Source organism: Eulemur rufifrons, chromosome 30 (assembly GCF_041146395.1).
Source record: "Eulemur rufifrons isolate Redbay chromosome 30, OSU_ERuf_1, whole genome shotgun sequence".
In the NCBI taxonomy this organism is placed as follows: domain Eukaryota; kingdom Metazoa; phylum Chordata; class Mammalia; order Primates; family Lemuridae; genus Eulemur; species Eulemur rufifrons.
In genome coordinates this window covers 138,650,534-138,938,891 of record NC_091012.1, presented here as the reverse complement: position 1 = coordinate 138,938,891, position 288,358 = coordinate 138,650,534, and the positions used below count along the sequence as shown (strand labels likewise).

The following is a 288,358-nucleotide window of genomic DNA, read 5'->3' as shown; positions in this document are numbered from 1 at the left end:
ATTTTGCAGAACAATCACACTACATTTGTCAGACTGCTTCCTGCTACATCCAACGAGCAACGTAATTCCTCCATCTATTTTCTGTACAATATGTTTAAACTGGTTCCACTTTGTCCATTTCCATTTTCACTTCAACGGAAATTGAAGTCTCTTTCTAGACATATCAAATTCTAACAATTGTTATTTTTATTTTTAAACAAACTTTATTGTGCATATCTAAGGTATACAGCATGATGTTAGGGTACATATGGATGGTAAAAAGGTTACTAAAGTAAAGCAAATTAACACATCTGTCATCTCACATAGTTGCCCATTTTGTTGTTGTTGTTGTTTTTGTGTCAAGAGCAGCTAAAATCTACTTATTTAAGAGGAATCCCAAATATAGTATAATTTTATTACCTCTAGTTATAGAAGCTAATGTTGAACATTAAATTGTAGACTTGGTCATCTCACATTTTTGCTATTTCGTATCCTCTGACCAATTATGAATTCTAATTTGTGGGTATTCATCTGTGTCAATTATCTCTATCAGGTTCAATTTCCTTTGTCAATGTTTTTCAGATCTAAATTTTGTCAAGAAGACTGGATTTTTCAGCTTAGCTAAATGCAGGCACCTTCAACTCCAGGTGCTCAGAAATCATTTGTCTTTCTTCTCTAAACTTGCTTTTCCTCCTTGAGTATCTAATTCATTGTGTACAACTCCATTGATTAATGACCAGTGAAGTGAACTGAATCACTCAGGAAACCCAGGCTGCTATCTTGATTCTTCTCGCTACTTCATCTCTAGTGTGGGACCAAGTTCTGCCTGTGTTAATTGCCCACATTGTATCGAGTCTGCCTTCCTGTGTCCACGTCAGCAGTGCGCCATTTGTGCTCAGGAAGACCATTGCATTGCACCTAAAACTGGCCCCCGTAGGTTTCCACCCTTCATAATCTGTCCTTTACTTACGCCGGGAATTATCTTCCTTGGAAGCTAATGTGATTGTGTTACTTTATGGCTTGAAAAACCTCAGTGCCCAAATAGAGGCCACTCGAAATGTGTCCCGTCCTTGCATCTCACGCCTCAGGATTGCCAATCCCCCCACTAGCGTTTTATACTCCAGCCACATAACCAGGCAGCCAAGGCCCCGGACACTTGCGTGCTGTGGGATTTGTGTGATGGCTGAGGCAGAAGGAGGACGTACTTGAGCCACGGAGACTGACTTTCCATCGCGTAGGCTGGAGAGAGAGACGGACGCGTAACCCGTGAGGGCGGCTGCCTGCCTGTCCTGATGGGGCCTTACAGAAACCTGAATTTAGGGTGAGGTCCTTGTCCGGAGACCATGTTTAATTAATGTTGTTGTTAGCCTAGTAGACCTGTTTTTCTACAGAGCACAATAATGCGGTATTCATTTTTATAAATGGCAGGAACACCTTTATTATTTTAAAAGGAAGTAGGCCTTTTAAACCATGATTTGTAGATGCCTCTTATTCAGGTACCCACCTTCCTAGAATACAGATATCTAGAAGCAAAATTGGCAGTCAGGAGGTTGCTCCGGAAGCATAGAATTAATGTCTGTGAATGTGCTATCCTTTGATCTTTTTAATAAACAGTTTCATTGAGATGTAATTCATATAGCTTACAATTCACCCATTTAAAGCTTAGTGGTTTTTAATATAGTCACACAGTCATGAAACCATCACCACAATCCATTTTAGAACCTCCTCTCATATTGAAAAGAAACCCCTTACCCATTAGCAATTCCTCCTCATTTTCTCCAGACCTTCTCCCCGGCTCCTGGCAACCAGTAATTTACTTTCTGTCTCTATGGGTTTATCTATTCTGGTGTTTCATATACATGGAATCATATAGTACGTGGTTTTTGTGTCTGGTTTCTGTCACTTAGCATAGAGTTTTCATCATCCATGCCGTAGCTTGTGTCAGAAATTCATTCCTTTTCCTGGCCAAATAATATTTCATTGTGTGGATAAACCACATTTTGTTTATCCATTCATCAGTAATGGACATTGGGGTTGTGTCCACTTTTGGGTTATTAGTGTGAATAATGCTACCAGGAACATTTGTATATGCACTTTTATTTGAACACTGTTTTCCATTTGGGGGCACAAACCTAGAAGTAGCATTGCTGAGTCACATCCTAACTCAGCATTTGACCTTTTTGGGAATTGCCAAACTGTTTTCCAAAGTGGCTACACCATTTTACGTGCTTACCAGCAGGTTATGAGGGTTCCAATTTCTCTAGTCTCGCCAACACCTGCTACCATCTGTCCTTTTGATTTTGCATTGATGGATATTTCTCATAGATGCTAACAAGACTGCCAAGCTCTCTTCTCACATGGGGGGCATCAGCTCTCTGCCCTCTGGCGTGCTGGAGTCTCTCAGCTTAGTTTTCCTTCCTTTTAAATTAGTCGCTGAACATTGCCCATACTTTCTCCTTGGCTCTCGCTTTCCTGAATGCTTTAACATTATTTTATTTACACAGCTTTGTATTTTGAAACAATGTTACACTCATGAGAAGCTGCCAAAATGGTGCTACCCTCCCTCCCCGAGAGCATGTTACATGATCACCCTGCATTCAGTGCATTGTCAAAACCAGGAAATTGACTTTAGCGCATTGACTAGGCTAATGACCTCATTCAGGTTTCGCCAGCGTTCCCATGCACTCATGTTCTGTGTGTTTGTGTGTGGACAGCCCTAGGAAACCACAGCACATACATAGATATGTGTAGCCACAAGTAGAATCAAGATGCAGCACAGCAACACAAAGAAACTCCCTCATTTATGGGTACACCCCTCCTTTCCTAACACATGATATTGTTTTGTATGCAAAAACTCTGCTTTATGTAATAGCAATGTAAATACTATGGGTTATGTTATATTTTGCGATGACATCTTGCTTATGTTCGTAAGCTCTACCCTTTGCTATGACTGGGCAAGTATCCTGCCCACAAAGAAAGATTCTGTTGAATTATCTTCTCCACCATTCTTGCTGGTTTCCTGAGTTTATCTCTGAGTGATTCCTGGCAGCTCCAAGTTCATGGAGTGTGCTTCTCTGACCTCCTGTGTGCCAACTACGCACAGCAATAGAGGCAAGAAGATTCTATAACAAATATTTATTCCTTTGCTTGTCGGGTTGTGTGATGTTTAAGCACACGGGAGCCATCTTTCCTATCATTTTGAATAAATAAATCCGGAGCCGAGTTCTTCACTGATCATGGCTTGTACGTTCTTCCCCCTGCGTGCTGCCTACCTGTGCGCAGCAGAGGTAGCCTGACTGACTCTGTCCCAAGCCCGCAGGAACCCGGTTTAATCCTCATTGGCTGGTGAGATGAGGATACAGCCCGCTGGACCTGGGGGAATTTTACTGGCCAGTTTCCTACGTGCAAACTGAGATCTTGTCTCCTTATCCAGACCCCGCCATTTGTTCCTTTTATATTTGCAGGACACTTATGATTTTTGCCTTTTAAAAAACCTGTTCTTTAACAGGAATCCATGAGAGCAGAACTGCAGGTCTCTCGAGTGCTCTCTAAAACTGTTTCCCAGGGTTCTGCTAACCGACTAGGGTGTCAGCCTGACTAGAGGCCACCTGACCCCACAATGAACCAGCGGGAACAGGAGCTGAGGTGCAAAACGATGGACTCGAACGCCTCACTCACAAATCCCTTGATTCAGTCTATATTGCTGCCACTACCAAGCCACAAAAAGACAGGGATGCATCTTACATGCACGTGGCTCAGTGAAGCAGCCAACTTTTAAAGATGCATTCAGTATTATTCCACATATGCGGAATTCTGGAAATGTAAATCTACAGAGATGATAAAATGTCAGCGCTTGCCAGGGGCTGAGGTCAGCGGTGGGAGACAGGGATTGAATTAATGAAGCACAGGGACTTCTCAGTGAGGCGAAACTGTTCTTGATGGTATTGTGATGATGACACATGACATCATGCCTTTGACAAAACCATGCAGCTTTACGGCACAAAGAGTGAACCTTAATGTATGCGATATTTTTAAAAATCACATAAGACATTGGAGGATTCAGGACGGAATGTAGATGATGACAAAACAATCTGACTGAATTACAACTTTCATTATATGAAACAACTTCACTGGAGGGGACGAGTGGCAAAGTGCTCACTTATGGAACTTGGAAAATAACGAAGACTGCAAAACCAAAGGCAAGAAAGAACCGCACACGAGTGGTATACACTAGTTGATAAAACTGTATCTCGTGGGCGTAGGGGTGAAGAATTGTGAGACCACTGTGTGTGCATACTGGAATTGAACAAATAAGTAAATGAACTGGGAATGGCAGGAGCCAGGCTTCTCACTCTGGGGGTGAAAAATGACAGAAAATTAAAGGGAAGAAGATAAAATGAGCCCCGTGATAGTGGATTACAGTTGGAGACATCAGTGCGCACTCATAGATGGCTTAATATAGACACAGATGTTTACACATAGAAATATTTCTAGATATCTGGCCATACATGAATTCGTATTCTTTGGAAATGTTTATTCGAAATTTAAAATCTGTCTAAATTAATCTGAGGTAATTGAAGGCAGATAGAGGTTCCCTTTGGTGGGGTAAGAGTCCGAGAGGAACAAGAGATCCCTGTGAGGAGAAGAAAATGTTCTGTGCCGTAACCTAGGTATTGTTTGCACACATGTTTATGGAGGTAAACATCATAGAACTTTATACTTAAAATTTGTGCAGTTTACTACAAGTAAAATTATACCTCAAAGGAAAACATATTGAATAACCCATTTCAAATTGTAAGCACTGTTTGATTTCGTGGCGTTTGGGACCTCCTCCCTGCAACAAGCAGAAGTTACTGGGAGAAAAGGCAGGATTCTTAGCAGATACTGAAATTTGGGCTGGTGGCATTCTTGATATTTGATGTGAGGTGAGGATTGAGCCAAGTAACCTCTCCCGCTCCCTCCTGAGACTTCGTAAGGTATTTGTGATTTTGAGAAATGTTTTTCTTTATGGTGCGCTTTTTTAGTTAACCGTCAACATGTTACTGGCAAACACAAACGCAGGAAATTGGACTTTGACAGTTCTCTGGTGGATGCTGGGACTTGGTTTCTGTCTTATTACACGCTCCGGTTGGATGGTGCGTTCCTTGCCACACTTCCATCCGGCGGTAGCAGTGGGTAAAGAGGAAATCCAAGCAGAATCCTACACTTCCATTGTTCTCACGAAACAGTGAAAGTTCATCTCTATTCATGTAGACAGTTTAGTATTGAATTCCCAGTGAACTTTATAACTCGTGACCATAAGTGTAAAATCACCTACTTGGGAGGACAAGAAGGGGAATTTATTTCAAATGGCTCAAAGCCGCCTTTTCGCCCAAGGCGTACGCGTCTGGGGCCATAGCTCCAACCTCAGCTTACGCACAGACATTTGTGCTCCCTGAGTTTTCACTCCCTGGCTCAATGTCTTCATTTAACAACTGAGAGAGCCCTGTAGGAAGAAAAAAAAAAAAAATAGTAAGGTCTTTACCTACAAAATAAAAAGTGCTAACTTCCTAAAAAAATTCCAGATTTCATCCAAAAAGTCCTCAGCTGTAGGTCGTTACACCAAGGCCAGAGAGAAAGGGCTTAATATTGGGGAACTGAATGTTCGAATTGGAGAATTTCGCTTAAACATCTGGAAGAGATGACTGAGTAACACACCTCAATAAACGCCAACCTCACGTAAAGACCAAGGCGTGCAAGCTCCTGAAATCCATGGGTGGAAATTCCTGGTGGTGTGATTGACTTTGGAAAGAGAAATGAAAATGTTATGGCAGGGTGTGGACTTTGAGAAGATTTTTCTTTTCTTGTAATAATTTGGTCCTTAATTTAAAACCATGGTGCTAACCAAAGAAAGATTTTTTTTAAGTTCACTTTTGTAATAACTAGATAGAATTCTATAATATGCAAAGTTCATATTTTAGTATTATTCTCCTCCTATCGAGCCAAGCGCTCTGGTCTCTGTAGAGAAGGTTCTGAATTAATTATTTTCAGCTGATAGAAGTCTCTTATCACTCACATTCCTTCAGAGAAGAATGCAAAAGGAAGCCCTAAATGAATGGGTTTTCCAAAAGGCCATACGTCGCCTGCCTCTGTTCTAGGACAAATATAAAATTAACTTCCAAAAGAAAATATTAACTGGCGCCTGGTTATTATTTCTGCCTTTTAGCTGTCAAATCTGTGCCCTAAATCTCACATCAATGTAAGACAGAAATGACTGTTATGAATTTATAGAAAGACCTATGAGACTAGCCAGTAGGTTTTGTAAAAAGTCAAGCCTTTTGTAAAATTTGGTAGGGAAAGATAAGGTACATCCTACAAGAGGTATTTTAAAATTGTATCCTAGCACCAGCAAATCCCATTGGCTTTAATTCTAGAATATCTTTCAAATCCATCTCTTTCTACCCCACTTCCTCTCTACCATCCATCCCAAGAGGATGCTCCAGTAGAACCCTAAAAGTTTCTCTGATTCCACTCAATTCAACCTCTGTTTAGCATCTGTAGTGTTTTTTTTTTTTTTTTTTTTTTTTTTCTTTTGAGACAGAGTCTCACTCTGTTGCCCGGGCTAGAGTGAGTGCCGTGGCATCAGCCTCGCTCACAGCAACCTCAAACTCCTGGGTTCAAGTGATCCTCCTGCCTCAGCCTCCCGAGTAGCTGGGACTACAGGCATGCGCCACCATGCCCGACTAATTTTTTTAATATATATATTTCAGCTGTCCATATAATTTCTTTCTATTTTTAGTAGAGATGGGGTCTCACTCTTGCTCAGGCTGATCTCGAACTCCTGAGCTCAAAAAATCCGCCCGCCTCGGCCTCCCAGAGTGCTAGGATTACAGGCATGAGCCACCGCGCCTGGCCTCTAGTGATCTTTTAAAAACGTGAATCAGATTACATCACTACCACCTCCCATTTTAAATAAATTATTGACTTCCATTGAAAACTTTTTAGTATGTCCTCAAAATCTTGTAACTTTTTCTCTGGACAATCTTGTCCTGTCAGACCAGACCCTAAGATTACAAGCCAGCACAGTTGTAGCCCAAATTGCAAAGATGTGGGACTAAAAAAAAGGTACTTGGAACTCAACCATTTTTGAGATTCTAACCCAAACACTAACAGCATGTTTCTATAAGAATGATGTATTATGTAGTATTTTATGTATCCAAACAACACGTGCCATATATGCGTAAATTCTGAAACATAAGAATAAAATTAACCCCTATAGACCCTCCGAGCACCTATGAAGCTAAATGTGTCCCTGTATTCCTGTTAATGGGGTTGGGGGCATGGTACCCCAATATGTGGTGCCTTGGCATTTGAGGAAACAGCAGAAGCAGGAAGCAGGAGGGCCCCTTTCCTCTCACCCTTCTCCCCTGAAGCGGACCACAAAAGAAGCCTCTGACCTTCCTCGGAAGTGGGCTGTAAGACCCTCGTTCCGGAGGTGTTCTCCCTATACCTGGAGGAAAGCAACATTCTCATCCTTGAAGACACAGAGAGTCCAGGAAGAATCTGAACACACAGGACTTGCTAAGTTCCCCCAGTTTATTCCATTAGATCCTTCCCCTTCCTTTTCTGATCATACTTCTGTACAACTGCCCATGAAAATACAGAGGTTTCCCTGTTTCTTTGGGTCTTCATTTCTGAAGGCTCCTACGTCACATAAAACTTACATTAAACAAATCAGTGTGCTTTTCTCTTCTTAGTCTGTCTTTTATTACAGGTGTCCTGTCATGAACTCTGTGATGGGTGAGAAATCTCTTCTCTCCTACACTCTTTGATCTTACCATTTTTTTTCCTCCCAGCAATAACCACTCTTTTGAATTTTGTGCTTTTCAATCTCTTGTGTTTTTTAAAACTATATATATATATATAATTTTATTACATGTATATTTATCCCTAAATGTGTTTTGTTTTGTGAAATTTTCAAATCAATTTAACATATTGTATTAGTTTCGTTGAGGTTATCTTATGTACAGGTAAAGGCATCTTTCTCTAGTGATTATATACTCAGGCAGCAACTGCCGTCATGAGATAGAGACTATTTCTATTGCCCTAAAATGTTATTTCATCCCCCTCTGGACTGACTCACTGACATTCCTCCACACCCCCAAGCAACTGTTGACAGACAATTCTCACTATCACCAATCATCAAGAAAATGCAAGTAAAAACCACAGTGAGATATCAATACACAGTGACCCAGCGATTGCAATTAAAGAGACCAGCCACACCAAGTGTTGGTGCAGATGTGGGGAAGTGGCTCGCATGCCTGGTGCGGATGAAAATGGCACAACCACTTTGCAAAACAATTAGACATTTTCTTAAAAAATATTAAATCTACTACCTAGCATACAACCCAGCAAATCTGCTCCTAGGATTTACCCGCAAGAAAATGATTACCTCTGTCCATACAGAGACGTGTGCACAAAAGTTCATAGCAGCTTTACTCATGATAGTCTCAAACTGTTAGCAACAACAAGGTCCACGAACAGGAGAATAAACGAATCGTAGTGCATTGATGGACTGATACTCAGCAATAAAAATGGAGAAACTACAGTTACACACAACAATATGGATAAATCTCAAAATTACTGTGTCGAGGAAAAGAAACCAGATGAAAAAAGGAGTACATACTACATGATTTCATTTATGTTAAATTACAACAAGCAAGACTAAAAAAAAAATAGTAACACCAAAACAGATCAGTTTTATCCACTTCTGTGCTTTATAAAAAATGCTATTCAATATGCAGCGTTTAGTGGCTTGATTTTTTTTGTTTAGTATCAAATTTCTTAGACATTGTTACATGTTGATATAGCTCACTATGGTTCATTTATTCTGCTTGTTGCATAACATTTCATTGGATAAACTGCTAAGACTTGGCCAGCAGGACAGATTTGGCCCACTGGCCCAGTGTGCCAGCCCCCGCGTTGGGCTTTTACTGCAATGCTAGTGACCCCTGGTTCTACCCACCCGGCCACATTAGCTTCTGGGGGGGTCACCAAACTGTGGGTCAAAGCTGGCCTGCCAGCTGCTTTTACAAATAAACTTTTATTGGAACACCGTCACATTCGTTTGTATGTTGTCTGTGGCTGTTTCCATGCTACAAAGGCAAAGTTGAGTAGTCACAGCAGAGATCCTGGGGCCTACAAAGCCTAAAGTCATTACTATCTAGCACTTTATAAAAGACCAATGTCAAGCCCTGCACCAGGGTATGAATAAAGCTCTTAACCTAAAAGTCTGAGATGAACAAACACAAGCAAAGCCACCGTTCAGGACATTAGCTGGGAAAAATAAATTTAAAACTTCCCAAACTGAGGCTACTGACCGCACTGAAAAAACATTCCATCGCATTCAAAATAGTTTGATCCTTTTAGCCTGCACAGCCCAGGTGTCCAGGGCTGTGTGACAGCCACACCTTTTACTGCCCTTCCAGGCTTCTTGGCATCGGCTAAAGCTGGTAATGGTTTTGCTGGTCAGCTCGGGATTGCCCAAGGCTTGGGTAAAATCATAAGACCCCAAATAGACCCTCCTCAGTCCTCAGACTGGCATCTGACAGATTGTCCCAGGGTAAAGGAAGGAAGATGTGTCCCCTATTCATGAATCATGGTATCTTCTTCCTCTAGACATTAGATTTATTTGCCGAAAACTCACCCTTCTAGGTGTTTGTTTGTTTGTTTGTTTGTTTTACTTTTTTTCCCCTTAACTTTAGTTTTACACAGACAAACTTTTATTTGTACCAGTGAATGTTTCCATTTTCCCGGGCCATCTTCCTGGGCAGGAAACTATTGACATTTGTTAAGGTGTAAGAAGGATTTACTTTCATCTCTGCAAACAGACTTCTTTTCTTTCCTTGAACCTTTGAAAGAAGCTATTAGCTAAAGTTATCCTTAAAACACCCCCTTTCTCCCCTAGCTTAATTGCAAAACCACCCTCTACCCACTCTTTTTCTATGGCCCCCAAAATGGAATTCTTTAAGAAAGTAGGTGGCTGGCATTTTGCCAGAAAAGTCCCACAATGAGCAGAAACACACCCTGAGGCATTTTTCTCAAGATCACAAGCCCGTGGTCCAGTCTCTCCAGGGAAATATTTAAGAGGAGCATTTTTGTCTATTCAGAAATCCTTTCCTTAAATATGACCTAAAGAGGTAGCCTCTCAAACAAACATTATTCTGGAAAGGAAAGACAAGACCCAAGCTCTTGCTTTGAAACTCTGCATTCTCACTCTGCCAGCCTACAGTGGACAAAAATGTGTATCTTGACTTAACTCCATTTCCACCTAGTGCTTCGTGTCAGCCCAGCGTGATTCAGCGTCTTAGAAGGAGGCAAAGTGTCTGTTGAAGCAGCCGGCTGTGTTTGCTGAACTGAAAGGGAATCTAGATTAAGAGGTGAAACTATTCCAGGTTCTGTGCCAAGAGGACACCAAGGAATGTGTCCAAGTTTCCCGAGTCTCCTGATAACACAGGGTCAGAGCTGGCAGCTCCGCGCCCGTAAACTGAGACTATGAGCACCGGTGGCGCAGAAGGAAGACTTGTCCATTGTCCCGGCTGCCACTTGGATCACAATAACAAAAATGCTGGCAGTTGTTGACATTCTCAACTTACAGGCCACAGCTTTATGCATTTTTGTTAATCACCTTCTACAAGTTCCAAGGGTCAGGCCAAATAAAATAAGAATCAGCGTTTTCCTGCCAGTGGAGCTTTCGAAGTTGGCATTTCGGCCCCTGTTATCTGACTCAAAACTCACAGTTCCCCCGTGAGGTGGGTCGGAAGTTTATCCCTGCTTCCAGAGGGCAGGCCAGACACGGAGAAAAGGACAGTGTTGCCTAGTGCTGACAGCTTCAGAATACAGACCTTCCCCTGCCCAGCTCGGAATGAGTGGCCAAGCAGAGCCTGCCCTTCCCTGGCAGGAAGCTGTCTGCTTCTTGTGTGCGCTGAGAGAAGGCTGTGAAACGCCAGTTTGGCTGCTGGAAGACAGGGAGATCATTCTGGAGATCATCTCCCTCCTTGCTTAATCGGAGACACAGAATATCCAAACTACTATTTCTCTAAAGAGCCTCGGGGAGGCAGCTGCAGTCCTGATCCAACAAGGATGAGCTATTCACCTGGCGGATTGGAGATCTCAGGGGCATACTGTTAAAAGATAACGGAAGCAAAGCCAATATGTATTCTGTCACAGCCCAAAGCTTATTATTGACTCTGTTCTGTCAACATTTTGTTTTTTCTCTACTAGAGGAATTTTTCCTAGAAATTTGGATCACTCAATTAGCATGGCTCCATTTAAATCATTAAAGCATAACCCTGGCTTGTATAGTCTCTGTTCTTGCTTTAATAATTATTTTTTGACTGTGGAAAATTTTCTATAAATAAAGTATTTGCTCTTACTTTTTCCTGTTTACTGAGAAGCAAGTCAACCTTACCTCTCCCACTTTCTGATCTCTACCCAGCCACAGTGCGCGCACACACACACACACACGCGCACACACACGAGACGCAGGTTTCCCTGTACCTTAGTACCCCACGCTGATGTTGCGGCAGGAAGTGACAGACTGCCAAAATCTTTTGGCTCAACCCTCGTCTCCCTCAGAATGCAATTCACACCATTTCCGACTGCTTAGGAAGTGGTCAACACGACTTGTCTTGTGCATGGAGCAATCAGAGCGGTGTTGCTAAGGCTGAACATTATGGACGACTCCTCTGGGGACTGCACGCCGGTCGGACGTGGTCCTGTTCCCAGGCTCTGGAGAGTGCAGTTGGGATTTTGCCTCTCTCCTCTCCTTGGAAGGAAAATTATTTCAGAGTTGTTCCCTGTGTATAGGAGAACATTCCTCTCCCAACTGTAGAGGAAGCCATTGCTCACACCCTGCAAATGTCTCTCTGCCTTTTACGTGCAATTTATGACTACTTGAGACAGGCTTAACATGGGAGATGCTTCTTATCTAATTCCTTTACGCCTCTGTGATTCTCAGGAAATTTTCTGCTAAAGAGGCAAATAAAACCCCACGTGTGTATTATTTGTGGTTAGCAGAATTCACCGCACGCTCTCGATATAATCTGATAGTGTCTCTTTTAAAGATTTTTATTACATCGATTGTTCCCATTATAATTTTAAGCTTTAAAATAAAGTGAAATCATATAGTGAGGCATCTCCTCCACCACCTTGTAAATAACATTTGTTCCCAGTTAATGAATATATTTACTTTTATGTTTTTGTTATTTCAAAGTCCAAAATTGGACCATGGCATAATTTTAAAATAGAGAAATGTGGATCACAATGATTCTTGAGAATTTTAGATGTGAAGATCACTGTTGAGTTTTAGGACTTCCAATTCCAACAACTCTGTGCACTCGGAAAGACCTTCTCAACAAAGTACTGACTGCTGGTTAATTGAAAAGAAGTTCAGACTCTAAAAGTACTCTTACTTCCCCATCCTAAAAAGGTTACGAGCTCAGTGGCAACAGGAATAAGGCTCCCGGGGAGTCTGGGCAAATTTTGACACATTAGATTTTTAGAGATTTTTAGAGGGGTGAGTCTTAGAAACTCAAATCGAATTCAAAGTGGTGAATTCTGAGACATGGCAACGTAAACTTGAGTCAAAATATTATGGAGGAAGGATGATACATGCTAACATTTCATTGAACTGTACACAAACATATACACTACCACACAGTGAGGGCGTGTCAAAGTGGGGAAATGTGAGTAAGGCTGGTGGATGTCAGCTTCCTAGTGGTGGCATTGTCCTGTACTACTTCTTTCAAGAGGTTACTCTTGTAGGAGACTAAGTGAAGGATACTTGGAATCTCTTCACTGCTTCTTACGCTTGCATGTGAAACTACAATTATCTCAAACAAAAAATACTTGAAGGGACTATAATAGAGGAAGGCAGAAAGATAGCAGGAAGACACACAGGCTGGAAAGCATTTGTAATTTTCCACGAAGGGTAGGCAGGCAGGGAAGGCAGGTATAATCTTCATGGTGCAGAGAGTAAGTCACAGAGGCTGAAGGAAGGTTGAAAAAGTCTGTTCATTACCGCAGACAGAGGTCAAATAACAAGCACATGATCATGACAAGGAGAAGTGTCGTCTCCGGAGTTTTCCTCCCTTGATGCAAACACACAGGCACACAGTGTTGGTGTCTGGATTGAATAGAAGCCACCAGCAGTTGTCCTTGATACTAGAGAAACCGCGAAAATGGAATCATAAGTCTCCCATGTTGCTTTCTTTTACAACTGTAAAAGCTTCTGGCTTCTGAACTTATCAAAACTAAATTTAAAGATTGTGGTTTGCCGCCTCTTTGGAAAAAATCAACCCTGGGGTCGAAATGCTAATCAGGCTTTATTTTAAATCATTATGAAAAGGGAAAAAAAGAGACAGTCACCACAGATAAGCTGACTAATTTGTGTTCAATCATATTTCTCAGCCTGGTGTCACTGTTTTGCCCTTCCTTGGGGAATCTGACATCTTTGATCGCCTTTTCCTACAGATCTTTCTTCTGCAGGCAGTGCTGGACTGTTGGAGAGCTTCCATCTGCCTTCTAGACTTACTCTCTACCCAGCGCTCTTTCCCCACATGGGCTGCAACAAACTGTCTTTCTCAACATGATGTTTTAGAGATTCAGTCGCATTACTGCTTGCATCCTTACTGTGGCCAGCGTGCAGACACTCCGTTCTCTGAGCCTGCCACAATTCTGTTTATCCGTTTTCCTTTGGATGGATATTTACATAGCAATTCAATTCCTAGGTCTATACCTAAGAGAAATGAGTGCATGTGTACACAAAAGACGTGTACAAATATGTTCATGGCCTCTTTATTCACATATATGTCATGCTTTACATAGCAACATTTTGGTCAAAGACAGGCCATATATGCAATGGTGGTCTTGTATTAAACAGATTATAATTCTGTATTTTACTGTACCTTTTCTATGTATAGATGTGTTTATTTTTTTTTTTCTTTTTTTTATTTCAGCATATTAGGGGGTACAAATGTTTAGGTTACATATATTGCCTCTGCCCCACCCGAGTCAGAGCTTCAAGCATGCCCATCCCCCAGACAGTGAGTGCCGCACCCATTAGGTGTGAATATACCCATCCCCTCCTCCCCCTCCCACCTGCCTGACACCCAATGAATGTTATTACTATATGTGCACTTAAGTGTTGATCAGTTAATGCCAATTTGATGGTGAGCACATGTGGTGCTTGTTTTTCCATTCTTGTCATACTTCGCTTAGTAGAATGCGCTCCAGCTCCATCCAGGATAATACGAGAGATGCTAGATCTCCATTGTTTTTTGTGGCTGAGTAGATAGAACTCCATGGTGTACATATACCACATTTTATTAATCCACTCATGGACTGATGGGTACTTGAGTTGTCTCCACGTCTTTGCAATTGTGAATTGTGCTGCTATAAACATTTGAGTGCAGATGTCTTTGTTACAGAATGTCTTTTTTCATAGAATGAATTGGGGAGGATACCATTCTTCTCAATGTTGTGGAATAATTTTGGCAGTATAGGTATGAGTTCTTCTTTATAGGTTTGGTAAAATTCAGGTGTGAACCCGTCTGGTTCGGGACTTTTTTTTGTTGAAAGATTTTTAATTGCGGCTTCAATTTCTGTGCTTGATAATGGTCTGTTCAGGAATTCTATTTCCTCCTGATTGAGCTCAGGTGGGAGGGGGTTGGGGTGGGTAAACTCACAGCTAATGGAGGTGGAGCGCACTGTATGGGGTAAGCGCATGCTTGTAGCCCTGGCTTGGCAAGGCAAATGCATTATATGTAACCAAAATGTTTGCACCCCCATGATATTCTGAAATAAAAACAAAAAAACAAAAAAAGAATGTCTTTTTTTCCCTTTGGGTAGATGGCCAGTAATGGGATTGCTGGATCAAATCATAGTTCTACTTTTAGCTCTTTGAGGTATCTCCATGTTGCTTTCCATGGAGGTTGTACTAGTTTGCAGTCCCACCAGCAGTGTATGAGTGTTCCTATCTCTCTGCATCCACGCCAACATTTATTGTTTTGGGACTTTTTGATAAAAGCCATTCTCGCTGGAGTTAAGTGATATCTCATTGTGATTTTGATTTGAATTTCCCTGATGATTAGAGATGTAGACTTGTTTAGATACACAAATGCTTACCATTGTGTTACAATCGCCTATAGTATTCAGTACAGGAATGTCCTGTACAGGTGTGTAGCCTGGGAGCTACAGGCTATAGCATATAGACTAGGTGTGCAGCAGGCTCTACCGCCTAGGTCTGTGTAAGTGCACTCTAGGATGGTCACACAACCATGAAATAGACTAACAAGGCACTTCTCAGAACATGTCCCCGTGGTTCAGTGCTGCATGACTGTTTATGGTAGAATAAACTCCAGGATACATGAGGTAGCAAAGGAGGAAGACAGCATCCTTGAAGAAGGCAGAGATGAAGTATAGGAGGATGAGGCATGAATTTGGGGGAAGAGGGCCAAGAGGTGATCTCAATGTGGAGGCATTTAGTATTCTGCAGCCTCAGGTCAAATTCTGTGTAATTTATCCCCCTGTTAGTTCACAGTACTAAGACTGTGTATAAAGCACTGACATGTCGGGTATCAAGAGTACTTAGTTTCACTAGTGCAAGTACCTGGGTCAAAGAGGATTACACTAGGTGGGCTCTAGGTTTCTCTAGTTAAATTACAGCCCATTCTAAATTGTTGGGCCTTAAAGATCACATTCCATTCCTCACCTTCCAAAGCACGGATACCATGGGCAGCTAGCAAAGAGGTTACTAGAAGTAAGGCAGTTTAGTAGAAATGTCACTGTGACAGACATCATAACACCTGGATGTTTACCGTGGCACTGCTACTAGTGAGCTCAATCAACTTCAGTAAATCCTTCCACCTTGTGTGGCACTTCTCACTGCAAAATAATGGCATTTGGTTATATGGCTCTAGAATTCTCTCGCCTGCACAAACCTACATTTCTGTGAAGTTCTCTTATTTCATAAATCGGTAGTTTCATGCCTCCTTTTCGTTCACTGTTTTCCCTATTGTCCCTGAAAGTCCACCCCCAAGGCCAATTCCATTTCCTTTTCAGGATTCCACACTTTACACCGAACCACGTGGTTGGTTTCGCTGCGTGGGACCGACTTTTCTCTGTGTTTGCCTGCAAGGACAGACCCGAGAAGACAACCATGTTCTCTTTCCAGATATCAAAGCCCAAAAGGGGCTGCCCACGTCTGACCTCACAGGGTGCCAGCCAGCTGCAGTTACATACCAACCAGAATTTGAATGAGTCACCTGCTTGAAGTGACTTGCTGGTTGTCTAGGGTGAGTTTCCAATGGTTCCATAGTAAAACCATCTCTTCCTGTGGTCACTTTATGAACATTAACGGCTTCGGTATTACTCAGGTCTCATACATAATAGTATATCTACTTAAAACAGGACTCCAGCAGAGACGCAGAACTCCATAGGTAGATATAGATGTGGATATAGATACTTACATGTATGTCCTCTTTATATAGATGGCAGATATAAATATATCGAATCGATTTGTTTTTCTAGGGAGAGACAGAGGGAGACAGCAGTAGATCTGTCATTTATCTATCTACCCCTCTATCTAAGACAGAGAAAGAGCAGCAAGTCCAGGTCCCACGGGCCACACCACCAGGAGGGGCTGGAATTCACCACCCAGGCTGAGGCTGCTCTCCAGAAGCACAATTTCTTCTTCTCTGCCTGTTTTTTAGCACCAGCCCTGCTTTTAAAGGCTTTCAGCCGAATGTCAGGCCCACCGGCTTACCTGGGATAATCTCCCTTGCCTAAAGCCAAGTGATCCTGGACTTTACCTACATATCCTCATGGCAGCACCTCTGCGTGTTTGAGTAACTGGACACGGCTGCCTCGCCAAGCTGGCGCAGCGGAAAGACCACACGGAGTCAGAGCGAGGCGGGAAAGCCAGGAAACACCACCCAATATCAAGTACTGTGTGTGCAGAGAGCTGTGCCGGGCACTGTGGGACGAGTTGTGTTCTCCCCGCGCCTGTGTGCTCATCTGCAGGAAGCAGACAACATGCTGCCCTCGGAGTGTCGTGTGGAGGCTTGATGGGGTGATGAACAGAAAGCACCTGACACCCCGGAAATCATCTGCTCCTTAATAAAACACTTCCTGCCCTTTCTTCTGAAACTTTGTTCAGAGGAATTTGTGCAGAAGATATTGTTTCATGTGCACATTTGGGGGTCCTGTCTTTATTAGGTCTGTTTTAGGAGGGGCCAAACATTTGCACCTTTAACTCGCATTTACATAATATGGGGCTTCTGGAAATAGACCACAGTCTGTGACGTGGGGCCACAGAGAGAGTCGGAAGAAATTAGTGCCTATTGTATGTGTAAGGGGCTTCCGTTTAGACACCATTTTTACCTATCTTCCCAGTAGTTCAGAGAAGGACAGTAGTCAGTGTACTGAGAAACTATAATTAATGAAAGAAGACTTTCTACCTATTGAAAATACTTATTTATCAGTACATATTATAATTACAAGTGAATACAGTAAATATCTTGGATTGCAATAAAAATATCCATTCTAAAGATAATGACTTGCTTGCTTCTATTAATTTTTAAAAGGAACGATAAGATACACTTTCAAGTTACTAATTTTTTAATATTTTTAAATGCATTTGTAAAGTTCCATAAGTGACACATGAATTTGCAAAGCCCTACAATGCATGGAAATAGTCAACTGATAAGCATCACACCTTCTGAAGATAAGACTGTTCTAGAAAAGTGAAATGTAGATCAAATATTAGAAATGATCTCTTCTCTCCAAAGTTTAACATGGAAACATCAATGTGCACACTGATGATGTGAAGTGAATGTTTATGCCTGCGCGTGTGCAAATGCCAACGTGGAAAATCCCAGAGGCGCTGTGGGCACCAACACTAAGAACCACTCTGAAGAATGCTTGTTGCTCAAGAAATAAAGGATTGTACAAGTGGTGGTTTCTCTCTCAACACCTAGAAAGGCCCAGCCAGGAATCACAAGAGGGCTCTTCTGAGTGGAGCACCTCTTTGAAAAGCTTGTTTTTAAATTCCTAAATGGGAGCTCATAAAATCACTGGCATATTTCTTCCCAGCCTTGGGCATTCATGCTCCGCAAGACTAAGTGCACCAGCCACACCCATTCCACGTGGGCCCCATCCCCTGCTCACCCTAGGCTGCATCGGGGCACTCCGTAGCCTCTCTGTCTAAGGCCAGGCCTGACCCCCAAGCACCACCTGCTAAGGCTGTGAGGAACCCTAAGACAGGCTGCATGTCCCTCGTCCGGTCTCCCAAAATCCCACTGAAGACTCTCGCGTAGACTGAAATTCACAATCAATTTATTCTTTACAACTATGCATGTTTGAAAAGGAAAAGACATTTTTTGCTTCTTCCATCTTCTCTGTCTGAACAGTGTATTATCTAAACATCACTTTTTTTCTGTCATGTTTTGGTTTGTCTTATTTTTAGGTTGAATGAAATGACTTCATTGGAAGGCACAAGAGTGAGAATTATTATTTTAAGCAAAGGAGGAAGGTAGATACCATTGAGTTGTTCTGAGCGAGAGTCCCAGGGCCAAGATAGGGTCCCCCCTCTAAAGAGCCTGGGTCTTGGTGCAGAAGGGGGTCAGTGTGTGACGCGTGTTGGAGGGGACAGGTCCCCAGAGGAGGATCCCAGAGCGATGAACAGTGGGAGGGGCCCACACAGGCCTGCCGGGAGCAGGAGCAAGGAGACATTGGCCAGCGCTCCTGAATGCCTGTTGTGTACCAAACACTCTACCTATGCTTGCAATAGAGGGAAATGGGAAGCAGGGGAGGAACGTGTAGGTGGACAGCCCCAGACCCTGTCCCTTAGTTTGACAGACTAACAGAGGGAACAGGCCCAGAACAAGACACACAGTGCAATGAACACGTGCTCAGTGAGTGGCGTGACTGAAATACTTGCAAAGTGCTGGATGGCCGTGGAGAAGATAGAGATGTCGGGGAGCAGAGTGGTGGACACCTGCAGCCGCGATCCAGGAGTGATGCCGACAAGGAGAGTTTAGGATTGAAAGTCCCTGACCCGGTGCTGCTTCTGAGCTCCAAGGCTCAATTAGAGCCCTTTGTGCTCCAATGACTGTTTTTCTTTCATAGCATAAAAAAAAAAAAAAACATAACTAGCTCTCTATTATTTTTCAAAAGGCATTTATTTTAGCAGTGTGAACCTCCCCAACTTGGAAACATTACCTCAAGTGTTCAAAATACTGTCTTTCCTTTCAAATACCTTCCTGCTAACTCTAAAATATCCACAAAGGAAAAGACTCATGTTAATGACGAGGTCTCAATGTGACGAATCTCCAAGATCAACACCAAGGTACATCTTTCTTCCTTTAATCGCATGAAGCAGCAACACAGAGCCCCTTGTGTGGTGACTGAAAAGGCAGAAATTAGATATTTAGGTCGTGCCAGTGAATAGTGTTGGCTCCTGACTCTTCTCCAACAAGTGGACTTTTTGCTTCAAAATATGCAAATGCACATGGCAGTGTTTCCTTCTGCGAGCTACGTTGAACAACGGCCATTAAAGTCTTAAAAGTTTTACTTCTAAATAAACACACGAACATGCATTCAGCAGGGTTTTTAAAATTCTTTTTTTTTTTTTTTTCAGATAATAATTGAAAACTTTTAGATGCCTGATTCTTCGTTGGTCAGGCTTTACACCAACTGATCACAAAATCTTAAAAGTTGGTTGTGAACCCAGTTTCGTGTTTCATAGCTTGGTTTAATAATTCTCGTCCTAGAATTCCCTTATAGAACAATGAATTCGTTTCCTACTGTTGCTTCACAGTTTACCACAACTTTAGTTGCTTAAAAACAATGCAAACTTATCATTTTACATTTGTCTACCTTATTAGTCCAAAATCAGTCTCAGTTGGCTAAAATTTACATTTTGGCTTGGTTGTGTTCCTGCTGCAGGCCTTGGGGGAGAATTCATTTTCGTGCCTTTCCCAGGGTCTGGAGGCTGCCTGCACCCCCTGGCTGGAGGCCCCTTCCCCCATCGCCCCATCCTCCCCTTCCACTGTTTCATTTCCTTCTCTGATTGTAGCTCTCCTGCCTCCGTCTTAAACGCCTTTTGTGATGACCTTGGACTCACCCTTATAACCCAGGATCGTCCGCCTATCTCAAGATCCTGAACTAAATCACACCTGCAAAGTCCCTTTGCCATAAAAGGTGACACATGCCCAGGCTCTGGTGATTGGGACACGGAGGGACTGGGGAGGCTGTTATTCACCCACCACCTGCAATGGTGACACGTATGCCTGTATACGCATGAATGTGGTTTTCACTTGCAAAAAAGTAAATGGCTGACAATTTTTTAAATTGTACTATTGTGTTTGTATGAGTCTGTTTGGGCCGCCATAACACAATACCACAAATTGCATGGCTGAAACAACAGAAATTCCTTTTCTCACAGTTCTAGGGGCTAGAAAACCCAACATTAAGGTCCACTAGGTGAGGCCTCTGGTTCTAACTTGCAGACAGCTGCCCACTGTGGCTGACGTGGTGAAGAGAGAGCTCGGGTGTCCCTTCCTCTTCCTCTAAGGGCACCAGCTCTATGGGGTGAGGGCCCCACCCTTAATGATTTTAACCTTTATCACGTCTTCACGGGCCCTGTCTCCACATACAGCCACACTGGGGCTTCGGGTTTCAAACTATGAATTTTGAGGGAACACAACTCAGACCATAACATTGTTTATATCTGCTTAGGTGGTTGGGTGCAGGAGTAACTTAACCAAAGCTTGAAAAGAATATATTTGAAAACTGCAAAGCTTAGTAAATAAATGAATCCAAGATCTGAATATATTGTTTTAGAAAAGTCTTCAAACTAGAAGTCCAGAGACCAAACCACCCCACCTGTGGCTGTATCAGCTTTGCCCAACTACACTGTCTGTCTGATTATAATTTGCTTTCAAACATGGAAATGATAACGCCTGTTATTCCCTTTAAAGCATTGTTTCAAAGATAAGGTAGTAGTACAGTCATTGTAAAAGCACTTCAAGAACTTTAAAGCACTTTATAAGGGTCAGTTGTTTTTCCACATGATTTGAGTGTATAATAAACAGAGTGAATGCAGCAAAACGCTTGTCTGCTTTGGAAAGAAGCTACTGAGGGCAGCATGTCACAGGTTTGCAAAGGTGTCATTGTTTTTCTTGCTCTATGATTCTTCAAAGGAAAGACAAAGGGAAAAGGAGAAAAATAATAGTTATTTCATCAAAAAATAATTGCTCTGTCTCATAGAGTGAGCCCTAGAAAACTTTATGCAGATACCATCTATGATATAAGTTAATGGTTAACCAGAAGAAGAAAAGAAAAAATAGACTAACATTAAGGAATGACCTAAAATCTTCACTGGGCTATTTACCCTATACTTAGGTGCATAATTTTTTTCTCACTTTGCTTATACCCAGCAAACATAGTGTTTAGGCAAATTTTATTCTGTCACCTTAATAAAAAAGTAATATTTATAGGAAGCCCATGATTAGCTTAACCTGGTGCTAAATGTCCAGGAACAACATGAGGAGTTCAAACAACCCATAGCCGGGTCCTGCTGCCCATAGAATGGCACTTACTGAAATTTTAAAAGATGAGTTCTAGAGAAATAACCAGTCCCTTAAAGGATGCCCTTTAATATCCTAAACCTATGAAATGTGAGTTAATGTCACAGCCCGTATTTTATGAAAAGTTGGATGTGTGAACCGTTGTCTCATCCTTTTTTCCATGAGGGATGTTTTTGATATGTGTCTGTACGTTCTTACAAAACCCAGATTTACATAAAAAAGAAATCTTAAGATGTCATTGTAATCTTATGAGGGCAATCGTGGTATTGTGTGGCGTGGAACAAGTTTCAACTCTGTTTCATTACTGTCGACAATTCCAACAGCTTAGCCTTTTCCAGTGTGTGTCAAAACACACGGCTTTTAATCAGCTTAATCAGGGGAACAGTATATGGCTTCAGCCGCCTGCCGTGTCCGCAGGCAGTTTGCACTACGAGAAACATTTTGCAAACACAATAAAACCCAGAATTTCCATAAATCTCTAAAACATAGTCAGGGTTGCTAATAGGCTATGTCAGCAAGAGGAGAACAAATCTTGGAACTGTAAAGAAAAAACTGATATTTTTTTCCCAAAAAAAGTCTTCTGTGAAAACTTCATACGAGAGAATTGGGTTACGCTGCACATTTTTTGTGGTGGCGATGTTAAACCTTGATTTATTGTCTCTTCACTATGATCTCACTTATTCCTGTTGTTTGAAACAATTTAGCCTAATCCCCACCATGCTGAGGCGTGTGCTTCAAGCAAGCCTTCCTAATTTTAGTGATGTGTGGATGAATTGGCTACCCCAGCAATGTAAGAAAAAGGAAATGATGAACCTCAACAACTAAACTATCCTGTAAGCTTTGTGGAATACGCTATTTATTCGAGTAAAATAGAGCTCTCTATAAGGCATCTGGGATGGTGTCAGTCTGTCCTGTGTTTTGGTAGGAAAACACTTAAATTGACATTTATCAGGTTTCCAATAATGCAATCCTGTCATCCAAATCTCTTCTAGACAGCACAGAGCAGTAACAATTTATGGCTGTGTAATTTAGATGTTGTCTTGCAAATTGTGGGTAAATTTTACCCATGGGTTGTGAGAACACCAGCCTGTCCACATTTCCCTAACATGATGCAGTGATTAGCTGTGGAACCCAGAATACATGTTGGAAAATAAAGTGATGGGGAAGTTATTGGAAGATCCCAGTAGTAACTTGTCTGGTGAAAACAAGGAAGTGCAGAGGTGACAGAAAGAAAAATATGAAGGTGGCCTCAAGTAGCGGCTTGGTTTCCTCCACATGTTCTTGAATATCAGAGCATGTGACACTCCTCCTCCTGACACTGTGAAAAGCCAAGGCGCACTGCTAGGTTGGTGTCTTCACCGTGGTCTGAGGCCACGTGAGGGCCATTGCCACCTGCTGCACTGAGAACAGATGGTGGTTCCATCCCATGGTCTGAAGTAGATTTTCGCTCAAGTCCTAGGAGGCTCAGGCCTGCTTTGGAAGCACATCCTCTGTCCGACCCCGGCCACCACCTCTATCCTTCACGTCTTCCCTCACTTGGTGACTGAAGTGACTTCCTAGCTGGTCCCTGACTCCATCTCCCACCTGTTCATTCTTCACACAGTGTCTTAGTCCATTTGTGTTGCTAATACTTTAGACTGGGTAATTTATAAACCACAGAAATTTATCACTCACAGTTCTGGAGTCCAGGGAATACACAATCAAGGCACTGGCAGACCCGGTGGCTATAGAGATCCAGGTCTCTGCTTCAAAGACAGCAAGACAGCACCTCCTTGCGGCGCCCTCACGTGGTGCAGGGGGCAGTCACACTCCTGCCAATCTCTTTCACAAAGGCACTAATCTACGTCCAAGAGGCCCCACCCTCTAAGGTTATCACACTGAAGATTCAGTTTCAATGTATGAATTTTGGGAGGACACCAATGTTCAAATCACAGCACCCAGCATTCAGCGAGACTGATTTAAGATGGAAGTCAGAGCATGTCACTCTTCTATGCAAAGCCTGCTCGTGGCTTTTGCCTTTCTGGGGAAAAAAGTCAAGTCTTGGCAATGCAGGCAAGACCCCAGCTAGTTGGTCCATGCCCACAGCCACCAGCTCTGACCTCGTCTCCTAAGACGTGCATCCTGACCTCTCAGCCTCAGCTGCACTCTCTCCCTCACCATTCCTTAAACGTGCCAAGCTCACTCCCGCCTCCAGACTGTCCTTTCAGGTCCCTCTGCCTAGAACGCTCTCCCTCCACTTCTCCCAGCTCTACATTCAATGTATGTGCTTGGAAAGGGCTTCTCTGGCTGTGCCCTGTGAAATGGGCTGTCCCCTCCCTATGAAAGCTGCTGTCCCCATACATTCTGCAGTTTTTCTCCTTGATCCTCTGTGTGTGTTTCTCTCTTTCCTGCCTATTTTATCTTTCTTTGTGATACTTTTGGAAGATACTTGAACTACCGTCTCTGAGTGTTAGACTTTGTAATTTCAATAAAGTACAAGTCAAATCCCTTCAAAACAGCACAGCACAGACTCATTTCATTTATTAGTAATATGAGGACACTTTATTTACCTCCCAGAATTGTCTCACCAATTTAGAGAGATCTATCTGCAAAGTGCTCAGGAAGTATTTCCCATGCACCTGGTGGTTAAAAATTTATTATTCAACATTAGCAAAGGCACTCGTGCGCTGTCTTTGACATCTGATGGTAAACTGTTGAGACCATCTATAGGCAGAGAAGGAGGCAGCTTAAGTCTCCCGTGTCTTGCCAGGTCATTTGATATGGGCACATCAATTTGTAATAATCCGATTAAAGGGTGTGCCCAAGTTTAGCGGAAAATGGAGTTGTCATGAGAGTAATGCCTGGCCCCCAAGCCCCAGTGCAAACATGGCTGGGTAATAAATATTGCTGGCTTTTGTGGAATGCTCACTGCTATGGCTTGAGTGTTTGCGTACCTCCAAAATCCCCGTGAAAATTAATTTCCCATGTGATAGTTTAGGGACGTGGGGGCTTTCAGAGGTGAGTAGGCTATGAGAGCTCTGCCCTAATGAATGGGATTGTGCCCTTACGAAAGTGCTCAAGCACGTCTATTTGGTCCTTTTGCCCTTTCACCCTCCTGCCGTGTGAGGACACAGTGAGAGGCACCATCTATGAAGTAGAGAACAGCCCTCACCAGACACCAAATCTGCCAGTGCCTTGATGTTGGACTTCCCAGCCTCCTGAACTGTGAGACAAATTTCTAATTCTTATAAATTACTCAGTCTAAGGCATTTTGTTACAGCAGCAGGAAGGGATGGAGACTCGTGCTGCATGATTCTTTTGGTGACCGAGTGAGGTTGGAATTGCCATTGGTCCTTTCTCTCCGAGGAACCGGGTTCAGGTCTGCACAAGGTCCCAAGGTCGTGAGGTGAGAACTGGGGAGGAAGCCCATTTTACTTCAATTCCACAGCCCGTGATCTAGATGTTATTTGGGGCGGGGAGGTTGGAAGCCACAGGCTTGGGATCCAGAAAGACAAGGCTTTGCTTCTCGTGCCAGTTCTGGCTCAAACCCATCCCATCTGAAGTGCCTGCACATAGGAAGGTGCACCATTTCCACGTGTGTCTTCTAATATCAATTTGTATTTGTTTAGACATTGTGAGGTGTTGTTTCTGCAACATCTTTGTGGAGTATACTTACTCAAAATCATTTTGTAGCGAAAACTACTGACCAGTGGAAATTTCCAATGATGCAATTGCATTTCACATCATGATTTATATGCTTTAAATTAGCTAAACTGGAATCACTTTAGAATAGGAACATTTAGATGAGCCAGTGAAGCTTTCTATAAATGTCATTAGATGCCACAGGGGAGAGAAGTTGTAGACACTAATATGAGTGTGAGCCTATCTACATGAGACTTATTACTGTTATTATGAATTTATTCCTGTCAAAATTACCCATCTTTGCAAATTCAGCATGCAATCTCACATAGAGTCTTAGAGGACTATTATCTCTCCAGAGATAACTATAAGATATATTAGAAATAAGATGAGAGCTGTGAATGGTCAGGTAAAATACTATCCCACTGGGTAACATTTCTTTTGAAATATCAGTAAATAATATGATCAGCGCAATCATTTTTATAAACTAAGATAGTTTCTTTTTTATGCTTCTTAGTAGCATTGGAGTTTCTTTTTTTCTTACTAAAGTAAAGAAAAATGTATTTTTTCTCCATTGTTTTGCTGAAATGCATAATATGTGAAAATGTATATGTGAATGAGACTCCGGAAAAAAATGCACCAGAAATAGATTTTTGCTCCTTTCTTAAAAATGCCTTTACAATTGCTTTGTTGTTGTTAAAATGGAACATTTTACAACATTCTATGTGAGGAATTAAATCAGTGTTTTCAAAATTACTACAATGTTTTAGGCATCGTATACATAAACAATACAAATCTTTAAGTGAGAAGTTAACTGAAATTTTACATATTAATATATCTATGTCACCATCCCTTCAGTAAAAATGTAAACTATTTACAGGACCCAGAAGGCTTGTTCATAATATTAATATGTTCCTTCTCAACCTGTATCATCACCTTACCAAGAAGTTGGCATCATTCTGACATCTATTATTGTAGATTACTTTAGCTTTTCTTAAACTGTAGATAAATGAAGTCATACTTGTCTCTGATGTTTTTCCTCCTCATTTTGTCCGTGAGATTCATTCATGTTGTTGACTGCAGCAAGAGCTCATCTGATTTTATTATTACTTTATTTTTTTGTAAAACAGACTGTAATTCTTTTTATCCATTATATTGCTGACGGATATGTGGGTTGTTCTGGTTTTTGGCTGTTTTGAATAAAGCCACAATGAGCACTTTTGTACCTTTGTGGAACATAGGTATCCAGCTGTCTCGCGTACGTGCCTAGGAATGCAGTGGCTGTTTGTGGGGTGTGCACGTGCGTGGCTTTAGCTGATACTGCCAAGACGTGCTCCACAGTGCTTTGTCGTTGCTCCACAGACATGCGAATGCTTGAAATTGTCAATCTTTTTACAATCTCATCCATTTTCGTAGCTGGGCGGCGTGGTATGTCATTCTGGGTGTAATTGATATTTTCCTAATGAGTGATGGTGTTGAGTAACTCTTCATGTACTTATTGGCCATTTAGAAATCCTTATTTGGAAACTGCCCATTTAAGTCTTCTGCAAGCGCTTGAGTTGTCTTTTATATATTGATTTGTAGGATTTTATATTGATTGGTAGGATTGATTTGTAGGATTTCTTTCTATATTCTGGGCATTAGTCCTTTTGAGACGATCATGCCTCATTTTCTGTTATATTCTTTAACTCTCTTGGTGGTGTCTGCTGATAAACAAAATTTCTAAATTTTAATGAAAACCAATTTATCTGGTTTTTTTTAAAATGCCTAGTGATTTTTGTGTCCTGTTTAAGAACTGTTCTATAGCCCAATTTCATAAGCATATTCTGGTTTTCGTCTTTGACTTTTACTAATTACTTTTCATAGATGATCTGTGATCTATTTCATGTTAATTTACTTGAGAGGTAAAGTTTCATTTTTTAGATATTGAGATCCAGTTGAACCAACATCACATACTGAATGGAGCATGTTTCCCCCAGTGAATTCCTGTGGCACCGTCTCATAAATAAGCTGGCTGCACGGATGGGACATTTTCCAGATGCTAGACTGTTTTCCACTGTCCACTCTCGTGCTACTGTCGTGATTCCTATGGCTTCATTGTAAGTTTTGACGTCTGGTAAATGAAGGTCTTTGGACTTCCTCAAGACTACCTTAGCTAATCTAGGCCCTGTGGCTTTCCATATAAATTTTACAGGTCAGCGTCTTAATTTCCACAAGACCCTTGTGAAATATTGATAGCGATGGCATTGAATCTATAAATCAAGTGGGTATCTTAAAAATATTGAGTCCTCCCAACTATAAACATGATGTATTTCTGACTTAGGTCTTTTATTTCTCTCCGCATTTCTTTGTTGTTTCCCGTGCAGAAGCATTCACTTAATTCATTAGATTGATTTGAGTGTACACATGCGTGTTCATTTATTTGTTCCCTTACATTTAAATTTCTCATTCATTGTCCCTTGTATCTTGCCAGATTTTACAAAATTATGAAAGAACTATGCGACCTTAACCTTTGGTCAAGCCAATGACGATTGAAGTCATTTTTAAACTCTTTCCTCGCTGTGCATTTATCAAGGTACAGAGACGACATGCAACATCCATCTTCTTTTCCACTCTGACTGGCTTTCCCACGCTCTTTCAGATACAACCACGTCGCCCCTAACGGATCACCAGTTGCGTTCCACACCCATCCTTGCACACGACATTTCAAGTTAGTCATTATTAAGCATTGCTCTCATCATAGCATTTTCTTATCACATCCCCATCGCTTCCATGTATTTTTGATTACGAGTCAATGTCACACTTTTTCCAGGCTTGTCCCTTCCTCTTCCTCCAGGTACACTCCAGACATGGAATGGAGCCAGCGCCTCCCACGCTGGTGATCCTACACCCATGCCAGGCCCTCTTGCACCCTCACGCCTGTCTCTTCTGGTATCCAGCCCTCAAGAAACACAAATATCAAAGTTGGGTTTCTAAATAAGATATTTTATGAGCTCTCAACCAAATACAGTCAAGTGCTTCTTTCAAATCTTGCAGTTCTTTTGGGCACATTTTTCAATGTACCCTGTAAACTACTAATGTGAGGAGATGTTTCCTCCCGACCTTCCTCTGACACTGTTTTGTCCATCTTTGTATCCCTGATAGCGTATTAGCACAGTCTCTGGTTCATGGCTGATACTTAAAGAATACATGTCAACTTAAATCTAATTTTAATAGATGCAAGAAGAAAACTGTACTGCACCGTGCTGTCTACTCTGTTTGACTTATGTCAGTCGTGGGATCCTGAGAAGACCTTTTGAAATGCTGAAATGAAAAATAGGCAAAGCTTCATTGTGCTCTGGCTAGAGTATCATTTTAAAAAATTCTGAACCTTCAGTTTTTTAAAGCATATAATTTATGTGCATTATAAAACAACCCTTTGTTTTCACAAGTCAACATTTTTTATGTAATCTGTCAAAGTGCATTCTTACTAAATTGCTTTGATGAACATGCCAGCTCAGTCGGTTTGTTTTAAGGGGAGCAGAAAAGAGAAAGAAAGAAACAAAAAAAATTTTTTTTTTTTTTGCAGCAGTAAAAAAGAAAGTAAATAGAACAGGTCTAGACTTTGCTGCATATTTTTACATCCAAGCTTGCAAATAATTGCGCTTAACACTCTCCTGAGCCAGAATTCTGCCTTGAAATTTGCAATTCATAAGCCCTATTTTTGCTTTAGAGCAGACACATAGTGCCAACGTCGGCTCCTGCCCCACTGTCCCCTGTGAACAGGCCCTGAGCATGCACAGACTTGACGAGGTTTTACAAGCACAGCGAGGAAAGCCATCCTCAGCTGCACACACCCGAGCTCCAGCCCTGCAAGGTCCTAGGCAAGTCTCTGACTCCTGGAGACCCCCACTGTCAGGTGTCACCTGGAAGACTTCGTGGACTGGGTTTCAGTTAGTTTTGAAAAGACTTTTCTCCATGTAGGAGTTGGTATAGCTAATAGAACATAATACAACTTCCTGCATATATTTTCCTTGAATATTTAAAATAGATTTCCTAGTTTTCCTCCCCCAACAGAGGGTGGAGTGGAGTGGTGTTTTCTATAAAAATGTTGGAAAACAGAGTAGCAGAAAAATTCACTTTTTGTCTTGTCATTTTTTAAGAGACAAGGTCTCACTTTGTCACCCAGGCTGCAGTACAGTGGCAGTATCATAGCTCACTGCAGTCTTAAACTCCTGGGCTTAAGCAATCCTCCCATCTCTGCCTCCCAAGTAGCTGGGCCTACAGGCACGTGCCACCACACCTGATTAATTTTTCTATTTTTTGTGGAGATGGGGTCTTGCGTGTTGCCCAGGCTGGTCTCAAACTCCTGAACTCAAGCAGTCCTCCCACCTCAGCCTCCCAAAGTGCTGAGATTACAAGCATGAGCCACCGCGCCTGGCTGTATCTTGTCTTAATTGGGGCTTTTGACAAACAGAGACTTAGCGTGGAACATATTAATTCAAAAACAAAATATCCAGATTGTTGCATTATATATCTTTATAATAAGTGTGGACGTGCAAATATCCACTTTTACACACATATACTCATTTAGAGAAAGTAACTTGCGCCTCACTTCAGTAATTAGCCAAGCACAGGAGGGCTGCCACCCTCTCTGTTAACTCCAATCCCTCCACAAAATCGGATGGGGCCGAGAGGGAGAGCCTCTCTCCTGGAGCTCCCCGTACTGCCATTGAGTCACGACTGTTGTTTCCTTGGGCAGAAAGATGGAAAACTGCTAAAGAAAGCTACAAGAGTCTTCTACAACATAACGTCAAATAAACAATAAAGGGAATTAATCTGTGACTGTTTTATTAACATTTGTTGTTGTGTGTGCACACTTTGTTGCTGTGGTTTTTTCCTACTTTATAATTGATACCAGTGCCATCCAGACGTGCCATTTTTATTCTGCAGGTATTGTCAGGGTAAAAATGGGCTTCCAGTAAATAGGCTGTCAGCTGGGCCTTGGTCTGAAAGGCGTCGCGCGGGAGATGGCCGCGGACTGATGGCTCCGACCTGCCGCCCGTGGATAGGAGAGGTGGAGGGAAGAGGGGGCCGGGCACGCGGGCAGGTGGAGGGGGAGGACACGCCTCCTGGAAACCGCCACGTCCCGTGGTGATGCTGCCATCTCTGTGAGTTGTTCCTTTCGCCTCCCCAGCATGTCCAGAAGAAACTCGCACACCCCAGGCTGGGACCCAGGGCTTCCCAGAATGGCATGGGAAGGGCAGAAGCAGACGAATACAGTCTGGCTCTCAACACTTACACAGAGGGCCAGAGCAGGAATCCACTCTCACCCCTATGCCCTTCGCTATGAACCGGCCGTCCCACCCACCTGGCCGACTCCCTGGAGCAGCCCCTCTGGACCCCCAAGCCGTGACCAGCCCATCCCACGTCCTCAGCACGTCCCTTTCCAGCCCCTCGCCGCACCCGTGGACTCCACACTGCACTCCGTAACCACCCCCCAATGAGTCCCCAGTCACCCCATCCCATGATGTTCCCACTGCCACCTGCGGCCATAAGAGCATTTCCAGCTGTGTCCTCGTTTGCCAACCCTGCCTTTTCTGCAAAGCTAGGAATCCACCTGGGCTAACCCTCTGGCCTCAAGGAGGAGAAGTCTGAGAAGATAGAACTCAGACCTGCAGAGTAAACTGGACCTGGCTGCGTCCCAGCTGTGTCTCTCTGAAACGTGCATTTTTTTTTTTTTTCAGAAGGATGTTGCTTTTCCACATATGAATATAAAATGCATGCTGATTAAAGATATTTGATTGTCTTGCTTCGGGTGTGTCTGTCCCTGTGTGAGCAGTTGTTTCCAGAGGTGCAGGCCTGAGAAAGACATACAGGCCCCAGAACACATGCAGTTACTTAAGACCTTTACACCTCGGTATCCTCATGTGCAAAATCCCCGACCGAGGCAGCCAGGCCTGCTCTGTTCCGCACTAAACTTACAGAACACAGTGTTGGGATCCAGCGTCTCACTCAAATACTTCGTAAATAGTCAAATAAATGAATGGACAGGAAAAAATAGCTGAGGAAACTCCTGTGTTGTGATGAGATTATTCTGTAGGAACCAGACGCAAAGGCGACCCCGAACTACATGTGCTGGGAGGCCTTTCTCCTAAGCACAGGGCCAGCTCCCACTCCCACGGCCCCTGAGAAGCGCAGGCCCCGGGCAGAAATTGGGAGGCCGAGGGGGAGCCTTTGACACAGGTGAGCAGAAGAGTCCCCTCATCCTTTCGGCTGTAGGGAAGTGAGTTCGAGGGGCACTGCCGGTGGTGACCGTCACATATTCTTTACTGCCACGGAGTTGCTGCTTTGAAAAATCAATATCAGCTGCGCCAGGCCTTTCCCCTGTTGGAACTAATTTAGTCGTCAGAAAGGTGCTTAATTCTACGCCCCCTGTCCCGTCCCCCAAACCCTATACAGATTGGATTCAAATCTGCTCTTTGTCTCGTTTTCCAGCTTGTTATTTAAAACTACTCGGTCAATACAAGGCCCGTCCTTTCTACTTAGGGGCAAACCCCTAAAGGCAAGAAGGGTCACTTTACTTTTAGGGCCCAGAATGCCTAGTGCGGATAGGTTTTGCGTGCGTGTGCATTCTTACGTACAGCTGACCTTGAGCAACACAGGGCTTCGGGATGTCAAAACTCCAGGTGTAACTTTTGACACCCCACAAACTTAACTACTAATTGCCTGCTGTTGACTGGAAGCCTTGCTGAGAACATAAACAGTTAATTAACACATGTTCTGTATGTTATACGTATTATGTCCTGTATTCTTACAATCAAGCAAGCTAGAGAAAAGAAAATCATAAGGAAGAGAAAATATATTTACTCTCCATTAAGTGGAAGTGGATCATCACAAAGGTCTTCATCCTCATTGTCCTCACGTTGAGTGGGCTGAGCAGGAGGAGGAGGAGGAGGAGGGGTCTGTCTTCCTGTCTCAGGCGTGGCAGAGGCAGAAGAAAACCCCATGTGAGTGGCCTGTGTAGTTCAAAACCACGTTGTTCGAGGGTCAACTGTATTCCTTTCGTTTTCTGTGCTTAACGTTTTGTAGTTTGCTTGTGTTGGGACCCTTATTCAAGGAAATCGAGAAACTGTGACTCTCTGAATCTATATTAATTTTCACAAACAATATCTCAGCACATGCATGCGTGGCTCCCTGTGATTAATTTCTGAAGACAGACTCGAGCAGAGTTTTACTTAGACATGGCCTCTAATCTTCACGGTTACGCGACATCTCAGTTCTAAGTGAATGTGTGCGGTTACCGGGCACTGTACCCAGTACTCAGAGCTCTGCCGTAATTCCTTTCACGAGACGGTGAGGAAGACCAGCCACGGTGTGGGTCTAGCGGGTGAAGGCAGGTGGGAGCCGCCCCCAGCTCCAGACACCTGGGACAAGTGCAGGCAGCCTCTACATCTTACTTGACATCACTGTCAAGTGGGGCTAATATTTATCTTTCTCGAGTCTTGGTCTCTTACGTGCTTCACATACGCACAGGTAATTAGTATTTGCGGCATGCTTTACGTGCCTGAGATTCCTGTGCAGACCAGAAGTATGGCAAAGAATAGTTTGTATGCCTTGAGGTTGAGGGGCTTTGTAAATGGTGCAGCCCATGAGCACTCCAGAGACATAGCCAATAACAGCACATAGCTAAGGTGATTTGAAAGCTTTTGCATGTATCTTCTACGACCTTTTTGTGGGTTATTAAGTTTAAATATTGGGACACGAATAAATTCAAGGAGTCTCATATCCTTAAAACTAAAGGGATTGAATGAGATTACCTTTAATATTTCTCCCAGTTTATAGATTCATGATGTATTTGTGAACAGAAAAAAAAAAAAAAAATCCTAAATGTTATCTGCTTTGGAATATAAAATATTCATTCTTATCAGATAATACAACTCTCCTCATTCTAAACCTCTGGTTTCAGGAAATAAGCTGAAATTTTCTCCTTTTACAGAATATTTGAAAACTACATGTGACCTTGGCCAATCCAAAGTGGCCAAGATTTGAGTCTTCTGTAACACTGAGACCTAAAGATGTACTATTTTAACTTCTCCATTTGAAAATATTATTTTCCCAGGTGTTTGGATATATGCAGGAGTATAACATAAGTACATGCAGGTTTGCAAACATTATCTTATCTTGGATTTTTGCCACTTCACAAGATGACTCACATAAGGTTAACTACTGGCTTAGGTAAATGTTGTTATTAAACAGAATATATCATTTTGTAGGTTTGTATTAAGTGCTCAAAATCTTTTTAGTTATGAATAGAATGAACACTAAACACTTACATACTTACACCATGAAAAAAAAATTTCTCTCCTAGACTCTGGCAAGCAAGTTGCTGGGGAGTTTCCCAGCATTCCAGGGGACTGTATACACTGTGACTTCATCTGAATGGGGTTTTGCTTGTTTTTCCAAAATATTACAATCAAGAGCCAGGTAAAAAAGAAACAGAATTTGAATGGTGTTTACATTTCTTGCAGGAATAGCATTGGACATCAAAAGATAGGTGTGTTACAGGTAGCTAGATAGATACATAGATACATAGATAGGTAGAAGAATTATATTTCTGGTGACCAGCAAAAACAGACAAAAGAAAAGACCAATGGTTATTAAAAGTCAACTATATTTTCATCTTCCACACCTTGCTGAAAGGTAAGGAAGAATGTTGGTTCCTAACATCAGAACACCTGCAAAGTTTAACTTTATTGTAATTCTGGGTTCCTTCTACAGGCTCAACTTTTAAAATTTAGGACACATCCCTTGCATTGACTACAATGACAAAAATTTTTTATAGTGGTTAGTTTAGCTTGGCATATCCTATCACTTCTGATGTGAATGAACATGGAATACAAAAATAAGAAATATAGAGAATAAATAAGAAGGGTTAATAGAAAGTCGGTTCTCAAGGTTGCAAAACAAGTTCAGGACTTTTAAAGGAAGCTAGAGGAAGATGCTTGCTAACAGTAATAGTTAAAATTTGACCTCTATAATATGAATATTTTTTAGAAGGATATAAAAGCCTCAAAGACTTGCCCCTATTCTGTTGTTAAAAAGGCTGAAATGGCCATTGGCCATTGAGAACTGATGATTCCAGCTCTTTTAAAGATCAGGGGTAGATTCCCATTTCACATTTTACATTATTATTCAGGAAGGTAGTTGTAAAGAGTTGATTCATAATCGGTTTAGTGTTTTATTTTATTTTTTTTTGTCATAACCACATCTTGAAATTTCAGAATGCTGCCAGTGAGGAAAAAAACTCTTTTAGATAAAATAAAGTCTGACTAATGACCAAGATAAAAGTAATCTTTTATTAATGTTTTCATGTTGTCTCTAAGCCCCATGATTTTCCATATTTTAGGACAATTTTCATCAAGTACGTTGCGTCTGCACAAATGATGTATGCAGGCGCTCCTCTGAAGGTTAAAGACACGTTTTATATGATGCTTTAAGAAACATGTTTCCATACATTATCACATTATCATTCTGACAGGCGTGGACACGCACAGGGTGGACAGCACAGACAATCAATAGAAAAACAAGTCCTCTTGGTTGGGAAAAGGAGACAGGGTAAGGCGTGTTAGTCATCCAACCAGGTGTCCTGCAGGAGTGCTTCAGAGCTAGGACAAAAGCAACCGTGGGGGGAAAAGGAGACTCGCCCCTCTCTTTTTGGCATTCAAATTATAAATGACACAATGGCAAGATGTTCCTAAAAAGAGAACATATCAAAGTATACAATTTAAGAAAATAAATATTAAGGATTATTATGTGCTCCTTGAAACAGCAGATACATAGGTAGCCAGACGGAAAGGGTTAAAAAAAATGGTATGGCTGATTGTCTAAACATTGATTAAGTTATTTCCTCCACATAAAAAAGGATGTCTGTCGTAAACAGCCAGTATTCATTGATTGGCTTATTCATTTTACAATGAAGATTTGTTACTCCTAGATGCCAAGGATTGAGTTAAGCATAGGGAAAAAAGAGTGAGCAAAATAAAAATCAAAACAAATTCACATTTCCTGCCTCATTGGAATGTGTAGTCTCTTGGCCAAGGTAAATGTTAAGCAACTGACTCAAAATACAAATGTGAATTATCTGTTATCCACCATGAAGGAGTAACTCATGTGCTGTAGACCTGGGCATCAGTGAATCATGTTCTGCAGGAGTAACATTTGAACGGAGATCTGAAAGGAAGCGAAGATTTCTGTGTCGAGACAAAGTCATCTCTGTCAATCCCTTGACCACAAAGATGAAGAAATTGAAGCTCCCAGGTGGCTGAGCCACGTGACATCAACCTCAAGACTAAGACTCCAATCTTCCAAGGCCAAGTCCCGCTCACTTTCTTCCCACCACATCACATTTTCTCTTCCAATCTACTTAATTTAAGAAAAAAAATTAAAAATGTTTGATTAAATTGCAGCTTCTTTGACTGAAGGCTTGGGAATTTTTATTTAGTTTTGTTCTGTGTGGATTCAGTTTATGTGAGTATGTTTGTCACTTGATTGAAGTAAATTATTATCGAATCAATTAACCAAATTCTTTAAATATCTTTCTGCATCATTTTGTATTACTTAAATCTATCCTGTTAAAATAGCAAAGGAAAACTTGTACCATCTAAGAAAAATCACAGGTCAGAAAGAATTTGACGTCTGGAAACACATTTTAGAATGCTTAAATATGTGTGATAGCTATTTTTTTCCCCTGACAAGAACAAAGACAGATTTACCTAGAGATTTATTAGCACAACATATTTTTGTGACAAAATTAGCATGAGTCTAACTTTTGAGATGTACAGAAAAAAATGAAAGAAACAAAATCTTCCTAGTTAACCTATCATTCACAAGATAGAGCATTTTTTAGAAATAGTATACAACACTAAAGACTTAGGCATTTATTTAAATGTTAGAGAACTTAGGTTTCTTCAATTAAAAAATGTATTGGTCTGCTTTAATAATGAAAATGAATTTCAATTGTAAACATTGAAATTCTTAAAAACATAATTTATAGTTATGCTTTTGATCCTTGTAGTCATATAAATGGTAAGATTAGCTGAATTTGAAAAGTACTAAAAAGTTGATTTGTTAATTTCTCATATACTGTTCAGCTAGAATGAATTGTTTAAGACTAGAAAGTAAATAAAGAGCAAGCAAAGTCCTATGTTTCCTGTTTCTGGACTGACATTTAATGTACATAATGATTTTTTTGCTGTGCTAGAATTTTACTGCAAACTATTGCTAAACTAAACATTCATACAGAATGGGCAAAACCAGGTAGGGAAACTTCTCATCAGTATTTACCCTGACCAAGACTGTATTTTTGTCCAAATGTACTAAAATGATTCCAGAGATTTAATGGTCTTAGGTTGTTGTGTGAGTGTTAGGATCCTTCTAGACCAAACAGGGCTTATTTTGAGTCCTAGAGGAACTATCTACAACACTGTTCCAGAAAGCTGGTGTGTGAAAATGAACAAATCCAACCTGTCACATAGGAATAACAGCAAGACTGTGGGCAGTGGTTTACAGCGCACACAGAGAGCATTTACCGTGTGTTATTGTGTTATTCCTTACCACATCCCTGTGAGCGAGCGATGGTGGATGGCGGAACAATTGGACTACATTTCAGAGATGAATGACTTGTTCTAAGATACAAGCAAGAGGGTATGCAGACAAAACAAGAGCAGAGGTCTCCTAACTCCGAACTCCACACATCCCCATCTTTTGTGCTGCATTTATCTCTGGGTTCTACTGAAATGCTGGTTCACCCTCAGGCACTGATCTGACAGTGGGCACCAAGTACCAGGCCGGGTCTGCCTCCAGCCACACTTTCAGAGTTGAAGTGAGCAGGACATTGCCAGGCTACTGTACAGGTGGGGTATTTGTAGATACCTCGATAATCCTCATATCACCAACCGCGGTCACAAATATCTCTAAATAGGGTTTGTATTGATTCCAGAGGGCGGACCCAATATTGTCATGAGGTGATGTGTTATACATATGATATAAATTCATATAGAAGCTACTTAGATGCCTGGGACCTAAAACTCTAGAAGTCACGTTCATTCTGGGCGAAGCTCACTGCAGATAATTAGTGATCTTAAATCTGATACAAACCAATTAACCCCACTGTTGACACAGGCAATAACATCGGAGAAACACAAAGTCATTTCCGCTTGAAAGATGGTCCAACGTTCATGAGTCTTCAGGCAACTCTCTATGTGGAGATACGATCTCTCCGGAATATAAGCTCATCCAGAGAGTGGAAGCCAAAGAGAAGCTGGCCGCTTTCTGTAACGCTGGAATCGTGGCCGCAGGTCACAGAACCACAAGGCAGGAAACAAGTTCTGGAGAGTGACAGCAAATGTGAGGAGAACCGTGAAGTTTATGCACAGTGCGTCCCTGTGCGGTTACGGGAGGTGGAGAATGAAAGAATGCAGTGATTGTCTCTCGTGGGGTCACCTTGTGCATGTCAGCATTTCTCCCCCAGGGCTGGGTCTGTGAAAGGGGCAATGTGTTCCCAGGCAGTTTCTGGGACCTTCGAGTCTAGGGGGGACACTTTCTCCTATAGCCCTTACTTACAGGCACAGGAAAACCAAGCTGGCACACGTATGGAAACTCTTGGCCATGTCACCCCAATCCTCTGCCAGGGCCAGGCGCTGAGTATGTTGAAAACTTCATATAGTTGGTGTTGACACAGATTAAGGTCTAATTTTCCTTCATTTTACATTATCAAATCTCAAGCATGTAAGCACAGTCCTCCTGTAACTCCACACAGGGGTGAGTTATAAGACAAAAATGTGTTGAAAGCTCTCCAAAAGACCTCCTACATTGATAATTATGTCAGTGGCAGAGTTTGGCGTGGGTCTCTTTAAATCATGCATCTTAACTGATCGTGGGGGCTCATTCCTCCCTAATAAGGCTCCACATATAGCAGAGATTAATGACTTCCAGGAGGCTATTTTACCAAATGATTCCCGATGGGAAAAGGGGCATTTGAAATACCAACTGGACAATTTACAATTTGCGGTGAAATAGTCATTTCAATACCAGCTGTTATGTATTAGGCCTGTTCACACTGCAAACAGCTCAGGAATGACATGAAACTAGGAATCACATGCCGTGTTTTCTGGGAGAGGTAACATCATTGTCTTTCACTGCAAGAGTGCATGGGGAATGAGACAGCTTGGATAAGGAAGAACACACTGAACTAGGATCTGAAAAGCATCACTTCTAGAGGCCTGGCACTTGCTTGTGATATAATTTCATGAAATTCACTGGCTTGACCAAGGAATAAAAGAAAGACACAGATGAACAGAGAAACCCCACTTTTATCAATTTATATAATTTATTTGGGTTTCAAGTGTTGTTTTTAAAGAACTCTATAATTTTAAAAGTTTAAAAATAATTTAGTCTATTGATTACCCCGTGTTAAGCATGATGCTATTTCCATTGGAACAAGGGTGGGAAATGTTCGTGTCCTACACTCAGAAGCTCCCGATCTATTGCAGAAGACAGACAGAGTCCAACCCCATCATTTATAGACTCCATATTTGCAAATTTGCCTCCTTGCTAAACTTTGTTATCTAGTGCTTTCCCACTCCTCCACAGACATGGAGTGGTGAAAACTTTCAGTGGACCGACACCCAAGTTGTTCGCATTTTTGTGTTTTTCTTGGTGATTTTGCTGTTTTAAATCACACCTGAGAATTGTGCTGAAGCGCTGTCTAATGTTGCTAAGCACAAAAAGGCTGCAGTGTGTTCTGCAGAGAAAATAGGTGTGTTTGATTAGCTGTGTTCAGGCATGAGTCATGAAGATGTTGGTCGTGCATTCAACACAAATGATTCAACGGTATATATTAAATAAAGTGTCTTTAAACAGAAACACCCAAAGCAAGGTCATGAATTGACCAGTTGATGAAAATGTTGCGACTGGAGGTTCATAGGCACCTGCCCTGTATTTCCCCTGGGAGCGATGACATATGATAATGCAGTGTTCACAGTGACTTTACAGAACATAACTACCACAAATGATGAGAATCTAAGTGTATGCGTGTGTGTGTGTGTGTGTGTGTGTGTGTGTATATGTATGTTATAATGCTGCAGGAAGTATGCATGGGTGTCGCAGGAGCACATAGAGCAGCCACACTAGAAAAGGAAGGCTGGGTGTGACTCTAGAGCACGGCCGTAAGGACACAGCAGGAGAAGACGGTCTGCTCTCTCTGCGAACCATGGTCTGCCTCTCGTTGGATCTTCCCCTTCCTAAGCAGTCACAGACCCAGTAACCCCTGCCTGGTTAGTTTCAGTCCACTGACAGCTGAGCCGTGAAAAGAACTTTAAAAAGACTTCTCGTGGGTACTCTGATGTCAAACAGCCTACATGGACGTAGCCTTGTTTTAGAGAAAAACTTTTAAAATTCCACTTCTGAAAGATTTTTTAAGTGCCAAATGTGACAAAAATTAGATCCGTTTCATTTCTTGAATATTAATGCAAGGAGCAAAACAAAATATCAGCTAATAGACACTTGTTTCCCTTCTTCCAAAGTGCCTTCTGTGTAATGACTTACCTGGCCGAGAGCTGGAAAGAGCTTTCTGAAATATTAGTTGAGGGAGGATGCAGGAATAACTAGGCAGAGCACAGGGGATGTTCCGGGCAGTGAAACAGTGACACCACGTTGTGTGATACTGTAATGGGGGACAGCTGCCATGATACACTTGTCCAAACCCACAGAATGCACAGACCAAGAGCGAACCCCTAATGTAAACTACGGGCTCTGGGTGATGGTGACGTGTCCGTGTGGCTTCATCAGTTGTAACAAATGCCCAGCTCTGATGGGGGACGATGATATCAGGGGAGGCTGTGCATGTGAGGGACCAGGAGTACCTGGCATATCTCTGCACCTTCCACTTAATTTTTCTATGAACCAAAAACTGCTATAAAATATAAAGTCCATTAAATATGCATTATATTTAATATAATATAAATCAATATTTATAAAGAAAGTCTATTAAATATGTATATTTTTATATGTATGTATATAAACTTAGCACAAGCTACTCCCTATTTTATAAAACTACCATTATCCTCAAAAGAAAATCTAGACTCTCTATCGTGTCCTTTCCATAATCATGCCCATACAACCTGATCTTACCTTTCATCACTGTCCTCCTGCCATTAGCAGAAGCAGATACAGGTCTTGTGAGATCTGAAGCTTAAGGGATTATTTTAGAAAGGAATATATAACTAAACAATCTGAATTGACATGCAAGGTCTTAGAATAGAAGGAGCTTCACAAAGATTCACTAGTTTAAGAATAAATCCAACACCAGTCATTAATCCACAACTGGATGAGTGTTCATTTTGTTCATGGAAGAGGCCACACCCATTCCCAAGTCAAAGCACTCATAGCAGCTCAAAGTTGGATGCTTCTCATCATTTGTTCACTGAAAATGTCAACTTTTTAGAGAGATGTGTCTCTGGGTGCATGTGTGAAATAGTCACGTACTGCTCACTCAGAAGTCAATGTGTATATGCCATTGCATTACTTTATTTAGTCATTACTCAGTCTGGAATTATGTTATCTATATTAGGATACAAAAGACAGTCAAATATAGGCAGTATGAACGAATGCCAGAATGAAACCGGCTGTTGTTTAAAGAGCACATCGTGGTAGCGTTGCACCGTAGGAATCTCAGGAGGCATCCGTGGTAATGTTCGCAAACATTGATGAGCGTCAAAATGATACAGCAAAGCAATTAGATTCTCCTGCTACTGCACAAAAACAGACATCCACAAAAGTTAGCATTCACTTTAATAAAGTTCCTTAGTAAAATCAGAAGAGTTTACTACTTTTACTACGTTCTTCATCTGAAAGATGGCACAAGATAAATCTCGTCCTCACACTAAGCAGTGAAGCAATAGAAATATTTTAAGCACAATCAAAATAAGTAGAAATGTTCTGCTATCATCAAAATATTTAAACAGTCTCATGAAAGTTCCAGTCACTAAAAAACATTATAGAACAGTTTGAAAAGTATCAGAGTTCATTAGAGAAAACACAAGAATTCAGAAAGATACTTCTATAAAAACGTTTCTATATCCAAATGACACTCAGAAAATATTACAGCAGAAAAAATTGCATTCATAGTAGCAAGCAGAATAATTAGATTTCCAGGAGTAAATGTAGCAAGTACTATGAATAAAAACTGTGTAGGAAACCAGAAAGCTCCAGAAGCATAAACTGTCACTAAGCGAGATGACGCAATATTGTAGCCATGTGGGTACTGCCGAAATTAATTTGCAACAATTCAAAGCAACTCCAGCCAAATTCCTTTAGCTGACTTTTAAAATTCATCTGGAGTGAAAGAATTGCCAGAAAAATGATGACAAGAGAAATTATGGGGGTGGGGGAATGGGAACATACAGGGCTACAGAATGGTCGTGAAAGGTGGAATAGAGTCTGGGATAGACAGAGAACTTAAAGCCAGGACACAGTGCCCGACAGACGGGCGCAGGAGCTGGGAAAGCCAGCACGCCAACCCGGCCATGAAAAGGCAAGTGATTCAAATGAAAACTGGATTCCTACCTCGTGCCCCACAACCGACTGCATTCCAGATACGTTAAAAATGTGTAGCAAACAAAACTGTAACAGTACGAAGAACATGAGTGACTTTTTTATACTCTTCTGTGGTGGAGGGCATTTTTAGGTATGACAACAAGAAATGAGGGTGCAAAGAAAAATCCTGACATTTCACTCATTCTGTATGAAAAAATGCAGCATATTCAAGTCAAAATGACACTGTTTTCTGGAATAAATGGTCATACTGTGTCAATAAGCAAGAAGTTAATGCTTAGCCCAAAAATGCCCTTTACAATTAACAAAACAATAGTGGGTAAAGGCATAAACAGGCAATTTCCACAAGAGTGAAAAATAATAAACACAAAAATGTTTCAACCTCACTACTATTAATATCTCCTACACACACACACACACACACACACGCACACAAAATAGTGTGAGGTTTTTATTATTTTTCTACTATTTTGACATGTATTTGACAAAGTGGTAATTCATATTTTTTAAAGGGGCTCAAATGGAAACCTACATTCAACCTTAGTGGTATTATAAATATGTACATTTATACAAATTTTCACAATATACATATTCACTCTATAATTCAACTTTGAAGGGTATATATGTCTTGCAAATGTAATTTTCAAATGAGCTAATGTACGGAAATATTGCACAATTGCATAAAGATATACTTATCTAGAAAATATGAATAGATTTAAATATATAGGTACACAAATCCAGGTGTTTATTTTCACATAGCAAAAAATGAAAACAGAATTGTTCAGCAATAGAGAATGATTAAATAACTTATCTTACATTCAGCCAATGGAAAGGCACCCTGCACTTTGAAGTATTGCTGTGGGGGTGAAAACCATGTGGAAAGATGGTAATAATATATTGTTAGGTGAATGTATTATAAGAGCCATTGTTTGCAGATATAGATCTCCAATACGCCCTGTGGCTCTGGGATGTAGAACTCTGAGGAGTGGTTGGTTAGCTTAGAATTTTAAAAACTTACCTTTATCTATAAATCTATTACTTTGAAAAAAAATAGGAAACATGCACATTTCAAACCAAAGTAACAATAACAAAAAAAACCACATCTTATCTAGAGGTATGATTTGGAAGGCAAGATACGTCTGAGCAAAATGGACAACTAATACTGAGAATATTTAGAGTTCCAATTTCAAGCATTTTACGTGAGTTCTGCAGTTCAAGTAGGAGTTCCTCCTTCATAGAGGCAGAATCATGCTCAGTTTGTTGGGCTCTTCCAGCTGTGTCTCTCCAGATGTGTTCAGAGGAGTGTGCGTGTGTGCCTGGAGAACATAGCAGTAAGTGGTCCCTTCCGGGCCACAACTCTTCCCTTATTCAAATCAGGAGGAGGGGTGATCCACACCTGCTAAGGCTCAATTAATTACCTTGAGGGATAAGGAGATTGGCATCTTTTCTTCTGAATAAACTCTGTTGTATATTGATACTCTTGCCATAAAAACATAATTGCATAGTCCAGGGAAAGTCTTTAAGAATTGTCAAAATTTTTCTATCATGTTGAAAACCAAGACCTCATGTCTGACTTGAAGCGTGGCCGTGGGTTGACCCTGAGACTGAATTGGGTTTGCCTTTGCAGGGTGACTTTGTGCAAGCTGCCGACCTGGGAGAAGTACAGCCTGTCTCTCCAAAAGCTGGGGTTGGAACGACGACGAAGACAGGTGAGTGAGTGCACATCTCATTAGGTGTGTATGTTTTCTCGGTACTGGTTGCTCAGTTTTTCCTGGACTCCCATGAAATGTCTTTATACCATTAAATTTCATTTTTGTTTGTGTGGGAAGTAGATTGGTGTGGTTTCCACTCCTTGCAACCAAAAGAATTCTCACTGTTCATTTTCTGGTGTTCACAGCAAGGCAGAAGTATCCCCATTCTAGGACAGGTGGGTGATGGGCCTCAGTGAATGACCTGGGCAAAACTCAAACCATTCACTTGGCCCTGGGTCATTTCATTATGTACTAAGTGTCACAGGCACAGCGAAAGCCAATAAAGCATCGCAAGCAACTTGCAAGGGTATGCTGGGCAATGATGGATGCACGGCAGGCTAAGGATGTGGGTTTTGTTGTTTGTAGCTAAACAACACATTTAATCCAGTTTGTGGTTTTTAATAGTTGAGGCTATTTTTCAAGGAATGACTGATTCTACCCAAAAGTGTTTATTCAGGGAAATTCTACAATATGTTCAAAACAAGCCAACTGATTAAAAGTCAACCTGTATAACTCCAGGTTGACGTGTTTTATGATTTTCTGCACGATGGTGTACGGCAAAGCATGGGGTGACTACAATGCATCAAATCACCAATTTCTTTCTTCCATTCCACAAAAATAATACTTACAAGTTGCTTTCCAATGGCAGATAAACTAAGGGAGGGTCCACAGAAATGACAGATGATATGAAAACATTTTTGGGCATAAAAAACATGTCCTCTTGGTAGATATTACAGGATGACAAGAAATCAGATTTTTTTTTAGCTGTCATGTAAGTTGAAGAGGTATTAAAGCATTTTGTAAACTGTGTTCTGAAAGGCTAGGTATGACTAAGGAAGCCTGCATTTGAAGTATTAATTCCATTACTTACCTATTGGTTAATCAGCTTTATTTTTAACAACTTACCCTCAACTACGCCTACTTTTCATCATACCACCAGTGTTCTGTGTGCCCATCACCAAGACAGAGTGCATTGTACCCACTAGGTGTGAGTTTACCCAACCCCTCCTCTCCCCTCCCACCTCCTTGGTTTCCATTGAGTTTTACTCACTATTAAATTGAAACTAATTGATCAATAGCCATGTGTGCATATAGTTGTAAAAGTATAATTTGTAAACTTCCCAAATAACCAATGGTATAGCCTTAGTTAAATAAATCATATATAGTCATAAAGAAATGTCAAGAATTACTGCTATGAAGAAGGGGATATACCTCCAGTACTTTAGAAAGTTGTTTATTATGTGATTCTAAATGAGAAATGTAAGTAGTACAGAAAGTGTATATACTGCATGCAATTACATATATTTTGACATGTGTGTCTAAATGCACCAAAAATAATGTGTATGAGCCCGTACACATTGGTTACCATCAGAAGAGTAGAGGGATGGGAAAAGAGGGGTAGGAAGAACTATTATTGCTTCATTCTCTATAATTCTTATTCATTGAACTTGTGGATTAAAAAAATGTAAGTAAATGTTGTTTTCAGTATTTTATGGGGCACACAAAATTGTACAAACCTTTTATTTAGCTCTTCGGCTCCCCTGTCCTCTGTGAAAACATGATAAACATGGCCCAGCGTCACTGCGTGATTGGGAAAAGTAGAGGACATAATTGGGTGGTGATTTTTTAAATTCTGAGATGTAAAACAAATACTTCTCTACATGATTTTAAGTGCCAATTCTCGCTACTGTCCCCTTATGGTAATCCAAATAAGCTTCAAAAGTAATTAATTACATAAAAATTGACATTGCTGCCTGTCAGAATATTTTGAAGAAACACTGTGGGGCCACAGTTTTGAAGAGCAGAGCCCAAGCACTCGGGAATGCGGATATCTACCTTAGCGTGGGACTGCCTGTTGGACAAGCATCCGTCAGCAGCGGATTCGCGTTCTCCTGGTGTTCTTGCGCTTCCTTTGCCACAGCAAGGAGCCCCACGGCACGGTTCCCCATGTGAGGTCTGTCTGCTTGGCGTTAAGCAGTCCTCCTCTGTCGGATAGTACTCAAGTGGACAGATTATAATTTGAGACTCTCTTACTCATGTGTAGCTCACAACCCAACAACCACAATTCTATTACCAAAACCAAAGGGAGTAATTCACAAACGTTGCCTGCTTTCACTCCGTTCCACAAACTGGACCCCTCTGCAAATTTGGATGATTGATCGAGCCGTTGGGTGAAACGAACTGACTCCCCCTTGCTTACGGGTGGTTTAAAGTGACCTGCCAAAACCATGTCCACTCACATTATTTTTAACTGCATCTTCTGGGTGGCTTTTGTGTTCTCATGCTGGCTTATTAAGCAGAATTCATATTCATGTCGCCTTTTAAAAGTAACTGATAAGAATACATTTAGTAAAGAGCTAGAGTTTGGCTCGGTGCTCGGGTATACGTTAGCTTGTATTATGCATGAGCTTTGGGAGCAGACTTGAGAACAAACTCTCAGCCTGCATAAAAATGGAAATGTTGAAAAGAGACATGGTTTGGTAATGGCTGCTTTTAAATAAAATAAGTTTATTTTCCCTCATGAGTCCATATTTACTAATTATATTGCTTTGTATTTGTTCTGTACTTATTAAAAGCTATAAATCTGTTTATCATTTGATGTTATCGTACCCATGTCAAACATTTTAACAATTGCATAATATACTATCTTATTTTTTTATTTATATATTTTTCTGTTGCTGGTCATTTTTCTATTTTGGGCTAACATTTCCTAATTTGAGTAAGACTTTGACAAATATATTGTTAATATTTGTTGATATTTATTAATATTTGATACTTTGATAGCTTTTTATTTTTAATATTCTTAGGATAAATTTCCAAATGCGAAGTTGCCAAATAAAGAGCATACACATATTTTGGGTAATTGATACATATTGCCAAAAACCTTACCAAATTACAATTTATAACACAGCTACTGCACACACTCTAACAAACAGTAGGTAATGTTATTTCTCAAATGTTTTACCAGTTTAACAAATTCAAAGCCTCGTATTTTTTTAACAATGCATGTTTCTTTTGATTGTGAAGTTAAATACTTTCCCCTACATTTTTTAACCATAATGACTTTTTACTTTATGTGACAGATTTATTTTAACAAATAGAACCAGTTGTTTTCTTCTTCGTTGTCTGTTTGAAGATAAACTTAATGTCTTTGATACTCTATGCTGGACATTTTGATAAATACTATTGCTTAAGAATACGAACGTGTATCACAATCAGACATTACCATATTATTATACTCCAATGTAATAAATGCCAAGCTAATAAAACATAAAGCAGAATACATTGTACATACAAGAAAATAACAATTAATTAGACTTGGGCAATGGATGGCAGAGTGTTTAGTTTAAGTTATGCAATTATTTCAATGATGCTCCAGTTACCCAAAAAGTCCTTGGAATCTTGTCTTAGAATTTTCTTCAAGAATTAAGACACATTTCTTTCTATAAACATTTTAAAAATAAATCTTACAAAGATGGGTTTGGAATTCTGAAAATTGCCATAAGTTCTCTGGAGACCCTTCCATTAGGGGAAAACTGTGAAAAATGTCACCTGGCACACCTAGGTTTCCAATATCAAGAAATAGGGCTGTTTTGACATGACATCATGAGTAAGGATTGGTTGTAAAATCTTGGATGCACATTAATTGTTTTATTACTTAGTCAGTACAGCTGAACTCCCAGCTCCTGAGTATTAGGAGGCCACCTAGAATTACAGAAATCTTGAAAGTTAGAATTGAAAAGAATCATAAAACCACCTATGGCTTTGGTTTCTCGCTTTAGATGAGGAAACGGTAGCCCCGGCGGGTGAAATGCCTTTACACAAAAAAGCCCAAACGACTGGGCCATGGTCTGCAGTGGAACTAACGTCTCCAGTCTCTCCATTCAGTCTTTCGTGGAAACACGGAGAAAGTGGGTAATTTGGTGTCAACATGCTCTTTGTGGATAAACAGCCAATGGGAAATCACAGTGAAGAAATGAATATGGACAGGAATGAACTAAAACTAAGAAACACCCTCACAGTGAATTCCGAGGGATGTATATTTTTTATATCTTTGAGTTTCAAGTGCCAGGCAAAGTGCCCGACTCATGGAAAGGTCTCAAAACTGTTGTTGAAAAACTGCTTTGAAGCTTCACACATGGTTCATAAACTACTGGGATGAATTGTGTCATAGTAGATACTGGGGTAGGTGGGTTCCAGCATATTGGGCAGTGTAGGTTGAAATATACAAACATAGCTAGAGTATTTGAAATGCCAGGACTGATTTTAAATCCCAACAAAGTCTGTATATCAACATGAACTGTGCCGTAAAAACCACTTCTACACAACATCATATAACTAACTTCCAATTAGGAGAATCATCTTTGACCAAATAAATGGAGAGAGAAATTTCTGGATTCATAAGCAGACCTGAAACATTTGGAATCCTTTTGGTACATGTCATATGTATTATATTAGGTATAGCTCCCGCTCAAACTTGAACATCTTTGTTCTCATGGAATGTCATGGTCAAAAGCTCAGGATGCCCCTGAAGTATATGGCTAGTGTTGGTCCCGATGGCAGATTTGCTGCAATCAACTGATTACTTTGTGCGTGTCTGATACATCCCAGATCTCCTCCGGGTTCCTGCAGAAACTAGAGTGCTTGGCTTTCTGTTCCTGGCAACAGCTTTCATGTGTTTTCCGTAAGAGAAACCAGATGCAGGTGCAGTTGTGTTTTGCAGCCCATAAATTTCATAAAGAACACATATATTTTTTTCTCTTCCCCATGAAGGGCTGCCGAGGTTTGCCAGGCATTCAAGACCTTGGTGTTGAAGCATAACCTCTGACCCCTGCACAACCCACAGCAAGATGACCCAGGCCCACCGCCTGAACAGTGCACCTGTTTAAACCATCTACAGAGCCCCAGTTGAATAAATTTTTCTTGCACTTCATTTATATTAAAAGAGTTCACATAGCTAAAGATAAATTCTGCCATGAAGTCATCTATGGAAATGCTGTTGGGTCCACACCAACTTATCTATGCAGATAGTGCTCATGATCATCTACATGTGGAAACGCTTTAGAAATCCGTTGATTAGCTCATTTCAGAAATGACGAAACCTAAGCATCTGATCAGATAAATGACCTGTCTCCTCTAAGATCGCGGAAATACTGGCAGGCACAACTGGAACCAAAGTTTTCTCTCTTTCACCCCAGGGTCCCTGTAAAACCCATTTAGAACACTCAAGCCGGATTGCCGCTCAATGCAGCTTTTATCTATTAAATATGTTCATTTGGAGAAGGACCTATTAGCTATTGCTTAAGGAGATACACAATTTGTTTTAGCATCTTTTCAATACAAAAAAAAAATCAGAACTGCAGTTGAAAACACTATGATGATGGCATGCCATTGTGTAACTGTTGTTAAAAAATAAACCAATCTTCCTAACCATTCGTGTATAAAGTCATACACTTAAATTCGTTTTTGGACAAATTCATTCATTCACTCATCCATTCTTACCTAGTGTGCACCTACCAAATCATAGGATATTTTCTATTCACAGGCAACTAAAAATATAAGCTACAATTCAAGTTCTCACACAAGCAGTGGTCACGTCCGTCTTTCCATCAAAGAGAACCTCGTCTCTGCTTGCAGCTATCTCCCTTCTCCTCGTGTTTGGGGCAACTGTACCAATTTGCACGCAGCAAACAATGTATGCTGGCCTGTTTTCTCTTTTGGAGGGGAAGGAAGTGCATGAGTTTCGTTAAAAATATTAATAATCAGTTATTTTTCTTTATTGGATTTTACTTTTATGACCTCACTTTCTGTATGAGTTTTGCATGCTGCACATGCAAAAAACCTAAATTATATCTTGTCTTGCTGTATAAATTACGCAGTCTATTATATGGTTTAATGTCTGTGTTAGTAATTACCTATACAGAATAAGAAATGAAAATGGCTGTGCACCCATCAACATGAACACCTTTTCAGAAGTCACCCAGAAATATATATTTAATCTTTCTTCAAGGGACAGATAATTTAATGTCATTTATTAACTGATTATATACACTTTTATTCTCTCTCTCTTAAAGTTAGCTTCTAAAATACCAGGACATGGCCTGAAAGACAGCTCTCATGAAAGGGAGATGCTATTCAATATTTGACTGGACTTCGGTGATGTAATTTGGCTCAGATGATGCAGGTGTAGGCCTTTGGTTTCACTCTGAACTCGTTAATCTGGCATTGATTTCTAAAGTGCAGAAGGCCCATCTCCTGGTACAGTTTTGAAGATAATGATATCAGCACTCGCCGATTATTTATTGATAAGGCAGCCACTTCAGGGAACTTCTGACCCAGTTCACACCCGCCAGCTGAGGTCGGGAGGGCAGTACGGCCAAGCCCTGTTTTAATTAACCTGAAATCATCTGAACGTCACTTCTGATTTTCAGTAATTGCTGTCTCCCTAAATTGACTCATGGACTCAGCTACTTCTTGAAGGTTCAACACAATCGTGTCATTGTTATTTCTCAACTGTATTTCGAAATGCAAATTTCCTAGTTTAAAATTAATTGTCATTCTTTTCAGACCTGCAGGTTTACATGTGTACACACACACACACACACACACACAAATTAATGATCAATCTAGAAAGTGTAATGCACCTTAGTTGATGAGAATAAAGCCCTATAAATATAGCACAACAATGCATATTGTTCAGGATGGTTAAAAAAGACAATTTGAGTAGAGAGAGTTTATAAGCCAACAGAGCTATCCAAATGGAAGTTATTAGAATAGAGAGCCTTGATTTTTTTCAAGGGATATATTTTGAGATCATTGCAAATTTCCAAATTACTGGGAATCACCAGAGTGTATACTCTAACCCATAAAGACAGTAAAGGTGACCATGGGTATCTTTTCTGGTATCTAGACAGCAAAGATACAGTACAGTAAGGATGTGTCGTAAGAAAGACAGTCTTTACAATGACCAGCAGAGAACAACAACAATAAAAAGCCTCACCATGAAGCTGAGGGACTTATTTCTGCAGATCAGACTTGCCCAGATTTTGAATGATGCCTCAGCAAAATTCATAGTCGTCTCCAGCTGTGGAGCTTTAAGGTATTTATGAGTAGTCCACAAGGAGGCCTGGAGTCTGGAAGTGCCATGAGCCCACTGCGTTGTCTGTGCAGTGAGGATTGGAACTCAGCTTCCCCATAGACAGCACAGGTCCAATTACCCACACCCTTCCTGGGTCCAATATAAGAATTGTAAATTTAAAGAATTATTAACCAGTGGGATTTATGGACACAGCAAATCTTAGGGAATTAAAATAGCACGTCTTCTGGTCTTGAACATGGCTCTACTTCTGGTCTCCCAGTACGGGAGAGAGAGCATAAACACAGCGTATTCCATTTGAAAAATGTTAAGTATTTTGCCACTGATCTATTTTCCTTTGATGTGGCAGAGAAATGATGCTATTAAAAAATTCCAAGAGCATGTCAAATATGGGAAAATCAACTGGTTGATGTCTTAATGTCCCCGGTAGCTTTAAAATCATTTGATTTTGACATGGATAATGAAAATGTTCAATCATTTGTCAAATAGATACCCGTTAGGGAGCTTAAGTGTATTGTTGTAAAGCAGGTAATAGTGTAATAACCACTATTATGTAAGCAAGCTCTTAATAAATATGTTTGTCTGCCTCAATTCTTTACTAGAGATATGCGAAGCACATATCCTAACCTGGGGGAAAAATGTTTTCTGAACCTTGAAGGAAATGAGCTCCACTCATTTCCTGGTGGATTTCAATGACATGTATGTTTCAAATATTAGATTCTACTCAATTTAAATATGGAACATTATTCACAAGATCATTTGTCAGTGTTTTAGAAACTTTACAGGCTCAGTAATGTACTTAAATTAACAAAATATGTAGTATCTCTGAAATGAATCCATTTCTGAAAATTTGGTACTTGGTTTTGATCAGTTAAGTTACCAAAAAAAAATTTTTGTGCATGTAAATTTTATTTACACAATAAATTGCTGCCCTCTGATTCATACCAGGTTATATACATATATATAGTATTTTTGTTATCTTTTTTATTTAAGGTGCAATACATCAAGTGCAAGTATTTTTGCTATCTTTATATAATGTCTTGGTTCTATTATATTTTATATATTATAATTAAATATTAACCTTTGAAATACACGGAAATTAATTGCATTTGAATAGGTTAAGTTACCCCTTATCCCTGACCATATGAAAAGCTAAAATCTCTTTTTGCTAAGACTTTCATTTTAAGGACTAAAATAACTGTGGTATAGTTAGAATTTTTAAAAATTAACTGAATAGTTGTCTCGATTCTCCACATTATCGTTCATAGACAATGGAACATGAAAAACACCGAAATGCTAACATTTAAAATGAGAGCCCTGTGCCCTAAGGTGTCTCCTGCCGATGGATGCATTTTGATGAGGCATTCACACATGGGCCACCACTCTGGCCCAGCTCAGAACCAAAGACAATTAAATGGCAGGAGGTGTTCATCCGACAGGAAGTTGTGTCACAGCTCCTAAGGTTAGACATCATTTTATCTTCTCAGTGACAAAATTCTTCTTTCAAAGCAAAGAAATCTGAATGAATTTTAAACATGAATTTAACTGCTATCTTATGTTAGACACGTCTGTATTATGTCAATATAACACATATGTCTGTCTTATCTTAGACATGTCAGAATGACACAGATGAATGGAGAGTTTATAGCAGATGAAGCCAGGAAAAGCATCAGGAAAAAAGTGGAAGAGTCCTCAGAACAGATCTAGCATGTGTAATCCTCTAAATAAAGAAATCGTTAATCATGGATGACCATGTTTAGAACAAACATCCAATTGACTTCTGCTTCCAGAGAGCCCAATATCTAGTGCAGGCGTGGAGAAAACACACTTTGAAAATGCTCAAAATGCTCTTTGGATATGTTCTATGTTTGATGATGACAAACAGAATTGGAAATGTTTCTGGCAATTTTAGCAGTTAATGGAACTATTGGTAGAAATGCACCAATGGAAAGATGGAGGGAGAGCAGGTCACAGGAGGCAGGTTTCTATTAAACATTCCTATCTCCCTTGGAAAGTCCCAAGGCAGCAGGAAGGCATTAATGCAGCTGACATTTTCCGTGGGGTACCCCTGGGAATGCAAAGATCATGGAGAGATTGGTTAACCCATCAGCAAATTCAGATTTAGGATTAAGACTGTATCCCATAGTTATTTGGGAAAAGTTGTGTTTTTGTAGCCAGGATAACAGGTCTTAGGAGACGAAATATTTTATATTGAGGACTCCGTGTGGGTGTGACTTTGAAAAAGTAGCTTACTCTGCTTAAGCAAAGGCCAGTGTGCGTTTTCCAGTTCTCCTGTCCTAAAAGCGGAGCAGCTGCTGGTGTTTCTATCATATATGAAAACTCAAGACTAGCATCTCGTGCTGATGCAAGCACTGTGGACACGTGTGGCCCTAAGATCTCACAGCATATCCTGATGTAGAGTCATCTATCCGTATCATGCATCCCCTGGGATGGCATCACATGAACAGTGTGATCACCATGAGGCATGCCATTTATGGGTGTCAAGCAAAAATACTCACCATACAGATGAGCAGTGCTAAATGACAGTAGAAGTCAACACAGTCACAGTCAAAGGGAACACAGGGACAGATTTCTACAAGGTTTCAATGGAAAAAGAGATTGATTCCCAACTGGAATAGTGAGGAAAGATTTTCTGGAAGATTCCAGGCTGTACCTGGCTCTGCAGGATGCATTTCTGAGTTCCTGCCGTGCTGCCTCCCATGTCTGCTGCATCCTGCAGGTATATGTTAACTGCCCTTCACTGCTGCCCAATACAGGCATTCATTTTCCTGGAATGAATTTTTCAAAAAGGAACACGTCGCTATAGACCGTGCATCTGCCAAGCTTTCAAAACCTCGCTGCATTTGAGGACCCTCGCTGGCTTCCAGGTTTTGGACCAGAAGTATTTCAACATTGTCTTAATTAAGCTCACATTAGTCTTGCTTTGGTGCAAGGAATATGATATTCTGAGTGAGGATAAAACATGAGCTGTCAATGAATGGCTCATTCATTCCGTTAGCAAGTATTGAGTGTGTCTGACACAGTTTTGGAAGAAACAGAATGAGTCTAACAAGCAGTCCAGAGGCAGACAAGGAGTGAGCACAGTAACACGAAACTCTTATGTAAAATGCAAGGAAAAATAAAAAAGCATTAGTGATGTAGAGATGCGGTCTGGGATAGAGGAAAGCAAACATCCTTAAGATATTCTGGGCACAGGTATAATTTAGCTTCTGGGTGTCTGATAAATAATAAGAGAATTCTATCAAAGGAGAAATCAGAGACTGCCCCAGGGACAAAGTAGCTTTTGAGCCCTTCAGGTAGAATTTGCATTGGGGAAAGAATAACTGTGCTCTGAGTGGAATAAAAAGCAAGAATTGGAAGTATTTCAACGTTGCTAAGAGAGTCCATCTCCGATGTTCTTACCACAAACAATTATAAGTATTGGAAATGATGGATATGTGAATTAGCTCAATTTAATTATTCCACATTGCATTCATAAATCACAATGTCACTTGGTACCTCATAAATATATACAACTGTAATTGTTAACTTACAATTAAAAATTAAAATTAAAAAAAGAATTGGAAGCAAATTTGCATACGTATAAGGAATATCTTCCCTCTCTGATCTTTGAGTGAGGGCTAGACTTAATGATTAGTTCCAAAAAATAGCATAGCGTAAGGAGAAAATGGTAACTTCGGAGTGGAGAAGCTGGCGTGTGAACCTTAGCCAGCGACTTCACGTTGCAGCACTCACCTCTGACCCGATGTCACGGAAAGGACAGCTTACCTCCGTGATGTCCTTCTCCACAGGAGTCAAATCCCCCGGTCACTCCAGTCTAATCATGAGAAAAACATCAGGTAAATCCAAATCAAGGGCATTCTACAAAACCCCTGACCAGGGCTCCCCAAATCTGCCCAGGTCAGCAAAAACAATGACAGTCTGAGAAATGTTCACAATCCGGCCTAGGCTGAGGAGACATGACTAAATGCAATGAAGTATCTGGGATTTGAATCCTGGAAGAGAAAATGGACACTAACGGGAAAACTAATAAAACCCCAATAAAGTCTTATATTTAGTTAATAGTAAGGTACCAACCTTGGTTTCTTAGTTGTGACGAACGTATCACGGTGATAGAACATTTGGCACAGTAGTAGCTTGGTGAGTCACGTGTGGACTATCTTTGCAACTTTTTTGTAAACCTAAAACTATTCAAAAATAAAATGATTTTTTTCTACTGGAGGGAATAGCTGGCAGTGGGGGCGGGGGATGAGTAATAACAGGTAGAAGTCGGGGCTCACTGGTTACTGCAGGAAAAGGATCTACCATCGAGGATGGGCAGGTCAAGAATAGGAGTGTAGTCAGCAGGTTGGTGAACCAGAGGCTAAGATGCTATGAACGAAAAACATGGTGCCCAACGCTGAAGTGGCCAGAAAGAAATAACTGCGGAAGGAGTTTTGGAGAAAGGACTGGTAAACGTAGTGTTGGGGCGTGGATGCCTACTGACTCGATAGGCATCACTGACAGATGCGTCAAAGACGAATGAAGGTTTGAGCCCGGCTGCTGGGGGAACTGCAGTGTCCTTTACAGAAATGAAGTCGTGCCCAGGAAAATCGGGGCAGGAGGAGGAAGAATTCAGTCTGGGACGTATGGACGTAGAGTCAGGACAGGCTATCCATGCACAGGTGGATCTAATGACTTGATAACTAATTTTAAAGGCATGTCTGATGCAATGAAGCAACACAGTGTAACCCCCTGTGCAAAATGTGTGGAGAGATACAAATTGTAACTCTCAGCTGCAGTCAGGCAGGGAGAAGGAACTGGTTGAACTAGAGTAAGAAGGTAAAGTGTGGCTGGGAAGAAAGCGCAGAGGACAATCTCAGGAAGGCACTGGAACAGGGTGGGAAAGGAATTGCAAGGTTCTGCAGAGTCACAACCTATAGTAACAGTAGGAGGACGTTTCTCAGCCTCCACCCTGTGCATATTTGGGTCTGGGTGACCCTCTGTGCCAGGCTGTCCTGTGCACTGTAGATGCTTTAGCAGCCCTGGCCTCTGCCCACTAGATACCAGGACGATCCCTTCGCCTAGTTGTTACAACCCGAAATATCTCCGGGCATTGCCAAGTGTCCCCTTGGGGGTGCAATCAGCCTGGCTGAGAACACCGACGGGGAGCTGCACTGCAGCTTGTAAGGAAGGGAACAGTAGAGGGGCTAAAGGGAGAGAAGAAGGAAGGAAGGAGAGAGGTGCATCTATTTCTGCTTTGTAAAAATCTCCGATCCAGCCACCAGCACGAATACACTTGAAACCACCACCTCATATCTGTTGGATGAATTCTGTAGACAGGAAATCTGTGCATTGTGTGTGTCCTTTCAAGGAAGCTAAAGTTTCACAAGGACTAATTCCCTCTCTGAGTGGAAAGAATGATTCTATTTTTGCAGGCCCAAATCCCAGGCTGAGCTGCCGCCTCCCGGGCCACACACAGAGCCGCAAATGCCCAGGAAAATTTATTCTTTCTGTGCATGAGGTGGCAGTGTTTGCAGGAGGGTACAGCTGTTTGTAGCAGATGTTAGAGACACAGGATCACAACGGCAGCCAACAGAGCAAGACAGCACTGTCCCAAGTATCAATTGCCCACCTGCTTTTTTGTTTGTGTGCTTGTTTGCCTAATAGCTCAATTTTTACAAGTTCCTTCTCTGCTGTAGCATCTTCTTGGAAGTGGACGAAGAATGTTTTATGTGATAACCTGAGCAAAGACTTTCTACAAAAGAGGTAGCTGTTTACAGAAGCTTCGCTGACTCTTTCCAAACAAGACACTCACCATTAGCAAATTCTTGCTTCAAGCCTCCTAAAACAGCACCCTCCTCCTGCACCCCTGGCATGGTGCGAGGAGAAGAGCCTTGGACTCCACGACATCCTGCCCGCAGCCCAGAAGCCCAGTGTAGCGCTCACAAAGGCAGCAACCAAACGCAGATGGAGCGGCATTCGACTAAATACCGGGCAGAGGCCTCAAAACTGTCACGGTAGTGAAAACAAGGAAAGACAAATTAACCGCCACACCTGGTAGGAGGGCACTGAGACCGAATGGCATGATCCCAACGTGGGATCCGGAATGGAACCCGGGAGGAGAGAAAAGGCATTAGTGGAAACACTGAGAGAATTCCAATAAAGTGTGGAGTTTAGTTCATGGTAATGTGCCCATGTTAGTTTCTTCGTTCTGACAAATGTACCATGGTTCCGTAAGACATTAAGCTTAGGAGAATATGGATGAGGGACCCGTGGGATCTCTCTGTACTATCTTTCCAACTTTTCTGTGTTTCTAAAATTATGTAAAAGTTAAAAGTTTATGTAAAGGAAACATAATCCCTCAAAGAGATTGGAAATGTAAAAATTTTAAATTCAAAAGGTACTAACTTGGAAAGTGTTAACTATCCAGTCCTGAGTCTCGTTCGCAAATTCAAAGCAAGTCCAAGAAGATTTAATCCTCGTTGGAAACCTCATGAGGCAGTTAGAAGTGAAGGGGAGCAATGTAGACCAGGTGAGCCGCGGTGCAAATGTGACCGTGTTCTATCTCACAGCGATCGTTCATGAGAAGTCGTTGCTACCGTAGAGGAAGAATCTCACCCTCTCTGACATTAAGTCACTTGTCCAGTATCACACAGCTGCATTTAACAGACCTGAATTCAATTTCCTCTCCACCCAAGTGAAAATCCTGTCATTTCCACTCATGGCACCCTCCCCCCGAGTGCAGGTTTGGTGCGAAAATGCAGGACGCAGGAGAGGAAATTGAGTTTGAGTAGGACCAAGAAAACTTCCAACAAGTTTCCAAATTAGGAGTAGCAAGGTAGAGCAGAAGAAACAGCTGGGGAGAGTGGAGAAGCATGAACTATGAAGTAAAGGAGCATCTGAGAGTCGAAATGCTGAGACCGGGGCGTAGTAGCGGTGCTGAGGAGGAGAGGCATGACCTGGAGAGAGACAGCCTGTGCGGGTGCGTGGTTCGACACACGCAAGCCCTGTAAATGTGACAAAATCAGCCTCTCTAACTTCACGTTCCTCATATGTGAAAAAGGGCTAAGGATGCTTATTTCATACCATGTGGGGGATAAATAAAATAATGTATGTCTATCTGGCAGTCCCATGGCTGGCACGTAGCATGCATTTAAATGTAAGTTGCTTTCCCTTTCGCGGGATCCCCTGTTGCACCAGGAATGTTTGCATCCCTGAATCTTTTTCTGCAGGAATTGTAACATGGACGGAAAGAATGTGGACCTACAGGCTGCTATCCCCTTCCCGACCCCTCACACTGCAGAAGGAAACTGATGCGAGTCACGCCCAGGGCGATTCCTTGCAACTCTTACCCCACGGAGGTCACCACTGACGAATGTAACTCCAGGGGAATGCAGAGGATGCAAATATGCTCCCGTGGGACCTGGTGTCAGCTGTAATCCTAACAGGATGTTCCAGTCTACCATGACTGCTCTTCTTCAGTTTTGAAAAGTAGCAACTGTTTTAAATACATTTTCAGTGCCAGAACTCTCTCTCCACCACCCTACATTTCTCAGTTATGATGTAAGAAGGAGTCTGACAGCTACAGAGTGACATTTCCAAAGGAGAAAAGAAAACAAGGCAAGGTTTTTATAAATTATTCAAATAGTGCGTTAAGTTGAAGGGGGAAAAAAAGTTCCATTTTATGGTGGAGACTGATGCTTTCTGAATCTATTGGTTCAGTTGATCTGCTCTGGGAGAGCTTTCCCTGGAAATACCCAAAGACCATGGCCGTTAAATCTCCTAAAAGGTATTCTCAGTTCACAGTTCATCATGCTTGGGTGTGCAGGTCTAGGAACAATGACAAATCAACCGCATTCCAACTCTGAGCTGAAGTGTTCTGTTTTTGCAGTGAAATCAGATCCTGTTATATGCATTTTTCTACAAAGATGACTTAACCATATTGAAAACACAATGTAGTTAAAATGGGTGTGCATGTGTGTGTGTGTGTGTGTGTGTCCTTCTTGGTTTCAGTGAGCTTACTGCATGAATATAAAATAAGAAAAGTTGGAAAGGAAAGAATCATAGGAAGGAAAATAGAAGGAAGACATTGTTTAAGAAATGTAGTCAGTATATAATAGTATTCCTGGAGAAGGAATAAAATTGTTTTTAAAATAATAATGTTAATATAAGGGTTTTAGTGTTAGACCTCAGTGTGTATCTTAGTTTTATCACTTTCCTGTTGGTTAGATTTCTTTTAATTGTTTATTACAAATGCTTCCCTATTGTAAAATATTTGTAAAACATGTAGAAAAGTACAGAGAATGTGGCAATGAACAGTTCTGCCCCTAGTACTTGGTTTACTCTCTTGCCCAGTGCTTTAGACGGGTTTTTAAAAATCATGGACAAAAGTATTGACCATAAATATGGCTCCCTGTCCTCATGTCCTCCTTCCCCTCCCAGACATGACTACTAACCATATGTGGGTTTTATCGTCCCTACATGAACATTTGCACTTTTATTAAACATACACATCTGTAAACGATATAGAGCACATGCAATATGCTTAAGTTATGTAGATGGTATCCGATTGTCTGTATTCTTTTGATTTACTTTTTTTTTCTGCACAAAATTATGGGTTTGAGTTATAGCCATGCTGATAGATGAGGGTATAATTGGTTAATTTTAAGAGTAGGAAAGATTTCATTGCAGGTGTATTTATGCATTCTCCTGTTGATAAACACCTAAGCAACGTCCAATTTTTGGCTATTTTACACCAGGCTGTAATTTTGTTTGCGCAATGCTTGAGGCTCAAATCCGGAGATTCTGGATTGTAACCTGGGTGCAGAGGCTTTCAGGTGTTCCCCAGAAGAACTTAATGGACAGCCAGGGTTCCTCTCTCAGACTTCTCCCAGATCAACTTAATCAGATTTAGGGGGTGCCAGCCAGGGATTGCTTTTTTAAAAGAATACCTGAGGAGATTCTAACAGGTGCCTGGGATTGAGGTAAGCCCCTCTTCTAGAGAAACTCTTGGATTTGATACACAAGCAACCAGGCACATAAATGTGTATTATCCCATATTCTAGAGCAGTAAATCTGATGCGTGGCCAGAGTGAGAAGCTTCTGCTTTAGAACAGCAGTGAGACAGTGGAGCTTCCGGCTGGTCCAGGTGGCAGAGATACATTAATCTTCAACTTTGGCCAATATTGCTAACTGCCCACCAAAGGAATTAAATCCATTATATATGTTCCCATCGACACATAGTATTACCACTCTCTGGGAATGGAGGTGCACTCCTTTGTGATATTAGGTATATATAAATATAGTTCTATATATATGTCTATATATAGTTCTAGATATATATCTCTCTATATACAGAGATATGTATCTATATATACACACACACATAGACATATACATATATATCTCCAGAGACTATCCGTGTCAGTCAGTTGAAATTGCATATGTGATCGTCTCTTCTGTGTCTTGATTATTGCCTCATTTATGGTGTCTTTCATTGTGCAAAATAAAAGGAAATAATATCAAATTTTCAATGTTTCTATGAGGTTTTTTTTTTTAAGTTATTTACATGCTATTACAGTTTGGAGAATTCTGTCAAATGCATGCACCTGTGCTACTCACGCTTTTATCAAAACACTGAACATTTCATCACCTCACAAAGTTCCCTGTGCACCTGCCTAGTGGGTGTCTGTTCACCCCTTTCCCCAGGGTGAACCACTGATACCAACTCTTTCAGCATAGATTAGGTTTGACTGCTCTTGAATATCAAGGAAGCCTAATCTTCCAGCCTGTTTTCATTTGTGTGTTGCTACTTTCACTCAAGCGCGGTGTTCTTGCAACTCATCCATGCTGCGGTGCGTATCAGTAGTTCATTCCTCCCTATCCCTGAGAAGCAGTTATTGCAGAAACACACCATTAGTTTACTCACCTTCCTGTGGATGGACGTTAGATTTCTTCCAGTGTTTGGCTATAATGAATACGACTTATAAGAACAAGTCTGTGTAGACATATATTTTCATTTCTGTCAAGTTAATATAATACTTAGAAACAGAACTGCTGGATCATAGCATACGTTTAATTTATAAGAAACTGTTAAAATGCTTTGCAAAGTATAGACCCCATGCATGTCACGTATGGACAAAGTGTGAGTGTTCTAGATGTTCTACAGCGTTGCCAACATTTGGTCATCTCAGTCACTTTAATTTTCATCGTTGTAATGAATGATACGTGGCATTTCTCCGAGATTTAAATTTGCACTTCTTAAATGATGGTAAGTACTTTCTCTTGGCTGTTAAGATATCTTTCTCTGCAGAGTGTCTGAGTAAGCCCTTGTTTCCTTTTTCTTAAGGTACGGAAATTCTTTATATACAATTCTAAGGACAAGGCCCGGGTCAGACTCTGCAGTGCGATTATTTCCTCCTGTTTGTGTATCATTTCTTACTTTCTTAAGGGTATATTTTGATGAGTAGAGTTTTTTTGGAAGAACTTAATTTATTAATATTTCCTTTAGAATTAGTTAAGTCTATGTCCTGTCTCAGAAATCTTTGACAACCTCAGGATCACACGATATTATTCTGTTTTATTCTAGAGGTTTTATGACTTCAGATTTTGTTTCCATCTCTGATGCCTTTAGGTTTACTTTTTTTCCATATAGATATCCAGTTATTTCATCACCATTTGTTTCCAATTTATATTTTTAATTGGCATACAGTCAGTTACATTCAGACGCTACGCTCTCTCCTGCACTCTGTGGGTGGCAATTCCAACGTCGCAACAGCTTCTAAAGCATTTGCTGGGCGAACACGAGTGCCCGGTGCATGCGCCATCTGGAGGTTAGTCTGCAAGGTGGGAGGGGGTTATACCTCAGTTATGGTCTCCAAGCCTGTACTCTGCTTCCTTGGGACTGTCCCCTGCATGCACAGCTCAGGAGTGAGACAGGACCTAGGTTGGTTTGTCCACAGAAATAGGAGATGCCAGAAAGACAGTTTTTCACAGGGGTTCACACCCCATTATGTCCCGTCATCCTGTGTGACCAGGGCCCCTTTGAGGTGAAGCAGCAAGAGATAAAGGAGAGGAAGAGATAACAGGAACGTCCTCAGACTCTGCAGGCAACAGGGCTCCGTTCCTCATTTCTTTTGCCAGAGGGAGGGCCGGCCAGGGTCTCGTCTCAGGGTTTTAGCCGAGTGCCCGATAGCTGCCATCATCAGCACCATGGCTGTGCAGCTGCTGAACTTGGACGAGCCAGGGGAGAGAAGAGAGAGAAAGAAGCAAAGCAGGAAGAAACGTGGATTTCCTCCACCCCCGGCGCAGGGAGGCCCTCTCTCGGGTTCCTTGGCTGGACACGGGGTTTCTCCCAGAGCTACACCTCGGTTCTCACCGCTCAGCTCCAGGCAAGAGTCATCTTGCCGTCAATGCCAGGAGACCACACAGGAAAAAAATGGGGAGACTCAGTCCTCTTATGGGGCCTTATTCAAGTTTTGATTTCAGTATTTAAGTCTCCAGTGTGCCTGCTGTTTGCTTACTCTTTGGAGGGCTCAAGTAGTTGCTTTTTGTTTTTTGCCCAGAGATTTTTGTCTGAAATAAGGAGAGGGGGTTGAAGTTGGCTTAGTCCATCTTGGCCCCATTATTATTTTTCGAAAGTCTTTCCATTTCCCCCTAAAACTACTTTGGCACTGATTTGTCTCACCGCATGTACACACCTGCTGTGTGTGTACTTCCCAATCCTCAGTTTGGTTCCGTGGGTCTGTTCACGGGCCCTTCCCTGACCCCACGCGGCCCTGAGTCAGCCCTGACTGCTGTGGCTCTACAGTCGCTCTTAAGGTAAGGAATGTGACTTCCCCGACTAGGATCCTGTCTTGCAAGGGGTGTTTGGGCTGTTGCAGGTTCTCTGGGCAGTGCCATATGCATTTCCAGAATGGTTTATCAACAAAGTTTGCTGGAAATATGATTAGAATTGCAGTCTATAGATAATCTGTGGACTATTGGGATCTTAACAACAATGAGTCTTCTCGTCAGTGAGTATGATATATCTTTTCATTGATCTAAATATACTTCAATTTCTTGAGCAATGTTTCATAGTTTTGGGATAGAGCTTTTGCTCCATTTTTGTTACATTTATCACAATTATTGTATGTGTTATGATATTATTGTAGATGGCATTTTGCTATTTACCATCACATTTGTTTATAGCTAATATATTGAGAGAGAACCAATATTTGTATTTGACCTTGTATTCTGTGCTCAAGGTGAATATACTAATGAAGACTAATAGTGGTTTATAAACCTAAGCATTTTCTACACACAAAATCATGCAGTCTGCAAGTATAGAGTCTTACTTCTATCTTTTTAATAGTGTCACCTTATCTTGTGTAATATAACTTATTGTGTTATGTCACTACCTGTAATCTCCATGACAACATTGGATAAAAATGAGAGTGAATGGTCTTTTTTTCTTTTTTAGTGGAAACTGTTTGGTTTTTTTCACCATCTGACATCCATAATCATAAGTGGGTCTTGAATTTTATCAAAAGCCCTTCTACCTTTACTGAAGTTACTATCCTTTTCTCTTTCATTTTGTTAATACAGCAAATTACATTGATTGATTTCGCTAATGTTCATCCAACCTTGCATTTGTAAATACATCTTACTTGATCATAATATGTTTATTACCTTTTTTTATTCCAGATTATTGCTGAGTATGATTTTGTTAAGGATTATTGTGTTTCTGTTTCATTTCTTAAACTAGTCCTATCTGGTTTTGGTATTAGTGTTCTGGTTTTATTAATACACATTATATAGTGTCTTTGATTTTCTGAAAGCATTTGTGTAAGTTTCATATTATTTCTTCTTTTGATGTTTTCTGGAATTCAATGACACTATTTGGTCTCAAATTTTCTTTGGAAAAAGGTTTTAATTAAAAATTCCATTTCAGGGCTATTTTGATTTGGTAACATGGTCTGTTTTGATAATCTTTTTTTAATGTCCATCTTATCAGTGTTTAATTTTATTGGCATCAATTTTTTATAGTATTCCCTTAATATCATGTAATAAGTTTAGTGATATCTTTTATTTCTTTCTTAATATCAGAAATCACTCCGTCTCTCTCTCCTTCCCTCCCTTCCTCTTCCATCTCCCCCTCCCTTCATGTTGGATCAGCCTAGATAAAGAATTTATCAGTTTTATTGATCTTTTGCAAAGTACCATATTTAGTTGGGTTGATATTTGCCATTATTTGTTCGTATTCTATGGTAATTGTTTTCAGTATTATTTTTGTTATTTAGTTCCTTTCACTTAATTTGGGTTTAATTTATGAATCTTTTTCTGGCTTCTGGAGTGGAAGCTCCACTTGTTGATTTCACACCTTTTTTCTTTTCTAATCTGAGCCTCTAGAGCTATGAATTTCCCCCTAAGCACTATGTTAGCTGCACCCCACACATTTTGATAGTTTGAGATTTTTAGCAGTTTTTTTTCCTTATTTCAGCATATTGAGGGGGTACAAAAGTTTAGGTTACATATATTGCTCTTGCCTCCCCACCCCCCCCCAAGTCAGAGCTTCAAACGTGTCCATCACCTAGAGACAGTGTGCATCGCACTCTTTATGTATGTATGCACCCATCCCCCCCTCCACCAGTCCCTTGTGTTTTTTTGTCCTCTGGGTTTTTATTTTTTATTTTTTATTTTTTTATTTTTTTTTTTTATTTTGAGATAGAATCTCGCTTTGTTGCCCAGGCTAGAGTGAGTGCCGTGGCGTCAGCCTAGCTCACAGCAACCTCAGACTCCTGGGCTTAAGTGATCCTTCTGCCTCAGCCTCCCAAGTAGCTGAGACTACAGGCATGCGCCACCATGCCCGGCTAATTTTTTGTATATATATTTTTAGCTGGCCAGATAATTTATTTCTATTTTTAGTAGAGACGGGGGTCTCATTCTTGCTCAGGCTGGTCTCAAACTCCTGACCTCGAGCGATCCGCCCGCCTCGGCCTCCCAGAGTGCTAGGATTACAGGCGTGAGCCACCGCGCCCGGCCTGTCCTCTAGGTTTTTAGAAGCTTGTTGCTTACTTTCCAGATATGTTTGGATTTCCTAGATATCTTTTGCAACTGATTTATAATTTTTTAAATCAGTGAATATACTGTGTATGTTATCAATCTTTTTAAAGTAATAGAGATGTTTTACGACTGAGCACATAGCCTCTCGTGATAAATGTTCCATTTGTCCCTTGAGAGCAATGTCTATTCTGCTATTGGGCAGAGTGTCCATAAATGTCAGTTAGGTTAGGACATTTGATGGTGTTGTTCAAATCTTCTATGCACTTAATGATTTTTTCTTTGTCTGCTTGCTCTAACAATTTCTGAGAGAAGACGTTTATATATTTTTAATTTCCATTACTTTCTGGCACTATTTTTGCAAAATAGAAATTTGTTGGCACTGAAATTGCAATTTGTTTCAGGTAAACTGCTTTTTATCTGGTGCATTCTATCATTTTATCTTTATCTTTGAAATCGTGCAGTTTACCATGTTGTCTAGGATTTAGGTGGCTTTTATTTATCCTGCTTGATATTGCATAGCAGTTTTGATTGGAATACTTTTTCTTTCCTTAATTTCCATAAAGTAACTGTTGTCACTTCTTAAGATGTTTGTTTTCTCCTAGAACTTTAATCAAATGCATGGTACCTTCCTAATCTATTCCCCATATTGCTTAACTCCTCTTTCATGTTTCCTGCTCCTTTCTGTCTCTGTGCTGGACTCAATGAATTTGTACATACTCCTTTCCCTGGTCACAAATCCTCTATTTGGATTTTCCCAATCTAGTATCCTATCCAGATAGCTTTTTTAAATTAATTAATTAATTATTTTTGGGACAGGGTCTCACTCTGCTGCCCTGGCTAGAGTGCAGTGGCGTCATTGTAGCTCACAGCAACCCCAAACTCCTGGGCTCAAGCAATCCTCCTGCCTCAGCCCCCCGAGTAGCTAGGACTACATGAGCATGCCACCACACCCGGCTAATTCTTTCTTTTTAAAAGCTGTATTTTTCATCTTCAATATTTCCAATTGTATCTTTATAAAATCTGTCTTTATTCCATGTCTTTTCCTTTTTTTAATAGTTTAGTACTTTCATTTATCCTTTCGGGCATCAAAAATAGTTACCTTTAAATCTTTATCATATTTCTATTTGTCTTAGTTTCCTGTGGCCTATCCTTATCTATGAGCACTGGTTTTATTGACTATCTTTCATAGTCTTATATTTTTCTGTATATTTGTGATTTTTGTATTTTCAGGTTCGTTTAGAGAAGGAAGTACTCTTTTCCACCTTCCATCTTCCAACCTTCGGGTTCATTAGCTACCTTCACCGTGCCCCGGAGTCCTCAGGGACACCAGGTACCAGTGCTCAGTCGTCCCTGCCTTGAGTGAGGCTGGGGAGAAACTGACCCTTTCATCACTAAGGCAGGGAGGCAGTTATTTTAGTTCCTGGGGCCATGCGTCAACCCTGAGCCTAACTCTTAAAATAAGCTGAAGCCACCAAGCAGCACAAGACAGCTGCTTCTATCAGCTTCCATGCCTCTGGTTTCATGCAGGTAAATCTCATTCCAGTTCCCCCGCCTTGGTAAGGGAAATGCAGTCCTGGTTATTCCAGTGGGGGTGAACTCCTGGTGAACTTTGAACCCCATTAGTAGAATCCTGGCTTTCTCTCACCTATGTCTAAGTTTTTGCCTTTAGTATTTACTTGCATTGCTGCGTGTTCAACATACTGAGCTATCTTGATTGAAAGTTATCATTCTTTCTTGTTTGCGTGTTTTTTTTTACTCCAATAAAAAGGCTATATCGTCTCATGAGAAACAAATTGTCACAAAGGAGCTCCAGCCCTTAAAAAATGTTTGCAATTTAGAGTCCTTAGCAATGTAGTGTTGGTGTCTCCTCCCTATAGAAAAAAGTACAATGTTTTCATCCCTCTTTCATTCCTGGGCCATGTTGAGTCACCTTCCCCAAAGGATGGACAAAAAGGCTTTGTCTAGACCAGCAGGAGGTACAAATTGAACTTTCAAATCCTGCTACATTCACAGTAAAAGGCCTGGACGAACCAGCTGACCGTTAAGGCCCCTCCGAGTGTAAGGGTCTATGATTCTGTTGCTGGACTGTCTCTTCTCCAGGGTTGCTGGACCCAGAGCCACACAGGTGCTCATCTGGGTCTTTAGCAAGAACAGGTGGCTGCCAGCCCAACCTCTGGCCTGGTCGGAAGACCGTTCTTTGGTCTGACTTTTTCTAGCCATGGACCGGGGCTGAACAGCACCTCTCAAGAAGCCATCACACAGGCTCGGTTGATCTTCAGATGAAAGTAGTCAAGGAAACAAGAAGCATCCTGGAGAAAACTGGCTTGGTGCAATCTGTCAACAACTCTTTTTGTAGTTCCTACTGTGTGCTGGGCATACCGACGTGAATGAGAAAGTCTTTGCCTGCCGTGAACTATTTAGGCTATGGCTAGTTGCTTACAGGAAGGAGTCAGGAAGCTTGTTAGTTACATGAAATTGAACAAAATATTATACTTCTCTAAGCCTCAAGGTCCTTTTCTGTAAAATGATAATAATTAACATCGATTGAGCTTTTGTTAGGGGCTGGGGCTGCATGTTGGTGTGTAGCATCACGTTTACTCTCCGCGGGCTCCTGAGAAGGCAGGCGCTGCTGCTAATCCCCATTTATGTCACACAACAGACCCCAAGCGGCCCTGAGACTTCCAAAATGCCAGGTCATTCCATTATGTCACGCTCCCTCCTGTGCATAACAACAGAATAATTGCTTCTGCCTTACTGGGTAACTCCGAAGAATAAAGAGACTTGCAAAGGCCCCAGCCCGTAGCACATGCTCAAAAATACCAGTTCATCTGCAACGTGGTTGAACGCATGAAGAGACATCAGTCAGATCTTCCTGGGGTTTCTCTTTGCTGTCTCCTGCTTTTACTAAGCTATCATGTTTCTCGACACAGCGACATTTGCGTTGTCTTCGCCCTGTGTGCATGCTTTTGCAACACTAGGTGTTTGCTGACTCAAGGGCTCAGCTGAAAACCTTGAACTATTCAGGGGAAATGTTTTCTTTTCAGCTCTAATCTTATGATTGACATCAAGTGCTGTAGTAGGACACGGGGCAAGGTTGACACAATATTCTGGCTCCTGTAAATGCAGACCAGGACACTGTCTTATGCATGGGGAGTAATTTATGTCTCGTCATGGAGAACATGATTCTTGGGACAGAAAGAGGGGAGACAAGGGTATGGGGTCATCGTCATGCTACAAACCCACGAGTAACAGAATGTGGTGAGGTTGTCAAATTGGTACTAATCGACCAACACTTTCGTGCATGTATGGAAGTAACATTCACTGGGCGTCGGGCAGGTGGGAGGCAGAGGAGGGGATGGGTAAATTCACACCTAATGGGTGTGGTGTGCACTGTCTGGGGGATGGACACACGTGTAGGTCTGACTTGGGCAGGGCAAAGGCAATTTATGTAACCTAAACATTTATACCCCTGTAATATTCTGAAATAAAAACAATGATATTAGAATAAAAAATAAAAACAACGTTAAAAAAATAACGCGTAGCCATGCTTATTAGCGAGAGAAGGATCTGTACGTCTGGCCACAGCTAAACCTCTAGCAGCATCCTCCATTTGGTAAATGGAACAAAAAGAACCTTCTGTGTCCACCAATACCTCTGATTCCTTTTTCTGCCTCGAGGAAATCTCTCTTATTCCAATTATCCATTTAGAGCCACATAAAAGAGCAAAGGTATGGGAAGAAAATCTATAATCCTCGCTTCTCTGTGTCTCCGAAGACCTTTAGAGTAATTACAGGCGAGACCAAAGACAGCCCCAAAAAAAGGATCAGCTTGAACCACAAACTAGGACAGACCTGACAAATCTCAAGTTCCTTTTCAAAATAAAACCGTTTTTCTGCCTTCATAGGAAATGATCAGAAAATAACAGTCTTCCCTGTATTTGCGCACAGTCTTGTCTCCCGAGGTAATCAGTGGAAAGTAACTAAGCCGTGAAGCAAATCTGTGGCAACAGCCCAGAACAGTGTAAACGGATTAAAAGAGAATCTGGTTTCTTTTGCTGCGACCCTTGGATCCTTTCCCTTAGTTTTTTCCCCTTCTCTTTTTCCTTTCTCCGTGCTTTTGCTAACTTGCCCTCTTCTGACCCTGCAAGGTTATATAAGGTTATATAAGTCATGAATGAGATTCTTGAAACTCCTTGGAAGTGTTGATATAATAAATCAAAATTTGTTTTCTGTTCGTTTTGTTTTTGCTTCCCATTCTCCTTTATTAAGAAGAGCTTCTTATCTAGATATAACCTCCCAAGTCTGGGATGAATCTTTTTTTTTTGTTTCCTTGCCATTTTGAATTACCGCTGAAGGAAGATTTCCATTTTTAAAAACTAAAGCATTTTCTAGATGTTCCTATAATTCCAAGCTAAGTAAACTGATCTAATTCATATCAATAGCATAAACATGGACAACTATCATGTATTTTTTTCACAAGACCAAATGGTTTGGTTTGGTTTTTTTTTTTTTTAATCAAAATTGAGTGATTGAAAACAGTGAAATTTTGCTAAAAGGGAAAGGTAAATCTTCTGTATACTTAGATTCACGATGAAGTGTTTGCAGAATGTTTAACGGGGAGCAGGAGGGGACGGGGCAGTACTGTTGTGCTGAGTTATCATGCAGGAAAATGGTATCGTGTGACAGTACTGCTCCCACAATGCCTTTGTGAGCTGTCACATCTGGATGTCTGATGGAGCAAGCAGACCAGAAGAACGCCGGCCTCTCATGAAATCTTCACACAAGCACTTTTAACATGCTCAAGATTTATGGCTCATGAATGCAAAGACAGGAATACAAATCTTATGACTCCAGTTACTGATGTAAGACAATACAAGTAATCCATCTCAGAGGCATATGCAGGCCCCGAAGGGTGCAGGGTCTTGGATTTTAAAATGCTCAGCCTTGCATTCCGGGAAGTATGGAAAATCACTTAGCTGTCTCTGTTCCCCGCTGCCTCCTAGGGGTGTTTCCAATGAATGCACACAAGGAAAAGGGACAACACATAAAACTCACGGGCTTAGCAATCCAATATCTCCACTTGGAATTTTTAAATTTAGTCCTCTCTACGTCGGGAAATTTACGATTATCATCCAGTGGGGCCCATTGTAGGCGTTATGCAATGATGTGTGTCTCCTCCTGGGTTATTAGCTTAAGAATAAAACATTCTCAACTCCTCCATTTTACCCAAACATATAGCATTACATGATGACTTAAATCTGCAGTACTCCATTTCTCTATCTTCATATTGTTCATATTTCAGGTGGAAAAGATGCATAGTGATTTAGAAACAGGCAAGGCACCAATAACATCATGGATAGTGTCTGAAGTTTTCAATGAAAATAATACAAAATAGGCTAATGATGTCAGTAATTGATCTTATGGAAAATTTAAAGTGTTAAATCAAGATCACATGAGAATTTATCATTTACGTTAAAGGTACTTCCCATGTTCATTTTAAATGGCTTAGATTTTGAGGATAATGAATTTAGCTGGAGAGTAGACAGCGTGAATGAGGGAAGGCCTACATGGGCAATTAAGATTCACAGCTAAAAAAAAAAAAAAATTATTCCCTGATGTGTTGCTTTTGCAATTTAGCCCTGGTTCACGGAACGGAGCAGAAGTTTGGGGCAAACTAGAAGCAGAGGCCAGGAGGGGAGCTGCCTTGTCTTGAAGCCGGTTTGCATTGTGCCCCTTACGTGGGCAGCTGTCAGGCACAAGCAACAGATGGAACAGGGGACGGTGGTGATTAGTGTCCCAGTGGAGCAGCCATTTGTGTCATCTCACTGAGCAGCACACACTTTGTGAATGACGCCTGTTCATTTTCCAGGAACGAGGTTTTAGTTCTAGCCTGATAACCTTTGGATGCAAGAGACCACTGGGAACCGGCCAGTTGCAGGAAGCACCATCTACTCTACCTTAGCTCCCGAACCGAGATGCTGGAACACAAGCAGTTACCCGCCAGCCGTGCCTGGAGGCAGCTCTGATGTGACAGATGCCACCAAGCGGAGCTCTTCCACAATGCTCTTGTCAGTCTTGGAGAGGCTCCGTAATACTAGAATTTCAAAAGGCGAGGAAGAGTATGGCCATGATGCTTTAGTTTGAATCCTTTTGGCTCAATGCTTCCTGCTCATTCCCCATCTGAGTCCACGGGTGCATGACTCAGGGGTCAGTGTAGACACGATCTATGCTTCTTTCTGGGACAGGAGGAGAAGAAATCATTTGAGACTGAGTTGGAGATGTTATGCTCATTGACCACTAAATATTTTGATGTCTATTCTTTTCATTGAGTAGATAAAACTACCTTTAGTGATCTGAAAACCCATGTGAAAATACAAATAAGAAAGTCAATGGCCATGTCTATGATTCAAACCTATATGTTGCCTCTTAGCCACCTCACGGCCTCTGTGGTTCCCCCTCAGGCAGGGGGACAAAAGGGTGCATTTTTTCCATACAGACAAAGATTACTGGCACTAAGGATTTCTGGCCTAAATTCCTCAAAATCTAAGTCATTCCAGTACTATTTCTGAAAAATCAAAATGACATTGAACTCAAATAACTCAAACAACTCATACATGCAATCAAATTTGGATTCTGTTACCAGAAGCGAAGACTGAATTATTTTTTTCATATTTCATTTATTTGATACTGCTGCTTCTGTGAACATTTTATGAAAAATTTGGAATAACCGCAGAATGAAGCTTGCACCACATTATATTACAGTTCACCGTATATAAATAAGCACATTGTAAAATGTATATTATTGGAGTCTGAATCGAGAAAAGCATGATAGTTTCCAGCTTTTACCTCTTGGCATTGGCCCTTGCAGAAATTTACCAATTGCTGTTCAGAAGTTCAGGCACCCTAGACATTATGCAGGCACCAAAGGTATAATCCCAAACAGCTTAAGAAATCTAAATATTATTGGGTATGGATCTGGTTAAGGTATGTTTCCTTGCACATCATGCTACAAGGTATGTTATATTCTCGTTGAGTGTTTACCATAAGTTACGGTCCCTCCTTTCTGCTTTCCCAGAACCTGAGTTTTGTGTATGAGATAGCCTAACAGGACAGCACAAATCTATCAGAAAGCGAGACCCACTGCCAAAGTCAATTCAGCACACAGAAAACATCTTAGTACATCAAACTAGATTGGGCGTCTAGTTGGAATTATAACCAAAATAGTGATGAGAAAATGAAGAGTTTTCGACTCCATTCATCCTTCTACATTTCTTAGTTGGCTATCAGTGAGGAAGGGCTTTAATTCTTTTGTATTGTTTTATTCACCATCAGTACGGATTCATGGACAACATGAATGCATTATTTTGAAGTTAACCCTTTCAAAATGGCACCTGTTTGGGAGAATATTTGACATGCACTTTCATAAGCATTTCATAAGCACTTTCTGACATAACATTATCATAGGCTCTTAAATGTCAAAATGTAGATTAAAATAAATCTACAATAACAATCCCTTTCTATTATTTTATTAAGAGAATGCATTGACATACATGATGGCAAATACTTGTATGTCTCATGAACACTTCTAATTGAGGCTTCCAAAATCGATGCACATAACTTCATAGAGTGCATTGAGTCTAAGGCTATTTTAGTTTTTGCCCAAAGAGCTTTAAGCAGGAGAGTGTCCACAGTCTTCTGTGAATATACAAATCATGTCTGCAAATGACACTCAGCAGTTATGCTATGCTAAAATATTTCAATTTAGTAAGACATAATCTGGTGTAGATGGTGACAAAATAATTATTTTCATGAAAAGCCAAAAGTTTTAATGTCATAATCTTGCCCCTGGATTTGAATCTGGTGACCATCTCATTCACTGATACCAAACTCTTTCTGAACATTGATGACTTGGCCCTTTTTTAATACTTCCAGTTGTTGATGGTACCGATGACGCTTTAAAAGTATTTATTTCGCCCGTTGTCATTTCCTATTTATTATGAGCTAGGATCCTTCCTGAAATTCTCTGCCTTGTTTTTTGATTTCAAGAGCTGTAGCAAATAATGAATCTACTTCTTCTTCCATCCCCAACCCCTTTAAATATCTGAAGAGTGCTCTCATCCTCCACTGGATCTTGTCAATCTTTGCTAGGTATTATCAGTTTTCAATTCCGTTTTCAAAGGTGGTTTCAATAGTGATTTTCTCGCCTCTGGAGACTGTTGAGTCTGGGTCACAAAAGGTACCAGTGCTGCTTAATTAGTAGAACAATCTGGACTACCATGATTGAGATAAAAATAAGAGGTCAGGTTCACACCCTTTGAAGAAGAGTGCAGCCACCCATGGCTACTGTCTGTCGGGACACTGCAGGAGAGTGTGATGTCTGCTTGCCATCTCGCATCGCAAATGAAGACAATAGCATGGATATAACAGTTAGATGTAGTCTGACGAGGGTAGCACGTACAGGACTTCACATGTGAAATGAAATTACTCTTCTGATATGCCAATCTCTAAAATCATTTAGAATTTACCACTTGTTAGTTAGAACACATTTGCAGTCAACTAAAATGTCAGGATTTTTGTTTTTCTTGTAACATGCTTTTGGGATCGTGGTTTGTTATATAATTTTACTACTGCAAGAAGGCTTGGAAAGTCTCTTGATTGGACAAATTGAGAAAAAAATATGATGAGATGATACTAAACAAATAAACATCATCTTGCCATTTAGCTTTAGCAAAATTATCATGCAGCATTGAAGAATGGGTGAGAACTTACTTCACTTTTGTTCATATGAAAATTATTTTGCATGTTTCCAAACATAAAAAGTCAAGGTTTTCAAGGGAAAAGCTGTATTTACTTGTTTAATCTTCACCTACACTTACCTAGCTAAAAACATGAAACAATTATACTACACTAACATTTTCTCACAAAGTTTTGCTATTCTAAAGTATATTTGTATTTATTTTTCATTCACAATGTGCTTCCCATCCTATATTGTGAATAAAGGCAATTTTTAGGAAGAAAATAGTAAACCATAAAACTATAAATAACCTAATAGAAAATATCTTTCAAGGCTTTTTATTTATTTATTTATTTTTCTTTTGAGACAGTGTCTCTTTCTCTCTGTCACCCAGGCTGGCTAGAATATAATGGCATCATCATAGCTCACTGCAACCTCAAATTCCTAGACTCAAACGATTCTCCTGCCTCAGCTTCTGGAGTAGCTAAGACTACTGGTGCACACCACTGTGCCTGGCTAATTTTTCTATTTTTTGTAGAGACAGATTCTTGCTATGTTTCCCAGGCTGGTCTTGAACTCCTGCATTTAGCAATCCTCCCACCTCAGCCTCCCAAGTGCTGGGATTACAGGTGCCAGCCACTGCACCCAGCCAGGGGTTTATTTTTTGATTAAATAAAGGTGTGACAGATGTTAGAAAGCCTTTTAAAATTATCCAGAGAGTACAATAAGTAATATCCATAGTATTTCTGTAGTCTAAAGTGATAACTTTTGGGTGGGGAACCTGCAGCCCTGGACACCATGCAAGTTAAGCGAGCACTGTGTTTGTTTTGTTGGCGGCCACTACTCAAATGTCAAAAGTGTGAACCACCTGACACTATACCATGGCCTTCAGCTCTGAAAATTCAAAATATAAGGAAAAAAATGTATTGTGTATATACAGAATATAATATGAAAAAGAGTCCAGTTTTATTTTTTAATAGCATTATACAATTCAAACCTAGTACATGAAGTCACTTTTCTTGAATGACAAAATTAGAGTGTAATGTTCTTAAATATATTCCCCGGAGGTTTTCTGTGGGATCAGCCTAGACACCACACACTAATGATGATGGGATCAAAGCTTATAAAACTTTAGAATATTCTACTTCACAATATTCTGATTTTTTAGTTACTCTTGTTACAAAGACAAGAGCCTCATTATCTTTCATCCTTTATACTTCGGAAACACTGGTGTATGCATTACTCTCCTCTACATTATTAAATGTCATTTTAAGTGGAAAATGTTAATATTTAACTCAATAGTTTAAATGCTATTAATACTAATGTTGTCTTCCTGCTTTCTAGAGGGAATACTTTTCAAATTCAATTTGAATGGTCTTAACTTTTATTTTGGCACCGTTTGGAAAATACACTCTAGTGGCATGAACTATGCTAAAAGTAAGGTGATGGAAACTAATTTGTGTCTCAGCTGAATGTGTTTGGGGATTTATTTACTATGCATCCCTAATATATGATGAATTCGTGACAACTAAAACCCAAGTCTGAAATGGAGCTGTGAGGACTGAACTCCAGCCAAGCAGAGTTTTTTTCAGCCTCCTGGTCTTCCCAGCTCAGCAATCCTCTTTCTGTTTCTCCTCTCTTTGCTAGGACTCTGTCACCTCTGAAATGGATAGATGGCTCTGTTTTAGGAGGAGTTTTTTTGAGCTGCTTCTATGTGTTTTCAACTTGTGGATGTTCGCTCTAAGAAAGCAGACACAAATGCACTATGGTGAACAAATAAATAAATCAATAAACTTGGGAACTCTCTTTTTTTCTTTAATTCATAAAGATACATTTCCAGCCAATTATTCAAAACGCATGTGAATTCCAGGAAGCAGTTGATGTGCCCCTCCTCTGTAGTTCCATAACAGCCAGTATGTGTTCACAGTTAATATCCCGCATTGAAACTACCTTTGCACATGTCTATACACCCCCCTGCATGCCTAGGGGAAGAGAGTCAGCATTTTTGTGTCCCGGCACATAATACAGTGTCTGGCACCAGCCAGATGGTCAAGCATCACAAAACCATCACCAACCTAAAAACAATAGCACATACGATGCCCAGATGTCTAGAGCAACTGGAGTGGGGTTCTGAGGCGTCACTGTCGATATTTTCTAGTATTATTAGCAGCCTTAATATAGGGAGAGCCATCAGCAACTTGACAAAGAATATCATTCAAACCCCTTTGGCAAGCAGGTTAGATTTTCCCAGTTTCCAAGCCAGAGATTCTGTCTATTCCGTTTCCATTACACAATGAGGATACACAACAAAATAAGAAACCCAGGAGGTCTCGGTCCGAAGCCGCCTTGCTCAAGAGGTATATGCGCTGCCGGAGTCACAGATGGGGCCCCCCTGCCAGGACAGGGCCACAGCACAGCCGCAATCACAGAGACGGAGGAAAGGCTTAGAGACAAGTCCTATCAGCCGTCACTCTGTTGCTCTCCTGTCCTCAGAACTTTACTATTTTTCACTATTCCTACTTCCTCCCTCCTCTCTCCTCTCTTTCCACCTCCTGGGAGGGTGCTCCCCTTTTGCTGAAGGCTTCCAGAATATTGGTGTAAAAAAAAAAGAACCCTTAGGTGTAAGAAACGACCTAGCTCTGTTCTCTCAGTAGGGGACTGTGGGCGCAGGACATATCCTCAAAGTGTGGTTGTTTGCAGGCTCCTGGAGTTCTGGCAAAATCGCTAATTTCTTTGAACTGTCAGGCGTTTAGCCAAATGGCTTTCGGCAAGCTGTGGTTATATGGCCAAACCATGGCTGTGTCGTCTATTGTGCAGCAATTGGCACAGTGATGCTGAGCAAAAGAAATCATCCGCAGCCCAACCATTGAAAACAGAAAACATTTAGAAGCCCGCAGTTCTGCAGGGGAGCCGAGGCCACCGTGCCGTTGGTGTCCGCTTAGGTTCCACGTGCACGCAGCCCCTCTCTGTTCTTATCGATGGTCATGTGGGACATGCTCTCTTGACGACTGGTAACAGGAGTGCAGGTGTGGGAGTGGAAACACGAGACTTCTTGAGACTTAGGCCCTGAGCTGGACATCTGTCACGTTCCTACCTTCTCAGTGTCCAGTCCGGACCCCCGCACCAAGCCCAGCGCCAACATAGAAAGAAGGAAACGCAGCTCCCTGCTCCGAGGCATGACATGGCAAAGTCGTCATCATGCAGAGGTGTGCGAGGGCTGTACGGAAAGTGTCCAGCCATTGTTAATACAATGAGAATGCTTTGCACCACATGGATGTAACCTGGCAGCCAAAGAGAGTGGACTAGGATACGCATGCGTGAACAGTGACTCCCTCACTCTACTCGTCGGTGGGGCGCCCGACGCAGTGGGGAGAGCGCGTGCACCGTGTGAGCGTCGGCTTCTAAATGACGCCCAAACACTGCTCATCAGTGGGGAGCCCGACGCAGTTGGGTGGGCGCATGCACCGTGTGGCCGTGGCGCTCCAAATGACGGCCTCACCCTGCACTACAGCAGGGCGCCCGACGAAGTGGGATGACCACGTGGCCATCATGCTCGAAATGACGCCCTCACCCAGCTTGTCAGCCGGGCGCCCGAGGCAGTTGGGTGAGCGCATGCACCCTGTGGCCTTCATGCTCTGAATGACGCCCTCACCCTCCTCGTCAGCGAGGCAACAGAGGCAGTGGAGTGAGCGCGTGGCCGTCGTGCTCCAAATGACGCCCTCACCCAGCTTGTCAGCCGGGCGCCCGACGCAGTTGGGTGAACGCGTGCACCGTGTGGCTGTCGCCATCCGAATGATGCCCTCACCCTGCTCGTCAGCCAGGCGACCGAGGCAGAGGGGTGAACGCGTGGCCGTCGCGCTCTAAATGACGCCCTCACCCTGTTCGTCACCAAGGCGCCAGACGTAGTTGCGTGAGCGCGTGCACTCTGTGGCCCTCGCACTGCGAATGACGCTCTCACCCGGCTCGTCAGCGGGGCGCAGCGGGGTGAACGCGTGCACGGTGAGGCCGTCCCGCTCCAAATGACGACCTCACCCTGCACATCAGCAGGGCGCCCGGCGTTTACCATGTGGCCGTCACGCTCTATATGACGCCCTCACCCTGCTCCTCAGTGGGGTGCCCGAGGCAGTTGGGTGGGCGCGTGCACCCTGTCGCCATTGCGTTCGGAATGACGCCCTCACCCGCTTGTCAGTGGGGCGCCAGACGGAGTTCAGTGAGTGCGTGAGCATTGCTCTCTAAATGAGGCCCTTACCCCGCTCGTCAGTGGGGGCCGGACACAGTTGGGTGAGCGCGTGCACCGTGATGCCGTCGCACTCCGAATGACGTCCTCATCCGGTTCGTCAGCGGGGCGCCCAGCGAACCAGGATGGACGTGCACCGTGATGCCGTCCCCCTTTGAATGACGCACTCACCCTGCTCGTCAGCTGGGCGCTCGACGCAGCGGGGTGAACGCGTGCTCCGTGAGGCCGTCGCGCTCCAAATGACGCCCTCGCCCTGCACGTCAGCAGGGCGCCAGACGCAGTGGGGTGAACGCGTGCTCCGTGAGGCCGTCGCACTCCAAATGACGCCCTCGCCCTGCACGTCAGCAGGGCGCCAGACGCAGTGCAGTGAGCGCGTGGCCGTCGGGCTCCAAATGACGCCCTCGCCCTGCACATCATCTGGGCCCAGACGCAGTGGCGTGAGCGCGTGGCCGTCGCGCTCCAAATGACGCCCTCGCCCTGCACGTCAGCAGGGCGCCCGACGCAGTGGGCTGAGTGCGTGGCCGTCGCGCTCCAAATGACGCCCTCGCCCTGCACATCAGCAGGGCGCCAGACGCAGTGGGGTGAACGCGTGCTCCGTGAGGCCGTCGCACTCCAAATGACGCCCTCGCCCTGCACGTCAACAGGGCGCCAGATGCAGTGCAGTGAGCGCGTGGCCGTCGGGCTCCAAATGACGCCCTCGCCCTGCACATCATCTGGGCCCAGACGCAGTGGCGTGAGCGCGTGGCCGTCGCGCTCCAAATGACGCCCTCGCCCTGCACGTCAGCAGGGCGCCCGACGCAGTGGGCTGAGTGCGTGGCCCTCGCGCTCCAAATGACGCCCTCGCCCTGCACGTCAGCAGGGCGCCAGACGCAGTGGGGTGAACGCGTGCTCCGTGAGGCCGTCGCACTCCAAATGACGCCCTCGCCCTGCACGTCAACAGGGCGCCAGACGCAGTGCAGTGAGCGCGTGGCCGTCGCGCTCCAAATGACGCCCTTACCCTGCTCGTCAGTGGGCACCCGATGTAGTTGGGTGGGCGCGTGCACTGTGTCGCCATCGCGTTGGAATGACACCCTCACCCTGCTCGTCAGTGGGGCGCCCAATGCAAGTGGGTGAGCCCGTGCACCGTGTGGCCTTCGCGCTCCGAATGACGCCCTCACCCGCTTGTCAGTGGGGCGCCAGACGGAGTTCAGTGAGCGCGTGGCCATTGCTCTCTAAATGAGGCCCTTACCCCACTGGTCAGTGGGGGCCGGACGCAGTTGGGTGAGCGCGTGCACCGTGATGCCGTCCTGCTCCGAATGACGCCCTCACCCTGTTCGTCAGCGGGGCGCCCAGCGAACCAGGATGCACGTGCACCGTGATGCCGTCCCCCTCCGAATCATGCCCTCACCCTGCTCGTCAGCTGGGCGCCCGAGGCAGTGGGGTGAGCGCGTGCACCGTGTGGCTGTCGCCCTCTGAATGACACCCTCACCCGGCTCATCAGCAGGGCGCCCGACGGAGTTGGGTGAGCGCGTGCACCGTGTGGCCCTCTCGTTCTAAATGACGCCCTCACCCTGCTCGTCAGTGGGGCGGCCGACGCAGTGGGGACAGCGCGTGCACCGTGTGGCCGTCGCGTTCTTAATGACGCCCAAATGACCGAGTAGAACAACAGATCTACAGCAAATTTTGCGCTAAGCTTGAACATTCCCCCGTGGAAACTATTCAAATGATTCAAAAGGCTTTCCAGGATGACGCGATGAGTGCAGCACAAGTAAAAGTGTGGCACAAACACTTCAAAGATGGTCGAGAATCTGTTGAAAGTGACCCATGTTTTTGAAGGCCTGCAACTGGCAGAACACCTGAGCATGTTGAACGTGTTAGGTTTAGAGACGCACGGAGAACTGTGTGAGGTCCTAAGGTGACTTCTTTGAAGGGGACTGAGGCGTGGCTGTCCTATGTACAATGTTTCTTGTATCTTCTTCGATGAATGTCTCCATTTTTTGTATTACGTGGCTGGATACTATCTGGACAGACCTTATATAATTCTTAGACCAGGACAGCTGGAAAAATTGCGAACAGTGATTCAGTCTTCCACTCATGGTTACTTAGCTTGGTTCTCCATAAGTTTCTGTAAGTTCTGAGATACGTTTATCTACTGTTTTATTCTCCCCAAGTGTATAGCAAAATTTTTGTATTCTCGCCAAAACATAATGAAGAGAAAGAAAGAAAAGAGAGAACGAACAAACTTGAGTGAAACTAAATTACATCTGGGAAAACTCAAAACATTGTTCTTGGATTCTATAGAGATAGTCATTTGTTACAAGTAAGATAAAAGTAATTACAATAATGGCTCACATACACACACATCCAGTCTGTGTACTCACAAATATTTTGGTTACAAAAATTGTAACATTGTCATGACTTCGCAGCATTTAAAGACCAAGAGAACTGGCTTTGTCTAAGATTGTCTATATCACAAACTGAACAGGAAGTTGTTCAGCTGAATATGTAACATATTTTAAATATTTAAACATCATATCTGCATGATCCCAAAGAGTAAGGCTATTGTGAGTAGTTTTTCATGGAGTCAAGGGAATTCAGTAAAATTTGTCTCAGTACACACTTTAACACTCAAGTGGACTCATAATCTCTGAAATCCTTCTTTATTAAGAACTTCTGAAAAACCTCATATATATACCAGACGATTAGATAAGTCAGAAAGAGGCTCCCGTGATTTGAAATAGAAATGCTCTTGTTTGTCTTCTAAATACCATTTGAGAACGACCAGATAGTATAATGCGGGTTTCATCTTAATTCATATCTATTTCTTTTCTAAGCATGTAATCTCTGACAGCAATTCATGCATTAGAGGATTTATGATTTGTGTGAGGAGGGAGAGCGATAATTCACCCATCCTCTATTAAACTGCCTCTGGCGTATTACAGCAGGGGCCCCAAACCCTTATTTAAGAACTTTGGAAAGGATTACATTCTAGCAATCCCCCGATTTTCATCAGTTTGAATGCTACAAGGATATGACCCACTGATGCTGTCTGACCTCAGCTGCGTCTCATCTGAAATGACTGCAGGCTGTAATTCAGCTGCACGTGTTATATTTACTTGCTTTGGTTTGGTTGGATAGTTTTAATTTTTTCTCAAACCAGCAAATGCATGGAGATCCAGACTAAGTCGTACCACCTATCATGGGTTATTCAAACTTTTGATGTTATTTTTCCCCTCAAAATAGAAATTGCTCAGGTACTGATCTGGATTGCCCCAACTTGGATGTCTGTTGTTGTTGTTGAAGAAGAAGGTAATTACCTGGGATAACGTTAGCTTCCAGCTCATTCTAAATAACACCCAACTTGGAGATGAGGACACCTAACACCTGTCGGCTATTGCTCTGAGAAGCACCATTGGACTTCTCAGAGCAATGGTGCCGACGTGACCCAGTTGCAGCTGCCTACTTGCCAAACTGGGCAAGGCCTGTCTGCTCATAGCATGCCAGGCTGGACGCCACGTCACTTTATTCACGATAATCCATTGCAGTCTGAATCAGAATATAGATTTTCAGTTCTATAATACATGCAATACTCACCAAAGGCTGTTATAAGAGCACTCCAAATTTTTCTATTCTGCTCAAATTTAGTAACTGAATTACCTGCCTCTAGACATTAGGATAGGAGGAAAGAAAACTGTGTTTTGCTTTGCAATATAAGAAAGGAAGAAAGAGAGAGATAGCTTATGTATCTCAGGAGCAAATGTTGAGACCAAGATTTTGATGTGATCCTAGCAAACGTCAGTGGGAGAAAAGACAAGTGAGACAAAGGAAGGAGCAAATAAAGGGTTGTTGTCCAACAAGTCACCTCTGTGGGCAGCTGGGGCTCCGTTCCACTGGGCATCTCTGGGAGGCAGCAAAGCAAGACACTCTCCACAGAGTTCTCACTCCCAAGTGGACAGGGGGCCGGAGCTGTGAGTCATCAGCTCCTATCAGCCCATGTAGGAGGCGGCATTTCCTGCCATTTCCGGCATGCTGTGTGCCTTGCCAGAGCAGGATCTGGTGGCCAGGAAAGGCTCCTAGGCAAGAAGGCACAGGTGCCAGGAGCTGGAAGACTGGCAGACAGACCAGAGCAGAATTCATCTAAATTATAAGGACCAAGGAAACATGGGCAAGATATCTATATCTATGTCTATAATCTTATGTATATCTATGCACTTGTACCTATAGATACATGTGTGTATGCATCTATTTACACACACGCTGATTGTGACTTGGCCAACACAAAATCCTATAAAATACAAAATGCCAGATTTTACAAAACACTTTCATAAACAAAGGAAGCTAGATATGAACAATACAAAATGACCTCAAAAAACTAATCATTTGCAAATTGATCAATTCATGTGTAAATTGAAGAAAAATATTTTATTAAGCATATCCAGATCAAAGGGAAATTCATAACACATAAGTCAATTATCTAGCAAAAAATGAGAAGGTTAATGCTACATGCCAAAACCTACAGCAAACCTATATACATCCACCTATGTGTTCACTATTAAAAAGAAAAAGACCAAATATAAATGAAACACATATTCAGTATAAGAAACTAGAAAAAAATATAAAATAGCAAAATAAAAAAGGATAAAGATAAAATTGGAAATTACTAAAATAGTATAAATAGTAGCAATCAAAAATATGTTCAAACGTGATTTCTTTGAAATTCTCTATAAAACAGAAAAACTATTAAGATTAAATTATGAAATAATAAGAGGACACAAAAAATGAATGAGGTGATGAATAAAAAAGGCAATATAATCAGATTTCAGATATTAAAAGGATTAAAGCAGCATATTCTGTGTATTTTTATGGAAAAAATATCAGAATTCTGAAGGGAATGGTTGATTTCCTGCAAAAATATTCAAACTTGATTCTCAAAGAGGCAGAAAACTGAATCTACAAATAACCAAGGAAGGTGATGAAAAGGTAATTAAAGAGATGCCAGGTTAAAAAATAATATACATCAGGCCCAGTTGGTTCTACAGCTGAGTTCTATTTGAGCTTTAAAGTACAAATCATTTCTACGTAACATAAACTCTTCTAGGCTAAAGAAAAAGCTGGAAAGTTGCCCAATTTCATGATGTTAGCATGATTTTAATGCTAAAACTTACTAAGGTAAGTACAAAATAATTGAAAAAATTATTCTATATGTCTGTTGTGCACACTCGATATAAACATTCTAAATAAATTATTAGTCAATAGAATTTAAAGATATTCAAGAGAATGACCAATATATTTAATATCAGATAAAAGCATGAAAGAATGGTTTAAAAGCATTTATTCTATTAAATTAAAGGAGAAAACCATCTGTTTATACTCATAGTAGGTGATGAGAGAACGACATTTGTTAAATTCAGCAGCTATTCCTGAGAAAAGTCTACGTAAGATAGGATGAGAAGAAAATGAACTAATCATCAAAAAGACTACTTAATAACAAATATCATGATAAAGAAAGAAGCAATGATATACTTCTATTAAAATCCAGGAAAAAAAGTAGGATGAACACCACTCTCACTCAACATTGCTTTAAAAATTCTTGCTAAAGTAGAAAGATACAATTTTTAAATTATTATACATATTTTAAAAAGACACAAAAATATTTAGTATGGAGATACTAATACTACACATCTAGAGAAAGAAAAAAGCAATGAAAAGTAGTTAAGAATTAGCAAGAGGAATTATTGAGGGAAATTCATAAGATAAATGGTACAAGCCATTATAGGAAAATTAGCAATATCCAGGAGGATATTTTTAAAAATTAGATTGTATATTTTATTCATAGTAGCAACCAAAACTACAGAATGACTAATAAAAACAGATTTTAATATACATGTATTATATACACAGTTTTTTTTTCTTCTCTTATGTTCTCTCTCTCTCTCTCTCTCTAAATATATATATATCTCCAGGAATTTTGTGTTCATATTGAAGGACAAAACCATATCCTCAATAAATGGAGAAATATAAAATATTCGTGGTTGGGTGGATTGAAAAAAAATGGCGCTTCGAAATCAATGTACTAATTTAATACAATTCCAAGCAGTATCCTCTATTTAGAAGAGAATAGAAAGATTGTCACAAAAGAGCCACGCAAGTGTTCTCTCTCCCACCTCTCAGGCCACTGGTAATGTAGCCAGAAAAGGGAAAAGCTTAAGGTGCAGCCGTCCAGCTCACCTGCCTGTGGAGTGAAATGCAATTTCCTCTGCTTTCCTTGGTTCCCACACCTAAAGGACCGTGGGGCCCTGACACGCAAACAAGATGGGGCATTGCTCTGTGACACGCAGATTGGCCGCTTCCCCTACATAAGCTGAGAAAAGTCTAGGAACTTTTCAGCAGGACTGAAACACTGCTGTATAAAATACTTCTGGGAAATTAATAGATAAGCACAAAGTGTCAGGAACACTAAGGCACCTGACTATGTAATCCGAAGAGGGTAACCTCATGAACGCCACAAAGCGTGATGAAGATGTTCTCGCTGTTGTCACTGCTTTGACACACGACTGCTGCAACACGCTACTGCTCTGTGCTGATGGCTGCAACATCGAGGGCCAGGCGGATCCCCATTTTTCTTTTCCAGACGGTAGAGAGAAGCAGAAAGTTGCACCCACAACCGAGGATGGAGTCTGCCCTTGAAACGCAAGACATCATTCCACAGGGTTACTTTGAGGTTAGTAGACTGAGACCCTTTTTCACTGTCTTTCCTTAATCCTGATGAAGATTTGCACTTTTCTTTGTTTTCTTAAGTTGGTGATGACTTAGAGATTGTAATTTATGTTTTATTTACATTCATTTTTGTCGACATGATTATCCTTTTTTAAGGAAAGATGTATTGCATCTGCTAATTATTCGGCATTGACTGTGAGATGGTGTGATTCGGGAAACCTTGATAATAAATATTTCCATCTGGAGTTGCAAACTCTATCCTCTCCACTCTCAACTGCAGTTTCCTCCCAAGTCTTAGAATTATGATGCATCCCAAGGAATTGAAAAATACTCCTCTTACACTGGAAGTAACTTTAAATAAAAACCTTTATTTATTAATTTTTTTCATGACAAAGAGGCTTTCTTAAGACATTTATACTGGATTTTGTATATCAGCAAAGCCAGATGTTTCTGGTGCATTATTGCACACATATAAAAAACAAACACAGAGATGTAAAGTTCTCATCAATTATTTTGATAACTTTAACCTGAACCAATATGAAATGAATGCATACAACTTTTTTAAAAATCGCTATTTTTTAATAGCCAAAGAATAATTCCATCTTCCCGAAATATTCCCTAGACATGAGTAACCCTAGGAAGCCCGGTTGGATATATTGCTTTCTCCATGGCTGCAGAGAACTTCTCAATACTTTATTGTTTCACATGAAGAGTAGGTTTATAATAATAAAAAGATCATGATTCTATGCCAGACATTTAAAGAAAGGTATGAAGCACTCGCTGAAAATATATTTTTTTAAATACAGTGGTTTAAAGGTGTAAACATGAAGCCAAAAAGACTGCAAGAAATATTATAAAGCAAATACCGGTTCTCTGACAGATTTCAAGAGGTATCCACCAAAGTATGAATACAAGATTTATATATGTTCAGCTGTCTGGCTGGTTAGCAAGGGAAGTAGAGAGATTCTAACTTCATTCTTTCCCATTGTTTCTCTAGCTTCTCATTAAAATATCTTAGAAATCTTAGATATCTATTTATAACTCAATATTTGTTTTCTCTAAAATCTGTTCTACACAATTCCATAAGCTTTTAATAACTTTATCATTCTGCTTTGACATAAAAAAATAGCACAATTTGAAACAAAAAGAACACAAGTGTAAATAAAAGCTACGTAGTAGCGCAAAATTTTTAAATGCCATTGTTTTGTATAAAAACCTGGATGTGCATTATTTCAGATGAACAATCTATATATTTGCACAACGAATCACATTTATACTTCTATCTTAAAAAAATAAAAATAACCACACGTAGAAAACACATCTGTAGTTTGCACAGAGCAGATGCACTAGAGATCTTCATTTGATTAATTAGTGTTTCATGCTTCTATCTTGGGTGGAAACCACAAGAACTGTGTAACAGACATGTTCTTAGAGTCTAAGAATGCTTCCCTGATACTAGCCAATTTCAGCTCATATCTAACATGTATTTAAGTCATAACTTGCTAAACAACATGAGGATACTTTATAAGGCTATATTGCCTCGGAGCTTATATGTTAATAAGTTTTATGTTTGGAAGATCAAAATAAAGTCTGAAACTTATGCCTGCCAAAGTCAGGATTAGAAAGACCCAGAAGGAAGACATATCACTTTGCTATTATGTGGCCAGAGTTTGTCTCTCAGTTCTGTCATTTACTTGATCAGTGATTTATGGTTGATCAAGGATTTCAAGATAAGATGAAATTTACTAAAATCATCAAAGGCAAGTCAACAAACCTAAAGGGACTTCCATCCACAGAGCACCTGGACAATTGTCCTGATGTTTTGGTTCTGCAAACACCCTTTAACAAAGTTTATAAATAAGATCAGTTGGGCTGAGAAAGATTGCTTAATGTAGAGCCATTAAAATAAGCAGAATGTCTTCCAAGGCAAGACTTGGCAGATCCATGGCAGATGATGATAACCCTTTGGGTATACCTCCAGGTAGGGGTTGGTTGTCTTCCCCTGGGATAACTGTGCTAGCTAAGACTGCTAACATAAAGCCCTATAAACAGCATTGTAATGCAAAAGCTCCCAGCAAATGAGAGGAGAGACAAACATGAGTTCTATGTAATGGCACGGACGGTAAAATTAAACTAAACTTCAAGAGAAAAGAGGAAATGTTCAGCAATCTCCTACAAAAGCCAGTGAAGAGTTTGGGGGTATGGGGGGGGGGCGGCTGGGGGTTTTTTTTAATGCTAAAAATTCACTTTGCATGCAATTCTAATCTTTGTGTTTTGTTGGACAGGCCTTGTCTATATGTATGGGTTTTTTTCAAAAATAAAAAAATATTTAAATAAGGCACTTGCAGAGAAAAACTAACTAGATTTTATTTCTACTTAATAAAAATTGTTTGCATGTTAACTACCATGTCTGAAGAAGTGATAATACTGCCTTTGGTTTTACAATGATTAAAGAAAAATGTTAAGTTCTTCTATCAAACAAGGAATTAAGATTGTTTATCATTGTTGTTTGTGTTAAACAATGGTTGTAAAATAATTTACTGGAATATACAGGCAACACTCAAATAAATGTGCCATTAATGGAGAAAGGGTGTGCTTTTCCCAGAACCAACATTTTTCCCTCTCCATTTTCATCTGATTTTGATCAAAACCATCCACTGGCAAATTTAGTTAGTGGTGGTTGTTTTTGTTTTTGTTTTTTTAATAATAGTTAACAATTATTTAATGTTTTCACATGTTGGATATTTGAAATGTTATTTACTTAATCACAACAAATCTATAAAGTACGTACTTAATCATCTATTTTATAGATGAAATAACTGAGGCTTAGTAAAGTTTCAGTAACTTTCCAAGATCATGAAACAAGAACTAGATTGTATCTAACCCAACTCCACAGCCCAGAGTTAAGAACACTTCATGCAAGAATTTCACTAAATCCTTTTTGATGGAAAAAGTAAACAACAAAATCATATATTTTTAAATATGTATGTATGCATAAGACATATCCATATTTATCCATATAAAAAGATCTGAAATGAAATACTCAGAGGAATTAATAGTGCTTATTTCTGAGAGATGGAGTTATGGGTGACAGCTAATTCTTTTTTATCTATATTCTTACCTTTTCTATAATAATTTATTTTTTATATGTTGTTTTGATAATGAAAAAGAACAAGTTATTTTGGTAATAAAACAAACAAGAGCTTGCATTATCAGAGATGGAAACCATAGAATATATATATATATATATTTTATTTCAAAGTATTATGAGGTACAAATAATTTTTGGTTACATGACTTGCTTTTATAATGCTTCAGTCATGGTTATAAGAGTGCCTGTCACCCAGATATTGTTCATTCTACTCATTAGGTAGGTTTTCACCCATCCTCTCCTCTCCTTGCCCCCTTTGGTTGCTTTCCATTGAGTTTTACTTCCTTCTATGTACATGTGTGCTCATTGATTAGTTCCAATTTAACAGTGAGTACATGTGGTGTTTGTTTTTCCATTCTTGAGATACTTCACATAGGATAATGGTCTCCAGTTCCATCTATATTGTTGCAAAAGGCATTCTTCTTTATGGCTGAGAAGTATTCCATGGTATACATGTACCACATTTTGTTAATTCACCCGTGAACAGATAGGCATTTGGGTTGGTTCCACGTCTTTGCAATTGTGAATTGTGCTTCAATAAACATTCAAGTGCAGGTGTCTTTTTGATAAAATGACTTCTTCTCCTTTGGATAAATATCCACTAGTGGAATTGCTGGATGAAATGGTAGGTCTACTTTTAGTTCTTTGAAGAATCTCCATATTGTTTTCCATAGAGGTTGTACTAATTTGCAGTCCCACCAACAGTGTATAAGCGTTCCTTTCTCTCTGCATCCATGCCAGCATCTACTGTTCTTGGAATTAATAATTAAAGGCCATTCCAACCAGGGAAAGGTGATATCTCACTGTGGTTTTAATTTGCATTTCCCTGATGATTAGTGATGTTGAGCACTTTTTCATATCTTTATTGGCCATTTGTCTATCTTCTTTTGAAAATTTTCTCTTCATGTCCTTTTCCCACTTTTTAATGGGGTGTTTAATTTTTTCTTGCTAATTTGCTTGAGTTCTTTGTAGACTCTGTAGTCCTTTATCAGATACATACCTTGCAAATATTGTTCTTGTTTTTAAAGACTGACTTTGCATGCATCCCTCTTATTATATGAACAATAAGAAAATGGGGAGATAGAGATCAATTCTTTTAATTCAAAATAAGCTCTCATTATTTTCCCCTGTAGCGTATCTCCTGATTCTTAACTGCACCTCAGAAACATCCTGTGTCCACCTTCAATTTAGCCAGATTTTTGTTCTCTATCTTTCCTCTTCCTCTGTCTTTCCTGGACCTGAGTGAGAATTAGTGTTTTCTCAACTGTTGCATAACACACTACTCAGAAGGGATAGTGGAGCCTCAGAAGGGGAGAATAGTTGTCTCTCTTGATCCTAATTCTTCATTAGGTCCCCGTCAATAATCACTAAGAAGTATTTACCTGGAGCAGACATTCTATAATAGTGCAGAACAGAAGTTAAAAAAAAAAAAAAAAAAAAAAAAATCCAGCAAAGGAGGAAAAGTACAGTGAGGAAACAAAGGCTTTTGAACCAGACAATACTTTTTGCCACCACGCCGTGTGTTTGGACATCTGGTCCAGGAGCAACCTCAGCACTAACCAAGTTCCACTCCCTGAGGCAGGTCTGGTGGCTGCCATACTGAAGGTTGGAACACCCTGTCTGGATTGTGTAAGAATTCAGGCAAAATTATTTAATCTCTTCATGAATCATTGATTCAGTCAACATCTGTTTATTCATTCATTCATGCAACAGATATTCCTGAAATGCTTATTTCCTTGGAGAAATGGCAGAGGATTACAAGGATATAAACCACCCTAGATAACTCTCAGGTCTGTATATTGGAGTCTGTATACACTGTGGAAATGGAAATGTTACTCTGAGGTATTTCCCTTCCTGGTAGCTCAAGAAGTACTCTCCTCCCACTGGGCTCACCCATCCACAAAAGAAACCACAAAATACTAAAAAGTTGTTTTTATCACCCCCTGGAGATAATCCCACGGGCATTCCTAATCTGGCTCTTCTCCGTGTTTGTTGTCTCATCTGATGGTCTTCAATGTAGAAGGAGGTCTATAAGACAATGAATTAGATGTAAGAAGAAAGCTATATTTATATTTATATTTATTGCCATTTATATTTGTTTCTACTAAATAGTTAAGGGAGGGATTAGGACATATTGATCTGTAACAATTGGCTTGATGTTACTCCTCACTTGGTACCATGACCAATGGATGTGTCCTGTCCTTGGAAACCAAGGTGTCCTAAGGGCACACCGGGATTTTGTGCACCACACAGGAGCCCAGTGTACAACTTTTATTTAACCCTCAACTTCCCGTGGCATGTGACATATGTAGTTAAGCAGTTTTATGGGTTATTTTATGTAGGTTTAACTAAGTTAGCCCCTGCAAAATGAATATGTAGCTTCAGATTTTCCTGGAAAAGAACTATGGATTGAAAATGCCATACCTCAAGTCTGAGAGAGGAAGATAATAGCACAGTTGATTCTTCTATTTAATCCTAATAGAAGCTTTTGACTGCCCATAGTATGTGGTGAACACAACATCCATCTATTAAGATGGGCCAAGCAATTGCCTGCTCTGAAGTTATCAAGAGCATTATTAGAAACATGAATTTATATACATGATTGTTAACCATGAACCTCCCCTGAGTAAATAGTATGCCTTGAGAGAATCTCAAATTGTGTAATTAAGCCATCATAATTAGCAAGACAATTAAAAGTCAGCCATCCTGTATATTATTAAAGCTAATATATAGATTAGTAAAAACAAAAGTGGATTTGCACCATTTATAAATAAAAGTACATGAAATAATATGTTCACATAATTTTAACCTCATCCTTTTTCTACTTCTGTGTTGGTTTTGCAACATAAATCGCATGTGAATACAATAATGCATGCCTATAATTAGTAAAGTAGGAAATACCAACACATGGAGGACAGCTATAACAAGACACCACACACTGGGTGGCATGAAACAACAGAAATGTACCGCCTCACTGTTCTGGAGGCCAGAAGTCTGAGGTCAAGGGGTCGGCAGGGCCATGATCCTACTGAAGGTTCTAGGGGAGGATTTTTCCTCGTGTCTTCCTACCTTCTGGTAGGCACAGGTGTTCAGTGGCATGTGGCATGTGGCAGCATCACTGTGATCTCCTCCTGCCTCTTCACGTGGCCATGAGCTCCTGTTGGCTCTGTCTCTTCATCCCTTTTATCAGGTTGCTGGTTATGTTGCATTAGGGGCCCGCCCCACTCCGGTGTGACCTCATCTTAACTCTACTGATTACAGCAGCAGTGACCCGATTTCCAAATCAGGTCACATTCTGACGTACTAGGGGTTAGGATTTCAGCATTTCTTGTTACTCCCCAACACCATGGAGTAAGTTTTGGTTTCTTCTTAAACAAAATGGGTAGGTAGACCTTAAAGTATTCCTGTTTTACTCAAGAAAAGAATATTGACATGTCTGCATTTCATAAGCACATGATTAATATAGAAACTTCAACACAAAAGTGCAACATATGTTATGATGGATGTTTCATCTTGATAACCACATACATCGGTTGACTTGTTCCACGATGGAATGGTCTCAGCCATGATCTATGATTAGGAGAACCTTCTGCCAGATTAGGGACATAAAAGATATCACAAAATGAAGAGCAGAAATGAATAAAGAGATGTGTCAGAGAGAGAGAGAGAGAGAGAGAGAGAGATGCCTGTGGTCTAGCCTGTATCTCTACCTTGTGCAGGGGAGTGGATATATCAAGATGCAAATCATTTGGAAAGATTTGGAATAAATTTAGCAGCTGTGAAGCTGCAACTGAGAGGCCTGATTCAGAAACTGATTCATGACTGAGAGCCCGGAAGTGGCTGTGGATAAGACAGCATTGCTGCCCAGGAACGCACAGCATGGGAGTAGGGTTGGCTAACTGCATTCATGGGACAGCCAGGAGGGTGCAGCCAACACATGGGACAAGTTGTGCATGTCCCATGGACCAGATGTGAGTCGCACAGGAGTGCACACCCCTGTGCACAGGATGGATGGGAGGTCTCCAAGACTGAAAAGAAAACTGTGAGGAGCATGTTTGGGTGGAAGAGAATTGCAGAAAAGAAAAGGTCACCTGGCAACGTCTGAAGACACCAAAGCACTGTGAGTGGGAACCGGTCGACTCTTTGCATCTGCCAGACACAAAACTCCGTGAGGCTGATTTCCAAGGGTGTATCAGCGATGACCCATTGCTGTGTAACAAGACCCTCTAATGCTAGTGGTACAAAGTGTAGTGATCCTTTATTATTATTATTGCTATTACTATTATTATCTCTCTTTGAGGGTTGATTGTGCTCACGTAGGTAACTCTGCTCAGTGTCTCCTTTGTGGTTACAGCCTCACAGTGGCTGAGACTGGCTAGTAGTCAAGAAGTCAGGACAACAATACTTGGTCTTTCTGTGTGGCCTGGGCTTCCTCTTTCAGCAAGGCCAATGTGTTCTGGGAGCAAGGGAGAAGACAGAAAAAGAGGGAAAGAGGCTATCACCTTTATAACCTAGCTCCGAAAGTCATGAATCACTGTTGCCCCCACATGCTCACAAAAAGTGACTCACTAAAGTCAGACCATCTTCAGGGGGAGGTTTGATCCCACCTTTTGGTGCAAGGTGTGCCCAAGAATTTTCATGCGATTCTTAAACGAAAATTGCCATCTTTCTTCTTTTTTCTTTTTTTTCTTTTTTTTTTTTCTTTTTTTTTTTTTGTTGAGACAGAGTCTCACTTTGTTGCCCAGGCTAGAGTGAGTGCCGTGGCGTCAGCTTAGCTCACAGCAACCTCAAACTCCTGGGCTCAAGCGATCCTACTGCCTCAGCCTCCCGAGTAGCTGGGACTACAGGCATGCGCCACTATGCCCGGCTAATTTTTTCTATATAGATTTTTAGGTGTCCATATAATGTCTTTCTGTTTTTAGTAGAGACGGGGTCTCGCTCAGGCTGGTCTGGAACTCCTGACCTTGAGCAATCCACCCGCCTCGGCCTCCCAGAGTGCTAGGATTACAGGCGTGAGCCACCGCGCCCGGCCTGAAAATTGCCATCTTTCTTACCATTCAACTCTACCATATGTCCAAATGTGGTCTATCCTCATATGAACAAAATATCTTATATCTAACACCACAGTTTACCCTTTACAAAAGTATGCACAAGGAAAGAAAAGACATAAAAACTCTGAAAATCAATTTTTTTTCATGGTTTGATTATTGGGTTTTTTTTTGTTTGTTTGTTTGTTTTTTTGGCACATTGGAATGTTTCCCACTGAGGAGGAGGGTGCACCACGGCAATCTTTGGGGTGTCTGCAGAGTGTGCCTGTCTTTTGCAAAACCCAGGAAGAGCAATTTTGACAAATGAAGTAGGAAAGTAGGTCAAGAATGATGCCTCCGGCATGTTGTGTGTTTCAGTGGAGAACATTTTCCTATCCTGGAGGAACACCTGTGTTCCCGACAGACAGCTGCCAACTGTGGAGGCAGCTTGGCTTCATGTTCAAGAGCACAACCTGAAGTCAACATGCAGACTCGTCACTTGCAGCTGGAGGGCAAGTGCGTAGCCTGTCTCCCACCTGTGAAATGAGAATGATGCAAAGACCTACCCCACACAGTGTCATGAGGATCGATGACAATGCCTTCAAAGGAATCACTTCAGCACAATGTTTGGCACACAAGAAACCACAACAAATCTAACCTATTGTTTTAGCCAGTATTGTTCTCATTAATATTATAATGCTATCCTATAGAATATCTAAAATGACATCTGGTACACACATAGCCACTGTTCATTAGAATTTGTTGTATGAAAGAAGGTAATTCCCAGAGCAACTTTGGGGAATTAGGCACCAGCATGAGTCATTTGGCACCTGGTACATTTTTTCTCTGCAGGAGCTGCCAGTATGAGTTAAAGAAAAGTAGCCATTGTTCAGAATGAAACCACTGTACAGGTGGAGACTTATGTTACGATAATGATGGCCTTCACTTCAGTGACAGAACGATTCGGATGATAATGGCATGAATAAAGCTAGACCCTCCCATGTCTCTTGTTAGATGCATTCAAAAGATAAAGGTATTAAAAACTATGTAAGAATTGACAAATGTTTGAAAAAGGTCTATTTGTATATTTTTGGAGTGGAGTTGTTACTAAGCGAGGTACAAACTCAGAGATAGAGGGAATTATTAACTGGATCAACTCCATTAAAACTGAAACGTTCCTGCACATTGTAAATAAGGTTTCCAGTCAAGCAACAGAAGGGAACAAACTGTGTTCAACTTAGACAAACAATCGATGTTCAGAATCATAAACAGTTCCTCTATTTCTATATAAAAATGATTTTAAAGGAAAACAAACGTTGGAAAATGCCATGACTGGGTAATGAACAGATGGAGGCTGGCCAAGGAGCCTAACGCAAATCGCTGGGTATCTCCAGTAAGCTGGGAAACACAGAGGAAAACAGTACTAATACAGTGCTTCTTAAACAGATCGCTAGCATTTTTAAAACTTGCAATAGACAGTGTTGACAAGGAGGTGTGGAAATGAGAAGTCACAGAAAATTATGGTATCACTGTGCTCATTTCTGAAGATAAATTGCACATGGCCCAGAGTATGTTTTAAGTATCAATTTTTAAAATTTCTGCACAGATATGTGCACAAGGATACTTGGTGGAGGATAGATAGACTCATTGATACAGAGATGGAGCTATATAGATAAATTGGGGGGAAAGTCTGCATACATACTTGCGGGTATATGCTCAAGGATGTATATATGGAAAACTAAATAATATAGGCTAAATAAAACTCCTCCCACTCCATCTATAGAAAAATAGTTACGTAATTGATTGTGTTATAATCTATGAAATTCCAATTATAAGAAAGAACAAGGCAGATTTATGGGACTAATATGGAAAGAGCAACAGGACACGTTAATAGGTGAAAAAGGCAAGTTGAAGAACAATGCATATAGTTTGACTGGATTTATGAAAAAAAGAGATTTTACTCCATGAAAGGATGGAGGAAAAGACACAAGGATACACATGAAACTGTTAGCGAAGGGTACCTCTGAGTGGCTGAGAGGGTAAGGAGTAGGAAACAGGAATTCTTCATATTTAATATACGTGGGTGTGCCACGTGAACGTTTTAATCCAAGAACACATTCAGGTAGTGTGGTAGGCAAAGTATTGGACCCCCTAATGTCCATATGCTAATCTCAGGAATCTGCAAATACTGCACCTTACATGGCAAGAGGAAATTAAGTTTATGGATGGGATTAAGGCTGCTAATCAGCTGACTTTAAAATAGGAAAATTAGCCTGGATCACTAGGGGGTGGGCCCAATGTAGTCACGAGGGTCCTTAAACGTAGGAGAGAGGTAGAAGGGAGAGCAAAACGAAGCAGCGTGAGATGGACTCCACCGCCCTGGCTGGGTTTGGAAACGGGGAAGGCACTGAGCTGAGGACCGCAGGTGCCTCAGGAAGCCAGGAAAGGTAAGAAAGTGGAATCTCCCCCGGAGCCTGCAAAAGGACGCCAGCCCTGCACACACATTAACGTCAGCCCACAGTGACCTGCCTCACACTGTGTCCAGAAACGTAAGATCGTAACATTGTGCTGTTTTAGCTCTCTAGGTGTGTGGTCACTTGTCAGTGCAATGCTAGGAAATGAATAGTGGTGCTAATGATGTCATTAAATCCACTGTCTTTGCAGGAGGGCTGCACACATCTGGATGTGCTATTGAAGCTTGAAATGATCTCGATCACCTTGGAGGTGCTACATTACGCTCTCACCTGGCAGACAGTACTGCTTCTGGCTTTTGTCACAGCTGTCTGTCTGTCTGTCTGTCTGTCTCATCTTCCTAAGCCCCATACCCGGTCTTGCTAAGCCTGGGACTGTACCTTTCCCAAATGTACCTCCCTCTATCACCTATTAAGAGTATTGTGAATTGTGCTGCTATAAACATTCAAGTGCAGATGTCTTTTTCATGGAATGTCTTTTGTTCTTTTGGGTAGATGCCCAGCAATGGGATTGCTGGATCAAATGGTAGTTCTACTTGTAGCTCTTTGATTGCAAAGATGAGATTGCAAACAACCCAAGTGCCCATCAATCCATGAGTGGATTAATAAAATGTGGTCTATGTATACCATGGAGTACTATTCAGCTATAAGAAACAATGGTGATCTAGCACCTCTTGTATTATCCTGGATAGAGCTGGAGCCTATTCTACTAAGTGAAGTATCCCAAGAATGGAAAAACAAGCACCACATGTACTCACCATCAAATTGGTTTTAACTAATCAACACCTAAGTGCACATATAGGAATAACATTCATCCGGCATCGGGCAGATGGGAGGCGGGGAGGAGGGGATGGGTATATTCACACATAATGAGCACGATGTGCACCGTCTAGGGGATGGACATGCTTGAAGTTCTGACTGGGGGGTGGGGCAAGAGCAATATACATAATGGAAACATTTGTACCCCCATAGTATGCTGAAATAAAAAACAAACAAAACAAAACAAACAAACAAAAAAAAGAGTATTATGAACTCATTGTCTGATCTCCCTTTTTAGAAACTCTGTGTTAGCTCTCCTTTCACGCAAAGCTAGCTTCCTCTTGCTGTGTTTATATTCTACCTGCGGCCTCACAATTTTATTATTCCAAGACCAACTTCTCCGCTACCCACAGCCTTTTCTGGAGTTGGCTTACTGCCCAATCCCAGATAACTCTATTAGTGAACAGAATGAAGTGAAGAAAAGTTTCCAATGACCAACATTTATTTGGCCAGAATGGCCTCAGAGAATCTGCTCTGGCTCTTGTCAAATCCCAGAACAATCTCACGGACCTGGATTCCCCAGAATTGGCCTCAAATCCCTCAGGCTTTCTGAGCTTATTGAATCAGGCACATTGTCTGTCTTTGAATAAAGTTTATGGCATCCCAAGTACCAAATGTTTTGCTGCAGTTAAGGAAAAAAAAAAAAAAAAAACCAGAAAGAAAAGTAAGTCTCAGGATTCTGTACGATGCCATTTGCTGTATAAAAAATCCTGGAAGAGCATGACTTTGTTGAGGATGTCAATTTTGAAGAAAGTTAATAGGGAGTTGGTACAAATCACAAGTGGAGTGATAAAGTCTAGACACTGATGGTGACACATGGGCTTTGATGTTCTCAAAAAAGTGCCACTTGGAGATAATTACAGGATTGGGTGCCATGCTCTGTTTCCAGAGGTGCCCTGGGTGGCCTTGAGCACAGTCTGCGTCCCCAGTAGGCTGGGCCTTCGGAACTGAATTCTGCACATCCATCATTCATTCCACCTACATCTCCCCGACTAATGACTCACCAATAAGCCTCATGGCCAACCCCAAGTGGTCCTTCAGGTGGCAAAGCTTTGTTTATGGAATCCTCTTTTATGCCAAAGCTGACTGGAAGGCCGGCTCCCAGCCCCAAAGCTCAGCTTTTGTTTCCTGTGACTGAGGCCCCCATGCCTTCGGATCCTGGACAGACTCCGGGAAGAGTCCCTGGAGCCCAGTCTCGAATGTCCCGAGGGTTTGGGTGGGGCTCAGAGACATCGATGCCACAACAGAAAGCAACTCCAGCAAATGATTTCTTAAGGCAGTAAAACATCCAGGCAAAAGACTCCTGTCCTCCGTAAGGACCTTACAGAGGCTTCAAGGACATGGCACTGTCTCCATAAATACGCATTTCAAGTTCTCCACTGTGTTTTTGTGCTATAAACTGCACGTCGATTTAAACCGATCTCGTGCTATGCAGTGGGGTTGCCGCCGGCCTCCCCGCTGCCAAGCCACGGGCAGGACTTAGAGTCTCCTCCGTGTGTCGCATGTGGCTCCCAGCGCTTCGCTCCGCTGTTTATAGGTGCAACTGCCTGAATGCTGATGTTTTGGCTTTAGGCCTTTTCTGAGAAAGCTGGCAATGGCCCAAGTGATGACAATACAGCACTCATAAAGGACCAGGCATGAAGGGATACAGCAGCTGCTGTCCGCACAGCGGTGGCGCACCCACACCTGCAGTTTGCACACAGCTGCAGGGCCGGCATTTGCGCTCCCTGGCGCGTGCGTAGAATTTGGCTTTGGCTTCGGTTTGGTAATACTTCCGGGAACGTCTGTGGGAATGCCAAAGGAGGGTCTGGTAGATGGGGCATGGCAACAGGTTGGCGTCTTCTCTCAAGCCTGGAACCAGAGCCACACCCTGACGATTTGGATGAGGGAACTGTCCTAAGTGAATTTGATAATAAAGAAGGCATTGAAATGCTTTGCGTGGCTGGCCGTGGGATTACGGAATTACCTCCATCATGACTACCTTTGGGAGCACAATACTAGCAAGCACTTTAATTGCTAAATCTTAAACCGCTGCATGCAATTAATTTGGGAGAAAGTACAACTATTTTCATGTGTAAAAACAACATTGTGCCTGCAAACTACTTAACAGTCAGTAAACATTTCTTATATTAAGGAAAATAATTACTGAATGATATTTATAGTTAACATTTGATATGGTTTATTCAACAACCGCTTATCTCTATACAGATGTAGTAAAAAAAAATTTGGAAACATTTGCTCATGAAAAATACCCATAAAATGCATCTTCAATTTATAGTCTGATTCAACTGCAGATGTTTAGTGCTACGAATCACAGGCTTGAGCCAGATGTGCTAACCTCACCACTTTTATTTTATCCCAAACTAGAATATTTAGTCATAGCAAACCTACAAAAGGGGGTTCTTTTTAATTCTTTTTTTATTTTTAAATTTTTTATTTTTAATTATGGACACGTAATAGTTGGATATCTTTATAGGTACATGTGATGTTTTGATACAGGCATACGATGTGAATTAATCAAATCAGGGTAACTGGGGTATACATCACCTCAGGCATTTATCATTTCTTTGTGTTAGGAACGTTCCAATTCTACTTTCGGTTATTTTAAAGAATACCCTAACTTACTTACGACTGCAGTCATTTTATTGTGCTATCGGTATTGTTCATTCTATCCAGCTATCTAACTGTATGTTTGCACCCACTAACCATCCCAGCTTTACCCCCACCACCTTTCCCAACCTCAGGAAACCATCATTCTACTCTCTGTCTCAAAGAGATCAGTTGTTTTTAATATTTAGCTCCCACATATGAGTGAGAACATGCAGGATTTGTCTGTCCATGCTTGGCTTTCTTTTTAATTCTCTTCTTAAAATCTCTAGCAATACACATTCCCCATCCCATTGGCTATTTGACTAGAAGTGATCAACAAGTGGGAATCATACAAATATTTGCACTCCCCAGGGTGGCGAATCACTGCCAATGAAACTGACAATTATATAAATACAGTAATTATTGTCAAGTCTTTGACTAGGTCCTTAAACTATGTCTCCTGGAGTTTCCAAAATTTACTCAGAAACTAAAAAGCAGGGCCAATTTTCCATGTAAAGTCAAAAGAATTAAAATTTCTTTCCTGCTATCTAGATAAGGGAGAGAGTAGAGGAAAAGGAAAAGCTTTTGTAGAGGATCTCAAGGCGTCATCCATGTATACTAGTATACATGCCACTGGTCAAGCCAGGGAGTGCTGCAAGAAAGCCAAGTGTGGCCAAATCGCAAAAGCCTTCAGTTCTGCACAGAGTGTTTGGACAACTCCACGTGGCAGTTGTTCTCTCTCCGGCTGCTCATCAGAATCAGTTCAGAATCTTTCAAAATGTCCCACTGTCAAGAATATTCCACTATTCTGATGGAATCAGTAAGATGTAACTCAAAAACAAAAACAAAAACAAAACAGAACAAACAAAAAAACACCTCCAACATACTAAGTCATATTGACATTTCACTTGCTCACCTTCTATACATAGATAATATATTTAGTATCATATACAGTTAGTATAATATATGCTTCATACATATATTTATTAAATTTCATACTGATGCATGATAATCCATATATACCTAGTATTTTATACATGTATACAAAGTATTTCATAATATATACACAGTATTTTCTTCTATCCGTACATGCATAGTATTCTATGCATATATATACATAATGTTTCATACATATATACACAATATTCTATGCATGGATACAGAATATTTCAGATACATATACATATTTACCCACACATATATAAAATTATGTGCTTACTTGTTACAGGCTATCTTTTGTAACTTGAGCTTATGGGAGGACAGTTTGGCAGGCAGAAGAGATTAGTGGCTAACACTGAGGACACCGGAGTTCAATGGGTCCATTTTCAGACTCTGCCACTCACTTGGCTACCTGATCTTGAGCAATTGACTTAAATGATCTTTGCCTCACTGTCCTCAGCTTTAAAATATCGCCAGCTCCATAGGGTAGTTGTAGAAATGAATGAGAGAAAGCAAGTAATGAAAGAATGGAGTACCTTACAATCAGTCGATCCTCAGTCAATTTTAGCTCTAGAGGTTAATTCTTTCAGTAGCCTCTCAAGTAAACTATGACCAACTAGAAGCATGACCTTGTGGTCCATCCTGTGCTGTACTGAAGCAGGGACCACTCCGCAGAGGAAGGCAGGGTGAAGTCCATTATTCATAGTGAATCCAATTGCACTTGATTGGCTACTGTTTGAGATGGGGAAGGAGATATAGGGCATGAAAAGGTTAAACCAGCATCACTTCTGGATTGCAGGATAGTCTGGTGCTCTGAGCATAATGACTGATCAATTCTAATTGGCTGCCTTGGACTGCCCCTAAATCACTACCAGCTGCCCCTTGAAAGCTGTTTCACAAGGCCCAGAAAAGTCATTTCTGCTAACAACACTCTACAGCATCCAAAACTGTATTTGACCAGCCCTGTATGTTATCAATATTTCTCAGGTTAAATTCCCAATTATACCCAAAAGAAGATTGAAAGGAAGTTGCTTATTATATCTACACCTATATTCATGTACACACGTGTGTGTGTGTGTGTATATATATATATATATTTGCATGCATACTGCTATCTACAGCTACATCTTTATCTATAATTTAGTCAAGCAAAAAGTAGGAGGTAAAACTTCAGTTCTCTCTGATGCAATCAAAATGTGGTGCTTCAGTGTGACTTTTTGCTTCTTCAGCTCTGCAAGTAGGAGTGGTTCGAACATTTACCATTCAATATCTCCTCAAGGTCTGGAGGAGCATTTGCAGCACGGGGCACATATTCGAATCACCTGGGGACCCTTTAAAATAGCACTGATGTCTGCACTTCCCTCCTGATCTGAAGGTGCCAGAGTGCACTGGTCGTCTTAAAAACTCCTCTGGGAATTCTAATGGGCAGCCAGTTTTGAAAGCCTCTGACCCAGGGTCAGGGTCATGCTAAGAATCAAAGCCAATTGTTCAAAACTCAATATTTAAGGATTACATTATTCTGAAACTCAATTTTCTTTCCTACTTTGGGCAATTTTTAGCTTTCCAAACAGTATGAATTTCAATGTTCTTTTTATTTTCTCAAATCCACTTCTAGACTACAAATTTGCATCAGGATTCCTCTCAGCCACTGAAATGATCTTTCAGAGCTATAGATTTACTTACACATAAATTTAATTTCCTTGGACAAGACAGATTTGTCTAGAAAGATTTGTGAAGTGCTTGTATGCTTTATGAAAACAATCCATTGACTAAAATTCAAGACAACATTAAATGCATATTAATTCAATCATTTTTATGGCATTAAAGTTAAAACCAGCACAAAGTAAATTGCATTCAGCCTTAGGGAAATGTGCAAAATTATAAAATTCATTTCTTTGAGTAATTGTTTGTCCCTTGGAAGTTGGTTGATCTTATTAAAACACAATGGGTTGTACACATGTGATTAAATTGCACAGAACTAAATACATGGAAACACCATACATGCACACACTTGTGTGCATGTAAAACTCATGAGATCTAAATAAAGGATATGGTTTGTATCAAAGTCAACTTTCTGACTGTGATACTGTACTATAGTTTTGGAAGATGTCACCATTGCAGGAAACTGGATGAAGTATTTGGAACAATAATCTCTATTAGTTCTTACAATTGCATGTGAATCTACAATTTTCTCAAAATAAAAAGTAAAAAAAAAAATACTCCTTTAAAGGAGATTGGCAAACCATGGAGGGCTTGGATTTGAATTTAAAGTTGGCAAGACACAGGGAGCCCTCCCGACTACTTCAATGTCATGTACAGTAAACGTCTCCTCAGCAACATTTAATCTAGCATGCTCCCACTTTAAAACCCACTGTGACATCCAGATCAGATCCCTGGCCCTTAGTTATTTTGTGAAAGTTCTGTGGTCTTCTCCAAGCCTTGGTCTTGGAGACCAAGACTCACCCTGGTCTTATTCTTGCTTTGCCCTATTTTCTAAATGTCCTCTTCATTCTAATTTTTGTCTTTGATCTTAGTCTTTTCCAAATTCCTCTTACTGTGTTCTCTGTAGATTAGAAGCTTTTGTTATGAAGATCCTATATAAACTGTTCCTTTCCTCGTCTTATCCTAGAATACATTCCGTCACTCCCAGAGATTGAGTATCAAGAAGTTTGGTGCAAATGTAATGAATGCACTTACTTTTATATTGTTAATAGTTGCACTAAATTGTTTTAGAGATTGCAAACCCTCTATCCCTGACCTTAGTCATCTGACATTTTTAAACACACATGTGCACACCCACAGGAAATTTTCAAATTATCTTCACATGACAGTCTTCATGGGAACCATGAAGACAGTGGCAAAATCCTAAATTTTTATTATGTCTTATTTATTGTCTGCCTTTTCCTACTAGAATGAAGAATCCATGAAAACAGGGAGCTTGTCTTCCTTAACCAATGTCCTATCTTTTAAGCTAGATGGAGAGGGAATAAGGTAATGTTTGTTGAAAAAAAATGGATAATCACATAAGTCAATGATTTTGTGCAGAATAAAATGATCCAAGTTATCCTAAATAACATCATTTTATTTCTTATGCCTTTCTTTATTTCATAAGCATTCCTCCAATTCATCAGCAGCTATGCTATCAGTCTGTTGCATGTCTCTCAAAACTCTTCTTAGATATTGGGGATTTAAACTTCAACATAGTGCATAGTATTGAAAAACAGCGATACCAATGAATGCTTATCAGCATGGCTTATACCTAGAATTTTCTGGGTAAATCTTGGCTGTTTAAAAACAATTTAAAGTTGAAATTGTTGATTAAAAATGCCACCAAAACCATCAGGAGTTATGGTTGTAAATGGGATGAAAGAACTCTGAAGTGTTGATTGTCAAACTCTAAAATACCTTCGTTAGGATGAAGTGCTGTCTTGTTAACATTTACCAGACCTCAAATTCCATTCATACTGACATGGAAAGTTAGGCTTTTTTAATCTCCCTGGCAGCAGAAACTGTTAATTTTTCTTCCTAAATGAGAGAAAAGTGTTTCTTTAAGGAATAAATGAGTCAAATCATAGGGCAGGTTTAAGGATAGTTTATTACTGAACCAGTATGTACAAACTCTAACATGAAAATAATGAGTCACAGAATATCAGACTATTTACAAATACTTTTTTTTTTTACAAAACATTTTTACAAGATTACTTCTCTCTAAATAACATGACAGACATACACAAAAATCAACTTTTTTATTACATACATAAATAAATATTGACTTTAAAGGACCACTATAAGGGACATGAACTCTGCAAATCATTTGGATGAGAAGGTAGCAGTTCTGTTATCTGCACACTACAATATAATCAAATAAAGAAAAAAAGACAATAACTTTATATAGACCTCTGTTAATCACTCTGTAAATTGTATAACTTGCTAAGATGCTCAGAAGAGGTAAGATAATCATGAGAATCCATTCCACACCTGACACCGCACCTGGACATGCAAAATTATAGAGAAGAGTCCACATCTTTACGGATTCATGTATATTCTATAACGAACTTTAAAGTACATGCAACGGATATTCAGCCGCTGTGTTCTGGCTATAATGTGATTTAGAGTTATCTGCAATCACGGAAATGAGCAAACTTGAGGAACCCATGGTAGAAGGAAGGGCATTAAATAAACACGTCAACATCACAAATGACACTCACAGATGCACAGGGCAAAATTAGCATTTGTACTTGTATGATACAGACAGAAGTCAAAACGCAATCTTTCAATCAGGTTTTTAGTGGACATACAAAAGACACGATTTAGGCCTTAGAAGTCAAATGAGATAACTTCTTGGGTGTCCGGTAGTTCTTGAGGCTTGTTCCTACAATTTATAGGGTTCCTTATAAAGGGAAAATTCTTGTCTGTTCAGTAATGATCACTCTCTGGCAGTGGTTCTCAACCAGGGGTACTTTTATACCCCAGGGGGCAGTTGACAATATCTGGAGACATTTTTGGTTGTTTCAACTCAGGGGAGGGGACAACGGGCATCTGGTGAGTGGCCACCAGGGTTGCTGCCAAACACCCTATGGTGCGTGGGATAGCCCCCCACGGTAGAGAGGTAGCCAGCCACAGAGGTCAGCAGTGCTGAGCTGAGACAACCTGCTCTACAGAGTCAGTTACGTGTTCTGAGGTTCCGAGGACAGAGGTGTATTTTTAATCCTTGAACTTTGTTTAACAAACGTTTCAAAAAATTAACTGTAATCAACTTTATCTTCTCTAATGTGTCACATTAAAACAATGAATGACTTCAGAGGGCAGGCATTGATTTGCAAACATGGTTCTGTAGAGTTCTATTTAGAAAAAGAGGGTAGCACAGATAAATGTATCATGAAGGCACGAACATTGTAAATAAAGACAATGCCTGCAGCCGCGGCCTGTGTGGGGTTAACCAACTGCATTTGATGACCTTATTTTGCTGACCTCAATTTCCTAAACAGTCACTACTATCGCTGGATATATTTTCCTCGTATTAGAGAAATACATCTAATTTCAATAAAACATTAGAGAATTAGGCACCAAAATTATGTTTTTGGGGAAAAAAAACACAGATTTTTATCATTTTATTAGGGGACTCACATTTTTAAAATTCACAAATTTGTTACTATATTTTTGATCATTTGAATATTGTTGGAGATTATTAAAAATAGTAAAAGAAACTTATGTTTTTATTACCTTATTAATAGCATTTTTCTTCCAATAACACTAATAAAGTTTAAATTATTAAATATTACAGCAAAATTAGAAGCTTATAAGAATGGCTTTAGATTTTGTAAGGAAGATGTGAGCTTCAGAACCACCGTCTGAACTAAAAATATATTTATTTGTTCAATGTCCATTACCCAGACAGAAAAACATAATTAAATTTTATACAATTAAATTTTTATAATAATTTAATAATATTTTGCATCTATGTATATACTCCCATCTTTCTAACTATACAGCAGTATGAAAATTGGCTGGTATAAATATTTGGATTTGTTCATGACCAATTCATATAAAAGATAAATGTGTAGCCAATAATGAAAAGTTTTAATTTTTGAAATTTTAAGCACTTGCAATTCAGATGCTGGTAATGGCCCTAGAATAAAGCATAGTTTCAGAGACGATGTCTATGGCACCAGCTTGCTCAAGCTGGGGGTGTTTTTAAATGAAGGCTGTTCCTGTTCTCTCCATTCAAAGTTCTCGGAACCGGGTGATTTCCCAACACACTGTGATTACGTCCACTCCAGCCTATGATGGGAGCTGCAGAAAACCATTCAGAACCAACATGAACTTTCATTCTGAGATTTCCAATTTACATTACTTGTACAAAGCAACATTCCTGCACTATTTACTTTTAAAACATTGTAACACACAGGAGACAAGATTCAATATGTATTATTAGGTGTCTCTGTTTATAGCTTGTGTTTCCTACAGATACACATTGACTTCATAAAAATAGTTTCTCCACATTTTATTTTGCATCTCCCTCTAGAGACCAGTCTCCTGGGGTCAATGAGTTCTGAGTGGCCCATGGTCCCCAGGAATGATCAGGCGTCTGCACGCATTCAGGAAACAATCAAACAAGGACCCAAGTCCCACCATCAAAATCTAAGAACAACCTTACTGATTTTCTTCCCACTGTACCTGGGTAGATAATGAAATGAGGGAGACTTTCTTTCGTAGTGTTTAATTTTGATAAATTATTCTTTTCTCATAGAATCAGCATTGATGGGGAAAATATATTATCCTTGTGACCTTTAGAAGAACTATATCTTTATCCACCACTGGTGAGCTATGAAAACAATTTTTTCTCTGATTCATATTCAAGGTATATTCATGTACGTACATGTGTCTCTGTGTATACATATATGTATATATATGCACATTTATAAGTATAAAGACATATATCTATGTGTATTTCAAACCATGTATGAGTATTTCTTCAAGAAAAAAATGATGTTAAACTAAACATCTGTGTGCTTTAGGTTGCTCCAATATCCACTGCAAAACCATATACTGAGAACATGTTTTGACTTAAGTTCATGCTACAGGGGGTAGTTTGGAACACAAGAAATTTTCGAAACAATAAGGTATAATAGATTTGGAAGACTGTAGGTTAATTAAAGGCAAATAATCATTCTTCTCTATCAGTGAAAGCCCTTTTTTAATACATTGCTGAGAATATTTTAGCATACAATTAGCTTACTTTGATTAAGAAAAGGCAGGCCTCTGTAAAGATCTGAAAATGCTCAATACTTGGGATTCTTTCATTTGAAGCAAGAGGTTTTGTGAATTTTCAGGTGGTTAAGAAAAAAATGAGGTGTACCAAAAGGTGCTATTCTTTAGTGAGGAAAATAAGGGGAAATATAAATAACATATCAGGAAAATCTCTCATATTACAGGATGAAATATTAAAAAGCATCCCCAGAAAAGAATTTTCATTTCTCCAAGGCAAAATCTGGTTAGCAGCTTTTAATTCATCGAGTCTCCTTGGGTTGAGTGTCTTTTGTAAATCATAATTTACAGATTGAACTTTCATTTACCTTTTATAAAAAGAAGCATAGCACGCATAAAGTGGGAGCATTTTTAGATTTGAATTCCTTGGTATATTTTAGGTTATAAATTTTCAGTTAAAAAAAATCACCCATGATAAAAAAGATCTTATAAAAGATTTGAATACATAGTGCTGTATAATCTTAGTTGATCTTTCAAATCAAATACATCATTTAATCAAAAATATATTTTTATTGATTGAATTTATGCTTGGTGTATGCATGAATTGTCTATGTGTTACACTACTTCCTTTTGAGAATTAGCTGCTCCAAATTCAGGGAAATCTCAGTTTTGAAATAATTCAGTAGAGATGAGCAAAGCCATACATGGAAAGACAATTTAAAGTTAAATAGGCCTATTCTTCATTTCCTCCATTGTCACAGGGGATTGACTGGCGTTCATTTTCACCAGTTGACTACTGGTCACTTGTTTCCAGATGCATCTGCGACTGCCAGAAGAACTTACTGCACAACAGGTACACAGGAGAGTCGGGGCCTCTGGGAAGTTCCTACTGCTTCTAGGAGTGCGCGTGCCTAGTAGCTGAAGTCCAGCAAGCGTACACATCCATGCAAGTTTTAAAACTCTCTTTGACCAGTTTAGTATCTTTCTGGAGAAGGCTTGTAATGATGTGGGTGACGATGTTTAAGATGGGGTCCTAAAAAGTGACAAAATGTAACAGCCACATCACTAGATACACATTGAATAAATGGTAGAAACACGTTTGTTTGGCATGAAAGCATCAGATCCAGGCAAACATCCCCTGCTATGACTGTGTCTTTCCTCTTCTGAACCCGGATGTGCAGGAATGTACACATTCCTTTCCTTTCTTCCCCTCCCTGCCCAGTTTTCTCTTCGCCCCTCGATTCCTGCCCCAAACCATAAAATAACAAGAGAGAGAAGACAAGTTCCTTCCCTGAAGCTTCTGATTATTTAAGCAAACCATGATCCTTTTTTATTTCCTAAACAAGTTTTAAAAATTAACAAATAATTGTATTATATATAATTTCAATGAAGGAACAGCGGCAAAGCATCTCCTCCAACGCTTACAGACTTAAGGGCTGTCAAGGTCCCCCACTGTGATGGCTTTTGCTGTTCTTCAAATGATATGCATACCAAGTTATTGGCACAAATTTGATCCATCATTTTAAAAAATCTGAGCTAAAACTGTGATTCTCAGTTTTCTTCTTAACACACAAATCTTTAGACACCACTTTTTAAATTTAAGCCAGAAAATAAGTAAACAAAATGCATAATTTAAAAATCAGCAGGAGGCTACTTGTTTTCAAAGAGTAGGTGACAATTTTCTTTTTCTAAATTGACTAGATTTAGCAAAAATCAAGTAGACGGATTTGGGTCATATCATGAAGAAAATTCATGTTCTGTATTACAGTAAAATCTATGTAACAAGAACATAAGTTCCCTAGCAAATACGATTTCCTATATTGCCATGTTAGAAACTCTTAATTTAAAAACATTTCAGATTACTATGAGACTAAATATTTTTTTCCACATGTATTCATGTATCAAGAGACAAGGAAAAAGCATGTATTATGTAGGAAAAAATGCAAGAAAGGAAGGAAGAAGGAAAAGACAAAAGGAAAGACGGAGGGAGAGGGAGGGAAGGATAGAGAGAGGGAGGGAGGGAGGAATGGAGGAAAGGAAGAGGGGGGAAGAGGGAGGGGGAAGGGGGAGAGAGGGAGGAAGGAAGGGAGGGAGGAGGAAGGAGAGAGGGAGGGAGGAAGGAAGGAAGGGAGGGGGGAGGGAAGAGGGAGGGAGGAAGGAAGGGAGGGGGAGGGAGGAAGGAAGGGAGGGAGGGAGGGGGGAGAGAGAGGAGCAATTAAGCATCCACTGTACAATTCACACTAATCGTAGCTGGAGTCAAATCCAATAAGTAGGTACAAAGGTGAGTAAGTATTTCAGGTAAGGAGAATGCCCTATTTCTCAGAAGTCTGTAATAATGTATTTCTTTGCTTTCATTTTTCAACAAGACTTTTCTCCCTGTCCCCGAGACCTGTCAGAGCACCCTCATGCCCTGATGCCCCACTCACGGAGTGCCGATGAGGGTGGGAGGGCGGGCGTCCGGAAGGTCTTGACCGTGGCTGGCCCTTCCCCTCCCGTGGTCAGCACTTGGACTTCCAGTCGGTAGAGGGTAGATGGCCTCAGGTTGGGCACTGTTAGGACATGGTGATCCTAAGGAAGTGACACAAAATACGGTCATCAGTGAATGACCTTTTAGAGACAACACACACTGCACACATAGCCATGAGGGCTTCTTCCCCCATTCTAGGAAATTATGTACGTGCATTTTGGGTTGTTCTTTAAAGCCACGCTTTAACGTGGAGGATATTTCCCCTCGTGTGCAGGAGTTCTCCGCCATGTGGTTTCTTAGCATCTAGCTCAATTCTTGGCAGCCCAAGACACTTGGCAGAGTCAAAATGTGCCAAGGGGCTGGTTCTCAGGGCTCACTCCCGGGATTTTATTTATTTTTTACGCCTTAACATCAGACTTTCCCAGGGTTGAAAGTTTTCAGCTGCACATCTTGTGATGTGAATTCTCGATAATCCAAATTTCAGTGAATGAGCCAACTGTTTTTCTTAAAACACAATATCTGTCATTGCCCATAAGTGAAAATGTTTATTTTTATGCCAACACATTCTTCTCAAAACTCAATAAAACCTAGTACATTCATAGAATAACTGCTCTCTAATTTCATGGAATTTTTCCTTCTGGGATTTAAGTTATATATATATATATATTTTTTTTTTCCCTTTTTGCATTTTGCAGCAGAACTTGGCTATTCTAAGGGCATTTTCAGAGAGAGTAAAAGCCCACACATGAATTTTTTTTTTCAAGCCAAGGAATTAAGTGCCCGGGAAGACAGGCCAACTCATTACAGGCGCTAGCCAAATTTGAAGGGGGAAAAGAAAGAAAAACAACAAGCCTCTTTTTAGCTGCTTTTCCCCCAATTCAACGCTTCCAACAGGGCAGTCCACTTGGACCAGAGAGACACCGAGTTAACAAAGATGGAAGAAAATGGCTCAATCCCTTGCAAATAACATAGACAGGATAAGATCTAGTCAGGAGCTGGCTCCAGTCATCAAAATTTGCCTAGATGACAGCTCATGCGACTTGTTAACTGTTGACCACACCTGTGATGGGATAAGGCCTGTGACATGATGCAATGAGAGGAAGAGGATGCAGAAAGAAGGCTGCATGCTCCACGGCAGAGCAGGCAGCGGACAGAGATCCCCACCTGCAACGGTAACTGAAAAGGGCTAAGGGACAGTGACAGCACAGGCTCGGGACATGAGGCGGCACCTACTGAGGGCAGGATCTGCGACTGTGAGATGATGCTGTTGGGCAAGCTGTTCTGTCTGCTCTCTGTGGTGACCTCGGCCCACGTCACTTGGAATCCAGTCATGGGCTGATAGAGATTGGCCTTGGCCATCTTCCAAGCAAAGTGGCCCGTGATGTTAAAGTCCTGGATGACGAAGGAAGCAGAAAGGTTCTCCGGCTTGGCTAACACTTTGGAAAGAGCATGACCTGTGGCAATGCAGAAAGGAAGACTGGGGTTGGGATTCTGGAGAAAGCATGAACGGGGGATGGGTTTTACATTCGCTGCAGGGATTTTAGGTGCTGTGGCAAGGAAGCAGCAGTCTGACCTCGTTCTTTCAGCATGGACTCAAGCCATCACCTTTTGATAAATAGGGATAGGTGGGTAGGAATCTCATTTCTATAATTTTGTGCTAAATGCTCCTCTAATGCTTTGGGGATTATTTTTAGAACCCTGCTTTGGGAATGGCAAAAAGGGAGGAGTTTAGATTCTGGCAAGACTCAGCCCTTCAAGAGCAGCAATGACTGCAGTGAGAAGGGTGAAAATCGAAATTATTAGAAAAGTTATTAAATCCAGGGCATTTAAAGAGCCCTGGGTATTTGTCATCCCTGCAAGAAAGGGGCTTTGGCAAGGACAAGCTGGTGCAAGCTGCAGATCTGAGGTTTGCTGGGTTGATGTAGAAAGTGCGTGGAGACAACATATACATCAAAGGGGTAGGATAAAAATGAAATAATGTATGCCAAAGCACAAGCAGTATCTCAATGTTTGCTTTCATTTCCAAAAGGATCATACTGCTCACAAAGGACATCTTTCCAATGCTGTTAGGGTTATAAAATAATACAAACATTCCCGCATATTTTCCCTCCAAATTGGGCCACCATTTCACAACTTAGAAAGAGGAGCACTGTTAGTCTTTAGGGTCTTATGAAATATGGTTTGGAAATGTTTTCGAAGTGGTGCTGATATCTTAGACCAAGATGCGGAAGTCCATCCGGAATAAAAATACCTGCGTCGCCGGGGCAACTGACATGCTTGTGGCTTTTCCCCTTAAGAGCGGAGCAAGGTGGCGTGGCGAAGAACACCGTTTCTGCCTTCGAGTGACCCTTTGGCCGGATGGGTTGGACCGTCACCTTATATTTGCAGGAAAATGACAGATCTTGGAGAATTATATAATTTTCCTAGAGCAAGAGAAAAATAGGCAAGCAATAAATCTCATCAGGGAGTTAAAAAAAAATTGGCAGGAGTTGAAATCATATTCCCACAAGGATATTTTCCTATATATGGAGGGTGGGCAATATGGCTTTTATAAAAAGTAGAAAGCAGACACTGTCCACGTTTTGACTGATGACGAGTATTAATCACTCTCGTGGCTGTGGGACGCATCCTCTGGAATGAAACAATGCCGCAATGCCGTGGCAAGTCCGCACCAAAGCAGCCAGCTTCCGAGGTTCGCAGCCTGCACTCTGCGTCGGCAGCAGTGCAGGTGGGAAGTGTAAGGCTGTTTGGTGTTTGGCAAATATAAATCTAATATTTTTAATAAAAAAAAATTTTAAACCCCCCAAAAACCTAATCCAGGCTTTTCAGAGACACAGAAATAGCTTATATATGTTTTCCTGTTTAAAAACATGATATATTTTTTAGCAATGGATCTTTTCCCATTTTGGAAAGCTGTTATTGCTTTCTGGCATAACGTGATTAAATATAAATAAAATAGGCTAAACTGCTAAGGAGTCAGAGGCTTAGAATATAACTGTGACATGAAAGATGGCATGTCCTGTGATAACAGTTTGCAACTGTGTTTCTTTTATGTTTGGTGAAGTTCCATGTCGCTGCTCTATCTTGTATTTATCACGTCTTAATATGTGTGTGTAAAAGGTGCAGATGGAGGGTGTGTGCCTGGGAGCCCTTGCGCAAACAACAGGCATTCCTGCCAGGTGGCAGCGGGGCTGTGGGAGAAACCATGAAGCAAGAATTAGGATAAAAATGGAGGTGGAAGCCCTTCCTGGGTTGCCTGAGCCAGGGGTGGAAGCTGCTGCAGGCGCAGCAGGGAATGCTCAGGGGGATGGGGGACAATGCCAGGGCTGCTGGCCTTGATCTAGAAGGGGACAGGAGGCAGGGTGGACCCAGCTCCACACAGCGAGCACCAAAAGGTGCAGGGGAATCAACTCGGTCCAGACACCCAAGCCTGCTGCATCTCTTTGGGAGTCAGAATTGCTTTTCTTTAGGCATGAACCTGCACTTTATGTGGCACTATGCTGGAATCCAGGGTTCGCCATCAAGGACTCTGCTTCGTAGGTGTGCCGAGAATGCTTTCATGTGGAAGGCAGACCTCTGCCCAGTAAGCAAATTAGCTGCTGCTTCACCCTACCATGAAAGCAAATTAATTGGGCCCAACGGTCGATTAAAAATGAAAACAGACAAGTTCTAAGCCTTTAACAGTATGCTTTTTTGAAATTTTGATTCTTATTTCTACCAGATACATTACATATGCTCAGTGAATAGCTATTCTCACTTTCGGAGTTAATGAAGATGCCAAGCCCATGACTGGAAGGCCACGTGGACACGAGCCAGGCTCCGTCCGGTTCCCGCACATGTGCCACTGTACACGGGGCCCTCGCCCCTGCCCACAAACATTTCTAATAAATCCTGCTTCTGTTTAATTCTCTTTCTACTTTTCAAACAGATTTCCTCATTTAGAATGTCTGCTTAATTTCTTAATGAAGGTCACAAACTTTGGGACTAATTTAAGGATAAATTAAAGGAGTAACTTTGGTAAACTGGTTGAGACAAGTCAAACCCAGTAAAAAAAAAAAAAAGAAAAGAAAAGAAAAAGAAAAAATAGCTGTGTGTTTCTGCAAATCCAGTGACTCATTTTCTCTCACTGTCTTAAAGTTATGTGATCAGATATGAACTTAAAAATAGTGTCCTGGTTGCTTTAGAAAATGTTCATAAGGAAAAGATTCCAATTACATATCCCAAGCTGTAATACCACACATTTGTGGCCATGTTTTTGAATTTTTTTAAACTGTCCTCATTCATGACGTGTAAATTGCTGCCATCAACACCTTGTACAACACAATGCCCTCTTAAACATGTTATCTTGGTTTGCTGATTCTAATCTGTAACTCATGTGTTAATCCCCAAATATTTGGAATGATATTTTGAGTAGCATTGAGTTGCTATCCCCAAGGAGTTTAATGTTCTCTTAAAGTTAAATATCAAAATATAGGCACTTGGTGTGCAGGCCGGGTAGCATCTCCCATTAACTGGAGGAACCGATGGCACTTACGGATGTGGCAAAGAGAGGTGCTGAGTGACAACATCACATAGAAATTCAGCATTTTAGGACTTGCCCTGTGTCGCCAATGGAATAGTTCTCCATGTAATGCTGTGCATGGATAAAAGAATGGATCGATGTAATGACTGTCAGGTTTTTAGTTTTCATTGGGTCATTATTCAGTAGCTCATTTGTGAGAGTGAGTTATCCATTTGTCATATCCAGTTAGCACATCGTCCTGTCCAGTTATGCACACAGATCAAGTCAGTCTAGAAAGCATCTTCTTACGTGGGTCATGCCAGAGGACGTCTCCCATCCAGTCGTTTTGTTGTGGGTGCACACTTCTGGAAACCACTGCACGTGATACCGCTTGACACTGGGATCTACAACATCGAGACACACAAACAAAAATAACAGCCTGGAAGTTACATTCCATGTAGTCCACTGTTCTTAGACTGGAGCGAACAGGAAGAGAGAAAATGAAACTCTACAGGTGCCAAAAAAATGCATAGGTGAGTCTACGGTGGTATAATTCTGATTATTTAGTGGTTAGGAGTAAAGTAAGTGGGAAAAGTAATACACAGCCAAAGGAAACCCCGTGTTGAAATGCAAGTCTAAGTAGGAAAAAAAAAAGCAATTAGCAAGCAATAGCAAAATGATTCTAAAGGTGCCTTGAGAATAACCTATCCATGTTTTTAGGGTAAGCAAAGCCCTGCAAGAAAGGGTAACACTCAGCACAGCTCTCTTCACTCACTCCTGCTGTAGGAGAGAATCATTAGAAGTCTCTCAATCCTATAATTTTTGGATGAAGATGAGAAGCTCTTGAATGCACAAAGAACAAAAGCAAACGTGAAGAATTGGCTACTCCTATTTATTTCCTAAAGTGTTGCCACAAGGCAGTTCCTTTGTCAGAAGGATCAGGATGTTCAGCATCCTGTTCCCCCTTCCCTTTCTAGGCGTCTGCTCCCTACTGAAATGTGCCTTGCTGCCTGCCCTCGAAAACGGCAGGAACCCTGCCCTTCCCAACATTCTCATTCCCAGGTGGAGCAGCGCATTTTCTGTGCATTTCTTTACTTTGGACAATAATGTGGGGGAAGAAAGAAAGACAGACTGAGGACAAGCGACTCATTGAGTGTGGGAAAGTGCTTGACGGTGTCAGGTTTATTAATCACCCCAGTGAGTCCAAGGGGTGTGAAACAGCGCTGCTTTGCTGGCAATTAACATCTCGTCCCGAACGTTGGCGCCAAGCGTTTGATGGGGGTTTTCAGAGGGAAAAGCTCTTTGAGGAAATTGGGTTGATCTAGTGGGAACTTGCTCTGAGCACTTTGGAACCAGAAAAGAAGAACTTTCGATCCAGAAAGGAAACAGATACAAAGTGAGCACCCAGGGCGTTTAGTTTAAAGGGAAATCACTAGTAGAGGTTTTAATTTTTGCACAGCAGACATCAAGGGTTTGATTTTCTTCTTTTTTCTTTTTAAAGAATGATACGTTATACACAAGGATGAAGTCTGTCAGTGAGTGATTCCATATTCTTTCCTTCAGCAACAGTGAAATCAACACACAAGCGCTGCCCTCCTGAAGTGGACATATTAATGGCACTACACAGATGATAAGAAAATGCATAAATAAAATCTACATTAGGTTGAAGGTAATAGGTCTATAGATAAATACAGAAAGTAAGGCACTTACAATTTAAAATTGTAACTTTTTGTATCTGTAATAAGTCTGCAAATAAATAGGGAAGCTAAGAGGGTTACAACTTAAAATTATAACTTTTAATGTGGACAAAAAGTTACAATTTTAAATAAAGTGGCCACATGTCTCACCGAGAAGCTCGTGTTTGAGTAAGGACCTTACAGAGGCTTGCGATGGGCGCTGGAATGCAGAGACCGTGGGAAGGGCACTCTGGGCAGCTCGGCCCGACAGAATTGGCTATAATGATGAAAATACTCTCTATGTGGTAAGCGCTGGTCACCTGTGCCTATGGCGCACTTGATATGTCACCAGTGCAACTGAGGAATTAAATTATTAATTCCATTTCATTTTAATCAGTTTAAATGTAAACAGCTGCCAGTAGCCAATGACTACAATATTGGAGAGCTCAGTTCTACCTGCAGTGAATACACAGTGAGTGTCAAAGTCCTGAGGTGGGAACAGCACGTGACTGAGATTCTTTGGTCGAGAACAGTCAGGGGGTTCCGGGTTGCCATATGACAATGACATGACCAGGCGTGGCTACCGCAGAGTGTCCTATGTAACTTGAAGATCCTTTATGTATTTTATGATGTAATTATATTGTCATAAAAGGAGACATCAAGAATGACACACGGATACTCCTTCCCTTCCGTCAGCCCTAAATGCTGCCATGCCTGAGTTCACCCCCACTTAGCTTCTCCCTATGTGTCACCCCCATGAACAATTTCATTCATTCCCATGCCTTGGAAAATCATTTTCCTGCTGACAGATCCCAAACTTCTACTTCCCCATGAGCTATTTCCTTGAAGAGCCAATGTTCCCTACCTCCTATACCACGTAGAGGCTTTCCAAACTCAACATTCCTAAAGCTACACTCTGGATTTCTGTCCCTAAATTGCCCCCTTGCAAGCAAGTTCTTTACTCTGGGTGCAGAAGGTAGAATTTTGGCCCTGATGCACAATCTTTGAAGAAGGCGGGCTTCAGCAAGGAAGTCCTGAAACCTCACTGAGCCTATTCCTTTATCTGAAAATAAGGGTCCTAACATGGCCAGTGCAGTGGGTTTCCAATGAGTCTTAAATTAGGTACTGCACTAGTTTTCTACAGAGACTGGAACAAATTATTACAAATGTAGTTGGTTAAAGCAACACAAAGTTATTCTCTTCTGAAGGTCCAAAATCAGTCTCACTGCGCTAAAATCGAGGTATTGGCAGGGCTGCGTCCCTTTCTGGAGACTCTGGGGGAGAATTTGCTTTCTCGCCTGTTCTAGCGGCTGGGGCCCTCTGGCCTTCCTTGGCTGGAGGCGCCGTTCCACCACCTTCATTCCACCACCTTCAGAGTCTGGTGGGCAGAGTCCTTCTCGCAATGCCTTCACTCTGGTTCTTTAGCTCTGCTGCCCTCTGCTACTTTGAGGAACTTTCGTGATTGTCTTGGTTCCCACTCAGATCATGAAGGCTAACCCTCTCTTCTCAAGGTTGGCTCTGAGTTATGGAACGGCTTTTCTTTGCTCCAGAATATAGATAATGCTCCTTAACGTGGCCTTCCAGGTCTCACGTGGTGACGGCTCTCAGCTGCCTGTGCACGCTCACCTCTTGCAGAATCTACCCGTATTCTCAATGCTTTGTTTGTTTTTGTCCTCATTTGATTAACCTCTGTCAACCCCTTTTGGTGAGAGCTCCATGAACCCAAATGATGTCTATTTGGTGTCACTGTTGTATAAACAAAGGTGTTCAGGGTGCCGTGGACTGTGCCATAAACATTTAATGAATCAATGAGTGAGTGTATGCCCATTCAAATTCACTTTTGTTTCACCAATTGTTCAGGTTATAGAGAAATGGAATTCCTTACGATCTAAAATATGAAAGAAAATAAAGAGTATTATACAAGAGCATTAAAAGAAGTGTGAGAAAATAAAAAATATTAAATAAACTTAGGTTTAAAATGTTCTCAAAGCATTGTAAATGGCAAGCCCAAAGGCCAGTTTGAGGACATTTATTTTTAGAAAGCAAACAAAAATATGCACATACTTGTTTATATTATTTGAGCTCAATTTAAAGAAATCAATTCATAGATATTTGCTTCCATGGAAGTCATTTGTACAAACATCTTGTCGTTAGCTTCATCCTGCCAATTATTACAATCCTAAGAGCTCGTGTCTTAGGCTATCACTGCAGGACTCAATGTATAACTAGAATATTAAAAATAGTATTGTTCAAACACTTCCTAAAGGGTTTCATGAAATTTTTCATGAAGTTTCATGAAAATTCTATGCTAAATGTCTAATTGATGTGGTTCTTGAACTTAATTTCTTCCTTCCACAAATAAATTGACGCTATAAAGAAAGTACATGAAAAGTATTTTTAAATGTTGGAATTTACTTGAGCTATGCTTCAACTATGCTTCAGAAATTGAGTGCATCCAATTATCTTTTCAAATATATCTAACTCACAGTGCCCGGAATAAATGAAGGGCTCTAAATTTTTTAATTAAATGTGAATTCCTAAATTTGCAAAATCTAATAATCAGAATGATGGGGTTATTGACATTAGAGCTCTGAGAAATAGAGGCAGTCTTGGCTTACCCCAGAACAACATTTGCCATAACAAATAATTGAAAATCACAACACAAGGGAGAGGGGACATTCATTTGGGAAGGCGTCACAGAATGCCAGCTCCGTCAGGGTGGGGATTTCTGTCTGCTTCTTCACTGTGTCACTAGCGCCAGAAATGGTGCCCGGCATGGGGCAGGTACTCAATAAATGTGGGATGAATGACATCCTCTCATTGAGCTATGCCTCATTCTCCTTATATCTGTTAAAATTATTTCATGAAATAGAACTTTCTGACTGTGTGCAATTAAAACAAGAATTTTTGAACACCTCATAGGCCCTTGTACTTAAAGTGGAAGCATGAATGGATTCTTTCCCAGCCAGTTTTTTATAATTGTGTTGTATAAACATAACATCTAAAGCCAGAAAACCTAAAAACAATCAATTGTGTATTCTATTATCACACAGGAAAAATGAACTAACATCAGTGAATAATAAAGTTATTTTAAAAATTAGCTAAATGAAATATTTATTTTAATATAATGTTTTTTCTATAAATTCACTGTTGAAAATATTTGTTTTCTTTGAGAGCATTCACTATTATAACCCAACTACCATATGCATTGAGAAGGCTGATATTTGGTGCCTAATTCATTTTCCTACACAATTATATGCTACATCCTAATAATTGAAACTGTCTCTTTGGAAAATTTTAAGGAAAATGAATAGATTTGTGTTTTTAGATTCCTAACTGCAAGTGCAACACCAACATTTTACCCACCATCACTTTTAGGAATTGTGACATAAGAACCGATTTCTGTTTATAATTTTGTTTTGATTAATGAAAAAGATTCTTTTCTTCCCTTAGTTGTCACCACCATTCAGCCCTTTTAGGTTTTCAGCTGAATTTATCCACTGTAGAAAATAGATTATAATTCAAGAATATTCAACTACTTATGTCAAGAAGTTTAAATCCATTTGAGACGAATCTATTGAGTTGCATACAGAACAGACAATTTCTCAAATTAAAAAGTCCCAAAATCCAGAAAACCTAGCCAAAGTGTCCTTTCCCATGACAGAAACTGAACTCATTCACATTCTATACAGCACTGATATACTAGAAGGACTATGAGTCAATTCAAAGGGTCTCCTTTCCTACATGTGTGATAATTATGAATATAAACATGTTTTATAAATATCTGGGGAAACGCTGGTCGGGATTCTGTAGGTCATATGGCGAATGCATAAAAAGTTTCTGGAAGGGGAAAATATGTGGAATAAGTTTGGAACACACACTCTCCACTGCGTTTCACTTCGGACTTCCCAAAGCTTTCAACAGCCCCCTTCCACCATGTGCTTTAACAGAATGAGCTCTGCTGCAATTTATAGGGCAATTTGGCTTTCATATTTAAAATAAAAATGGAAATGGGGATGGATACAATTTAAGAAAAAGGGCTTTTTTGGGAAAAGAATGAAACTCTATATAGAGCATGCCTTATTCTTAGTTCCTAATAAGTAACGGTGTGATCCAGTGGAAATCAACTAACATTTGCAGGCCCTCTGACAGCAGTCAGGGACTGCTCCGTAGCTCCAGCCAAATCCATACTTCTCCTGCACAGCTGTCTCCTGGGCTCTAAGCATGCACTTCTGACCGCCTACCAGACGTTTTCTGGATAGCACACCGTTATCTCGAATTCAGCACACCAAACCCAAACTTTCCATCCTCCCCGGGAAACTCATTGCAATTTTATTGTTTACAATCTTTGTTCATCAAAGTACTGTTAAGTAGTCACTCAACTTAAAAGGTAGAGGCTCTACTCAGATTCATCTCTCTTCTCTTCAGCCAGGGCTTAATGCCCAGGTGACCGTATGTCCTGGTTTTCCTGGGAGAGTTGCAGTCTACGTCTGCTGGTGAGGAATAACCTTGAAGAATGCCTCCTTTCGTGCTCAGTGAATCCCAGTTCAGACAATCAATTATGTGGCCACTCTTACAATCCTCCCCCACCTCGCTCCCACCACTACTACCTTTATTTCACGCTCCGATTGCTTCTTGTCTGGGCTACTGAAAGTAACTGCCTACCGAAAGCCTGTACCACGCTGTCTCTGAGCAGTCCCAATCCGTTCTCCTTGCACAACGCTTTGGCTAACATCTCCAGGTTCTACCCAGAGCTTCCCCTCTACTTCACTTCCCTCTCCTACTGCAGAGAACAAAATCCATACTCTCTGGTGTACGTAGCACAAACCTGTCTCCATCATTTGATCTCTCCAGTCTCACCCCATCACTTCCTCCATGTCACCAACACTTGACATTTCTGATCTTTCATCTGCACTGCTGCTCATTTCCTGGGCCAGAAACACTCAGCTTCCCTGGCCAAAAAAAAAAAAAAAAAAAGTAATCTAGCCCTTAAAGTTCACCTTAAACTTTTCCTGCTCTGTGAAAATAATCTGCACACAAATCAAAGGCTCTCCCCTGGGAAGTACTCTGTATCCACACCTTCATGAAGAATAACTCTTATTGTGTGGCACTGCCTATTTGCCTAAGCCTCAGAACGTCAGGTGTCTTCAAGGTAGAAAGTTTACCTGTTGCTGTAATCCCATCATTGGGCACAGTGTCTGCTGTAAAGCAGGCAATGCGTGCACATTTGCAAAATAAGCAAAAATGAAATGAAAACGCATTCACTGGTACCTAAGTTAATTCTGATTTTTAAAACGTCCCACTTCCAAGTGAAAGTTGAACGTATCATTTTCAGAGATACTAAACGACTCTTCTAAAGATGCTTTTAATGTTTGTAATGCCTACTACTTATTTAAAGGATTAATTTAAAAGGAAAATCAGAACTTTCCTTTCTTCTTTCCTATATTTCTTTCATCACCTTAATCAAAATCAAAAGCCACCAGCTTTGAGAGGCAAGATTTGTGTAGGGAAATTTAACTTTATTTGTCTTTATCATTTTGGTAAAGGGCTCGGAGTATGCGGTAGAGTCATGAGTATTCCGTCTAGATATTTTTACACAATGTTCCTTTTACATTCCCAACTCTTTGGGGAGGATCTCCCTAAATAAAGTAAAAGAAAAATGCCAGAGTCCATATTTTTGCCATTTAAGTGTTTCAAGTGCTTCCTGCCACTTCAGAGAAATGTCTGGCATGAATATTTAGAGAGGACACCAGCTGAAATGGCAAGGAGCAGACTCACGGCCCACAAAATATCTGCAAAGACAGACTCCGGTGTGTCAGTAAAGACGCAGAATGAATCCCCGCCTCTGGAGGAAGCAACAGACATAGCATCGCAATGGTTGTGACTAGACGCTGTGGTGCTCAACCGTCGACCACTGCTGTGCAGAATATTCTCTCATATAAATATATTTCACATCAATTATATCTTTGGAACCAGAGTTTGGCCAACCCCAAAGAATGTTCTCAGGCCAGCACGGATGTATACTGATTAGACAATGGTCTAATGTTGGTCTATGTCAGGAACATCCCTGGAGATTAACAGGGCTCAGAGATTGGAAATGGGTGTGATTAAAACCATTTGGCCACTATCCAACTGCATTGTGTTTAAGTTAGTAAGACATGTCATTCCTGATGAACAGATACTAGCTGGCCTCCATTGCATTAGCTCTTCACTCTCAGACACTGCTTGGTGGCCTAGGGTCCAAGCCACTAAACATGAATCAACTCAGCATCAATTTCAAAGCCCAAATCGAGGCCATTTCTTTGCCTTTGGATGTGGTCTCTTTATTGTCAGTTCCATAATTTTACACATTGTCAAGTAAATTGGATCATACTACGTATCCTGAAATTGACTAATAAGTATGTACACAAATCTTGCCTATGGTTTCTTTAAGGATTTCTATATTTGAGAAAACAATGAATATTCTTCACATTTGTTTCTAATTTTGGATTATTTAAAGTAATGTGTGTGCGTACATGCACGTGTGTGAGTATATATATCTATGTCAACGACTGGTGATATGATCAATATTCCCATACGACAATGATTTGAGTACATAAAGGCAAACACAATTGTTTACTTGTCATGCACTCAAATCATTGTCATCTGAGAATATTGATCGTATTACAGCTTGCTGACATAGTGCAGTGAAGGTTAATCCTTTTTCTCCTGTCAAATTTAATAAGATACTTAAGTTTTACAGCATGTGTATTATAAATCGGACAAGGAAATCATTTTTAAAGTGCTGATCTTTGTTGTCTGCAAAGGAGAAAAGAGTCCTAAAGCAACAGGAAGCCCTACAAAGCTAGACTAGCAGCTCTTTACCTCTGCGAGGACATCCTGCCTTCCCTCTGCACCTCTGCCACTCTCTCTATGGCGCTGCCTACAGCACTGCCGCAGGAATCCTCACATTGAAACACCTGGGTGTTTCCTTTGTGCCAGGCAGTGTCCCAAGCAATCTGTGTGTGTAATATCATTTAATCCTCACAACAAACCTAGAAGGTAATCCATCATTTTTCCTTTAATTCATTGTATGAATAGAAAAGGAGAAAAATTCATTGATCATCTCATGAGATGCAAGAGAAACATTGCATAAAAATCAATATCTGGTCATGACAGAAACTTTGCAAATAAGAAGAGTAGAGAACTGTATGAATCTGGCAAGGGGTGTCTTCAAAAGCCTAAAAATTAATCATCAGGCCTATTGTTATCACTTTCGTGATCCTTGTACTGAAAGTCTTAGCCATTGTTAAAGCAAGGGGAAAAAAGGAAAATGTCAAAAATCCAGAAAGAAAAATATAAAATTCTCATTATTTACAGACTGCATGATGGTTTTTACAGAGTAATGCAAAAGAATCATCAAATGAAATGTCATAATTAACATGGTAACATAATAATATTGCTGGATTTATAGTCAATACCAGCAATAAAAATTAGAAAATGAAATTGAGGAAAAAGTATGCCATCTATAAAAGGATAAAAGAAAAAATATCAATACCTTGGACTAATCATATTAAAAGGTGGTATAGCCTCTCTCCAATATATCATAAAACACTGTTAAGAGAAAATTTTAAAACTTGAATAATATAATATGCCATGTTTATAGATTGGAAGACTCAATATTTTTAAGATATGAATTCTTAAATTGACATATAGATGAAATACAACATCAACAGAGTTTTTGTGGAAACTGAAAAGCTAATTCAAGTATTTATATAAAATGCAAAGGGCCAACTATAGTCAAGACCATTTGAAAAAGAAGTAAAAACTGGAGGACTATCATTAAAAATTTACAAATTTATAGTCAAGATAATAAAATATTGTCAGAAAGTTGGGAAAATATGCCAAATGACGTTATGAATGTCCAAAATTAACCTGCACATACATACTTGATTAGTGGCAAATATGACACAGTAGAGCTTTGGGGAAATAATCATCTTTAAATACGTGATGCTGCATCAGTCAGAGAAGATGATCAGGAGGAAAAAAGTAAAAGGACATTGACTCCCTATGTTGACTCCTACAACAAAACTCAATTCTGGGTAAAAGTCAGTCCAAGAATGAAAGGTGAAACAATATGGCTTCTAGAAGACAAGAAGTGTCTTTGTGACCTTCGTATAAATAAGCAGGAACTTCTTAACCAGAACAGAGAGAGCACGAAACCTAAAGGAAGTAGCATGATGAACTTTGATCATTTCTAAAAGTAAGAATCACTAAGAAAGTTAAAAATGCAAGAGTGGATCAGAGTGGAAGAAAATACTCACAATACATGAAACCAACAAATGACTCATATATACAATATATGAAGAACTCGTGCAGGACAGACTGGCAAAGGAATTGAAAAAGTACTTCAAAAAATAGGAGATACAGCAAACTTATGAAAAGGTGTTCAATTCCTTGGGGATCAGAACAATGCAAATTCAGTGAGGTATCGCTATGCTCATACCAGAATGGCCAAACCTAAAAAGATGGAAAATAAATACCACATGGCAGAGAAAATGTGGGGCACCTGGAAATATACCCTGCTGGTGAGAGTGTAAGTTGGTACAAAAACTTTGGAAAACTATCAATGTATTCTACAGCTCGACAGACTCTGTGACCTAAGAATCTCACCTCTAGGGGGATAATTTGTATATACATGTGCAACAAAACACATGTGCTCATAGGGTATTCATAGCAGCGCTACTGGTAATAGCCCAACATTGAAACAAAGTAAATCTCCAGCAAAACTGAAAGAATACATACACTGAAGTATATCAGGGACTGCTGAGCAGCAATTTAAACGAATGAATCATTGTTTCATACAACAGAATGGATTAGTTTGTCACATAAAATGCTCTGTGCAAGAAGCCAAATACATTCCAAACTGGATGATTCCATTTTGACAACTATCAAATACAGTCAAAACAAATCTTGAGTTTTAGACGTCAGGATGGTGGTGGTTACTCTTGTATGCTTGAGATGTTTCCATTTTTGATACTAGAGGTTTACATTTCCATTTCATTACATTCAATGCTTAAATTTTTAATATTATTAATAAAATGTTATGCTTTGTCAATTTATTGATAGACAATTTTAATTTAAATTGGTAAATACAATTGATCAAATTTTATCATTTAATATTTATTATAGAATTATTAATTTTAATATGGACATATAATATTAATATAATCTTAATAAATATTGAATGAAGGAACTTTAACTTTGATTAACATATTATAGGAAAATATATGAATATTAATGGTAATGTTATCTTAGTTACAGAATGGATTTAGCAGCTTGAAAGAAAATTCTGGAAGAAAAACTGCTCCAATACCAATATCCTTTATGGCACATGGATCATCAATGCCCTGAGTGAAATAGAACTTCAGAAGAATGAGGAGAATTTTCAAAACTGAACTCTTGAAACAATCTATTTTGCTTATGTTTTTTTAAAATTATGAGTGATAGTGATAAAAATGTGTGTTAAATAACTTCTAAAAGTACTATTTAAATAGTACAAAAATAAATATTCTAAGAGAAAATAAACAAAAAATTATATTAAAGATAATTGTTCAAACAAACAGGAAGAATCTATCCTAAGGATAAATGTTCATTTCAGCCTTAATTAGAAATGGAAATTTTAAAGTGACCTAAACATTTCATTGAACTGGAAAAATGACATGTACTATGACATTAGGATATACCCATGATAAGCAGCAATGAAAAAATGTTATGAAAAATGCATGACAATACAGCAGCTCTTATAATATACAGAAATATGTACATGTATCTACACACACACACACACGCACACACACACACACACACCCACACACACACACACAACTTCTGAAAGGAAATCCACCAAAATGCTGTTTCCAGGATATGATATTGAGATGATAGGTGAGTTTCTTTCTATTTTCCAAATTATTTGTATTATAGGTCTTTTTTTAAATAAAAAATAATTTAGAATAAAAATTACAGCTTACAATAATGAATGATTTGAGTATTTTGTACACAAGACCAGTCTTCTGGGAAAGAAATGAAGACTGGCCAACACCCTGAAATTAGAACATTCAAGCAATTAACTGCTGCTGATTTCCAACTGCGGGAACCAAGATCGACCCATTCGGACTTTAATACAGTGAGGTACTTTTTAAAAAGGCATTTAAGTGCCTTATTCATTGACCATTTGCCTTAATATCAATACTGTGACTTAACATTTACTTTTTCAAGGTATCTTTACATCACTGTGCTACTTAAAGCAAATACCAAATAAGCAACAAATGCTTGTGTACCTTCCGTCTTCTTCCAGTAGATTTTGACCTGCAGCTGGTTGTCTTGAAAGAACGGAGCTCCAACCTCCAGCGGGCGGGTTGGCCGTCTTCTTTGAAAAGGGGGCTGCATTTGAACCCCACCTTTTCTGCTTTTCCCAAGCTGTTCTTCTGCAACAAAGTAAAACATTCTAATGTACTTGTTAAGCATAACTGGATAACCTGATATTAATCCCAGTGTACTTAATTTCATCCTGTTTTTTATTCACATCAGCGCCTGGTTTTTAAAGTGAAAGGTGATGTAACTGCATATTCTTTCATGCTCCAGTTAAAAATGTGTTGAAATTCCCTTTCAAAATGTGCTGGAATACTAAAAGTATATTACATGTAATCCCTGGGATTTAAATTGGTAATCACTATATATTCACAGGGCTTGAAAGTATACTTGAATAAGTATATTTATGACTTAAGATGTTCCAACATAGTAAGAAGTATAAATGGTATCTCATTATAGATTTTTTTACAGTTATGAGGGAAATAAACAAAATAATATTAAAATACCATTTCATGAAAACAATAACTAGCTTTTCACAGAAGTATGAGCATTATACACATCAGCATTTGCTACAAGTCCCTAAACAGAAATTCCGTTCAACTTTGTCACATTGGTAGTTCAGAGCACAAATTGCACTGACCCAGTTGACAATGCCAACTTCAGTCTCAGCACTCAACAGCTCATCTGAGTGCAGTTCAGGTTAGTGACAGACATTCAGACTCTGACAGATACTAGGGTGAAGTATTAAAATCCCCGGGAAAGGAAATGCAATGCGATGGCAACAGCACATTGGATTGGGCAATGGAATGTCAGAGCACATTCACTCTTTTTTAGCTCTTTCTGTGAGCATTTATGAGCACTTCCCAGGAGCCAGGAACTGGAGCTAGAAGCTGGAGATATACAGGTTTTGTGCGTGAGGGGCTCTTGAAGCAGCAGAAGACATCACCGCCACCATTACAGCGCACACTGAGCCGCGTCCACTGAGGGCGCCTGCCCGGTGGCAGTGCGTACCTCTGACAAGTCACGGTGTCTGTTATTTGAAAAAGTGGCCAAAAACTTCTAGATGAACCGAGTCATAGAAGCACAATTGTTGCAGTGTGAGATGGCATTTTGTGAATAAACCAGAACACTTCAGGAAGGAGGAGATGAGAACATGTTCACATGTTCATTATTGTTTTTTTTTTTAACATGAAATTTTTTTTTCCTATTGTCCACTTAAAAAATATATTCCAGACACACTCATTGCCAAGCTAGGACAATATAAGAGTGAGTAAGAAGGACCCCAAACCCAAATATACCATATCCAATGAGAGACAGACATAAGCTGCTATCAAAGAAAACACCAAGAAATATTTCTTTGAATCAGGCAATTCAAACGTTTATTCTTAAGCGAGGTCACTTCTTATTGTGCTGCTGTTTAGGGTCATGAACTGGCTCTCGTTTTAGTTTGCTGTTTGTTTTTCTGTTTTAATTTAGCTGTATCTTCCCCTCCTAATTTCTGAAATCTAGTGGGCTCCTTGCTACCTACACTTCTGATTGCTTTAGCTCGGAAGGTAGCGCACTATTTGTTTCTCTCCAGAACAACTCTCCTTTTCCTTCAAAACTTCCTGTAAGCTCTCCCTGGCGAAGATTTCCCAAAGTAAATGGAAACAAACAGCTGTTTAGTGAGCCTGTATTTTCTCAGCATTCAATATTTTTTTCCTTTAATTTGTTTCTCCAACTCAACTTAGAAGTCTCTAGAAAGAGACTCTTGTCCCAATCTTCCTCGGATGCCCACTACCTACCTCGGAAACACACACAGTAGTTGCTTAATATATATTGCACGAAGGGAAACAAACAAGTCTGTGAATTCATGGCTCTATGACCAAATGTTTATTTACCTGGGGCGCTGCAGGGTGTTTTATTTAGGTCAGTACAGTAATCCTTTGACATGGGTTTCAAACATGGGGTACAATCTCCTTTGTTGTAGGAGGACAAAAAAAAAAACCATAACTTTTTGAATACAGGTGTGTTTCTGGTGGGCTTTGGTTTGGTTGGTGAGCTTTGATACCACTTAATTTATATTTATACAGCCATCCTATGAAAAGTCAGTAAACTTTTCATAAAGGGCCAGATAGTAAATATTTTCAGTTTTGTGGGCCAGTCTCTCTCCCAACTACTTAATTGCCTTTGTAGCTTAAAAGCAGTCGGAGGCGATATGAAAATGATATGTAAATAAATATAGCCCTGAGCCAACAAAATTTTAATTACAAAATCAGGCGGGGGCTTAATTTGGCCGGTGGGCCATAGTTTGCAGACGCCTGAGAAAGAGGAATTAGCTCTCACTAAAGATCGACTGTCACTTTCTCCTTACGCTGGCCTGCCCACGAATTTGTCCATCCAATGGATGTGATGAAAAGGGAATGGAAGCTTACGTTAGTCAGATTTGTCTTTAGAATATTTTTGTTTAAGGAGTTCAAATCAATGTTTGGATAACTGAGAAACACTATCTAGGCTACTACTTTCTGAGGTCCACTACAACCCTGCAGAGAGCCAGCATCATCAAGAGCACAGGGAACTCAGAGTCCAGGGGAGGGGGAGGAACCAGACATGGAAAACTCACAGGGCTCCTGGCCCAAACCCGTCACCTCCTTGACACCATCGTGGAGTTGAAGAATCCTCCTGGTTTCACCCAAATTCTTTATTACATAACTGATTAAGGATCTAAAATTTTCACAAGCCCATTTTTGTTTCCCATTTCTTTAATAATCTGTGATATTGAGAACTCTCCAGTGGATAATCAACATAGAAGTTTAGATATTATGTTTAAACTCAATGTGAGTCTTGTCTTCCTACTTGATTTTATATCCCATGCAAACTATAATCTTTAATTATAGTTGTAAGAATGTTTTTTTTTATATATCTCAAGATTAAACCATTATTGCTTTATTGAAATGATTCAAGAGCAGGACTCCACCAACAAGTGGTACAGCTGATACGTGCCTTGGGTAAACAACAGATAGAGTGCAGACTCAGTGCTAGGAACATGTCCCTGACTTTTTAAGAAAGCCTCCTCCACTTTCAGTAGTAAATAGAGATGGAATAAAATCGTATCTACCATATTCTGAAAAGGTATGAAGTCTGATTTATGCTATTTGATAGTCATAAAAGTTAAGACAATCAAATATGTATACTATTTTTTCAAGCATCCAAATTTTGATTAATTTTACAGATCAAGAGATTTACTGTATTTTATCTCCACTCCATTCTTATTTTGGAGAGCTAGAAAAGTATTCCAGTTCCGTGAGGCAAATATAAAACACTTGGAAACTGTCAACCTTGAAAATATTCCTCCTGCCTCCAAAAAAACCAAGCTACATTTCCATTAAGGACAGCGCTACATCTTATTCCCTTCAAGGGACTCTTTCATAAAACTGCATGAACATTCAGCCTTCGCTTGCATAAAAATATTTATCATTAAAACACCTAGCAGCCTGCAGACCTGGAAAAATATAATTCAAAAAGTAATTTATATGCTGACATTTACTACTCTCCTTCCTATAAAATATAATTTCCCTTGCTTATACTATAAAGTTGTAATTATTCTTTACTTCTAGTTGGTTGATGATGAAATATATAGTGTTCTTATAAAAGTCATGTACTAGTGTTTATGAGATTATATATCAACATTGGGATATAAAATCCTGACAAACATTCAGCTATATCTTGCATACTCTGTTGTAAAGCAAGTTGCTTCTGTAGAATAATTTGGGACCCAAACAATATGTGTTACTACAGGTACTGTGCACTATGACTTCTTTTTTTTCTTTTTACTTTTCTTTTATTACTTTTCTGAATCTATGTGAGAGGAATTAGTCCTAAGGATAAAGTGGCCTTTGATAGGTTAACTATCACATGTCTTATTGGTTAGGCAAGACATTATCTAATTTTAAGTGATGACTAGAAAACAGTCTTAGTACTGAGACTCAACTAGTCAAATAGGGAGGGCCCTCTTTCTCTCATTTAACTGCTTTGATTCTAGTGTCTTCCCACCTGGCTAGAAACTCCCACCAGTGAAGAGAATTCCTCTGGAATAGTCAACCAAGTGAAAACACAAACTCTCGGTGGATAGTTACAATATGCAAACAGCCTGTAAGAGATGAACCACCTTGGTTGCTGGAAGTTGAGACTGAATGTCACTTCACTGTCCCTTCCCTTTGTATTCATGACCATATGAGATGAATCTATTGGAACCTCTAGAAAGCTGTAGTGTTAGAGTGTGGGATAGAGGTGGTTGAATGGACAGATGGTTGCATTCAGCTGAGCTAAAACACTTATTGCATTCCTCCTATGTTTTTGGAAGAGTCAAGAAGCTGCAGGTCTTGACAAAAATTGCAGGACCTAGAAATGAACTAAAGGGAACTGGAGGCAGTGAACGAAGACTCCCAGGTTTCTGGCCAGCAGTAACCCCAATGGTGACAATAAATGCATGGGGACATCAGGCTTTGTCAGTGGAGGGTGTGAGTCTAACGTGGAGCATATTGAGTGGGGGATGCCTGTGTGACATTCAGATAGGGACAATGACAACCTAGAGAAATCTGGTATTAGCAGAGAAATCAAGGCTAGAGCTGAGTCATCGGGAATGACCCTGGAGTAGGTAGTGACAAAGCTGTCAGAGTGGATAAGATGGAACTCTGGAGAGGACCAGAGACCAAGAGCCGGATGGAGGAAGGAGACCCAACAAGTAAAACTGAGCAGAGGTCTGAGAGGAATCAGGACATTTGGGAGTCAAATATACAAGGGTCAAGGTGTAGGTAGCAAGAGGGTGAGTGCAGTTAAATGAGGACAAATGCATCAGGAAGGGGCAATAAAGTTGGGAATGGAAAACATTCAGCAGGAGCAGATTCAGTGGAAAAGTGAGATTGAAAAATAGATTGCAGATGCTTGAGCAACACATGGAAAGGGGAAAGATAAGATGGTAGCTAGAAGGAAACCAGACTCAAGGAAAGAATTGTTTTAGAATTGGAAGCTGAGCAGATCTAGCCAGGGGAGAGGAGTAGGTCGAGGGTATAGGCAAAAGAGGGAATAGCTGGCTAATTTGGCTTCACAAATATTTGTGGCGCCGTGATGATGTGCCCAGGACTAGGATGGGTGCTGCGAGCACACAGGTAGAAATCCGTGTCTCCGACCTAGAAGAGATTTGACTTCGGAGGATGCAGGCATCTGAGTTGGGAAGAGATGGTCCACCATACGCAGAGGGAAGGACGCCGCCACCTCACAATACAGGCGACAGGAGAAGAGAAGCATGGGCATAGGGACAGATATGTTTATATCAGTGGGGGATTGCACAGCTTATAAGAGGCAGGGATTTAGACTAGACTGTGCAATGTGGCTTAAAGGAGAGAGGAAAGTTTACAATCATCCTTGAGAGAGGATAATGAAAGATCTCCCTGAGCTAACAGGGCCATGTGGGGCTGCCCTAGGAGGAGTGAGAAAGCTGCACATGTGCAGGGGAGACCCAGGGTCCCACGAAAGTTCCATCTGTGGCCTGGACCACGATGAGGCTCTAGATAATGTAACCTCAACAAGGACAAGTTGAGGTTGGGGTTTTTCCCTCCTCACTCTGGGTTCTGGGAATAAACACACATTAAACTGTGGGAGTCTGCAATCCCACACCAATTGCTAATGGGGAAAGAATGTTGTTTATTGGAAGAACCAGGAGACTAAAGAGACATACTCATTTTACACAGTGGGCGAGATCCCCACCACCAGTAGGAAAAGGCACGTCCTGGATGAAGAGAGGTTTAAAGGATTTTGGTCTGAGAAGGAAGCTGGGTAGGAAAAAGGAGGAAAGCAGAGAAGGAGAAAGTTTGGGGAGAAGGGAAAAGAGAAGACAATTTGTTGGCTCTCTTGAGACAGGAACTCGGAAAAGGGAGAAATCTGTAATTAGATGGGTAGTTTCTAAAGAACACTTTGTCGGCTCTACAAAGAAAGGATATAAAAGAAAGAGCAGAAACACGAACACTAATTAGGAGACTATTTTAATTTTCCAGGAAAAAGATGATAGTGTCCCGAACAAGGGAAAGAGTTGGACAGATCTCACATAGAATTTAAAATTAGAGACAAAAAGACTTTCTGAAGAATTGGATTTCTGGAGAGAAAGAAAAGAGAGAAGAATGAGGAATGACTTCTGGATCTTTGGCTCGACCAAAAGCGTGGATGTTGGAGCCATTTACCGAGACAGGAGAGCCTGGGAGAAGAACAGGTGTGAGGGGAAGTCCAGAGCTCTGTTTGAACGTGTAATGTTTGAAATGCCTGCCAGCCGCCCACGTGGAGGCGTGGAGTAGGCTGAACACCTGAATATAGGACTCTGGAGTCCAGAGAGTGGCCAGGGTGGCAGCCACCAGCAGGCGGACGGTTGTTAAAACCCTGCAACCCAAAGAGAGCTCAGGGGAGAGAAAGGTCTCCCAACCCCCTCCTCACTCCCCCATGCCGAGTTCTCTGCCCACACACTGCACTTTTCATCTCTTTGCACGCATACGGGCTGCTGCACGTGTGTGCAAGAATACCCGTGCTCTGTGAGCCCACAGACCACTCACTCCTCAGGACTTCATGAGGAACGATGTGCCTGTCCATGTTAGCTATTTCTGCTTCCTGTTTCCTGTGGTTGTGCATGTCACCCAGTGATCTTTGTGCAATCATTTTACATATTTATCTCCCAAATTCAAAATTAAGCACTGTTAAGGCAGAGATTGAAATACATCTAGTGCTGGGAATAATGTGTTTGTGTGTATGATTATGTGTATGTGTATGAATGTGTATGTGTGTGTTCATGTGTACATGTATGCATAGGGTGTACATATATACATATGTGCATACAATATTTATATTCTATAGAATATTATGGGACACATATACATTTATACAGTGTATATATATAGTCTATATATTTGGTACATATAACATATAGTATATACATGTATAATATTATATAGTATAGTATTCCCAGCGTTAGGCACAGTAGTGTCATAATTCATGGGCATTCAATTTCAATGTGATGACTAGACGGATGAGTGGATTAAAACATGAATGAAGTTACTAGACACATAGAAATATTTCCATGAGAACGTTTAGTTAAAAGTTACATTGTACCTAGACTCCCATAAAAATAGCCCATTTCAAATCCATTTAATCTACAAAGAAACTATTTCTCAGACAAGTAGGAATTGCTGTTTCTAGAACTTTTTTGAAAGCATCATTGCAAATAAACCTGCTCATTTGGATCCTACTTTTTTTTTTTTTTTTTTTTTTTTGAGACAGAGTCTCACTCTGTTGCCCAGGCTAGAGTGAGTGCCGTGGCGTTAGCCTAGCTCACAGCAACCTCAAACTCCTGAGCTCAAGGGATCCTCCTGTCTCAGCCTCCCGAGTAGCTGGGACTACAGGCATGCACCACCATGCCCGGCTAATTTTTTCTATATATATTTTTAGCTGTCCATATAATTTCTTTCTATTTTTAGTAGAGATGGGGTCTCACTCTTGCTCAGGCTGGTCTCGAACTCCTGAGCTCAAACGATCCACCCACCTTGGCCTCCCAGAGTGCTAGGATTACAGGTGTGAGCCACCGCGCCCGGCCTGGATCCTACTTTTCTTCCAGGTGGTGGAAGATAGTTAGGAGCAATCACTGCATCTAACTCTGTGGACCAGAACTGCCTTTCCTAAATTCAAACAAACCTTTAACACATTCTTCTTCCCTTTCCGAATGAGGCCTCCTGCCCCGATAGGAGGCAGATGCAACAGGGTCCTGCTGGCCTAAGGAATCAACATTCCTGGAGCCCCAGACCCTGGCTTTCTCCCTCCTGCTCCCTTTTAACCTGCCCCAGGTCCCTGAAACCATGCCGGACGCTCTGCATGGCAGTTCTGACTGGTATCCACTTTTCAACAAAGCCAGAAACATCAAGTAACTTATTTTCTGACTCAGATATGAGTGTCGTATAACACTCTCCTCTTGCCGGGTTTATGGCAAATATATTAGGTAAGAAAAGATGGAAACAAGAAAAACCAACATGAGAATGATTTAGTGACTTCAGTCAAAGAAGTATAAGGTAGTCTTTCCAGGAGTAATTAAGACCACTGAGGAATACCAGGAAAATGGGTGCATCATGTTTTTAGAAGGGAAACAACAGTTTATATGTATTATCTTTAAAAAAAAGTATGCATGTGTACAAACAACATAAATATAAAAACAGCAGATCTGTTGGAATGACATATATATAAGTTTTCTTGTTAAATTTCCATTGCAACATCAAAATATCACACTTACAATAGATAAAAATCATATGAAAGAATTCAAAAGTCAAGCTATTTTGTACATGGTAGTTCAAACAGTATAGTTACATGTTTATGGGTAAGAAGATTTACTATGTAATAATTCTGAATCAAAACCTCACTGTCCCTCTGTTGTGCCCTTGTGTGCTGAGGGGCTTGGGAGACGGGACGTGTCACAATCGGGTTGGGAGACATGACACGTCTGTTACTTACTGTTGCTGACTGCACCTGTGGACGAGAAATGAAGGGACACCTTGGCACTCTTGAGGCGTGTCTGGCCCCAGTATGCTATGGCCTGCAGCTCCACAACATAGTCACAGTCGGGCTGAAGTTTCTCCAGGATCACAGAATTTTGAAACTGGAAATTAAGAGAATACGCCCAAGCTCCATTACAAGCCTTCCATGCCTCTCATCGTCATTGCAAAATCTTCTATGTCATTATGTGGCATACCAGCTTCTGGCTTAGGTATGTCTTTAATTTCCTAAGATCAAACACTTTTCTGCATCATTAGGATCTGAAAATCCAGTTCTACTATGGATCAAAATAAACTTCAAATCTATTTTCAAAATAATGCTCTTGATCCAATTCTTGGATGCTCTCAGGTAGCACGGAAATGAATCATGCTGATCGCTGCTGTCTGAGGTACCACCTCGCAGAGAAAAGAGAGCTGTGTGTAACAAATTAACAGAGGTTTATGTTGCCACATACCTGAAAAAATTATGAATCAGCATGAATTGTATTTCTTTGCTATCTAGTCTATATCTTCTATGAGCAAATTTCCACCAAAAGCTATAGGAAAAATCAACCTGACAAAATGTGTGAAGATTTTTCTGTCACCGTGTGTTGAGTAGGGGTCTGGGTGAGGGACCCTGCCAACATTCTATCCAGTCACTTTTTGCCCTAGGTTGCTGTCGTTACCCAATTTCAGTTCTTTCTGCCCATGAGGTAAGCATGCGCTACCGTTATCACTTGTAGCAAAACCCTTCAACGTAAAAGATGGAACTGTCAGAAAATTTTTAAAAAATAAAATGAAAATAGTATGACAGCTACATATCAATGATACGGACTTTTGGAGATGTTTTATAATTCTATATATAATATATAAAGAGAGTGGCACAGATATTGGAATCCTTAGGTCAAAAATATAGTCTTGCTATCTTTTCATTTTTAAACATTTATTTATCCATGAGACTTGACTTCTTAAATTAAGGGAAATGTGTTTAAGTAAATTCTATAATAAATGAATATACACTAAAAGGAAACTGAATAACTCTTTTTATGCACCAAACATTTCAATTGATGCAAGATATTTGCAATCATAGAAATCTCATTGCAGAAAACATTTCAGTGAAGACTTTATTTCTTGGCATCTGAAGAATAAACCACTCTAGATTCTTTTAATCAATATACCGTCAAAATGCTGTTTCTAAATTGTTTACTGTCTGCTGATTCAATTACAGATGGAAACACCTTTCAACAGAAAAGCCATGAACACTTGCTCTTCCATTTACAAGGATCTTGCCAAAAAAAAAAAAAAAAGACCTAAATGGAAAGCACATTTTGCATTCTATATCATTTGCTGTGGCTAGACAGGTAGGATGGGGCTAATTGAAAGTGTTCTTTTGATTTCTGGAGTTGTGGCTGCCATTTAGATAAGAGCAGGTTAATGGGCTAAATTCAATTATTTTTGCCTCAAATGTAAAAGACAAAACAGTTGGAATGCTACTGCATTCTCTGAACTTCCTCGGTCAAAACGAACATGACAGGAAGCTTTCCTGCATCCATTCCTTCTCTCAGCTCAGCAGAGCCCACTTTTCAGACCCGTTGTCTGGAGTTCAAACAGCCCCTGCAGGAAGAGGCGACCCTCTCCTTCCCGTCCCCACTTACCCCATCTGTAGTCTTTCTCCGCTTCTTCTTCGTTGGAACGAGAGACTTGCTGCTGACCATCCAGCTCCAGAACACTTTGTAGTGATGCACAGGGATGTCCAGCTCCTCGGGGACGTCCCAAACGACCGTGACAGTCACACTCCCATCACTGTTTACGGTGGAGTTTGCCAGCCGCAGGTTAGCAGGCGCAGGTGGGGCGGATGGGTCTGAAGTCCAGTAGAAAGACAAACATGTGACTCAGCTACTGAGGACAATGACAAAACCATCTTTGAGTTTGTAATGACTACATGGTCATGCAGCAAGCATCGCTTTTTATATGCGGAAAAGCGGAAAAGAAGCGATAAGTAAGGTCCCCTTGTTAAGCCTCAAATGAAAATATAGTCTGGAAAACAGTAAGATAAATTTGTTTGGTCCAACAAATTTGTAGTCTAGAAGGATCCTCCAGGCCTTTGCATACCACTGCAGCCCAGCCAGATTTTTGCTGTACTGAAATGGCTACATTTCTGTAAAATATAGTAAAATTTAATGCAGGTGAATTGACATTAAGTCAGTAAGCAAAGTAGACTCACCCTTGAAAACCCCAAAAAGAGAAAGCTAGAAATCCAGTTCACACAAGGAACTGTTTTCTGCTTAGTGACCCTGTAGTGATGGATATTGGCATCAGGTAAGAGCAACAAAAAGAGATCAGGGAAAAAAGAAAAACCTGCACCATTTTTTATCCACATTACAAATTGGATGACTTGCGGGTAATACCCATTTCTGTAATTTTACCATTTCTGGTTTGTCTCCTAAACCAGAACCTTCTCAGCTGTCAAGAGAGAAATTAGGTGCTGGAATTACCACCCCACAAATCTCCATTTAAAGCACGCATGTGAAGAAGACTAAAGTGAGCAAACCTCACCACAGATGATTTACAGATGGTTTCAATTTCAAGTCACCTCCCCATGAAAACGCTGTCAATAATTTCAATTATAACAGCATCTGCATCAGAGGTGCAGAGAAGTTACATCTAACTTGGTATAAATGAAGACTGGAGGGGAAAAAAAATCCCTGTTTTTACTCTCAGCATCCCTTGTGGTTTGATGGAAATACGAATTTTTTAAAAATTTCTTATTCTTCTCTATGATCCATAATGTCTGGGGGCTTCGTTAGGTTAGTTCCTTCATTTTTTAAAATAAGAAAGCTTCGTAGTTGTTTTTTAGGCAAGGGGCTAAGGGGAAGCGGATCACGTGATGCTGTCAACCCAGCAGTGGTCAAATAAGCAATGTGGGGAATCTCCCCGCAGGCGCAGGGCTTATACCGGGATATGCGGACCCTGAGTGCAGCTGGGGCCCAGAGACATGCACATTTCATGTAAAACACACAGGTAATTCTGAAGGAGATGATCTGCAGGCCAGAAGGTGACAAGTACGGCACGAGCTGGCCAGGCGCCAAGAGGCACGAACACCACTGAGTTCCGCTCGAGGAGGAGACGCTTGCTCCTCCTGCGGGGACGGAAGCACCGCTGTCCTTGCCATGGGGCTCAGCAGCGCCAGGGGAGTCCTCCTCTGATCACCAATATCGATTAACCAACGTCATCAATGCCACTGATCGTTTCCTCCTCTTTACAACGCAGGCTTCACTAGGCTTTGTGGTCACCTCTGTCCACGGGATTTTCCTGCCGTCTTACCGGAGCCACTTCTCAGCCCCACGCCCCACCGGCTCCTCCAAATCCCCTCCTTTCTAAACAGGAGAGCAGCCCACTTCTGCACTGAACTCGGGGGCTGCTCCTCTTTTCGTGGACACTCACTCCGCAGGGATCTTGCCCCGCGTCACAGCTCTAAACGCATCTTCGTGCCGATGACTCTCAAACTGGTGCCTGGACACAGACCGCACCCCTGAATCCGGGTTCAGCTATTCAACAATCTTCCAGCCAGCTCCACTTGGAGGTCTCAAAGGCATCTCAAAAGTAAAGGGTCCCAAACCAAAATCATGACCCCTACACACCCGCCCCCTGCACACACAGCCCCCACAAACACCCCCAGCTCGGCACATGGAAATTCCTCCTTTCCGGGGCTCCAGCCCCAAACCTTGAAGTCATACGTTTATTTTCCACTCATATCCCTTGAGCACATGGTGTTAGCACCACCTTCAAAATATATGTGGAATTTAACAGCTTTCCCCCTCTTCTGACAGCCGGGGCCAAGCCACCGGCACCTGTGCCCGTCACTGCGGAGGCCTCCTGACAGCGCACCCTGGCTCCACGCGGCCTGCGCAGCGCCTGCCCTGCACGCAGCAGCGGGGACGCTTCCCCACGTGAACCCGGCCGTGCTGCCCTCTGCTCGGAAGCTTTCACACAGAGTAAAAGTGCTAGCGGTCTCCGAGTGCCCTGCAAGGCCACTGCACACCTGCCTCCTTTCCTTGAGTCCCGGCCACCCCTGGCACCAGCCCCACAGGTTCCCACGCTGTTTATTGGGGAGGAAAGCCGGGATGCTACCGAGGCTTTTCCACTGGCTTTGCCCGAACGCATTCCCTCGGTAGCCCCACGCCAGTAGTCCCCGTCCTACTGCAGGTCCGGCCACCCTGTGCACAGTAGCCACACGCTCTTCCCTCCACCGGATGAAACACATTTCACCCTGATTTTCTCCCGCTCCGTTATTCTCCAAAGCCCTTATTACCAACCGGCTTATCGTACGCTTTGCTTGCTGCCTGCCTCCACTCACAATAATGAAATGTCCGCGAGCAGAGTAGTTTCTGTCTGTTTAGTTCATTTTCATATTTCCAGCATCTAGCAAGCAGCTTGCACACCATACCTGTCCAGTAAACATTCGCTGAATGAATGAATGAATGAATGACAGGCTTCTTTTAAATGTAGCTTTGATTTTTAAAGGGATATTTCAGTTTCAGGTTTAAACCCTTGTCAATCGGAATTGCTAAACCACAACAAGATCATAAAATGAATTGGAAAATAAAAGGAGTGGTCATTCCCAGTTTGCAGTAAGAGAATTAAAGTGACGCCCCTTCCTCTGGCATTGGATTCCATCCCTAACCTACAGAAGGAAGCTACAGACCTTTCTCCACAGGGAACCTCGCTGGCAAGCGAGTCATCGCCTCAAGGCAAGACAAAAATTAAAATACCTAAAGAAAAGAACTGCCATTCATGTTCTCAGTGATGCACCTGAATCTCTGTATGCTGAAAATAAGCAGTCACATGAATTTTCCCGGCATTCTGGGTTCAAAAGGAAAAGCTCAAAATCATCTCCTCTTTTAAAAAAATGTTAACATTTAAAAAGGTCAACTAGTGCTAGGTATTTCATCATTTTCCTTAATCTGCTTCATTCGTTATGTCATTATTTATTTACCTGGAAAATCTTTCTTATATCTTAGATGTGATCATAATATTCCAGAATAATATGATCTAGTTCATGAAACGTTATAAAATATGAAACAACATAAGTTATGAAAACAACATATGAGGAAATAATGCTATTAAAATATGAATTAATAATATTTGCTTTATATGTTCTCAAAACTAAGGCCAATTTTGAGTTTTTACAATATCGAGATGGTGCTGTTCCACTATTAAGAAGAGGTCTCCCCAAACTCTTCCTCCCCCAAAACAATCAATATTAAATTAAAACACCAAAAGGAATTTGTGGCCATCACCTATTTATTGCCCCCATTGTCCTGTGCAAATTAGCCATTTATTTATCCACTTACTCACTATAGAGTTCAGCTAAAAGAGGATCAGTTTGGTTTATCTAATCTGAAGTATTTCAGTCAATCCTAACATACTTCCAAGTTTAAGCCATTCTCTGCCTTAAGAAATGGTTCCCTACGCTATGAAATAAGGCACATTCACTTGAATTATACAAAATCTTTTCTTACCACTTACATGATGCTTTAATTGTATTAGAATTTTCTAATGTAATTGGATGTTTGCATGTGAAATATACACACACACATACATCTATAGACATATACAGACAGACAGAAAGAGAGAAAGACAGATCTATGTTATAACAAAGCTGTAAGAGATTCTACAATTTATTTCACTTTTTTTTTCTTTTTTTCCTGGTGTGAGTCTTAGGGGTCAGAGAAGTGAAGTAACATGTCCAAGGTCATTTGTGTAACTGGTGGCAGAAAACAGAGTAGGAATAAAAATGAGAGGAAAAAGAGAAAGTTGAGGCTCTGACAATATACACCTTCAAGTGCCACACTCCGTATATGTTATATTCCATCATCACAATGAGGGTCAATATCCCTGCAGAAAGTAAAAATGCAAAGTCTTTTAGTGGAGAAAGTGTTCATCATAACAGCCTAGAGCAGGCACTGACAGATGTTTTCTGTACAGGTCCACACAGTGAAGATTTCAGGCTTTATGAACCATACAGTACTGACTACAACTGTTCAACTCTGCCCTCATAGCTCAAAATCTCCTGCAGACGATATGTAAACACGCGAGTGTGGCCGTGTTGCAATAAAACTTTATTTGCATAAACAGGCAGCGGGCCATAGATTGCACACCCCCAGCTGGGAGAATTTCGAAAACTGCGATACCATTAGCTTTAGGAAACTTGACATGAACACTGTTTATTTCTAGTTTTATAAACATATGGTTATATTTTATTGACTAAATGTTGGCATTACTGCCCTCATTTTAGAGATGAGGAAATTGAGGACCAGAGGGTTTAATTCACTAGTTCAGGAGCACAGGGGGAGAGGGTAGGATTCACATCACAGGCCTTTGACTATTTAGTATGTAAATCCAACTTCAGCCTTGGAGAAAAGCAGTTCCTTCCATTGACGATCGTATGTGGTGCTTTCAGCAAAGGAAGATGGAACAGTTCGCTTTCAGAAAGACAGATTTCAGGTTTCATCACTTAACCTCTTGTGTTTGAAGCCACAAATGACAAAGTAACAGGCACAAAGGTTTGGTACAATGGAATGACTTTGAGCCTACGTTGGGTAAAGTGACAAGCAAAATCACTTATCACCCGTGGAGAAATGCAGGTCTATTATTGCACTGACATGAAATCTCATGGGAAAGGACCACTTCTGCCTGTCCCGGGAGAAACTCCACCACTTTTTGTGAGGCTGGCTGCTTTAGGTTTTCAGACGACGCTATTTATTATAAACAGAAACCTATCTCTGCGTGTTAAAAGAACAACTAACTAGCATGCAAGGGCCAAAAAGAGAATGACCATTACACATAATCATAAACACACACACACAGAGGAACAATGTATACTTCAAGAAAATAAACGTTGATTTTACTTTTTTTGATTTCTACTACTGATGTCTGTTGATCAAACTTTCCCACTGAAGTGCATCCTAGGAATACTTCTTAAGGTATGTAACTGTGATCAAGTGCTGTTATATTGTAAAAGAAATGATACAGCTATGTCACAAATTTTCCAATTAACTAGAAGATTGGTTCTAGTAATATTTCAGCCTTTTTTTTCTTTCCAGACTTAGCAGTTGGGATAATGTTCTTTTGCCCTTAAAAAAAAAAAAACAGTTCACTCTGCAGCATCTAGACACACAAGAACTTATAAGTCTCTGCAAAACTGCTGAAGCTACAACTGCAGGCAAATTGCCAGCTCTTTGATAGTTTCAAGACATATGTACAACCAAGCCCAGCCCACTGGAAATGGCACAACCTGAGCTGCTGTGGAGCAGAGTAGAAAGTCACAGGTCTCCAGGGAGCAGCAGGGGACTTTATTACCACGAGTGAGATCTGTTCTAGTTTTACTGATGCTCTGTAATGTACGCATGGAATGACATCCACAAGATGCTTACGTGCTGTGAAAACAACGCTGTCTACTTCCTTTCCCTTTGCAACGTACACTACGCACATGGAGAAATACGGAGAAAAGGATAGGGGAAGAGCTTTGAATTTGAACGGAAGTGAATATAATAACTAAAAGATTATATGTTAGGTTAATGATAATTTTAGTTGGATTTTGAAATTTTTCTTCATAAGATTCCTTGCAAGTATGTGATTTCACAATGTCAAACTGATATTGACTAATCCTAGACGACCAAACAAATGTTTCCCTGCTTTTCCCAACATATTAAACAATGGATTTGGGTTCTGCTTTATGCAATCCACAAAATTGGAACTTTTCTTTATCAGTTACCCATATTGACACATAGATGGTCTCCATGGCCAGAAGAGAACACTTTATTTACAAAATTCAGCAAAGTTGTAAATACTATCTTGTAGTAGGTAGTCCCTGCTTAGCAATACATATTTCCAACCCTAAGCATGCAATATATGTATTTTTAGCCCATTCCATAAATATCAACAATATCAAGAAAAGGTTAAACACCAATTTACTGGAAAAAAGTAAACAAGTGCAAAAATATTTTTCCAATTGCACAACCCTCACTCTAACTTGACCACTCACAAGTCTGGGCCCCGTGTTCGTCAGACATCAGTGGTTTCTCATTCTGAGAAGTGCACGATGACATAAAACCTGCCTAATGTGGGCAGAGCTAGGAAGGCACGCCTGTGTCCAGTCACTACCTCTGTCCCACAGGGGAAGAAGATCAGGAATATTTGGTCCTATGGGGATTCCTTTCATGATCTCACCTCATTTCTTTCATGAAACTATTAATATATTTATTTTAAACCATAATTAAAAATGTACAGATGAGCTCTGTGGTCTGCAGCAGGAATCACGTGGACGTGGAGTTGAACAAGAGGCAATCAGTGAGCGTTTCAGGGCTCCACCCAGACTCGATTGCACTTTCCTATTTCAGGGTAAATGGTGCATTTTTATTCAATAAAAGCCCATGTAACTGTGTGGGGTCCAGTTCTCATTCTAGACGATGAAGTTGCTCAGATACACTAGGAAGGAAGTGCCCAGACAGCATGGCCTTTCCATTGTCAGTTAGCACCTTCATGACCACCCCTGGAGGCTGTCAACAGACCTCTGCCCAGACCCTAAAGATCTCATGATAGCAATGCTCTGTAAGGAATCCTGAGAGCAAAGCCACCTTCCCCACCTCCACTAGGCAATACGAGCTACAGCTCTTATAGGTAATTAATTCAACATCTGTCTCTAGGGGCTGGGGACCACTTCTGTCTGATGTCTGAATTGCAGGCTTGCTCTGAGAGCACCAGCCCACGTCCTGCCGGCAACTGAACAGATGGTAATGCATTCTGACCGCAAAGTGTCTGGATCGCATTTGAACCATGAAACCCAAGGTGAAGAGTTCTCAAGCCACCTCCCAAACCCACTATTAATTATTGATTTCACTTGCCTCTCTAAATTGTCAGACAAGCTAGAGACAGACTCTTAAGACAAAGTTTGATGTCTTGATTTATAGTTTCACTTTAAAGCTTGCTTAATTAGTATATTTGCCTCCCTGAAGAAAAAAGCAAATTTCCCTTTTCTTAAAATGATTTTGTAAAAGAAAGTTAAAAATCTACGACATGCCCTATAATAAAATCCAAATATTAAATTATTTTGATTGCAAGTTTTCCACTTGACATTTATGATTACACAGAGAAAAGGGTAGCAATATTCCCCAGTGAAAACTGGATAGACTATCTGAGACATATATGTTTTTCCAATCATGGAACAGAAAATGCAATTTATAGCAGCCAGTTTAAACCTTCTCATAAGAAGATAAATGATTGATGTTATAAGTCTTACATTATTCATTAATATCACAATGCATTTTGTTTAAGATAAATTTAAATGAGCTTCCATGTAAGAAGATAAGTCCTGATTAGTAAGTGGACAACATGATTAATCTGTATCTATGAAACCTGATCTCGATGGTTAGCCAAGCAGATAGGTAATTAATTTGGAAGGTGTGCAGCCATATGGACACAATTGGAGAAATAATCCTAAAATATTATTAATATCTGGACAGATTATGTCCTTCAACTGTTACAGACTATACTAACCAGAAATACAGTACAGTATTCATCTGATTCCACAGAGATTTTAAAATAGCAGTGAAATAGGAACTGAACAAAATTATAGCAATCAATTTTGATCAAATGTCGCAGGAGGGGTTTAAATTGTGGATGTTATGAAAGGCTGTATCGTCTAGTGTAGGTGAAATTCAGCTTTTCCCTTTGAAAATTAATGGAATGGTGCTTGATGCAGAATACCTTTAAGCAAAAACTCAAAAGAAGTTGATAATGGAAACCCACGCCCACTTCAAAGCTAAAAAATAAAAAATGCTTATATTATCTTCGGTGACACCTTGCAGGTGAAAGCCCAGTGATGCCCTTCGCCATCAATTTACAAGGTCCTTTCAAACACATCTGGTCCCACTCTCTAAGGACAGAAAAGCCCCCACCTGCTAACCATACATGCGAACACAGACAAAGAATCTATTCCACGTGTGCGCGGGAGCAGGGCGCGCGCCCCTGTCTGCGCAGGACAGGAGGACTGACCTTTGGAAGAGCGGAAGTGTTTGCTGGGGGCTGTGAAGCCGCGGGTCCCGTGCACGTTCACGGCAGCCACTCGGAACTGGTACCACCTGCTGGGCCGGATGTCCATCAGCTGAACCCTCTCGTCTGTGGTCTGAGGGGAAATGTCACAGAGCACAGGGAATGTTCCATTTTTATTCTGACATGGGGGTTGGATCTGTTTTTAAAAATACACTAACTTATCAGCCGATGCAACTCTGGGTAGAAAGCTTGTCATGTCCAGTTATAGAGGGGGCAGTTGGGGATCAAGGAACCACTGCTATTTGACCCCAAGGAATTAAACATCTCTGGAAATCAAAATCTTGTGACAGCTGGGCACACACGGTGGCTCATGCCTATAATCACAGCATTTTGTGAAGCTGAGGCAGGAGGATCGTTTGAGCCCAGCAGGTCGAGACCAGCCTGAGTAACAGCAAAACCCTATCTCTACCAAAAATAGAAAAGTTAGCCGGATGTGGTGGTGTGCACCTGCAGTCCCAGCTACCTGGGAGGCTCAGGCACAAGGATTGCTTGGGCACAGGAATTGAGCTTGCAGTGAGCTATTATGATGCCACTACACTCTAGCCAGGGTGACAGAGCAAGACTGTCTCAAAAAAGAAAAAAAAATCTGTGACAAATGTTTGGCCTATTTTTAAATCTGGTGACTAGATACAGCATTTGAGGGATTTAACCAATAAAGAATATATATGTATAGTGATCACTACATTATAGACATGAAGATGAAATCATCTTTAGATTATAGGAAGAAAATGCCCCCTTTAACTTGCATGCCAAATATAACTCTGGAAGTTAAATATAAACAACTCACATGCTTAAAAGAACACTAAAAATTTCTGGAGGTAAATTGTAACCCAAGACACTATTTTTTTTTATTTGAGCAAATCACTTAACATCTGTGATTTTAAAGGGTGAGATGTGTTAGTATATCTTTGTCCACTAAAATGCCCAAAGAAAAAAGACACTTGCAAGGTCAGTAGGATTTACTGTCTCTACTGCCACCATCCCAAGCTATCAAATAACTTTAACAGTGTTCATACTCTAGACCTGCTTCCAACAGTGTTCTATGTTTTCTTCCCATTTGCAGATCTGAAAACCTTTGCCTTGAATTCCAAGGAATAAATACGTACAGTCCGTGGTCTCACCTACACCTAGTGCCAAACTCAGCGTGGCTCTATGGAGGAAATTGGGGAAATAGGATTAAATTCAAACCCTCCCAAACCTCTGTCTATACTAATTTATAGAAAAGGACTGTCGCATTTACACCAATATCCAAAAGGAGCTAAACATTTCTGAGATCAAAGAAAGAATATGAACTCGTAAACTTGGCTCTCTACTTGCTTTGGCAGAATTTGAGACAACTTTCAACTGATTTCAACTTTTAGAGTTTTAGCTATAAATTTAAAAAGCTTAAAGTCAGCATGACATCCACAGTGTTTAGCAGACAAAGAAAGGAAGTACTATGTGTGGCATTAACTGGCAAGAATAATAGCTACAATAATACAGGGGCTTTCCTCTCTCCAAAAGGAGAAGATAAAAGAGATGATTTTATTGTCAGTTACTTTCCTAAATCTTTACATAATTTGGAAAATTTACAAATGAATCTGTAGTATCATTACTTATGAGAGCAGGCCATGTATATCAAATGCAATTTTAGGCTGTTTTCTGAGTAACTGTATGTTTCATTAAAGCAAATTTTTTCATAAAATAGGTAGAAAATACAACTACTAAGTTTATTTGGCCAGGTATCTTTTCTAATCTAATATTAAACTAATTTAATATTAATTTCTTTTACATCAAACTTCTTGTTTATTTTGGGGTTTTTATTTCATTTTAGTGTTTATCTCCTTTGAGACACTACCATTGAGAAAATAACCAAATTCTTTTTCCAAACACCTAAATGCTGAAATTTATTTTATATTTACTGAAAAAAAATGAGAATCTAGTCCTTGGAGAAAAATAATCTGATCAATTTAAGGTGATAATTTTTCCCATAGACACAAGTGTGGAGAAGGCATTTTAGTTGTTGAAAGCATGAAGCAGTTTCACATTGAGAATTTATTTTGTTTTTTTAATATCCACATGATTTTGTGATTTTTTTCTTTTTCTTCCTCCTCTTCTTCTTTTCTTTCTTTCTTTCTTTTTTTTTTTTTTTTCTTTTTGCAGCTGGTAGTCCATTTAACAGCTCTTAAAAAGAAAGAAAATATTTTGCTTTTCTCGTCAACAGGACAGAAGAGGAGGAAGTACTGTTAAGATAAACTCTGGGAGTTCTGCCATCCAGGTGGTGTATCAGTTTTTGAGTTGATTAAGACGGAGAAGAAAGCACTTAGCAAAGATTTATGAGCTGTTGGCTACTTCCCACTAAGCAGTTTTGTGATATGAATCTTGCTCCATGCGACCAAAGTCCTTGGGTGGAATAAAAGCTTAAATGTAGGAGAAATAGAAGAGATGCCATGTAGATTATTAAATATCACATTAACCAGTCTTTACAGTGTGGCATTTCCCTGACTCTGGTTGGTATTGAGTTTAGCTAAAGGAAATGTAGTTCTTGGAGAAAATAAATGTGAACAATCAGATTACAAAATTACCTCCCTTCCATGTGTTTTTTGAGCAAATTAAGCCAATAGTCAAGTCTCTGGGTGTATTGGTTTATAACTGCAGTCCTCATTCTCTTTTAAGCAGATAAGCAGGACACTAATTCCACATGTGATTAAGTTATTTTTGTAGTCACGCTGTTTTGAGGCATAGCAAGTTAATTTTATGTAGGTGTGTAGTAGACGCTACCCAAGGGGAAAAAGCAAAGTCTGTGAAGCACTTACCTGCGCCACTGTCTGCCAATGCGTGGCATCGTCCTCACTGGGATGGATGCCATAATTCCACCTTCTCTGGACCACATAGATCACAGGCTCAATGGAAATATTGAATTTTGAGGACCACTTAATCTCCAGCTGTCCAGACTGCAATTCTGTAAATCGTAACTCTTTTCTGGGCTTCAGGGGAACACCTGAAAAAAACCATGTGAATTAAAATAATCTGTGTGTGCCCCAAATTGAAGTAAAATTCAAGGAACAAAATCTATAAAGAGACAAATCTCATCGGCTGACAACTGATATTCTATTTCCTTTCATAAAAGTGGCCTCTCCATGCAGGGGTTCACATCTGAAGTCTTCTGACATTGAGTTCCGCTGTTAGCCCCTTTTCTTTTACCTTTTCCTTTTCTTTCTTTCTTTCTTTCTTTTTTTTTATGAAAGAGGGTCGAAATTGATAGCTGATTCTGAACAAGTGGTTTTCTCCCTAGTAATCCCTAGAGCAATCCTTTCATGTGCGCTCTTCGGAATAACTCATGTTACCAGGTTGCTTCACTTAAGTTCAACATGGAATTCACATGAGGCGATAGTTATAAAGAATTTCAAGTCACTTTTCCCATTTTTAACATGCTCCATTTCTGTGGATACATTCTAGGTTCATTATAACATGGTTCCCAGGTTTGACGTTCTTTCTGTCACAGGGAGTTTTCCATTTAAGGAAGAAATTGCAAAGCTAAATCTTCTCATGTGGTGAAATCTCACAAGACTGATTTCCAAAGCATAAGTGTTTTGGATTCCCCAGTTGATTGCTTGGGCGCTCCCCTATACATTTCATGGTTTAAAATTGGAAAATGATGAATTTGTCATGTTTGGTTTTGGCATGAGTGAGTGCATTGCTTCAGAAGTTTCTCGCAGGTGTCTCATTTTAAAGTAGTTAATCATTCTGATTTCTTGCAAGTTGTCTGGAGACTGAAGGATTTAAGATCCACAGTTCAAAATAGTAGCCATTATAGAAAGGGAACCTTAAAAGAAATTTATAGAGGTAGAATCTATGGTGCCATGGTATTGAACACCATTGACACCTAGAATGAACACACCATCATTAATATCATTTTCTGTGGAGAATGGGCGTTGGCCTAGAGCATTGAAAACTCATTTGAAAGGCTAGTTCAGAATTCTCTATTTTTTTTTTTTTTTTTTTTTTTTACATTTCTTAAGTTTAAACAGAGAAGAAACTGGGAAAATGTGCAAACACCAAATGTAAATAAGATTTGATGCACGTTGGGGACATGGCTGAATTTCAACTCATTTTGATCTGAATTCATGTTAAGTCTTGTTTAGAAAAATTTTAAAGTTATCAAATATGTAGGTGGATGGGGTTGGATAATTTTAAAAAAGCATATTTATATATGGTCAAAAGTCATTGATTTTTTAAAAAACAATATTTTCTAGAGAGCACATTTACCATTTCTATTGAATTCTGTATTTTGATTTGCTGGTGGGTTATGGCTGTACCTTGCCCTTTAGTTTACCCTAAATTTTCCTCACCTGACTCTCACTGGGACTTTGTGAAGTGGGTGAAGGGTTAATTGTCTACATTTGGAACGTGAGATAATGGAGTGTAAGGAAGATTAAGTAAGTTGCCTGGAGCTATGATACAATCTCTGGTTTCTCTCTGAATTCTCTGCTTCCTTTGTACAGTTAAAATTAGAAAAACCCACATCAAATGGTAGAGAAAAGAAGTGATTTCTGATAGATCTGCAAAACCCTTGGACATTCTTATTCCAATGTCAGCTTTCCTGCTTGGCTTGGAACTTCACTAAGTCAGTCTTTGGCTCCTGTTCTGCCATGACATGAATTTCTTTCCAGCTTATATCATAAATTTTCTTCTCTGTGCATAATCTTACAATGGGGGTTAGATTTACTTTGATGGCTAGAATGTTTCTGCTAAGAAGACGATTTTCTAATCTATCCCCAAACCCTGCCTAGGCTGAAAGCTACTCTCTCTCCCTCGCTGCTAAATTTCTCTGCAGAAATCCACTCTTAAATTCCTCTCCCCAAAATATGCTTCTTCTCCTGCAATATCTGTCTTCATGACAACTTCATTCTTTAGGACAGCTAAGAGATCTGAGAACGTTTTGTGATTTGTTCTTGAACCTACTGACATCCACTTGCTTTATTGCACTGTACATTTTCAGGAATTCCTGAATCATTCTGTCTCCATGGTGACCACTCCATGTTACTTCCCTCCTCGTCTACGTCTACTTTCACAATAGCCTTCCAACCCATCTCCCCACACCTCTCTTTTTTCTAATTCCCTCTTCTTGGCATTTTGTGGTTATTTTTCTAAAGTAGAAGCAAGATTGTCTCCTTCAGCTTCTCAAACCGTTCACTTGCATCCCATTCTCTACAGGACGCAGGGAAACCGGCCTCTCCTTCAAGGCATCCGTCTTTACCATAGGCTGCCGTTTATCTCGCAGTTTATCTCTTGGCACGTCAGACATTGTCATCACAGAACCTATCTTCAAACCCAGCTTTCCTAGTGACACACTGTCAGGTAGTTCATACTGCCATGGCCTGTTTATGGCTTTTTCTTCCCCCACTCTGAAATGTCTTGCCTTCTATTTTCCGACTGCAGAAGCTTGAATACTTCCAGGCTCAGACCAAATACCACCCCTCTGTGACACTTTCCCCAAACTTCCCAGTTGAGAATAAAGGCTTTATTCTTTTGTCCCTCTTCAGTGTGGAGCCCGTAACTGTCAAGACATGCATTGAACTGCCTCTTGCTGCAGCAAGCTCATTTAACGATGTCTGTCTTCCCCGCTAAGCTACAGCCCCCAGAGGCCAAAAACCCTTTCTCCTTCATTCCTGCACTCACAACGTCCCAGGACAGCATGCTCTGCAATAGCAAACGTTCAGTAAATTTTTGCTGAAGGAATGGCCTAATCCACTTACTTATTCTCTACTCTAGAATGCATCTGAGGAAATAAGAGAATACTGGAACATTTATGCAAATTTTTGAGGCAATGATAAACCTCTCCCTGCTTGAAAGTCACTTAGGGAGGAAAGAAAGATGACACGTTTTCTGTGCTGCCTTCTTAATCACATATTCTTTCAAGAAACTCGGATCTCTGTTTTCTGTCATGGTCAAATTACTATTTATTTACTCTTTTTAAAAAGCAGTACTAAAATTTTTATAAGATAGAACATTTTTATTGCACTGACCATAGGACTTTCCCATTAAAAAAAAGAAAGAGACCATTTTCTGATAGTATGGAAATTCCAAAGTTAATTGATGATTGGTTTTTATCCAGAAGTGTCAAGAAGAAAGCCAACAAAATTTTCTTGGAGTGATGAAAAACCAGTCTCAACAAAATGATCATTTCCTATTGTTCCTGCATTCAAGGTGTGCAGGCAGGTGCTCGACACAGTTCTCCTGAGGGCTCATGTGGATACAAGAAGAGAAAGTAACCTCTGACAGCATGTCACGATTCACTTGTTTATTTTGTGTGCATGGTAAAGAGGAGATGACCAGTTCTTCAAACTCATAGAGGACACTCTCTGAGACGTCCAAATCCACCTCTCTCCTTGGCTTTCCAATGCATGATCCTCTAGAGTAAATCCAGCTACAGTAAATACTCTAGCAACTGAAGCAACCTGAACTCACCAGGAGCAAATCCAAGCATCCAAATCCCCTCACTATAAGGTTTTAATCTTGATTATCATTCAACTACCAACAGCCTTTATGGAACATAACGAGCATCAGTGTGCTGTCAGTTCAAATTTCTTCATTTAAAAATCTCTTTAATTTTGATGTACCCTGATCCTGCAATTTGCATGTTGAGAAATGGTCCATCTGCTTTGCATTAGGGTCAGTTGGCTGCCTTGATTGGAAGTAACTCCAGCCGCTGCTGTAATTGTGTGCAGGTGAGGCTCGGCCCCCTCAGACCTCTGCCCGCGCTGCCTGTGCGCACGGTCCTCACTGGCCGAACCAGCATCCCAACTGCATAACCAGATGTGTAGACTGGATCTCTTCTCAATGTGTTTTCTATCATGTAAATGATTGGAATTTTTTTCTTTTAAAATTATTGTTGAACAAATGAGTCATCTAAAATCTAAACTAGTCTGTTGAAAAATTCAAAAATGTTATCATATGGCACCCCGCAATATGTGACCATAGAGGTCCATTTTATTTTGTTTTTCTTTTTGTAAATGCACAAAAGTATTCTGGGGAAATCGAGAGAACAGAAACCCAGTGCTTTAAAAAATGTTGACTATATATCAATAGAAAAACCAGTGGGGATAAACAATCAGCAGTTATACTCACTGTGAGATTTTATTCCTGTAAGTTTTTTTTTGTCATGAGTCTAAATGATATAAACATGTAGCAAGATACAATGTCTTAGTGATTCAATAATTAACCACTACTTAATATCTCTCATAAAGATGATCAGATAATCTAGGAATTAAGGCATTGGACCACTGGGAATTTATTTGTGAGAAGTTGTATCAGTCCATTTCCAGAGGCCTGAAATTTAAAAATTTTATGTGTTAATTGTGGCAATCAACTCCATTACCACGTCTTTTTGAAAAGAAACAAATTGACACACAATTAATTGTTGTTTATCCATGGCAAAGGGAAACTATAGATAACTGAAAGCCACAAATTAGTCTGAATAGTTAGGTTTGTGAAATTTTTCAACTTTTCTCCTTCCCTGCCCAAACCAATTGCCACAGTTGGAAACCAAGAGAGGCAGTGGGATTTGACCGTAAAGCAGTAAAACATATCACCTTCTGGCAAGAAGACTGCCCACCAAAGCCATAAAATAGATTTAATATAGAAAAGAGAAGGAAGCGCCCCCAAATGCAATCATTTTTGTTTTACCTGTAGAAGATATACTTCTTAAACTTTCCATAGGTATATTAAGGTTTGCATGTCATAGAACTAGCACCAGCAGGCATCTCCACTCACATTAATGTTTTCAAGTCTTCTATTTTGCTGCTAATAATTTTATTTAAAAAGTAAAAGAAAGGGTCTCTGTTGTTTGTTTTAAATTACAACATTAATCTATAAGGTTAAAACCTCACAGGCATCAGCTAAGAGCAGTTCTAACAGCATAACCCAAATTCAAGGCTCAATTATAACGGACAGTCTTGCTGATTCTCTTTTCTGGATGCCCATTGTTTTCAAAAACCCCAGTTTCCAGTGTATACAGCTTCTGAAGTACCTTCCATCTGCCCTTGCACAAACATGGCAGACCAAATAGAAAGTATGTATGTGCTTTCATAATTAAAAAGAATTAATTAACCCAATAATTGACAAAATGAAAAATAGTGCAGGGGTTGTTGGTACACATCAATTTATTTCAAAAGTTAAGAAATGATTTTTCCACTTAAAAGAGTACTGTGTGCAGGACGACCTCAGTAAGGAACTCTTGGACTATGCGGTGGTTGGTGTCACATTGACCTTTGCACCCCAACGCCCATTTCGGATCACAGCGAATGTTGGGCATTCCGTAAATGTTTATTCAACTGAAATGTATCAGTATTTGTCAATCCAAGTGACATCAGCCCGTTTTAAACTTAAACTTAAACTGGGGAAAACATTAAGAAAATGCTCCTTACAATTTTCAAACAGCAACTACCTACACAGCAACACTTTACTAAGTAAATAACTAATGAATGACAAGCTCATGAGGAACTTATAGGTTTTCAATATTTATCCAATAGAATTTGGTTGTCCATAACATGCATGCTGTGTCTAATTTAAATACTTCAACTCTACAATGTAATTGACAATTAAGTTCAATGAGGAACAATCCTGCATAATTCACTAGCCTAAAATGACTGATAAAGTGTGATTTTATTAGATTAAAAGTATTCTATATTGACATGTCTTTTAGTTGGCCTATTATTAATACATAATATTATAACACAGTGATGCCCAATAGGTGCTTTGGTTAGGGTCCTATTCAGCCAAAATAAAAACGGCAGGGGAGCTAGCCCAGGTGGGAACAGGTATTTGATATATTTCTGCTACCAACCACCAAATCCCTTAGGAAGGGCCTGCAACCTCACGTTCTGCAGTGGTGAAATGAGAGCAGGACTAGTTATAGCCAACTGGCCATGGCTCCCACTCTTCCTAAGGAAAAGGACCACACAGACCTAGTAGAAGCACAGGGAGAGAAGCAAGCTTATTTCACATTCACTTGTTTTGAGCAACAAGAAAGCAGTTTGAGGTAAGAAAGACAGTGACCACAGGGACCCCAACATTGCCAAATTTGGTTTGTGTGTGGTCTGGCTGAGCATGTGCTTTTCTCCTTACAAAGCCAAGGGATGGGTCAGGAGAGATGATTCCCCTGGGGCCTTCTCTCCTCTTCTGAGTGAGCAAGATCTCCTGGTTGGGAATGACAATGGGGACTCCAACTGGAGAACTAGCTAAGATATCCATGAAAGGTTTGCAACAGGCTCGATTTGACCCTTCTTTTTACACATGCTAACTTAGTCTTGGGTACTGTCAAACTCTCCCAGGACATGGAAGCCAGCCTTCCCCAAGGGGCTCTGAGGAAAGCAAAAGAATGATGACTACTTCTCTCTCTATCTATATATCTTTTTCAAAATGATAATCTATTGGCCTTACTATGGTAATTATGCAAAAGTCATTCTCATGTCAACAGAGTCTGTTTTTTCCATTTGTAGTTAGTTCTCCATTGCTCCCCCAAATCAATGGAGAATCCTCAAAAATCCAAGAGCACTTTGAAGTAGAAGAGTGACTCAAGCACTTAAAAAAAAGAAAAAGTCCATCTTCCCCAACTCATTCTACAAAGCCAGTATCACCTTGATACCAAAGCCAGGAAAGGATACACACAAAAAAGAAAACTACAGACCAATATCCTTTATAAATATACATGCAAAAATCCTCAATAAAATACTAGCAAACTGAATCCAACAACACTTCCAAAAAATAATCCACCAGGACAAAGTGAGCTTCATCCCAGGGATGCAAGGATGGTTCAACATATGTAAATAAATAAATGTGATTCACCACATAAACAGAAGCAAAAAAAAAATACCATATGATCATCTCTATGGATGCAGAAAAAGCATTTGACAAAATTCAGCACCCTCTCATGATAAAAACTCTCGGCAAGGAAGGAACATATCTCAAGATTATAAAAGCCATATATGACAAACCCACAGCCACCATCATACTGAATGGGGAAAAGCTGAAAGCATTCCCACCAAGAAATGGAAAAAGACAAGGATACTCACTGTCACCACTTCTATTCAACATAGTGCTGGAAGTCCTAGCCAAAGCAGTAAGGCAAGAGAAAGAAATAAAGGGTATCCAAATCAGGATAGAAGAGGTCAAACTATTGCTTTTTGCTGATGATACCATCTTATGTCTAAAAACCCCCAAAGACTCCACCAAGAGACTCCTGGAATTGACAAATAAATTCAGCAAAGTCTCAGGTTATAAAATCAATGTACATAAATCAGTGGCATTCCTGTACACCAACAGCAGTCAAGCTGAGAGTCAAATCAAAGACTCAATAGCATTCACAGTAGCTACAAAGAAAATAAAATACCTAGGAATATACTTAACCAAGGAGGTGAAAGATCTCTACAAAGAGAACTACGAAACACTTAGGAAAGAAATCACAGACAACACTAACAAATGGAAAAACATATCGTGCTCATGGATCAGTAGAATCAACATTGTTAAAATGTCCATACTACCCAAAGTGATTTACAGATTCAATGTAATCCCCATCAAAATATCGATGTCATATTTCACAGATCTATAAAAAAGAATTCTATGCTTCATTTGGAGCCAGAAAAAAGCCCGAATAGCCAAAGCAATCTTAAGCAAAAAGAACAGATCTGGAGGTATCACATTACCAGATTTTGAGCTATACTACAAGATTATACTACAAACTATAGTACAACAGCATGCTATTGGCACAAAAATAGAGACACAAACCGATGGAAACTCAGATATAAAACCATCCACATACAGCCACCTGATCTTTGACAAAGGAGACAACAGTATACACTGGGGAGAAGAAGCCTTATTCAATAAATGGTGCTGGGAAAATTGGATAGCCACATGCTGAAGAATGAAACAGGATTCATACCTTTAACCACTCACAAAAATTAATTCAAGACAGATAAAAGACTTAAATGTAAGGCATGAAACCATAAGAATTCTATAAGAAAATGTTGGGAAAACATTTTTAGATATTGGCCTAGGCAAAGAATTTATGAAGAAGACCCCAATGGCAATCACAGCAACAACAAAAATAAATAAATAGGACTTGATTAAACTAAAAATCCTTCTGCACAACCAAGGAAATAATCAACAGAGCAAATAGATAATCTACAGAATGGGAGAAAATGTAAGCTGTATATCCAATAAAGGGCTAAAAACCAGAATCTACAAAGAACTCAAGCAAATCAGCACACACACACACACACACACACACACACATACAAAACCAAATAACCACACTAAAAAGTGGGCAAAAGACATGAACAGAAACTTTTCAAAAGAAGATAGAAACATGGCCAATAAACATACCAAAAAAAGACTCAACATCACTAATCATCAGGGAAATGCAAATTAAGACCACAATGAGATATCACCTTTCCCCAGTCAGAATGGCCTTTATTATAAAGTCCAAGAACAGTAGATGCTCACATGGATGCAGAGGGAATGCTTATACACTGTTGATGGGACTGCAAATTAGTACAACCTCTGTGGAAAACAATATGGAGATTCTTTAAAGAACTAAAAGTAGACCTACCATTTCATCCAGCAATCCCACTACTGGGTATTTACCCAAAGGGAAAGAAATCATTTTATTAAAAAGGCATCTGCACATGAATGTTATTGCAGCACAATTCACACTTGCAAAGATGTGCAATTAACCCAAATGCCCATCAGTTCATGAGTGGATTAACAAAATGTGGTGTATTTTATATACTATCGGATAGTACACAGCCATGAAGTAGGATGGATTAAGTCCTTTTGCAACATTTTGGATGGAACTGGAGACCATCATCCTAAGTGAAGTCTCTAAAGAATGGAAAAACAAACACCACATGTACTCGCTATTAAATTTGAACTAACTGATGAGTGATGAACACACACGTGCACAAAGAGAAGTAAAACCCAGTGGAAATCAAGTGGTGGTGGGGGAGGAGGGGATGGGTGAAAACCTACCTAATGGGTACAGTGAACATTATCTGAGTGATGGGCACACTTATAACCCTGACTCAAGCATAACAAAATCGATACATGTAACCAAAAACCTCTAATATTTTGAAATAAAAAAAGAAACTTTTCTCACACTTAAAAAAAAGTCCATCTTATTAATAGTGAAGCATAGGTTCACAGTGCAAGTGTCTTTGCACAATTAATCATTTTTTCTGGCCTTTCCTACAATATTTCCCACATACTTGGTAAAACAAGCATATTTGAAATTCATAGTGACTCTTCAATGTTTTTATAAAATATGCATATTTTAATTTATGTTATCTTTTTAAAATGCCCCACTTTTAAGGAGCTATAGGTTTTACAAATGCATTTAAAACAATTATTCCAAAAGCATCCTATTTTTATCGTGAATGCTAATAATAACAGATAAGTTTTCATGATAACAGATGTTTTAGAAATTAGATAGTTTTAAGGTTTGCAGAAGTGATTTGATATAGTTTATAATAAGAGGCATGAAAATAACAGAATGCTAAATCTATTAATGAAATGTCACTCAGTACAAAGGGGAAAGCAGCAATTATTTAGATTCTGAGACATAGCACATATGCTATGTTTCCAAGAATCCAATAAAAACAGAGGAAAACTGGATGGGTTACATAGATTTCAGAGTATTTCCCACAGGGAGCTAAAGGAAGATGGGGCCGATACCTAACTTTTGGGAACGTGAATTGTTACGAGAGCAAGGGTAAAGCCGGACTTCTAAAAATAGTGAGCCAGCACAGAATTCTAAACTGGCATTGAGGGTGAATTCCACTTTATACACACTAAAGAAAAAACATACCGGTATTTAGAAATAATATAAATTTGGCATGAATGTGTGAAAGAAAGAGAAAAGGAAAGACATCTGTTACTCTTTCTACTTGTAATGAATAGTGCCAACCGACTGATTCTATTTTACTCTTCCAATCGCACCCCAAAAAATTAACAAAATGTTGTGATACTTTGATGGCATCTCGAACTATACATAATACAACGGAATCAGGTTGTATTATCAGGTTGTAAAAGAACTTAGTCACATTCACAGGAGAAAAGCAATTAGCTCTTAGTATCAAGGAGTGAAGTGCTCTGGAAACTGCTTTCGAATGTAAACTATTACGTCTGCTAAATGGTTTGATACATTAAAATCCCCATCTTTTGGAAGAGGGTAAATATTCTGTCTAGGACCTCAGGATACTAATCAAAATATTTAAAGTCTGTACAATGACACTTCTGTTCTTGGATTATGCCAAGAGTAAAACCAAAATACTGGTACATTTATTATGCATTTTTCAAGTAGACCCCATCCCAGCCTATTTTCCAAGGATTTACATTTGTTTATTCCAGTGTTCCCAGTAGAACTTAATGGATTTATTCTTACTGGAGAAAAATACAAAAAGGTTCCTGAATTGCTGCTGTCCTCCATATATGTTAAATTAAAAAGAATTAATATGAATGACCTACTCTGCCCCAATTTGAGTATATTTTGGCTTATCTCTGTGGTCCTTGAATGTTTTCAAATGTTTGTATATGGCATAAAATAAATTTTCTTAGAGTTTTGCCTATTCATAGACTTTTCACAGCCATGACCGATGCCCTGCCCTGGGCACAAACACATTCCTGTGGAGGGGCAGGTCTCGTCACAGGCTCAGCTGTGCTCCTCACCTTTGTACAGGGTCTTGGGGACCTGGCAGGTGTGCCCACACCCATTGGAACAACATTTCTTCACCCCGGAACACTCATTGTCAACTTCGCAGCTTTCAACACAGGCAGCAGCAAACCCACTGGCTTTCTCAGGAGCCGGGCAGTCGCCCTGCTTCACCAGCAGGATGTACTTGAGGAACTCGCAGCTAGTCAAGCACTCATAGTTCTTCTTGGGGAAGAGAGGCTAAGAGAGAGAAGAATTTAAAAAAAAATTATTTCATTAAAGACCCATGAAATCTGATTTCCAAGACATCTGAAACAAAGTTCAACGTTTTTATATCATCAAAATTTCCCTTGAAAGTTTTACAAAATAGATGTATTTGTTTTTTTTTTCCCTACCGAAGTGACATGTTGTGCTGATTTCCCAAAAGAATATGACCCAGGGGAGATGACTTTTATATTGCATGCAAAAGACACACACCATGTACATGCACACACATTCACATACCATTATATTCTATTTCAGTCCAAAGAGGGTTGTCAAAAAACTGACTATAAATATTCACAAAACACATTAAGTACGATTTGAGGAGCCCTTTTTGACTGTATATATTACATACATTTTCATTTTCTAACAAGTTATTCTTTTTAATTTTTTTCATATATCATAAATGTAATACTAATCAAAATAGTAGTAGCTGTATAAAACTTTACAATCCTCACAATGGTAGCACACTTACTGGTAGTCTATCACAAAGCTATCTCAGCCTGCTAATTGAACATATTTCAATAGTATCTAGCTTTGAGAGTTAATATGGAATTATCAATGAGTTGCTCAGTAAAAGAATGTGAATCTTCTTTAAAAATCAGGGTGCACCTCTGTGATCTGTGAAACAGGCTCTGAACGGCATCTTGCTGAGGACACTTTGGTTGAGCCCAGAATCAATCAATCATAGTGAGAAGAGGAAGTCCTTGACTCATTAGAGGGATGCATTATTGAAACAGCATGGGTAACGTGAAAGAACCATTTATCAAATACATTTTTTTCCTTAGGAAAAACGGTTCAGGACAGCACTCGGTCACCCCTATGACAGGAGCTGCAGACAGAAGATAATGGCTTTTTTCTGCTACTGAAATGAGGCACTGCTGAGGTGCCTAAAAGCTGCGCCTCCCAGGGAAAGAAAGGGGAATGACGCTCTTGGTGCTTTGTCCCGCCTTTGCCTTACGGAAGAGAATGGCCAAGGCAGCCCCAACCAGACCCAGCCCCTCTGCCCAGACCCTGACCGGGACCCTCTTGCTGCATCATAGAAGATGGCTGGAAAGACGGCCACCACAAGCCTGACTTTTGCCCTAAACCTCCTTGCACCTTTATGGGAGATGGTTTCCATGAAAACTACCCTGACCCTAAATCTGGAGGTGTGCTCACCTGGAGCACACCTGCCCAGCCAGGTTAAATTTTCCCGCCTTCCTTTTCCCCGGGTGGCCATGTTGTCATGAATGGAATGCAGCCAGAAGAGCTTTGTGCCCTGTGGACCCAGGCTTTTAAGAAGTGGGGGCATGGCCGGGCGCGGTGGCTCACGCCTGTAATCCTAGCACTCTGGGAGGCCGAGGCGGGTGGATCACTCGAGGTCAGGAGTTCAAGACCAGCCTGAGCAAGAGTGAGACCCCGTCTCTACTAAAAATAGAAAGAAATTATATGGACAACTAAAATATATATATACAAAAAATTAGCCAGGCATGGTGGTGCATGCCTGTAGTCCCAGCTACTCGGGAGGCTGAGGCAGGAGGATCGCTTGAGCCCAGGAGTCTGAGGTTGCTGTGAGCTAGGCTGACGCCACGGCACTCACTCTAGCCCGGGCAACAGAGTGAGACTCTGTCTCCAAAAAAAAAAAAAAAAAAAAAAAAAAAAAAGAAGTGGGGGCAGCACCCCCACATTCTCCCTTACTAGCTTGATGTGGGTGATGCCACAGCTGTAGGGAACGGCGGGGCCACAAGAAGGGAAGAAATCGGGGTGCTGCCTGACCACATGGGGAGGACAGCACCCTGGCAGGAATGTCTGCCTTGAACTGCTCCGTGCGCAGAAGGCGAGCCTGCAGGTGCCTGAACTCTTGCGCGTGTCGAGCTCGGTTCGCGACAGCGGTCCAGCCTGCCCTAACCCATGCAAAGACCAACGTCTGAGAGTCCCTGCCCAGGAGACCGACGTCCAGCGAGGGGCCGCCATGGTTCCTCCACGTTGCAAGCAGGAGCTGGACAAGGAGGGCACTTTCTGTTTACCTGGTGTCACAGCAGAGTTAGGGATATAACAATAAACGCGGTAGCCCTGGTGAACGCTGGCCGGGGAGAGTACGAACGCGCCGCGGCTCCCGGCCAGCGTGCGGCCTGATGCTTCATAGGGATGACAGACTCCGGCTCCTTCCCGGCAACGCCTGCTCCTCCTCGCTGACGGCTGCACAGGGCTCTCCTCCACCTGGTGACACCTGAGTAACACCTGGCCATACCTGCCGCTGCCCGGTAATGCCTGGGCAACACCTGGAAAACACCTGGCAAGGCCTGCCCATGCGCTGCCGGTGCTTGTCAGCAACCTGGCTCACCGCCAGGTAACGCGGCAAACGCGCCTGCGCGCAGCCTGCGGCTCCTCCCAGACAGGCGACACCACTCTGCACTCAGGTGGGTGCCTGGTGGCACCTTGGAAACCTGGCAGGAGGCAGCATTAGTGAACGATTTGGGCTATTAACCAGGGAACGTGTCACGCAACGGTAGAAGGATGTTACGTTTTGAAAAATGTACCATTATCAAACTCTCTGGTAGAAGGTGGGAGGTTGGGGGCAGAGGGAATGTCTGGAACTCTTTTCCAAAAAGGCAGTTCGTTTATTCATTTTAGCCTGTCATTTCTCATGCTCATAGCTGGAAATGCCTCCAAAAACTCAAGACATAACTTCAGCAAAGGAACATTCCAGTAATCCTGGGGTAACCACATCAGCACAGATTGTTCTCTGTTGCCTCATCAGTTCTTTTCCCCAAACAATGTTGAGTTTAAAATATGTGTAAGAGTTAAGATGGTAAATGTTATGTTTTCTGCATTTTACAAATATGTGTGAAAGACGTGAAAAGTTTTATATACCATGACGATGTGTGCCGCATCTAACAGTATTGCTGTTTTATAGACACGATAATATTTCAGACATTGTGAATGTAATGGATGTCAAAGTATCAATACTTTATTACAATTAAACATAATTAAATGCATGTTCTTTTCTTAGACTAATTAACAAAAGGAAAAAAGTAGAATCACAAGCTAGAAAAAGTAAAATTTCAAGGTTTGAATTAGAATTACAGATGCCATGTAAAATTGTTTGTTAATAATCATGTATAAAATTTGAAAATAACATGAATTGACTGAACTAAAATTGTCTATCAATTTAAGAACTTTACAGGTAAAACATAGAAGAAAGGCCATGTGGTCAATGTTGAATGACCACAAATTCGCAGAGTTAGTTAATTAAAAAAAAACAAAACCTTTTTAAACATTTAAAGCATCATCAATTCTCAAGTCTTTTCTGTCTTACTCATTTCACAGTTCATTTTTCTGTTAGCTGCTAGATACGTTTTACTTCGTTGGCTTTTGAAGTTCTAAATCTAGGTTCAAATCTAAATTAGTAATAAAAGAAGCATGCTAACAGATCTTTAACAATTATGTAGTGTTTTCCAACTTTCTTCTTTCAACAAAAGGTATACATTACATGCATTGGAAAAAATACTTAGTTACCAAAAGCATCAATCCCCGCCACGTGGACGGAGATTTCCAAGTAGAAATAATTTTATTAAATCTGGCAAGTGTTTACTGCTTGCTGACTTGGAAATCCCAGTGATGTAGTTTTGCACCATGACATAAGCAACTTAGTTCATACTTTTTTGCATAAGAATCAGAGTATGAGTGAAGAATCAGATAAAGTTTGGGTTCTCTATTCATATGTTATTCTAAGTGTCTATGTGCCAACTGCCACACCTTTGAACTGTGAGGGCAGAACAGAGACGGTGCCTATTCATCTTCATGGCTCACAGAGCTAATTGAGGCAGACCTGAAAACAAATGCACAAAGACCATGACCTAGGACAGACATGAAGCATGTGTTCCCAGAGACCATAAAAGGAGAATGCTCTTAATTAGCCCAATAATTTAGATCTCCCAGTTGATGTGAGAGTTGTTCTGTATGGATACTCAAATATTTTCCCTTTTGGTAAGGATTCAAAAATGATTTCTGTGATTATTTTGAGGACCATGGAAACAAATATGTTCATCTGTGCACTTGCGGCTTCTAAACAGGTGTGTAATTTTGAAATATTATAGGTAACATTTTGACTATTACATGAGATGATACACATAGAGAACCAAGTCCTATTGTGTATACTAGTAAGAGTTAAGTAATTTGTGTCTTTTTTCTTTTCTCACTGCTACAAGTTTATTGTTTAATGTTTCAAAATTCTCCTGATATTCTGACAAAAATTTTTATGAGATCCAAAACCAGAAAGTAGGCTCTGCCTTTTCTTACAGTGTGACTGGCCACTAGATTCCAACCTGCCACTCCCAGGGTCAGCACTGGACTCTGCTTCTGGGGAACTTCACACTATTAGAACTCATACGAGTGTCTGTGCTTAGATGAAGTTCATCTTATAACAACACAGATTTGGTGAAACAATCTTACAGAGGAGCTCTGTTTAATTGTTCTGTTGATGATATTAATCAAAGGCAAATTTTGACGGTCTCTATCAATTTTCTTGCATAATTCTCTTGGATCAGGTCAAAAAATATTAATGGTCTGAATACAAATGAGAGAACATATGGTATGTGTACATAAGGTCTCTATCCCTATCTTCAATCATAGTTTAATGAGAATTTACTAGTTGATGAAACATGGAGAAAAATGTGTGCAGGTCAGAGAAAACAAAGTGTGAATATTAATACTCTAGATAAAAAGAAAATGTGTAAATTGGTTCCCTAATAGTCTGTAGGAAATCCTGTGAGCAAAGGTCAGGTGGGTGTCAGAAAAGCAATTTATGACCATTAAGCATGTAAAATTTCTTGTGATATTACAAGTTAATTACTCAGAGACTTGTTAAGAGGAGTGTGAAAATATTAGGAAAGAAATTATTCAAATCAGTGTAATGCCCATAAATTTTATGGCAAGTGAAGACACTTGTGGCAACACAAATACATGTGCTCAATGTTCTATTTCTTGTCTATACAATTATATTCAGGCAATTAAGGCAAATCATTAATTGTAAAATTAATGTAACTACAATTCCCATTATAAAACTATCCATATGAATAATTTCGCAAATCACATAAATGTCAATCTTTTGCCATGTCATTGGCTCCAGTTTAAAATTTGGAAAAAAAATATGTTTAGTAGGCTCTTTAATTTTTGCTCATTTCTCTGCTCTCACCGTCCCCAAAACTAAGCAGGAGTCTTCAAAGTTTATGCAATTTTTTAAAGTCGTTAGTATTTAAATGCATCCAAAGAAGGGATAGATAAAGCAAAGTAGTAAAGAAAAATAGCTGAATTCAAGCCTAGCATTGTATTAAGTAAAAATTCCTTCACATTTTAAATAATATATATCTCATATTACATAAATTAAATATGCAATATTAATTAATTCTCATCAATCTCTCCTAAATCTCATCTCCTAAGAGCTAAAAGCTAAGATGTGTTTTTTAGTGCCTTACCTGGACAATATGCTAAGTGTTATTAAGAAAAAACAAATAAAACATATTATTTTACCTATCTGTGGCAAGTGGCTAAAAATAAAATGAAATACTAATTATGATAGGTGATATTTATTGAATGTTTTTTTAGAAAAAGATACTATTGTCTTTGTTTAAGTTTGATATAAAATGCAAGATATTGCACAGTTAAAATAATTGTGCAGCAATCATAGAATGATGAACATAAAGACATCCAATTCAGTAAACTACCTTAAAATGTTTAAAATCATGTAACTATGAGGCCTTGGCTATGGAGAGAACACTGTATCTGGAATTTGATTCAATTCAACAGGATCGCACCATGTGCCAGTTCGCTAGGAACACAGCGGGCTTTGCAAAGAGCCAGGCCATGGGTGGCTTCTCTTCCTGCTCCCAGAAAACCATCAGGACTGCCACCTTGCATTCAATCTCCCGAGAGGAGCGCTCTACCATCATCCCCATCACAGCAGTGGCAGTTCATAGGGAGCAGATGCTAATGTCTTCCACGGCCCTCACGCTATACCGTGCTTTACTTCTTCCTCTCACTTACTCCTTTCCAGCCCCGACAACCATTATTATTTATTTCCATTCCACAAATGGGGAAACAGAAGCTCAGGGGGAGCGTGATGTACCCAAAATCACAAGAGTCTGGGCAACTGTGAGAGCCAGTGTTTTTCAAAGGCCCCACCATATCTCACGGTAAAACAAGAACATTGGGCTAACCTAGTTGCTTCAGCCTGCTCCCCTATTAGGATTCTCTTGGGAGCTTCGAAAACTGATATCCCGGGAGAACTCCTGACCCATCACTTCAGCATTGCTGGTGTGGACCCTGGAAACTGCACATTTTAAAGCACCCCAGGTGAGCCCAATGTGTGGCCAAGACTAGAAAGCCCTGGATGAATGGATCTCTAGATTTGTGTTCAGTTATTAGAGATTGCATGATTCTACACATGTTTAGAAATAACATGAATATGCAAAAATGCCATCTTACAATTCCTGAGAAGAGATGGGAGAGTGACTCAGAATGACTGGAAGCTCTCCTCTCAAAGAGCAAGGCAATGGACAGAACGTGAATTCCATACACTAGGGATTCAACACACACAGACAAGGTAGTGAGCCAACCGAGTGAGATGTAAAGGGAGAGGAGAGAGTTACAAATAAAAATATAAAATGTAAGGCAAAACAAAAACATAAAGTTAGAAAATAAACTAGAAATAAAGAGGCATGGAATAGAGGAAAAAATTGTAAATCAAAGGGCAGGTTATGTTCCAGGGATAATTGAAAAAGGCAAGAAACACCATAATATAGTTTGTGCTGTTGAACTCCAAGGGTAAAACTATTAATACAATTTTTCAGGCATCTAGGTAAAAAAGGGAAGTTGATTATGAGAGAGAAAATATTACCATCCCCAAATTTCTCTGTGTTAAATTTAATGTGTGAAGCCAATAAGACAATGTCTATATAATTCTAAGAAAGATAAACTCCGTGTGTGTGTGTGTGTGTGTGTGTGAGCCATGCAATAGCAAAATCTAGCCATTCTATAAGTAAACAAAAAAACAACAAATGGGCTAGATATTCAGTACCCAAATAAAGTAAAGTAATATATATTATGCAAGAAAAAATGTTTGTCCAATCCAAGATATACTTTGGATATAACAGTAAGTAAAATTTCTCATGCACAAACTCAAAAAAAAGAAAAAACTCACCATCTACAAATTGCTTTTTAAAAAATAAAGATATTAATCAAATTCAGAAAACCAAGAATAAATACACTGGCTAAAAAAGTAGTAATCATTTTACCATCCACATAAACATAAAACTAAAATTAAGTAATGGATGATTTATGGTTAAGAAAGAGAATTTGATGTAATACAACTATTAAAATAACACAAATGTATTAGAAAAATTGGCATTTGGAAGGAGTGATGGAGAAAACCTATGAGTGTGATTTACCTCAAACTTAATGTTTGGACATCAGTAAATAAGTATAGAATTCAAAAAATAACGATCTCAGTTTCATAATTTTTTTTCTAAAATTTGAGGGGGTCTCTGTCTTCTGTTACATTCAAATAATGTTAAACTGTAATATTTATTTAAAACTCACATGTATAGCATTTGCAGATGCCAGCCGGGGCCAGCCGTCCAAGCAGGCATTAGGAGAGCAGTCTCAACCCTCTGCATTAAATCTTTTCTGGATGGTGAACATGGCTATTTCTAGATGATAAATCTGGATAAATGGTTTGGCTTCACTCTTCTGTGTAGTTTATTATATTAACTTTTTAATGGATATATATAGTTTAAAAAATAAAGACATATGCTTTTTATAAAATCACGCAAAACTGCCCAGTATGTCTTTCAACGAATGCACCCAAATAGTAAGTATGCATGAAATAAGAAAAATAATTCTTAATTCAAATGTTTCTAATTTATGCTTAGAAATGCAATTACAATTTGCTGGAAATTCAATTACATACAAATACAAATTTATTAGATGTGATTGCAATTAATTTGATTCCCAGGCAAATTATGGACATTAACCATGAGCAATATAAAATTAGGAGAAAATTAGAAACCTGCCTATTAGGGAAGTCACTTTTCTATGAGTGCATACCCTCTTTTTTCAATTATAGTAATCTTTACTTATGTTTGTCTTGGCTTCCTTCTTCTTGGCTTGGTTCTTCTGTTCATTTTGAAGGCAAATGTGTCACTTTGGGGACATGTATGAGTCAGCAGCACTTCAGAATCTTGCTGAAAGATCTTCAGGCTCATAAATAATTCCAGAAATTCAAAAAATCCTAGAGAATCGGAGATGGTCAGGACACCATGATTAAACTATCATTTGGTTCCTTCTCCTCCTTCCTGTGTTTTGTTAATGGGAATTACCAAGAATGCCAAGGAAATGATTAGCCCGTCGAAGCCATTTATATACTGATTCATAAACTCAAGGGGCTTTCTAGGTACTAGGACTCTAATGGGGAACAGATGAGACTGGGATAACAGTGCCCCACTAAGCTTATACTTTACACGTTTCCTAACAAACAGGTAAAACCATTAAACCATTTAACTTGCATCATAGTAAAAGTAGATGGGAAGGTGCAGATGTAAATATGAAGTCCACAAAGGGTTAGACAAGGAGAAAAGTTTTAAGACAAGCCATCCATACTGAGACCAATACTGAGGAAGATTTAAGGAGGTAAAGGTGATGTGGAAAACAGAAGAGAAATAGGGAGCCACAGCAGGTGTGAGGGAGCAGGAGCCACACAGCATCAGGAGGGTAGGCGCTGGATGACTTGGGGGCAAAAGTAATTCTGCAAGTCTCAGGTTCTCCAAATACAAAAGGAGGATCAAATATTACCCTAAGCCTTAAATTAAATAAAGCTTCCACAATTCTTAGCCCTGATTCTGGTGCCTAATCAAGGTGCCATTAGTGTTTGCCACTAATATATGTATCAGAATTTCTAAACACAGTTCTAGAAATTCTACAAGAAACAACGGGAATCAGTATAGGTTAATTAATTATAGATGGCCTAAAATCCTCATGTAAATAATGTCTTTTAAAGACAAATGCACTATAAATTTGTTACATGTACATGTTTACTCTTTGATTAATATTGTTAAGTTTCAAGTAGGTTTCCATCTCAGAAAATTTTGCAAACACTGTCCAATTCTACAAACTCATCGCATCCTTCCAAGTTTCAAGAAGAAACATACTTCAGAAAAGAAATACAGTTTTATCTTCTTAGAAATCTTCCTTGAAATGTCTTATTCCTTTGTACACTATTACTATGTGAAAATCATACTACTATGTGAAAATCACACCACTTTAGGACTGGTTGGATCAACACAAAGTGAAACAAAAATTAATGTAAATAGGATGTCAATTCCTCATTATGAATGTTCAAGGTAAATTGTAAATTTCGTAAGGTAAGAGGATGGTTCTCAGTTGGGGAAAGTTTGCCTCCCAGAGGACATTAGACAATATCTGGAGACACTTTTGTCCTCACAACTGAAAGGGGTGTGCTACTGGCACTGAGTGGGTGGAAGGGAGCCATGCTGCAAAACATCTTACAAAAGAGCAATTGATATATTAGCCAGAAATTCACCAATAGAAAAGAGAGGTAAGATCCCATCACTCTCTAGAGAAGCCTGCTATCCACTGCAGGAGACAGACGTTGCAACAACCACACCATGATGTCAGAAGCATTACAACAGACATGAGCACGTGTCCTAGGGAACCACGGGGAGCACATGTACAAAAAGCAATTGAACAGTGTCCAGCAGTGTGTCCTATGACAGGGACAGAGAGAACAAAGTCACAGCTTTGGCCTCCATTCTGACTTCCTTCCAATAGAGAGACAAAATGTACATGAACACATCCTGATGAGTGACTATCTGATTTCAAGTCTCAACACTCTTGCAGCATTTTGCACAACCAATCACCTCTTTCTTACTGAAAAGCTTTCCTCATATGGCTTTTGGAACTCCACACTCTCCCCATTTTCTCCCACCTGACTGGCCTCTGAGACTCACTTGCTCTTTTGTTCTCGCCTCCTCATCCTTCCTGTGTTGGTGTGATTCAGAGCTTAATCCATGGACCACTTTCCTTTCTATCACCTCATCCAGCTTTATGACTTTAAGTAGTACCATCGATTAAGGATGACATCTGTATTAATATTTCCAGCCTAGAATCCTCCCCGAAATTCCATACTCCTGTCTCTCTTTGCCTACAACACATCTCACACCAATGTCTAATCTGCATCTCAGACATAATATGCTCAACACCAAACTTCTGATCTGTTCTTTCTCCCCGTCATGCCGCATAAACAGTCTGTGCCTGACACGCTCTATTAATACATTCCAGCTTCCTTTCCCTAGCTGTTAAGGACAAAAGCCCCAGTGCCATCATGGATTCTTCTTTCTGCCATTCTTCATATCTGACCTGTCCTCAAATTCTGTTAGCGCTGCCTTCAAAACATACGCTGACCATTTCTGACCACCTCCACCACAACTAGCATGGACTTCTTTTTAATAAAATCTGAGTCCATCTTTTATATTGGACCCTAATTTAATGAATTAAGGATAGTTCACTAATTGGTTTTTCAAAAGAATAGAGATGATGGTATCTGTGACTCCTGTGGGGTGGCACTCAAAGTCAGCTTGGTTGTATTGAGGCGTTAGTATATCCCATAACCCAAGAAAGAAAAGACACGTGTCTGTGCAAAAATAGCAACAAAGCCTATCTCCATTTTTTCCTTTCACAAGAGTATTCTAACTAGGTAAGTTATTGTTCTCTATATTAAGCAAAAGATGACCAAATGCTGCTAAATTCTGTGTGCTGATCCCCGCCCCCCCCCCCCCACAACACACATCTGGGACATATTATACCATTTTCATGTCTAGCTTTCATAAGCTTCTTTCAGTACCTTTGACTATTTTACAGGTGTATGCAGACAGGTGAAGGCTCTGTTTCAATTACTAAAAGGATGCATTGAATTCATACTCTAGAGTTTAAGACATGAAACGGGGGTGTGTAGTGGTGACAAGATAAAAAATTTTGAGTGCAAGAAATCCCCACACAGGAGAGGGATGCGTCTTAGCCCGTCTACTTTCTGAGGTCTCGTTTCAGTAGTGTCGAAATATTTCTTTCAAGGCTACCTGAAAGTGTAGGGAGCCTTGTCTTTCTTCTTTTCCTTGAGGTGCCATTAATTACCTATGATGTGGAATAACTAAAGCTTCCTGCTTGTTTTAGGGTGAGCCTGTTCCAGCAGGGCTGGTTGGGCCAACAACTTTACATTAGACACAGGTGTGTCCTTTATTTCCCAATAAGGGAAGTAAAACATCATCCTTTACTTTGAATGCAGTGATTTGGATGGGTTTAGAAGGGAAATCCTGGACAGGATATAGCAGAAAAGAAATGTAACTAGAGTGATACAACCTGGATTTCAGATCCTATACCTCCACTAACTAACTATGTGATCATGGCCACATAAACCTGTTTTCTCCTTGTACATCGGTTGTCTGTACAGTTTACCTAATGAAATTTGGACCTAACTCCTTCCAAGAAATGTTATGGAAATCAAATCCAATAAGCTTGAATAACATTTTGAAAAGCAAAAATCACAAAGAAATGGCTCAGTAATTATATATGCAGTAGAACAAACACCTCTTTTCCTTCCTGCTTTCAGGCTGATAAGACTGCATATCTCAGAACGCATGTTATCCAGCACATCTTATATTTTTGTCCTTAATTGATTCCTGAAATAGGTGAGGTTTCAGCTTTCCATGGGCCCAGTGTATATTTCATACTTCCAATGTTGACATCCCAGTGGGTTTGTACCTGGCACGGAGATGTCACGAATGAGAAACATCAGATTCAAAGATGGGAGGTGTTTTCTCCAGCCAGCAGGCAACTCAGAAAACATGATACATTCAGTGTCATCAAAACTAAGACAACATCGCTTATAATACATATGATTATTTTATACACTATTAATAATGAGAAAGAAATTATTGTCATTTATAATTTTAAGATCCTATCAACTGTGAGAAAGGGATGTTTAAATGCAGAAAAACATACATTTTATGATCAGTGAGGAAAGGTTTAACATGGTTTTTAAGATTTTTAAAAACAGGAGAATGGTGGTAATAGTTAGCTTATAAAATAACCTAGCAAAGCAGGATCTATCTGCCTAAATATCTATCATGGCTCACCATGTTCTAAAAAAACAATGCATGAAAAATTATCCCATAAATCCAGAGAAGGACTCCTGAAAGTTCTTTTATTCCTGTTCTAACACAAACATTTAACGTCTTCATTTAAAAAATAGCATTATTAACTCTGACATCAGCCTAAAAATAGCAAAAGTTATTTGTTTATCTATAACAAAGTATGGATAATCAAATGAGAAATGAAAGAAATCAGCACATCAGAAAGCAAAGAACCAATTCTAAGTATGTTATTATTAACATGCCTCCAAAAGTCTCTTCCGCGTAGGAAATTTTACATCGTGATTAACAATGACCACAGACAATGCATTATGTTTAGAAATGGGTGCTAGTAACACTGATTAAAAAATAGCACTCCAAATTGTTAGGTAGGTTTTGTGAAATAATTATGACAGTTCTTCCTCTTAGCGCAGGAGTTGGAAAACTTTTTTCTGCAAAGGGCCAGATTGTAAGTAGCCTCAGCTCTAAGGGCCACATGATCTGTCACAACTACTCAGCTATGTTGTCGTAGCACAAAAACAGCTATAGTCAGTGTGTAAACAAACCAGTGTGGCTGTGTTCCAATAAAACTTTATTTACAAAAACAAGAGGCAGGGCAGTTTGCTGTGTAGGTCATGATTGGCCAACTCACTCCTTAGAAGACAAATAAACCTCAGACTATCTTGCAAATAAACACATTGGGCCAAACATATCTAACAGTCTAGTTGTTTCAGTTGAAGAAGAATGAAATCTAGAATCCCTTTTGGGTCTGAACTTTTACAAAGTGAAAGCTGAGAGTCATGCCAACGTGGACTTTGTATGCATTTTTAAATAACATGAGAATGGAGAGGATGGACAGGGTTGTATCAGGCCTGCCTCAAGAAATGACTGGCCTTAACAATGCTGAAACAGCCTTCAGTGTGTAGAGGGCTTAGCCTATTTCAACACAATAGTCAGATATATTTACTGCAAAATAAAATGGAAGCAAAAACAACACAGAAACATAAAAACAATCAAAGCAACTAAAATGGTGCATCAAGGCTTGAGTTATTTGACCATTGGGCTGAGGCAGCTCAACAAAGTTCCTCACGTTAACTGGCATCTGTTTTGCCCACCTTTAAAATGCTTCAATTAATCTTTCCTGCCAGAGCGCATCACAATTCAAACACCTGAGTCCCATTTTAACAAACTGGATTTGGTTCAGAAGACCTCACAGTTATCTTAAAGAATGGCAGTTACAGAATCCAGCTCTTGCACTTGGAGTTTCCAGGAAGAAAGGTTTCAAATGACCTTCATTTATATCTTCCTTCCCCGGGATCAGATATAAAAATATTAGCCCAGAGTCACTGATATTTAGAGATAATAAACTTATAAAACAAATAGCACAGCACACCTTGTTCCTCAAAATTCTATAAAAACATATTTTAGTTCATGCAGACACATGTTTTATGTGCAGAATAGAATATAAAATAAAAGTAGGAGTGCAATAGTCACTCAACTAGACATTTTGATCTAATTGCATCAATATAGATTATCAATGCAAGAATTCAGAATTAACAGCTGATTCAGAGACATCTCCCAGAGCTGTTACCTACAAGCCAATAACACATAATAATAAATAAATATATATATTCTGTTACTTCATTTAGCTTTATAAGCTCCATATAGTGCGTTCACATTCATTATCTATTTTAACGACAACACTCTGTAAGATAAATAGAATAAATCCATCCTTTGAAAATGAAGTTAAAGACATAAATTAAGTGATTTGCCTGAAAACATGTCATGAGTCAGTTCTGAAGTTAGGATTAGAGTCATGTTCTCATTCCCAGCTGAGATCTTCTTCCACTCAGGAGAAAATAAACCCCACCAAGGCAGGAATTTTTGTCCTGTTGGTTTACTGTCATAAACAAATTGCAGCTCCCGCCACCAAACTGCAGGGCACACTGTAGGTACTCAAAAAGTTCATGTTGAATAAATGAATGAGTAAATCTTTTCTAAAAAGTACAAGTGGGAACATACTTTACAGAATGTACGAAAAGGCACCAGATGGCCTCACTGCCCTTGTCTTCACATCAATTTGTTGGTTTACTTTTATTTCTGCTGCCTCATCTATGTGTCGGTGAACCCAAATCCTTACTTTGGATTTGCTTCCCACAGTAGACACCCTCAGTGATCCCCACTGACTCACACGTTGGTGCCATCATCCCCCCTTACTGGTGTTCCAGGGAGCGGTAGGAACCTGCGACCTGCTCCTAGCCCATAGCATTTGGCAAAGGTGAAGGCGTCACTGCTGTGATCAGCCTGTGACACCCAGAACTGTGTCTGAGTGGACTGGAAAGTGAGATTCTCCTGCTGGCCTCGAGGGAGCACATAGGAATGTCAGGAACTGCCCATAAAAGGGCAGGACAAGGAACTGCAGGTGCCTCTAGGAGTTGAGCATAGACTGTGGCCAATGGCCAGCAAAAAAAAAAAAAAAGAAAGAAAGAAAGAAAGTAAACCTCTGTCCTACAAGTGCAAGGAAGGGAATCCTGCCAACAAGCATGATGAGCTCGGAAGCAGCTCTGTGCCTGGCAGAGCCCCAGGACTAGAATGCAGCCCAGCTGACACCTTGATTAAAACCTTGTGACACTCTGATGCAGAGGCTACAGTGAGCTGCACCCCAACTCCTAACCGCAGACATTGTGAGCTGGAAAGATGTGTTGTTTTAAGCTACTAGATTTGGGGGTAATTTGTTATGCAGCAATGATAGCTAATACAAAGATGTATTACACTTAGTGCATACGTTTGCTAGAAAAGTTTGGATTTTGAATAAAACAGATGGATAATATGTCAATTCCCTTGAAGAATGGCAGAAAGCACAATTTATACAACTCCATACCATTCCCGGCATCTAGAAAAGTGCAGGATACAAAAAGACATTTGAAGGTTCTTTTTCTATTTGATCTAACAGTAAATCATGACCCTAGCTATGGGTGTCAGTCGCAGGGCAATTGGCTAAATAGCCAGCAGACCTATGTATTAGTTGAAGCATTTTAATGTTCACAATTACAAAATGTTTCAAAGACGACATGGACAGGAATCCTCAAGCCTGAGTGCTTCTAGCAACAGGCATGCTTACATAAAGGTTTGCAAACAACCTGTATTCCACCAGTCACAGAATGCTGAGCAGGAACTATCAGAGCAAAATAAAACTGAAACAAGGACGATCGTGTATTGATCACTTTAGTAATTGAGAAACACTTTCATTCCACTTTTCTGAAATAACACTATGACCCCTGGTGATGGACCACATGGAGTCCATCAGCAGCAACTCTTATTTAGCAAGTCGTGTCAGAAGATAATCGCTTTAGACCCAGCCCTTCCACCTGGAGTGCTGGCCCTTGGGCGAGCCACTCACCTGACCAGCCTCAACTTCCCAGTCCTCATGGCTTCCACACGCAACTCTTGGGGGCTCACTATCTGCCTTGCTTAACTCTAGGGTAATCGAGAAGGCCAGCTAAGATCATGAAGAGATTTTATGCATACTGTATATTGATGAAGCCATTATTATCCCAATTCCACAGTCATCTTCTCTGGATAGGATCTGGGTACCTTCCAGAGTGAAACCCAGGCAACAGGATCACAGCAGTAGCAGTGGATGGAGACCAGACCACCATGCTTCTCTGGATCCCCTGGGAGAGCCCCCTTTTAGCCTCTAGTTGTGTTCAGCTGCCCCATAACATCATTTCATTCTGATGTCAAGGGGCACCTCTTGTGGCTACTCCCCAAGCCCTCACCTGGGCTTCCCTGATTGTTCTGGCGCATTCTTGCAGCTCCTTCTCTACTGGCCCTCAAGGACTTTCAGATTCTCCTGGCTTCTTGAGGCCACTGTCTTTGGAACCAGGCAGCCTGCTGGGCCCCGCGTCTTTCTGGCTACACCTTAGCAGAACCCGGGCTGTACAGAGCCTGTGTCCCTCGTCTACCCTGGGGGAGACAGTGCAGCATGGCCTCTCTCCCCCACTTTCACACTGTGGATGATGCTAGACAGCATTCCTCCTGCATGGTACATTCTCCTCACAAGGATAATAGATGGATAGATGACAGACAGGTAGGTGGGTAGGTAGATAATGCAACTGACAGCATAGGTGAAGTCGGATGCCTCCCTCCCATGCAGGTAAAACTGGGCCAGCATTCTGCCCAGGTCACAGGGAGGAGCCCTGAGAGAAAACAGGAAGATGAAAATGTCTGAGAATCCCTGATCACAATTATATGGGTCACTTCCCTCAAACGGCTGGAACATTTAATGACATGTGCAGAACTACTCCTAGGATAGCCAAGATGTGAGGTGGGAGAGCAGGGACAGTTTGTACCTTTAAAAAGCTTCTAGTCTTCCATCTATACGTAATATTTTTTTTTCCCTGTCTGGTTAACCAATAACATAAGTAGTGGGTAGCTAGGTTTTAGGATGGTTCAAGAATGTTTTTTTCCCCTTGTTTACATGAATTTGCATACACATACACGCACTCCCCTGGAGTAAGCTGATCGCCAGGCTGCAGAAGAACGAGAACGCCCGTTCCTACCGATGACCCAACTATGCACAGTCGGCTTTGGGCAGAGTGGACAGCGCCGCCGCCCTTACCTCGCAGAAGCTCTGGCACTGCTGCTTCCGCAGGTCCCCCGAGTCCTTGCACGGCTCCAAGCACTGGAAGACAGGAACAATAAATAGAAATAAAACATGGCTAAGAAGCAAAGCCAAGAGGAAAACAAAAAGAATTCACCCGTGGTGGTTGCTTTTCAGTGCCTGTTTTTCCCAATTAGTTTAGGAAATCCAGCTATCAGCTGATCATTTTAACTGGATATAATATAAATGGCTTCACTATAAGGCAGAAGAATTTGGATAAGAAATTTTTTTTTTGCAACAAGAAATAATTTTAAAGGTTGTTCAGATGAAATATTTTTTTCATAAAATTTAATATTAACTTGCTTTTGGTTGGCAACATAGGGCTATTTTTTATACACTCTTCTTCAAATGATTAAGTGAAAATGCGTTGTATTAAATGTACACATATATTGCTGTTATTTATGTTTTACCTCAATGAGTCTAACAGCATTAACAGTCATCCAATTTAATCGCTCCATGAAAATATATTGAATAAATGTAAATGCTAGATTCTGACTGAGAGTTTCATAACAGAAAATGAAGTTCACTTAAACACACATACCCCTAACTTATTACTTTATATATTCTGACAAATCAAACACACTAGCCAATCTCCATTGTTCAGTAATAATTATAATATTAAATAACATTGTTGAGTAAACAAATTATGTACATATATAGCATATAGTTTATTACCATATATACTATATATAAGGTATATATAGTATGTGTATATATATATATATATGTATGGCATGTGCATGTGTGTGTAAGATAATATCATCCCTCAGGGTTAAAAAAAATGTTACATTGATATGCATGGATATTTGATTCTCTTAATGCAAGTTTTAATTAGTAAAAGTTAATAGTCATGTATAGTCAAATGTAAGTTATTTAAATATAGGCATAGCCCTGGCTTTCATGAGCTCATGATTATTTTATCTATATTATTTTTATTTCATTGTTGATAAATTTTCCAATTAGGATAGAAATTCTCAGTTAAATTTCAAACACATATAACATAGAATTCAGGACATATGCTATACAGATACTATTTTTTCACTCTATTTTCTAGTAACCTCCTCCCTGTTTTAAAATACAGATATAGTTGGAAGATACACTGGAAGACTCTATGATGGAACTTAATTTTCAAATATTAACTGCCATTTTTAATCAAAGATATATATGAAAACAATGGCCCCTGTATCAACTGCCAATCCTTTCCAGCAATACTACTCAAAGTGTGATCAATGACAAATAATATGCACCCCTGCTTGAAGTTTATTAGAAACCTAAACTTAGGGGCCTCTCTCTCAACCTACAGAGTCAGATTCTCTGGGAGCAGGATCTGGGAATCTTTTCTAACAATTTCTACTAGAAGTCCTGACGCTTACTAAACTTTAAAAAGAGCTGCGATCAAATCTGTAGAGTCTATAATGTGTCTGTCTTGTTTCATATAAGTTTCATTGGGAACAAATATTTTTATGAGAATATTGTAGATACTATCTTCAGTAATGTTGCATGTGAACAATTCATTTTTAATCATTTCAATTAAGAAAAATAAACTTGAGCTCTTTAATAATTTTTTCCCAAGAATTCTATGAGCTTGTCCCAAGTTTTAATGTTATCTCTCCCAAGAATGTCAAAAACAAATGTACAATTTTTCACCAATGTGACAATTTTAAAAGAATGCCATTTTTGGCCGGGCGCGGTGGCTCACGCCTGTAATCCTAGCACTCTGGGAGGCCGAGGCAGGTGGATTGCTCAAGGTCAGGAGTTCGAGACCAGCCTGAGCGAGACCCCGTCTCTACTAAAAATAGAAAGACATATGGACAACTAAAAATCTATATAGAAAAAATTAGCCGGGCATAGTGGCGCATGCCTGTAGTCCCAGCTACTCGGGAGGCTGAGGCAGTAGGATCGCTTAAGCCGAGGAGTCTGAGGTTGCTGTGAGCTAAGCTGACGCCACGGCACTCACTCTAGCCTGGGCAACAAAGTGAGACTCTGTCTCAACAAAAAAAAAAAAAAAAAAAAAAGCCATTTTTGTAATATTGATGAAACATTGTTTAAAAACTTGTCTACCTTACATATTTGATGAATTCCTTAGACAGTTAGTTTTGTTTCTAAAGACTACATTATTGCTTTATCCCCAGAGCTCTTTTTTTTTTTGACTGACATTGACTCCTACGCAAAACAGGTTAGCAGTTATTTAATATGTATGCTTAGACTTAATTCTTCCTCAAGACCATTTGAAATTAATGAATGGCACTCTTCAAAATACCTTGAGATTTTGTTCAGTCCAAGAAGTGTCCTACGAGGTAGCAGAATCACTCCCCAAGATCTGGGAATTATTCATGGACAGAGATTCAGCTACCAGCAAGGTAAGCCTTTGTCATTGCACGCAAGAAACATCCAATAGGCATTTATTCCATAAAGAGACTGTTACATGCTATGTGGCTAACAATGTCTCAAAATATTGTAATTACGTAATTCTTGCCTTCTGTCATTACTAAAATGTAAGTTATAAAAATATTCTGCTACATGTGTACCTAATTGCATTTTCACAACTGTAGGTATCACTGCACAAAAAGTCTCAATCCTTTGAGATCTCCGTAATTCCACATAACCATGGTCCTGACAGCTTGTGGAATGGTCAGATGCCTTATATAAAACAAATATCATTTACAAAAATAGGCATATTTCTGAAACACTAATAGAAGCAATACATAACACGCTTGTCTTCCTATTAGTCCAGCATCTCTGTCTGCCAAGTCTTGCATCGATATAGGCAATTCATTTAAAGTTCCATTTTAATTGCATGCTTGCCTCATTTCCAATTGCTAGTAATCAGCAGTGTCTAAAGGTATATCTCAAAATGTGATTAGTGATTGGCGATTTTTCTTTCAATAATTCTTTATAAAATCCACCTGACAAGAATAGCTCAGATGCAATCATCTGAGTAAATCTTTGCAGGAGGAATTTACCAAAACTCTATTTCTTTATAGTATTCCAGCCAATAAAAAAGGATTTCAACAACAGCTAAAAAGAAGGGGGGGGGGAGGAATGACAGCCATTTCTTTTGCACTTCATATAGAAGAAAACACTTCCTGATTCTCCAAGCAATAAAACAGGTTTGCCAAAAGGCAAGAGCCCTACGTGTCTCTTCCATGAGAGTCGTGAATGTGAGAGAAATGATCACACCAGCAGACAACTGCTTTGGAATTTATTACCTATCAGAGCTGTAAGTGCTGTGATCGTGTATTGCCTAACACTACCCAGAATGGTAACCAAAGTTAGTATTCTTAGCAAGTGTTTTAGGCTTTCAAGTGTTAGGATGATAGACTGTTTGAAATCATGTCTTCCTAGGCTACTGCTTCAAGCCCAATGAAGAGAACGTTAAATTTCAAAGAAAAATATAGGTTTAGAAAGCTAATCATATGTCATTGTTTGACATGAAGATAGCGATTACTTTTTATTTAACCTAGTACCTAGAACCTTTACAGATTATGGAGCACTTTTAGAACAATCTGTTCAATAGAGCCTCATCATGACAAATCCGGAAGTATGTAAAAGTAGGTGCTATTATCCTTACATTTTCGAGAGGAAACACTCAAGTGTAGGGAGGGGAGAAAGCAGAGCCAGTAACTCTGGGAGCGAGTGGGGGACTGGGATTGGAACCCATGCTTCGGCACACGGAGAGGACTGTTATTGCTGTGATAAAGCATCACCCTGCATATGCCACTTGCTTCAAGGGCTTCATGAGACCATGTAAATAAAAGAGATTTGTAAACTGGAAAGTACTTCGCAAGTCTATTTTTACTTTACTAAATTATTATGCTGCCAGAGAGGATTCACTTCCAGAATGCCCTAGGTGCTAGATATTCCAAAGCATTTATAAACACAACCAGTAAGATAGAGTATTTCATGTCATGGAGAAAGACATCCAACTCATGAGCCCAAGTACCAGCTATCAAGGAAATTGTTGACATTACTTTGGCAAACTACCATCTGGCCAGTTGAAGCACTAAATTCTATAACTTACACATTTAGCCACTTTCATAAAAGCGCAGCAGAGGAAATTTTATTACCAAAATGGCAAATACTATAAATTCTGATGCAAAAAAAGTTCACACAAAATATGAATTTTCACACATGCCCAGTAATCAAGGAAGTAGAACTCACAATTAGGTGATGCTAAAGAAATAGAACCCAAGCTAAAACAAAGCAACTAGCATGCCATACATTTCAACCTGTTCAAATTAGCATCCAATTAGCTAAATCAACAAATATGGAATAGTATTTCCTACATGCAAAGTATTTGTCTAGTCACCAAAGCAGAGGAAAATGTGGCAAGAATCATTCTGCTCTGAGGTAGTATACAATCTTCTGGGACAAAAGCATGTAGATAACTAAGTCTGCATCAAGGAAGCATCAAAACAAGAGAGAGAAAAGAACAATGTGCTGTAAGAAACTAAAAAACTGGCATGTATATCCATACGGGATCATGGGAGAGGATTTTGTAGTATTGGGGACTTATGAATTTACTTAGAAGGATGAGTAGGACTTGAATAACTGTAACGTTTGGGGCCTGGATGATATTATAAGTACATTGGGGAGGCAGTGTGGTGTGTGTTGCTAAAAGGAGAGAAGACGTAGTAGAAAACCAGGCTGGAAAGATAGCCCTTGGAATTCAATGAGGACCCACTGACACCCTCAGAATGGAGAGTTGCTTGCTCTACTTCGTGTTTAAAATGACTTGAGTGTTGGAATAGAAGATAGGTTTAGAAAGGCAAGATACAGGCAATGAAAACAGAGCAAAAGTCTTTAAAATGTCTTCCAAGTCTTCTCTCCATTATTTCTAGTGTCCATATACCATTTGGGTGGCAGGGGACATCAGGAGAAAGGGAAAGGAAAATTAACCTATGAAAGGCAATATGGATGTGCAAGTTCACGGACATAATTTCTGATTTGCTTTGAAATACGGGAATGAGAGAGAAATAAAAATGGGAGAAGGCATGCAAATGTCTAACCTAGATCTGAAAAGAAATGATGCTGGCACCAAGACAAATGTGGCATGAAAAGGGCTCTTCCAAGACTAGGGCAGTGTGCGATTTGCAGGACATATGGTATGCGTTCACAGAAATATTTTCTGTTGAATAATTAAAAAGCAAATAATGGTTTATATTTAATTCCTGTCACGATTATTGCCTGGATATAAGGAATGAGCCTTGAGTTCTACCCGAAAATCTAACTTTTTTATTTTGTACAAGAACACGTTCATAGCACATGATAATGCTATCCCCAGAAGTTTGCAAAGACCATTTCTGCTTTCTGAATTAACAGCAGCAAATTTCTCTGGGAAATTGTGAATCTGCTGTTTTAGATGGAAGTTTTCTTCTTTCCTTCCAAAGTATTTCCTAAAATATGTGCACTCTGCTGCCTTTAGAAGTATTTGTGGACTCCCTCCAGCTCTAAATTGGTGCTGTATAGAAGTTGTTACAATCCTGTGTGTCGAAAAGTGCACTGTGTCTTGCCAAAATAATGAAGTCTTTTGGCAGACAGCCCTCAGAAGCACAGCGCAGAACAATCGTCGGAGGATTAGCATGCCAGCCCAGCACAGCCGCGTGCCCAAGATGCTTCCCACTGCAGACCAACTCGCTCTGAGACAGTCAAAGGGTAATTGCTCTCCCATCACCATGCTTATTAGGAAACCTGGGCCCCGTTTTATCACAACCATTTTTCACCATAAAGGGAGTCCAGGCATCAAGGGCTCTTTTGGTTTCAGGGAAAGTATTTAAAAAGTACATATAAATAAATAAGAGAAAAGTAATTAATCAAGGTACTTATTATCAGAGAGCCACACTGCCGTTGTAATTCTTTCTCACTTAAACTAGACCATTGTGGACATAATTGAGTCCCTTGGAGTAGACGTGTCCTGGAATTCCGTGGCATGGAAGGACATCATGCCTTCTTAGTGTCCTGATTTTTCAGACCCAATCTTCTGCTGTGGCATTCTAGCATAGTACCGAAGCTTCAAAGAGGATTCTCATGGTCACGTCTCAAATTCAAAAGATATTGATTATGAAGTGAAAGCAATAACTTTACGGCAGAGAAACCTGGCGGAGAGCACCTCACCTAAGGGATCAAAGGCAACACCTCCAAGAATGCAGAGGGAGGGGTGAAAAAAACAAAACAAAGCTCAGGTGCCTCCTGAAAGGATGCCCTGGGAAGGAAACAGCATCATGGAGGCAGGATTCCTGCCCGATATGCAGAACCTGCCTCTAACCATGAGGAAACACCAAACAAATCCAGATTGAGGTGCCTTCTGCAAAGCACACGGCCTCTAGTCTTCAAAAGTATCAACATCCTGAAAGACAAAGAGAGGCTGAGGAACAGTTCCAGACCCAGGGAGGATAAACATATAGGACGACCAAGTGCCCTGCATGGTGTTGGATGGGATCCTGAATCAGACAAGATGAGGCTACAGAGGACAAGATTGGGGCAACCAGAGAAATTTAAATATGGGCCATAGATTCGAAACTAGTATTACGTCACTGTTAAATTGCCTGAATTGGATAATTCCACAGTAGTTAAGAGAATGTACTTGTTCTTAAGAAGTACATGCTTAATTATTTGGATGGAAAGAGTCATGATGTCTACAATTTATTTTTAAGTAGTTGAAAAATTATCATGAGTGTACATACATATATATATGAAGAGAGAGAGAGAGAGAAAGCAAATATTTTTTAAAAAGGAAAAGTTAATAATTGATAACTCTAGATTGGGTTAAGAATCTAGAAACCAGGGACCAAATCTGGCCTACCTCCTGCTTTTATAAATAAAGTTTTATTGCAACACAGCAACATCCATTCACTTAGGCATTATCTGTGGCCGTCTTTGTGCTACAACAGCAGGGCTGAGTGGTTGCGACAGATGACCAAGCAAGCCAAAAATATTTACAAGTTTCTGACATAAAGTTTGCTATACCCTGGTTTAGATGAAAAGTATATGGAAGTTCTTTGCACTATTCTTAGAACTTTCTTAAGTTCTGTTTTTTAAAAAATAAAGTTAAAATTTAAAAATAAATTTAGAAAGTAATCTTAAAGTCACTTAAAATCTCAAAATCACAATTTGTTTTTAGCAAGAATCATTCGAAAGCTATTATGGATATAAATCTATGGGCAAAGATTATTTAAAAATTAAAGTGCTTATAGGAGGAAATGGAGAGTTAAAGACAAATGCATGAGAACAGAAACCTCACACTAACTGGGTGGCCTGTCTTCCCACAAAGCTGGTTAAGAAGAGAGAGACAAAAGCCTGGAATCCTTCAGGCCCTGTAAAGTCTGGTCTAATAGGCTCTATAAACAGGTGGTTTAACCACTGCCTCAGGAACCCAAAGGGACAGGAGCCAGAGTGGCTTCTGTCATCTTGGGAGTCCCAGGTTAACTCCAGGGACGCTCTGTAAGGATCCCAATTGTCCTGCCTCTGTGTCTCAGCTCCTAATTATAACATGTAGGAAACAAGTTTATCCAGCACCACAGTCTCAAAATGTCTCTCCCTCCTTTATACTAAATAAACCCTTCTGACAATGTCAAAGCAAAATGTTCCTCACAATGAAAATGGGAAATGAATATAACCCACTTCTTTGGCACTTGCAAACTACCCCACAGCACGTCCCCAATAAGTATTAGCTTTCAGTAAGTAGTATGTGTGCTTTCTGCACAAGTTTATACACAAGTTCTAAAATCAGCAGAATCAGTCCATGTTTATTAACAGCCCAAGGAGGGAAAGCCAGTGTTGGTATCGGGCCAAGACAGAGAAGTGAAGGAGGGGTGGGTGCCCTTTCTTCACATGAGGAAGTTCACATCCTAACAAGAACATTTTCCTAAAGACACTAAAGAACCGACCCTCAGTGGAAAATTTGCTGGAGGAGAAGATAGCCCAAGAAAATGATATACATCACAAGACAGCCTTTTCTCTGAGAAAATGCACATTTAATCAAAGTGCTCAAAAAATCAATAAAGGCTAGAAAATAATAGCTAGAAAAGAGCTACACATAATTTCAAACCCAGAAAGTGTAACACACACACACACACACACACACATCCCATTTTTTAATTATAGTTTGTTTATAAGCATCTGTGTTCTTTGGCAGGCTGTCAAATCAACCACTCAGCTTTCTCCAGTGTTGATTCCCAGGTAATCAAAATAATTCAAGAGTCCTGGCAGAGCCACTAGTCAGTTTTTATAGGCTGAATTAAGGAGAACCACTTTGTGCACCCGGAATCTCAAGCGTTCATTAGATCAGATTTTGTGTAACACAACTGGAATCGCCAGCCACAGCACTCCGAGGGCTTAAACATCCAGAGCTCCCATCTCCTGCAATGAAAGTTAGGCTTTAATCTGCACAGCGTGATCCTGACAGCACCGAGCCCCAAGGTTAAAAAACTTCTCTGTGACAAGTTGAATGGAGATTAGGAGTCCGCTCACATCACGCTAAATTTAAAAGCTTATGCAAGACTAGCACGGATCCTTATCTTTGTATATATTTTTTTCCTACACATCTTTCTTGACAACACACGATTCCTAAGAAAATATTTAATTGGTAGTTCTGGAGAACGATGTCAATTGTCTTCCCAATCTGGGTGGCCTGGCAGCCTTTTTCCTGTGCTAATGACTTTATAAAACGTGGCATACATCACAGGAGGAACTGGATCTTGTTCTTTGTCCCTGTGGTAAATCTCACAGAGCTACTTACGAGCCTGTCTCATTTATAATATCTGCTTCCTGCTTAATAAGCTTGTTTATATTGGCAGCACATAAGAATGCCATGGGTAGATATATACTGTCTGCTTATTATTTCCAAGAAATGAAACCTGATTGTCTAAGAAGTGAGTGGGTATAGTAGGTTCTAAGAGAGACCCTAAAACGAAGCATGTCCTTGCAGTCAGACAAATAAGCAACGGTGTCAACACTAATCCTTTCCAGATAGAAGTAGCTTGTAACACCGACAGCTTAATATCTGTCTGTGTGGTTTGGTTGTCTGACATGTCAAGCTCAAGGAAGGCATGGTGTGCTCTTGAAAGAACCAGAGAGACAAATCCCATGGGACGTTCATGTTTCCTGTGGCCCTTGCCAGATCGAATCACCCTGGCTTTGTCAACGTGAAAGCTCCTCTGAGACATTAGTGCACCCCTGACCAAACCCATTCATGCTGGCGTTATGTGGTGGGTCTGCTCCAGACTCACAGGTTAGACATGATATTCATAACTTTTCAGAAGCTGAACAGGAAACACCGCAGTAGAGCATACATGTTAGTCAGGGATGGGAAACCCTATTTATAATAAAATCTATTCAGCCTTTAACTCAAACTCAAAACTCATACAATCTCACTGGATATTTAATTTTATTCTCTCTTCACCCCCAAGAAGGGCAATGTTGAGGTTCTTGTGGCCAATGGAATTGCATTATAATAAAATGACAATTAAAGCTATTTGTGAACCCAACCAAAACCAGCAGCAAGCACAAACTCAGTAAATTTGGATCGGAATGAAGTTTTGTTTAATTATCTGAGTCTTTCAGGAAATTTTGCACAGGGTCTAGAGTAGCCTCCTTCATACTGGGGGCAATGCAGACCTCAATCTCTTGAGCTTATTTTCCCTTGTTACTCCCTTTACCTGAAGCACACATTTAAGAACTCAACTGAAGATGCCTCTTCTTGTCATTTTGTATTTCACAACTCAGCTAATTGAACTCTGTTTGATTAACTCTCAGCTTACCCTCTTGACTCCTTTACCTACTTGTTCATAGTTGCTCTGCTGGAACAAAAAATGAAAAAAAAAAAATAATGCAGCTCACATAGTCTAGAGCAGTGGTTTACAACATAATGAGAGGGTGAGAAGGTTCCGTAGATACCCTATCCAATATGGTAGCCATCAGCCACAAAAGGCCATTAAGCACTTGAAATGTGGCCAATGAGACTAAACAATGAAATATCTAATGTTACTTCATCTTAATTTAAACTTGTAGAGCCATATGTGGCAAGTGGCTACCATATTGGAGAGGACGAATTGAGAGCATTAAAAGGAAAGTACATAAGTGTGCATTCAAAACCCATGATGCCCACTTTCTAGTGGGAGAGGAAATAAAAACTGCATTTCCCAGATGACTATGCCACTACAATTCTGAATTCAATTTGGTTTTGCTTACCAATACGTTTATGCAGTATTTGAAGGCAGAAGTAAAGCAAAAGGTATTTTGTTGCCTGAGCCCTGTTCACTATTTCTGCAGCTTGGAACCACTGTGGAAGTGTGAAGGTTTTCTGCTGTGTGCTGTAAGTCTCCATTCCTGGGTGTCTGGAGAGCCTTCACCAGGGGAAGCTTTCTTGATTCTGCCACTGTTGCTCCAAAACGCCCTCAGAGGAAGCAAGGGAGTCAGCTCTCTATTGCTCTGGAATCATTTCTGGAGGCTTAGCCCAGAGCCCATTCCTTCAACAATTCCAATTATTTCAGAAGCATCTAATCCCGTATTAAATTCTTTCCAGCTTACATACCTAGAGTAGTTTGTTTTCTTCACTGACATTGCTTGATGCAAACAACTAAGATGATACGTGTGTTCAAATTTATTCTCTGTGCCATCAAAAAATACAATGAATGTAGCCATAGCTTCTCCAGTTGTCTACTATGTGCCACCAGTGTTCATTTGTGCCCTTACAAGATTATCCCTTTACTTTGTAACTTCTTTCTCTCCCTCCCTCCCTTCCTTGAACATATATTTACTGAGCCACATCTGTGCCTGGCAATCTGAGAGACATCGGGAGTACATAAAATAGACAGTCTGCATGCTTTGACCCTAGCGTGTGATGGAAGACAACACTAATCAAGACATAACAACAGAGTGAGATAGCGGCTGTGGGAAAAGGGTGAACAGAAGCTCAGATGGGAAAAACCTAGCCTCGGTGACTGGTATGCAAAACTCCCTTGGTGAAGGGACATCTCCAGGTGGAAAACGAAATGATGAGTAGGATGAACCAGGCAAAAGCAGGTGGCTGGAAGAAGAATATGTTCCAGATAGATCTGATCTTTTAAGCATGAAAATAAAGCTATATATTGCAGCAGCAGAGATTCACTCCATAGGTTGCTGCTGTTCTGAGATGAAAGACATGAATGGTCTCTAATTCACAGCTACGCAGAGTACACTTTCGCTTTGGAGCAAGTGGAAGCTCGGATCTTTTTGTTTGGTTTTGTTTTTTTTGTTTTTGTTTTTGCTTTGTTTATGAGACAGAGTCTCACTCTGTTGCCCAGGCTAGAGTGCCGTGGCGTCAGCCTAGCTCACAGCAACGTCAAACTCCTGGGCTCAAGCAATCCTCCTGCCTCAGCCTCCCAAGTAGCTGGGACTACAGGTGTACACCACCATGCTCAGCTAATTTTTTTTCCTATTATTTTTAGTTTTCCAGCAAATTTCTTTCTATTTTTAGTAGAGACAGGGTCTCGCTTTTGCTCAGACTGGTCTCGAACTTCTGACCTCGAGCGATCCTCCCAGAGTGCTAGGATTACAGGGGAAGCTTGGATCTTAGCAATACTTAGAATGACTGCTGAATGTATTTCCAAAAGTATAGCAGCCATGTTGTTGTCATACAGAGGAAAGGGAAGGAAATGATTGCATTATTAAAGAAATTTATATTCCTTTTATCGGAGACAAATGCTGGCTTCTGTTTCCCCAAATTTCAAATGCCATTGGTAAAACCCATTTAGTTGCCTCACAAAGACAGCATTCAAAGGTCTGCTTTATCAAATGGTAAAATTCCCTAAGTAAAATTCTCCACATCTGAAAATAGCTTGTACAAGGCCACCCCTTATTACAATAGACACGTGATATTTATGAGGTAGGTGATGCCGTTATTGACAGCTTTCTTCCATTTGGGCGAGGCCCAAAAAGAGTCTTAGTCAAACATGCAATTATTTTGGAAATTTTATATCAGGTATACAAACGCCACAAATCTGAATAGGCAGCTTAGTGTAATGAGGTGCCACTCCATTTAACATTGTAACTGGCCAGGAACACACAGAAGCAAAGTAAAAGACACTTGTTTCCAAGATTTATTATTTTCTTCCCAATTCATTCAGTTTTGTATACATGTATCAATTCATGGATTAACCTAAACACCCCGAATGCCCCCCAAAACTTGTAGCACCAAGATGCCACTAACTGATAACACAGCCCCATTTCATTGAGGGAAATAGATTTGTTTTATTCCTAATGGCATTTAATGCACTTTTATAATTCAAGGAATGCTATTCTTCTACTTCTTTAATATAATAGAAATGTCTTCCACATGTTCATATAAAACATCAGAAACTCTTATCCACTTTGTTTTTAATCTTTAATAGGAAGCGTGATGGACTAAAATGCAAAGATTGTATTGCACAGAGAACGCAAGGCAAAAATAAAATGTCAGAATGGCATCTTCTGCAGGAAACAGAATGTGCTACGTATTTTTAGAGATTCCACATCTGTCAAATAAGGCAAGTCCTTAAGTCCTTCCCATGAAGTGATAAGCATCTCTCTCCCTCTCTTTCCCTTTTTCATTCTCTCTCTCTCTCTCTCTCTCTCTCTGTAAATGTAGTTTCTGTCACTGTTTGTTAATGAGCAAAGCCAGTGACCCCTGGAGCTCAGCAATGACTTCCCTGTCACTGCCTCCAGCACATCCCCACCCAGAGGACTAAATGAACCAGTGACAACCAAATGCTCTTGTGCCCCGGCCACGATTCCTCGGGGCGTTTATAGACCCCCTAACAATCACAGAGATTCCTCAAGGAGTTTATAGACCACCTAACAATCACAGAGGGGGGCTGGGGGAGGCCCCCTTTGTCCCCACTGTTACTTTGTGTTTCTTCCCTCTGGCTTCCCACTCCCCTCCCCTCACCCCCACCGCATACCCCGCATGGCTAAACGGCGGAGCCAGGGGCTTTCACTGCCAATTTCACGGCATGATAAAATGCAGGGCTGCCTCGCTGGGATCTCAAAGCCCTCCTTTGTGGGCCGGCTGAGGGTCAGGTTAAGCGCCGCATTTTGGCAGTAGGCATCTGTTTGTCTTCATGCCATGATCTCCCAACAAGAAGGGGGAGAGTCAGGGAAACCCGGGAGGAACCAGTTTCAGAAAACCAACTTCACAGGAGCAAACAGATTCCCTTGTGCCACTGGACGGAGTATGAGGCCCATGTAAATCCGCCGCCCACCACGCTCATGGTCCTACTGAATCAATTCCATTAAGCCATGAGAGAGGGAGCTTTTCCATTCTTACAGGCCGAGTCCTCACTTGTTGCTCCAAGGAGAAGAAAAAGCAAGCCTTCTGCTCAGCATTTTTATAAGCAAAAAGAACCTGTGCAAAATACATAATAGTGTTGGAAAGATGGCATTTCTAGATTTTTCCCTCTTGCAATAAAATCATAGAATTTTGATATTAATTCTCCTCCATACAAGACACCTGTTGCTATACTTAGGAGACATTTGCTATTCAAGGCTAAAAAAGAGCTTATTCCATTTAAAAAAAATCTCTATGTAGAAAGGCTTTATAGGACATGACTAATATCAATTATTTCTGTAAGTTACAGATACAATGTCTACTCCATAGAGAAACCAATAGGTAGAGATTATCCCCTAATATCTCAACCCATTGAATACGACAGTTCAAAAACAGAGTTGGTTTTCTAATACAACTACAACATACCAAGCAATGTTTTCTCATCGTAACAGGATTATACTTCCTTCTATGACATCATTCTTGAAGATTAGATGCTTACTTCAACAGCTCACCCTATGCACAGAAGAATAAGCTTTTTTAAATTATGAGAAAATTATTGGAGATAAGTAGGTCAGTCATCTGGAATACAGAAAGGAGTAAGGAATTTCATAGGGGAGAAATCAATCAAAATAAAATATTTCATGACTCTGAAGAGTCATTGTAAAAATAATCAGATACAGACGGGCACATACATGCACACACATACACACACACAAACACACACACACAACAAAGAAAAAAGCCAACTATCTAATTCATCCTCAGTAAAGGAGGAAATAATCAGATGTGCAGAAAGAGGAAAAAGGAGGCTACCATCAGAGTATCAAATGATATAAAATAGCGTTTCTTACATTCATCTTCTCAGTAAACCATTATTCTGTAATCCTTTTTTTCTTCAGCAAGGTGGATGAAATTATTCCATTAACATTTTTGAAAGAAAAACAATATCCATTGGAGAGTCAGCCTCTTTAACAATTGTCAGAGTTGCTCTATTAGAATATTATAAAATAAAATATGCAAGACCTGTGTATCAGGAGACTGAAATGGAAATCACACTCATGTGCATGCACACACAGATATGAATGGATGCTATTTTATTTGAAATGTTCATGGATTTCTTGAAGCCCATGGGGATATTACTTCAAGTACTAAATACAGACCACAGTTAGTTCAGAGTGTGAAAGTAAATGTCATTCCAAGGTAATGATTTGATATTGTGTGGTATTTACCTAGCCTATTCATCTTTTCTAAAGAGTATTAGTCAAAACTCCCCCAAAGTTGACTTAAGGTTAGTGTTTAATATTCCAGAAAGGCACCCACTCTGATTTATTTTCTGGGGTTTTATTTGTTATTGTTTTTTTATTAGGGATTTTGGTTTTATTATATCAGGGATTTGCAATGGAGGCAAAGGGAGAAACATAGAGTTTATTTTAATATTGCAACATAATTATAGAATAAATTAGACATAAATTTAATGTAAAAATACCAGGATAAAATATACCCAAAATTTTTATATTTCTATCCATACCACTAAAAACTTGTACACAGATGTTCATAATGGCATTGTTCATAATAGCCAAAAAGTGAAAACAACCCTAACGCACATTAACTGAGGAATGAATAAAATGAAAAAATACAATGGGATACTATTTGGAAATTAAAAAGAATAGAATACAAATACCTGCTACAGCATAAATGGACCTTAAAAACACTACGCTAAGTAAAAGGAGCCAGATACAAAAGACCATGCACTGTATGATTCCACTTACATGAAACATCTAGAATGACTCAATCAACACAGGAACACAAAATAAATTAATGGTTATGTAGGACTGAAAGAGTTGGAGGGAAAGAATTGGTGAATTGCTAATGGCCGTGGTGTTTTTCTGGGAGTAATGATTAAAATATTCTATAATTGTGCTGATAACTAACTGTACAACTCTATGAATATATAAAAAATTATTAAACCGTTCAAATGCGTAAATTATATGGCATGGGAATTATATCTCAATAATGATATTATGTAAAAAAATAGTTTCTTGATTCACTAATATATAATTCATATTGAGCAATGATTAAAAATTAACTGGTTTTTTCATGTCAAATCTTCAAATTGTAAGTTAAAACTTTAGTGATCTTCAACTATTCCATTTTGAATGTAGTCCATTCGGAGGGCTAAGCATGTAGATTGATGCCCCTTAAAGTGCCGGTTGTGTCTTCCCCTGCCCCCTACTTTGCCAAAATTTGGATTAAGAAGATAAGCAGATTTGAAGTTCCAGCCAGGAAGAAGCATCCCATGGGCAGCCCAGGTGATCCTTCCATAGGCTGAACTTGAGTCATGATCCAAATGACTGCAACACTTCTAATTACATCAAGTATGCAAATAGATACTGGTCACATAAAAATGGGAATTTGTTTTAATTTCAAAGTATTACGGGGGTACAAATGTTTTTTGGTTACGTGGATCACCTTTGTGATGCTTGCATCAGGGTTAAAAGTGTGCCTGCCACTCAGATAGTGTTCATTGTACCTGTTAGGTAGGTTTTTGCTCAACCCCTCCTCCCCACCTTCCCCCTGCTTGATTTCCATTGAGTTTTACTTCCCTCTGTGCACATGCGTGCTCATCAGTTAGTTCCAATTTAATAGTGAGTACATGTGGGGGTTGTTTTTCCATTCTTTAGAACTTCACTTGAGAGAATGGGTTCCAGCTCCATCCAGGATAATATAAGAGGTATTAGTTCACCATTTTTTATGGCTATGTAGTACTCTATGATGTACACATACCACATTTTATTGATTGATTGATTCAGAAAACAATTACATTATCTTAAACTTTATAAGACAACTGAAACCTGTTTTTTAATGTATTGGTGACCTAAGAAAAATGACCTTTTGAAAAATAGATTATAGCCATACCAACACAAGAATTGGCACTCAACGAATTCCTAACAGTGCGTATAGAGAAGGTCTTTATATTGGGGAAAAAAATATGTTTGCAACTCGGAATCATGTACCCTTTTTTAATTAGTCAAAATGATATATCATCCCAAGATACTGATGACTACAATTTTCAGCACAAATCGAGTGTTGCACTAATGAACTGGGCCCTTCCACTCTGTTGTTCTGTTCTGATTCTGTTTAAGATTTAGGTTAAGAGCATGCCATTGTGCAGAGTACCATTCAACCTTAACATTATATTAGAAGGGCTTCCCACGTATAATTTTGAAATACATGTTTTTACCATAAAAGGACTCAATTTCAAATGAGTCCCTTCAACAGGCAACTTAAAGCTCCTCTGGGGAGAAGCTCATGAGGCAGAGGAGTAGCTGTGACCTGCGTGCAACATGGGTACACAGGATTCAAGGTCTCCTTTTGTCCAGCAGGAGGGGAAATGACCATGTCATAAGCAGAAAGGGGAACCAGAGGGTTTTCCGCAGGTGTTTGCAGACCACGCACTAGCTAAGTTTTCACCCTGGCCTTTCTGAAGAAATACTTCTTATATGGACGCTCACACTCCACACTCAAAACACAAGGACTTTTCAGTCAACGTAATTTCAGTGATAACCTTGCCTAACACAGAGGCAGATACACCTGGTTGGACTTGGTGTTTTTACATTTACTTCCCCTCTTTGCATTTCTCTGCTCTTCTTTGGAATGTGTCATCTTTAAGCTTTTGTGTGGGTGCTGTTGCTTCAATTTACTTTTAAATACATGTTATCTTTCAATTCTAAGAGAAGAAACATGAGCTCAAACCTTGTCTGAATCCAGAAAGTTGGCTCAACCCAGTATAGTATTTCATAAGCTTTTCTTGTGATATAAGATTTGGGGGGTGGGAGGGAGTTGCTATACACAGATGAATTCCTCAGCAATAAACTCATCTAAGAAGATTGAAAACCCCACGTCAAAAACTCCACTGGATCTCTCAGGGCAAAATCATCTCTGAAGATGGCTACAATCCTCCAGGGGAAATCTCAGTAATAGAATTTCAGCTTTGTTTACCACCTTAATCCAAAAGCCACTCATGCTGACACATACCAGCTGATATCGCAAAGTTCAGCAAACAAGTCTACCCCTTAAATAGAGAATGAACAATCTGAGTTTCTCTACCCAGGGAGATTCCCAGGGAGGTCCTTCCTTCCAATTCTGGAAAATAGATAGCTTGTCTTGAAACTCCCAATCATTTATTTTTTCAAAAGAGGCAAGAACATATCTAAGTACATCTAGGCATTTAGTTTTATGAGAATCTTGACCTGAGGAAGAAGTAAGATGACTAAATATGTCTATCGTAGCTTTATTCTTTTAGGTTAATGATAAAGAGCAGAGGAAAAGGTGGTGAGTTCAGCGACAGGGGCAATAAACATGGGACACTCAAGAAAGAGATCTTTAGGCAGATAAATCAGAATATTGTGAGCCTAGTGATCTGGGAAACCACTGCCAGGCTTTTGTAGTGCTTTGAGACTTGCTACACTGAGATGATGTCATATTTCTCAGCATGAAAATAAATGGGAACGCTAGCACCCTTTTTCCGTCTTTACTTGGCTACAATAGAAAACTTTATACCTTTTGCAGATGGCAATGATAAGGAAAGGCTACCCCCTAAAGGGAGAGTGCTTGAAAATAAAATCATATCTTAAAAGAGTATTTCATATGACATTTACATGCTACTAATGAGATTAAGGTCAAGGGCCTGACTCCATGTGGTACCATTTGTCGTGTGCATACAAAACTCCTCCATCACCAAAGGCAGGGAATGTGCTACTCGTCTAGAATTGGCATTTTCTCAGCCAGAGCACTATTGACAGCTGGGGCTGGACAAATCTTCTTTGTGGGTGGCTTTCCTGTGCCGTAGAGGATGTTAGCAACTTCCTTGGCCTCTACCCACTAGATGCCAGTAGCACTTCCATCCCCAGGTGCAAAAATCTAACATGTCTCAAAACATGGCCAAATGCCCCCCATGGGAAAGAACTGTCCCCAGTTGAGAACCAATGGGACAGGATAAGAGCTTACAAATAAGTAAGCGCAAAATCATCATTACCATGGTGAAAAGCATTCAGGGCTTTTCGAGTAAATGCAAAAAAAAAAAAAAAAACACCACAATTCAATAAACCTACAGGTCTGAGTCTCCACAATATCAATTTCCCAATAATGTAATCCCGACTGAAATTCTGAAAGGGTGCTAAAACAACTAGGTTTGAAGAGAAGCAACTCACTATCATAACAATTTAAAGGGTTAAAAAAAATAAGTAAAACAAACATATAGCAAATATAATAAAAATAACTTGAGAGAATTTTCCACAAAGAATTTCTACAAATCAATGCTGCTTTGGAGAGTGTTTCTGTGATATATTTGGAATATTTATGTAAAAGAAGTAAGATCTGCTAGCTTTTTAGTGAGTTGAATATTTCCAGCTAGAAGCTACATTAGATGCATTTTTCCTCTTAGCTACAAGCAAAATATTATAAATTGATAGGTGAGTCAATTAAAATAAAGCTTACCAGGTTAACCTTCATACTAGAAAATAATTTAGGGCCGGGCGCGGTGGCTAGCTGTAATCCTAGCACTCTGGGAGGCTGAGGCGGGCAGATTGTTTGAGCTCAGGAGTTCGAGACCAGCCTGAGCAAGAGATAGACCCCATCTCTACTAAAAATAAAAAGAAATTATATGGACAACTAAAAATATATATATAGAAAAAAAATTAGCCGGGTATGGTGGCGCATGGCTGTAGTCCCAGCTACTCGGGAGGCTGAGGCAGGAGGATTGCTTGAATCCAGGAGTTTGAGGTTGCTGTGAGCTAGGATGATGCCACGGCACTCACTCTAGCCCGGGCAACAGAGCGATACTCTGTCTCAAAAAAAAAAAAAGAAAGAAAGAAAATAATTTATATGCTTCCGAAGTGGACCAGTATGATATATTAAAATAGAATAATTACATAAAGATAATTGTATAACAAAGGAAATAAATTTAACTGGATCAAGTAAATGCTAAAAAAGAATCCAATAAATGTTCAATCCAATAAATGTTCAGACTATTAATATTTGCTATAATTCTAGAATCTAAAATAACCAAAACAATTTTAAAATGGGTAAAGTTTTTACAATTTTGCTATACCTGAATTAAATTGAAGAGTGAAAATTCTTTAATATATGTTGATTTTAAATTATTTTTATTTTCAGTCTATATTATCACTTCATAAAATTAGGATAACATAGAAATTTGTTACTCTATTTATATCTAGTAAAAATATTATTTTAACAATACTTTCATGAATCTCCATATGGTCCAGATTTGTTATAAAATAGTTTTGACATATGTGATTTTTTTTTTAGTTTCCTGTCTTTTTTTTAATAAATGTAAAGATTAGTCCTGGGGGATGTTAAGGGACACTACCCAGAATCAGGTACACTCTAGGTGTTTAGTAAATAGTGAATTCAGGAGTGAATATTCACTTAGATATCGTTTCTTTATTACAAGGAACCAAGAAATGGTTAATCTCCCAAGTCAGCATCTCCCTGATCACCAGATACAATGATTCTAATACAGAAAAGTTTAAAGAAGTGAAGACGCACTAGACAGATGCTGCTCTAGTCTAATCTACTCCTTCCCCAGGAACGACACCCACATTCCTTTGGTACCCACAGTGTTTACAAACAGCCCAGTCCTTAACTCTAAGCTGTTTCATAAAATGAAAATTCAAATCTATTGTCTCCATCTCTGATGGCGAGGGGCAGATAGGGGTGGAATCTTGGGACTCAGGCATGAGATAAAGAAGACAAAACGTCAGGGTTTATAAACCCCAGGTAAGGAGAGCAAGAAAGTCCCATTTGTCTGCTGAGGACTTTATGACCCAGGGGGGTGACAGATGTGGCTAAGTCAAGGTAGTATGGTTTGATCAAGACAAAACTGGAACTTGAAGATGTATCTCATCATTGCCAGCCAGCCGTCACCCCCCGGGATTCACCAACGGACCACCGTGTCTCCGTATCCACAGAGAAGGGACCTACCATTGCATTCCCCTCTCCTCCCCTGCCTCACTTTCTCCCGTAGCCTTATTATCCTCTTCTCTTAGATCCATGAGGACAGAGTGCCGTCTCGCTCCCACCAGCATCCCCAGGAATACTCGGCATAAGCAGGAGGTCCTCAGTGAATGACTGTAGATGGCAATAAAATGCCAGCAACCTCAGTCTTCACACGACCAAGTTCTACAATTTAAACTTTCTCACCAGAAGGAATGCTCATCCCGAATTTTGCCTGCACAAAGTGTTGCTCCAACAAATCCCACACACCTCTGAGATACTTCTCAGTACTACAGGTTTCTGAGTCCTCCCTACCTCGGGGCTGCCACGGACATCCCAGGAAGCTGTTCATGCCAAAGGCAGCCCCTCAACTGTAGCCCCCTCCAAAGAGGGGGAGGAAGAGCCTGGGTGATGTGTTCATGTAGAAATTTGCAAAATTAACATATTTTCTTCAATTTTTCTTAACTACATAAGCTTCCGTTCCACACACCTCAACCCTGTGGTGGTGATGAGCTTTATATTAATTTATGGCAAGGACTTGGCCAGTGTTCCTTGTATCTGCTGCTTATGATAGCTGCCTGGGGAGCTGGCCACTGCCCCACAGGTAGTACGATCCCCTTGCTGAGACTTGAGACTTCTCCCAGAGGCTCCAGTTCTCCTGGGTCTCCCCTGGGTGTTCCCAGGCAGCTGCAGAACATGATAACATCCCTGGGCTTTGCCAAATTGCTGCTTCAGTATGTGCTCACAAACACATCTGTGGGTGCATTTCCCATCTGCCCTTTCTGAGGACACCCCCCCCCAAGCCTGCTTGGAAAACCAGGAAGAGCAGAGTAAGAATCAGAACGTACCGAATCGCATTCTATTTGCAAATGAGAACAGCACGATGAGAAAGTAGAGCAAACTGGAAGACAGGTTAAATGGAACAACCGCAGGAATTGCAAGAAGATGGCAAACAAGGGAGGGTAGAAGGTGCCAGGCTATAAAATGTTGTCGGAAAAAGACACACAGGCTGATGTACATGAACCATCATCGCGCATGGGAGGCTGCCCTTTAGACCACCCTTCTGAATCAAAGTCCAAGGAGAGGTGTGGACAGCGAGGGGAACAGTCCAATTTGTAGTCACAGAGGGGGTACTGGGTGAAAAACATTTTGAAAAGGAGTCGGGGCTTCAACAGAACCAGTTTATCAGTGAAAGACATTTTCAAGCCTTGAAGGAGAAATCACCAATGCCCATTGCTAATTAATCATTCCCTGGATTCTCATGCAAATGCTCTTTGCGTGGCTTTGATCTGCACTGACACCTGAAAGAAAGCACACAGTGTCTCCGGACGGAGCGATGGCTGGGAGGCCGTGGCATGTGCGGGCACTCAGACCCCCGTGCGGTCGCCTCGTACCCTGGGAACGCCAGAGCAGCAGGGCCAGGCAGGCAGCGGAACGCAGGGCTCCAGCCCAGCCTGCACCAGGAGCTGGGAGATGGCTCTGGTGGGGCCCCTTACCTCTCAAACCACCAACGCACACCCTGCTCAAAAGCGGGTGGCCTTCCCATGCCCTCTCCCTTAAAACCAATGCAAATCGCCTCCCAGAACTGTTCAATACTCCCGTATGCACTGAAAGGAGAACTGAATACGTTAAGACCTTGAAGAACTGGGGAGGAAATGTTAAATAAAATGAACTGGAGATTGGCAAAGTAACAGAGCTGTCACCTCATTGATGGAAAAGGGAAAAAAAGATTATGTGGGTAAAATTGAAGAGAAATCCTTGTCCAGGACGATGTTCTCATCCAATAATAAATAGGTAGCCACGTGCTGTCAAATTCATCGTTTTATCAGATTCAGAACAGTGCTTTGTCGGAGGGATGGACCTCATTTAAAATTTAAAAATCTGTGAAATCAGGAAACAACTTCCTTAACTGAGATTTTGCCGCTGGATTCCACAAGGTCACACAATAATAAAGCACGTAGGAGTGGGAAACAGCCCATATAAACCTAGGCGGGTTGTCATCTTCTTACCTACATGAGATAAACTCCTATATCCCTCGTAGTGCAGCTGATGTTTCCCTGACTTTCTTAAAGTTTCAGCTACAAGTCATGGTCAAAGGGATCAGAGGTCCCGTCTCCCTCCCATGAGATCTCCCCAGTAGATGTACATTTCAGACAGCAGGTAAAAAAAACAAGGAGGTCGTTAGCACTGGCCTGGTGTGCATTTAGTTTTTGGATTTTTTGTTGTTTTTAGGAATGATTTAAGATGACAAGTATTCATAAGAAATAGCAAAATGACCTAAATAGGAAGTTGATGAAAAGAAATAAGAGTGAATAAGGGCCGGGCGTGGTGGCTCACGCCTGTGATCCTAGCACTCTGGGAGGCCAAGGAGGGAGGATTGTTTGAGCTCAGGAGTTCGAGACCAGCCTGAGCAAGAGTGAGACCCATCTCTACTAAAAATAGAAAGAAATGATTTGGACAGCTAAAAAAATATATAGAAAAATTAGCCTGGCATGGTGGCACATGCCTGTAGTCCCAGCTACTTGGGAGGCTGAGGCAGGAGGATGGCTTAAGCCCAGGAGTTTGAGGTTGCTGTGAGCTAGGCTGATGCCACCACATTCTAGCCCAGGCAACAGAGTGAGACTCTGTCTCAAAAAAAAAAAAAAAAAGAGTGAACAAGGACGTCAAATGAATCCATGAAGAGTCTGGCACCAAATTATACTACACAGAGTCTTCAACTCACTGAAGGAAGGCCACAAACTTTGGTTTCAGCTTTCTACTTCCCAACAGGAAAAGAATAACTTGATCAGTCCCTGCAATGCAAGTATTCATAAGTTTAAAAACCTGCCTGGAGGCTAGGTGAGCAATTATTCCCAATATGCAATCCAAAAATAATTGTCTTCTGAGGTTCAGAATACCGTGTACTCACAGTAGAATGGACTCAAGAAGATCTTCATAGCAGCATCGTTGAGGAGCTTCATAGAGTTCTTTCTCACGCATGCTGCATAAAAGGGTGGCATCTCACCTAAGCAAGGTCAACAGCTTCAATTCTGCAGGGACCGACAAATCTTGCCTACCAGCCCTCTGCCCAAGTGGACTAAACCAGTCTTCATATCTATTTACAACACCTGGTATAATTCACAACATCCGCAAGAAGGTTTTTTTTCTTTCACTTTTGCTTTCATCATCTGCTCGTCTCTTCTTTGTACTTGTTTTAGGTTGGGTGGTTTTGGGGTGAAAGATGGAAGAAATAGAACTCAACTTATAGCTATCTGAACAGGTCTACCTGAAGCCACTATCATTTTACTTGGATGCTCTCCTGAATTGAAGGGAAGTACCCGGATTCTGAATTCTTAGTGTCTACCCCAGGAGGTGAAGTGGGCCCTCCATCCCTGAAGTCACCGTGGACACCTTTCTTCCTCTCGTCCCCCAATTTCAATCCTTCAGCAGATCCTGTTGGCTTCACCTTCACAATATTTCCCAAAGTACCTCCATTCCCTCCTTCACTTGCTCGTGTGTGCAAATACACAAGACCTTTTGCAGTTACCTCTTGGATACACTCCAAAATAAACACTCTCCCCAAGCTCTATCTCCCCTTTTTCTGGCTTAATTTTTCTCCCTTTCCCTCCTTACTAACCACCGTGTTCTATTCAACTCATTGTGTTTCTCGACGGCCCCTCACACTAGCAGAGAGCTGCATGTGGGCGTGGGGTGTGTCTGCCTTTTCACTCTACAGACCAGAGCAGGTGTTCACTGAATGTCCAGTGCATGAGTGAAGAATGACAGGACATAACTCAGGGCTGGAGATACGAAGACAATGGCTTTGTTTCCCCATTAAACTGTATTGAGTAGCAAGCACAGTACTGCATGCTAGGGGTTCATTGTGACCAAAACGGACATGGCTGGAGCCCTCAGGGAATTTTCCAGCTAAACTCCTTGGCACTGATCCTGAATGAGATGAAATTCATGGCTGTGAACATCAGCTTAAGCCTCCGCCTCTTCTCTGTCCTCACTCTCAACTCCAAGCCACGCAGCCCCAGGGCCAGAGCTGAGGCCACCTGTGCCAAGCCTGTGTCCCCAGTCCTTGAATCCGGATCTGGTGTCCTGTCTCCCATAGGTCTGCATCAGCAGCTCAGATGATATCGGTACAGGACTTCAGTATAAACAAACTACATGCATAGCCAAAGAGCACTCAATAAATACAAATGCCCCCCGACAGAGACAAACCTGTGCTCTACTGCTAAGGAATAGAATGCCATAAAAGAAAAAAAAAAACACTGTGGTCTTATTGAAAATGTATCTCTATTTCATTAGCCTAAAGAAATATTTATCTCAGGAACCAAATGTTTCTGACCTTCTGCTAGAAACTCGCCATCATGGGAACTGACAAAAGAAAAATGCATAAAAGTCCTTTTTAAGCAAGTAGGCAGTATTTTACAAATCTGGGTTCTTGCATTTATCTCTATTCTATTCAGTAAGTATAGAAGCAGTATGCTTTTTAAAGAATTAAACATAAAAGGCCTTTAGCATGTGTCCAGGAGCTAACTTAAGACCCACTCATGATCTCGGTCCCACAACTACCGCTCACACTGTGGTGTGTTGACATGATTTACCCATCTGTTTACTGCTCTAGAATAAGCTATAAGCTCCTTAAAATCAGGGCTTGTGTGTCTCATTGAAAGTTTGGCAGGATAAAGCCGCCAGGAACCAAATCCAGCCCTACACCTGTTTTTGTGCAGCCTGCAACCTAATCATGATTTCTAACTTTCAAATAGTTGAAAAATAATATTCTGTAGCATCAGATAATTATATGAAAATCAAACATCGCTGGCCAAAAACAAAGTTTCATTGGAACACAGCCACGCCCATTCATCTAGGTATTGTCCACGGCTGCTTTCATGCTACGGACCAGCAGGATTGAGTAGTTGCAATGGAGACCACCATGTCCCACAAAGTCCAAAACACTTGCTATCTGGCTCTTTAGAGAAAGAACATGCCAGTCTCTGGTCAAATTCATCTCCTACTCCCAACAATACAGCAGGGACCTGGTACAGAGCTGATATTCATCGAATGTTTATTAAAAACGAACTGAAATTGCCAGCCAGATCCTGACCTTTGGAAATGGTCTGAGATCTCACAATTATTTACTTTTATCTCATAAAGCAAACACTGTTCGTGCAATTAGCAAAACAGGGCTCTGGCAGTTACAAAGCAAGTTTATCTCTTCCAGAAAGTTCACGGGCTGGGAAAAGTGGAGAAGTTGGTTTTATCTGAGGGGATGTCGTGCGGGCCAATCTGCCAACATCAGTGGAGTAAGCGGAACTGTGAAACGGTCCCTTTGATTCCCCAAATCCCTGAATCGATACCCAACACCGTGATCACAGATGCCAGCACCAGCCCTTGCCCAGAGCAGCACTCAGCAAATATCGGCTGGGCTGAAGGAACAGAGCTAAGGAATGAGAGAATTCAAAGAGTCCCCCACTGTTTATGCTTGCAAGGTCTGACAACCACTCGCACAGCTCCAGCACCGTCTCAAGGTGTCTTGTCAGATTCCTGCAAATGCCTCAAATTAGAGGAGCATTCTTCCTTACATCTCGGCAGGGTGGAACCCGCCACCTCTATACCTGGATCCGGCAATGGTGGTTAAGCACGTAGGCTGAGGCATCGGAATGCCCTGTTGTGAAATGCCCTGAGAGCTTGGCAAGTTGTTAAGCATTTCTCTGCCTCAGTTTTCTCATCAACACAATGGTAGCAAAAACATACCTCCAAGTCCCAGCAGTGATGTTTAAGGCACCTACCTTTCTTGGTTACCCTTCACAATGAGTTTCTCATAGCTTGTTCACCCAGCTTCTGGGTGTTGGTTTTCTCATGAAAGCAGCACATTTTAACACTATGTATTCATAAAGACAGTTGTCAAAGTCTAAAATATCAAAACACTTCATTATTAAGACCACTCAAGAGGGATGTGGATATTTCATGTGCTGAAATGTTAGGGACCCAATTCATTTAGATGTTGTTAAAATTCTCCTTCTACCTAAGTTTTACCAGTATTGGAAAATAATCTGATCATTTAATTTAACCTTGAGCAACTTCAAGCAGGTAACAGCGGTAGTATCTACCATGCTTGTTATTACAAAACGGATTACTTTAGACAATGTTCTTTAAAATTTAAAACACTGACATTCCTTTACCCCAACTCTTCCATGTCCCACAAAAAAAAAAGGAAAAAAAAAAGATTATAAATTTTAACCTTATTTTATAATCTATGACACATATTTATGAACATAAAGAGTCTCCTTGGTCATATTTAACAAATTTTAAAGACTAACATGAATGTAGGGGAAATAAAGGAAATAGGAAAAGGATGAGAATGTTTACTTTTTCACTATTAGAAATTCAGTGATTTCCAAACCAGTATTAGATTATTTTTCCTATGTCATAAATGTTATCATAAAAAATGAAATAATTTTACTAGAACCTGAGACAAAATCTATACACACACATACACACACACACAATGCATTCATAAAATCTGCAAAATTGTGAACTATATTTTCAAGTCTTAACTTTCAACATGTTGATGCCTTGTTATAGCTGGTTACAATGGAAATTCCAGAAGGCTGAATTTATAATAGATATCCCCCAAACATCTGGTGTCTCAGACATGGTGATAACCTTAAGAGGAAAAATGCTCAACATTCCCTAAATGTCCAAGGAGCAAAAACGGACAAACTGGTTTTGTAGTAAATGAAATGGTGGCACCCATCCAAAACGTGGAGATTTACATCAGTGGCAATAAGTGCCCTTCAACTTTCTATTTCCTCCCAGTCTCCAGACCTCTTCATAGCTGGCATATTTGACTACCCTCTCCTTGTGTGCCCTGGCATATGGCAGAGGGGCCCCGACGGCTGACAGCGTCACCCCATGCCAGCAGACCATCCTCTTGCCCTACCCTAAACAAACACACCAAGTGCCAACAATAGGAACAGCCTGGGAGAAAATGCACCCTGCTCTGGGCTAATTTGACTATTAAAAAGAGTAGAAATACCAGCCATTAGCCATGGCCTTGGGCTGAAAAGTGTAGAACTCTGTAGGCATCAGAAATTGTAAATTCTGTCCACCATATGCTTTCACCCAGCCTTGCCCCATGGGGTGCTCAGAGTTGCTGAGTTTTCCCATTAAAATTCTAGCACACATATAATAAAATTCAAGTCTAAAAGAAGGAGGAAAATGGTTTACACTGGCTTGACCTGATTGGAGATTCAAGCCTTCCTGTATTGTACAAATGAAACTTTTCTCTAATTTCATGCAAGTTTTTGTGGGGGAGGGGGAGGGTCTCACTATATTGCCCAGGCTGGTCTTGAACTCCTTGGCTTAAGTGATCCTCCCACCTCGGCCTCCTGAGTAGCTGGGACTACAGGTGCTGTGAGCCACGGCACCTGGCTTCATACAAGCTTTAGAGTGTCACCATTAATCTTAGACAAAACCCCAGGAAATCATCTCATCAAGTCATTTCACATTTCAAATAGAAAAGCAGAGTTCCAGAGGATGAAAATGACCCTGTAACTGGGCTTGCACAGCAGGCAGGGAACCAAACATTGACCATGACATGGGTCACCCACCCCTCATCCACTTCAGACCCTGTGAGGTCCACTGGACATAGAATATCTTCAGCAACATGGTGGGTTTCTTTTGGGGGGGGGCAGGAAGAGAGTACATTAAGGGATATAGTTGCCAAGGACTGGAAAGGACCAGTGTCTTTTCCAAAGGCATTCTCCCAAATCCTGCCTGGGTCAGAAGGGCAACAATATAGCTGCAAAAGAGTAGGGAAGGGAGTTAGCTCAGAGCATGAATTGTAGAGCCAGAGGGTCTGGATTCTAATCCTGTCACTCTCAGATTCTCCCAAAGAGTAACTCCTTCATAGAATTTCAATGAGGTCTGAGCAAGTTAACACTTGCAAAATGCTTACAAGTGCCAGGAGCATAGGAGGTCTATTCAGTTAAAACAACAGCAATGAAAACCTCTATATCCATAGTAGCAGAATTGGTATTATAAATACAGGTGTGGGGTGCGGCTTCCAGAATACCAGGGACCCAAGGCAGGCTAATTTCTCTATTTTTTTTTGTAGAGATGGGGTCTCGCTATGTTGCCCAAGCTGGTCTCAAACTCCTGGCCTCCAGTGATTCTCCTGCCTCGGCTTCCCAGAGTGCTAGGATTATAGGTATGAGCCACCGCACCTGGCCACAAGATGTCAATAACAGAGGAAGCAGGAAGAGGAAGAGAGAGTGTGGGGACTCTGTACTTTCCACTCCATTTTTCTATAAACCTAAAACTGCTCAAAGAAAGTCTATTATTTTTAAAAAATCCAAAATCTCCTAATATTCTTATACATATACTAAACACATGAATATTTAATCAAGGATATCTTTAGAAATAAATTTATCACATAAGTACAAAAACTGTCTTGAAATTAACACTGGCTCAGAGAAGGTGTGTGGGTTGAGTCAATATGATGGATGAGAAAAAAAGCACAATTTAAAATCTTTTATAGATTTTCTAAAAAGCAGACACATAAGAAACTATTGATCTAATTACTTACCCTCATTTGCATATCGTGAAAAGGCCAGTTGGCACATATTATTAAGGATCTTTCATTCCAGTGCAGGACAGGTGAAGGTAGCTTGCCCAGTAGATAACCAGTGAGAGAAACAGTAACTGTTTCTTGATTCAGATTATCCAATCCCCCACCAACTGTGTCGGAGCTATGTGATTAGTTCCATTAAAAGTAGGGTCCTCATCCTGTTTGTTAATCTTGTGGAATCAATCAGTTTCAGGGACAGTCCCCCATCAGCACCATCACTGGCATTTGGGCTCATCCTCTCCTTCCTCCCAGGAGTTCAGAAAGCACCTTCCTGCATAACGCCTATGACATGCTAAAAAGTTTACAGAATCGTGCTTCCCTATGTTGTTGAAACCTCATGACCCTGCAAGGTACGGTTTTATTTTTATACTCCTTATGCTGGAGGAGAACAGGGCAGGAAGAGGATGGCAATGGTGTGGCTGAGAGTCAGGACTGGATTCCATGTCGGCCCTGGGACCTCCGCCTCTGCCCCTAATGTCCGCCATGTCGCTTTCTTAGTGAGGACAAGATTCTAGAAAACACCAGTCCCCATCACTCTGACCGTGTTTGTTGAACTATTGCTGGGGGAAGCAATTACAACTACTCTCTGGGGCCAGACTCTAGAAGAATCCCAGCAACGTGCAGAAATGTTGGAATTACCCCACAGTTTTCTTAGGTGCCATCAGCACCATGTGATCATGGACAACTCAGATTTACATGCTAGTCCTGACTGCTGCTCAGCTTGAGACATCCACCTGTTGGTTTAATACCCCCCTTGACAGTCCCACTGGTTTAAATGTATCATGACCAGAATGAATGTCCAAGTGGCTTCGCCTCTCCCCACCAGGAAAAGCCCAGCTCCTCCTCCATCCCCTTCACCCAAACAACCAGCCTGCCCTCCTCCCCACTTTCCCAAGGAGCCAGGCAGCAGAGCGGCTGCCTTTCAGACAGCAAATAAAATATGTGGTCGCCAAGGCCCTGCTGTCCATGTCTCTCGTCACCATATAACAGCTCAGTAAAGTTCTCCAAATTCTTCCCCACCTCAGTGCCTTTGCACACGCTCTCCTCTTTGCCTAGAAAATCCTGCTCTTCAAAATTTCTCATCCTCACAGGACTTTTTAAACAAGTCCCATCTCCTATCTTTCTTATCACAGCATCCCATTTTCTTCAAGGTGCAGGATACAACGTGGATTCATTTTTGAAATGTCTGCCTTCCTTCCCTCTTTATGTCCCTCTGCGTGTATTATACTCATTCCACTCCTTGAAGGCAGGATCTGTGCCCATGAGTAGCACCTTCCCTGGAAAGTGTCCAGCACAGAATAGGTAAAAATAAATTAATAAATAAAAATAAAACTTTAAAGCAAATGAATGAATAAATGGAGAGAATAAATAAATAAACAGGGGAAATATGTTAGCGTCAGAATTTCTGCATTCACTAAATATTTACACCATCCTCTCTATGTCACAGGAAGGGAAAATGTGTTTCTCATATTTAAGTGTTTATAGTCCATGAGGTGATGTCAGGGCACCCACTACCTGTGAGCAAACCTCACATCCAGGTTTGCTGGAGAGAGAGAAGAGAAATACTAGATGCTCCCCAATACATTCACTTGTCACTTTGTGAGGTATTTACAAAAGGTCACATCATTTACTTTAAGGAAAGACATTTTCATCTCCATGAATAGGAATTGCTTCATTTTGAATATTTCACATTCAAATGTATTTTTCCAGAAAACTGGGTCAAGCCATGTAAAAGTCACATCAGAGGATATTTGTAGAAAGGTGCAAATTAACACCTTTCAGTTGTTAACAAACGAATACAGTGCTAAATTAATTTTCTGAATAGTAACTTCTTGTTTATTTATATTTTGGAGACAGGGTCTTACTCTGTCACCCAGGCTGGGGTACAGTGGCACAATCATAAGTCATTGCAGCTTCCAACTCCTGGCCTCAAGCAGTCCTCCCGCTGCAGCTTCCTAAAGTGCTGGGACTACAGGCATGAGCTACCACACCCAGGCTCCTGCTCATTCCAACATTGTTCTGAAGCCTTGATATTATGCAGGGATGTAAACTCGAGCAAGTGCCCAGATCCCCCAGGAGTTACATGTGTTTTTATGTCTTAGGAGATATTTCTACATGCCTATAAAACCCTACCTTTTGTCAAATATATCAGCATTTATATGTAACTTTACATTATGATGCTACATATTACGTAAATAACCACACACACACAATGCATGTATACAAGACCATGAAAAAAATCCAAGGACAGGAACAAATTTACTTTCTTTATTTAACTTTTAAAAAACGTATTATTTTTAATTGACAAATAAAAACTGTACGTCTTTATGGTGTACAACATGTTTTAAAACCTGTGTCCATTGTGGAAAAGCTAAATGAAGCTAATTAGCATACACATTACCTCACATACTTATTTTTTTGTGGTGAGAACAATTAAAGTCTACTCTTTCGGCAACTTTCAAGAATACGATACACTGTTATTAACTGTGGTCACCACGTTGCACACACACTAGATCTCTTGAATTCATTCCTCCTGTCTCACTGAAAGTTTGTATCCTTTGACGGACACCTCCCCAAACTGCCTCCCTCCTAATTTCCTTAAATTGCATTAAAAAACTCTTCTCCCCCCCCCCCCGCCCCCCGCTCCAAAGAACTCACAGAAGTAGCCTCCTGTGCACACACACATGCACGTGCATACACACACGCGCACACATAAACATAAACATAAACATAAACATCCAGGCTCTCAAAGCCTGTTAACTGCCTCCGGGGCCAGGCGCTGAAGACACCCCGCTGCTAGTGCACAGAGCTGTGCACATAAATCCCTAATCTGTCAGGCCAGTTGCCCGTGAATAGGCTATTTAGGGCTGGCTGGAAGCAGTGGGAAGTCGACCCACGCAAGATCGCTGCCTTGTCAGGCGTCGGAGGTCAGGGTTATTATCTCCGTCAGTGGCCGGGGTGCATTTGTTCCCAGCGTGGGAGTCTTTCACTGCTCACAAAGCTGTAGCAGAAGCCCTGGGAGGGACACAGGAGGCTTATCTCCTGTCCCCTGGATGGAATATTGAGAAAGAGAGCCCCTCCGCACTCCAGGCCATGCCAGCCAATGAAGAGACTCAGGAATTTGTTAATGTATCAACTGGGTGTTCAGCCTGAACACCAGAGATACCCTCATCGCAACAGGAAACTCATCAGTTAGAGGGTGCGTGATCTAACAGGGTGGGAGATCATAACCGGTACATGTCTGCTTTCAGGAAGCAACAAACGAGTAAAAGGGCATTTTCTTAATTGCTCTAGGGAAAATAAAATCTAGGAAAATAATGGAACCAACCAAGAAATTAAAACTTTATCCAAGTAGCACATACTAAACAGATATCATCTACTATTGAGCACCAGTGTACTGCTCAACTTTGTGATCACACATCACAATAGAAAAAAGAACTATAACAAAAGAATGACTTTTTACATTGAAATCATCTGTTATTTTAGACGCTTTTAACATAAAAATGTGAAAGTGATGTAACATGATTTTAAGATAAAACCCATATTTTAAGATTATTACCAGGCCACATCAACTCACCTTTGGGCATTAATTTAGCAAACCATACTGAATGCTTCATTCATGGTTAACAACTAATTGAATGCATTTTTTAAGTTGGCAAGTAAAACAAAAAAATTGGCCATTTTCTCTACTTATTGATGTCATCAGGAATGATGCTTTTGTTGTTCTTTTTCACAGGCTGACAAGAAATCTTACACAACATGATGTTGCTTCAAAAACATCCAAACAATGGGACTTGGCAGATTTACCCGTTTCTGTTCACCATAACCACAACCTTCATGGAGAAAGGAAAGCCCCTGTCAGACAGGGCCAAAGAGCTTTTCCAAATGCTGTCAGAAAAGCGTGCCCTGGTCTGGACAAAGAGAGGTCAGAGCAGCCCGATGATACGTCAGCCTTCGAGATTCAGCACGACCCTGGCAGCCACGTTATCTCGAAGGAGAACTCCCTTGCAGCGCGCACATAGACCCCTGATTTCTATCTGTTCGCATTGTTCTGGATTTGGGGAGTTTTAAGAAATGGACAGTAAGTTCTGTTATGTCTTAGAATGTAAAATAATGCTAACTCGGATTTTGCAATGATCATGTTAGGAAAGTATCCCAAAATCAGAACGGAGACAATGCCTGATTGGTTTTCCTGGTTGCATTGCGGTTAATGCTTCAGCAAGATGGAAGGACCAAATGTGCGGCTGCTTGGAGGAGGGGAACAGCAGGGTGGGGACAAAGAGAGCCACAGAGGTCGTAATGAGCTTGACACCTTCGCAGGCAGGTGGCCTCGGCCAGAAGCCGTTTCCCACCCACACTAAGCTCTTCATCCCAAATTCGCTCTATTTTCTCTCTCTCCTCAAGGTGTTGAACAGTCTGTCACCATGTTCCAAATGCCAACAGCAAAGGAGACTTCACAAGCTCCCGAGAAGGGCCTCATAAACCAAGTGTAAGAACCTTTTGGCTTCTTTCTTTATAACAAGAAACTCATAATCTGGATTTTTTTTTTTTTTTGACATAGAAAGGATCTATGAAAGAAAGAGACCCCTTCACTCTTATCTGATAGAAAAACAAGAAGCAGAACCAACGTGCAAACCTGTTATAAGAGTGCAGAAAGTCTAGACTAATTTATGTTTTAGGAAAAAAGTATTCTTGTTCGTTTTTTTTTAGAGATGGGAATGGGAGGGAGAATGCCTAGTTGGTCTGTCTTGCTGTTTGTGTTAGTGTTTTTGTGATCCAGGGAAGTCAGACTGATAAAATCAAAACGTTTCACAAATAGAAGAAGAATCAGCCCTTAAAATGACGAATGTCCCCAAGTGAGTGGGGTGGTTGCTTTATCTACTCTTCAGGGCCTCAAGAACATAGGAGGTCCCAATGACAAGCATGGGGGTGAGGACTTCATAATAAAACGCACATGGCCCACTCATGGGAACTTGGTAATTCATACACAGAAATCCCTGACTCACCCCTAAAATGTGGAGGAGCCCATGAACCACAGAGAAACTTCAAATCGATGTTCTCAGGCAGACTGTAGTATTTATATATTTTATCTCCCTACCAGGTCACCCCTGTTCTGCCTTCGGTCCTGTCTTCCTTCCACACAATCAAGTGCATCTAGCATCATAGCAAAGCCTCATCTGCACAGCCATTTCTCTGACTGCAGTCATTCTTCCCAAACATGATCTGAAATGCATTTTGTGAGATGGGGAAGAAAGTCTAGAAATTGAGTTTAGCGTGCTTGGGCTACCATACATCCTATGCAAGAAATTAGCATCTCAAAATCTGAAAGCCATGAATTTGGCACCCCTCAACTAGCACAAATTTCCTTTCAAAAGTTGAGACATAGAGAGAAAGAGACTCCTACGTATCCTGTAGCATAATGCATTCCACATTTTCTTAGGCATCACTTTTAGGCCAAAACATATGGTAATGCATAAATGGATCCCATGCTGCCTGCAACTAACTCTTATTGCAGAAAAGCAGCATCTCAAAGGGGTTCATCAAATCCTTTACTCTAAGAAAGGCATGGTAATCACCTCACCAGACATCACTTCCTCCGTGGTACTGTTCAAAGATCGTCCACCCCAACTCATAATAAAGCCTCAGGAAATAATGACAACAGCAGCCTCTATCTAAAAGTGGAGCTGAAAATAGCAGTGGGTCGTAACCACTGCTAGAATGCAACCCTCAAGAAATTTAAACACAAGAAGCCCATTTAATGGGTCTCTAAAATTTAACGCTTCTATCTCAAAAATACAGCCTAGAAACAGGTAACAGTAGTCTCTCTTTGGGTGCCATAATTTACATTCCTTACTTTTGCAAGCAAAATGCTGTTTTGACTGATTTGTGTTTTATTTAACCCAAATAGCCAACGAGCCACCTTTACTTCACAGGGCCAGCAAATTACTAAATTTGAGGCATGAGTTTCTATATATCTAGTTTACTATTATATACTTTGATTTCCTCTCCAAATTAGATCATTTGGCTGAGCTAGCATAACTACTGCATAACTGCTTAGAGACATCGCCAACTTTTTAAGATGGAAGCTAACAGAAAGCTAAGATACATGCATTATGCTATCTTTATTTGCATAAACTAATCCAAGCAAAATAGTCTTCCCCAGTATGAAAAATAAAATGACTTAATACTTCCCATAAAAGATTGCAACATTTGTCAATAGTTCTGTTGAAGTGGGGGAGGGGTGGATTTCTTCTCTTCTTTAAGGAGATGTTCCAGCAAAATGCTGATCTGTGAATTCATGACGATCCCATACCTTCAATGAGGGACAGAGAATCACATTTTCTTTATAGCTTTCTTTCTCCACTTTTCAACACTGACCATGGAAAATAGGTTGTAAAAAATATCTTGGGTTTTAGAGTTGATCTATTTATAATGTTGCACGTTGACTAATTTAATCCTTGAGATTAAAGTGGAAAAGATGATAGCTCACAAGTAGGAAGACCTGGGCTCCCTGCTCCCATAACAGGGACATGCTCTAGCCAGTTTTTTAAAAATATATTCATTTATTTACATATTACAACAGCCAAAAAAATCACTTACACTCTCGTTTTTATAACCTGTAAAATAGAGAGCTTCTCTGTTTTGCAATTGTGCAAAAATTAAATCAGACAATTTATGGTAAAGTATTTGTCAACCATGGAGTACTACACAGACAGCAAGTACTAACAGTATGACTTCAGTGACAATCATAATTTCCAAAACCTAAGACAGAGATTGTCTATGGAAAAGTAATCTAGAATCTGTCACACCTTATTCAAAGAAATTTATTTTCATAAGAATATCCTTCCCTGCTCTCCTGCTCACCTCATATGAAATTCTGTCCTCCCTGTCCCCCGAGACCTTGCTGTCCCATAGAACTAAATGCCTGCAGTAAGGGAGCGGCATGCTCTATGTCTGTGCCATCCAGTGTCACAGCTTCTAACTATGTATGGACATTGCGTAATTAAGTGTGGCCAGTGCAGTTTCTCACCCTCAGCGCTATCAACATTTGGGGCCAGAGGATTCCCTGGGCGGGGGGGGGGGTTGTCCTGTGCACCGTGTTGAGCGATGTCCCTGGTCTCCACCCAACACATGCCAGTAGTGCCCCCTCCCCAGCTGTGACAACCAAAAATGTCCCCAGACATTGTCAGATGCCTCCTGGGGTACAAAATCACCTCGAGTCAAAAACCCACTAGGCTAGTGAGATGGAAGATCTGACTTTTTAATTGTGCTCAATTTAAATGAATTTAAATTTAAATAGCAAATGTGGCTGGGGGCTCCCATATTGGACAGCAGTGCCTTAAAATTTACCAAGATTATTATAAAAAGCCAGACATGACAGTTAAGAAATGTATTGGGAAGTTCAGAATATATATAGATATATATTTTTTTTTCTGAAAGGGCTAAAGAGTGGTTAAACAAAGTAAGTTTTCATTTTATTTACATATAGTTATTTGTTTGCTGTCTTTAACTCAGAGCAGTGAGAGATCATAAGCTAGCAATGCATAAAAAGGTACAACGTGATAATAAAAGGGGGGATAGGGGAGCCACCACTGGGATTCATACCCACTTCTGCCACCCAGGGAGGCAATAATGAGATGAACAGAGATCTCTTGGTAGCAGGGTCCGGACTCAAAGGAGAAAATTAACAGCCATAACCACCCCAAGCCGTTCCTGCTGGGCGGGCCATCCTCTCCCCAGCCAGGCGCTGGTCTGGGCTGCTCTCAGGCAGCAGGGGTGACCTGACCCGCAAGCTCTCTGCAGACCTGCTCTGGTGGTTTCTCATTTCCTTCATTACACACCGAGCCAACGCACCGGAACTTTTGAAGTGCTTGCAAGGTTTCACCTGACACACTGAAAAGTTTAGTAACTATCACTTTCATTTGAGCAGTGAAAACAATTCCCTATCCAAACGGAACACCTGCGTAAGGTTAGGGACTCCTACAAGTTACTGAAAGTCCCAAAGGGAGTCCAAGTTTGTACAAAATATTGTGTAGAACAAGCAATCTCCTTCCACATTTCAAAGGAGATTGAAACCCAAGTGCCTGGAGACTGAGCTGTCTTAGTTTCTAGTTCTGCATTTTAAGAAATGTAAGGATAGCATCTGAAAGAAATAACATTCAGTATGGTGAAAAACATTAAATTTTATGTTTCGTCTCCAAATACTTGGAGGGTGATTCTACTCAGTTTCTGATGCCAGGAACAGTAATTTAGAGGATGAAGACATAACATGAGCTTTAAAGACAAAAATTCCGGCAATTTATCCTCCCACCTGGAAAATCTTGGGAACCTTGGACATTAGTCCATCTGAACCCCCATTTTTAAAACTGTCAAATGGGGAAAATAATAGCCACTTGCTCAGGCTATTGGGAGAATGCTGAGGATCCCCTAGACCAGCCCGTAGGAACCACCCACTTCACCTTTCTAAGCTCCAGCTCCCTTTACTGAGCACGGCCGACCTTGGTGCTCACAGACACAGGAAAGAATAAAAGATTGCTCTGCCTTCCAAGGGGCTCACGCGAGCCCCAAAGGTTGTGATGCACCATCTTTCCTCCCAAGGAGACACCAGCTGACCTGAGGAGACAGACACATAAACAAGTTACCCAAACACGGGAGCAGATGAAAGAAACCTGTAACAGACACACAAGCCACGTACTGTGGGAGCACTTGGAGCTCCACGGGTCATATACTCTGGAGAGAAAGTGGCCCCTAAGTGAACGGCCATGAAAAGAGAGAAAAACAAACAGTTCTAATTATAAAACAGAAGGCATCAGGCATCTGTTAGGTTCTGGGGGCTTTTCTGATAGATAAGTAGTTCTAAAATCATTCCTTCATCTCTGTGTATTCAGCTCAAGAGACCTAGACACTAAACAGTGACATTGCCCTGCCAACCTTCACTGCAACAAATCGGAGTTAAAAATAATAATTAAATAAAAACTTGGCATTAAAAGACGCAGTGCATGCTAAGTGAAATACAAAGAAAAATGAAAAACAATGACTGTGGGATTCTGCTGACATGAGGTCCTCAGCGTAGTCAGATTCACAGAGACAGAAAGGAGAAGGTGGTTGACAGGGACTGGGGAGCCAGTGTTTGATGGGGACAGTTTCAGTTTGGGAAGATGAAAAAGTCCTGGAGACCGATGGTGGTGATGGTTACACAGCGATAGGAATGTACTTAATCCCACAGAACCGTACACTTAAAAGTGATTAAAATGGTAATCTTTTAATGCTGTTTTTCTCAATAATAAAACATTTTATCTCAGTAATAAAAAAAATAAAATAAAAATAATAATTAATAATAATAAAAGATGAGTAGACTGCTGACAATGGGAAACCTTTTTCCTCAACATAAAAGAAATTCATATTTTAGACACATTATGTAATCCCAACACTTTGAGAGGCCGAGGTGGGAGGATCCCTTGAGGCCAGGAATTCAAGACCAGCCAGAGCAACATACTGAGACCCCATCTCTACAAAAACTATGAAAATTAGCCTGGTGTGGTGGCCCACGCCTGTAGTCCCAGCTACTTGGGAGGCTGAGGCGGCAGGATTGCTTGAGGCCAGGAGTTCGGGGTTACAGTGAGCTATGATGGTGCTATTGCACTGCAGCCTGGGTGACAGAGCAGGACCCTGTCTCCAAAAAATTTTTTTTTAATTTTAAAAAAAGATACTGGAACTCAGCTTGTCGGAATGATTTTTAGTTTGTGATGATAAAAAAATAAACTCACAGCTTGATGCACAGAATAATTTCCGTTAGGAGCAAAAATAAATAAACAAAAGTAGTTATGCAGGGTAGAATGGAAGGTTCACTCAGCCACGTGTCCAGATGACCTTTACCACTAATCAGCAATGCAGTTTTAGATAAGGCGCTATCTCCATGAGATTCAGTATTGTTGGTTTGGTTGGTTAGTTAGACTCTTGCCGCTCAGAGTGTGATCCAGGGACCCACAGCATCAATATCACCTGGGCCCTTGCTGGAAATACGAGACCTTGAGCCTCATCCAGACTTCCTGAATTTGAATCTGCATCTGAACAAGACCTCCAGGTGATGCACCTTAAGGCTGGAAGAAATCTGGTCTAGATCTATGGCACTCAAAGGCAGGTCTTGCCACATAGGTGTGTCATAATATGTTGTGTGACATGGCACCAGTAATTTGTGGTCTCTAATAGCAAAAACAGCTAAAAATGTCCAATAAATAAATTTGGGATGATTCTGAATTATTCACAGAAAGTGCAAATCTCACAGATGTTCACCTCCTACAAGATTCCCTGACTGGGAAAAGAAAAGGGAATTAGGGAAGGAGATATAGCCAAGGTCAGAGTGTTGCCTGGCTGTACCCACTGGATAAAGCCAAGATGTGTCCCAGAATAACATGCGAAGTAATGAAAATTTTCAACCAAAAGAAGAAATATTTCTGGCAGATTATCATGCATATACTGCTTATAAAATAAATACTACCCGAATTTTCACACAATGAAATTACACCATTTCATCCAACTAAGCTGCACTAACCAGTCCTAAATCAAAGGAGGTCCATGCCTATGTTAGTGCAAGAGAACATTATCCCCAACATGGTTAAATAAATGATGGCTTAGGTGTTCTTATGTGTTGGTTTTCATTCTAGATTTTGAGTATATAAACAAGTTAAAGCATTTTTTCTATTGCTGTCATTATCTGCACACCTAGCAAAATGACAATGATTAAAAATAATAGGTCATCATTACAAGTGATTTTCCCGGTGAGGTAAATTGCGTACTGACCCCAAATATTTTCTTCCCTCTCTGAAAGAGGGTAACACATCCGTGACCATTCCTACATACACGTCTCTGTCCCAGTGATGCCACCCTTGGCTCTGTGACTTGCTTAGCCAACAGAATGCAAAAAGAAGTGGCAAGTACCACATTTGAGAAGAATTTTTAAGAGCTTTCCCAAGGTTCTGTCGTTCCTCTTTCCCCCACCTCAAAACCAGCATAAATGTCAAGTTGTATCTGACATGAACATGAGAAAAATTAAAAGAAGTGAGGTTTGGGGATTGTTTCTTATGACAGCACAACTTAGCACAAGCTTACTGATATGCATAATAGTAGTAAACAAAGTAAACATTTCCAGGCATTTATTTGGCTTCTAAATAGCTACATTAACAAATATATATAGTGCATATACATACACTATAAAGGTAAAAATAATAGAAGTTATATTTTGCTCTCTTTGTAAGATCGCCTATATATAACAAGGCACATTAAGATTCTTTGGTCTCTGTAGGCATATAATCAAATGTGTTTCATGCTTTTAACTTATTTATATTTATCATATCCAAATTCAGGCATTTTTCACACACAAAAAAATGTCTTATCCTTCAAAAACGTTACTACTATGGTCAAATTCATAGAAACTGAAAGTGGAATGGTGGTTGCCAGGGGCTGAGGGAGGGGGAAATGAGAAGTCATTTAATGAGTATGGAGTTTTACTTTGCAAGATAAAAACGTTCTGTGGATCTGCTGCACAACAATGTGAATATACTTAACACTGCCAAACTGCATGGTTAAAAATGGTTCTGATGATGAATTTTGTGTTATGTGTACTTTTCACCACAATTGAAAATAAAAATGCTACTTTTCTAATGGAAGAAGAGGAGCCATTTGTTAGAAAGAAATAGTAGTCATGAAACGCTAAGTTTCCCCAACATACTTCAACGACATTTCCCCAAATTACATTTCCATAGACGACTGCAATAATAATTTTGAACCAGGATGCTTGTGAGCCAGATTGTTTTGCTTGGTGAGGAAGAGTTTTAGAATTGCTAATCAGAGGATATCTCAGGAAGACATAAACCAGTCTAACCCACTGTGATCACTGCACAGATTTCGCATAATGTATTCGGCACTTCCTCCTTTCACCTACCTTTTTGGGAACACGACACCCAACTCATGTCTGGTATTTCCCTGCCTAAACCTCTACTCTCTCACCCCACCACTGAGCACTGATCAAATCTCACAGCATGTGACTGAGTTACTTATGGTCCAGATTCCCTAGTGAAGAGCATCAGAATATACCACCCAAAGTATGCCATCTTGGAATAGGGATCATTTTGAGCTAAAGGCAAGTGAGAAGCAGCAAATGCTGGAAGAACTCTCCACCCTCCCCCTTTCTGCCCAGAAGCAGGGCATAAATTTCCCTTTCATAAAGGTGACATAAATTTCCATTTGTAAAATGTTCTCCTCTTTCTGGTTTGTCCTCCTCCAAACCAGGAAGAGGAGAACAACTTATTAAACAATGGTTATCTACCATACATTTCCTAGTTACCTTCCCACAATTGATTGCCTCTAGGAGCCCAAATCACCCTTTTCTTTTGTCTGGTCACTTCTCCACAATTTATTGTCCTTTGTTAAAATGGTATATAAGCTTCCAAGTCTAGCCACATCTTTTAATTTTCATTTCTTTTCTATGAAGCTTCTGTGCATGTAAAAATGTTAACATCAAGTAAAATTTGTATGCCTTTTCTCTTGTTAATATGTCTTTTGTCAATTTAATTTACAGGCCCTAATAACAGAACCTAAGAGGGTAGAGGGAAAGTTTTTCCTCCCCTACACTAGTCACCTAGCAATGATATACAAGGCAAAGAAAATCAGTGTCAATACAAACTAGTAAAATGTGAAGATAAGTATCTATTTATGTGGATTCAAGAGCATAAATCTTTTGAGAGATTGTCCAGCCTCTCCAACACCTGACTCCCCTTTTGTCCTCTTTTCTTTATGGCTACACAATCAAAGAGGGGGTAAACTTCCATCAAATTCTCTCTTTTCACATCTTCCTCAACTAATATCCAGTCTGGTTCCTGTCTTCCAGGGTTTCCTAAGATTCTTCTTTCAAAGTCACCAATGACACTGGGGTCCATCCACTGTCACCACAATATTGGCCATGGGACTTAGAGAAAGCCACGCTAATCGTTTCTCACATTACAGTCAAGGAAAGTTAAGACTTTCCATTCCCATCTGTTAAGGATGCTTTAAAAGCAAATGGTATTAATTTATGTGAAAAGTCTTTGCAAACTGCAAATCCTAACCAAATGTAAGATATTAAGATCATGAGTGAAGATCAAGCCAAAGTTACCATCAACACATGTGGGCAGGAATCCAGAAGTAATAAAAACGTCAAATTATCACTAATGTAAGATAAGGAAATGAAAGAATTACACTGATCAGGAGGTACTTCTGAGAGCACAGAATTTCAGATTTCTGATGGGATGGCTACATTTATACCAGACTCAATCTCCACACCCCACCCCATCGGGCCAGGCACAAGGATGGCATGCATATATTTAAAGCTTAACAAATGAAAAGTGAACTCAGCAGGATGAGTTCCCAAGACTCAAGCATCTTGGAAGAATCAAAATCCACAAGACAATGAGAGTGAGCATCAACATAGCATCTTGCTAGCAGGCGAGAGGGACTCACTAATTGGTCTTGGAATTAACACAATATAAAAGTCAGGGAAAGCTGCACAGAAAAAAAATAGATCTGGCCTTTGGAGGAGAAGGACAATTTCATAGTAAAAAAAAAAAAAATAAGGAAACAGAACAACAGGGAAAGTAATAATTGTAACAAGAATAACAAAGGGAGTCAACACATAATGTGTGCCAGGTGCGGTTCTAGACTCATGGGGCACATTAAACCATTAAATCTTCACAAAAACCCATAACAAAGTCACTGTTGCTATCATCTCCATTTTTTTCTCAGATGAGAAAATTGAGACACAGAAAGCAAAGTCACTGGCCCAAGCTCACACCTCGCCTAAGTAGAAAGGCCATCATCTATTGATTAATTTATGAACTATTTAGTAATCACAGGCTTGCCACTTTTCTCCTCTCCCTTACTGTGCCACCTCTGCAAAACAGTACAAGCAAAAGCAAAGAGGTATGGAAGAACGTGGCATGCTGAAGGGTCTGGGAAAATTCTCTAAATTATGAAAAAATGAACACAGAAAAAATGCATAAAAAAAAGAGAGAGAGAGAGCAGACCTACGCAGAAAGTGTGCACTCAGTGTGAAGGGCACTGAAGAACGTGCTAAGCATCAGATTTGATGCTATAGTTCTGGGCTACCTTGCGCAGCTGGAATCCCCTTAGAAATGCAGATTCTCAAGCCCCAACCCAGACACATGTCAGAACCTCCGAAGGCAGGGCCAGGGACTCTGCGTTGGAGCAGCTCACCCAGAGATTCTTAAGCACGCTCAAGTTTGAGAAGCTAAGACCTTGTTAGCTATAAAGAGCAAAAAGCAGGGAGAAAACTAGGAGCTATGGGACTAGTGCATTTCAAGGAGAGCAAACATATGAGTGACATCAGACGGGGTGACAAAATACTTTCAGAGATTAATCTGGAGGACTTGGCAGAGAGCCGGCCAGAAAGGTAAAGAAGAAAAATGTACTAAGGAGGCTGGGACGTGTTCAGCATGGGTGATTGAGAGAATAGCAATGTTTGTAATTAACACTGAGAATCCAGAGACAGGTACAGGCTGGGGAGGGCCATTAGGCAGCGTGGCCAGGGCCATGGAGCTAGGGCACCGGTCACACCTTCAGCACTGACACCCAACAACCAGGCTCTGCCTGCCTCTCACTACCCCTCCCTCAAACCACAGAAGACATGAGTCGAAATCAGGACACAGTGACTTCAGGGGTTCAGATGGGATCTTACATCAGAAATGGCCAGTAAGAAGTTGAATCTAGCAGTCAGGACAGGACTATTGCACTGGTTGGTGCGTGTCGTCAATGGAGGAACATTGAGAAGAATCAGGTGAGTGAAGAGGGAGCATTTCACTGGCCAGGAATGGAGCTCTCACTCGGCCTGCAGAGATACCAGAGGGCAGTGCTGCTGTCCCATTTCCTTCAGATCGTGGTGACTGTGAAAGAGAGGCTTCAATTCTGTTCTCTAAAGTGTCACAAGGCTTGATTTATGCTGCTACAAACACATGATTGACATCAGGCCGCACGTGCAAGGAGAATGCGGGCGCACTAGTGCTGCCTTTGTGGTGACCAAGACACAACCTCTCACGGCTGACAGCGAATGTGTTTTCACCCGGGTTTCGGCAGAGTTGCACACACAGGCACAGCGAGGTCATCCTCCTGGCCCATAGTGCTTTTTCCTGCCAAGTACTCTGCTAGGACGGAGCAGAACATGATTTAGAAGCAATGCAGGAAAACTTCCCTGTGTACGTAAGATTCCAGGGGAGCTCATGTCTGCTTATGATAGTGCCAATACCATCTGGAAAACTAAAGTCCTAAGGAAGTTCATTGCCTCTCTGCCTCAAAGTGAGCGAGAGATAGAATGGAGAGACACACACAGGATGCACAGGACACAGGCAGAGGATGGGGCCAGAGCAGGGCGACATTCGGGAACCTTAAAGCACAGATTTATTTGCCTTGGGGCTTGGAACTGCTGTCCGTCCCCGAAGAGCGCAAGCGACATGGCTTCCTGAGGTTCGGAGGACCTTCCGATGCTGCTTCGTCCACGAGGGCCAAGATTTACAGTTGATTAGCCTGCACAGTTCACTTGCTTTTTCCAAAGATTCTAGGAAGGGATTATTTCTGTGCCCCAAGAGCCCGAGAGAATAGAGAGGGCCGCTCGCGGGCCGTAATGTGCATTCCCCAGACTCCGTACACTGTGCTCAGTGAAGCAGATAAAGCAAAGTTAAAGCAGCATTTAGCTCTTCAGAATGCCAGCCTTAGTAAGTATCTTTTTGTGGAAGGATTTAGGAGGAGGGGAGGGTTATCCTTAGTGCAGGCATTATTTCCTCATACAAAAAGGGAAAATGTGCATACAGTTGGATGTAAAAAGCCAAACCTCGCGCACGCCACCCCCCTGCTCCCCCAAGGAAAAGTTGCTGAACACACACTCCCAAACGCGAAAGCATGAATCTTCACAGCTTAATAGTCCCAGAGCCATTGTGAACTTTCTCTTGGGAAAGGCAGCTCATTCATCTGCGACCGACCAAGTTCAACCATTCAGCGGTGAGAACCCCGAGACTCGCCGCCGGCAGAGCCCCACCTTCCTCAGCCGGCGGGGCCGAGGCGCGCAGCAGCGTCCCGGGGAAGCTCTGAGCGCGTCGCTTTTGACTCTCAACAATGCTCCCGCGGAGGCACATGAGAAAAGTCTGCAAAAGGCTGAATCGGGGCACAGCTGCAGGCGGCCGAACTCTCAGAATGATCTTTGCTTGCACGGGGCACGCTCATCCCGGCCCCGGCGGCTCTTCCTGTAAACAGTGCTCCTTGTGTGTGGACTCTGAGGCAGAATTCGTCACTTGCGAGGAATTAAAATGCACATGGTTTAAGAAGGCAATCTCACGTGAGCTTATTTTTCTAACCACCAGCAAATTTCTCCTGTTTACACCAGGCGTCTTCCCCCAACCTGTCTTCACACGTGAATATGCACATGGACTTGGAATGAGCTGTGGGTATAAAGAAGGTAGTAACCCCATCCCCACTGCAGTGGTATTTCCATTGCAGTTGAAGCAGCTAAAGAAGTTGAGACCAGCAGCACCTCTCTCTCTGTGCTTAAAATGTTCAGCTCAGACTCCTGTAACCTAAGGCAGACTGACAGAAGGTCCTTCAGAGAAATCACCATAAACATTTACTACTAATAGAAAGAGAGAGAGGGAAGAAAAGAAGAAAGAAGGAAAAAAGAAAGAGAGAAAGAAAGAAGGAAAGAGAAGAAAGAGAAAGGAAGCTTTAGAAAATACACACTTTAAGTCATTTTTCCCCCCACACAAGTGGAAAATGAACTTACCCCCATTGGTAGCTCTACTCTGAAAAGAGCCAGTTGAGAGAAGTCCTTTCTTTATTGTGTAGTTTTAAAGACTATTCTTTGACCTCTGCTATTTACGATTGGAGATCTGTGAAGACAGGGCCAAACCCCTTTGGCTCCAAGGGCTGCAGCAGACAAAAGCGCTTCACCTTTGTTCCACATACCTCATTTCCCCAGCAGAACACGTTTCTGCTGCACTCCCTGTTTCCCTAATTTAAGTTGTGTTCTCTTACTTTTCTCCCCTAGTTACAGCAATTACTTAATGCGAGAGGCTGCCACTGCTCTGTTCCAATAAAGGTATGATCCCATAATCTCCACTTTGCAGCTGCAAGATCTTTTGCATGAATTTAGATGTCTTGTCACTTCATCATGTTTAACCATGAAATTCTGGATAAAATGGTTTCAGAAATTAAACAACTCTCACTGGGCAAGATCCAGCCACCACATGACACCTTCTACTTATTTATTATTTTATGGATTGACACACTTCTCTACGGCCTTTCTCACTCTTAAAAGAATTCAAGACAGTTTACAAAGCTCCATAGGACACAGCCAGAAAACAAATCTTAAGTGGGTGAGAAAAATGAGATAAAAGGAAACAAAATCTGGTAGAAAATAAATAAATAAATACATGGAATCAGGGGTAAAGCAAGTTCCCCAAATACATGTGACCAATTTCAGTACATTTGCTAAAGCCAGGCTAGTGTATGTGTCTTTTAGCTTTCTGGCCGCCAATTCTAAGAGGGAAACACTATCGATTAAAAAAATCTACAATATATGCCCATTTCTCAGGCAGGCACAATTAGTACCAATAATGTGATCAGAAGAAATGTCCTTCCAAGTTTCCTCTGAGAAATGTCAAGAAACAACAGACTGATGTCCTCAGCACCTTCATCAGAGTAGCGCCCATGACCAGGTTTATAAAATAATTTCTGAGAATAGTACACATATTATATTGCAGCAACATGCAATTTAGCAAAAGCCACTTGTTAAAGGAGGGTTTTGCGATGGTAAAGGTGCATGGTTTAGTCTTGCAATCAAGGCATGGATTGCACAGCATATGGAAACAATACATCCATCAAGCAGGTATAAATATTGTTCCTTGGGCCTTTGGTACCACAAGGGTGTAATGAGTTTGATATTCTACTCCTTGGCAAGTTCCAGGTGTGCAGTGGCTTCGCTGATACCTTATTGTCATTTCATAGCCAGCAGAACTTGTGTTAGTTCTGACATTCACAGTGAAATTAACAGTTCCACCAGGGACATGTGTCTCAATAAACAGGCAACCCCGCCTTCTGCGTAGACATGTATCAGAGAGGGTGAAGGAAGTTTTTGACAAAAAAACCCTCTTCAGAGAAAGTGTTTTTCTCTTCCAACTCAGAAGAAAACAGAAGGTGTAACCTCAATGGTATATTCCATACATCATAGCTACGATGATTTTAGGCAGGAAAAACAAAAGTGTAAAATAAATGCCCAGCTTATCCATTAAACACACACACACATACATATACACACACACACACATATACACACACCCCTTAAATTACCCAAAGAACACCATGCTTTGAGCAATAAATCTTATAAGAAAGTTCTGTGACCTAAACTGTTGCAAAATAAATATACTAAGATAGTTTTTTTTTTTTTTTTTTTGAGACAGAGTCTCACTGTGTTGCCCAGGCTAGAGTGAGTGCCGTGGCGTCAGCCTAGCTCACAGCAACCTCAAACTCCTGAGCTCAAGCGATCCTCCTGTCTCAGCCTCCCGAGTAGCTGGGACTACAGGCATGCGCCACCATGCCCGGCTAATTTTTTCTATATATATTTTTAGCTGTCCATATAATTTCTTTCTATTTTTAGTAGAGATGGGGTCTCGCTGTTGCTCAGGCTGGTCTCGAACTCCTGAGCTCAAACGATCCGCCCACCTCGGCCTCCCAGAGTGCTAGGATTACAGGCATGAGCCACCGCGCCCGGCCAAGATAGTTGAATGTCATTATTTATGGGGTGAGCCAGGTTCTCCTCCATTGAGTAAATAAAAGGTAAGAATTCTTGAGAAAGACAAACCATTTTAGTTGTGATAATTAGTCTCTATTCCTTCTTTCAGGCAAGTTAGATAGCAACAGCATACATGTTCACCCAGCTGGTAAAAACAGAGTTAAAATTAAAACCTAGATTTATTTTCCTGCAATGACTGCACCTTTAGAAACTCAGAGACATAAAAATTTTCCAAAGTAGACTATGCACAAACACAAATTAGGTTTTCTAAGAGGAATCCCTGTGTGTGGCTAGGTAGACAACTAGACTTTATCCTCATTCCAAGAGCTACCTATTGAGTGAAGTCAAAATTGTAAACACAGAAAAGCAAATGTTGACCCCTTAAATTCAAGTGAGAGTTTTCACCCCAGTAAAGAATATTTTGATAGTGGCTTTCATGGAAAAGGGAGGGTGACATAGCACAATCTTGTGTCCAGTGCCCATAAATTCTAATCTAGCAGCTATTGCATCTGTTATGTTATTGAACACAACAGTCCCCAAGCTTTGACCGCTCTGCATTGGTGCTTTTTGCCAGTTGCCAGATCAAACCCCAACATCTTCAAACCGCCGGCACTCATCCATGCTCTGCGTGCCTTCTGATGAACACATTACAACTTCAAAACATCTGTCAGACTGTAATCACCATGTAACGCATCTTGACTCAGATGGTTTTCACATGTTCAAATCAGACTCCCTTTCCAAAGCCAGCTTTCTGGAACCCGTCTGCAGTGGTGAACCCAATGAGAGACTGTGCCTGCATCTTCTTTCATCAATCAGGTGGAGGGAAAATTAATAGTTAGGGATTAGGAAAGGATGAAGATAAAGGCTTACATGAGGTTCTTTTTCCCTTGCACATGTCTTTCCTTTGAAGTTTATAGCAGGTGGAAAAGTCTTTCACACCCATAAAGTTGACGTGGAAAATCAGAAACACGTTGAGCTATTAACTTGTCACATATTGAATTTAAATCTAAATAAGAACCTGTTCTCTTCCTTAAATATTGATTGTGTACCAGCCTAGCAGGAAGCTTTGCATGTCCTTTCAGCAGATAGGCTAGTTTCTAGGCTAAAGTAACCTGGAATGTTCCAGCTACTGCAGGCTAATGATCACCCAAATGCACACTAATATGTTTGATAAAGGTTCTCAGCATGGGGGCAGAACACAGTTACCATGAGAATGACAGTGGCCCTGGAAGCAAATCGGTGACACCAGTTCCTGCTGCCTTCCAAGCTGGAGGCTCCAATTAGAATGTGAGCTCGCATTCCAGGAGGCAGTGACAGATGGAAGGTTGCAGCAGATCGCTAATTGTTTAAATCATTAACTCCCCGACCACCTGCACTATGGCTGGAAGGGACCCTGCTGGAGGCCTTCAGCAGTTTCTCACACATCTCAGGACTATTTCCTTACCATTTAAGAAATGGTGATTTGAATCTAGACATTTACTTAGCTACCCTCTTTGTAAATTCTTTTTGTGGGTGTGTCTGTTGTGCATTCTCACTTTTTCCTTTTCTTTTTTCTTTCCATTTCTCTCTGTACATCAGAGATGGTGTCTGTTTTAATGTTCTTACAGAGCACCAGGGTAGAACACTCGTAAATGATGTCACATGTCCACCCCTAACTTGATTTTCACCTGTGTCAACTCGCTTAAGAGACACTTCATTTCTCAGTAAGCACAGAAGACTGACGCTAACACAAGGACCGCTGGGCTAGTTAAAACCATGCCATTGTTTGGCATGATGTTATAGGACAGTCAGACAAATTTGTCTTCAACAGGTTTTATTAATCATGTGAATATAGTATAGTATGTACAGATGGTACTTTTTTAAAGGAGACTAGTTGAAACTTGACACACACAAACAATACCTTTTTACGTACATTCCATATAAATTTTAAGTCCACTGTTGCTTTAAGAAAATAACAGAATATTTCTCTCATCTTGTGTAACCTTTATTAGCACATCATATTTATTTCCTCCTAAGAAACAAAGACATGATCTTTCCTTGTGGAAATAATAACATTGATGTCCAACATAGAGGGGAATGAATTATACCCCATTTGAAAAGTTTTCTATAAGAAGCTGTCTCTTTGAGTGGCACAAACCCACATTTCTGCTGACAGTCATTGTCAAAGGTGGCTTTGGCTGTGAAGTAGGCGCTTGCTCCCACAGGATATTAATAAGTTAGACAAGAGATGCTTCGTGTACAGCAACTTTTCCCTCTAAATTTATCATTTATAAAGTCAGGAAATATTGTACAAATATCAGTAACTATCACAATGGGTCTATAGCGTATAAGACATCTGAAATTTTGATCCGTTGCTTATTAGAATTGCAAAGAAATAAAGATGCCCAACTTTGGTACTTGGGTACTTGGACACAGTGCATTTGCACTCATGTCTGAGTTTTCCTTCTACTCCTGAGAAACGTTTTCTTTGGGCTCCATGGATTTACAGTCATTACCACATAAATCATAGAAAGCAAGCATCTAACACAAAACAAAAATTTCAACAGTCACATTCAGATGAGTTTCAGAAGTAAACTCATCCAGTAAATTTCCCAGATGTCGAATGAAGTCATCCAGATCTTCATACAAGCAAAACCAATCATCCTTACCTCTAAACTTGGTCCTGAATAGACCTGAAAATCACTCTGATCTGGTCGTAGCACTTACAACAACTGAACTCCCACTGAGATCAAAGCAGCACGCCCAAGGCACCAACAGTCTGCCCTAAATTACTACGTTTCAACACACAGGCTCAAAACCAAATGGAAAACAAAAGTCAAGTGAATGAGTTATAGCACCCAAAGGAAGAAGAATGAGCAGGCGTGCTCCCACAGGAAGGAGGGTGTCACCAGGAATGCCACTGTGAGATGCAAGGTTTAGAGAGGTGACGCTGAGCCTAATGTTAAAGGAGAAATCTTTCATAAAATGAAGACATGACTCTCATGCAAATGGAAGATGGAAATGTGTCAAAGATTTATTTAGCTCATGAAATAGTAATATGTTCTATCTGGTTCAAAGGAAAACTACAACAGAGAGACAGATGACAGATAGCTGATAGATTGACAGGCCTACATAGATTGATATAGATCAATAAGGAATAGGTCTAGATAGATTGATAGGGAGGGCGATAGATGAATAGATGGAAACAATAAGGAATGCCGGGGCTGGCCTGGATTTGCAAACAGATGCAAAACCGTGTATTCATGGGGGAAACATCAAATACATTCCACTAGACACGATTCACATGCAGTTCCATCGATAAGAATTGTCTGAATTATTATCAATTTTCTACCATTGACAGAGTAGAAAAATACTTCACAGACAACGAACGGTGGACAGAGCCTTGAAAAGTGCAGCGAAGAGGAAAATCATCTTTTCTTTTGCCCATTTTGAAGTCTTTCACAATTTTTCTTGACTCTGATAAAGGCATTTTAACATTGGATTTCCAAAAATTAATTGTAAGTTATTTATTTGCCATTTTTTAAACTGTTGTTTGCTCTTCATTCTTTCAACCAATCTGTGCAAGACGACCAACGATGCTTGATAAACAATGTCAGAAGCTGTCCATTTTTGTTTGAGCTTGAATACTTTAAGATATTTCTTCGACTTGACAGAAGAATGCAATTTTATTATTTTGTTTTCGTTCGGCTTTGTAAGTGTGAATGCGATGGCCTAGGACAGGGATTGACAAATGGCAGCAAAGGCCAAATCTAGCTTGTCACCTTTGTGCAAACAGTGAGGTTTGAAAGGTTCTCACATTTTCAAAGGGTTGCAAAAATAAGTAAAACTTCATCATGTGAAAATTATGTGAAATTCAAATTTCAGTGTCCAAAAATCTATTGGAGCACAGCCACTCCTCCTAGTCTACCTATTTATTGTCTGTCACTGCTTTTGTGCCGCAACAGCAGAGTTGAGTAGTTGCCACAGAGACCTCATGGGCTGCAAAGACGAAAATATTTACTATGTGATCTTTTACAGGAATCATTTGTTGACTGGCCTAGAACACGGTGTCTGATGGAAAGTTACATTGGAAAGGGTGATGGGGTTCAGGACACGCTACCCCAAAATATGCCACCTTGATGTATTAAAACTAGTGACAGATGCAGGAAAGTCTCTTTGACCTGTTCCAAACACACACACACACACACACACACACACTCACTCTTCTCCCCTGATGTAGGTCATGAGACCCTCATGTGAGAGAGAGGTGCCCTCCCTATACCTGGAGGAAAGAAACATCCTTATCTCTGAAGATGAAGGTCACAGGGAATATCTGAGCACACAGGCCTGGCTACGTTTCCCCAGCTGATTATCAGTATTACCATTGCCACCATGCTCCCTTTGCCCTACCGTATTTCTCCAGGAGTATCCACTTGTCTTCAAGCCCAACATAAAAACACACAGATTTAACCATTTCTTTGACTCTTCTTTTCTTTGTGAAGTCTCCCGTGTCACGTAAAACTTATTAAATAGATTTTTATGATTTTCTCTTGTTAATTTATGTGTTGTTATACAAGCTTAAGCCGTGAACATAGGATGGGTAGAGAGAAGGACATTTTTCCTCCTCTACAAGCAAAGAGTCACTAAGAAACATAGATATTAACACGGCTCATTAACACATGTTGACTTCCATACTGTGACTAAATACCAAGGTATTTTGACCATCATTCAAATCTCCAGTCAAATGCTCCAAAATCATTTCTAAGCTGGTCTTCGAAGAAATTATGTATAATGGAAAATGGAATCTAAGAATAAGCACTTCCTCGGAGGTGGAGGCTGTCTTTGGCCAAATAGGTCATTGCTTTAGGCCTCAGTTCCTCAACTGCACAATGAAAAAATTATACTGGAGTATTCCTAAAGTCTCCTTAGCTTTAGGATTCTTCTCTCCATCCTGCCTGCAAATAGCGATCTCAGGGGTCTACATCATCCATTTTTCCTTAAAAATGCCAGTGAACAGAACCTGACAGAGACAAGTCACTCACACATTACCCATTGATGGGTGATGACAAAGGCTCCTCAGAATGGTGGGAAAGAGTTAGAATTAGGGAAGAATTGAGGATCAACAAAGAGAAAAGTAGAGATAGACCCTAAAGGTGTATGAATACTCCAATGGGTATATTTGGCATGGAGTAATTTGTTATTTAAGAGAAAGATTAATTAAAATAAGTCCTTAAAATAATGTACATTGTTAAAGTTGAACTGATTTAAAAGTATCATTGGAATGAAAATGTACACATTTTATTAGGATGTTTTATAGTATTATAGTAATATTTAATTCCAAAAAGTATTTAGGATGTCTTGGACTACAAAATAAAATTAAGATAAGAAAACCTACGTAGAACTTCACGAATCCCAACAGAAATGCAAACTGTAATTATCTGCACAGGTATCCAGCTGGGATAACACCCACAGGAGATAGACTTTGATTAGTATGTAAGATTCATTCCCAAAAATCCCAAGTTAAAGACAACCTTTAAACTTATGTCAGCTTGGTAATATATTCCAAAGTTTCTGTTGGAGTTGGCTGTGACTTATTGATTCATTTTTGCTCTCAGGCAAAAGGGATTGATTTCTTTTCTTGTGAAATTCAAAGTCTCTCATGCCAGCCTTGATCATTCCATCACAAAATACGGTTTAGTCATCTATGGTCCCTGGTGGTGCAAATTTCTTCCATTGCAATAATTTGAATAATAGTTCAAATGAACCTCTTCCATTCAAATTCCTCTTAAGTCTGTAAAAACTAATTAATTTCTTGATGGGATGTGGAGAAAATGAGTGATTAAATAAGAAGTATTACTGATATAATTATCATTCATGTAACCCCCAAATAATACAAAATTAGACAAAAACGATATTTATGAACTTTAGTCAACCTCATGGCACTATGTGCTTTATCTGCAATGATGACATAAACAAGTTACCAAAGTTCTAGTTGAAGAACAATTAATATAATTGATGCTAGAAAATGTCTTGTCAGAGCAAATGCTTAGAGTATTACATAAAAAGTATAAACAGATTGTAACCAGACATTTCATTTCTGCCCAAGATCTAGAGAGTCAAACATAAGCAAAGCTCATCTTCCCCAAATTATTTCATATTCATGTAAGAATTCTGTTCTATTTTTAAATAACATTCATGTGTATTAAAGGATACAATGTATACATGATTGTTAGACTATATCACTATAACAGAGTTTTTGGTTTAGGAATATTATTCTATAATCATTTATTTTATGTGTTTGAAAGACCCAATAATAATAAAATAATAATGCTTTTCATAAACATGCTCTTTTAATATTATTATATATAACTTAGATTAAATTTTGGTTATAAAACAAAGGAGTATTTCAATTTTAGGGCTGAATATAGTATCCATGAAATAAATCTTAACACATACTATTGTGATCCCAAAGTTGCTCCAATATTTTTAGCAAACTTTGTAAACTTTACTCATTTACATAATCTGATTATAAAACCTACTTCAGGCTGGAGCTAGAGTATCATCATATATAAACATATCAAAAAGGAAAAGATTGATATTTTGGGACTAAGGTAGGAAAGTTATTCCATTAAACATAGGAATGAATATAATGAGAAGTATAGCATATTAGTGTGCAGCCAGGAATACTAAAAAATGGAAAAGAGATTGTTTAAATACATAATCAAATTATTTTACCAGCAATTCCTACAAACAAACCGAAATACATACAGAATAATTTAGGTGTAGATAGAATGCATTAAATCCTCAGGTCTATCCAGAAGGCATTTTCTCTTTAATTTTTTTAATCAGAAAATTACCAAACAAAGAGAAAAACAAAGCTGTATGTAGAACTATTGATACATGTATCTTGATGGCAGTGGTAGATACACAAATTGAATCTATACATGTGATAAAATGTCATCAAATTATATACATACATTCTACCAATGTTAATTTTGTGCTTTTGACATTGTTCTACAATTACTTAAAGTGTGACCATGATTGGAAATTGGATACATACGATTTCTCTGTGCTATCTTTGCAACCTCCTGTGAATCTATAATAATTCCAAAATTAAGAGTTTTTTACATAATAATAATACAGTTGAAGGAAACTTACCTTAGAACATTGCTTGTGATTCTGGCACCACACCAGGGAACCATTGTTCTGCAAATAGAAAAAAAAATACATATTGTCCCATTAAATAATCTTCTAATAGAAAACTACACATATACACACTTATAATTTTTAAAAATTATCACTTATGTGTATAATTTTTAAATATTTGTGTTTTAACAAAAGATCAATCTTGCAAAGCTGATGTTCCTCTCTTGCATAGACAGAAAATGTGTTTCTAATGTAAGTCCTATTTTGTCATCGACTTCATGATCCAAGCAAAGACATATAAATAATAAAGATTCCAAGCTGTCTGAAAGGGAAAAGTATCTGAGGCAGCCTCCATGGTGCGCTGAGCAATGAAATGCAGCCCAGTAGGACAGTGAACACTAGACGTTTCTTCCACAGTGAGCAGCTTTAGTAAATGTACAAGTTAGGCACTGTGAACACTTCTGAACTCCATCAATTTATAATAATAAGACTTGGGGCTGGAGAGAAAGATTTCCTGCGAAAAGCCTTTGTTTCCCCTTTCACTAAATGCACAACCATGCACAAGGGGTTTAATATCCCTATGCCTTAGGCCGGGCGCGGTGGCTCACGCCTGTAATCCTAGCACTCTGGGAGGCCGAGGCGGGTGGATCGCTCAAGGTCAGGAGTTCGAGACCAGCCTGAGTGAGACCCCGTCTCTACTAAAAATAGAAAGACATTATATGGACAACTAAAAATCTATATAGAAAAAATTAGCCGGGCATGGTGGCGCATGCCTGTAGTCCCAGCTACTCGGGAGGCTGAGGCAGTAGGATCGCTTAAGCCGAGGAGTCTGAGGTTGCTGTGAGCTAAGCTGACGCCACGGCACTCACTCTAGCCTGGGCAACAAAGTGAGACTCTGTCTCAACAAAAAAAAAAAAAAAAAAAAAAAAAAATATCCCTATGCCTTAGTTTACCCATCTGTAAACAAGCACAAAAGCAGCATCTCGTGCATCAGGTCATTAGGACAGCTAAATGACATAACACCTGCACACAATCTATAACAAATATTGGAACTATGACTTATTATCCTGAACGTTAGCATTTCTGCCTGAGAACCTCTTATCCCACACAACTAAGATTCTGGTCACAGTGTTCACTTTGGTTGTGATATTTTTAAGTCAGATTGTGCTAGGCTGGAGTAGCAGGTAAAACTGGTAAAAACCATGAAACCAATGCATGAGATGCCGTGACCTCTGTTCTCTGAAGGGCAAAGCTGGAAATGAGACAAAGTCATCTATTTCCTAGGTGTGAACTTCTAAAAAACTTTTAATTTGAAGAATACCAGCATGGATAGAGCAGTATTACATGTGTTTGAAGTTAGGAGAAAAGAAAATTGAACTAATAATATATCTTTTTAAAAATATTTTTATGACAAGTTTACTGAAATATAATTCACATACCATAAAATTCATTTAAACTGCACAATTCAATGGTTTTGAGCATACTCAAACCATCACCAATAACTAATTTTAGAACATTTTCATCAGCCCAAAAGGAAGCCCACGGCCACTCAGTCACACCCATTCTGTCCTTCCTCCTGGCTGCCTCGCCCTGGCAACTGTTAATACTAATCTACTTTCTGTCTTTATATATTCGCCTGTTCTAGACCTTTCATATAAGTGGAATCCTCCATTATGTGTCTAGCTTCTTTCACTGAGCATAATGTTTACATTATACTAAATGCTATAGCAATTTTACTTCATCTATACTGTAGTACATATTAGTACTTCATTTTTTTAACGACAAATTCTACTGTATGGGTATACCACATTTTGCCCATCTACTCCCAATAATATATCTTAATATGCCCCATTTTCAGTGATAATATACCTTAGTTACAGGATCCCGAAAACCACTAAGTCTTAACTGTGTAGGATTAGAAGCCTTCCTCATCTATGTGAAGATATCTCTGTCCCATGTTAACGCTTTAGCTATGAAGCCTCTGTACACACAGCCCTAACTCTCCTTCATGGCCATCACTCCCAGGGAGTCTTACACACACCTAGGACTTGCGCCAGTCTAGTGGCAGCCTCCCCTCCCTTCTCGCCTACGGAGCTCCACGCACCCTCCGTGGGCCCGCACCTCTCCCTCACCATCCACACAAGCAAGCACTGAAGCTGGGGACCTACATGAGCAGCCTGGGGTGAAGCTAAGCATGATTTTTGGCAGGATTTACACCAGGGAAATAAGTAGGCTGGGCAGAGGCCAAAGCTGGACAAAGAAAGGGCATGGTTCAGTCACTGGAAAATGAGGTGTCAGAAAGGTGTAAGAAAGAAAGTAGAATGTGTGCCCTTTTACAAAACCAGTCATTGGCCTGGTAACAAACTAAAAGTTCAGGGGGCGGGCAGGGGTCACACAGACTGAGGCATGTTTCTGAACACGGTGACAACTGCCAAAAGCGGGGGCCCGACACTGGGAGGTGTGGAACGCAGAAGCTGGGAACAGGGACCGGGTAGCTTTTGGAGGACCTCCCACGTGATGGCCTCCCTTGGTGTCTTCCAGGAAGGGCACACCCTGTCAACCTGGGGCAGAGGTGGCTGCTGCTGGGACTTGCAAGGGCCACATGTGTCCGAGCACATCCTGGCCCCAGCCTGAGTGTGCCATGTGCACGACCCAGTGGTGGGAAGCAGCGAGGGACCTCCTCAAGAGACTCAGAGCTGATGCCGACGGACTCAGACCTTGGACCCTGGGTCTAGGCCGGTTCCTGATGATCTTGGTCACCACAGTCATGGTTTGAAGACTTGCAGCCTCCTCGGGTCAGGTCAGCCAGTCCTGCTCCTTGGGCCAGAAACCTGGACCTCAGGGCAGATTCCGCCTCCTTCCCTTCTAGATATTTCTTTTTTCTGGACAGATGGGCAGGACTTCACCACCAGAGGAGACATGGGGCTTCAGTGACCTCTGCACTTGCTGCACGGCTCTTGGGGATGTGTCGCACCTTCTCCTGCTGTATGACGTGTTTTCTTTTGTCTACGTCTCAGCTCCCCGAGTGCAGCGTGGTCCTAGAGATGGGACTTCACACTTCCTCTTCACCTGTCGGTGTCACGTTAGCCACGGGTGCTCGGAGAGAAGGGGTCTGTCCCAGGCTGTGCAGGACTAGGGGCTTCAAAAGCAGCTGTGGCAATGGTTGCCTGCCCCCAAATTGCTGGTTAATAAAATATTACTAATGTGGTGATTGGTACACCTTTGACTATTATTATCATTATTATATCAACCACGTCTGTGAGACAGGCACTTGCCTTGGTGTTTTACACACTCATCCCACGTAATCATCCCACATAATGACATACGCCTCGTGCATCCACTTCACAGTTAGGAAACCTATAGTCAGGGAAACCAAGTAAAATATCCAGGCTCAAGAAACCAGTGACTAAATTCAGTGGAAACTCACAGAACAGGTAAAACCTCAGTTAAACAAAGGAGTGAGATGGACACTCGGTTTTGAAGGAATTTCCAGATGTATAATTTTGGAAGGAGACGTAAAAATTGGTCTGGGTGGTCCTGAACTTCCCACATTCAGGAAGCAGCAGGTCAGATGGATGGTTGGCCACAGAGAATAGGAGGGGAAATGCGTTAAACAGGTAGAAAGCAGATTACAAGGGATTTGGACTTAGCTCTGGAAAGAGAACTTTTTATTTAGTAAATGTCAGAGGGTTAATAAAAAAAAATAGAGGATTAGAGTCCTGACAAGCCCTGTGCATTTCACACTCTGATTAGCTTCCTCTTGTTCCCTTTGAGCATAGGTAGAATGGCCAAATTTCAACAATAGAAACACAAAGAATCCAGGAGGCGTTGCCTCCACTGCCCAAATGCAACCCCCGGCCCTGCCGGACGCTGACTTTCCTCCTCTCCTGAACTCGACTTGCCCCATCCTATCGGCTCATACATGCCCCGCAAAACGACCAAGAAGCCAACAGCCACAGAGCCCATCTGTTGGACTCCTCGCCTTTTACTGGGAATTAACATCGACGCATTACTTCAGTCAAGACATTTTCGTTCTGAGCAAAATTTCCCACTAATCATACAATGAAGAGCTCTGACATTATAAAGAAATATTTGGGGCAATAGCAAGAAATCATGAAAGATTATTATGATTAGAATGATGTTTTGTTTATTAGCGAAGACAGTATGTCATAGGATGCTTGCAAAGATTAAAAAGATAATCCATATAAGGATTAGCAAAATGTTTGGCACAGAGTTGAACATCATTAGAAAATATCCATTGTTGTTATGGATGTGATTTTGTTGTCATTTTCCATGGTTATTGCCCTCAGGAGTGGGACACAAATCCTGGACTTAAAAAATCTCCCAGCTCTCAACTGATGAACTGATTCCATCTTATTACTGAGACTCAAAAGTATTTAGTGCTGCCAATACTAAAATGCAGTATTTGGGATGCCTTCCCATCCTTTCTCTTCCGTTGGGTGGTAGCAATCTTTCAACAGTTGCCGTAACAACGCGTGGGCAATGGTCTAGTATTTTTGCTTTCGTTTCCTTTGATTGACCATTTATATTCCTTTTATGGTGAACAGTCTGTCTCTTTTACCATATCGATTGTGGATCATTTACCATGTTCTTACCAATGTTAGCAACTATTAGTACCAATTAGGTTTAATAATCATTTGTCTATTCAAAACGTCTTCACTACATCATTTGTCATTTGAATTTATTCATGGATTTTTTTCCAGGAAGAAATCTTCTATGCATACACACAGAGATGCACACATCCATGCATGCTCATATATATTTTTCCTCAAAGTGCACCTGTAATTTCTTTTTGGATTTGGGGTTTCCTGTTTTTCTTGAAATAACTTCCCCCATGCCAAGGTTTTGCAGCTGTTCCATGCTTCTGCCTTCATCAGTCAGCATTCACCATGCGATTTCTCTCTACAAAGAACTTCTGAGGGCCCTGCCTAAGAGCATCAGGGATGCCGGTAAACCCCCGATTAGCTCTGGCCACTTTGTTTAGGCCAGGTGTGCGTGTACCTTGCACCATCACCATCCGCCTACGCTGCTTACCTGTAATCTCTTTGAGTAGGAGAGCAACGAAAAAATACAGGAATCCAGTACATTTCAACATCCCACCCTGGGGGAAGTTCTTAGTCTAATTACAATAGCCTTCACCAGTTAAGCCACTTGACAACAAAAATAAAATACAGTATTTGCAATGTCTTGTTCTGGCTTAAAGCCAACAAAGATAAAGAGTCCAAGTGCATTAGGCTAGAAACACGTTTGTCTCTAGAATCATTATTGTGACCTCCAGGTAGGATTAGACAGTGGGACTTCAGTAATTATATAAAGATTACATCCTGCATTTTATTGGTTTAACCAGATCAAACATGAATGCTAGTCAATCTGACTTTCAAAGAGTTTATATAAGTTCAATCAACTGCGCCCAGCCATTATTTCAATGACATTTTCAAAGTCTTTCTGTTTCTAGCCTTTTGATTTTTTCTTAAAGAAAAATAATTCTTCAAAAGCTTTAAGTAAAGACAACACGTCATTCACTCAAGGAAAACCCACAGCGGAAGGATGAAGATAAAGGAAAACTAGTTATCTAGATACACCATTGGAAAAGAGAATTACTAACAGACTTCACACGTTTTCTTCAACACAAACAGGTGCTGGTGTGGAATAGCAGTAAGGACTAATCAGCACACAGTTTCAGAAACACACACCAAACTAGTGTCAACAACAGGACAGAACGTCTGAAATGGAAACCATCTCAGATAAATCACCATAGACCTTAACTTTACCAGTCAGGGCTATAAAACTACAAATAATTAGCTATGACTCTCAATTGGCAATTTCATGCCCTTGCTAACTGTAAGGGTTTTTTTTTTTTTGGAATGGATTAAAATTTAGAAATTCATTTTAATCCAGATTATGTTTCTATTACTTTGGAACTATTGTGTTATATAATTGATTTCATTTATTATTGTAAGTGTATTCTTTTCTATTATGAATATACCCAGAAGTTTCTCATGTATTCCATTTGGACAAAATGTATATTTTCTGGCAAATCGTGGCCTCTCCACAGTCATATATAATAAAACCAAGGAAGATTTCAAGATGAAATAAATGAGTTGTGCTGAAATAATTCCAACTTGTGGTAGGTTTAGGGAGAACATTAAATGGAATACCTAAAACTTGGTAAATGGCTCATATTACAAAAGAAGGGAGGCATCAGCAATCCAGCACCTACCATAACTTGAACAGGTAAAGCTTTGGTCATGGGAAATCTAAAAAATAAAGAAATGTCTGTATAAATTCCATCCTCCTCACAGCCCCTTCTTCACAGCAAGGACAAGAAAAAGTGCCGATGAATGCAGACTATAAAAGCAAGCATGCCCAGATGTAACTCTCAAGTTTTTACTTCCCCTGTGTGTGACTTCCCCTAAATCCAGGACTGTCTCACCTGTTGCCATGCCCGCTTGTCTGGAAAGCTTATGCAACCATGTGACAAGTGTATGAGGGCATAGGTGCTGGGTGTATTGTGTACGAATGACCATCTGCTTCAGTGCACTCCACGGGTTCTCCCTCTCCAAGGTGGGGAGTTTTAGTCAGCCACACCTGCCTCGGGTAATTCAGACATGGGCAACCTGTGGCCTCCTAGGTCCTTAAGTGCAGACTTCTGACTGAATGCAAATTTTACAGAACAAACCATTTGTTCTTAAGGACAAACCATTTGCACTTAAAGACCTAGAAGGCCACATGTGGTCTTAAGGCTGCAGGTTCCCCACCCCTGTATCTAACCCTTATACTGTGAAGCTTTCCAAACTTAAGCAGTCATAATTTGTTTGTGCCTGAGTATTGTCGAGAAAGCTACAGTGGGAAGAGGAGAAAGGAAGAAGTAGCAGACAGGAAGTGAATGGGATAAGGAAGAAAGACAGAAAGGTACCAAAAAGTCTGGGGTAAATGATGTATTGGGTCTCTGGGCATAATCGTGAAATGTAAAGACTCCTTTAAGGTTTGATGCAAAAGCACGTTTTGCTTTGTGATATTAAAAATGGCAAAGGCAAAGCGTGTGCACTGTTTAAGATGATTATAGCCCAACCACGCGGCAAGCCGTTGGCATGAGGGCTGCTGGCAGCCACCAGTAGGCCGAGGCCCGGCAGCCTCCTCTGCAGCATCTGAACACAGAAGGGGCCGTTCCCAACACCAGGAGGTTGTGCTGACTGATCTAGCTGTGGCCCGTCTTCATGGCCATCTCCAGCAGTGTCTGACCTAGACTCTGCCCACCCCCTAACATGTAAGTATCTGCACACAGGGGTTCAACCAACAGACGATCGAAAATACTGGGGAAAAAATGGATGGTTGTGTCTGTACTGAACATGCACACTTTTCTCTTGTCATTATTCCTTAAACAATGTAGTATAACAACTATTTACATAGCACATACACTGTATCAGGTATTATAAGTAATCTAGAGATGATTTAAACTATACAGGAGGATGTGCGTATGTTATATGCAAATACAGTTTCATATCAGGACTTGAGCATCTCTGGATTTTAGAATTCCCTTTAGCAGTGCTGGCATTGCACAGATGTATCCAAGGAGGCAGCTATTACAGCTAGGTATTTTTAGGGTTAAAATTTTGCAGCTATCAAGTGGCCAAAAGGGAAGAAAATGAAGCTACTCACAAAAAAAAAGAAAGAAAGAAAAGGATGTATCTTGAACTCTAGACATGATTCGGTAGAAATTTAAAAGAGGAAGGGCTGATGTAACATTGGTGGTTCCGAACGTCCTGGGGCAAAGAAGCAACCTGCAGACAGAGGTTCTCAGGGACTGACTCCGAGGGCCTAGATCTGACCCTGGCATCCGTAGACTAATGAATGTCCCAGATGTCTCTTATTGTGAACCACACTTGGTAAAAATGAGGTCAGCGGGTTGCCAGAACTTTGAGGGATTATGGATGAGGGTCTTGTGGTGCAGAGCAGGTGTAGGAGGGAATGAAAGCACCAAAATGGTAGATGTCTGAACTCAGCAGAAAAGTGGAGTTGAAAGTATCTAAAAGTATCCAAAAGTATCTAAAAGTGGAGTTGAAAGTATCTAAGTATCTAAAAGTATCTAAAAGTGGAGTTGAAAGTATCTAAGTATCTAAAAGTGGAGTTGAAAGTATCCCCCGGTAGGGGAGCCGGGCTGACGATTAGGTCTGCAGGTGTGTCAGTGGTTGCAAGTCCATCAACCCCCAAAAAGGAGAAATTTGCTGTACAAAATAAAAGAGTAATTGTCTGCAGTGGATACCGTCGTGGTGTACCACTTGGTCCCCACATCCCATAACTGAAGTGCAAGTCCCCGGGCTGCAGAGAGTGCTAAGACCTGACAGTTCACAGAGAAATCCCCCTTTGTCTACCCTGAAGTTGGATTTGGGTGAAGAGAGCTGCCTAGCCCAAAACTAGGTGCTTCGTTAAGAGGAAGTTCAAGTCCAACGATGGGTTGATTGATGCTGGGAGACAAAGGGCCCACCTCCTTTCAGTTAGGGGTGACTGTCCAGGTATTCCCAGCCCCAGGTGTGCTGTGGGACCTGCGAGGTGGCTGCTGCAGCTGTGTGGCAGCCCGAGCATGCTGCCCAGTACTGTGATGAGCTCAACTCTCAAAATCTTGGAATATGCTTCAAGAATAAATCAACCTGTGAAAAGCATTCATTTTCCCATACACTTCAAGTATGAGGGACTAGGCTGTCTCCCACTGACGGGGTTTGGAGAAAAGCCAAGTCAGGGAAAGGTGCAACGATAGGAAGAATATTTCTTGACAAAGATGAGGGTGTCAGAGGATTTAAACCAGGGGTGACAGGGTGGAATGGCACCACAGAAGTGTAGCCCATGCAGTGGTGAAGAGAGAGGCAGAACCACGCTGAGCAGCAAGACAGCTGGTGAACGAGCGTGGTAGCCTAAGAACACACCTCATGTCAAGTCCCAAACTTTTTCTCAATCAACCAAGCTAGTTTAGGGCACATTCCAACCTCACTTCAGCTTGATATACTTTCCCTAAAACTAAAAAATTATGTTCTCAAGGACATTCACCCAAGAACGTATTGTTGTTTCAACTTGTTCCAGGCAGTTGTTTTTCGCTGGTGCTTTTACAAGGAACTGTAGTGCAGAGCTGTGTACTGAACAATGGAAAGGAACAAGAGAAATGAATTAAAAAGCAAATGTCAGCCCCATTCCAAAGTCCATGTGAAGATGAAAAGCATCATCAAAGAAGAAAAAACTGCAAGACCAACACAGAAAAGGCAAAACTTTACATAACTTTCCCCAACTCCTAATTATATCCTTTTATAATTCTCTGGAAAGACTATGATGTGATACACATTTACGACACTCTCAAGTATACTTTAAGTAACATATAATGACCAGTAATGTTTTGGAGTGTTCGTGGGTCTTTTCTTTCCTAAACTGTTGTTGTTTTGTGTTTTTATTGTGGGATATTTTATACATGAACAAAATTAATGAAGAGAGATTTTGGCAAAAACTCAAGTTATGTAGCCTGTCCCTGAAACAACTTGCAAGATCTCTTAGCTGCATTAGGATGCAACCTTGTCCAGGGTGTGCAGTAACTGCTCTTATTCATAAGTGGTTGAAAACCATTTTCTTTATTGTTGCATCGAACTATATTGAGGGCTCTTGAAATTTTGACTTCACAGTTAATCACATGAGACACATAGGACCCCAGAGCTCTCTGAGAACTTCTTCCCCACCACTAACAGTTCTCCCTGCAAAGCATTGGCATCAGTGGGCATGTCTGGCAGTCTCTCCCTGCTGAAGAATAGGACCTATTTGAATACGGCCAAGCCTGTTCTCTAAATACAACCAGGACAGGAAAAGGGACCCAAAATGTGATTGCAAATAGCCAGTCAAAATGTTTGTAAACTGTACAATTCTGACTCAGATGATACCATATAATTACAAATTAGAGAATTCCTTTGAGGGTCATTTAATCCATCTTCTTGCTGAAAACAAGGAAAAGGTAACTCGCTAATGACATGTCATTGTCTCATATAATATGAGGAAATTTCTGAGGGAAAAAGGTTACAGTGTCCCTGTAATGCGTTACCCTGTGGCACTGACTTTTCCATCCCTGAATTCCTCGCGAAACCTCTCAAAGCCATTAAAGAGCAAAGGGGTGAGGAGCTGCACATGCGTAACTTTCCGATTTTCTGTCTGCTGGTATTTTATTCTCTAATTAACTAAGTCCTCTAGTAAATTGTCCAAAACATATACCACGCTTACGGAAAAGGTCAGAGCCAGAAGAGGAAAACACGGCACAAGATCCATCCTGGCTGGGTAATAGGGAAGAAGGTCACACAGGTATTAAATTCCATAATATTCAAGGGCAGGACCAAGACAATGAAGCAAACAAGCCACATCCTACAAATGAACATGAAATGGAAACTTTTTAAAGAAATGGTCACTAATGTCAGAGGGGAAAAGGTTAGTGAAGAACAAGGTTGGAGCAGGAATTGCAGTGTCTGGTGATAGCACTAAACCTCAAAATTACCACACCTAAGACTATGTAGAACCATGGAGCTAGCCAGGGTCATGTACGTAAATAACATGTGAATGTCATCGGTGGCCACTCAACATTCTGAGGAAGACTCTAGCTTGTGAGAAATGCCGGAGTCCAACTTCCTTTTCCCTTTGTAGATGATGAGTAAGTTAGGGCTGAGGAAGTCCAAAAATGTGCAAAATATCATTGATTCAGGCAAAAAGAATATTCTCATAGAAGCCACACTTCACTTGGAGTCAAAAGGCTTTATTTCACCTTCCATGCTGCTCATTCACCAGGAAGATTAATTTCTTCTTTCCTTAAATGAGAAGGATGATGTTTTTAGAAGACCATCACAGAGATGTTTATGAGGACCACCTGTGACCATCTATGAAGTCAAAGCTGTCGTCTCTTCGGCAAGACGCAAAGTGCATTGATACGATTGCTTTGGTGCACAAGGAGTAATGATGTAGAAGGTTGCAGAGACCTGGGTTCCCACATCAAGGAATATTAATTACAGTTGACCATGTGACTCACTGTGGCAAAGTCAAAATTCGAAGAGCCCTCGATAAGTTTTGATATAATAATAAAGAAAATGGCTTTCAATTGTTCCAAGTCTTTCCAAAGACACGATATCCATGTAAAACGTAGAATACGTACAGTTCTCTAATGCAGGGTCACACTCAATTAAATGCATAAATCAAAATTGCACATGAAGGAATGTAAAAAAGCAATAATACCGTTGAATACTACTCTTAATATTATTTAAAATTCAAAATGAAATAATAGTTTTGTATTATTAATAGTTTCCTAGAGCTGGCAAAACAAAGCACCACAAACCGGGGGGGCTGTGATTTTATTGCCCCCAGTTCTGGAGGCTGAAGGTAGCAGATGGCGGTGTGGGCAGGACCGTGCTCTCTGTGACAGACTCTAGGGGAAGATCCGTTCCATGACTTTCCTTCCGCTTCTGGTAGTTGCTCGGCTTGTGGCGGCATTCCAGTTTCACTCCTGTGTCCTCACAGCTGTGCGTGTCTGTGTTCAAACGCCCTGGTTTTATAAGGACACCGGTCATTTTGGATGAGGGGCCCGCCCTACCCCAGCGAGACCTCATCCTAACTGATTACATCTCCAATGACTCTGTTTCCAAATAAGCGCACTTTCTGACCTACTGAGGGTTAGGACATCAACATATGGATGAGGGGTGTCATTATTTAACCCAGAAGAGTGACTAAAATAAACCAAAGCCATGGAACAAAAACCCTATGTTGTTTCAATAGTAACACTTCCACGGGCACCCCAACTGAGAATCTTTGCCTTAATGTATTTGGGTATTTTTTTTTTTTTCAATTTGCTTCAAAAGTCACTATCAGTGTTTGTGCTTCAACTTTGGCCTCCTTGCCACCTCCAGCAGATGTCAGAGCATGGTGTTTTGTAACCACCCTTCTGTCCATCTTGCTGACAGCAGCTTGTCCCTTCCTAAAGTGCTTACGTCTTAGAGCATATGGGTGAGTCACAAGAAGACATTAGTTATCCATAATGTAAACTATTTAGGATCCAGTAGTCCAGTTTGGGGTGAAAACAAATTGCTTACATGCCCATGGAAGAAGCACACAGTCATGACAAGGTGATCTGGCCATGCCTTGACCTTTGTTCATAACTTCATCTTGATTACCAGGGACCCCCCACCTCCCAGGTTTCTGCTAAGGGCTCTTCATCCTAAACCTACATTCCCTTAACACATATGTTCAGAGGAAGTGATAACGGCCCCTTCACCCATCAACAAGTTGGAATCAAAACTCATGTTTCAAGAGAGTTGGCCACCAAAGAGTGAGTCCAACCCTCCCATTTGACCAGATGAGGTATCCTGAGTCCAAATGTGTCTACAGTGACACTCCCGCTAAGGACACTGCAGCTGGCTTCTACTGAGTAAGCCAAGACTTAATAAACTTTATGTAACCTTAAATGAAAAAGGGCTAGTCAGAAGAATGCCCAAGCTGGCAGGCAGAGAAAGGACAGTTTCACGGTAGAGCTTGGCACATCTCACGGAGCAGGGAAAGGCAGCAGAGAGGCATGAACAGCCCTAAAGCAGTGGCTCTCAAAGTGTTGTCCTGAAACCAGTAACATCGGCCTCCCCCGGAAGCTTGTGAGACTTACAAATCCTTGGGGCTCACCTCAGACCTACAGAATCAAAAATTCTGGGTCAGGGGCAGCAAGCTGTTTCACACATCTGCCAGGTGAGTCTGCCCCTCACTCAACCCCATGAGGTCCTCACTCTGGGCAGCTCATTTTCCTCTGCTTTATACGACTTCACGGAAAACACTCCAAATGTCTCTCTCTTCCTTCTTTCTCTCCAAGTTTATTTACCAGGCAAATGACTGAGTCTTTCACTCAGTTCTTACAGGTATCTTGTAGGATTTTAGTTATTGAAATAGAACGATCTTCTCCATAAATCGATCTTTGCATGTGTCAGTTTCTGTTACTGTGAGAACAAGACTCAAGGTAACGTTGTCCAATGTGGTCTAGACCTAGCCGTCCTCCACTCGGGCTCAGCCTCCCCTCTCTCTGCGTCCGTCTTCATTGCAAACAACTGTAGGAAGACGTTATTTATAGCTGGGGGTCACAGTGAGGAATACGAGCAAAGCGGACTCTTAAATCACTGTACTATTTTTCAAAACAGAGACTCGACAGCTGCAAGGTTTGACAGGTGCAATCGGTTGGGCGTAATGAGCTGTTCCCACAAGGCACATTCCTGCCCAGTGTCTAGCATGTTGACCAACAGCGGCTAAGGATTAATTTTAAATTATCAAGCTAATTACAAGCATTAAGAGAATAGCAGCCTCTATTGCTATTGTCTATATAAAGATTCCTTTAAATCTAATTTTTAAAGAACACAATGCCCTATAAATGAAAGGTATTATTTTCCTGTGTTTTCCTGCAGAATATTTTAGGAACACATTTTGGAATACATTCAGTAAATCCTGTAGGTATCTATTTGAAAGTAAAGAAAAACCTTGATAATCCACTTTGATAATCACATACAGGCTGGGAGATGCAAGACTTAGTCTAGTTGTACTCTATTTGTAGTAGGAAAAGTCTAAGCAGGAAAAACAAATTATTACAAATACATGTTTTCCCCATTCTGATTGACTTTGTATCAGATTTTTGTCACATTGTTTTCTTGTGATATATGCTTTTTCATTATGCTAATGTATGTGTTATTTATTAAAGAGTGTAGAATAATTCATTCAACTAAAATAGAGCACCTCATAGTCTATTATGTCCTGACTTATATGATATTCTAACCCATTCCTCATGATTACGGGTTATTTTAATATAAACTTCAAAAGATAGCATATTTTAATGAGGGACCACTTGAGGAAACATGATTAATTAAATGTGATGCATGAGAAAAGAGCAATCACCCCAAGAAAAAACCTTGCTTTGCAAAAAGAAAAAAAAAAAAAATTCGTTCCAAGAAAAACGTGTTAACGTCAGAATTATAAGCACTCAGCGTCTGGGAAGTCAGATATGTTTTCATAATTGCATAGATGATCTGGAATTAAATGACTTTTTCTCCTTACACAATATTTATCCAGGATTTCAAATTTTAATTTAAATTCTCCTTAATCTACTCTCATGAATCATATGTGAATAGGAAATCTTTAAGTGGCAAAAGCACGCATACGAGACCTGAATTTCTTGCGCTACCTATAGACCTGAACTCTTTTAAACAAACTTGAGAGAGGAAGTTTTTTAAATAAAAAATTTGAGGTTTTAAATTACCTTTTTATTCAGGGGGAGGGGGTCTCAGACCAGATCACGAAGCACTGAGGCTGCAGGGGTGCACAATATTTATTTTTGAATCCAAGGACCTTAAGCACCAGGTACTCACCCTGTGCCTACGTCATGCTAGCGACAGCCAGTCTTCGGCAGAGCGAACTGTGTGGCTCTGTTCTAAGTAAACTGTGTGGTGTCACAGTACCACTCAATGAACCAGCACTGCCAACGAAGCTGACACAGAGGGCAGTGAAATGGTCTGCGGGAAAGGTCTGAGACAAAAGTCTTCGTAAGGGAAAAGAAGCTTCCTTGCAAAGGAGTTCCAAGGGAACGAGACTTTAGGACCAGATCATCAAAAGAAATAACAAGCATGTGTCTTTAAAGGAAAAGTTGCAGCACGACCAGATTTACAGGAGTCTGTTCATGGGTGAAAAGCACCAGTTTCCTTAGATGATCATGTTCAATACCCTGACCGATCTTCAGAATCAGCACAGAGATACAGTCGTTTTCACCCGGGAGCGAGCATCTTAATGGAGCTGTTCAAGGTCCCATTTATTTTGAAGATGAAAATGTGATAGGGTAACCCTGTCCTTTTGTGGTTATCTCAGGGCACAAACCTTCTCTTCTGACTATAAACAGTGATGTCCACAGCTCTCCATAAGGGAGAAAGTTCACAGGGTCAGTTTTGCTTCCTGAGTTACTCACACAAGCGATCCCACAGTTGGAACGGGACAGAACCAGGTGGGAGCACCAGAGTGTGTGCTCTGGGGTACCATCTTCTGTGGCCGGCCACCTCTGACTGTGTGCCACTCGGTTCCAAAACTGACTATGTGCATCCCCCGTGGTCCCCTAACACCAGACCGAGAACCTTGAGAACGGAAGAGTATGGCTTGGTTTTCTCTGCGAAGCCAGTGCTTAGAGCCTGAGCCTGCACAGCCACTTGATGCTCCAGTTTTGTCATGACTGGGGGTGAGAGGGGTGACACCAGCATCCAGTGGCTGTCTAGCCAAGGATGCTGCTAAACCATCTAAATGCACAGGACAGCCCCCCACCCCACAGTGAATCATCTGGTCCAAAATGTCAATAGTGCCATGGTTGAGAAAGCCTAAACTAGATACACATGGATACAGGCAATTACATGGAAATGAAATTCTAGCCCTAATTTCCTAAGATTGTTTAAAAAAGGAACCTCCTCCTGTTTTTCAAATTGTGGGGTAATAAATGGATCTAGAGTATGCAAGCCTTGCCCCTTTAAAAACAAGTTTAAAGTATTGCACAAAGCCACGTTTCCTGGCTGATAGGAAGATGAAAATTCAAATGGATGTCTGTCTGAATATGGTTTCACCTCTAAATATTTGGTTTTCTATGGTGATCATGATACTTAACCAGTCAATATAGTCTGTCCAGATTTTTTTAAAAAATTTCTTTGCAGCTGTGAGGACATTAGCTCATAACTCCGGATACAAAAATGTGGAAACAACAAAAACAACAAAAAGATGTTCTCTGCTTTCTTTTAGACTCTGGCCCAAAGGGGGAAAAAAAAGAACAAGTTCCCAGATGTAGGCCATCTCTGGAATGATCAGTAACTGGGTTTGGCTGTGCTGCTTTCAACATGGTCCAGCCAAACGTCAAAATAACAAGAGAAGGAGAAGGAAGAACAGGGAGAGGGGGACAGAGAAGAGAGAGACAAGAGAGAGACAATGCATTTCTGTTCAAAGACATTATGGGCACACCTATCAAACCTCTGCTGAGGGCCTGCTTTATCCAAAGAACAAAGAGAGATCCGTGGGGTACACATGTTAGATTTTAAAGGCAAAGTTCTATTTCCAAACAGCTTTAATAGCCCAAAACACGGAAGGGGAAATGGGAACAAAGTGCCCACCTTCAAACAATAGCTATTTTTAATGGCGGACACCACCCTAGGGGACTTCTCTGTACTTCCTCGCCACAGTCAAAATAAAAGAAACTCACTGGGCAAAACATTTTCACAGCAATTGGCCTCCTATTTTCTTTTCAGTCCTCATGAAAGGAATCAGTCACTTCTGCAAACACTCGGCATTCTTGTGGTCGACAGACTGAGTTTCAACTCTAGAGGGCAGGTCCCAATGCTGTGATGTCGTCTGTCATTCTGCCTTCATTAGGTCTTCCACATGGCAGGACTGCCGGATGGGGACAGGTGACCCCACATGCCTGGCTACCATCACACCTCTGCACGGCAGGGTGGTCCTCTGCCCCTGTTCCTACGCTGAGCAAAACTCTGTTCATCGTGGGGAAATGCCCAATAAGCAAGGGATAGAACATCAGGCAGCAGCGACAGAGATAAATAGCTGGCCCCGAAGAGCAGGTGAGAATCTCAGCATCTGCACAGAAATTGTTTGCACAGAGATTTCCAGGAAAAAGTTTCCACATTGCCAAACATGGGGGTTATTATCATTATTACCATTCTCTCGTGCTGGGAAAGGGTCTTGCTATCTGCATTCTGTGCGAGTCTGCTCATCTGCCGGAAAGCGTGCTCATAGCCTGCAGTGCAAGGCTGGTTGGCGCATTTGGTTTGTTAGAACAGCACCTGTCCAGGGGAACCTGCCCTGTTCCAAATACCTCTCAGAGTTTTAGGTTTACAAGTTCTTGTCAGCTTTCTTTCTGGTTTACACAGGATAACAAAGAGTATACATTTCAAAAGAGTGCTTTTACTTCCAATAGTGTAGATATTTAAAGACACGAGCTGGGATATTTGTATATATCGAGAAAGGGCTGTCTCTTGCAATTATGCATTATTAGAGAATTAAACAAGAGCTAATAAACTTTCATTGAATGACCCACTTACAGTAACCGAGCAGGTGCAGAGTGAACAGGTGAAATCACCTTTCATGGGAAAAGTTTATTTTTGTTTGCATTGAGACTTTCTCAGTTGTTTTAGTCTTTCTTTTAGAGAAATGGTCAATTAAGAATGTAACCCACGTAGTTTATCCTTAGATAGGCACCTTATTTGCTTTGGGGAGAAGGAGGAACACCAAAAATAATATGATATATTCCAAACACATGAATTATTAATGCATCAGAATCTGACAGTGAATTGAAAAAAAGTATGAACTGAAAACAAAAAACAGGGAGAAAACATCTCTAAATGTCATAAGTAAATGAATTCCCATCAGTTCTCTCATCCCAAACACTAGCAGGATTAATGACATTCTTGGAAAGTGATGGATTACTTTGCAAGATTAATGTGTTTTGTTTTATTAAATAGACTCTGTTTTGTTTTCATTTCTGAACTTATGAAATTGTCACTTCTTCGGATAGAAACAGAAATTAGCTATGAAATTTAAAATGTAATCAGTGATGATAATACAAAATAGAAGCAGGAAAAAGTAGTTTTGTTCTTTTAAGGTGATTTGAGATCACATGCTTTCAAATTAGGAAAACACACTCACCTAAAATGAAAATTCCATACATTATGTGGTGACAGGTATCGGCCTTATCTTTCAGAGAAAGAAGGTAATATGAAAGACAGTTGTATATTTCTAAGTTCACTAACAAAATAATATTTTCTCAAGTTGGCAGGATATTAATAACTTAAAGGGCAAAAATCGTATTAAATGACAAAAGTAACAATTTAAAACAAAAGAGTAAACAGCATGAGAATTAAGAGCTTTATTTAATCCTCTTGTTGGGGTATTGTTTCTCAGATTCCCCCGAGGATAGGTTTTAACACTTTGGGGATTAAGCAGCCCCAATTCTTCACCTCTTTACCATTTTGTTTTCAAGTGCAGCCTTGAGAAGTTTCAAAATTCTTCTTTTCTCAGAATTCCCCATTTCCCAACCTGCATATTTTACAGAATGCTGGAAAGAATCACAAAGTGTAAACACACACCCACCCAAAACCCAAACAAGAGGAAAGGAAGCGAAGTTGTCAGGCACACTGAGCTGGTGGAAAGGACTGTCACATACACACGTGCTCCAGTTACCACTTACTAATCCTCCAAGCATGTCCCACCACATACATGGCAGCCAGGAATGGGCACACAGAGATGTTTGTTATGAACAGACAGCAAACGTGCCCTGTGATGTCAAGGAGTCCAGCTGCTGGTGGGACATTTCTGCAAGGATCTCAATAAAACTTTGCTATTTAAGACACACGGAAATTTGGGTGGGGCTAAACAAAAGCAATTTATAAAAGGAAGAAAATATTCTTCATCTGAGAAATATCAACACCCATGATAATGTGTTAAACAATTACATATAAGGATTAAAAGATGATTCGTGGTTATAATAGTTTCTTTCTTCGCTCCAACAACTTGTTGCAGCAATTTGCTTAAATGTCTTTCCTTTCTCCAGCAGGAAATAATTCCTCTTGAAGGCAAGAAGTACATCTCCCTGTGCTGGGTCCTCCCGACGGAGAGACCTGAAGGGTAACTGGGTTTGACAGATTCTGATTGGCTGGAAGGATTTGGGTGGATGCGAGCGTGCCCAGGGGATGGTGCTGATGGACTGATAGTTTTCAAGCCTTTTTTTATGACACCAGCAAACTTTCAACTGTCCACACCTGTGCCACTCTGTGACATAAAGCTGCCCCCAAGAGCCAATGAGAGAGCAAGAAGGGTAGCACTATTTCCCCTGCAACTTCGCGATTCTCTGTCACATCACAGCTGATATTTCTACCTTTCCTCTCACTGTTGACATACTGAGAAGTGGGTTCATTCAGTGTAAATATTTGGGAATGTGACAATTAGGGCTTGAGTTTCTGCTGTGAAGCCTTGGCTACCTCACTTTCAGACCTTCCAGTTTTCTTATCTGTAAAAGAAAAACAACAGTCTGACCTGGCAGAGTTGTTGTACATAGATATTTTACAGTGAAATGGCACTGTCAACTCCGAAACGTTATGGAACGCAATGCTAAACACCCTCTATCCTGTGGCTCAGTCATTCAGAAGCGTGTCTGACTTTGGGTCCACCCTCACTAATTCCCAAATGGAGTCCGACTATACACCAAGGCAGGAGTCCTTCCCCTCTTCCCCCATATTATACCCATCTGGGGCTCTTTCTTAGGGGGCTGCCAAGGATCCTAGAGCTGACAGTCAACCAGATTAGTAAGAACAGGAAGAGTAAGTACACACACGCCCTAAGCGTGATGGCCTGGGCACGCTTGTCACCTGTCCTGCAGAACAAACAGCTTGCGCTTTGTGCAGGTCACTCCCTCACTAACAAGGTCCCACAGCCTTGATGAGCTGAGAGGCTAATGCTGTATCTTGTCCATCAGGCCACCGTCCCCAAAAGACAGACCACATTGTTGCAAGACGCTACATTTTTACTCAAGTTGTTGCAGGTTGGAATAACTCAGCTTTCGAGGTTTGCTCAAGTATCATCTCCCCTGAGACATTTTCCCCAAAAGGGTGAGCCCCCTCCTCTGAGATTTCATACAAAAAAATCTTAGCACTCACTTTTGGACTAAAGATGTCTGTTTTACAAACGCCTCTTAGCCCCAACTAGACCATAAGTTCCTCAGGGACAGGGGTTTTCTGTCTCAGTGCTCCAACTGCAGCACTCCGTTGAAATGAGCTAAAATACATGGAAGTGCTTAAATTGGTGCTTTTTTTAAATGGAGGGAAACCTCCAGCACTTAGTCTCTGGTTTACATTAGAATGAGCCAGAAACACTTCTTTCTTATTTGTTCCTGTGCGATTTTTACTTATTGGCTATCAGGGATAACTCCTTTCATCCAACCCTCTCTACCGTCAGGGAGGATGTCTCCCCTTATCTCTTTGAAACCAATTGTGAAACTTTTCAGGAATGCAGAAGAAATTTCAGGTCATGGAGGACGCAGCTCCTCGGTTGCATACTCAGTTAATCCAATGCTGGGGGCTACCTCAACTACTTGGTCATCTGTGCCTTCTTCCTAGGCCTGCCGGGGAGGACTATGGTTAAATGGTATGGCCTCTCTCCTCGTCTGCTGTCTGTCTACCATACAATTATTTCAAGCTCGCCTGAATAGTAAATATTTTCACATTTCACTGAACTCTGGACAATGATATATTGGTTTCAAGAAATGAAATCTTTAGATATAAACTAAATTCAAATAACAGAAAATGTTCTGAATCTGTTTCCTTATAAAAAGTGCGTTTTATTTAAATTTATATACACTCTCAAGATTTTTTTTTTTTTTTTTGACAGAGTCTCAATCTGCTGCCCAGGCTGGAGTGCTGTGGCATCAGCCTAGCTCACAGAAACCTCAAACTCCTGGGCTCAAGTGATCCTCCTGCCTCAGCCTCCTGAGTAGCTGGGACTATAGGCACACACCACCATGCCTGGAGAATTTTTTTCCTATTTTTAGTTGTCCATCTAATTTCTTTCTATTTTCAGTAGAGACATGGGTCTCACTCTTGCTGAGACTGGTTTTGAACTCCTGACCTCAAGCAATCCTCCCGCCTTGGGCTCCCAGAGTGCTAAGATTACAGGCACAAGCCACCATGCACAGACTCAAGATTTGTTTTTGAAGGATAGTAGAAGTCTGAGCTGGGAGTCATGAAAGCTAGGTTCTATTTTCACTTCTTCTACCTACTAACTGTATGTGCTGGAGCAAGTCATTGCTATAAGCATCAAGTCGCCTAATCTGAAAACACGAAAGTGTTGAATTGGATCAGGTGTCTGTGAAGGTAGACATCTTAGATTGGGTTTCCTAGAAGCAGAGGTTGGAATGGGGTTTCATGGACATGTGCTATATGGGAGGGAAGCTCTCAGTGGAAGAGAAAGTGGAGAAAGCAGGAGAAGGGAAGGGAGGGACCAAACAAGAGATGTGATCTCAACTGAAGACCTGGGTGAGTTTGAACCATGCAATGCTTTGGAGCATCAATTGCACTGCAGAGTTGATTCCAGCAGGGGGCTGACCTCCTATCTCCCCTTAGCAGAGAGCCAATTGCCCGGGATCACCCACATTAAGGCAGTAGGACACAGGGCCATGCTGGCAAGATGGCGCTCATCGGCCAAAGGTTAGTCCCTTAAAGGGAGCAGCTGTAAGCTATTAGCAGCTGATACAGGAGCTGTGGGTAGAGTGGGGGGAGGGTAAAAGACAGGAGGTCACCAACTGCACCTCCCAGAAAAGGCATTGGTGTCTATGACCTATTTTCAAATATTTCAGAAAATCCAAAAGAAATCATACATTTTCCTAAGATGATGGTGCAAAGATAACTAAAATATCACGAGTATTAGTTTTATCAATCCACTCTGTTCATGTGGGCAACCTCCTGCAGATCTGAAGCTTGAAAGAGTTATGACTATCTTTGATTAACGTTGAGGAAAAACTAGGTCATACTTAATAAATGCCATATGTTGATAGACAGCATGCTTTCAAAATATGGAGCCCAGTGTAAGTTAAACAGAAATGTTGAAAGGTGGCTGGCTTCAGAGCCCTGACAGTCTATGAGCTTAGACGCAGTGCACACAAAGTATGTGATCCAATGATCTACACAAGACATTGCAATGAGTCATTTTCAGTTTCCTCTGGTCCTGTTTCATAAATAAAATGCCTTTTGACAATATGAATATGCTTTACTGATTGCTGTTCCAAACCCCCACCCTCAAAATTGTATGACAGTCAAATTTCTGGAAAGCAACGCCAATTTATACATAGGACCGTCTCCATTTCTGACAACACAAGCATTGCCCACTTACACTTTCATACGTTGTTCTTCCTTAACCCTAACGTGTTATATGCACTCACTGAAACATACAGGTAGAGTATAGTATGAAATCTGGTGACTTCATTTCAAATAAATATAAAAACCTCCAAATTTATGATTAAGTTGTTTAAAGTGGGAACACTTGCACCAACAATATTAACTTTTTAATGTAAGTATACGAACACATACACGTGCATATATCATACCATATATATGCAGACATATACATGCATATATTAATATATTTAATATGGTACATGAAAAAATGAACAAGTTAATAAGTACGTTTTCTACTGTGTTTTTAAAGTGGTCTATTGTGGTCACGCTAAGGTAGACTTTCAAATCATGTTCGAGGAGAAACTCTATTAAAAAACACAAAACTTTGCAATGAAGAGTGTAATGTTTTGTTTGGGTCAAATTCAGAACTTCTTAGAAACACACCCAGAGATACAGTGACAGAGACCAGGAAACACCGGGACAGAACTTGATCACATCCTTCCTCTCCTGGCGACTCCACGTGCCTGGCCCTCCTGGCATATAACTTAAAACTCACTACAGTGCAAACTGACACATCACACCGGGGCTAGGTACACGCACCACAGAACCCTCTGATATCTGTGAGCCTGGGGCTGGTTTGTAGCTGCTCCGTTTTTGATGCGCTAATTGTTTGTTTACTTTTCCTCAGAGGAGAGGCCACGGTCCTCTAAGTAGAATGAGCTAATCGCCAGCTTCATTCTGCTTTTTGCCAAAACAAACAGCTTCCAATTACTGCTAGGAAAAGCCTCTGTGCTCTAATCAGCTACCTCAGAGAGCCTATCAGTGGTACTTTATAGGGTGAATAATGTCCCATTAAGCAAGAATCTCTTAACACTAATAAAATTCTAGAACCCTAGGGCTAAGGCTGCCACGACCTGCTATTTATCTTCCAATAGGACACACCCCCTCCTCTCTTGCACAGCGACTACTATTTTTCCTCAAACCCTATTCTCTTGAGCCTACTTTGAGAAAACAGGCAGAGGATGAGCAGGTCCCAGGCCTGCTGTCACTAGCTCAGGCACGTCGTGGCCAGGTCCCCTCCTCTGCCGGCTGCTGGACCAAGGCATTGTACTCGGGCCTGGTGCAAGTCCTCAGGAAGTTGAGCCAGGCACCTCCCCTTCCTACAGCTAGCTGCTCCCACCTGCAGTACACGGGCATCCCCAAGTGTATTGCAGCCTCCTTGTGGACGTGCTAGGGGCCTGGCCAGTCACCAGACACGCCATGGTGCTTCAAGACACCACCATGCCCCAGGACACTGCAGGGCATGCATGCCCCACCAGACCCTCCCTGTGCCCATATCCAGGTCCCTGCATAGGGCAGAGCTGGCAGCTATCATGTGAGGGGAGGTAGGGAAGAGGAGGCAGGTGGGGGCTGGGGTGCCAAGGGATGGTGGAACAGGAAGCAAGAACCTGTCCTGGAGAGGTGAGGGGGAGGTGGGAGGCAGGATCACTCATCAGCTGAGGCTCCACGCCTGCAGTGTGTGTATGAGTGTCCCACCCAACGCTCACATGTGTCTCATCCAACTCTCACACACAAAACTCAAACTCGAAGAATTCCAATATGGCCATTGCAGAGCCTGAAATCCCGAGCGCAGGTCCTCCTCTGAGCACGGAGTCACACATCCACAGAGCTGACCCTGCTGTGTGTGTTTTGTGTAGCAAGGGTGCAGGACCTTGCAAGGTTTAAGCCTCCTTAGCGTGGAGGTTCCTCATCCGGCCGTCTGTAGTGTTAAAGGGTATGATGTTGACTTATGCTCGCTTGGGAAGAAACCACTCTACTCCTGTGTTCTCAGTGTCACCAGAAGATGAACGAAGGAGGAAAGGAGGGAGAATGTGCCTGAGTTAAGCCCGGTCTCTTTTTAGGTGAATCTCATTTAACTGGAGAGCAAATTCATGCCCTATGCTAGTTGGGCCATTCCTAGGGGACACTGCCCACTAGGCACACCCCAAAGCCTTGGGGGAGCCTTCTCTGCCTCCTCCCAGCAACCCTGAGTCTGGTGTTTTGGTCCCTTCTGGCCTCTTGAGGATCCCTCCAGGGATAACATGCTCTGATATTTGCGTGTAAAACAGGCACTGCACAATATAAACATAAAGAGTAAATGTCATACTAATCGTTTAATATTTAAATTTTCCTTTGAGAACAATATAGAAAAGCAAACTGAAAACACCATGACAAGTCAAGAGAGACAGGCCACTGAAGAAAGGGAAAAGTTTCATATTTTAGTTCCTACAACAATCACTCTTTTGTGTGCTATTTAAGAGGCTTCATGTTATAACATTGCACCAGGCCCTGAAAATTACATAGTCAGTCCTCAAGTAAAATGACCAACTGACCAATAAAATCCTAAAAATAGAAACAAAGCCCCAAACTGGAAGCCACCGTCGCTGGGAAGCCAGCTCGACCACATCTTAGCTGTGTGGCTGACTGACCTTCTCAGGACCTCTTTCTCTTATCTATGATGAGAGGATGAGAACAGTACCTGCCTCCTGTGGGTGTTGCGGGGATTAAACGAGACAATACTTGTAAAGTGGCTGGTAGACTCTCTGGTACTTATCAATCTTCTGGGTAGAGTTAGCGCCTTTATTACCATCACTTGTGTCACTCCCAACATGTTTTAGTCCCGATTTCACCTTGCAGGGCAGGTGCTTAGCTCCCACTCGGCACAGGAGGGGTGACATCCAGGAAGGTGGTGTGATCTGCCCAAGCTACCCATCCACAGGCAGCTAGGCCTGGATGCAGAACAGAACTGCCTGGCTCCAAAGACCCCCGCCCGGCCCCATACCCTACAACTCAGAGCTCCTCTTCATTCTGCTAGTTAAAAGAAAAAAAAGAAAAGAAAAAACAAACAAACAAACAAAAAGGATATCCTCCCCAACCACCTCATTGGCAGGATCTTAACCACACACATATATAATATTCATGAACTTGAAATGGCTACACACCAAATGCCCTGTATAAAGCATCACAGAGCTGGATACCAATATTTTGGGAGGCGCTAACGTGCACTGTTTCTTTTCATGAATGAAGGGTGGCATTCAGTAGCGCATTGATGGGGTTCAGAACTCATCTTCCTTTCAGTATCATGTTCTAAGTTCTTCCAGGTCGGGGCAGTGTCAGGCAATTCAGGTATTTCCAGCCCCACTCCCAACCCCTCGAATCAGTATTGAGTCCCTGGTGTGCACATCCACCTGCAGCTTTGCCACCTAGGTGCTGCAGGGCTGGGCAGTGTAGGGCAGTGGGGAGACCCGGGGTGGAGATGATCAGATTCCAGCCTCCTCTGCAGGTCACTGCCCATGAGGGCTCCGAGTCACCGCTTACACCGTGAGTGCATAGGTGGGGTTCTTCCATGCAAAGGCCTGGCAGCTTTCACACCACTCCAGAGTCCACACACCTGGCTGGCATCCACGCTGGAGGTGAGGCCAGCCTTCTCTCACCCTTAAAAAGAGGCCTGGAGTTGAGGAAGGAAGATGGGAATGGGCACCTGCTTCAGAAGCAGCCTTCTGTGTGGGCTCACTTGCGGGCCTCGAAAGCAGGTGATCCTGACAGAATGGGCCCTTCCCAAGACTTCCTCTAGACCTTGGTAGACAAATTAATAAATACCGCAAGCAGCGTCATGAGTTGGCAGCAAACTGATTCCTCCATGGTCCTTCTAATTATTATTATTTTAAAGGCAGGAGGTGGCAGACGGGGATGCTTGGGCTTTTATAAGGAGAGGATGTTTCTGTCTTTTCAGACCTTAAGAAAGCTTAATCCCTGCAATTTGGATAAATCAGGTAGGCATTATCAGGTTAGGGTTAAACCTCCCAGAGTGGCTTTGCAATTGATTACAAACACAGCAGTTATCAAGCCTAACTGAGTAATTTGCAACTTGTTTCACCCCCAGCTAATTAAAATGTAATCGGGATTGTCTGGCAATGTGCATTCTGTCAGCAGTTTTTCTTCGGAAGAGAAATCATGCCAGAGACCACAAGAAAAGCCTTTCACGGGAATTGGCTTGATCTAAACTGCTTCTTTAGACGCTGAAACTGTAAAACAAATAAATTACAGCAACTGACAATTCAATAAAAAGAAAAAAGAAGAGGGGAAAAAATGATACTCTTCCTCCCCAGCATGGACTGTACTGTTTTGTTTTCTGTTGTTCAAACAATAGTGTATCATCTTCTCAGGAGAGTGGCTTTCAGGGTAGGGTGCGCGGTTTTGATGCCAGGTGCCTGGGAACCGGCCCCCTCCTGGGTCTCTCTCCAGGATGTCCAGGTAATTTCACCGCAGGAGGTGAGCGCTCAGGGTTTTCCTGTGCCTAAGTCCCAGGAGGACCGCAGAGCTTGTTGGTTCTGAAACCCACAAGGAACCTGCAGCCGTGGGGGCCACATGTGGCCTTCTGGATCCTTGAGTGCAGCCTTTTGACGGAATCCAAACTTCACAGAATACAGAGATTTATTGTGTGAAGTTTGGATTCCGTCGAGGGGCAGCACTCGGAGATCTGGAGGGCCCCATGTGGCCTTGAGGCTCCACGTTCCCCCCGCCCTGCGACGTTGCTTCTTTGACTTAGGGACGAACGAAACTACACACTGCACACACGCCAACTGAACCAGCTGTTGCGATCTCTGAAGATCCCAACTTTGAGCTCTCCTTGTGCGACTCATTCATTAGCTCACCCGCCAGGAAGAACATTCCCAAGGGCTGCGAAGAATCACCCGAAACTAAACCGTCCCTAATCTCGCCTGCTTCGGCAGCTCAATTCCCTGGGCCCATCGGGAGCCCCCCTTTGCTCGGCCTGGCGAGGGGGGCGTCCAGTTTGTTCCCGAGCAGAAGGCTCGGCTCCCAACCCCGGCCCAGCCAGGGAGCCCCGCATCTCCGTGCACCTCCGCACTTTTCCCTGGGGCTAGAAGTTGGGAATTGGAACAGGTGGGTACCTAAGGCGAGGAGGAGAGGCAGAGGAGGATGGCAGAGCAGAGAAATAAGGTGCCTCAGTGGATGGTCTCAGAGCTAGCGTGCTCGACTGGGCTGGAGAAGGCAGCGGCGGGACTCGCGCTGCTGAGTCCGGGAGCTGCTCCCGTGCGCCCACCGGGACCCGGAGTCTCCGCGCAAGTCGCCACCGTGCAGGCTCCCAGCAATCCACAGGCGCCAAGCGTGCCACTCCCTGAGCCTCCTACACGCACGCACACGCTCCTCCACCCTCATGCTGAAAGAACCCACCGGGTTGGGGGAGACCCCGAGACTAGTCCCCGGAGCATCCAAACACGGCCCCGCTTAATCTCCCAACCCCTGCATTTCTTCCCTTACGCTCTGCGCTAGTCTTGAGCAAGACGTTGAATCTTTGGGACCCCGAATGAGGCGCTCATCCCGCCCCCGCCCCTCCCAACACACACATACACAAATCCTGGAACACACGACTTGGCCCAAGTGCCCTGGCTGGGGGATCCAAGGGTGGGCAGTGAGCTCCAGGCCCGCCGCATGTGCAAGCCAGAGCCCAAAAGAGACAAAAGTGTCGGCCCGCCGGCACCTGCGGGGCTGGGGCGCGTCGCGCGGGTCCCCGGTCGCCGCCGGGCGCACCGCCCGGACTCAGTCGCACAGCCAGCGGCTCCGAGAGCCCCGGAGCGCCCGGGAGTTTGTGGGACTCTCCCGGGCCGGGAGTGTTGCGCGCTTAAGTCCTGGGAAACTAACAAACCCACAGCCCCGCCCTGGGCGCCCGCAAAACTGCTCTCCCTCCCAGAGGAAATCGCCTGTCGTTTTCCCCTGGGAAGGGGTGAGCTGGGGAAGATGCTGAGGCTTCTTGTTCGGCGAGCCGGGAGGAGGCTGGAAAGGGTTGGAGCGCCCCGACTGTAAAATCCACGCCGAGGGAAAGCCGGGATCCGCCCGCGGAGCTGGGCGAGAACTTCGGGCGCCGCGGCGCGGGAGAGAACGGGCGGGAGGGCGCCCCGCGTACCTGGAAGTGCTGGAAGAAGGCGGAGATGCGCGTGATCTGCAGGCTCAGGCACCTGGAGGCGCAGCGGGCGCGCTGGACGCTCCCGGCAGACAGCGACTCGTCCAGCCGCCGCGCCGCAGCCGCGCTGGGGCCGGCGGCCAGGCAGCCCCCGGAGGCCGCCAGCCACAGGCAGAGGGTCAGGGCCGCGCCGGGCGCCCGGGGCACCATGGCTGCGGGTCGCGGGCGCGGGCGCCGGGCGCTGGCCGAGGCTCCCAGCTCCGCGCCGGGGCCGCACTGCTGGGGACCTCGCGGCCGCCGCAACTCCGCCGGAAAGTTCAATCATTCAACTCCGGCCGCAGCCCGCTCGGCAGACCTCCCTCCCCGCTCTCCCCCGAGGGGTGGGGTGAGGGTGACAGCAGGCCGCGCCATTGGCTGAGAGCAGCGTGAGTGACAGGGGGGCCGGGCGCGCGGCCAGTGGGCAGGTCCGCCCCGCCGCGCGCCCGGGCGCTCCAGGGAGGGCGATGCCGAGCGGTCCCCGGCGCTGCGCGGGTCTCCAGAGGGTAGGACTCCTGGGCGGGCGCCTCCGCGGTCCTCAGCAACAGCTTCCCGCCCCTGCAGCCCTCCCCTCCGTCCAGGTGGGCGTCAGGTGTGAGCAGGCCCAGGCCAGCGAGGAGAGGCGAGGCGCTCTCTCGGGAAGAGGGAGGAGGGCCTCGGGACCCCCAGGGGCGTCTGCCTGAGCAATGACCCAGCGCCCCAAAGTTGTCTGCTGCCTCCCCAGTTTCTACCCCGGGCCCAGGCTTTTCTCATATCTGAGCGTCCCTTTGCCCAAGTGGGGGAAAACACATGAGAAACTGAAATAGACATGTAAGGGCGTGGGCACTCGCGGGACAGTGCCCCTAAGACGGTTTCCTCCTCCTGCCCACCTCCGTGTCTTCTCTCCTTCCCTCACGCTCCCTCCCGTCCTCCCCATTCCTTCTTTCATCCCCTCCTCCCTTCCTCCTGCCTTCCTCCTGCCTTCTCTCCCTCCCTTCCCTCATTATTATGATTACCTGGAAACAACCTGAGCAAATAGCTAGCGACTGTGAGAGCCACACACCTTGTTTCCTCAGGTGTCTGTTTTTCTACTAAGCATTGCACGCCCCGAGTGAGTGAATTATTCAAAACAGAATTCTTTCGTAACTCTTTCATTCCCCAGCATTTGCCCCAAGCCTCTTGATTTGGCCATTATAGCTTTGAAAATGCCACTTCATCAACTCTTGCAATCTTTTCCAACGCTCTTTCAGCTCTTTCACAAGTTCTCCCTTTCCACTCAGGAGAGTGCCAGGGAAAGAGACAGGAGGCTTTGATGACACACAATCTGTAACAGAGCTTTATATTTATTCTCCTGAGCTCCATGAGGAAGACACTCCACCCCACACCCTTGCAGGTAGGAGATCCTAGAATAAAAAGACTCAGGCACACTCCTATTCGAATGTGGAACAACTGACTGATATTCCTGGGCTCTGACATGTCCGAATTCTAATACGGAATTGCACTTAAACCTTCTGAAACATGGTATCACCCTAAGCACACAGCTAAGCACAGCCCGTGTGTCTGGATGCACAAAACCTGCTCAAAGACACATCAGAAAGCTTGATTCCTCTTTGCATAGAGCCTACTTGTTTTTTTCCCAATTTCCACCCCTTTTGCCTATTCTACACATTTACCTCTCTGCAATTATGAGATCTTAACAGATGAACAATTACAATGACAATCATCTGTAGCTATCCTATCTATGATTCTTTTGCAAGTCCATCATCTGATGTGTATGTTTCTTCCCAAAGCTTAAATCAGCAAAGTCAATAGAATTAATTGGCCTTGAAGTGTTTCTCATTGAATTAGAAGATCATAGTTGTCTTGTTCAAAAGATGCTATAGGTTGAGCCTGCTTCATGGTTACGCAACCTGTACAGTTGTGTAGAGTTCCACTCTTAGAAGAATCCACACTTGGTTGAATGTTCTACTGTCACCATCTTAAAACTCATTATAGTTTTTGTTTTTTGTTTTTGTTTTTTTTTTTTTGAGACAGAGTCTCGCTCTGTTGCCCAGGCTAGAGTGAGTGCCGTGGCGTCAGTCTAGCTCACAGCAACCTCAGACTCCTGGGCTTAAGCGATCCTACTGCCTCAGCCTCCCGAGTAGCTGGGACTACAGGCATGCGCCACCATGCCCGGCTAATTTTTTGTATATATATATTTTAGTTGGCCAGATAATTTCTTTCTATTTTTAGTAGAGACGGGGTCTCACTCTTGCTCAGGCTGGTCTCGAACTCCTGACCTCGAGCGATCCACCCGCCTCGGCCTCCCAGAGTGCTAGGATTACAGGCGTGAGCCACCGCGCCCGGCCTCATTATAGTTTTTGAATACGTTTCCCTGAATTTTCATTTTGCATGACACCTCAAAGATTATGTAGCCAGCCCTATCTGTAGGTTCTAGACATGATAATATTATACTTGGGCAGGAAACCTAAAAATTTACACATGAATGAGCTCACATGAGCTCAACGATTTGTTTAAAAGATGCTCACAATTGCTAATGGAAATCTTTTTAAGTATGTTAAACATAATTAATATTGACTAAGAGTAAAGAGTCTAACCGTAGTGACCCCAACCAGGAATGTGTATAACACCATGTGTCAATGAATGGAGAATGACATCTGAATACAAGGATTGTCCTCTAAATGTCAATTTCATTTGTGAATTACTGAAAACATTTCAAAAGCTGTAGGGGATCCTTTCCTGGTGGTTATTTTGAGTTTTAAAGTTAAGCAAATGCCTGGTCTTGGTGAAGGCAAGGATATTATGCACACCTACGTTTTCTTATGGTAAATTTGATTTATAATTTTGCATGTCATATCATGAAATTTATATTCTATAAAAAGAAATCACAAGGACAAGCATGCTGAGCTTTTATAAACAGCTTTTGAATGTTCAAAGGGATCACTGTACTTTTTTTTAAAAAAAAGCAACATGCGTGCAACTTATATAGGTTCCATAGCATATTCATTTCCATGAATAAATGTATTTTATAATAAACCACAAAAGAGAACAAGTAGTCAGTTGAACAGAAAGCTTGGGCCACCTTATTATATATGTTAAAATAATACTTGCAGTTATATTGCTTTCTTCCTTTAGAATTATCACAGACATCCTCTGTGATTATGCAGGCCTTTCTCATATTATTTATTTTAACTGTAGATTAAGGTAACTTTTAAAAGAAAAACATTCCAATAACGTCAGAATAACAGTCAAAATCCAGTTTTTTACTCTGCCCACATATGTCCATTTATTACGCAGCTCACCTTGCAAGCTGACACGTGGAACTTCTCTAACTTTTGACATAACTGGTTAGGCCAGACCCTGAGTTCAGGAAAGCCAACCACACAGGAGGAGAACCCTGAGAGTGTATTGAAGGAACCATGGATAAATAAATAGATGGGTAGGAATTTCCAGGTACAGCTAGCAAGAAAATGCTTAGTATATCTTTGTCTACGTCTCCTTAAACTCCATTGTCTGAATTTATCTACAGAAGAAATGAACCTTACACTGACTTTGGTTTGACTTAAATAGACAAGACATACAAATAACAAAGATAGTAGAAAAGTGCCTTAATTGCCTTTTATCTATATCTATGTGAATAAGGACAGACCAAAATGTGTGGCTGTCTTGATCAGGTTATAGAACAATCACATGAAATAAGGCCCTCATTCATGTTTTCCTAATATTGCTTATTCTCTTCCTCATATTTTGTTTAGGTTATTGGTTCCTTTTTTCTTTTCCTTTTTTCCCTTTTCTCAGCAAAGAATGTGAAACACCTTGGATGTTCCCTGAAAGTAGATTTCAGAACCCCAGATTCAGAGATTCTGGGTCAGTATGTCTAAGGCGGGGTGTTGAAATCTCAACTTTTTTTTTTTTTTTTTTTGAGACAGAGTCTCGCTTTGTTGCCTGGGCTAGAGTGAGTGCCATGGCGTCAGCCTAGCTCACAGCAACCTCAAACTCCTGGGCTTAAGCAATCCTACCGCCTCAGCCTCCTGAGTAGCTGGGACTACAGGCATGCGCCACCATGCCCGGCTAATTTTTTCTATATGTATTTTAGTTGGCCAGATAATTTCTTTCTATTTTTAGTAGAGACGGGGGTCTCACTCTTGCTCAGGCTGGTCTCAAAGTCCTGACCTTGAGCGATCCACCCGCCTCGGCCTCCCAGAGTGCTAGGATTACAGGCGTGAGCCACCGCGCCCGGCCTTGAAATCTCAACTTTTAAACAACACCCAGGTGATTCAATATCGAGTCAACCTGGGACTACAATTTGAGAGATGATTGATTTTAAAAGTACATATCCCACTAAACATGGAGCAGGAATTTTGATTTAAATAGCATCTATTACTGAGCTTTGTTTAAAGTTCTTTTTTACTGGTGTGTGTGTTGATATTGTTTGGACTATACCCATCTATTTCTTAACAATCACAGGAACGTATTTTTTCCAATACATTTAGCCAAAATTCTCTTAGACTCATTGTTTTTTCAAGCTAGCAACTTGTCTCTTAAAAGGTTTTCCAGCTATATTTGATAAGGATAAGGTATGAAGGAAGTAAGTGCAACCTTTTTCTGATATGCCTCTCTTGAAAAAGCACGTTGACAACTCACTCTAAAAGTGGAGAGGAATAAATACTCAAAGTTGACAGCACTCGGGAGCCGTAAGCAGAACAGCCTCCCAGGTCATTGGTTATCAGGGACAAGGAAGTGAGAGGAGGGAAGTCACAGGTGGGGTCTACACTCCTTTCTAACTGCCTCCTTTTGATGATACAATAGCTCCCATCTTCTCTCAGATATTGCAGTTTACTTCAGGAACATGCAAAAGTGGAAAAACCAGGAAATGCGCCCTTGCAAGAGCGCTGATCCACACCCATACTTCCACATGGGCAGGCTAAGTCCTCGCAGTTTGCTAGCTGACTCTCAGTCTCTTCTTTACCTGCTTTCCTCCTCCTCCAGACTTCATTCCTTCTGCTCAGCTTTTGATTGCAGGATCCAGGCAACAATAAAAATGCTCCTAAAAGGGAACAAGAAATAGTGAAACAGGGAGCCCAGGATGCAGTTCAGAACTGAATGGGCAAAGGTCAGATTTGTATTAATATCTTTTGCAATATGGTTTCAGGCAAGAATGAGGTGTACCACTGTGGTAATGTACCCATCTGGTCCCTGACAGCCAATTCAATGACTGTATAAATGACGTTTACTGCTTTTTGCATAGGGTCTCTGAAGATATATTCTAGTTTTCACAAAAGAACATCACATGCATTTACAATCTTCAGCTTTTTTTCATCCTCTCACAAGGCTAGATACCATATTTGAGAACAATTTTAGCATACCACATATTTTTCCCCTTCGAGGAGATTATACAAATTTCATTGCAGTCTATACAATTTAAAGGTATCATTTTTATTAATGACCTTGATGTTTACTAAGATTTTACAGTAACAGAAATGTGTTTCCTGTTACTTTTGAGCACTAAAGAATATGTTAATGACATTTTTAACTTGTCTTGCAAAACATATGAAGAATTGTCAAATACTGTGATTTCAAACTCCTACTACTTTTATTTATTTTTTTTTTTTTATTTTTTTTTTTTGTTGTTGAGACAGAGTCTCACTTTGTTGCCCAGGCTAGAGTGAGTGCCGTGGCGTCAGCTTAGCTCACAGCAACCTCAGACTCCTCGGCTTAAGCGATCCTACTGCCTCAGCCTCCCGAGTAGCTGGGACTACAGGCATGTGCCACCATGCCCGGCTAATTTTTTCTATATAGATTTTTAGTTGACCATATAATGTCTTTCTATTTTTAGTAGAGACGGGGTCTCGCTCAGGCTGGTCTCGAACTCCTGACCTTGAGCGATCCACCCGCCTCGGCCTCCCAGAGTGCTAGGATTACAGGCGTGAGCCACCGCGCCCGGCCTCAAACTCCTACTACTTTTAAAGAATGTGTCTCCATTGCCCTTTGCCTCCCCTCCTCCAATGTCCCCATCAGTCACTGTTAAATTTGTTTGCTGCCTGTTCCGCAGATACGCTAAGAGCCTGTTCTAGAGTAAGCTATCATAGAAGTTTCATTTCTGGCTGCAGTCATTACTAAAATTAAAATAATTTCTAAGAAATCAAATGTATCAGAGTGGGTATTTTCATGTGCTAAGGGCCAATTGTGTGGCCATGGTGATGTTCCACTGGGGGTGCTTTTCCCTGCCCGGAACCCCACTCTGTGATTTCAGTGTCTCGCTCAGCAGAATTGCTGCTGGGCCAGGCCAGGGCATGGGGTTTTTGAAACCCAATCATTTCAAAGGATGTTTGATGCCAGTAAAACTGTACACTTGTCCCGGTGACTAGGCAATTAACTAATTTTACCCAAATTCTAATTAGCAACGCTACGATAAGCAGCCATAAAGAGTCAGGGCTGTCATATCAGATTTTATATGTAAGCTGTAGATACTGAAAAATATAAATAGTTAGAAAAGAAAAACTACTCAGTCGTCAAATGTGGGAAGCTATTTAAAATATTAAAAGTAACTTCTGTATTTCTGGTTCTTGACATGACCAAAATATTACTGGTTTGTCCCCCAACAAACATCTGGAGCATAGACAAATTAAAAGGAACATGTAAGTTTAACAAAATCCTAAAGGATATAACTTTAACACCTCTCCATTCTGAATGGCCTACTTTTCATGTGAAATAACGTATTTTTCAGTAAAATTTTTACTTAAAATTTTGTAAAATGAGACTTTTTAAGCTTTTATTTAAACAGAATTCAAACAGTCATGTGTTTCATTCTGACTTTCATTCTTAAACATGAAAAGAAATCTACATGTGCTCCTCAGAATGATGGAAATGCTATTCTGTCAAAAGTCTTAAGCAGGTTTTTCTTCTCTGATGTTTTCAAGCCCATTGAAATATCCATTGAGCCCTGTAAACACCAAGAGATTTGGAGAGAAGCTTCTGAAAAATTTAAAAAGCAGCTTTTAGCAGGAGACAGCGCCACACACTGGCCACATAAATAAAAAGTAAAGGAACAACAACAACAACAACAAAAAACTCTGGTCTGTGAACATCTAATTTTAGGAATAAATGGTCCAGCCCAGGGGGTATATCTGACTGGGGTAACCATGCCATGTTCTCACTTAACACCAGCTGGGTCAGCTCCAGTGTGGAGCTAAACACTGCAAGGGTTTCCTGTGCATCTGCTCCACGCTGACCTAAGTTAGGGAAATTAGCATAGCAGTCTTCAAACGAGGTGTTTTCCTAGCTTTGAAACACTTCTCAGACTATTTCCTATAAAATTAAATGACAAAGGTGGACTGTCTCTGAATTATACTTGTGGAAGTTTCTGTTCAGAACAACTTTTCTCCCGCTCATGCATTGCTTGTTTCTTAGGATTTCATACAATAGGGGAACATGCGAATAAAATTTGACAACAGGGGAATGAGAGCAAAGAAAGGGGACAGGCTCTATCTACCATGTTAGAGAACACAAAGAAGACCCAGAAAGTGCCTTTCAGCAATCACCAGCCACTTTAGACAAGAGGAACCAACAGCCAAGTGATTAAGATAAACACATTTAAGAACTTGCGGGAAGACCCATGTCACTCTAAGAACAAGTGTATAGGATATAGGGCACAAATTAATCATTTCCTCTTCTGAATCCACAGGGGCAAAAACAAACAAACAAACAAAAAAAAAAACCATGCCTTAGCACCTAAAAAACAAACAAACAAACAAACAAACAAAAAAGACACATTTGTTTACTTCAAGGATTTCTCTAGTGGCTAACTGGACCCAGCTGGAGAATATTCTGCTCTCTGAATTTTGGGTGTTTCCTGGAGTCAAAAACCAAAGCTCACTCCTTTCCTCTCGCCTCCTTGCCATCACTTCTGGGCCTCTGAATGCCCACCCCATCCTCACACACTGTGTATCACGTGAAATGTCCACTTTGAGTTCCAGAGGATGCCAAGGCCGGGAGCTCCCTTTGCTCTTTGTTTGCTTAACAAGCTGTGTCTCTGGGATGCAGATGGACATCAGTTGGATGGCACAGATAGTAAATGCAATTCTTCTAGTGTTTACATGAGGATTCCTAATGGTACTATTTTTCCTTCGGTCATTCTGGATATTATCTCATGTAGAGACGGTACTTGGCAACATTGTATTAATAACAACTTCTCTGCTCAGAAAACCATCAGTGGTAGAATGGATATATATGCAACCAGATTCCTCTTCTTTTCCAGCAAAAAATTAGTAGCTACCATTTTGAATGATGAGAGGTTAGGTTGTATTCCTCCCTGAGGAATCTGTTTTCAACATCTTAATACTTGCAATGCTCTTTATATATGGGAGGACCCATGCTAGGAAAGTGTTTGGCTGAAAGCAATCATACAGGCAGACATGTAACTAAGTCATTGATGCATAAGAAGCCAGCTAAGACCAGTGGGATAACTGGAGAACTAGTTAACTCTTTCACATTGGTAGGATATTGCTAAATGAATTGCTGCTTCCTGGCATTATACGCAAAGAAAGAAATGAGAAGAGATCTAAGCCCTTTCCTGTTTTAGGTGCACACGTTCATTATTTATTTAATATCAAAAGACTTTTTGCCCTTGTCTGCAAAAATGCTAAAGTTACTCAAACCTTAAGGGATTATAAAATTATATCTATCTATTTATCTATCTATATATACACACATACACACACACACATGTACACACAGTTTGGAGGTTAGAAAGAGTGAAGAATAACAGTTTGAAATCAGGCTGATGTCGAAATCTCAGTTGTAGCAAGGAGGACTGTGCCACCTTTGCAAATTCCTTCCCTTCTCTGCCTTTCTTTATCTTCCCTTTGTAAAAGAGAGATTGTAACAGAACCAAATTCCCAGGATTATTTTGAGATAAAATTTTTCTAAAGGACTGGATACAGATCTTTAATAATAAATAATGAGTACTCAAACTGGGCAAAATAAATACAACATTCACAGTACTAAACAGTGAATTTATAACGTAAGGGTTTTCTTTTTTTAACTATTAAATGGCTTTCTGTTTAGCATGAACTTTACACCAGGGTTTCTCAACCTCAGCATCAGCGACATTTGGGGCTGGGTAATTGTGTGCCTTGGCAGTCTGTCCTGTGCACTGGAGGGGGTCGAGCAGCAGCCCTGGCCACCCACGAGGTGCCAGGAGCACACACAAAATACATCCCCAGTTGCAACAAACAAAAATGTCTCCAGACATTACCGGGTATCCCTTTTGGGTAAAATCGCTTCCAGTCAAGAGCGTCTAAGCTAGAGCAAAGCATCTTGTAGTTTGTTAAGAATCTATTCCCATTGATGGGAAGGTAAAAATAATTTTTTAATGACCTCTGAACATGAAAACCAAGTCCGCTTTCCAAGATGATTTGTCAAAGTTTGCTTCAAGACAGCTGATGGAACAAAAAATGGCATTGGTCATACCTAAATGAGGGCAAACTAAAGAGAAATGCTACTGTCTGGGACAATTGCTGTCTACCTCCCTGGAGTAGTCAACATACGCGTTTAGAAATTGGGTATTGTTCAAACAGAACTCACACAGGACACGTGAGTACCAGAGCCATTTGTCTATATTCCACCTGATTTTAAACACACTCTGTAAGACTCAATCAGCATGAAATTACAATGTGGGGAGTTACGAGTTTTTTTATTTAACTCATCAGCTTTATTGAAGTAAATTTACATAAAATAAAATTAGTTTACATAAAATGAAATATACCAATTTTAAGTGCGCAATTTAATATCTTTACAAATTATGTGGTTATGTACCCACCAATACAATTGTGATGTAGAATGTTTCCATCACCACAGGTAGTTCTCTCCTGCCCTGTTGCAGTCAACCTCCCACCCCCACTCCTAGTCTCTGGCAAACACTCATCTGATTTCTGTCCTTCTGTTTTTGTTTTTTCCAGAATATCATACAAATGGAATTATGCAGTATGGAGCTTTGTGCCTGGCTATTTTTTCCACTTAGCATAGTGCTTCTGAATTCATGTGATTCCATGTAGGAATAGCATATTCCTTTTTATTGCTGCACAATAACCCAGTGTATGGCTATACCACAGTCTGTTTATCCGTTTGCCAGGGGAATCCCATTGGGTTGTTTCCAGATTGTATCAAATATGAATGAAGTTTTTGTCAATGTTCTTATTCAGGTCTTTGTGTGAGCATACGTATGTTTCCATTTCTCTAGGGTGGATTCCTTGGAAGGGAATTGCCAGGTTATTGTTTTACTTTATAGAAAACTCCAAACTGTTTTCCAAAGCAGCTGTACCGTTTGCATTTCTACCAATAATGTGTAAGAATGCCAGTTGGTCCGCATCCTTGCTGGCGTTGGGCATTGTCGGGGTGGGGGTGTGTGCGCGTGCGCGCGTGCTTAATAATTTTAGCTATTCTAGAAGGTGTGTACTGATAGAGCTTGTGGCATCAATTCACATGTTTTAGTGACTATGATATTGAGCATTTTGTCAAGGGCTCATTTTCTGTCCGTAGATTTTCTCTGAGGAAATGTCTACTGAAATAGTTTTACAGTTTTGAAGCAGTCATATTGTGACTTTTTTTCTTGCCCAGTTTTTAATTTTGCTTAGTCAAATTTATAGCTCTTCTGCTTTAAGTCATTGTACTTTAAAAGTACATCCCTAATTCATGATTTTTTTTGAATTCTATATTTTCTTCTAGTAATTTTACAATTTCATTTTAATTTTTGATCTTCCTACAATTTATTTTTATAAGGTGTTAAGATTCAACTTAGTTTTTTTCCAAATGGCTAGCTAATTTACTTTATTATAAAAAACTTATTTTTTCTTATTGATTGTAATTATTTCCTTTATAGTATACAAAATTTCTGAGTAAAATACTGTTTGTAGACTCTGTATTCTTTTATTTTTCAGTTTGTACATTTTAATTCTGATTATATAATTTGAATTCCACACAATCTTATTTATTATTGTTTCGTACCTTCAATATTCATTTAGATTTAGTCTTACATTTATTCACCGTTTCTGTTTGCCCATTCATTCTTACATTTCCATGTTTCCATCTGGGCTCCCCACTGCTTATTTGGCAGTTGTTTATCGTGCAGTAAAGACCCCTTTATAATGTTTTCCCCAATAAACCTCATCTCTGCCACACCCACCCTTGCCAGCCATGTCACAGCGATAAGAAACAGCTAGTGACTTCGTGTCGTGTGACTCCACACCTGTGCCACCTGTGTCTGTTGCTCTCTTTCCTGAAATGTCCATCTCCTCTCTTGCCTCCCAACCCTTTTCCACTGAGAAAATTTATCACCTTAACCTTAGATACATTTACTCTCCTCTATGCAGACTTTTCTAAAATTCTCAGGTAAAACTTCCTCAGCATTTCCTTTATGCTCTTTATTTTTATTACTATGCTCATCACACTTTGCCGCATCTCTGTTTACATGCCCATCTCCGCTCTACTCTTTATGGTTTATGGCTATTTCTGATGGGCTCTGAACAAATCCTTTGCCCAGGACTGGAAGCACTCGCATACTCATTCTGCGGTATACGGCCTCATTTTTTTTTCTTTGCAATTTCTTAATTGTCGTATTCCGTATTAACTATTACCCATGGGTTTTGAAAGTTTGATACAGGAGCTTACTAATAGTGTAAGAGTTATCTGAAATAATGGAGCCTGAACCCATGTGGCAATTCATCACACCACACCCTTCTCTCTGCTTGGCAGAATGCATTTGGCGGATCTAACGCAGAGGCCCTGGTTCCACCTCCCAGCTGCCCTGGGAGGACACCCTAGCACCTGCCCGGAGAGCCACCGAGTTGAGATCAGGGCCTGAAGCTAAGTCTTAGGCAAAACACCTCCAAATGCAAAGGTGAGGGTGACAATATGGATTTACCCTCCAGGAAAACCTGAATAGGCCCAGGAAAGGGAGAATGGAAATCCTCAAGCCATTTTCTGAGATGATTAAGCAAATCAGGGGTTAGATCAAAGATGAATGCAGCATTGGAGAAACATTTCTTAAATAAAGCACAGAAGGCATTAACTACACAAAAGAGAGGGAGAAAATCTTTGATACATTTCGTTGTATTAAAATTAAGACATGTTTGTCAAAGGCATCTTAAGGAAAGAAAAGAGACTAGTTAACAAAGTGGAAGAAAATATCTTCACAATACACACAATTGACAAAGTATCAGAGTGAGGAATATGGAATTAATTCCTACAAATCAATAGAAAGAATACAAATGGATCAAGAGAAAAATGGGCAAAAGTTATGAACAAGCATGGACAGAGGAGGAAATATTATTTCTAAAAGACATATGAAGGCATGTTTAGTATCATTGGTGATCAGAAAAAACATACCTAAAATAAAAACCCACAATCAATGTTATTTTACATCTTTGGCTGCAGCTTAGAAGTTGACCATGAAAACTCTGCTGTAATTGTGAAGTCTGGCTGTGCTAACTTCTTACAGAGCATGTGGTTCCATAGAGTTTTTTATACTTTGCTAGTGGGGGGTGTCAATGAATGCAATGACTCTGGAAAAGAGTCAGATAACGCTTCCAAAAACCAGCCACCCACATAGTTGATGACTTCTCATTTCCACTTCTTGTGCAACACAACTGAGGCCATTGCAAACATATTATCAAAGCCATGACCAAGCAAGTAACAGCACAGCTCACATTAGCAAGACCCGGAAATCAAATAGAATGTGCACCCGTGGGAGAGCAGATGCGTAAACTCTGGTGTATTCACATAATGAAATATTGTGTAGCTGTCAACATTAATTAACTACAGTGATGTATACATTAAAGAAAAATCATAATATAAAAATAAGTGAGAAACAATGCCAACAGACTACATATGGCGGGATGTCCTTTTTATAAAAATAATTAGAATAAAAGTATAAGTAACACAGACAATAAATCAACATTAAAAAGGAAAGAAAAGGGTACATTTGATGTAGATTATAGAATCATGGTGGAGAAAACAGGAGGATGGGTTTATTGTGAAAGATCTAGCATTTTTTAGTAGCGAGGGATTTTCTGGCATTATAGTTTTAACAATAACTAATTAAATAGCTCACTGAATAGGTACAATGAGCTATTAATATATCTGGAACAATGATGAAACTGTCATGGACCAAGAATTATGATTTATCTAACTTCACATTCCTGAAATTTAAAAATATAATGAAGTCAAAATAACGGTGCCAGACATTACATGTTTATTTAAGCAGCAAATAGAAAAAGCTTCTGTAGCAATATATTAAATGTATTATTTGTTGAAAGAATGAGTCAAAAAGCAATATTTTATTTTATTTTATTTTTTCCCAGATTCAAAGTCAGAGAAGAATAAGGCTTAGTAATCGAATGTTATTCTTGGGAATAGTAAGGAACTAAAAGGTAGTGTTCAAATGACTGAACAGTGTTGACCTTGAGCATGAAATAGCCCTAGACTCTGTAGAGCTGTATCGAGTCCCTAGGAAAACAATATTTCACTGTCAGAAAAAATTGGTGGGTAAAGTGTGCAAGAGAGGGAATTCACTCATCGGGGGAAAGCGAGAACTCTGTGGTTTAAACAACCAGAGCCCGGAGTCCACTGCTGAGAACTTGGTCTTCTGTGGACCCCACTGTGCCTGCCTACAGGTAGGAGCACCTTGACTTTCAGTTCTCTGCTCCCCCAGGACACATAATTTTGAGGACTGTCATCATAAGAATAAAATTCAAAACTGAACAGGTTGAAGGCGATCCCATAGGCAGTAAGTGTGGATGTAAAAGGGAGGAGCTACAAGGAGCTTTTAAAGGATTACAAAGGCACCACAAGCAAGAGAACTAGTTACTACAGGACTACAGCCTTCCTCGTATCCATGGGTTGGTGAGGTCTGCAATGGGAAGACTGGTAATTTGGGGCAGGATTTAAGTAATGTGATATTAGGAGTTGGCATGTGAAAAATCTCTATCTGCGTCAGTCATTTGAGGTTTTTCTGTTACTGTTATTGAATTGTTTTTTCCATCTCGGTTAGATCTTTTTCAATTACTTGGGAGAGTTTTAGGAAAGACTCCCGTCAAACTTCAAACATGGGTTTTTTTAATGCTATTGGGGGACCATTCAGTAAGATGATAAATCAACTTCTTCTATCTCTGCCCTCATGACTAATTCTGGGAAAGCTCTGAGCTTGTGCTGGGAAGGTGGGGACAGAGATAAAACACTTGCACTAATTTAGTTAAGACGAAAGGAAGTGACTAATAATTTGACTAAAACGCTTACAGTGTTTAAATCCAAACCACAACTAATTATTCTAAAAGTTATTTTTAAATTACCAATCCACAGGCATTTTTATGTCTTGGTTTTTATTTACAGAGAAATTATAATGGTCTTTTATTTAGACTTACAGTCCAGCACACTGAGAGCATGGAACAGTATATAAATCAAACTATTATTATTACTAAAGTTGCATCTCTGATAAGTCACTGAAATGTTCACCACAACGAAATGGTGCTCCTCCTCCTTTCTGACTTCATGTGGTACTGCCCTCGCCTTGCACACTTTTTGTTTTCTTTTTTTATTGCTGATTCTGGAACACTCCTAGCCTGCTTCCCCTTAGGATCTGCATTCTCCTTGTTTCCTCTGCCCAGAAAACACTGGGGGAAGATTTTGCTTCACTAACACCTTACTGCCATCAAATCCTTGCTCAAATGGAGCTTCGGCCAAGCCCACCCAGACCCTCATCTTTCATCCTGGAAACTGACCTCTGAATCCTCTTCCCCTGGCTTTACTTTTCTTCCCTTCCATGGGAGTCATTGAAAAAATGCAGAGTAAAAGTATCATTACGTAAAATATAATAAGAGCATAGCATAGCATTATAAATAGTACAAAGTCCTTATTGTTTGCTATGTCTCTCTAAAGTGAAAGCCCCATGAGAGCGGAGATCTGTGTCCCTCTGCTGTGTTCCTTGTACCTGCCCTCGCTGTCACAGGGCTAAGTCCACAAGCTGTGTCCCCAGGCTCTCCTAGGAGCAGGCGTCCAGCTGGGATGGGCCAATGGGAGACAGTGGCAGGCGTCTCCCGGTGGCTGTGTCCTCTATATGTTTCTAGCACCTCTAGATATGCCACTTTGGGCTTCAGCTTTCAAGCTGAAGCTGCCACCCCTGGGTTTGACAATCACAGCCCACTGGGCTCTGCCCTCTAAGGTCTCTCAGTGACTTCTGGAGCTTGCTGTTTGCCTCATGTTACCATCCCCACGTTGGCTGCTAGCTCTCTCGTCATCTTCCTGAATTAAATGTCCTCTCTTTTAAATACTCAGAGTAGTTTCCCTGGGAGATCTTGAAATATGCAATTATATGTTTTCTAGTTTTTAACAGTTGTCTGGGAAGTCAGGTCAGCGAAAGCAAATCAAAGCAGTGGACATTAAGTTCTTGTCCCAGCATATACTAAAACCAAATAATTTTGCAGCTCAATAGGTTTAGCAGAACAGCTCTAGTTTTATAGGTTTTCTTCATTATCATAAGAGAGATGCACCATAAATCACCACATGTAGACAAGAGCTATAATCTGATGTGTGGCATAATCGCAGTCGTCGACGGCAAAGTAATTTATCATGAGCTTTTAATGATATGAAGAGACAAGTTAAATTTATCTCTGTGTCCTTATCATTCAGTTCACTGCTTGGAATGTAACAGCTACCTGATAAATGCTTATTTAATGATGAAATGAATGAACTGGAAGTATTAAAAATTATGCATGCTATGGCTATGCGTTACGCATTACAATGTAAGATAGCACAAGAATTCTGGCACCCTAAGAGCATATGAATGAAGAAAAATCCCCCTAGTTTGCAACACAAAAATGCAGAGGACAGAGGTGTTGGGTGGAGGCACTGCTGTGAGTCACAGAGAGGAGAGGGGCTTTCCGGTGGGATCTGAGGGCACCCAGGCAGGCAAACCTCCCCTAACCCCATCTCTTGTTATTGGCTTCTCCACGGTGTGTGGGCATCTTGGAAGATGTGACAGTGACTGTTTGTTGTTCAAGAGAGAGAAAGAAATACTCAGAACTGAGGCATCTACTGGGAAAGTTGTCCCTGTGAGGTTCCAAGCATGCTTAAGGGCAGTGGTGTTTAATGTACAAATGGTGAAATAGAGGCAGGACCGCAGAACAGGAGACAGAGACAAACTTCAACTACGGTGCCATACTGGATGCAGAAATACAGAACAGGAGATGGAGGGGCACAAAGGACACACTTGGACTCTTTTATCCTACTGTCCAGGGTGCTGTCAACAGGCCTGAATGAGTAGCCAAGAGCAATAACAAAGATGAACAAGGATTCCTGCTCCATGATTTCGTTAACATGCAACTCCACATCATCTTAAACACTTCCGTGTGCAATGCTGGCTTCAGAAGTTCCTTCCTGAGCTACCACTGCAAGAGTTTCTGCAGGCTCAAAGGGAACCCATGCTGTGCACCCCCCAACACTGATCAATTATTAATATTTGTAGGGAAATATTAATATTTCCCAGCGTGCTGTCCCAATACCGCCCAGGCCACACGGGCAAAGCTGACCACAGTCTGCCCCACATCATGCTGGGATATTCTGTGGTGTTTTCTGGAGCCAGAGGAGCTGAGGAGCTGCTAAGAGGCATTTCCCAGCCCTCAGTAACAAACCCCCACCCATTCCTCCTCCACCTCTCTCTCTAGCCTCAGTGGAGTACAGGCCCCTCCTCAACCCTCCCCGTTAGGGTCCAGCCCAGGTTTCCCCGTGTGTATAAAACTCTTGGACTGTAGGTTGGATGTAGAGCCTCAGCAGCAGAGCCACCCATGGCTCAAAGCATCTGTTGTCCACCCCTGTGGCCCGGCGTTGTAGTGGGCAATTTCAGCCTCAGGAAGCCGGCACCAATGTGACTGCGCACTTGCTGTCTGTGTGAGTAACACGCTGTCAGAATCTGTTTGGGCTTGTGGTCTTTCCTGGGCAAATCCACGGGAGAGTAGTCAAACTAGCAGAGGGCACCATGCTGCTGCTGCTTCAGCTGGCATGGCCACGAGGCTTGGTTTCATCTTTGCTTCCTTCTGAATCTTCTTCCTCTGTTAACTGACCCCCCAGGCCTCCAAACCATGGTACTGATGCTCTGAGACACAGGCCAACCTGGGCTGGCACAGTTGTATGGGACCTCCTCTCAGGGACATGGCCACAGGGACCTCTGGCTGTTTTTAAATGGTTTGTCAACTTCACCCACATTTCTGCCGGTCGGGGCTCTCCTTTGTGCAGTCCCAGTACTCTTACGGAGCATTGACGAAGAATGTATGAGCTAAACTGGTTGATTTTATCAGATCCTCTCATTGCTCCAAGTTTATGATGTTGCTAATTATATTTGAGTACATTAAATACAAAGGTATTTCCTTAAGGAAAAGAAAAGTTAGTTCATGAAATCTGCAGACCAATACTATGCTATATTTCATCACAGAGGGCATACCTTACACATCTCCTGCATGTGAACTTGACTCAAAATACTGTGTCCTCTGCACAGACCCAAGAGCCAGGACAGGGTTAAAGAAGGTATTTGGGTCTAGCTGTGTAGTACTTTGATTTGGCCACATAGGCCCTTTTCTAGCCATAGCTTGAAAATACATAAGTAAAAGCCCTGGCTTTTTCAGTTAATAGTCACTTTGTCATATGTTTCCCATTGTGACCCTCACTAGTTTTGAATTCTATAAGAACTCAAGTTCATTCTTAATTATAATGATTCTATACTTTTGCAACATATAACCCAGATGTGACACGTTGAGAATAAAAAGCAGATGTCTTCATCAGAGCCTGAATATGCTCCTCTCGTAAAACATATCTGATCATAAATGTCTTGGGCTAAACCATGATTTATTGTAACTGAGCTTTCAAAGCCCACCAGAAGAAAGGCCAGAAACACAGGTGTGGGAGGTACCCAGTGGTCCTGACACAACAAGAGAGAACCCACCCCTGTCCTCATCATAATTGCACCCAAGGTCAGGTTTTCTGTCATGCTATGCCAACGGGTTTTAGTGGAAACAAGGTTTTAATTCCCAGGTTCTTCATTTCAGAATCACAAGTTATTGAAGAAGAAGAATAAGGAGGGGGAGGAGGAGGAAAGGAAAAGAAAAGAAAAGAGAAGAAAAGAAGAAAAGAAAAGAGAAGAGAAGAAAAAAATCTATAGAGCAACTTTATCCAATCTGTAACTGCAGAATATTCAGAAAAGAATCGATAGGATTTATTATAGACACAGATAAGGCTATAAGTTGTGAAAGTTGTGAGAATCAAAATGGAGTCACCAATGTTACAAAAAAAAAAAAAAAAATCCTGACCAATAGAGCCAGGGAAGGCCATGAAGAGAAGGTTTTCTTGCTTGTACACCTAATAACAAAAACTGTCACAAAAGACTGCAAAACTCACAACCTTTCACAAAAACCATCATCACCTTACACAAAAAGTGCTTCTACAAGGACATCTTCCCAGAAACTGCCTGTCCAACCTGGGACTGGCATCACTCTTGTCATTGATCTTTACAGGTAAAGCTAATTATTTCAAAACAGTTATGTAATCCTCCTCCTTTTTTCCTTTAAAAACCTTTGTCTTCCTTTACCTCCATGAATAGACACACAGTTTATTATGGCACATGTCTCCCCATTGCAATGCACTCTTCCCAAATAAACTTCTTTTAGCGACACTCTCTCTGTTTATTATTTAGGTTAACAAAGTAAAATAAAATACAGTTTTCACTATTTTGACTTTAGGGCATTTTCTTTGAGTCTCAGGCTCACCAGAACATGTTTATATGTAAGGAAAAATTGCTGATTATTTGAGCAGACACTGCCATAATAACAGCGTGGGTTTAAAGATGGCACCTTCTAAATTATTTCTATTCAGAATATGAATTTAGCAGTGATTCCAGAATACTGCCCTTGAGAATGGCCTGCTTGTGTTTGGGAGGTGGGACCAAAGTGTCTCTTTATAGAAACAGAGAATCCTCACGTTCAAGGGGACCTAAATATTAATCAGTCTCAAATCCATAGAAAGAGAAAGTATCTTAGTGGGTGCCATGGGCTGGGAGAAGGGAGGAAAGAAGGGTGATTATTAACGGGATTTCTTTCTGAAGTGATGAAGATGTCCTAAATTAGATAGTGGCGATGGTTGTACGCCCTCATGAATATTCTAAAAACCACTGACCTATTATACTTTAAAAAGGTGAATTTTATAGTATGTGAAGTATCTCAGTAAAAACAAACAAATAAAGGCCAGCACTATGCTAAAGTTCCTTTGTGAGCATGTGCACCTGTCACCAGCCACTCCCACCATTCATGTGGTAATCCCACACCAACACCCCTGCCATGGGATCATTCAGCTTACATGCAAATACCCCCATGATTTGCAAGGCAGCACCTTTCAAAACAGCTCCTTCCATCTTTGAATGAATCTGGCCATTATAAAGGAATTCCACTCAGCCAGTTGCAATGGCCTTGCTGAGGCTTCCAGGGTCTTCAATCATACATCATTCAACTTGGTTTTCAGTCATCTTTCTCATTAGTTTCCCCAGGGTATGTCCAGTTCATCTAGGTTCCTTCAAAAGTGCGGCGTTGTGAGCTGAGAGAAGTACTCCCGGAGTCATCTGGTGCAGTCCTCCCAGAAGCGCAGCCCAAAACCTGCCCTGACACTGATGAATACCAACAAGCCATAAGGTTAGATGTCTATTCTTGAGTAGGGTTGCCAGGTAAAATACAGAACTTTCAGTTAAGTTTGAACTTTAGATAAACAAGGAAGAATTTTTTTTAGTTTAAGTATGTCCCCAATACTATACAGGATACACTTATATTAAAAAGGTATTTGTTCTTTGTCTGCAATTCACATTTAACTGGGTGCCCTGCACTTTTTGGGTAGACTTTATTTCTAGAATGGTTTTAGGTTCACAGCAAAATTAAACAGTAAGTACATAAAGTTCCCATATGCCCTCTACCCTGCCCCAACACACCCACATGCATAATATCAGTATCCCACAGCAGAGTGGTACATTTGTTACCATTCATGAACCAACATTGATACATCATTATAACCCAAAGCCCGTGGTTTATATTCGAGTCCACTCTTGGCGTTGACAAAGGTGTAATGCCATGTATCCACCATTAGAGTAACATACAGAGGATTTTGCTGACCTAAATATCCTCTGTGCTTCACCAATTCATCCATCCCTCCCCACAACCCCTGGTAAATATCGATTATTTTACTATCTTCATAGTTTTGCCTCTTCCATAATGTCATATATATAGCTGGAATCATGCAGTCTGTAGCCTTTTCAGATTGGCTTCTTTCACCCAGCAATATACATTTCTGGTTCTTCCATGTTTTTTCATGGCTGGCTTGCTCATTCCTTATTATTGCTGAATAATATTCCATTGCATGGATGTACCACTGTTTGTTGATCAAGTCATCCAAGGAAGGATATCATAGTTGCTTCCAAGTTTTGTCAACAATAAATAAAGCTGCTTAAACATTTGCATACCCATTTTTTGTGTGGACATAAGTTTTCAGTTCATTTGGGTAATTATCAAGGAAAGCAACTAATGGATTGTATGGTACATCTATGTTCAGTTTTGCTGTATTTGGCAACCTTATTATCAATGAACTTGCACTTTTCTGGAAGAGACAAAGAACAAGCACATCCTTCAGTGAAAAAAAGGTAGTAAAAGACATCTGAAATTCATGTGCTCACTCATTCATGCATTCATTCATTTATTTGATGTTTAGTGAGCATAGTTATTTGCTGTTTATTGAGCATAGTTATTTGCTAGACCCTGGAAAGAAACACATGCTATAAAACAAAGCAAAGCAATATAATAAGGGCATCAGTAAAGGTTCCCAATATGCAAGTAACAGAACAAAGAAAAGATGGAGAAATTTTCCCTTCAGAGGTTTCAAGGGAAGCTCAGAGAGTGCGTCCCAGAGAAAGAAAGTCACCTTCTTGAAAAATGAAGACAATCCCTGCAGAGATATTGATGGGAGATGCATGGAGGGAAGGATGATATAGGTAGAAGCTCAAAGGTATGAACTCACAATGAAACACATTTACTCAATAAGTATTTATTATCCTTCTACTATGCTGGGTCTGAGGACACAGCTATGATGAAACCGGTGGCCTCACTCAGTATTCTACAGGAAAACTATGAGATCAGGTTTGTGCAACTCAGAACTACAAGCCCTTCCTCATGATTGGGACAGTGGATACCCTGAAAGAGTGGATCTTTTTTCCTGTGTTTTTCTTCTCCTCTATTATTGGAGAATTCTCTCTTCTTCTCTAAGCAGGAAATACATCCATCAGTTTCCCAAATATGAAGAGGAAAATATATGTATGTGTAAACAGTGGCTACTACTTATTAGAATTTCAAGCTTTGGTTTAAGAATTATTTTTGTCCTCATTATTGAAATCTCCTAAGTTGTGTCAACATCCAGAACTTCAGTAGCTACTGTCCTATGTGAGATTTTTGTGTCTTGCATCCAATGTACTAATTAGACATTTCTTTATAGGCATTTTAAGATTTACAGGTGCACTTGATCAAATAGCTGGAAAGATCTGAGATATTTTTCATTGGATAATTTATTCCATGTGTACCCAATAGCCAAGCATTTGGCAAGTGACCAAAAGATACAATTTTAAGAGCCTGAATAGTTCATGCAGGAAGTAAGTAGCTTACAGATAAAGAAAAATGGCAACTTTATGCTTTAATGGCAACCTAAACTATCTAGAAGGGGCATTTATCAGTTCAACAAGAATTGATTTCTTCACTCTCAACTCCTATAACAAATCTTCCTTTTTAATGGTAGGAGAATTTGCTCCAGTAATTTATTTGTTTATGTGTGACTAGCCCATGGTAAAAATCTCTATAAGACATCTTTCGCTGACACATATTTTATCTTGATCCTGGGTGGAAGATAATAATAACCAAGTGGCCTGTTGAATAAAGCACACTTAAAAGCAAGGTAAGGATATTTGACTTCATGTTCACTAACAGGACATCAGTGCAAGTGTTGTGTGAGCAGGCAAATGTCAGGGTGAACTTCACCTCTTAAAACAGAGAGTTCAAGAGATGTGAATTATGTAACCTGTCTAACTTTGTTCCATCTAATATTTTAAAATGATATAAGACAAAAGAGAGTTAACTGGTTAATCAGTGAAAATCTAACAACAAAGGGTGTCTGGTTTACTCACAGAAAATGGAAAGTTTGAATGAATTTAAAGACCACACTTGAGCTAAGCAAATAAAGTTAATTCTCATGTTTATAGAATCACAGAGAATGGAGATGACTGTTTATTCAACACTTATTCTTCCAATGGACCAATCATTCATTCATTTGGTTTATATGCATTCGTACCTCCTGCATGGCTGGGAGTATCCCAGGTTCCAGGGATAAAACTATGAATACGGCAAAATTTCTGCTCTCAAAGGTAACAGTTAAGCAAAGAACAGCCACAATACTTGGTTTGAGAGGTATGGAACCACTACAGAGAGGAGAAAGAACACATTTTTGTTTGAGAACCAACAGAAAAGATGAAGAATAAGGTGGTCTTTGACTCAAGTCTTAAAAGAGTAAGTAGGCACTTGCCAAACATAGATGAAAGAAAGTGTAGCACAAAGAATAGAACAGTTGTGGTTATTAAGTATGAGCCATGTCCACCTTGACTCTCTACTAGCTATTTATTCCTGGACAAAATACTTAGCTCTCTATGTCTCTGTTTTCATAGCGGTATAACAGAGACAACAATGATAGCTAATTTTCAGGCTAGCAAAAGAATCAAATGAGATGCATGAACACTTACTCATGGCCCTAAGTGCTGGTGCTATGAGCACCCCAATGAGTTTGGTGGCCGCACCTTCTCTGCCATGGACGGTGTACAGATAGCATGCTTCCCTCCCGAGTTCTCCCTCAGAACCGTGTGAGCAATTTCTTAAACCACACAGAATTGAACATGAAAGTTCTGTTCTTGTGCAATTCAACACTAGGTGCCATAGCTCCCTAGATTGTACATGCACCTCATATCTCCAGTTTTTCTTTTCTAGGATTCCTTACCATTTTCGTATCTTTTTTTACATTGTCTTTTACTGGCAAAGAGTTTAGAGTGAGGCAGAACTGTGATCGAATCCCATCCCTAAAATGTTGGTTCCGGCTTTGATTGAGATTTATTTTGAAGTATTTCCAAATTCCCAAGTAGTTCATAGTTTTTGATACTTTGGTCATGGATGCGTGATTTTATGGGATTACAGTTAATAAATGTGGACCATACAAGTGCTACCTTTTTGCAGCGTTTACTCCTGGCACCCCCTGTGGCTCCGCTCTTGGGCTTGAGTGAAGGTGTTGGACCTTTGCATGGTAGAAACAAGAAAGCGATGGCAAGACCCTGATCTTCTGCTTTGAGGAACCGGGATGCTCCCACTGGCCAGATGCCAGCCCCTTCTGGAGACCTACCCATGGCTCTGTAATGAGGCGCTCCCTGAGAATGAGACAGTGAACGTCTTATTCATCCTATTCCCGGAGTCTGACAGAGGGCAGATGCTCAGTAAGATTCCTTAAGTCAGAGAATAAATGTTTATTCTTATTTTTCTGTAATGTGCATGCCTAATTTTATAATATGTTAATAAAAACGTAGACCAAAAATAAAAGGGTCCTTTAAAAACTGTCATTATTTTTGGACATTTAATCCATTCCACCTGTACCCTGTTTGTGGATTAAGGGTACTTCAGCTGCTCCCCTGTTGTTGGTGAGGTAGTTCATTACAACTTTGCTTTCTCAAATAGCACAGCGAAAGAATGTGAATTGTAAATAAAGTAAAAGGTAAAATAAAACTAGCACGAATGTTGAAAAAAATGAAAGTAAGATCAATCACCCCAAGTAGCATAAAACATTGAGAAACTAGCCTCATAGTCTAACAACATCATCAGACTCAAAAAACCAGTAACTGGAAATGTGATTTTGAGCAGGGCATTGTTCAAAGCAATTCCTCTTCTTGACCAATTGCCTTTAACCCAATCACAAGCTACGAAAGCTAACAAGAGTGGAAAACATGACAGCATTTCGGTTGAACGTAAGAAGAGAGAAAGCCATGAGCTTTATGCATACATCGTCATACACATGTGTCACTTTCACTAGTGACAGAGCGACAGGAGAGAGTGAGAATTTCCAAATGCCCTCAGTACGTCTTTGCTTCATGCTATTCGTGCATTTGTGAAGAAATCTGCAGTATTTCACAGCATCATAAGCAGAGCGAAGACGCAACACGAACAAAGCTGTGTGCTTTGCTGGGATCACTAGCTGCACATCATCATACATTATTAGCTGTGATCGAGAATTTTGATAATGCAAACACTAATTGCTCCATCAAACGCTTCTTCAAGCACTGGTGTGACTGTTGAGCTATGTGGGTTGACATTGGCTCCCATTTCTTGTTTCTCTTTGAAATTTTCATTAGCTCTTCCATTGTACATTATTGTGTTTTACAGAGAAACTTAAACATTTTTTCTTATATTCAAAGGAAAATTTATGATTTGATTTTTCCTCATAATGAGTGCGATGCACACTGTCTAGGGAATGGACACGCTTGAAGCTCTGATTCGAAGGGGGAGGGGTGGCAAGGGCAATATACGTAATCTAAACTTTTGTACCCTCATAATATGCTGAAATTTAAAAAATAAATAAATAAATAAAAAATCGCCACTCTAGTTCATGAACTTTAGTACATCCACAAGGCTCTGTAACTATCACTACTATCTAATCCCAGAATATTTTCATCACCCCAGAAAAAACCTCCATACCAATCTGCAGTCACTCCCGACTCTCCTCTCCCCCAGGCCCCCGGCAATCACAAATCTACTTTCTGTCTGTACAGATTTGTCTATTCTGGACATTTTATATAAATGGATCAGATAACATGTGGCCTTTTGTATATGGCTTCTTCCACTTGGCATAATATTTTCAAGGTTTGTTCATGTTATAGAATTAATCAGTCTTTCCTTTTTATGGCTGGATAATATTCTATAGTATGAGTAGATGGCATTTTGTTTATTCATCAGTTGATGAACAATTAGGTTGTTTCCACTTTTTGGCTATTATAAATACACTGCAACAAACACTTCTTTGTGAACACATTTTCAGTTCTCTTGAGTATACATCTAGGAAGGAAACCTTCAAGTCCCGTGGCAACATTTGACTTTTCATGGAATTGCCGAAGTATTTTCAAAGTGGCTGCACCATTTTTCATGCCCACCAGCAGTGGGTTCTAATGTCTTCATATCGTCACCAAGAGTTGTTACTCTGTTATGCTTTGACATTTAACACTGAGGAGAAATAAGGCATATTCCATAAAGAGTGGAGTTACTATGACAAAAATTTAAAGTTTAAATTTCAGATTATAAGGAGGAAAAAAAACTCCTCAAGATTGTAGCAATTCAGAAAGTGCAAATCTCCTTAATTAATCAGGAGAAAAATATAAAATTAATATTCATTAACAATAATTGGTTAATACATAACGACATTTCAATTCATCCTTTTTAAGAGACTTATTAGAAGAAAATGAAACACAGTTGAGAACACATTTCAGAAATAAATTTTACTGGGATGGTCTATGAAATGGAGTAATAGTAAAACCTGCCCAAAGTTTCAAAAACATAATGCAAACATGATCTAACAAAATCAGTTTTATTGGAATTAAAAATTAGTTCAACCTAGATGTGACCACTGTTGCAGACATTAGTCTTTTATTAACTCAATCCAGTGTCTGTCTGTCTTAGAGTGATTGCACAATATTTTGGATCGGCTAACCAAGGCATAATTCGTCACATAACATCACAGGCAGAAGGAGGAGGAAGACAAAGTGAGTAGGTGAGAAAGACTATGGTGCTGTCAGGGAACAAAAGTAGTTTCTATGGATGGAGCATGGAGTGCCACGAGAGGCATAATGGAAGATGGGCTTGGAGGTTTGTATAAGCAGGATCAGACATAAGTGGCATTATGGGGGTGCAGGAAGGAGCTAACATATGAAACCTGAGGTGCTCTCCTTGCAAAGACTGGCCCTTGGCTAGTATCTGGGACTTGAGTTCAGAAAAGTTACCCCCATTCCCTGCCAAGAACACCTCTGTTTCTGTGCCTAAGCTGCTTGCACAAACAACGTGGTTTATGCTGAACACCTGAATTCCTTCTGAGAGTCTGAAATTTTTGTACATGCCACGCAGCAGGTGCCTACTTCACCAGCTCCCAGTTGAAACCCTGGACTCCGATTCTCTAATGAGTGTCTCTGGTCTACAATATTTTACAAACGTCATCGCAAATAAATGATGTGATCACACACACAGCCACACACACCACCCAAAGGAACAAACAAATCCTGATCCCTTCTGTCTATGAGGGACTGAGGAAATCCCTAAAAACTTGCAGCTTTAGAAAGGATTGCCAATTATTACTGGATTTTGAATTGATCAGAAGACTAAAACACATTTTAAATAAGTGAGAAATAAACATTCAGTTAACTTGATGACAAAAAAGAGCTTTATAAACTGCAATGATGGTCCCAAACCCTTGAACAGTCAAAATACTTATTCCATACAGCCTGGACTTTTTTTTAAATCTGAATTTCATTTCACATATAGTGTTTTCAAAAATACTGCTAATAAAGTTTCAACTTTAGCAGCCACTGTATTAAAATTAAGAAATATGATTAACCTAGTGTATTGACTTCAGCATAAGATGCTTTTCTTGATGCTAGAAAACCCAAACGCAGTGTGTTATTAAATAATGAGTTCTCAGGGTGGGAAAACTATCACAATGTTCTTATTTCACTGACATTAAAAAATAATGTTCTCTTGTTTACTGCAGTAGTCTTGCAAATGGGGTAATAAGTTTTAGGGAACAGTACACTGTCCTGGATCACTTGTTCCTTTGGAATTGATTTAATTAAGTAGGAAAATTGATGTTATGTTGTCTTCTGGCCTAAGGGAAAAGATGACCTTCTGAAATATCTGTAAATGTCAACTTCTAGCAAGAAGGAAGGTGTCCCTGGATGCATCTGAATTATCTTCTGCCTTAGCCTTCAGCCCTCCAGTGACAATCTCTTTCACTTCAGAAAGAATAAAAGACAACTCCAAAAACAAATCCACACCCCACCCCCATTTTCCGTATTACTCTCAGATTAAATTTTTTTTATTTTGAAATTAATTTTAAACATTTTCTCATTTCTGTGAACAGGTAGTGGCCCAACAAATGCTTTCTATATAAAGAAACAATGTATGTTACATTATATTTTTAAAAGATGCATGATAGAATAGCCTCAAAAGCATGTGAAGACCTATGTCTACAGAGTCATATTGTTTCAAACTGTAAAAGAACTCACAATTCTTGATAAAAACTGAAAGTCTAGGTCAATTTAAAATGTACTTAGACACTAGAGCCTTCAAAAACCATTTACATACTTAGAAAATATAAACTCATGTGACAATGATAGAATGTGCAAAAAAAATCTGCTTTGGCCAAACAAGCAAGACGAAAATTTATAATAAAAACCTGAAATGCGAATGAACCCAAGGTGACCTTTTCTAGTGTCCAGGCAGATAAACCTAAGAGTGAGGGGTGCAGAAACATGTCCGTGTTTACCATCGTACTTTCCAGTTTTCTACAACTGGACGTAGCATTCTGAACCATAACATAATGCACTGGTGTTGGTATCTTTTATTCTTGGTTGAGAAAAAGAAACACAGATCTTAGCAAAAATCCCAGATAAACCCCCTCGATCGGTTTTGGTGTTTCACAGGTACCGAGAGGGAAAGGGCCGAAGAGGGTCCACTGAATGGTCCATGAGACTGTCCCCTGAGGCCTTCGAGGGAGCTGCTCACATGGGAGACACGGGGAGAGCAGCGAGTTCAGATCAAGCTGAGCGGAACATGGAAAGAGAGATTGTGTGTGGTGTAGGGGTTTTTTTGTTCTGTTTTTTTTTAGAGACAGGGTCTCACTCTGTCACCCCAGCTGGAGTGCAGTGGTGCAATTACACCTAACTGTAACCTGGAAATCCTGGGCTCAAACATCCTCCTGCCTCAGCCTCCTGAGTAGCTGGGACTACAGGTGTGTGCCACCACGCCTGGCTAATGTTTGGGTTTTTTTTGTTTGTTTTTATTTTTTTGAGATGGGGCCTCACTATGTTGCCCAGGCTGGTCTTGAACTCTTGGCCTCCAGCGATCCTCCCACGTCAGCCTCCCCAATCGCTAAGATTACAGGTGTGACCCACCGTGCCTGCCCTTGCTGTAGGGTTTTACAATCTTTGCAGGAGATATGGCTATGAATTTACATGAAATATCCAGAATCAGCAAATCCATAGGAACAACCAGGTCAGTGGTTGCCAGGGGTTGGCTGGGGGATGGAGCAGAAGTTCTGTTTTTGTTTGTGTTTGTGAGTGTTGAAGGTGTCTTGAAAGTGATCATGGTGATGGCTGCGCAACATTGTGATAGCGCTAATTGCTGCTGAATTGTACACTTGAGAATGGCTCAGTGCCATTTTAAAATGGTTAAAATGATGCATTTGATGTTGTTACCTGTATTTTACCACTTACAATAGACATGATGAAAGGAAGGGAGGAGGAAATACGTAGAGAGAGCTGTGAGGTCATGGGAAGGCTTTTTACTGTTATTTCTTTTTTCTAGAAAGCAGATAAGTGAACATTTCGATAGGTTGCTGTGAGTTGAAGCAAAGTACTGAAGGCTCTGAGTTTGGACAAAGGCTCCCGTTTCAACTCCAAATTCACCAGGCCCCTCTACCTGGCCACAGGCCTGTGGAGCCCAGTTTCGCAAAGAATCCTGCTAAGTCAGTCCAGAGAGAATCCCTCACCCTGGAATCTGGTCAAGTTCCTCACCCCTACAATCTGTGTCCTTGAACTGCCTTTAGCAAGAATCCGGTTGAGCAAGAATCTCCCAGCCTTGCAATTCAAGCCAGTTCCTCTCAATAACTTTCTGCCCAGGGGCCCCACCCTCGGCTCTTGAGCCCTGCAGCCCCAGCCAGCTCCTGTTCTTGGAGCTGAGTTCACCCTCTCTCTCCCTGCTGCAGAAGTCTTGAATAAAGCCTTCCTTGCCATTGTCACACGTCAGAATAATTGCTCTCTGACAGGCTGGAGGACAAGGTGAGGGGGGGAACTCAGAGGGGATGCGGAGGAGAGGAGTGATTACCCAATATCCCAGTGGGGTCCAGAAGTTCATACACCCCCATTTTACAGGGGAGGTGGAGATGGGGGATACACATAATTCTGTTTCAGGGCAATAAATCCTTATTAGGGAGGTTGAGTAGATACTGGGGAGGATGAATGGATGGGGGAAACACATTGACTTGTAAATGATTCTCTTTAGAAATTAAATTAACCTGAGAGACAGGTATTATATTTGAAATGGTTTGGGCCAGGTCTGCTCACATTCTTGATCCTCTTTCCTGCAATATAGTGAGACGACAGAGAGGGGAAGGGAAGGTGATTGTTCTTTTTGATGGGTCTGGTTTTTTATAAAGAAAAAGGGCAAGCCCCTTCCAAAGCCTGTGCTTTCTAAACGCTTTTAATTCAAAATACTCTTTATACCAAGGAGCCATATTTTGGGGTGAAATTTCCTGAGCTCCTTCAATAACAATAGTAGCAAAGTATCTGCAACCAAATCAATTTTCTAGATTAAAGTTGGAAGCCCCTGGCTTCTTTTGTGAAAAACCACAGTTAGTCTAAAATGCATTATTAGGTTGTCTGTAATGATATTTAAAAGCTAGAGGAGCTTAAACCCCACAATAACTGTTTCATTTTTAAATTTGACCCATCTTGGGTTTACATAACGTGTCTGAGATTGCACAGCTGTTTTTATTTACAGTCTAAAGGGGGAATTTCACTTGTCAAAGATGCTATGACAAATAAATGTCCCTATGTGCATTGCATTCTGTGGTGTGGTTCACGTATAAGCCAACAAAATGTCAAGAAATATCATTAAAATCCTTTTAGCTGCAAAAAGACTGAATTATCATGCTTCTCAAGTACTTGTTCTTTGGGGGACTATTATAGGAGAAGCTCACAGGCAAAAGAGTCACATTAATTTATGTAACATGCCTACTATTTTTAATTCAGAAAAAAAAGTCAGACTCATCTTCAGACCTCAACACTATCAACACTGAGCAGTAATAACAGCCGAGTGGATGTGCTACCGTGATGCAAAGACTCCAGCACACTGGTGGGCAGTGAGGAGGTATACTTCAGAGGCTGTCACAAAAGTATTGATGGATTTGCAGAAAATAGAGCCACCCATTCATCTGCCTGCCTCTGCCTCATGTGGGTTAACTCAATGGCTTCCATCAAAATACTACCAAAAATACAAAAACTATACTATTGGGCTGCCTTTCCTTTACAACTTGCAAGAATGGCCATTGCCTCTTGCCAACTGCCCAGATCTCTTGCAAAGTACACATTAGATTTATTTTCCTACATACAAGTGTATGACCTATAGCTGTTTCCAAGCAATGATGACTAAAATGTACTAATTGGGAGACTTGTCATTTCTTTCTTCAAGAAAAAAGTCAACTGGTTTTCTGCTGGTCCATCTCACTTAAGTTGACCATAAATATCCAAGGGGTAAGCCTTAGGTTGTCAAAAGGTCTTCCTTCTTGTTGCTTGAGGCTGGCTTGCTGATGGTAGCAGATACATCCAACTCCTGGTTATTTCAAGATCAAGTAGATCTATTGGCCATGAAGTGATGGTATTTCAAGAAAGGCACTTTTGGCCAACGTGGAGCCTCACTCCTGTAATCCTAGTACTCTGGGAGGCCAAGGCGGGAGGATCACTTGAGCTCAGGAGTTCAAGACCAGCCTGAGCAAGAGCAAGACCTCATCTCTACTAAAAATAGAAAAATTAGCCAGGCATCCTGGCACACGCCTATAGTCCCAGCTACTCAGCAGGCTGAGGCAGGAGGATCACTTGAGCCCAGGAGTTTTAGGTTGCAGTCAGC

At 40.9% G+C, this 288,358-nt stretch overlaps 1 protein-coding gene across 1 annotated transcript; it reads right to left on the bottom strand.

The window, feature by feature from the left end:
• Positions 1 to 107,055: 107,055 nt before the first annotated feature.
• Positions 107,056 to 257,522, bottom strand: ANOS1 (anosmin 1). The gene is made up of 14 exons (XM_069463845.1): positions 257,316 to 257,522; positions 229,395 to 229,442; positions 174,477 to 174,539; positions 157,430 to 157,652; positions 146,521 to 146,705; positions 143,669 to 143,798; positions 135,268 to 135,473; positions 133,593 to 133,737; positions 125,045 to 125,191; positions 113,359 to 113,453; positions 110,800 to 110,971; positions 109,782 to 110,002; positions 108,508 to 108,649; positions 107,056 to 107,114 (listed from the first exon to the last, which is right to left on the bottom strand). Exons 1-14 carry the CDS (start codon positions 257,520 to 257,522, stop codon positions 107,056 to 107,058), a joined length of 2,043 nt encoding a protein of 680 aa, XP_069319946.1.
• Positions 257,523 to 288,358: the final 30,836 nt, after the last annotated feature.

Coding starts and splice junctions, on each gene's coding strand:
- ANOS1 (XM_069463845.1), bottom strand. CDS start 257,522: ATGGTGCCCCGGGCGCCCGGCGCGGCCCTGACCCTCTGCCTGTGGCTG. Junction 157,653..174,476: donor AGTGCCAGAGCTTCTGCGAG/GTAAGGGCGGCG, acceptor TCTCTCTCTTAG/CCTCTCTTCCCCAAGAAGAA. Junction 110,972..113,358: donor CGTCCTCTGGCATGACCCAC/GTAAGAAGATGC, acceptor CTCTTGCTCTAG/GAAAATTATATAATTCTCCA.